The 286,630-nt window shown below is 49.6% G+C and overlaps 11 protein-coding genes and 2 pseudogenes across 29 annotated transcripts in view; 6 read left to right on the plus strand and 7 right to left on the minus strand.

The window, feature by feature from the left end:
* The first annotated feature begins 6,460 nt into the window (after positions 1-6,460).
* Positions 6,461-44,729, plus strand: LOC122381231 (ras-like protein family member 10B). Of its 2 annotated transcripts, none has more exons than XM_043365176.1 (3): positions 6,461-6,661; positions 35,155-35,268; positions 43,832-44,729. In XM_043365176.1, the coding sequence occupies exons 2-3, from the start codon at positions 35,206-35,208 to the stop codon at positions 44,408-44,410; spliced, it is 642 nt and encodes a 213-aa protein (XP_043221111.1). In that variant the 5' UTR covers positions 6,461-6,661; positions 35,155-35,205; the 3' UTR covers positions 44,411-44,729. The 2 variants fall into 2 exon arrangements, with proteins under 2 accessions (XP_043221111.1, XP_043221112.1); XM_043365177.1 differs by having other exon boundaries at positions 6,473-6,661; positions 43,835-44,729.
* A 3,362-nt stretch (positions 44,730-48,091) lies between these two features.
* LOC122381232 (medium-chain acyl-CoA ligase ACSF2, mitochondrial-like) lies at positions 48,092-130,283 on the minus strand. Of its 3 annotated transcripts, XM_043365180.1 has the most exons (13): positions 130,041-130,283; positions 128,825-128,947; positions 127,439-127,616; positions 126,694-126,822; positions 125,976-126,208; positions 125,289-125,406; positions 120,031-120,275; positions 119,521-119,689; positions 109,465-109,721; positions 86,392-86,533; positions 72,109-72,219; positions 54,577-54,740; positions 48,092-48,261 (listed from the first exon to the last, which is right to left on the minus strand). In XM_043365180.1, exons 2-12 carry the CDS (start codon positions 128,920-128,922, stop codon positions 54,615-54,617), a joined length of 1,806 nt encoding a protein of 601 aa, XP_043221115.1. In that variant the 5' UTR covers positions 128,923-128,947; positions 130,041-130,283; the 3' UTR covers positions 48,092-48,261; positions 54,577-54,614. The 3 variants fall into 3 exon arrangements, with proteins under 3 accessions (XP_043221115.1, XP_043221113.1, XP_043221114.1); XM_043365178.1 differs by lacking the exon at positions 48,092-48,261 and having other exon boundaries at positions 52,901-54,740; XM_043365179.1 differs by lacking the exon at positions 48,092-48,261 and having other exon boundaries at positions 52,901-54,740; positions 128,825-128,966; positions 130,041-130,272.
* On the plus strand, positions 88,921-179,863 carry LOC122381234 (3-ketoacyl-CoA thiolase, mitochondrial-like). 6 transcript variants are annotated; one of them, XM_043365184.1, is made up of 8 exons: positions 88,921-89,075; positions 172,551-172,600; positions 173,070-173,236; positions 173,967-174,098; positions 175,055-175,319; positions 175,697-175,872; positions 176,328-176,528; positions 179,391-179,863. In XM_043365184.1, exons 2-8 carry the CDS (start codon positions 172,582-172,584, stop codon positions 179,625-179,627), a joined length of 1,197 nt encoding a protein of 398 aa, XP_043221119.1. In that variant the 5' UTR covers positions 88,921-89,075; positions 172,551-172,581; the 3' UTR covers positions 179,628-179,863. The 6 variants fall into 6 exon arrangements, with proteins under 6 accessions (XP_043221119.1, XP_043221116.1, XP_043221117.1 ...); XM_043365181.1 differs by lacking the exon at positions 88,921-89,075 and adding an exon at positions 170,402-170,467; XM_043365182.1 differs by lacking the exon at positions 88,921-89,075 and adding an exon at positions 170,455-170,505.
* Positions 131,269-139,324, minus strand: LOC122381236. Its single transcript, XM_043365188.1, has 6 exons — positions 139,137-139,324; positions 138,542-138,682; positions 133,725-133,780; positions 132,990-133,068; positions 132,736-132,864; positions 131,269-131,603 (listed from the first exon to the last, which is right to left on the minus strand). The coding sequence occupies exons 1-6, from the start codon at positions 139,281-139,283 to the stop codon at positions 131,394-131,396; spliced, it is 762 nt and encodes a 253-aa protein (XP_043221123.1). The 5' UTR covers positions 139,284-139,324; the 3' UTR covers positions 131,269-131,393.
* A 249-nt stretch (positions 179,864-180,112) lies between the features above and the next one.
* LOC122381235 lies at positions 180,113-185,157 on the minus strand. The gene is made up of 6 exons (XM_043365187.1): positions 184,965-185,157; positions 184,586-184,720; positions 183,606-183,661; positions 181,102-181,180; positions 180,832-180,960; positions 180,113-180,515 (listed from the first exon to the last, which is right to left on the minus strand). Exons 1-6 carry the CDS (start codon positions 185,124-185,126, stop codon positions 180,306-180,308), a joined length of 771 nt encoding a protein of 256 aa, XP_043221122.1. The 5' UTR covers positions 185,127-185,157; the 3' UTR covers positions 180,113-180,305.
* LOC122381257 lies at positions 184,771-184,890 on the plus strand (annotated as a pseudogene).
* An 11,810-nt stretch (positions 185,158-196,967) lies between the features above and the next one.
* Positions 196,968-227,754, plus strand: LOC122381237. Of its 4 annotated transcripts, none has more exons than XM_043365192.1 (7): positions 196,968-197,010; positions 220,524-220,845; positions 221,622-221,756; positions 222,214-222,269; positions 222,546-222,624; positions 226,095-226,223; positions 226,860-227,754. In XM_043365192.1, exons 2-7 carry the CDS (start codon positions 220,702-220,704, stop codon positions 227,067-227,069), a joined length of 753 nt encoding a protein of 250 aa, XP_043221127.1. In that variant the 5' UTR covers positions 196,968-197,010; positions 220,524-220,701; the 3' UTR covers positions 227,070-227,754. The 4 variants fall into 4 exon arrangements, with proteins under 4 accessions (XP_043221127.1, XP_043221124.1, XP_043221126.1 ...); XM_043365189.1 differs by lacking the exon at positions 196,968-197,010 and adding an exon at positions 209,245-209,367; XM_043365191.1 differs by lacking the exon at positions 196,968-197,010 and adding an exon at positions 209,344-209,367 and having other exon boundaries at positions 220,502-220,845.
* LOC122381250 lies at positions 213,161-215,236 on the plus strand. The gene has a single exon (XM_043365212.1). It carries the CDS (start codon positions 213,161-213,163, stop codon positions 215,234-215,236), a length of 2,076 nt encoding a protein of 691 aa, XP_043221147.1.
* Positions 227,755-227,957: 203 nt separating the features above from the next.
* On the plus strand, positions 227,958-250,131 carry LOC122381240 (vacuolar protein sorting-associated protein 33A-like). 3 transcript variants are annotated; one of them, XM_043365197.1, is made up of 12 exons: positions 227,958-227,983; positions 230,528-230,662; positions 231,036-231,229; positions 231,698-231,887; positions 232,172-232,291; positions 232,631-232,802; positions 240,403-240,520; positions 240,828-240,988; positions 241,284-241,438; positions 241,772-242,022; positions 249,249-249,505; positions 249,783-250,131. In XM_043365197.1, the coding sequence occupies exons 2-12, from the start codon at positions 230,555-230,557 to the stop codon at positions 249,878-249,880; spliced, it is 1,824 nt and encodes a 607-aa protein (XP_043221132.1). In that variant the 5' UTR covers positions 227,958-227,983; positions 230,528-230,554; the 3' UTR covers positions 249,881-250,131. The 3 variants fall into 3 exon arrangements, with proteins under 3 accessions (XP_043221132.1, XP_043221131.1, XP_043221133.1); XM_043365196.1 differs by lacking the exon at positions 227,958-227,983 and adding an exon at positions 228,378-228,526; XM_043365198.1 differs by lacking the exon at positions 227,958-227,983 and adding an exon at positions 228,975-228,995.
* Positions 234,010-236,908, minus strand: LOC122381241 (proline-rich protein 2-like). Its single transcript, XM_043365199.1, has 4 exons — positions 236,709-236,908; positions 236,025-236,153; positions 235,622-235,756; positions 234,010-235,383 (listed from the first exon to the last, which is right to left on the minus strand). Exons 2-4 carry the CDS (start codon positions 236,151-236,153, stop codon positions 234,268-234,270), a joined length of 1,380 nt encoding a protein of 459 aa, XP_043221134.1. The 5' UTR covers positions 236,709-236,908; the 3' UTR covers positions 234,010-234,267.
* Positions 242,565-244,204, minus strand: LOC122381242 (annotated as a pseudogene).
* Positions 250,132-253,201: 3,070 nt separating the features above from the next.
* On the minus strand, positions 253,202-266,029 carry LOC122381239 (vacuolar protein sorting-associated protein 16 homolog). 2 transcript variants are annotated; one of them, XM_043365195.1, is made up of 19 exons: positions 265,967-266,029; positions 264,601-264,736; positions 264,122-264,290; positions 263,647-263,772; positions 263,214-263,358; positions 262,809-262,927; positions 262,273-262,448; positions 261,749-261,911; positions 261,328-261,411; positions 260,971-261,096; positions 260,515-260,642; positions 259,591-259,870; positions 256,263-256,424; positions 255,842-255,994; positions 255,475-255,588; positions 255,065-255,198; positions 254,619-254,715; positions 254,309-254,412; positions 253,202-254,072 (listed from the first exon to the last, which is right to left on the minus strand). In XM_043365195.1, exons 2-19 carry the CDS (start codon positions 264,651-264,653, stop codon positions 253,934-253,936), a joined length of 2,472 nt encoding a protein of 823 aa, XP_043221130.1. In that variant the 5' UTR covers positions 264,654-264,736; positions 265,967-266,029; the 3' UTR covers positions 253,202-253,933. The 2 variants fall into 2 exon arrangements, with proteins under 2 accessions (XP_043221130.1, XP_043221129.1); XM_043365194.1 differs by having other exon boundaries at positions 265,923-265,976.
* Positions 266,030-266,527: 498 nt separating this feature from the next.
* The window catches only part of LOC122381244 (SLIT-ROBO Rho GTPase-activating protein 3-like), a 67,393-nt gene continuing 47,290 nt past the window's right edge, over positions 266,528-286,630 (minus strand). For 3 of the 5 annotated variants that reach the window (XM_043365205.1, XM_043365206.1, XM_043365202.1), the window contains 12 exons: positions 285,793-285,958; positions 279,938-280,159; positions 278,078-278,428; positions 276,748-277,017; positions 274,694-275,005; positions 273,657-273,828; positions 272,014-272,119; positions 271,421-271,716; positions 270,585-270,629; positions 269,372-269,552; positions 268,797-268,974; positions 266,528-268,264 (listed from right to left, as the gene is read on the minus strand). In XM_043365205.1, the coding sequence (XP_043221140.1) occupies positions 266,918-268,264; positions 268,797-268,974; positions 269,372-269,552; positions 270,585-270,629; positions 271,421-271,716; positions 272,014-272,119; positions 273,657-273,828; positions 274,694-275,005; positions 276,748-277,017; positions 278,078-278,428; positions 279,938-280,159; positions 285,793-285,958 (3,646 nt within the window). In that variant the 3' untranslated portion in view covers positions 266,528-266,917. The remainder of the gene's footprint in view (positions 268,265-268,796; positions 268,975-269,371; positions 269,553-270,584; positions 270,630-271,420; positions 271,717-272,013; positions 272,120-273,656; positions 273,829-274,693; positions 275,006-276,747; positions 277,018-278,077; positions 278,429-279,937; positions 280,160-285,792; positions 285,959-286,630) is intronic. The other 2 variants (XM_043365203.1, XM_043365204.1) reach the window with 2 other exon arrangements.

Below are 286,630 nucleotides of genomic sequence, written 5' to 3' on the forward strand. Positions count from 1 at the left end.
ATATACACTATACCTACAGCACAATATATAACTACTATACAGCACTGATATACACTGCACAGCACAACAGTGTGAAAATTGGATTACAATAACCCGGTCCGGAATCTTATATACCCAAATTGTCAATAAAAATTTTCTCACTAATATCCGTCTTATAGAACTGAGACCAATATTCACCATCCAACGACACAAATTCAGGACTTAGTTCTCCTTTTAGACGCTGATGACGGTGATTTAGCCGAAACGCGTTCGTCTATCATTTTTGTTCCGTGTTATTATACTTGTCTCAACTGAAATACAATTGTCAGTACTTAATGTACGTCGCTACACTGGCCAGCCAGTGGCCATCCAGGCATTTCAGTGCGGCTGTACCTAATATAGTTAAACAATAGCCGTTTTCACGACGAGCTATCCGGGGAATGCATCTAATTTGACCAAAGCTGCACCTAATCTCTTTTACAGCAAATATCATCATTTTGTGAATTTATTTCAGTGTTTTAATCTCTGATAATATGACAAAGGAGGCATATAAGCAATTAGTGCGACCCTAGCTGATGGCTTCTAAGAGATACACTGAACCTAATTTCACCAAATCTGCTCCTAATCTGCACCAAATGTGCACCAAACGTTTACAGATGGCCGTCGTGAAACCGGCTTATGTGTAGCTGACCGGATGCCGGCTCCCCGACTACGTCCGCCTGGCACCGCAGTCAGCATGTCGGACCGTACAGGAACTGCTGACGACACGAGCAAACAGTGCGCGAGACAGCCGGCCGGCCGGGGCGGTCGCAATTCACCTCCGACCGGCTGACACCGATTATTCCATCGATTCGCCGGTCTGCAGACCTCAACTAGGGGCCGATCGAAGGCCGACCATCGGCGGCGCCGCAGGACGCCGTTTTTCTGCGCCCAGACTGCGGGGCAGGTGCTTAGTTATTTAATTAGACTTTCTTTGTTTTGCCAACCTACATCACCTGGGACTAAGCTCCAAGAGATAAGTTATTTACGGCACACACATGCCATTTTTCGCAGCGCTTCGTAAATGCTATATTTTTATCTTCACACATGCTTTATCAGCTCGCCGGCATCGCGCTTGTGTGGATGTGCGTTTTCGCAGGTTTTCACGGTGCCAACTTAAATTCTAAAACTATTCACGAAGTTCAAATCCACACTTCTATAAGCGAATCAACTCAAACGTAAAACATGCAACGGACGAATATCACAGCAGCAAGTGGCATAACAAGACGCGCTATTTAAATCGCAAACTTCCGTAACAACTCTGAAGTTTGCCAAGTCGCACTCTTCGACAAACCAACAGGTCTGGAAGTTTTCTGGGCGGCGTAATTTTCGTCGCCGGCGCTGACTCGAGCAGGGAGGGTGGGGGAGGGGGGGGGTGTCCTCGGTCGGGTCCGGGACTCTAGAAGTCAGCGAGGCGTGGTGTCGAGCCGGGCTCGGTTGGAGGAGACCGCAGCCTCCTCACAATCGATACCTCCACCCAGTCCAGTTTGTCAGACTCTGCCGATCAATCGCCGCTTTTGAGAGCCCGGTCCGGGCGGGCGGGAACAGACGGCCGACAAACAGACAGACAGACAGACAGACAGACAGACAGACAGACAGACAGACAGACAGACAGACAGACAGACAGACACAGAGATAGATACAGCCAACCAGCCAGCCAGCCAGACAGACAGACAGACAGACAGACAGACAGACAGACAGACAGACAGACAGACAGACAGACAGACAGACAGACCAGACAGGCAGACAGACAGACAGACAGACAGACAGACAGACAGACAGACAGACAGACAGACAGACAGACAGACAGACAGACACAGAGATACAGACAGCCAACCAGCCAGTCAGACGGCCAGGCAGCCAACCAGCCAGTCAGACAGACAGAAAGACAGACAGACGGACAGACAGACAGACAGAGAGAAAGACAGACAGACAGACAGACAGACCGACAGACCGACAGACCGACAGACCGACAGACCGACAGACCGACAGACAGGCGGGCTGGACCGACAAAAAAAGTTATTAAATCAGCCACATTTTGATAAGGTTGTTCATATATTAAATGTACTATATATCATATATAGAATTATAGAGAATGGATTACCGTGAAGATGTTGAAGTTTTTCTATTAACCGAGTTGAACTTTTTGAGTGTTTTATTTGTACCTATGCTTCGCCGAAAAAAAAATAGGACTGTGGTGTTCACTTCAAAAACACAGAACTTGGCGAGTTCATAAACCGTATAGGCTACATCAATCGAAATATGGGAAAATGTATGGAGGCCGTAGTGTCACACATCAAACTGGTTTTTTTTTGCTAATTTAATATCTTTTTTTTGTCGGTCCAGCCCGCCTGTCTGTCGGTCTGTCGGTCTGTCGGTCTGTCTGTCGGTCTGTCGGTCTATGACTGATGTTCTGTGTTTTAACAGCTATTACATATTCTCGCAGCCTGAAGTGGCCTGCAGTTTACTACGTGGGCGGCACCAGTCAGACTCAGTTTGTATTTGGTGGAACGCGTCGCAATCACACGGGCAGCTGCGGAGATTCGATGAATATTTATCCTTCTGCGGTTCGGATAGGAACCGCAGCGTGGCGCAGTACTAACAAACAGCCCGGTGGGAGGGCTGCGGCTGCAGTGTCGCGTGTTTCACTCGGTCCGCGTGTCCTCAATACCTTGGTGTGTATTTGGACGGTATCATTTCTCATCACGTGTGTCAAACACAGGCTTTATTGGCGGTCTGTTTCCGCCGGTGGTGGTATACAGCTGCAGACAATGATAACTTACGATTTCAATTGTTCTGGACGGTGCTAAGAAGAAATCGAAATGTACTTACTGTTATGTACAAATGTCATGCGTTCATTAAATATGTAAACATGTAAAACGCGTAACTCAAAGCATGAGTAGCTCAGCACATCAGGAGAGCCCATATCTATAGTACTTTAGCCTTTTAGGTCTTTACAATATTTTCCAGAACATCAGCTAGGTTTTACCTACAATCGACATACAACTCTCACATGCTTAGGTACAATTTTATTACAGAACAGAAAAGGAGTCGGACCTCTGGCCGAACCTGGCCGCGCGTCACGTGACTTTATGGTACCCTGCGGGCTGAGGTGAAATTTGTGACGCTCAGATGGTCCGACAGCGGAACCAATTTGCAGTATATTTTGATCCGGCGCTGGTCAGGGGACTGCAGACGGAATCTGCACTGTAACCTCTGGTGCTGACCCGCCAACCTGCAGTTGTGACCTTTGATACCATGAATTGTCCGGTAGTCGCTTGCCACCGCATGTCTGAATGGATTTAGGCACTAGCGATCTTATCAAGCGCTTGTAAAAATGTATATCCACTATCCAGCAAAAAGTCATTGCTGAACCATTGTGTATGGGCGCTAGGCTCACTGCTCAGCGGTTGTGTGATATCTTTCACTGATATGTGTCTTGCCGTTTACGTTCATGTCGAACATCCTCAACATTTCAGAACTCAACCAACTATCTGAGGCCGCTGCACATCCGGTGCGCCAGCTGCGGCTGTTTGTGTTGGCTCGGTATCCCTGTTCGGCGGCTGGCCGTCGGCCGTCTCTTTCGCTACTCTCTGTTGCTGCGGACCGTCAACAGCACTTAGCGGCGGTGCGGAAACAAAGCAGGTCCGCTCCGGCAGCGATCTGCAACAATGGCCGGCCCCGCCGGGCGCGGTCGTGTCGCCCCATCAAAAGTGAAATGTCATCCGGAGGTCAGTCCGCGCCGACGACACAGCCAGCAGCGGCTGCGCGACGGGGCGGCAATTGAAAACAGCAACGGGTCCGCCGACTCCACTGGAGAGCGCCGCGGAGCTCCGGTGTGGCCCGCAGATAGTGTCGGTATGTCGCGCGGAGCCTTCCCGAGTATCAGGGAGCGGATCAGCGCCCGCATAAACACTTTAAACGAGTTATACTGCGGAAGATCTGGCTGAGCTGCCGCGGTATACGACGCTCCTGAAATAGCGGCGGATGTACCATGAAACGGTGGAAGCTGCAACCTGCAAACTAAATATCTGTCCCTGCAACAGAACACTAAAATTGTGGTATGTGATGACGCGTGTACCACAATTATCGAGGCCTATCGGGACTACTGCTTTAGCTGTATTATTGACGCGTTGATGTTGCACATTGCATGATCGCCGCAGTTGAAAATACACGTTATGACATTATTGATGTGCATTATACAATCTGCATTGTGCAATGTGTATTGTGCATTGTGCAATGGGCATTTGCATTTGCATTGTGCAATGTGCATACCCGAGCAACATTATATGAGGTTCCGAGAGCAAACTTGTATTCCTTTCTCAATGGATTAAACAGCATGAGCAAGCCTCAGAGAATAAAAGTTTTTAAATAGGATAGGAAGTTGAAATGCCCAATCTGTGTGGAAAGCTAAATTGAATCACTTACATCCCAGTAGTTCATGATAGATAAATAACACTGTCTCTGACTGTGCATCATTCGTGTTTAAATTGTCACGCGGTGACCGTTGCCGACCACTATCTCACTCGGCCACAGGCGATTGGGTCGCTGGGTGACAGTATTTGCACACCCAGACGTCCTCATTCGGAGAGCGAATGGCGCCATAAACTGAGCGGTCGTATAAAACTCCCGGCCGGAGCTGGAGCGGCGAGTTCTCAACTCTGCCGCCCCTGTTTCCCGGCCTTCCCCGCGTGAAGCTCCGGCAAACACCGCTGCAGGAGTTTTACCCGAGCAGTGCAGCTCACACCGTCCGGCTATTTGCGACTCAAAAAGTATCGGAGAGAAATCACAAAAACAAACTTTGCAGCCCTCGGCGACGCTGATAGAAATCACGTCTGGCCAACTCTGCAGGGAAGCCAGCGACGATTCGGATGTTTTTCCCGGCTCGTTTCGGAAACTGCCGAGCTGCAGCTGGCAGTAGCTGCACTCAAACTGTGGACGGGCCACAAAACCGAATGCGGTTAACTCGGGGTGGTTGAAGTTGGGTAATGGGGACACCTGGGGACACGTGGCCGATTGCCGTTTTATTTTACCGACTTCCCGACCAGATACATCACTATTTTCTTACTTAAAAATGCGCATTCCTCGCATTCCTAGATTTTATCATAATCAAACGAAAAAAATGTTGAACATCACGCACCTAATAAATTTAAAGTCAAAATTTTATTTTTCTCGCTAGGGATGCCGTTAGCTTATGCATTTATTTAGCCCTAAGTAATGAATTCTTCCACGCACGGACAGCTGACAGGTAATCGTTACCCACGCCGCTATGCCATTACCCGTGGTTTGATGGTCTTCACTGTTGGAGACCCAGAGCAGAGCACAGTCCCACAGTGAGGGACGTGACCTCGCGTGACCTCTTCACTTGAACACGGGTTCACTGGGTGTACTCCGACCGCGCCCTGTGCCCTTTCTCGTCCATGGGACACCGCCAGCTGACCGACGAGCCCAGCGGACGGAACACCACTCGTCACTCACTTACAGTCGTAACTAGTCGCACCCATCTGAGACGGGTCTCACAGGGGTGCAGTTCAGTTCCTAAAAGTCTCGTACCGCCCACTGAGGTCCGGTGGAGGCTCCACGAAGGGATGAATAGAATGTTTGTGTAAATGCGACTATCAGTAACAACGTGACCGTCTGCCCACCAATAACACTAAGCGAGACAGTCTGGTGCAGGGATATTGGAGTTCTTTTATCTGGTCTGCTCAGCGCGATAATCTCTTCTGGGAAGCGGCGACGCTGCGCCTCTATAACCTTGCCCTGCTAATATGTAATGGCCAGTGGTTCTAGGAATGACTAGGGCAATCAGACTCCCTGGAGGAAAATGGTTGATCAACATTTCCAATTACTAGTTCTCATGGTGATAGAAGAATATGATAACGAGAAAGAAAAAACGTAGCACAGTGACTAACAAATCCGCCACAAACCACAATACCCAATGAGACCCCAGTACCCGTTTTTAGGCAGACAGCGTCCGTTCTCTATCTGCGGCTCCGTGGTCCGGCCACTCCGGGTGTGGGGGTGGCCGGCGGCCGTGGTCCGGCCACTCTGGGTGTGGGGGTGGCCGGCGGCCGTGGTCCGGCCACTCTGGGTGTGGGGGTGGCCGGTGGCCGTGGTCCGGCCACTCCGGGTGTGGGGGTGGCCGGTGGCCGTGGTCTGGCCACTCTGGGTGTGGGGGTGGCCGGCGGCCGTGATCTGGCCACTCCGGGTGTGGGGGTGGCCGGCGGCCGTGGTCCGGCCACTCCGGGTGTGGTGGCCGGCGGCCGTGGTCTGGCCACTCCGGGTGTGGGGGTGGCCGGCGGCGTCTTCGGGCGCTAACTCTCAGCGTGCCCTATCGACCGGTGCCCTCCGCGCGCGGCGGGCCAGGTCTCTCAGCCCTGACCGCCTGTCGTCGGCACCGCGCCGTCGCCGCCGTCGAGGTCGGTCGCCGCCGCCGGCCGGCAGTGTCGGCGGGATGGCGGCACGGGCGGCGGACGGTGCGCGCGGCTCGGTGCCGGCCGCTCAGCAGGTGTAGGCACGGTGCACGGGGCGGCGCGCGACCGCGGCGGACCACGGCCGGAGCCGGAGCCGCGGTCGGAGCCGGAGCCGGAGCCGGAGCCGGACCTTCTGCCAGAGGAGCGACCGCTGCGTGGAACGGCTTCAGGTGAGGCTCATAATGTGCTAGCTGGGTCAGTAGGCCAGCGGGACAGTATGCAGTATGAGTGTGGTCATATCACTGGCTGTTCGAGCGAAACAGTCCTCTGCACTGTCGATGTTCCCCGGTGTTCGACGCTTAGCTGCCTCCGTACTCGTGCTGTAACCAAGTACTGGATGTGTTGGCAGATATTTTCCTGGGAAGAGTTTTTGCTCGAGCAATTCTTTGGAGACAGGATGGTATAGCACGAAGCATAATGGGTGCCTGCAAAGTGCAAATACCTAATCTCTTCAACCATTGAACATCATACAGGTAGTTAGGTCTGAGATAAACTATTATTATTTACATACCGAACACGATTGGCAATTGTAAACTACGATTCTTTTTAACAGAATGGCAGCATGAAAACATTTTTGAGCCTATAAACTGCTTTGAAGCTATTTGCACATTAGGTGGCACCCAGTTTTCACTCAGCATGTTATCAAAAGCTTCATGCCTATATAAGCCCTATTGTATAATTGGCGTATAATGCCACCTTGCTAGCCTCATCCATTATGTTCGGGTTGCGGACTGACACAACAACTTCCCTGTAATAAGATGTAAATTTAAGCAGGAACACACATCACCCGTCCAGTAGAGCATACGTCGGGTCCTTCAGCCACAGCCGGGCGCTAGTATCCCGCTAGTATGATTCAACGATGGCTCAGTAGCAATCGGGTGGGCACAGGTGCACTATGGATCAGCGTTCCCAGGTTAATGGTCGCTCCGTGACCGCACACATGGCAAGCGGCTGGTCAAAAGCGATCATAGCGCATCCGCTATACGATGCTGAAACACTTAGCCAGTGAGGCGATGCAGTGATGAAGGAAAAAAAGGCAACGTAAATCGAAATTGTACGTAGTACCTACCTTCGTGCTTTTATATGAGCGAATTTGTTGAAATCGGAGATGATTTGTTGAGATCAAAGACTTAATTGAATTGCACTCTGGGCAACAAATGTGGAACTGAACATTGCTCTTAAAACAATTCATGGCTTAGTAGCCATAGCTGTATTGTTGCAATAAATGCCGTCAAAATCAAAGTTGGCTTATAACTAAAATTTTAGCTGTCCATGCGCTTCATTGTGCGCTCCACGGGCAAAAGTAAAAGTTTGAGCCCGTTACAATATATTTTGTAAACGCGAGCAAACGACTTTGTGGAATAATTGAACATATCATCCCTGGTGAAAAAATTGTGGGAATTCATGCGTAGAGGCTGCAATCCCATCAGGCTCACTTCATTCCATCAGCTTATGCCATTGGCGTAAAAGCCAAAGCGCGTATTAGATCCGTTGGCCACGTTACTTCGCCTCATGCGTCTACTAATAGCGTGTAATGTTTAACGTCATGAGCAGCTGATGATGTCAGGGCAGTTTCCAGGTCAAAAAAAAAAAAAACGAGCTGAACTTCATTCTACTGTCCAAGATTGCCGTTTTGAGAGTCCTATGCCAATTTAAGAGGATACCAAACAGTATTTTTTTCGGTCAATGCCATCAAAACGTTTATGGCAAAGACTTGTTTCCATGGTACAACTTGTTCCTATTAATGAAGCAGATAAAGGTATAGCGCACCCTACCATCGTCTGCTTTCTCCATTGAACTGAGACTGCAATGACAATCGCCAAGGGCAAGACATCTCGGGCACATGATCACGTCCAAAGATTTCCATTTCGATGGCTTGCTGCATTCTTTTGTAAAGAAGATGTAAGCGTTTCAAGAGTCAGCGAGTCTCTGTGGGGAGCACATTCAGCATAGAAATCAGCAATCGAGCTCGTACAATTTAGCCCGTTGAAATGAATTCTTCCGCCAGTGATCTTCCGACCAAAGTCGGTGTCGGATAGAAGTCCTTTGAAGCGGTGTTTTAAGCAAACCAGAGGATTTGCTGCTCTGCCTATAGTCTATACCAAATGATACAGCTATCGTGTGTTCTATCAAACAGGCCATAATACGGAGCCCGGTAACTTAGTCTATTCTCCTGGCGCTATTCCTCCAATTCCCAACCAAGTACCGCCTGGCGCCCACCGTCCGCTCTACACTCTACAGGCTCTACCCGTCGCTCAATACACTGCCGCCGACAATCGCTGGTAGACTGTGCCGCACGACACGGGTGTAAGGCGGAACAGTCTAACCGCAGACCGCCGCTCCCGTCAGAGTTGCAACCACGTCGCCTGGCCCACGGTGACTATAAGCCTGGCCTACCGACTCCAGCGTTTTTATCTACAAAATTTCACGTACGCAGTACTCTACAGTACTGCACTTTCATATCGTAAAGAATGTGGACAGCTAGTCCACTACCATTAGCCAAGGTGCGAGATTTAAATGTTTTTGGTCGACATTAAATGCTATGAAAGGCGCAAAATGGTGACCAATAATTGAATAAAAATGAAATTATAAGTAATGCAAAGTGACTGTTATTTCCAGTAAATGTCTCCAATTTTCTGTGACTCAGCAAGAACAGTGCCATACATATAAACTCGTTTCCTAAGTTTTATTTACAGTTCATGCATCCCGATTGTTTTCTCGCCCGAGTTTTCTCGCTGGTACAAATCTGTAGGATCATGATGTCCCGGTGACTTTATGTGTTACTTAAGGTGTCTGGCTGGCGGCCTAGGCTGGCGCAAGGTCCACCGGACCATAGCCGTGTCCGTCGGAAGTAAATTCGTTCCACGTCCGGTTCACGGGCGGCACTTCGCCACCCGGACCTGGACCTCCCACGGCGGGCCAACCTCGCCACGCCCGCCACCCCGCCGGAAATGTACAAACAGAGACCAACTGAAACCAGCGTCGGCGGCATTTCTCGTCTCACGGCGCTGTTTGTGTGGGTTCGACTCTCTCTCCCCCTTTCCTCTCCCCCTCTCTCTCTCTCACTCTCTCTCTCTCTCTCTATCTCTCTCTCTCTCTCTCTCTCTCTCTCTCTCTCTCTCTCTCTCTCTCTGTCTCTCTCTGTCTCTCTCTCTCTCACTCTCTCTCTCTCTTTCTTTCACAACGTAGACCAACATCTTACCTGTTCCAGCCATGCACAGCTTTTCCTGAAAATAAGTGAATTATACGCCTTTTACGTGTAATAGCGACTGGCATCGGTGTGTGTAATAAAGAACATACCTGTAATTAATTACCTACATGTGAGTGATTCAATGTAGCATTGCACTTTTCGCCAGCAGTTTTCAATCGAAGACCCTTAAAAAAGATAGCACAAGGCGAAGCAAATGTCTACAGCCTGCATGAATGCTCATTGGTCTAAACATCAGTGTCAAATCACAAAAGACAAACTGGCTATAGCCATGTCGCCGGTACGAGTATCTGTTTCATCTCACCGACTGCGGTTCTGCAATCGGCCGGACCGGGCCGGCGTTCAATTTCCCCTGGGAGTGGCCCCGTCAGGCCGCTGCCCGGCAATGGATCGGCATTACGGACAGCTGGATACGGCGGCGGGCTAAGTCGGACCGCAGCGCCGGCCGGCTGTACCCGACCCGTGCATCGTTCATCAGCGCAATCAGACCTGTCCGGGACACCGAGACGCCAGAGTGGCGAGAGGGGAGAGAGGGGGAGGGAGGGAGGGATAGAGAGAGAGAGAGAGAGAGAGAGAGAGAGAGAGAGAGAGAGAGAGAGAGAGAGAGAGAGAGAGAGAGAGAGAGAGAGAGAGAGAGAGAGAGAGTGCGAGAGATGTGCATTGTGCCATGAGAAAAGGAGATTGTATTTTAGTTTTGTCCACATTTTTTTTACAGCAATCGTGCAATCCTAAAAAATAAAATCTACAAAATACACCGTGCTTTGGCTTTGCTTTCCAGGTGAAATGATTGCAGCGATTACCGAAGATAAATGCCAAAGGAAAATAGATGGCAGGATGCCGTCTACCTTGGGGGCTCAGTACGGAGCGCACGAGTTTGCTGTTCTAAGAGCAGGGTTGTTAGCGCCCACTAACAGCCACCTGACATTCACGTTACTGAAGGTCAGCAAATATGGTCTGTCGTGGTGCAGTCTCCGTACGAGGTCAGTAAGTACGCATTAGCCGTTTTCACGACGGGCTATCCGGCGAATGCACCTGATTTGACCAAATCTGCACCTAATTTCTTTAACAACAAATATCTTTCATTTTTATGAATTTATTTCAGTGTTTTAATCGATGATGCTCTATGATAATATGACAAAGCAGGCATATAAGCAATTAGTTAGTGTAACCCTAGCTGATAGCTGCTAAAAGACACATTGAACCTGATTTGACCAAATCTGCACCTAATCTGTACCAGATGTGCACCAAATGTGTACCAGATGGCCGTCGTGTAGGTAAACGGCTATTGTATCTTAAACCACCTATGTATCTTAAATGCTGAAAATGTACCTAGATTTCAGAGCAAGCCATTATGATCGATACATATTTACTCGATATTTATATTTTGTGTGCGATCATTTTTTGAATCGTATGTGACTTGCTAAACAAAATAGAAAAGGATTGCCCAAAACAATACATTTTTAACATTTTAGCATTATTTGAAATCGATGCATGCTGCTCTACAAGCACTTTGTTTCCTTGTCCAGGTTTTTTACCTGCAACAATTCAACTACCTATCAAATTTAGCTTTGGAATGAAAAAAAATCAGCGCAATGATGGCGCGGCAATGTTAACGACATAGTTCCTTCGACTGTATGCCTACATTAGATATATGCATAGGTATGTATGGTTAATCCCAATCTGTTTTTTTTAACTTTTAAGATTTGCAGGTCGGCAATTGACTGTAAATTGTGTCCTGACTGCCTTGACGTTTTTTTTTTTCATCCTTCATGTTTATTTTAAGCATTAATGCTTAAATATGATCCATTTAGAAGCATTGTCCACGATTTCTAGCCAACAGAAGCACAATCCAACACTTGAAACAACTGAAATGAGCCGTTGATGATGCCAGTCTCAACTCATTAGCTCGGCTGATGAGTTTGCCCGACGATCGGTGGGCGGAAAACCACCTCGGTTCTAAATAGAGTTGATCTAATTAATGGCCGCGGGTCGGCCGTGTTGGGCGGAGCGGGCTGCTGTCGGTGGTGGGACGTACCGGACGTGCAGGGTCCCGCCACCGCGGGCCCGGACCTGCCCGGCTCGCCGCGGGGCGCGGACGAGACCGCTGCAGGTTTAAATGGGGCCGGGGAGCCGGGTCACCCGACGGCCAGGGGTTTAGGGAGGTGGGTGGGATACTGGGATAAGAGGAGACTGTACCAAACTCTAGTGCTGAGCAATATGTGTCTTAGTACTGTAATCAATTCAAACTATACATATTCAGAGGTGCTATAAAATCAGGCAGCAATTCTTGTTTCGGCTGCGAACAGGCCATTTGATTATGCCTTCCACTTTCGCATCATGCATTCCGTTCCCACAGGTACTTGCGCTACATGTTTCTGTAAGTAAGTTGGCATGACGTCAATTTGCATACGTATAGGTACTTACAAATGATGTAGGCCCTGTTCATTCCCAGCCGATGGGACGCGAGGGCCCCTGGAGGCCCTAGCCTAGGACTGAACCCTCGGATAATGACTCACTGCCGACCCACGGGCCCAGCGGACACTGTTACACGGTGGACGACTATCAGGAGCAAAAGAAATGGACTCTGCACAGTGACCGACGGCTGATATAGCGTATGATAATGGTGACCTCTGATGTAGTCGATGACATTTACAGAAAACAGCTCCCCAAAAAATATGAAGAACGTCTCTATTCATCTTATAATTGAAAATTTTTATCTAAAATATATCGCCAAGAATGGGTACAAATACATCTTCAGCTACCAGCAGCAGTCAATAAGTATTTCTTCATTCTTGCGATTATGAAGAAATGCCTAATTACTGAATTTATGCAATTTATTTTCTGCAGCATTGTCACTACAATATCTTTGGTGATGAATGAATGAGAAGACAAATGTGTCGCATGATGATTTCCTGACAAGGAAAAGGTTGAATAACCGCGATCGGCCAGTCATGACGGAATTTCGCCTTTCAGACCAGCTTGTCCCTATTTCCAGTCCCTTCCGGTCACAGCTCCTTATCTGCAGTGCTCCGTCCCTCGTCAGCAGCGCTGCCCCTCCCTCCCTGACCGGTCAAACGTCTCGCTCTCACAGCACGGCCCGCCGGATGTCGCCGGGTCCGTGGCAGCCATTCCTGTGTGGCTCGGTCGGGGACCAACCTGCCCATCTGAGCCGTGTTACGAGGTGCCGGCCGGCTACAGCTCCCCAGGGACAGTCACTCGGCGCCGCCCGACCCGCCTCCCTCCATACCAATCGCCACCACGCCGCCGCGCCGCCCTGGGGTCGGAGCCGACCGCCGCCGGCGCAGCCACGGCACCAGCGCGGCGGCGACCGAGGCGTTTTATTGGACCAATCTGCGGCGTCCGGACGGCCGGACCGGCCCGGAGGGCGGCGGATGACCCGTCCCTGCCGACCGGCGCCAGGGTTTCATTCATGACGCGTGGCACTCCGCGCCTCCGGCGGTGAACGCCCGGGGCACCGCCGGTCACGTGACTCCACTGCCGGCGCGGCTCGGAGGTCACGTGATGGGGCCGGCCCGCTGCCGCGCCTCGGCGATACATCACGGCTATCTATCGAGGCAGCCGGCGGCGATGATCAATTGGCGAGCTGCCGGTGCAGTGGAGCCGGAGCCGGAGCCGGAGCCGGAGCCGCCGCCGATGGGGCTCCACTGGTGCGGATGTGGCCGAGGCGGTGATTCCTTCCAGCACTAATCGGGGATGAAGATGCCGCGCTCTGATCCGCGCAATGCCAGATCGGCCGTGTATGGTATCAATGCGATATTTCATGACTCCGCGTCCGGCCTGATTCGTGATGTCGCCCAGGTGACGACAGTATTTCTGCTGTGGAATGACAGTTTGGCAGCTCCTCTCTGGAGTTTCGCAGGCACCGAATGCAAGAACCAAAGACGTGATGGTACGGTTGTCGCTTAGGTGCACCGTGCTCAATATTCATTATTGCCTTTCCCTGGTATTTAATTAATTCACATAATGTTAATTGTAAGCAACAAATGCAATATGCATTACAGATATGATGCATTTATGCATTCATGCTTATCTAAATATTCAATTACTATGTAGATTGGTGATTATTTCCAACTGTAAACCCTTTATCCTGGGTTCAGATCCTGTTCAGCCTATTTTAATCGCTTCTCCTTTTGTCCATGGAATAAAGTCGGCGACGAGTAATTTCAATATTGCTCACCTCTCAGAATGGCATCCGCGGTGCCTGAAGCCACTTGTCACTTGTCGGGCAGATGAATCACATCTTCAACATTTTGTTATTGAATAACGAGATGACTGGCATCTCAAATGATAGGTGTCTATTGACGATCTTGGCTTAAATTTAGCCTGCGACTCTAATTCTTCATCTTCAATGAGCCAGCTTCGCAATGTAAAGGCCATCCTCAGATAAAAAGCATTCAAGCCAATTTCACAAGTTTTGTAGATTTGAACGTTTTAGGTGGTAAATGTTTGCTATTATGCAGTGCACACAACTATTATATAGAACGGAATGCGTATTGATAGGAATTACGACTATGAAGCCAAACTGATGGTGCACAAACGTGCAGTCTACTGTAGCATATCTTATTATCATTATTGTCAGATATGATACCTCGATAACGTATCGTTCAAAATGTAATAAATGCGCTTATCGATATCTGATACCTACGGTACTTATCCCATGGTAATTGACATTTCGATATGAAGAGCTTTGCAAAAGGAGCCGATCCACCCCCGACGTTTCAGCATCGGAGGGATAAAAATCAATTTACTAGACTATTCAGCGTGCTCGGCTATGCTTCATGTCCATTTAATTATCATCATTTTAATAATCTTTCCAGCTCACCATTGTCACAAATCCTACAAATTTAATCACTAAATGAAGATTGGCACTCAACGATGCGGTGCTTAGGACCTATACACAACCAGTATAGCCTCTGCCTGTCTGTCTGTCTTTCTGTCTGTCTGTCTTTCTCTCTTTCTTTCTCTCTTTCTCTCTCTCTCTTTCTCTCTCTCTCTCCTTCTCTCTCTCTCTCTCTCTCTCTCTCTCTCTCTCTCTCTCTCTCTCTCTCTCTCTCTCTCTCTCTCTCTCTCTCTCTCTCTCTCTCTCTCTCTCTCTCTCTCTCTCTCTCTCTCTCTCCCTCTCGTTTCTACAAATGAATATTGTAATGTAAGTATTGTAACAATGTCGGCTCCTTCCGATCGGCCGATATATCAGCCCATGCGTCAACGCCTCTGGACCTTTGGGACCCTCTCACACGCTCCCTTAGGACTGGCGGGCAATGTGTTTCCCATCCAAGAGCGGTGGGTCGCGAGTCGGCTCCCTGAAGACCGGGGACTCCATGTGCCGTCTCCCCAGGGCCAGACCGGGCCGTGACGACCGATCAGCGTTGCGCTACCGCCGTCGCCGCCGCCGCAGCCAGGGAGGCTGACCCCAATCGACGCGCCCTCCTCCGACCACCGTCGGTCGCTCGCGCTCTCGGGCAATCAGACGCTGGTAATGACCCACCGGCGATCAGACAGCGACAACCAGCGCGGCGGCGGCAGTGGTGGGCGGCCTCACACCTGGGCTCTGCTCTGCGTAACAAGATCAGCGGCTTCTGCTAGAGCTCTCAGCTGCCCTGGTAACCACGCCTAAGCCAATGAAGGTGGATCCAACAAGGTTACTACAGTGTCATTTAATCAAGACTTACTTAATGAATACCACCTGCGTCTTGCGTTTGAAAATCGCCAGTGTTCGATGAGATCAAAAGGTGCGTATGCCATTTTTTGTGTAACATTATTACGTGTTGTTGGCAAGTGAACCGCGCTAAAAGCAATTAGCGATTGGGCAGTGAACAGCAGAGAACAGACCATGGTGCATCACTGGGTGATATTACGCTAACTGTAGAAAGTAAGATGACGCAGCGCAGGGCGCTCTGGATGAGCACAAGCACTGGCGGAGGCGGCGGAAGATAGTAGCCCTTTTGAGTTTTGAGCCCAGGTGGACTTTTCTCAAGTCTCAAGTTCAACTTGTAACAGCTAACTTCTATCCCTGCTTATCAAACCCGGAAAGCGAATGACTTAGACAGTAGGCACATCTATTAGTAAAGTAATCTTGGGCACATCTACAGATCTAGGCAGAACAGCTGGCTGTATGCAGTAGCAAGTTAGGTGATGATTTCGGCCAAACCATTTCCGCTCCAAACAAGTTGACCGCCGGATCAGACAGGATTGCGGCTATTCCAATCACGGCAGGTTTCCGGCTGGACAGATCGCTGCCGGTCTAGATACATAACAGCTGGTTCAGACAATAATCACTGCCCGTCTAGACAGCACAGCTGTTGGTTTAGGCAGTGAAGCTGTCTTTCTGATCGGTACAGCTGCATAAACTGTGAAACTGCTGATGACCAAGACAGTTCCATGTTCAGGCAGTGCCACTGCCGGTCCTATTGTCTGTCTAGCCGCGGCAGCTGCCAGCGGTACCGCACTGCTCGGCTGGCGATTCAGACTGTACTTACAGCTGTCAGTCTGCAGCTGTCTTCTTAGCCGGGCAGCTGGTGCCGCACTGCTTGGCTGGCGGTTCAGACACTAAAGAGAATAGTATAGCTGTCGGTCCTCTGTCTGTCTAGCCGGTCCAGCTGGTGCCGCACCGCTCGGCTGGCGGCCCAGACACTAAAGATGTATAGTATAGCTGTCGGTCCTCTGTCTAGCCTGGACAGCTGGTGCTGTACTGCTCGGCTGGCGGTCCGTCCAGACATCCGGGTGGGAGCGTCGTCCGCGGTAATGGACGACCCGCCGACACTCGGCCCGCTTCCTCTGACCTTCGCGGGTCGGCTGCAGCCAAGAGAGATGACCCAAGGCCAGCTGGCGACCCGTGGCAAATCCACAGGTTTGCCTGAGTTCTGACACAGAGGTAGAAAATAAACAACACTAGGAGCACCACGCTGGTCCATGGGCGCGGGAACCGGGGGGCAGTGGGGGCAGCTTGCCCCCTAACTTTAGGGCCGTGGGGGCGATGCCCCCACAACTTTAAGACGGAATACCGCACTTTTTTGCAAATGTTTTCTTTTTTTTGTTGAAAAAGCCAAGGGATGAAAAATATGTGGCCTAAAACCGGCGAGAAAACTAAATTTGGGGGTACCCTAGGTTGATCTCTATCACGGTGTGCCCCCCATGTTTGAAAGTAGTTCCCGCGCCCCTGCGCTGGTCGGATGAAGTTAGTTGCCTGATACTTCAGTGGAAAAATATCACCTTAGTAGCAAGCTGCGGTCGAATGGTGCAATTGTTTTGTATTTGGGCGACGGGTGACTGCGGAGGATAATTCTGTGAGGTGGGTGTCCAATGCTGCATAACTATGCATCTCATCACATTTATTTCATGTTGCGTTTCTTTCGACAACAGAAATCACGCATCTTGGCGCAACGATTTATTGCATTTTACCTTTCTATTGACGACACAATTCACAATTCATTAGCTTTTAGACAACAAAAAGTTCCACTTTATAAATTCCCAATGAATAAGTGACTAACTGTGCGGCATTCGTTGAGGGTACGCACCTTCCTCTAAGCATGCGAGTCTTTCAGTTTAAAGCTAACGGTAGGAGGTTGCTCAGCGCGGCATTGTGTTTTGTCTTTGAGCAAACACTGAGCCTTATACGGACTTTCATTAGAGATATTTTGATGGCTTTAATAATAAGAGTCTTGATGCAGCTTAGTAAGCCGTAAACAGTTTCATAAGAAATGAATGATGTGGTAGCCGCACCAAAGGCATCGCTTTCATTTTCCAGGGGCCACGTCCTCCCAACAATAGCCGCCTGGCCGTTTACGCCAGCGCGTAACCGTGAAATTACTCCTAACGTTGATTTAAAACCACGCCATTCATTTACGGATGACAGCGCAATTTTGGCTTAAAAGATGAGGTCATCCTAAAGATAAAGCATCGTTTTCGCAGCCTTTACAACTAACAATTAAAATATGGGCACATTGTACTTAGTTATTGTTGCAGGGAGTTTTGTTGTGTAGAAACTAAACATTTATATGTTAGGGACGTAATCGATTTATATTTTTTGCCTAAATATAACAAAAAACAAGTTCTGAAATTTTTTATGAGTTAGCGGAGTTCAAATGAAAAACTGTGCACCTTGCATCAACTGGTACCTAACTTCTTAAAAGGTGCATAAAATCAAAGGAAAATATGCTATTCATAGGTAATAGAATGACTGCCTATGTTCTAATACATTGGATTATAGGGCACCCCGTTACTTTGGTGCCTGAACTTCAATATTCGTGAATGTAACATGCTTGCATTAAACTTTTTTCTACGTTACCCCGTATGTTGCTCAACTACACACATATTTAAGGTAAACAAATAAAATAAGGAAGTACCCGGCAGTCAGCAGTATAACGGCGCATCTGACAGTGAGTGGACGGACGGCCGGCGGAGCCGCGGAGTGGCATCAGTGCAGCAGCGGCCAGATTGGGTCGGGTGTCAGCTGGCGGTCCAGCTGTGTTGGACGGCCCTCTGCTACAACTGCGACTCACGGGCCGCACCAGTCTCGTGTGGGACCAGTGTCGAGTGCCGACAGCGCTCGTCTGCAGGCCCGGCCGCGGTCGGATGACTCCAATCAGCGCCGTCGGCAGAACTGCGGTCACTCGTGTCAAACAGAGCTGGCTGAGTAAGGAGACACCAGCGGTGCAGGGGCGTCGCCGACGGGGGGGTCGGGGGGGTCGTGACCCCCCCACTCTTGAAAACTGGGGGTGTCGACCCCCCCACTTTTTGCGATGCTGAGTATGCTTTTTAGCTTTTATGTCAGTGAAGCAGGCGTCAGCAACACCAACAAATACATCAGATTCAGAATCGCTTCAAGAGTTCCCTAAAGCCAATTAGCCAATTACCTAAAGTTCAATTAGCTGTGGGCGGGGAACACCAGCACAACAATATTTTCAAGTAGCCACCATTCTACTGTGGACGTCAAACCGCGTGGGACGCGACTTTTTCGCAATAACTTTTGAATACGTTGCCTCTCAAGAACGAAACTTCGGCAATGGACGTTTCAGACCCCGGCCTAATTTTTATTACTAAGGTTTTTCAATGTCCGATCAATATTTAGGGCACTTCCCGTTCACTCGTAATGCTAAGTGAAATATCAGCCCGGATGGCGGCTATCGTCAGGCTGCTCGAAGCCCCGCCTACTAACTACGAATTCCCTGCCATCTACCGTTCAGACACGACTGCCATCTGTCGGTCGATCCTCACTCAGAACCGGTTCTGCATGCTGTGTGCGTCGGGTCTCAGATGGGCGGAAATCTCGAAACCGAGATTGTTCAGTATGGCCCTTTACCAAATTAACTATACGAATAATTGACTTAGCAGCAGGGATGCAGAGCCTTGAACATTTGAGTCAGCTCCAGCTCCGGCTCCGGCTCCGAGTAAAATGGCAATACGGCTCCGGCTCCGGCTCCCACTCATGGCAAAATATGACGGCTCCGGCGGATCCGGCTCCCCTCCGGCTATGCGTACCGGTGCATTACGGAAACATTTAAGTTGGGGCATATTGGGGCTTGGCAGGATAACACGAAGTGTACTAACGTTCCTGGCGGTTTGATATCTACAAGAACCTAAAATTAAAATTTTAATTAAAAAATTAACTTGACTGTGTAAATATATTATATTATTATGTATCTCATTTACGTAATTACGCTGACAAACTTATTAAATAATCATTTAATTATTTTCTGTTATTCTTAAATCATCGTAATATTTGGCGTACGCGTATAGTCTTCCTATCTGGTTGACATTCTAAATCAATTTGTCGGTTAAATACCGACAAGAGGCGCATTGCAAACACATTCTTGCAGCCCTTAGGGCAAGCATAAATAACGTACGCCATGCGGCTGGGTGTGTTGGCAGGAAGCACCGCGTACCAACCCCTACGGACCGAGACTGACCGGTCTCGGGTCAGGTAGCGCCTCAGGCAACGGCCAGCCGAGGCGGAGCTTAGCTCCAACGTCACACTATGGCTCCGCCCCTTGTGGAGTAGCCTCTGCTCACCGAGAGAGTTTCAGGAGCAAAATTTAACATTACGAGTGAACGGGAAGTGCCCTAAATATTGATCGGACATTGAAAACCCCTAGTAATAAAAATTAGGCCGGGGTCTGAAACGTCCGTTGCCGAAGTTTCGTTCTTGAGAGGCAACGCATTCAAAAGTTATTGCGAAAAAGTCGCGTCCCACGCAGTTTGACGTCCACAGTAGTACCTTTTTATCCCTCAAAGGATTGGACGCGCCAAAACTGCCCCGAGCGTTCGTCTGATCGTTTAAAAAAATGGTCGCAGTCGATTCGTCGGATCAGTACCTAACTACAAAACTACAAACTAGCCTCAGCCCCATGGCTATCGTCACAACTAGCTGTACAGTGCACATGTAGGGGAAAGGGAGTCAGATGAAACCGTCTCGGGCTTTCGCAAAGAAGTCGCGCAAAAGGAGCCGATTGCAACGAAACTTCCGGTGCGCTCGTGTTAATCACCTACTTAAAAATAAATCGATATCCCTGATTCAAATAAAGATGACCTTGGTTCACTTTTTCATAACATGCTTTTAATTTAGGTATAGGATAGTTTTTGGAGCTGATTTTGAACTTAGCGCCCATCTGAACATTTAAGAAGTAGTTGTGTTGCTTATACATATGTATAACATGTTAGGAAGCAATCGGTGGTGGTCATCCACTATTAGGTACTGGTCGATCTGACCTGACCTGACCTGATCTACTCCAAATGCATGGAGTCATCATCTTCGTTCAAAACTATAAGATAACATTCGTAATCAGAACCTCGAAAAACCATCACAACTTACATTCGCAAAGTTCTAGCAGGTCCCGAGTTTCCCTACGTATTGGCGATGACCTGAGTCCTGAGATGACCCAAAACTTTGTAAATGGGTATCATCGGCTTTCTCTCGTCACGGGCAGCATGCTCTTTTTTCCGCAAACCTCTAGATCGATCAGGGGTCGAAAGCATACATCAGCGTTACTTTAGTATACGTTATACGTTAGCGACTGGGAGCCCACCAATAGAAGGGCTACAGTGAAGCAGAAAACATATTCGATAGCTCTTTCAACGCTCTTTCGCTAGCTTCGGGTCAGATTTCATCTCAGGTCTATGTTTTGCCCATAGAAGGCAAACAGCTAACTGGACAGATTCTGCCGAAACATTTGCTTTGCAATAACTTTAGATTCCGTGAGTGTGTATGGTATTTACATATGTTGTCTTGTCACCACTGTGTTTATCTCTTTGAAACGCGTCACATGAGTTAAAATTTGACTATTCAGAATTAACGTTAAAACGACCTCAGGTCAACGTTATGTCCTGATCGAAAAAGGACCTCCTGCTGCATATGAATGGATCCGTGTTGTTGAGCTGAACAGTGAACACCTTCCAGGTGCTGTCATCGCTCTACCGCGTCTTCGTCAAAAGTTGTAGAAAAAAATGCTGGTGGCCATCGATGGACATTTCCACTAATGACCTTTCGAGTCATCACTCGCCATAAGTTGCACCCTGTCCCTGGCAATGATGAGCTGATTTGTCATGGCTCCAAAGATATTTTGCGTTTCTGACGAACTTTTTCAAAGCAGGAGGCATTCGTGCTTTTTATAATTTCTCATTATTTTCTAATGATGAGGTCACGTATTTGACCTGCCTCCAGATCATAGATGTAAATCCTCAGAATCATGAATTGCTGACACGTATAACCCCATACATTAGGTATACAGTGTACCAAATTTCGAAGTTATGGGAGAAAAGCTACAAGAATGGCGAGAGGGGAAAGTTTGATAGAGGTATACCGTATAACTGAACTTGACATGGCGACCTGACCTTAAGTGACCAGTGATAATTTTTACGCAAGTGATGTAGGTAGGTATACCTACCTAATAGGTTGTACCAAATTTCGCGGCGCTGCGCGCCGCTTTGTTACACGCGCACACATGCACATACGCACGCACAAAACTGGGTAGTGTGGCAAAAAAAAAAAACAACCCTACCCATCGGGTGAAGACTAGAAACCCGACCCCCCCCATTCAAAAATCCGTGGCGACGCCCCTGCAGCGGTGGCATGGTCGGCGGCACGTCACGAGGAGCAGAGCAGACAGGCAGACGACTTTCAGAGAACACTTCCCAGAGTAGTTGTGAAACTGACATAAAGGGATTGAAGAGAGATAGCCAGCATGCGAAATTGAGTCCCTAGGATCTTTTCATTGAGTTAGTTCTCCTGCTGCTTTTATTGGACTTCTCTGAGCTAGTGTTTTAACATGGTTCCAAGACGTGGGAGCCAAAATTTGAAATAACCAAGCCTGCCGCATGACGGCAAAACTGTTTACTCAAATAACCACTCAGAATTAAGCTTTGCAAACTTTCACGACGCACTTCGTTGGCTCAATTTGCTGTCTGAAACTCGGGCTTCTCAATTAAGCCTCCCTCTTCAAGCGCTCGGTAGACCGTCACTGTTTCAGCTTTCCGCAACGCAACCTCACTCGGATTTCAAAACTTCCCAAATTAGCCGGCGGTTCACTGCCCAATCTAAATCATCTCATTAGGCAAATGCACCGCCCGCCGGTCTCCCCGACCTCGGCCAGCGCGGCAGAAGAGGCTGGCCATTCTGTCAGCGGGGGATGCTGGTGATGTTCGCGGGGTGCGTGGGTAGCAGCTGACGCGCCGCTCGCCGGATTAGCGTTGGACCGGTGACGTCATTAGCATAGGACCAGTGACGTCACAGGGCGGTTCGTTGAGCCGGCGGCAGCTGCATTAGGTCGCGCCGGTCCGGATGATTAACCCGGCTGGTAGCTGGGCGCCGGTACCCCGGTCCGCTCACCAATGGGCCTGTCGGCTTAATGGGTGGCCGCCCGAACTGAGCGCGGCACTGCAATTAATTTCCGGACAAACTATGGGATGAAGTTTATAAAGGCTGCTATAAGTGTATTCTAGAGAAATTCGTGTAATTGATGTGGTGTAGAGGCCTTTGAATAAAACCTTATGGGGCTTTTATGGGTTAAGCGAGCTACAGATCCATGGAGAGCTTTCCAGGTCATTAGAACCAGTAGGTAAGCATGGTATATATCAATTTCTGTGAGATAGGTATGTGTTGGACATTGCATTATGTGTCACGGCTGAGGATCATACAATAGATATCTCACATAAGGCTTTTGGCACATTTTCATTTCATATATGTACAGTGGCGCAGCCAGGATTTGGTTTCGGGGGGGTCATCGCCTCCAAAGCGGGCCCCCTAGTGTGCGGGCCCCCACCCATTTTTTCAGAATCTTTCCATATTTCATACGCATTCTGCTGAGCGGGCCCCCTTTACCTACACGATAACCCTGAGCGAGTTTGAATCGGAAAATTTTGATAGAACAATGGCTCGGTAATCACCCGACCGGTGTTCAATTTCTACGCGAATTGATCATGACAGAAATATGTTACTATGAGGTACGAATTCGTATCTTTCGAGGCCGAAATGTGCCCCTTCCGCAATATGCATAGCATATACGCTAACAGAGCTGTTGCCTGCTTCTATCGGACAATATTTAAGTAGTCCCATGTGGCTGTCCTAAGTCATCTATTGGCTGCATAGTAGATTGTATCGACAGAAATATGTTACTACCAGTAAAACGCCTTTTGGGCGAAGAACGAGCGAGCGAGATAGTGAGCCCTGCACGTGCGGAAGGGCGAGAGGGTACTTCCAACAGGCTTGTGCATTTGCAAAGCACCCTTCTAACCGGTCGCTAGCGGTGCGCCAAATTTGAACGCGATCGGCCCAGCCGTTCCTGAGATCAGGAAGCGGCATTCTGCACTGCGCACGTGCGAACGGGGTCCAAACTGACTTTTGCACGGCACCCTACTAACCGGTCCCCAACCGTGTACCAAATTTGAGCGCAATCGGCCCAGCCGTTCTCGAGATCTGGAAGCACCCCGCTGCACGTGCGCACGTGCAGTAGCACCCTAACCGCAACACATGGGATCGCATTGCCTGTTGGGTGCCTACCTGTATGCCAAGTTTCAGCGAAATCGCCCCAGTAATTACCGAGTTATTGAAATGGGAACAAATTTGGCACCTCTTTTTTTTGTATTTTGCACGTGCAGTGGGGGTCACCCACATAGATCAACAGTACCCGACCTTTGGTAGAAGGGATGCAGCTACCCTACAAAAATTACAGCGAGACAATCGCCCAAGCGGCCCAGTTCTCCCGGGGCCCCGGACCCATCCACGGGAAGCCCGGGCCCTATCTGCAAAGGGGGGCCCGGCCCCGTTCTCCCAGGGGCCCGGGCCAGTTCTCCCGGGGGCCGGGCCCGTTCTCCCGGGGGCCGGGGCCCGTTCTCCCGGGGGCCGGGGCCCCATCCAACCGGGGATCCGGGCCCCGTCCACCCGGGCCCGGGCCCCGTTCTCCAGGGGCCCGGACCCATCCACGGAGCCCGGGCCCCATCCACCCAGGGGGTCCGGGCCCGTTCTCCCAGGGGCCCGAGCCAGTTCTCCCGGGGGTCCGGGCCTCGTCCATCCGGGGCCCGTTCTCCCGGGGTTCCGGACCCATCCACGGGGGCCCGGGCCCCATCCACACAGGGGCCCGGGCCCGTTCTCCCAGGGGCCCGGGCCAGTTCTCCCGGGGGCCCGGGCCCGTTCTCCGGGAGGCCCGGGCCCGTTCTCCCGGGGGCCGGGGCCCCATCCAACCGGGGTCCGGGCCCCGTCCACCCGGGGCCCGGGGCCCGTTCTCCCGGGGGCCCGGACCCATCCACGGGGGCCCGGGCCCCATCCACCCAGGGGGTCCGGGCCCGTTCTCCCAGGGGCCCGAGCCAGTTCTCCCGGGGGCCCGGGCCCCATCCAACCGGGAGTCCGGGGACCCCGTCCACCCGAGGCCCGGGGCCCGTTCTCCCGGGGGCCCGGACCCATCCACGGGGGGCCCGGGCCCCATCCACTCAGGGGGCCCGGGCCAGTTTTCTCGTCCGGTTAGATTAGGACCTCTCTCCTCCCTCCCTCCCTCCCTCCCTCCCTCCCTCCCTCTCTCTCTCTCTCTCTCTCTCTCTCTCTCTCTCTCTCTCTCTCTCTCTCTCTCTCTCTCTCTCTCTCTCTCTCTCGAGCGGGCCCCTGACAGAAATTTCGGGGGGGTCAGCTGACCCTCTGACCCCCCCTGGCTGCGCCACTGTATATGTAATTGAAACGTTTCCAATTCCCGATGGCAGCCCTGTAAATTACCTATTCACACTGGGTCTTTCCGCCCCTATTACGAGCTATCCTTTGGGGTTCCGTCAGCCGTGACATGTTCTATTTGAACAGAACTCGCTAATAAGTCCGTCTGCGGGGCCGTGTGTGTGTTCGGGAATTACCTGTGTGCGCTGACGGCCGCTCATCGGCTGCTCATTATTGGCTCTCGGCTGTCAGCGGTGTTGACGGCCAGGGCCACGCGCCCGGCCCCGAATGGAATTCCAGCAGCCGTCCGTATACAACGCAGCCCACCGTGACGTCAACGGCCAATGTATGACGCATAAAACGGGTTCAAAAATAATGAGTGTGAATAGTTTCCTCATGGAAAGTTAATGAACAACATTATGCATGAAAATATTCGAAGAGAAAGTCGAGAAAAGTAACAAGCATTTTGCAACGAAATAAGAAGTAAATACCCATCTACCGTTTAGATATAGGTATAACATTGCAGCTAAATCCAGTTCCTCCTGCACCAGAGATGTAGATTTGAGTCAGTTTTGTAGAGTTCCGATCCTACCTGGCGCAACTCAATCGAACATTTCCTTGTCCCGCCGCCACGCCAACCAATAACTGGAGCCCACATCAAAAGCCTCATCCTCGGCAGCTGAGTCTGGTAGTGGCACCTCCCAATGTGCATCGCCTCCCGCTGAGTACAGGTGACCTCTCTGTTGGCCGCTCGAGAGTACAAGAAAGCCCTTGTTCATTGGAGAGCGTCCTCGACCGTGCCTGTCTCTGCCAGCGTGCAGCAGTAACAGTGCAGAAGGCGGTGCCGGCCTCTGAGCAGCATGCTTTTAGTACACACAATTGACCATCGTGTTAGTCTGTGTTATGAATTGGACATACCAGCGCGGACGAATAGGTCATGCGGTATCCAAAGATACATCGAACATTAAGCGGAATATAAACATAGGCGGCGGAACGGGGAGGGCACCGGGGCATCGTATTCGTGCCCCCCTTTGATTTGGGAGTTTTAACATTAGCCCTATGGGCGTTGCATGGAAAGAATGGGACCAAAAGTCGGCAGTGCCCCCCCCCCCCCTTAATTGAAGGTGTTCCGCCACTACTGAATATAAATCGAGCTTGAAAAAGCGTTTGTTATCCTACAGCTTTACTGATTACCAACTCCAAATGAATTTTCAGGCTGCTTTCAGACTGCACACAATGTGACGGACCATTTAAAGCCAAACAAACGTTTGTCACCTTGATTCGATCTCAGCCCGACAAATCACAATACAAGCACTGCTCGTCGGTGCAGACTGCAGAGTGGTCTCCGTCCTTCTCCCGCACCGCTCGCGGGCGCATTATGCCAGCACAGAGCGGCCGCCGCGCCGGCCGGCTGCCTTGTTTAGCGTGATCCCGCCGGTAAATACGGGAGCGCGAGCGGTCGGGTGCGCTCCCATCGACCCGGCCCAGGTGTCCGTATTGAGCGAGACGAGAGGGATGGTAGGACCACTGACGCCCCTTGGCTCGGCCTAAGATCCTCGGCGCTACACCGACCCGGCCGCATCAACTGAAATTAGAGCCGGGAAAATATGTTGCTATGCAATGAGGATGGATGAGTAGGAGTTTTGAAGCCTGGCACATTTTGCAAGATAGGCTGTGTCGGTAAATAATGGCAGTGCAGGATCATGGGCGCTTCGTTTGTGCATTGCTATGCTCTTTTCCTTAGAAGAGTATTAGACACTTAGACAGACTGCAATGCCCACATTTTTTACAACTGCCTCCTTACCTACTTTCACAAAAATATACCTACAAAGTGCTATTGCTATGCAGTTGCAGTGTAAGCGCTTCTATAAATAATATCAAACGTAGCATTTCCCCAGTAATGATTAGAATTTAAGCGTGACTCATTTGTTTTTCATCAAAAATAACGTTCGATTCCTTGTTCTTCCATTCTGTAGCGTTCATTTTATCGGTGTAACGTTCAAGCGCAATCATGCCATTCTCTATCGATCCCATAACACGATCAGTACCTAATAGTTTAGTTAGGAACGTAACTCTTTCAGAGTAGAGAATCAATGAATGTATCTATCAGTCGTTTTCAAATAGCTTATCGGTATGCTTATGCAAATGCAGCCGACACTGCTTTTACCTGTTCGAAGAACGTCGCGGTCGCCATGTTTTCACTGTTCCCAGCATGCTGTTGAAACACACTTGCCTGACATCACGTGCCTCCGAACAAGGAATCCTCTTGCTCGTAGGACAAGGGAGGTCATTAGCGTGTTCTGCTCCGTTATCGATCAAACCGCTGCCCCACCGCGGGACACCTGTGCTTCCCTCGGCAACCCAGAGCTCGTGTCTGAGCCCCTCCCCTTCCCTCCCCTGCCCAGCTGACCACTTCCTGTCAGCAACACGTGATCCGGAGGCGGTCAGGTGACCTGAGTGACCTTGGATCGATTCCCCGCGGCGCGGCGGGCGATTCGGCCGTGGAAGAATCAGCCGGCCGCGCCGCCGCCGCCGCTGCAGACCCGGCCCGGTCACAGCCAGTTGCCGGGTCAATTGAGTGTGTTTGGAGGCGGTATCGGCTCTGTCCGAGATCGCCGCTCTGCTAGCAGGATGATTGGAAACAGAGCCCGAGGGAAAGGGCGCGGGAGCAGTGAATTAGCCCGCGCTGCAAAAACATACACTGTTGGTTGGACCTTATTGTTCCGAAATGAGCCCTTCAACATCTCTGGTAAAGTCAATCATAGCATTGAAGATGGTTTCGCAGAAAAACCTTTTGCACACCATTCTTACGAGCAAGGAGCCTTGCGATCAAATGGTTGAGTGGTTTTACTCAAATTCAAATTTTAGATGTGGCATGATGAGCATTAATGTAAATGCAAAGCTGTGTGGATTAATAAAGATGGAGCAAATCTGACGGATAGAACTTAGCACTACTTTGCAGTCTCGGGAGCGTCTTTGATATTGAAGAAGAAAAACGTTTCTTGTGTGAGGGGGGCTTAGGCCGGTCCTGTAGGCCCTTCGTTACCTCCCCTCCGGATCTCTACTCTACTCTACAGGATCAGTGGTCGGCCGGGACGTCTCCCAGCCTTTTACCCGTCTGCCACCCGGGCCACTGTCCTCTACACTAATTGAACTAAACTATGCATCGTGGTTCAGGTGAATAACTCCGCCATTTTGGGGCACACGCGGTTGGTAGCGAACCCTCGTGGGTTTGGAGCTAAGCTCCTGAGCCATGATGACTAACTAAGGTACCGAATGAATCCGACTCCGCTCAAACTCCGTTCTCCTTCGACTCATCTCATTACCAAAAGACGCTATCGATTCATCCCCCCATTTATTCACGTATATCAAATTGCCGAAATCAAGATAAAAGACTGCCGAGTGAGATATTCATAAACCATGACTCATTACCCTAACGCTACCTTACGCCACGCGAATTAACCTAACCCTCCTCCCGGATGCTCCTAACCTAGCTAAGGGATGTCCGTGAGCCCGCGACCATCCCTGCGGGGTCGGAACCTACCTCGAGCCAGATGCCAGCAGCGTGAAGAGCGGTCGGGTGCCCAGTGTTGCCACCACCTCGGGTTGCAGACACTAAGCCCCCGTTTGCTTCCACGCTGCGCTTACATACCAGCTCGAGGCGGATACGCCCCCGTCAGCCGGTCCGAGGCTAGACCAATCGGTTGACGGCGGCGCACGGTTCCGGCCTCGCTGGCCTCCTAACGCCTCCCTATCCGCACAAAAACAACGCGCAGCACACGCTAGCGCCGGGCCGCCGGCTCACAGTCGGTCTGCACTGCGCCGTCTGCGCCGACCCGGTGGCCGCTGACGCGACACAATTCCGATACAAATCACAGCTTTACATAAACAATTCCGATACAAATCATAGCCCTACACTTGCAAGAAAATTTCAGGAAAATGCCACCATCAAGTCTCTCTGACAAAGTAAGCAATACGATAATGCATAGAACCAAAATAACCAAATGCTTGTGATAGATTAAAAAAGATCGTTTTATGTGTCCGACTCCATGTAGCAAACGCTATAAAGCACTCTATGTATATGTTACGGGTCATATGCTAACTTGGGCAGTATGCAAACTGCCCGGGCAGTATGCATACTACCCAACAGCCCGGGCAGTATGCATACCGCCCGGGTAGTATGCATACTACCCGACCCCTTGGGCAGTATGCATACCGCCCGGGCAGTATGCATACCTCCCGGGTATTATGCATACCACCCACCTTTCTTCTCACGGGCAAGATGCTTACTCGGGCAGTATGTTGACTACACTTCGTGAGGCTTGTTAATACAATAACTCGCGTATATATGTGAATGACAAACGTTTTAACCTTCCAGGTGGTGGTGGTGGTGGGGGGGGGGGAATTTTTTGTCCCCCTTAGTTTTTTTTCGATATAATTCCAGAACCGCTGCGCCGATCGCCAACAAACTTTTAGTACCCTCCCGGGATCGTAGCTATTACACATTGTGACCATTTTTTTTCCAAAGGCTATGATATGTTGGCCGCTTATGACGTCGGAGTGACGTCAGTTCTGCCATTTTCGACCCAAAAAAGGTTTCGCGGGAAGAGCTGTCAGGCCTACAGCTTTAGAGATACAGAAAAATGTTTGAGACATAAAAGGTATCGAATTAGAGGGACCTAGAAAACTGCTATTTCGGATTTTTAAATTTTTTTGATTTTGATCCCCAAAATCAAAAAAGGAATTTTTTGAATATAATAGGCAAAAAATCCAAAAAGTTCTTTTTTGAACTTCGAAAAAACTGAAATCTTACCGACTCCGACTCCGCAATCGGAGTTAACGCTGCATGGCTCAACGTCATACCCTGCACCTGTTTGCTTGGCAACACTACGCTCGTTGACATTTCGAAATAAATCAGATTTTGTTAAAAAAGGTCAAATTTTTGTTTTGGACGAGCGTTTTCGGCGAGAGATACAGAAGACGGCGGATTCGCCAAAACCTACTTTTAATTCTGCATGTTATTTATAAAGCATATTTGCAATGTAAGGCCTTAGAACTCAAAAAGATCGTTTCAGGCAAAATAAAAACACATCCACTTGGAACTTCATTTATCACGACATGGATTTTGAGAGAAACATCCGGAGTCTGAGCTGGAGTCGGAGTCGGAGTCGGAGTCGATTTTTAAGCTGGAGTCGGAGTCTGAGTCTGAGTCATCAAAAAATCCATCGACTCCGCAGCCCTGGTAATAACGCCCTCTATGGTCAATGTGCCAAACCTAAGCCATGCCATCAAATGCCGACACTATGTCGTCGTTTCATTTCACTCAGTTCACGCTTCACAATGACAATGGCTTTTTGGCCACTGGTTATTCATTATTAAACATTATTGGATTTGGGAAAAGTAATTTAACACTTTATTCCCATCCTCATTCCATCCTACGATCGATCAATCACGTTTTACGGCAAAAATTCTTCTCGGTTGATCTATTGTTATCTAGAGAGCCATTTATAATCTTAAAATGTTGACATGGATTACACAACCTTATGTCGGAAAGCGGGCAGTATGCAAACTGCCCAAGCTTTTGGGCGGTATGCATACTGCCCAAGGGGTCGGGTAGTATGCATACTACCCTGGCGGTATGCATACGGGTGAGACTAAATGCTTACTTCGAAATCTAAGCTGCGTTGCGGCATTGGCGGTTATGTGCGGCGTGTATGCCGCATGATTAGTAAGCGGCGACCACTAAATTAAAAACTCAATAGCTTTGACCTGTTTTCAATGGATAACACTGCATACCAAAAATGTCCATCGCTCTCGTCATAGGATATTTAGATTTAAATAACTAACTTATCTACATCATTGTTTTGAACCAAATTAATACTCAGCCGCGAACGTAAAAGGTATAACCCCTTGCCGTTTCGCTCCTGATCAAGCTAGAGCTTCGCGGAAAAAACGAGCGTGTTGCCCGTGACGAGAGAAAGCCGATGATACCCAATTTTAAGGTCCTAGGTCATCGGTTGACCTTCCAGGTCAGGTCAATGACCCAAAAGGCGGGAAAATTGGGACCTGTTAGAACGTCGTAGTGTGGCTGCTATGGGGTTTTTCGGGGTGCTGATCACGAATATCATGCTAGTTTTGATCACAGATGATGTCTTCATTCATTTAGGCCAGGTCGGGTTAGGTCAGGTCAGGTCAACCAGTAGAGGTCCTGCCAGGTATTTGTAGTAGGTGTCAACCGCCTCTGACAGCCTCGTAACATGTTACGAAGGCACCAAAACTACTTTGTAAACGTTCATGTGGTTGCTTAATTCGAATTCAGCTCGAAAAAAACTGACCTAGAAACATGTCAAACTCGAAAAAGTGAACCGAGGTCACCAAAGGTCAATGACCTGACCTGACCTTCAGGTGACCTTGACACCCACCCTAATGCATGGGGGCAACATCATATCACATGTTTGAACGCTTGAAACCACGAAAAGACTGCAAACGCGCTGCTAATGCGAGCCGACATACGCTGAATCGCGGTTCCGGCCAAACATGGTCTCGAAAAGTAGGTCACAGGTCAAAGGTCATTTGGGTCAGGGTCATGAAATTTTCAGGATGGGTGTTAAATTGATCAATGCGAGGGTACTGAAAGTTTCGTCGTGATCAGCCGCTTTTTAAGCGAGTTATTCGCGAAAAACCTTAGGGGGGTTGCATCAACCCCCCCCTGTGCGGGCGAGGTCATGTTTTGATAGCAAGACTGAAACAGATTTTTTTGGGTAGCCAGGAAATCGCATGCCAGAGCCTATTCAAATTCTAATCGGCCTTTATATGCAACAGTCGCATACAGGTACGGGATTTAGCATACGATTTCCAGACAATCGAAAGACTGTTTGGAGACAACAAAGGAAGGAATGAGTGAGTTAAGTTGAAAGTATTAATTTGGTTCAAAATGATGATGCAGATAACGTAGTTATTTAAAGCTAAATATCTTATGACGAGAGCGGTTGGCATTTTTGGTATGCAGTGTTATTCATTGAGAACCGGTCGGAGCGTTTGAGTCTTTAATTTAGTGGTCGCCGCTTACTAATCATGCGGCATACACGCCGCACATAACCGCCAATGCCGCAACGCAGCTTAGATTTCGAAGTAAGCATTTAGTCCCACCCTATGCATACTGCCCGGGCTGTTGGGTAGTATGCATACTGCCCGGGTAGTATGCATACTGCCCAAGTTAGCATATGACCCGTAACATATATATATGCATTGCGAGCGGCACGCGTCCATTTAAGCATTGTCTGATTCCTCACGATGTCATATACAGCCCAATGCATGAAATGACGCCAGTAACTTCGTCATTACTTGTTCACAGCTTCTCAGACGGTCATTCTTGCTCCCCTAAAATTCACACAGGTTTTGTTGATTTTGTGGATTTTGTGGTCAGCCAATGTTAACTTCTTCGAAAGTATGCATAACTTGCCATACATGCATTACTTACATATATGCACTACTTGACTCTACTTACACGATATCATACCTTATGGAAAGTTGTGAAGAAGTTTGTAAAAAAAAAAACGCGGTGAAAGGCATTATCGCTGTGTATTTATTAAATGCTTCAAAGTACGTCGTCCACTCCAGAAGTTTTGAGACTGGCCTCGTAAAACCCATATGAACAGTGCTAGATACTTGTTGTTCTCACAAGTCCTTACCACAGTTGTTATAAACGTACTTGCGTAATTTTGTTTTTCTACGTTGCAAAAGACGGCAACGGTGTCACCCTGAACATGGCAAGTCGCACGCGGCTTGTCACAGTGACCAGTGTAGAGCACAGTCAGGTTGTTCATGTGAAGACAACTTGGAGGGTCGCTGTGCAATAAAATTTTGGGATTAGCTTGGCAAAAAATGCCCGAGAAACATAGCAAATTGACTCTAAAGTGACTTGAGACGAAAGCTGGATGTATTTTTACCATCATGAGACCAAGAGACAGAAGGTCCAATGAAAACACACTGACTCCTTCAGACCCAATAAAGACAGCGGCGCAGGTCCACTGGGAAGCTCAAATTAATCCCTTACTTAGAACAAAAAGGCAAAAACTTCATAACCTGGGTCCCCTATAAACGGCCAGATGGTCAACAAGGAATGATTCGTGAAGGTTCTGAGGGAGTTGAGAAAGAGATTTCGCCGCAAGAGATCGGAACTCTTCAACTGTGGCCAGGGGCTCCTGCACCAGGACAGCGCCACACCCACAAGTCCACCATGGAGACGAACTATCTGACACAGATGTGCGTCAAAACCGTCCGTAACCTTCCCACTGTCCTGATCTGGCCCCCGTGGCTTCTGGATGTTCCACAGACTGACAGGGAAGCTCAGGGGCGTCTTTCGGAGGATGTGGAGGAGATGAGTGAGGCTGTGACAGAGGCCCTGGGCACCTTCACTTTGAAGGCCTATCAGCAGGCCTTCAGACAGTGACAGGAGCGCTAAAGCAGGTGCATTGGACTCGGGAGGTTCCATTTCGAGAGTCATACAAGTTTCATGCTTCTCTGAAACAGACAACTGTCTCTACTGAAAAAGTCTCAAAACTTCTGGAGTGCACCACGTATGTAAGCATTTGTCTTGTGTAGCTGTTTAAAAAGCTAATCAGAATTGTGTGCAAAACAATCACACCTCTTCAGGCAGCCTGCATCCCAGCTGTCGCGGACGCGCCTAGTCGGTTCCGCCGAGCGTGGGAGCCTTGCGGTACAGCCTACCTTGCAGGTTTGTGAGGCGGCGCGAGTGAGGACCGCCGCGCCGCGAGCGCCCAGCAGTGCCGTTACGCTGACGCTGCTGCACACACAGACACACTGCCGGTATATCGGATAGTCAAAACGATGTGATCACTTCAACTTGTGAAAAATAGTAATTGAACAACTTTATTGATGCGGTGCTCAATTATCTAACTTATCTTACCTTGTCCCTATCTGTTGTAATGAAAATCTCCCGCCGAAACGGAAATCAATGGCCGATTTTACATCATAATGCTCGTAGCTTTCTATGCACGGGACCGCCCCGATATTTAATTTGAGCGGGGCCCACTCCTAGCTCCCCTCCCCGGCTTACCCCTCAGCAGCGCCGTACCGACGTCAAACAGCTGATTGAATTTCCGCCGCGCTGCCGAATAACGCTTTCACACATTTGAGCAGTTTAAGCCAGTTGATTGGATTTCGCTGGTTATTAAAATGTTTGGCGTGCGTCGCAGGTTTTAGAGTCCACGCTGGTGGGAAACTAGCAGGCGGACCCACGGTGGCAAGCAGAGTTGATGTTGAATTACAGAGCACAGCTCTGAATTGAAGCCTGAGTGAGCTGAGAACTTAGTTAAGAACTAGGAGAACTTATTTCCCAACCATTGCGAATTGTTTCAGTGTTCAGTTTTTTTTTAAGTCTATGAATCGTTTTCCTTTACATTCAACGACGAAGAACACAATCGACGTGCTAAAACGCACAGCATAAATCTAAGACTAAGTTTAGCGTAGGTACGTCTTGGAAACTGCGACCAAAAGTTTTAGACAAAAAGTGGGTGGAAGCCTATTTAAGCGTTAACAAAATGTGAGATCACTCAGATGTCTACGGAATATTTTATTTAAAGTATAAAGAGCGAGCAGTTTGTCAAATGTCGCCCAAATTCGATGTCTTGTCTTCTGCTGCACTATTGTCTGTCACATGTTAGCCCGATGCAACACTTTGAAAACAAATCAAACTGACTGCTGACTGTGAGTGGGTTCTATAGCATCCGTTTCTGTCCGTTTGACTGCAGAGGGCTCAGTGTGTGACATCTGCCTCTTATACAGTTTCTGACGTCTGCATCTGTCCGTTGTAAACTGTCGATTGTTTCGTGCCTGACGTCTGGTCTCTGCCCTTTATAGAGTCCCCAGTGTTTGACGTCTGTCTCTGTCCGTTGTCGAGTCCCCAGTGTATGACATCTGTCTCTGTCTCGGTTCGCAGAGGGCCCAGTGTGTGGCGTCTGCCTCTGCCCGTTTTGGAGTCCCCAGTGTGGGACGTCCGTCTCTGTCTCTGTCTCGGTTACAGTTCCTCCATTGTGTGACGCCTGTCTCTGTCTCGGTTGGCAGAGGGCTGTCCGTTATAGCGTCCAGTGTGTGACGTCTGCCTATGTCTCGGTTCGCAAAGAGCCCAGTGTGTGACGTCTGTCAGTTAGCATCCAGTGTGTAACGTCTGTCCGTTATAGAATCTCCAGTGTGTGGCGTCTGTCCGTTATGTCGTCCAGTATGTGACGCCTGTCTCTGTCCGTTATATCGTCCAGTGTGTGACGTGTCTCTGTCTCGGTTGGCAGAGGGCCCAGCCGCTCCGAGATGAGCGGCAGGTCTGAGGCTGGCCGCGTCACATGGAGGTCATCCGGGTCGTCGTCATCGGCGCGCCGCAGGTCGGCAAGTCGACCCTGGTCAAGGTAAGACCACACCGCGCCCGGCGGCCGCCCCAGCTGAACAGACCGCGCCACAATGCCGAGCTGACCGGCCGAGCGGAGAATCTCAATGGCGGTGACGTCACAGACGATGGCTCGGCACGCTCCCCAGATGGAGCGTGTGATAGCAGCTCGCCAGACAATGGACCCGGAATAAGGGTGTCAAAAAGTTAGCCCGATCATCAATACAATCACTGCTCAACTTCATTTCAGACCCGGACACTTCAAAGAGCTTGCGTCAGGAAGTGATGCAGTTTAGTTTTATTTACATTGGAATGGTCACTGGTATTCAAGAGGCTCTGAACCCAGGAGAGAACAAAAGCGAACTTAACGGTTTGTTTAGTAACGTTGTGATAAATCGCAGCATTGCACTATTCTTGTCTTAGTTGGGCTCTTCGTTTGTCGATTACAGCAAAGTGTAGGCTGTCGGTCGGTGTCGGTGAAAAGTCGGTGATAGGTGATCTCTGAGCATCTTATCGAAACATCCAAGTAGCACAAAAAGAACACTCATGTTGGTTCGATCGAGCCACGGGGCGCAGCATTTATTACCCCGCGGCGCGGCGGCGGCTCCGCACCGCGCCGCTCCAGTCCGGCCGCTCGCAGTGCCGCCCACAGGCCAGCTGACAAGTTGGTTCATTTCTCGCCACGACGTCCGCCGCATAACTCAGAGTGGCCGGCGGGCACGGGCCGGCGCCGCGGCCAGGCGGCCGGCGGGCACGGGGCGGCGCCGCGGCCAGGGAGCGGCGCCGCGGCCAGGCAGGGAGCGCCCCGGGAGACGCGTGTACGATAAATGGGCCACCGGTTATGACCGGGACATGCATCACCCGGCCTCATCCGAGAAACGCGACCAGCGGCATGTGAATCGTGACATTCTGAGGTTCCGTGAAACAAGAAAACTCTTAGTTTGCTTGGGGACAGCTCTGGAAGCACTTTATACAGCTCAGTCTGCAAAGGTGGAGACTGAAAGTTGAATGGATTCTGATCTCATAGTTTATTTATGAATTAATCAAGCCAGCGAAAATTGGCGCATAGTTTTATGTAGCAAGACATCAAGCAAGTTGGAATTAAAACCCCTTTGATGATACACGCCTACTATTACAACTAATCACTAATTTTGACATAAACGCCAAGCAAATTGTCACCATAATACAATTGCTGGCAAAATCTCAACAACAGGACACGGATCTGATATGGACATGTAGGTATACCATGTCGGGATAGACATTTTTACCTCGATATGAATTTGCGACAAAGAAATGCACACTTACCACCTACACACCGTAACTTGTAACATATACGGGAGCCAGCGGCACGACTTCTGTCGCGGGACGAATTTATCAGGGGGCTCGTAACCAGTGATATAGGGCGACATATCTGGATGTCGCGGGACCCCGATGAATTGTGACCCCCGCGATCTGACCTGACCTTTACAGCGTGATCCCCCAGCACCAGCTCGTTAACTGGAAAGGGAAATATTAAATAGTTCACGGGAGCGGCCCATTAATTATTCCATCCAGACAGAGCTCCGTCGTGAGATGGATTGTCCTGTCGGTGTGCCGCAGGGTGCTCTGCTGTCCCACCCCTGAGATCCGACTGATGGCGGCACCGTCATTTACACCGGCGCCACTGATCAAAGCTGCCGTATGCAACGTCACGTCACCAGTTGAAATGGCCATTTTCCGACAAAATTGCGTAATAAAACCGGGTCCCGGCGGTCGTTATAAAGCTGGGAATTGGCGTGGTCGGCCACTGCACGGGCGCTGTTCCGACAGTGAAATCAGCCGTAGATTTCCCAGTGGCATGGTGTGCAAAACTATAGGCAGCACCATTAACGCTGGCGCCAAAGGATCAGCAAATTTTTGCGTAGATTGAATGTGTAGGTACTAGGTATAACACAAACCACTCACAGCTCACTTGAGCAGAGCTCAGGCCAAGCGCAAAAAGCTAAAGAAAAGCAAGGTTATACCGAGATTGCCTTTGTAACATCACTTGCATCCTTGTCCACCTCTCGAAAGCCATTGTGCTCAGGGTATATTGAGTGAAGGGTAGGACGAACTTTGGTAGGAATTTCTAGTATAACTACTAGAAAACCTACTATATGTGGTCGGGACTAGCAAAAAGTTAGTTCAAACTAGAATATGGTAGCCAGGGCGTATTTTAACATGTTAACTGGGTCGGCAATTGCCGACCCAGTCACGGAGAATGCCGACCCAGTGACAGCCGTTTGCCGACCCAGTTGCCGCCCCCTCTAGGATGCAGCACGCACATGCAGGCTAGGTGCCGTCATTCATAGTGAGGCTGCTGCCCTCCGAAATGATAATGCCGCCTCTTAAAGTGAAGCAGCCGTCTATAGAAAGTGATGATCCCACAACTCAATGTGACAGTGCCGCCCCTAAATCTGTTAGTAGTCCCACTCAATGTAATGGTGCCGCCCTTTTAAGCATCTGTGGAGCCCCTCAATGTGATGATACCGCCCCTCAAGAAGATGATGCCGCCCCTTTCAGTATCGGTGGCGCCCCTCAATGTGATGGTGCCGCCCTCAAAGTGCCGGTGGCGCCCCTGAATGTGATGGTGCTGCCCGCCAACGAGTCGATGGCGCCCCTCAAAATGATGCTGCCGCCCCTTAAAGTGTTGGCGCCGCCCCTTATAGTGTCAGTGACGCCCTTCGAAGTGTCGGAGGAACCCACCAATATATGTAATGGTGCCGCCCCTCTAGATATCCACATAGCCCCTCATTGTGATGGAGCCGCCCCTCAAGCAGATGATGCCGCCCCTGAATGTGATGGTGCTGCCCGCCAACGAGTTGGTGGCGCCCCTCAAAATGATGCTGCCGCCCCTTAAAGTGTTAGTGCCGCCCCTTATAGTGTCAGTGACGCCCTTCGAAGTGTCAGAGGAACCCACCAATATAATGGTGCCGCCCCTCTAGGTATCCACATAGCCCCTCATTGTGATGGAGCTGCCCCTCAAGCAGATAATGCCGCCCCTCAAGAAGATGATGCCGCCCCTTTCAGTATCGGTGGCGCCCCTCAATGTGATGGTGCCTCCCACAAAGTGCCAGTGGCGCCCCTAAATGTGATGGTGTCTCCTGTCAACGAGTCCGTGGCACCCCTCAAAATGATGCTGCCGCCCCTAAAAGTGCTGGTGCCGCCCCTTACAGTGTCAGTGGCGCCCTTCAAAGTTTTGGAGGAACTCATCAATACAATGTTGCCGCCCTCTAACTTTCTGTAGCGCCCCTCCATATACATAATGGTACCGCTTCTCAAACCATCCGTGGCGCCCCTCAAAGTGATGGTGCCGCCCCTTACAGTGTCGGTGGTGTCTCCTCAAAAGTCAAGGTGCCGCCTCTCAAAGAAATGCTGGTGTCCCTCGAAGTGTCGGAGGCGCTCCTCCATGTCATGTTGCCGCCCCTCAAACCTTCCGTAACGCCCCTCCACGTCATGGTGCCGCCCCCCAATGTGCTCACGGCGCCCATATGTGATAGTAACGCCGGTCAAAGTGCTCCTGGCAGTGTCGGTGGCGCCCCTTATAGTGTCGGTGGCGCCCCGAACAGTATCGGTGGTGGCCCTCAAAGTGATGATGTCACCCTCAAACAAACGGTGGCGCCCTTCGAAGTATCGGAGTCCCTAAATATCATACCTATTGCCGCCCATTAACGATCTGTAGCACCCCTCCATATGATGGAGCCGCCCCCTTAAAGTATCCATGGCGGTCATTAAAGTTACAGTGCCGCCCCTTACAATGTGGGTGGCGTCCTCAAAATAAAAGTGATGTTGCCCCCCCCCGAGTAATGTTGGCTTCTCTTTCTTCTCGGAGGCGCTCCTCATTGTCATTTTGCCCCACATCACTGCTCACATGGCGCCCTTCAATGTAATGGTGCCACCCCGCAACGCTCAAAGACATAATTGCGCTCCTCACAGTGTCGGTGGCCCTAAAAAAATTGGTGGCGCGCCTCAAAAATCAAAATGATGCTGTCGTCCCTTAGCATATCTGCAGCGCCCCCAAAATGATAGTGCCTTCCCTTAACCGGCGCCGGGCTGAGTTTGTTTAAACCCCCCTCCCGACCCCTATAACTTGGCTACTTGGGCCACGTAGCGACACGCGGTAAGCGGTATTCGAAAGAGTGTCAAAAACTGCTTGGGTTAGTTGGTTAACCGTGCTTTGGTTAGGTCAAGTCAAATGTCAAATATCAGGTGACCAGAGGTCATCAAAGGTGAAATGTGGGTGAAATGTTGTCTGTTTCAACATTTATTGACAAACTGGCGCATAACTCGGGGAAGAATAGAACTACAGCACCGCGAAAAAGCGCATTCGATAGCTCTTCAACGTTCCTATGAAGTCCTCAGACTTGACCTAACATCAACGGCTTAACCTACAGAGCACAACTTGTTTAACCCGTGCCGGGCCGGGGAGGGTTGGAGGGGACAGTGGACCCCCTGCGCCCCTCTACTGAGCTGTTTTAATGAAGAACCTTTTTACTGTAATAATTATTGACTCACGAAAGTTATGACATTGGTTTTTCAGTACTGTGCTCCTCTCGTCGAGTTGCGTCGAATGAACTATAATTTGACATTCAAACGTCATTTGGGAAATTTGAGCTCAGGTCCAGGTCATGACCTGGCTGGTAAAGGTCATGTTGCATATCAGTCGATTTGTATCGTCAAACTGAAATCATCTATGTAAGGTGTTTTCATCGCTCAGGCATGTCGCATGTCTCTATCAGAAGTTATTGGAAAAAACTGCTGGAGGCCTACGATGACCTGACATGACCTCAAGGACATAACGAGGGGTCGTGGGTGGCAATTTTCCGATTAAGTGTGTCATTTTTAACCCTCGCCGGCCGAGGGGGGGGGCGGGTGCCGCCCCCCCCCCATAGGGTTTTTTCGCGATAGCTCCGAACACGCTGGCGATAGAGAGCTGAAACTTGGCATACCTGACCTTTGATCCAAGCCGCATCTTTTGACACCAACCGCATTTTTGGGTCAGGTCAGGTCACTGACCTATGACGTCATAAGTGAACCTCTGCACGGTCTTCAGATGTCGCAACTTCGCAACGCCCTCACTGCCAGAGGAGATGTCACAGGGAAATGAAACTTGCAGGATCTAGTATCCATTATGAGTCCCACAACTTGTATATCTCGGATTTTTCCTAAAGGTCATATGAGGTCAGGTCATTTTCGTGACCTCACCATTATAAGTCAATGGGGAAAAATGAAAACTGCTATTCTGGCGCCGGGAACGATCTCCAACTATCTCAAGCACACAGAATCGTGATTTTATGCACTCCTTGCAAGGTAAGATGCGTCACTTTTGCAATGTTGACCTTGCGTGACGTCATTTATGACGTCATCAAGGTCATATTAGTTTTTCGTCAATAACTCTTGATCAAATTGAGCTAGCGAGTCGGGAAAGCCACCAATGGACTCAGGAAGACCTACAGAATCGAATGATATGCGACATGACCCCTTTCGACCAACTTCGTGACCTGGGGGTGCTGACCTGACCTTGACCTGAGGTCAACACCCCAAGTTGACCTGACCCGGACAAAAAGTATATCATTCGACGCGCCTGAGCGAGACGAACACGATGCTGCCAAAATCGGCGCTCTGCGGCCGTTTTTTGCGAAGTTATTCACCAAAAACTGATCCGTACCTTGGGGCACTTGACCTGACCTCAGAGGTCACCGGTTGACCTAGGACCTTAAAATCGGGTACCAATCTCTGCGTCTCGTAACGGCGCACACGCTCGTTTTTTCCGCGACGCGCTAGCTCCACCAGGGGCGAAACGGCGAGGGGGGGGGGTCGTACCCGCCCCCCCCCCCCTCGGCCGGCGCGTATGTAGAAAACCAATAGGTCCGGCGAGGGTTAATTGTTTTCTGATGTTTAAATTCGTTAACTTTGACATTTGTCTACCTATAAAAAGAGACACATGCCCTGATTTTCTCCCATTTCCTTTTACCTACCTAATGGAAGGGTCGCAAAATTGTCCTTACATTTGGTCAGAGACATCGCAATTTCGAGACTTACATTTAACCCTCGCCGATTGATGCAACCCCCCTAAGGTTTATCGCGAATAACTCGCGTAAAAAGCGGCCGATTGCAACGAAACTTTCAGTACCCTCGTATTGATCAATTTTACACCTACCCTGCAAATTTTATGACCCTGACTTCAATGACCTTTTACCTGTGACCTCTTTTCCGTGACCATGTTTGGCCGAAATCAAGATTCGGCGTATGTCGGCTCGCATTAACCGCGCGTTTGCAAGCTTTTCGTGGTTTCAAACGTTCAAACATGTGATTTGATGTTGCTCCCATGCATTAGGGTGGGTGTCAAGGTCACCTGAAGGTTAGGTCAGGTCATTGACCTTTGGTGACCTCGGTTTACTTTTTCGAGTTTTACATGTTTTTAGGCTAGTTTTTGGAGCGGAATTCGAATTTAGCAACCATTTAAATATTTACGAAGTAGTTTTGGTGCCTTCGTAACATGTTACGAAGCTGTCAGAGGCGGATGACAGGTACTACACTACGAATACCCGGTACGACCCCTACCGGTTGACCTGACCTGACCTGACCTGACCTGACCCGACCTGGTCTAAACGCTTAACGACATCATCTGTGATCAAAACTAACACGATATTTGTGATCAGCACCCCGGAAAACCCCTTAGCAGCCACAATTTACGACTTTCAAACAGGTCCCGATATTCCCGATTTTTGGGTCATTGACCTGACCTGGAAGGTCAACCGATGACCTAGGACCTTGAAATTGGGTATCATTGGCTTCCTCTCGTGACGGGCAACACGCTCGTTTTTTCCTGCGAAGCTCTAGCTCCATCAGGGGCCAAACGCGAGGGGTCGTACCAACCAACCTTGTGCCGTCGAAGGACTCAAAATGGCCTGTGCCGGCGAGGGTTATATATACAGTTACACACTGTTTGTCTTATCAATCGCTGAAGTTATAAAGGGATCGTTCAGTCGGTATATCTATGGTGAGCATTTGCCTGTTCCGTGGCTCTGTTGGTAGAGCACCGGACTCCCCGCACTGTCTTCGCTTGCGTTTTGTCCGCCGGCCGAGCCGGAGAGAAAGTTACCGAGTGAAGGTCATTCAAATTTCAAAAACTCAATGACAATGTCACTGGGGTCACGAAAATGTTTGAGTAGGTAGGTATAACATTAACATTAACCTGGGGGGGGGGGAGGGATGAATGTATCGTTGCAATACGCTGTTCATTACGCGAGTAACTAATAAATAAAAAATGTATGAGTTAATCCTTACTCCACACGCTCTCCCTCTCCATAAAAAAGAGAGTTAATTGTGTTGCATTTTATTTATACCTATGCAGAAAAATAGAGGCGTCAAAGGATATGGCCGAATATCAGCGACCCTTGCTGTGTAAGCAATGGGGTATGACAAGTGGGGGTAATGGCCCCGTCCAGCGCCCATAAAGTGGGCACACTCGTGCGACCTGCCGACCACTGTTCTAGATAGAGCCATAAAACGCCGTGAATATTTTAAGCTTGACGATACGAATCGACTGGTATGTAACATGTTTACCTCAGGTAAAATTTTAAAATTATTTTTTGTTAGGTCAAATTATAGTTCATTTATCGCATTATGATGAGAGAAATACTATATCCCGGAAAAATAAACGTAATACCGCTGAGCTTAGGTTGAATCTGAAATCATTACTTAGGAAGAGTTATAAAAGAACCGTCGAACGTGTCTTTTTTGGTCATTAAATATCAGTAGGTATGCCGCCCCCTCAGATGCCAAGTGCCGCCCCTATGAGTGCAAAATGCCGCCCCTAATTGTGATTGCCGACCCAGTGAAAATCCCTTAAAATACGCCCTGATGGTAGCGCTTATGGTTGGCAGTCGTGGCGCGCACGTGACATTCATTTCTTAAACTTCTTAAATAACAGGTTTTAGGGGCCGATTAGTGGGTAGATACATTCAATTAGCTATTAATAATTGATTATGCAAACATTCAAGAATCTACATCATTCAATTCTAGCCAAAATCACTCGGCGCTCCCAGGATTCGAACTCACGACCCTCGGATCCGTAGCCCGATACGCTACCGACTGCGCTACCGAGGACCGCGCGCCGACGATCGGAGAGGCGGATCGCGGGTGCTGGCGTGCAGAGAAATCTTTACCCTGTACGCCGTAGAAGATCGGCTGGGTTTCGTGAAAAATGGTAGAGGAATTGTCGAAAGAAAATTCATCGATCTATCATTTGAGACTAAGAACCATTGATTCTTTCAAAGGTTGACCGAGATATCGCTCGCCGAAAACAGGTCATTTAACATGTAAACCCTATGGGCTGGTAGGAAATGTACGCCGTGGAGCAGCAGTGCTACCAACTAACTTCGGCGGGGGCCGATTGTGCTCTTCGACGTCGTTCCTGTACAGACTACTACTCCCTTACAGCTACCCCTTTGCAAGGCATTGCCACCTTCGAGCATCCCACCGTAGTCTCTGTGCACGCCCCGCTTCCCACTGTCTCGCTCCGGTCCGTCCGGCTGACGCCCGGTATGTGCTCGGTGTTGCAGCAGTTCGTGCAGAGCGCGGCGCCCGGCCGGCCGGCCTGCTCGCTCTCGGACGGCTGTCCGCGGCACACCTACTTCCCGGCCGTGCTGCTGAACAGCCGACTGTTCGCGTTCCGGCTGCACGACGTGTCGGGCGTGCGCCGCTTCCCGGCCGGCGCCGACCAGGAGTGGAGCCAGTGCCGCGCGCTCGGACTGCGCAGCGCCGCCGCATACCTGCTCGTGTTCGACCTCACGTGCGCCGACTCGTTCCGCTACATCCGCGCTATCCGCGAGCAGATGCTCGAGTCGCGCGACATGCAGCGCGTGCCAGTCATCGTGGTGGGCAACAAGCGGGACCGGGTGGCGGCGCGCGACACGCGCGACTGCCGAGACTTTTCGGCCACCGTGCGCAAACAGTGGAAGTGGCCGTACGTCGAGTGTTCGGCCAAGTTCAACTACCGCGTGCTGCAGGTGTTCCGCGAGCTGACAATGGCGCTGGATGCGCTCCGTCAGGAAGAGCTGGCGCCGGCCACCGAGACGAGCGCGGCCGCGGCGCGCTCGGCCGCCGACGGCGGACTCTGCGGACACTGCGCCATCCAGTAGCCGGTGCCGGAGCCGTGCCGCGGACTGCCAGCCACCAGCCCTTTTTTATCACTGTTGGCCGCGAGTGAGATGGTGCTAGTGTGACGACGTACCGTGTACAAGGCGAGCAAGTGCAAACCGCGGCGCGCAGCGGTGGGGGCGGCGCGCACCGCGGGGCAATAAGGAGTGGAGTGCCTCCGGCGGGAGCGGGTGGCACCACGGGGGCGCGCCGGCCGCCGCGGCCCAGCCCAGTCTTTCACCGGCGCCGCCGCGAGACGGCCGACCGAGCTCGCTGCGAGTGTCCGCCTCTGTCGCCCTTCCAATATACGTCAACCTGTGAGCGGGCGGTGTTGGACCGGTCTCACTGGGTAGCTATGAACCAGTCACCTGAGATCACCACCGATTCACATTTCGCGCCACATTGCACATTAGATTATTGAAGAAAAACCATAAAAGAAACCCATCCCAGAAAGAAAACATTTTCATGTCTGTAAATGACAATGCACAGAAAATGACATAACTGTAGCATGTACGCCGTGATTGTCTTAATTCAATGATCGTTTCCATTTCATAATTGCTTTGCTGACCTCGCGGAAACTACTCAATGCAACCGAAATAAGACTCACAGAAATAGCAATGAATAACACTCAATTGGCATCCTTATGAAACGGCATTTGTGAAGTTAACTTTAACCTACTCATAGCGAATACGCCTGCACGCGTCACACAAACATAAAACTAAACGAAAATGAACCATTTGGTGGCGCTCGAAGCGCAGCCGAGCTCATTCATGGGGAGAATATAGTCTAGGCCCTAACAAATGTTCCTTTCTAGAGATAGTATGAAGAAGCCGTCGGTCTCAGTCGATGGATGTCCATTTTGGTCTGCCCTGATGGCAGCGGGATTCCTATCGCTGAGAGACGAGAGAATCGCCAGCTCTGGAAGCAGGCGAATTCATCACAGTTGTCTACACCTTTTTTCCTTCAGTTTGAAAAAGTTGTAGCTCAATTTGAAAAAGATGCAATTCAATTTGAAAAAGTTGTACTTCAATTTGAAATAAGGTAACTTCAATTTGAAAAAGATGAAATTCTTTTTGAAATAGTTAAAATACAAATAGAAAAAGATATAATTCATTTTGAAACGTATCGGGCTCGGAAGAGAACAGACTACACATAGTGTGCTCGTACCCAAGAATATTATTGATGAAAGTCCTTGGATTGAGGCAAATACTAAAAATACATACTTTGCACAAAGGTGAAGGACCCCGTGACTTAAGGGTTGCACATAATTTTGCACGTGGTTGATATTTTTGTTTAAAAAAAGTGAAAAAACTAAAACTGCGATAATTGGCGATAATTGGGTTTGGCTTTGAGCGCAGCATTGAGCTTGTTAAACTTGCTTTGTTTGCTTTTTGAGATAACGGCTCAGCGAGGTCTCAAATTATCTACCATGAGCCGCTTTGATGAGAGTGGCAATTTACTGGTAGACGAGGATGACCCAGGACACGATGAAGGTCTTCCGGAAATTGAGATGGCGGGTGGTGATGGACCAGCAGCGAGCCGACGGGGTACCAAACGGGGAACGAAACGAGGACCATACAATCGGGTCAGCATCCAGGCTAGGAAGCGAATCCTCGATTCGTTCCATGCGGGCGGTGACTGGAAGATGACGGCCATTGCAAACGGCGTCGCAGTTCAAACTGCATACAAATACATCCGGTGTCCAGACAAGGAGCAACCAGAGCGACGCGGTGGAAGTCGGTACAGAAAGATGACAGACGCCCACGTCGAGAAACTGATAGAGTATGTAGAGCGCGACCCACAAATAACACTTGCTGAAATGGTCAGTAAACTGCACCAAGACACCGGCCTGCAAGTCACCATCCCCACCGTACATAAGCACCTGCACGGCCAGTTTTACACAGTGAAGCAGGCGCGTCCGCAGCCCGTGACGATGAACAGCCCCGAGAACAAGGCCCGCAGAGCGGCATTTACCAGGCGACTCATGGAGCTGATTGGGAGTGGGAAGACCGTAGTGTACATCGACGAGACCAATTGCAACCTCTTCTTACGACGTCAGGAGGGACGCTCACGCCGCGGGACACGCTGCAGTGTTAAGGCGGCAACAGCAAAGGGCCCAAACGTGCACATTATTGGTGCAATTACGCAGACCGGCCTTGTTCACTGGCAAAGGAGGCGAGGCTCATTCAAAAAGGAAGACTGTGCCGCCTGGCTGCGCGAGGTCCTGAGGCACTGCCCGGAAGACCCCGATGAGCTAGTTGTCGTGTGCGACAATGCACCAGTGCACGCGGCTCTCGAAGAGGTCTTCGAGGCAGACGGGGTGCTTGCTGGAGCACAGCTGCTGCGGCTGGCGCCATACAGTGCCCCTATGAACCCAATAGAAATCATCTGGTCCGCCGTCAAAGCTATCATGAAACGGGAACTGGCTGCAACCCTGGACGAGGCTCTCAACACGCAGCCAGAATTAACGCAGTCAGAACATCGGCTGAGGCACTTGGAGCAGAAGATTGACATCGCCATGGCTTCAGTTACCCAGCGGATGTGCCTCAGGGCATGCAATCATGTGCAGACGTACTTCGCTGGGTGCCTCGAGGAACGCGACCTCCCGATGGGCGTTTAAGATGTCCCTGCTTACGCTGCGGCTCTGCCGCACCACTGCACTGTTTTCAGGTTTAAAATGTGTGCCCGTGGTCGGGTCGCAGCGGGTCCGACTTCTGTCCGCTGGCAGAGTCGATTACCTGACCATTCATTCCGATCTCTGTGTCATGGCATCAATACAGATACCAAACATTCGCTCGTTTCGTTACGTGGTACCTAATGCATAGAGGCATGCAAGTAAGCGAAGTGTGGTAAGGGCATTTTGTATATCAAATTAATCAAATTACGAATTAGAAGACGTTAACCGGCTCTCCATCCATCCCTTTACGAGTATAAGCATGGCGCAATTTGGGCAACTTCCCCTACTAAGTTACTCAGCATGGTTTCTTTTCAAATTGAACTTAAACTGTTTCAAATTGAATTTCAGCTTTTTCAACTTGAATTTATTTCATTTCAAATTGAATTTTATCTTTTTCAAATTGAAATTCATCTTTTTCAAATTGATTTACATCTTTTTCAAATTGAGCTACAACTTTTTCAAACTGAAGGAAAAAAGGTGTAGACGTTCGGAAACTGGGACGGAAACCGGCCAGCGTATTTATCAATGTTTACAAGAAATACAGTTGGTGGGGCTGCAGGAGCTTAACTTCAGCTTTGACTTCTTTGCTTTGCCAGTGTGATAATGAACTTTTTCCTAGTTTCAGTATGAATGGATTTGTTGTGCCTGAAGCTTTACTCGGGTTTCTGCTCATACATACGTTTAAATAGTGCATACGAGTATGCAAGAATGCGCTGGAGTTGAAGAGGTTCGCACTGCCAATGTTGGTAAAGCCTGTTTGAAATCATACAATGAACTATTCAAATAATGATGCTAATTTCATCTGCACTTTACAATCACGATCATGGCTGAAGAGCACGGTCAGCAATTACCCATCTCCAGGCACGGGATGTTACCCAAAGTGTTTCCTACATCACCACTTCCGTCACCATCAGCAGCGACCTCGCTGGCTGCCTGACGACCCCCCAGCACAACACCCGGGTTTTGCCGCCGTGTCGTGCCGCTGGCCCTGTCTCGGGGGCGATCAGCCCGGCGCGGCGGTGCCACTGCCATGTGCCGTCCGTCGCAGCGCAGCCTGGCAGGGAGCCGGGTGCTGCCGCCGACACCGTCTGGCAGCGGCGGTCGGCGCCGGCGGAAGGTCAGAGGATCCGCGGAGAGCGCCGCGGAAACCGCCAACGGCAGCGGGACGATCGCCGACTGGCGGTGGAGCGACGGTGGGGACAAACACAGATATTAACATTGATACAAGTTACAACTCAGAACAAACACAGATGGAGGGACAACGGGTACAAACACAGACACAAACACAGATTCTAGCACAGCTACAAACAAAGACGGAGGACTAGAGCGGGACTGCAACGGAAACGATGGCGGATTATGGATGGATTTCGGTCGTATTACAGACCGTGTGGTTTTATGTCGGCATTATGCTGTATTTAGAACGAAAACAATAATTCCGGACTCGTTTCAGAAGAAGAATACGGGAGCTGATAAGGCAGTCCACCGATTGACCTCAGGGCGGTCCACCTATTCACGTGTTCGGTTGACCTACTGAGCTCGAGTTGTGATCCATTACGCCAGCACATCACAAGAAGTCCAGTAAGCTCCATATCCCACCTCTCCCTCTGACACCTACCAGCACTCTACCTGGAGTCTTCGTGACCACAGGTCGCACGGACCCCGACGGTGAAGTCCCCCAAATGACCGACCCCCGCGGCGATAATTGGTCCGCCGTGGGTCCGCCGACCGACCGGCCGAACCCGGGGGCGGACCGACGGCCGACGGCACGGTACGCCGCCCAGCACGGCTGACGGAGAAAAGAGGAAGGCAGGGAGGATAATACTATCAAGCACACATTTTTGTGTGGGTAGAGGGAAGCATCAGGAGTCCTCTTACTCCCTGTAATCAATGCGCCATTGTGGAAGCTATGCAAGCCCTAATCGGATTTTATAGCATGTGACTGAGTTATAGGAAGCATGCCAAATTATAGCCCACAGCTTCCCTCCCGTGCAAAAGTGTAGCATCAGCAATTGCCATGGTTGAGCTCCATGGACATTTCGGAACACTTAATGACCATTGTTTTGCACATACTGATTTTCAATACTATCTTACAACTTCTAATGCATGTCCAACAGAAATGAACTCGTTGCATCGCGAAGCGACAAAAGTCCACAGATACCCCAAACTCCATTCGCCATTTCCAGACCACCCCGCAGGTAACCGCACATCAATCGACAGAGCCCCACTCCTCTAGCTCTCACTCCATCTCACTCGAGCGGCCTGTCGAGCGCGGACAGACGGCTCCGGCTCCCCGTGGTCCGCCAATCGATACGGCCGCTGTCCGCTTTCAATCCTCAGTGGCGCGGCGGTCACCGGTCCCCACCCACTGCGGAGAGGTGCCGCGCCGGCTGAACCCCGGCCCACACGGACCCAGCGCGAAAAGGAAGCCTGCTCAACGTGCCCGAGACAGGTCCCAACGATTTCGCCTGGAGTCAAAATAGCATAACTATTCCAAGGTGACCATGTTGGGCTGTTTTTTTTTTATTCTGATGCGAGCTGGCCAAGGCCATGTTCAACTGTTTAGTAAAAGTAGGTAATTATTGAACAGCTATGTAGTACTTACCAGGGGCGCCGCCACGGATTTTTGACTGGGGGGGACGGACTGACCGGCTGAAAACCCAAAAGTAGACATTCTTACCGTGGCTTTTTCGGTCGGATGCATTCAACGTTTAAAGCAAATATGCCACTTTTAACATAGGGTTTTGAACTGAAGTAACAATTTTGTAGCTTGAGCTGTGACGAGAACAAATCAGGAGCTTTTATGGCCCAACGATCACCCTAGCGAAATAGATCGGTATCGATTTTAGGTTTGAAGACTGAAGTCATTCCCATAGATTATACTTTGTCATTCTCTTACCGAGGAATCCATTCCCTTACGGAAAAATGCTAGCCAATCAGCATTCAGCTGGTTTAACTTTGAACTACGTACTATGCTTGGTCAACGCGTAATCAGCTTCCGCTGCAATATAGGTAAGTAATAAGTAGCCTGTACGAAAGATGGAAAATAGTGATGTAAAAATAAATATAAAATCCTTTTGCAAATATTCATTATTTCCTGACCATTTTAAGTTTAAAAACTCATAAAACTGTGGCAAAATAACTGGTTTGAGGAAAGTAGTTTAGGTTAGGTATTTCCTTAAAGTAAAGGCTATAGACCGCATTCCCACCTAGTACCTACCTATATACATACAGTATACACATCTGATGTCCGATTCAGTTTGACACGGCAAAGCCTCGTGTTCTATCACGGTATTATTGCTGATATATGCCACTAATATGATCGATAATGCATATTGCATAGGTAATGCATATTGCATACCCGCGTGGGGGAGGGGGCGTTGTATAGTCACAAATCTCTCTTTTTGGTTGGTGTACGAATCGACGCGAAGCGCCGCGAAAATTGGCAAAAAAACATTAGGCAAAACTGCTCCAAAATACGAATTTTGCAGCCCGTGTAACAAGCTTGATACCAGAAAACCTTAGGTCAGGAAAACCAAGTCAAGTAGTCAGGTCGCCTCAAAGTTTTGTGGTCCTGTCAGCCGTATAGCTTATTTCTTAGAAGCTGGAAATTTAGTGTAGCGTGACTGCAGAAGTGTGGGGTCGGAGCCGGAATCAGTCGGAGTTGACTGTTTTTGGCCAGTTTTGGCCAGAGTCGGAGTTGAAGTCTTCGAAAATGTTCGGATTTTGACTTCGAGGTCGGATTGGTATAAAGTCATGCTCTTGGCTGTTTATACGAAATATATTAGGCCCGTGTTCGGCCAGTTGTGTTATACGACACACGTCGATCACGATATCAAAAATCGGCAGTTCCGCGATGACAGGTCGGATAAGAGCTGGAGATTTTGTTGGCCGAGGTGGCAGGGGTCAGACCAATGCATGTAGGCCCACGGCACGCCTCATATACTGAGTATCTAAACCTCCTGGACCCACCTCCGTTCCATCGCTTCCATCCTCAGGATACATAAATCCTTCTTCTCCACGCCGCAACCCCCACTTCGGGCTGGACAGGCACCTTTATCTCATGCGGGCTGCTCCCTTGGAGCGGCACCGCTGCTCCCGAGGGAGCGCACCCCGTAGCCGGGTGCAGAGAGTGCTTGGGGGGCTGGTCGGCCTGTCCTTTCGGACGGGCTCAGCCCCGGCGACTCTCTAGGGCGTCTACCCAGACCAATGTCTCCCCCTAATTCCTATCATCCTCCCGGCCCTGAAATGGTCTCGTCAGACCGAAAGAGCCTAACCCAACAAAACAAACAATCCTAGACCCTCTCAGATTCGGCACCGGCCGTTCCATCTCTTCCATCCTCAGGACAGTCAAATCCTTCTCCTCCACGCCGCAACCCCCTGCTCCGGGCTGGACGGGCAACTCTATCCCATGCGGGAATGGCTCCACGTGGAGCTATAGTTGTATGGAGCTATAGAGCTATAGCTCCAGTGCACTGGAGCTATAGTCCTTTGCCGGGTGCAGTGAGTGCCAGTAGGCTGGGCTGCCTGTTCAATTGGTCGGGTTCATCCCAAGTGGCTCACTGGTGTGGCTGCCCCGACCAATGTCTCCCACTAATTCTTTCATACTTGCGGCTCTGAAATGGTCTCATTGGACCTAAGGGCCTAATCAAATTTCGAGTAGAATAACAACCAGTAAAACGCCTTTTGGGGCGACCAACGGAGCGAGCGAGAGGGTGGGGTGGGCCTTGCACGTGCGAAATTGCGAGGGGATACCTCAAACTACCTTGTGCACTGCACCCTTCTAACCGGTCCCTAACGATGTGCCAAATTTGAGCGCAATCGGCCTAGCCGTTCTCGAGATCTGGAAGCGGTACCCTGCAAGTGCGCACGTGCAAAATGGGTCCCAACTGACTTTTGCACGGCACCTACCAACCGGTCCCTAACCATGTAGGTATCAGATTTCAGCACAATCGGTTCAGCCGTTCTCGAGATCTGGAATCGACCCCTGCATGTGCGGCGTGCGCACGTGCAGCAGCACCCCAACTGTGGCACACGGATATGCATTGCCTAGTGGGTATACCTCCTACCTACATGCCAACTTTCAGCGCAATCGGCCCAGTAGTTGCCGAGATATTGAAATTGTTACAAAACTGACACCTTTTCTGAATATTCTGATGAAGGCGCAAGTCGAAATATATTAATTTGTACTTTTCTTTTTGAATATAATTACTAATATGAGCATAAGGTTATTAATAGCATACCTAATAATTACATTCATAATGCTCAAAAGTGCCATTGCAAGATTACAAAAACTGACACCTCTTCGTTTTTCACGTGGCACGTGCATATGCCGCACACTCAAATGCATCGGGAATAGTCCGATGCTCGTTAGAAGGAATGAGTCTAGTGCTACCCTATACAAAAATTACCGCATGTAAATCGGTCAAGTGGTTGCTGAGATATAAGCCTAGCAAAAGCGTGACCACGGCATACTCAGAAATTTCCGTTAACCTACGAAAGACTACGCTCGCTTCGCTCGCTCCGTGATGAGTTTGGGGGGGGGACGTCCCCCTTCCATTCTGAGAGTGGGGGGACGCGTCCCCCCCGTCCCCCCCGGTGGCGGCGCCCATGGTACTTACTACTTATATAGTCGATTCTCGCTTCGAGTTTTTTTTTGCATTTTCCAGTTGTAAATAAAAATGTAAACGATATGTTGGGTCCAGTGCATGCGTTTTACAACAGAAGGCACCTTCCACAAAAGAAGAATGACATTCGTCAGTTGAGGCAAAATAGTTTAGTCTCGAAATGTACGTTGTCTAGTCAGATAGACGGCATGCTAATAATTGAGGGAATTTATTATAAACAAGAAGTTCCGACATCTGACAGGCAGCCACAGTTCGCTGAGGAAGATTGACTGTTAGCTTTGCCCATACAAAACAGCACAAAATTAATTACATCACACAATGAGTGCGAAAATTGACTACCAGTTCCGATCACCCACAATATATCGCTGGCGCAGTTAATTAAGGTCAAGTCAATAAAGTCGCTCAAAGGATGTCCGATACCACATGATTACCAATCACGCTGAATTCAGTGCCTTGTAGTGATCAGTTACCATTGCAAGCACTGCGGATGATACTAATGATGGAAGACACTTAGGCACAAGTTACATCGATGCCGAAAGGAAACGGGTAGCACTGACACTCGAATACGACTAGGATTTAGATATAAAACGCCGCAAGACCCTTGCTTTTATCTTGCACAGCCAAACATCGCATGGTCCCGAACAATATTTTCCATTCACGGATCAACAATGGCCGAAGGAAGGTCAGCTCAGCGCGATGTTGGCGAGTGGCGAATCAATAAACAGGCGGTAACGAGCCGGGCAACTGGCCAAATTACCGCTCCGCCGCCACCCATGGCAGAGGTGGCGACGGGTGCCCGTGACTGCAGAGAACGGTGACGACAGAGAATAATGGCGACAGCACAGACCAGTGACGACAGCAGGGATCAGTGGCGACAGAGACCAGTGACGACAGCGGGGATCAGCAACGATAGCTAGGATCAGCAACGACAGCACAGACCAGTGACGACAGTAGGGAGCAGTGACCACAGGGACCAGTGACGATAGAGGCCAGTGATAGCATGGAGCAGTGACAGTACGGATCAGAGCAGAGACTGCAGTGCCAGGAGAGATTAGTGACAGTAGGAATCAGTGACAACGGAGACCAGCGACAGCAAGGACCAGTGTCAACAACAGTCACCAGCATCAACAACAAAACAAGCATCAGTTGTATTCAGTCACACCAAAGTAGCTTACGAGTACAAAGCGCAATGATAAAGATCGCATATTGGTGCAAATAATTTATCAGTAAAACCATTATCAAGGCGGAACTATAGTTACTCTGCAGGTTACTCTAGTTTATAGTTACTCTGCAGGTTTTTACACAGAAGAACCATCCGGTCATACAATCGATACCAGAAACACAACTTCTCAAGAAACATCAATCGTAAGCTGTGATTGGGTAGAGCCTTATGAATGCCGAGGTAGGAAGAAACAACCTCACACATGCCCACACCACTGCATTACTTAACGCTCATGCACGATACACGCTGTTTCCCTGTGAACATGATAAATGAAACGGAATGCCACCCATAATCTATCCGTTTATAGTATATACTCTCTTTCACACGCATGTGTAGCAAAGCCACCGTCCAATTTTCACCATCCTATAACAAGAGTTCTGACCGTGTCCTGTCTCATTGACCGCCTTACTGTAGCAACACCGTATGCGGCGCCCATTCGCAGTCATCCCGCCCAGCCACGGCTACCTAGCCCTGGCTGGCTCCGACTAGCCTGTATCCGAGCCGGGGCGGCCGGTCGGTAAGCCACCGGCTCACCGGGCCACAAACAATGGACTCAGAGGCTTAGCGCTGTCACACCTCGACCTAGTAACGTCGGCGACTGCCGCCGGTTCCCCCTCCGCCCACCGTCCACCGCCCGCTGCTCACCGTCCACCGTCCACCACCCGACTGCAGCGACAGGGAGTCTACTGACACAGGCCCAGCTCGCGTGTCATGATGTCGCGCATGACGAACTTCTGGATCTTGCCGGTGACGGTCTTCGGGAAGTCGTCGCGGAACTCTATGTAGCGCGGTACCTTGTAGTGGGCAATCTGAGGAGGGAAAAGCGAGTGGTGAGAGAAGACACGCATCGAAGAGGTGCTTATGATGGCTTTGATTATGTACGGGAAATTATTTCCAAAATTTACGGGGCTCTGTCATTCTGCATTTTGGTGTCTCATTTCAATAGCGAGAACAAAGTCCTCTCACTGCTGGTCACCTGCAACTATTCCGGCAATTTATAGCGCATGAATTCCCTGAGATACTGCAGACTGCCAAGTGTGGACAGTTGCATCATCGAGCACCTTGCCAGTCCTAACTATACTTAGCATGCCCGTATTGCCTAAGTGCCGGGAATTTCACAAAGGGGCGGATCCAGGGGGGGCCGCTGGGGGCCGATGCCCCTAGCCTATCGAAAAATGCCGCCCCTCCGCCGCCGAAGGCGGCTGAGGGCGGCTTTTTTTGATACGTGATGAAGTGCATTTTACGGAAATGACCATTTCTTTGAGGTTCATTTCATAATAATCTCTGATAGTAACTATCTGAATTTATATTTAACCCTCAGAGTATGTCGCTTCTCTTCCTGAAGTCAGAGTGCCGCCCCTTTATTCGAAGTACCGCTACTTTGCTACCCTTTGAAGTAGGTAGTAGTGCCGCTCTCGGAAGTCGAAATGCCGCCCTCGGAAGTCGTAGTGCCGCCCTCTGTACTCGTAGTGCCGCCCTCTGAAGTCACAGTGCCGCCCTCCGCAGTCTTCGTGAAGCTCCTTGAAGTCATTGCGCCGTCCTCTGAAGTCATAAGCGCCGCTCTCTGAAGTCATAGTGCCACCCTCTGAAGTCATAGTGCCGCCCTCTGAAATCATAGTGCCGCCCTCTGAAGTCATAGTGCCGCCCTCTGAAGCACAGTGCCGCCCTCTGAAACACAGTGCCGCCCTCTGAAGCATAGTGCCGCCCTCTGAAGTCAAAGTGCCGCCCTCCGCAGTCTTCGTAAAGCTCCTTGAAGTCATTGCGACGCCCTCTGAAGTCATAGCGCCGCCATCTGAAGTCATAATGCCGCCCTCTGAAGTCATAGCGCCGCCCTCCAGTCTTCGTGAAGGTCCTTGAAGTCATTGCGCCGCCCTCTGAAGTCATAACGCCGCTCTCTGAAGTCATAGTGCCGCCCTCTGAAGTCATAGTGCCGCCTCTGAAGTCATAGTGCCGATCTCCGGTTGTCCCGAAGTGACGAGACTTTTCCCACCTTGTCCGAGTAAATAAGGCGCTTCAAATATTATCCAGCATAAAATTAGTTGTTGAATCCGGTGTCAGACAAATTTGCTGTTTCACTTTCTCATTTTGGTGCCAGTGTTTACACGGCCAATAGCCATTCGTCTAATATAGTAGGGCAGGTCATCAAGTGGCGTATTAATATGTTGGAAAGCGGAGGAGGCCAAACATGGAAATTAAGAAGGGGTCTTATCTTAACTTTAGGGGCCCCAGTGGTAACCTACTTTACCCGAGCCCGGGTGCGGTTCTTAGCCAACTTTGCCAATTTTTTCCCTCGCATCCGGGCGCATAGCTCGTGAACCGTCAGTGTTACAGCGTCACGGAACAATGCATTTGATAGATCCTTGGAAGCTCCCTCTGCGTTGTCCTTAGATTCGAGCTCAGTTCAACAATTTGGCCCACACTGAGAGCAAAAACTGCCAAAATAGACGGATCTTTCAGAAGCATTTGTTCCATTTCTTTACGTATATCTACTCACTCCACGTATGGTAGGCACAGTTTATACCGTAACTGTGTCTCTCGTATCGAGAGGCGTTAAATTATCTATAGTAGGACCTATAGTCCTATGACCTTGTGGCGCGCTAGCGCCGGTAATTTAGCTGCGGCGTGTCCGCCCAGCCCGGCCGCCCTTTGCGCCGCCAATCGCCGCCCCGCGCAGTGTTTACTATTTTATCAAGAACGTTTGTTTTCCTCTTTTATATTATTGTAAATTCGTTATTATCGTCACTTCTGTTTTATAGTTTTCAACCGAATTTAATATTTGTCCTTGCTTTAATTTGTTGTAATTTCTAGATCGACTTTTTGCCGTTCCCATATACTTGATTCGTTTTTGATTATGTAAAAAGTGTTTTAACCCTCGCCCGTAAACGGCGATCTGCCACCTTCGCCCATGCAGGGGGGGGGGGTTGGTGCGACCCCCCCTTGGCGTTTGAAAACGGAGCGTCGTAGAGCTTAGCGGAAAAGACCAACGGAGTGCTCTCGCCGAGATCTCGCGATTGGTGGTATATTTTTGGTCCTAGGTCAACATTTGACCTACTTTTGACCGGTCAAAGGTCAAATTTTCGGAAAAATAGATTTTTCAACTTTCCACGGCGATTGCGGCAAAACGGTGGAAGATATCGACTTGAAACCTTCACTATCGTGTTCCTTGATCAATTCTCTATCGTTTGGTATGTATTTCGTCTCCCTAGCTCTAAAAATGGCGCGTTGGGGGCGCCGGAAGTCGGCAAGGTCACAGTCGGCGGCAGAAATTCGAAAAATCAAAATTTAAATTTTTGAAATCTGATTGTATTTTTGGATTTGGGAGGTCCATTTGCTCCCTATAGAAGTTAATATTGCTGCATATTCCCATTGAGGTGACAAGAATTAGCAAAATAGTGGTTCGGGCGCTTTTCAAAAATAGTACCGGACGCTGTTCCTCTTGTGACATCATAGCTCCGTGACCTGACCTGACCCGGTCAAGTTTCTTATACCATATGATAGCCAATACTTGCTCCAACATGCATGAAAAGTTTCATCACGATCCATCAACCGATGTCCGTACCACCGGCAGGAAACCTCGGGCGTTGGCACTAAGTTTGTGAAAATCCGGCCGGAGGCTGTTCCCTTTGTGACGTCATAGCTCCGTGACCTGACATGACCCGGTCAATTTTTTTTATCAAAAGATGTGCAAGGTTCGCCCCATAAGGTACCAAAAATTTGGCGGCGCTGCGCGCCGCCGTTTTTGCACTATTTCCGAAAAGCCTCAGGGGGGGGGGGGTTGCACCCCCCCCCTACATGGGCGAGGGTTAACTTTTGGCAGTGTAGTTCCGCCCACGTTGATTTCCTGTTCTGACCTGTTCGTTTTGATCTCTATGGTTTTTGGCACGTGCTCTCAGTTCAAAATATAAATTTAGTATCCGTACGCAGAGTGTCAGAGAGGCTGAGTATTTCGACGAGTTCCTAGTTTTATTTCTCACGTTTTTCTCCCAGTTTTAACCCATATCTAACCATCGTTCCGCTGTTTATTTTGTTCTTTCATTGTGGGTAATTTCCTTTCCTCCGAACACGCCCCTATTTACCCTGAGACCCACAACCTATAGTCAGTTGCATGCTCTAACCGAAAAAGGTCGTGCTGTACGTAAACTGATCTGTGTTGTTGGGCTGAAGGCATTACCTACATAATACACTCTTTCATCACTCCACCATGTCTTCTTGTAAAGCCATTGCCGAATTTTTTGGTGCCTTTGGTGACCTTTCTAGTGACTTCTACAGGCTCCTGCACAGAGCGGTAGAGGCCATGCTGGTCACTGAGAGGTCACGGTGGTCATAGGTCGGTCTCTGAGAGCTCCATGTCGTCGACCTCTGAGGACCCTACACAGGCTTCGGAGGCTCCACATCGGCCCCTGTAGATCCTATCTCCGGTCTTAGATCCCTGAGGGCTCAAGATGGTCCCCAAGAGCCCCACGTCAGCCTCAAAGAGCAGATATCGATCTACCTAGAGTCTTGCGCTGGTTGAGGGCTGATACCCTAAGCTTTAGGAGGGTCCAACTCGGGCTATGAATTCCTCTGATGGCTCCATGTCGCCCTCCGGGGCCTCAGTCCGACCTCTAAGGCCCAATCATGCATAAGTGGTGAATTCTGGCTGTCGAAGCCTCTAATGTGGCCTCTGATGGCCCAGCGTCAGTCTATGAAGACCCCGCGCTGGCTTCTGAGGACTCAGCAGTCAGCACCAATCTCAGTTTTCAGAAGACAGAGGGCCCCACGCTGACCTCAAGAGTGTCCAACGCTGTCCACAGAGGGCCCCCACACCGACCAAAGAGGGCACCAGGCCCACACTGGCCTAAGAGGGCCCAAATTGTCATCATAGGGCCCTATATGGCCTCAGAAGGTCCTACCCCTTTGGTCTTACCAGGCCTACGTGCGGGCTTTTTAGTTTTTAACCCCACACGCCCCCCCCGGCCCCCACATTTGGCCTTTTAGGGTCCCCAAAGCGGCCTCTGAGTGCCCCATGCTAGCCTCCGAGGGCTCGTCCTGGGCCTTCGAGCGCCTTACGCTGGCCTCTTAACCCCTCGGTAGAAGTAGGTGTACGAATACTTATGTTTGGGCAGAAATTTTGTATCCTAGCCTGTGCATGTTACCTACATGCAGTGTATACGGTATATGTATGTTACGTGGTGTCATTCTGGCTTCTGAGGTCTGGTTTGCCCCCTAGTCGAAATTCATTAGCCAAGACCCTGAGATACAGTGCCGCCCTCTGAAATGAAAGTAGCTCCCTCTGAACTCGTAGCGACGTCTCTGAAGCCAGATTAACCCCTTCTTAACCCTCGCAGGCCGAGAGAGGAGGGGGGGGGAGGGGCACCCCTTTCGATTTTTTTTTCGTGACTGCTCCGGAGCCGTTTTCGATAGAGAGCTGAAACTTGGCCTACGTGAGACCCCATCCAAACCAGACCTTATGACACCTGATTCATTTTCAGGTTAGTTCAGGTCCATAGGTGGTAATTGTGCCGAACGGTGGGTGCTCGGGCGCAGCAAATCCGCCGCCGCCCTAGCGGTGACCTTGACCTCTACAGTCTGTTGCGGCTTCAAAGCCAAGCCGGTGTGGAATTGGGAGAGCTCGTGCACTCACAGTTCAGCACAATTCTCGACCTATGGTCAGGTCACTGACCGATGCATAAACCTCTAAAGGTTTTAAGTAAACCTCTGTGTCTGCACTGTCAAAAAATGTCGCAACTTCGCAACGCCGCCAACGCCAGGCAAAGTGTCGGCGAGGATGATGACACTTTCAGAAAGTAACAAGCTCCCGGGTACTCATGATTCGTATATCTTGGGTTTTTCGTACAATTCATCTTGGGTCAGGCCAGTCACGTGACCTCCCCCATATATAAACCTATGGGGGAAATACTGAACTTGCTCTTTTTGCAACATATAGGTATTATAGAATCCGCCCGAAGACGCATAGAAATGTGTTTTCATACGCTTATCAAAGGATTCCGTGCCTTATTTCCGCATTTTTTACTTTGATGACGTCACAGAGAACGTCACAGAGCACGTTCTTTTGGGTCATAATCGTTTTTCGTTAATAACTTTTGTTGGCGACGCTTTCGTTCGAATCTCCTTTCATGGTGTGGACTGTATTTAATCGCGCATCGCACAGCATTTGGTTGTTTGGTGACCGAGATCCAGGAGGAAAATGGTTTAATTGGAAAATTGGGAAAATAAATGTTATAACCTATCACGTTAGCCTAGTTAAGATACAACTAAATATTGGATACAGGATAGAGCGCCGGATGCCGACGACTAAGGAACCTCCTTCTTAGGAAGTATATTTGGACCTAATAAAAGAGCGCCGGATACCGACGGCAAAGGAACCCCCTTCTTAGGGCGTATGTTAGGGCCTAAATAAGAGAGCGCCGGATACCGACGTCAAAGGAACCCCCTTCTTAGGGAGTATGTTAGGGCCTAAATAAGAGAGCGCCGGATACCGACGTCAAAGGAACCCCCTTCTTAGGGAGTATGTTAGGGCCTAAAATATAGAGCGCCGGATGCCGACGACAAAGGAACCCCTCCTCAGAGAGTTTTAGGAATGTTTTAGGATAAAAAAAGGATAGTCAGTAGACCTGGTCACCGGAACCGATACGCCTGCCGCATCTCCGTCGAATATCTCATCTGTGTGTTGTGTAGACCGCGCACTATTTCACTTCTCACTCAGGCTTCTCACACACTTTGTCTTCTAGTTCACTATATTTGGCGGACAAGGCAGCGAAACGTACCGGGAAGAGAGCTAGGGGCAGCGCAGTGTCCCCGTCGAAGTCGAAAGGTGAAGTGAGGCCGGGGGTGTTTACAACTAGTTTCTATACAGCGACAGGGGGTGAAAACAAGACGCGTTGAGGACGGTCAGAGCACACAGAAAAGGCTAAAAATGGCCCGGGCGTCCAGCGCTCCACCCGGAAGACACACAAGCTGGGCGCGCACGTGCGTGCCCCACACAATGGCCCGGACCTGGGCCGGTCCTACGCAAACAGGGAGCCGCCCTGCCGCGCCGGCCGGCCAGCCGGGTCAGAGGGGACGCCAGCGTCCCGCGACCGCGGACGGCGCTCGGCTCGGCGGCGCGGCGGCGGTTCGGCTCAGCAGCGCTGAGTCTGTCGCCCGTACCGCCTTGCATAGGTGCAATTTGTCGGCAACATCACTCCCCCTGTGTTCGGCTTCACTGCGAACGTCGAACGCATACATTTGACCGACAAATTGAATAGCGCAAACGAACAGTCAGGAAAGGTGATAACCGAAACGGGCGCGGGTAACTATTATTTCCAAGCTCCATACAAGTAAAAACACGCACAGCATACCAGTAACGTGCGGAGCGAGGTAAAGCGGGCCTAACACTCGCGCGCGGAGACGGGTTACCTTTACACAGCCCTGAACTCAGACTCAGGTCCCTGTCAGGAAGGCACAAAAATACCAGAGCCGTCGCGAACGGTCAGTGGGCAGGGGCGTCAAGTCACACGCACAATGGAAATGACGGACGACTGTTGGATATCTTCTCCGAGAAAACGCAGATGAGCACCGGCTATGGGGGACTGGACGGTTGGTACCTTGGGCATGGGACCGCAGCAGGCAGTGATCAGTTGTCCACAGGACGCAGCCATGAGCGCTGCGTGTTCAGCTCCTCCCGGGCGGCGCTCAGTTCGCGCACCACGGACAGCAGCTCCTGGTTGCGCGCCTGGAGCCCCTCTTTGTCCCGGAAGGTGACCAGACACTGGGCGATCAGCCGTCCGGCGGAGAAGGTGTCCAGCTCGAGCTCGTACCGGGGTGTGGCGACGAACCCGCCGCGCGCCTCCTCCACCTTCTTCAGCGGCACACAAAACTGCATTGCCAGGTCCGCTGTCTGGGCGGCCAGCCGATCCCTCTCGTGTTGAACGATACGCAGTCGCCGGCGGGCGCCGTCAGGCTTGGCGCGTGCTGTCTCCAGCTCCCGTAATGCCTCGTCATTGTTGCCTGTGGGAGAGTCGATCGTCTGCACCGCCGACTCATAATCCTCGCGCTGTCTCTGGATGGCCCGCGTCCACTCATCAATATCCTTCAGGATCTGGTCGAGGCACAGTTTGAACTGCTTGCTCTCGGCCTCTGTGGCCGTCAGCTGCTCCTTGGCCTGACTGAACCCGGTGAAGATCTGTGTGAGCGTCATGCCCTGCCACAGGAGCCGGCTGACGGCGGCGTCGGACGGTGACGTGGTCTTCACCGCCTCGTCTGAAAGGCTACCTGCGGGTGATTGCCTGCAGCTGCTCCTCGTAAGTCTCCAGCCGGTCGCGCAGCTGGAGGATCACCTTGTCGCGCTCCACCAGATACTGGCCGTGCTGGGTGTGCGTCTCGTCCAGATGCACTTCCAGCTGGCTTTGCTGCTCGCTGGCCGAGCTCAGCAGTGACCGCAGCTCGTCCACCGAGCGCAGCATCTCATTCGACCTGGCCTCCGCCTTCTCGACGCCCTCTTTGTAGGGCTGCGCCAGCCGCTCCTGTGACCGCAGCTGCTGTTGATAGTTTTTCTCCTGCTCGATCTCGGCCTCACGCTGCAGCCGGGGCTTCTCCACCAGTTCGGTGAGCCGCTGCTCCAGGTCGGCCGCCTGCTGTGTCAGCCGTTCTTTTTCCGCTTGCTCCGTCCCCAGCTGGTCCATCTTGCTGGCAAGGTCGGCCTGCAGCTGGAGGATCCGCGAGCTGTGCTGGCGGCGCAACGTGGACAGCTCCTCTGCTTGCGACTTCAGGCTCTCCAGCAGCAGAGACATCTGCTTCTCCAGCACCTCCTTCTCACTCGCCATCTTCCTCTCTCTGTACTGGAAACTGATCTCCTTGGCGGCAATTTCCCCCACCTGTGCCAGCGCCCGACACTTGGCCGCATTAGCTGCAGCCAGTTCAGCTCCCCAGTCTTCAAGCGCAGCTGTCAGCCGAGCCACCTCAGCAGCGCGCCGCTCCAGCTGCTGTACCAGGCTCGCCTTGTCCGAGAGCACCTGGTCGCGCTCCCGACAGGCGGCCAGCTCAGCGGCCAACGCCCTGGTGAGGCCGGCATCTGCCTTCCTGGGGTCTGCGGTGGCCATGGTCCGCTGTTCCTGGAGTCTGGCAGCTGCCTGCTGCTGTTCCTCCAGCTGGCTGGACTGCTTCTGCAGCTCCTGCTGAGCCTCCTGTAGCTGCTGGCCCAGCTCAAACTCATTCTGTTCTGTGAGTGCGTCTGCTGAGACAGCAGCGACCGATACATGTCTCTCGGCGACGTATGAGTTGATGATGACCTGGTACTTCTCTGCGACCTCTGGAAGCTTCTCGAGCTGTCTCTCCGTTGCCTGTAGTCGCTGAGTAGCATGTCGCTTGTTGTTGGGAAGTGTAGGACCTGTCTCCTTCCACAGCAGACCGGTCTTGTATCGCTCTCCACTTTTGGTCGTGTTTCTTTCCAGCATCTGGAGTACTTTCTTATCCATCTCCGATCGTGACGTCGTTTCACTGTACTTTGTTCCAGATGCTTCTGTAGACCACCATTTGTTGACGCCCGCGCACAGCTCCACTTCGCTCTCACTCGATTGACGTCTCAGAAACATGACCCGGCGCCTGCTGCTGGGCACTATGTCAGACACGCGGCCCGTCAGGGTCCACCCTAGGTCTGTCTTCACAGCGGCCGGTTGATTCGGACGTCCCACACGCACCTCCTTCTGCAGCACTGCTTCAAGGACGTTTGCACCAATCAACAGCTTCACCTGCCCGCCATTGTATTGTATTGTATTGTATTGTATTGTATTGTATTTACATTTAAGAGCGATCCACATACAAAGTGCGTGGCGATTACTGCTCATCGCCACGCACTTTGTATAGTGCGTGGCGCTCTCTCGGACGGACGCTGAGTGCCACTGGTCTCCACGTTTTGTATGCAGAGCGGGTGTCGCTCCCCGGCAACGCCCAGCTCCTCCAGAACATCCTCACGACACAGTGATGTCTGAGCTCCAGCATCCAGGAGTGCCAGAACGTCTGTCGAACCACAGGGCCCGTGAACCCGCACAGCAACAATCTGTAGCAGTGTGTCTGCGTCCGTTTTTACCGAGGCTGCTACAAACGGCTGGTTCCCGGAACTACCTTCGGCTGAAGCTTCAGGCGCTCCCGTGGTTGTCCCTGCTGACGACTGGTCCCTCCTCGAGTTGCTCTGATCGGTTCCTGACCGACTTGATCCGCGGTGGAGAAGTGGATGGTGCGTGAGCTTGCATCCCTTCACATTGCACCGCCGAGACACTTTGCAGCTTCTGCTCCAGTGGCCCTTCCTGAGGCATGAAAAGCAAAGGCCTTCTTCATAGGCAACAGCGCTTCTTGCGTCTGGGGTCTTGGCCTTGAATTCTGAGCAGTCGCTCAGCCTGTGGTTACTGCTGCACACCACGCACACTGGCGGAGAGCGGGCCTCTGGTTCAGTTTCACCATTAGCTCCTGTCGCCAGCGCTGTTCGCCGAACAGGGCCGTCCCTTGAAGAAACTGTTGCGCGTTTCCGTTCCGATGTGGAAGTCCCGGACTGGACAGCAGAGAAGCTCAGGATGCTGACTTGGACTTGGAGCCACTCGGTGAACGTCTCCAGAGTCGGTCGCGTCGGTCGCAGCCGGAACACTTCACGGCCCCACTCTCGGGCTAGCTCGCTCGGCAGCTTTTCCACCACTCTTCTCAAGTTTTCACTGCTTGACAGGTCACTCGCGTAGCCGAGATTTCGCAGGACGGTGACTGTGTTATGGACGACCGCATAAAACTTCTCCATCGCTGGGAGGTCCATTAGTGATGGTGGCGAGGTCATGAACACATTTTGCAGGTGGGCCTGGATGATGTCTTCCTCTCGTCCGAACCTATCTTGCAAAGTTTTCAAGGCCTCGTGATACAAGTCACCGTTGAATAACATGCCGTCAATGGCCTGGGCCGCGGGCCCTTCCACCGCGTTTTGAAGGTGAGCCATGCGCTCAGCATCCGACAGGGACGGCTGATCATGCACCAAGGCTTTGAAAAGACCAATCCAGCGCGGCCACTCACGTGCATTTCCACGGAACGTTGGCAGAGTCAGTCGCGGTATGCTCTTTACGAACGCTGATGGTCCTGCCAGGTCATTCCTTCGGGGTGAGGCCGGCGTTGCGATCCAGCTGGCACGAGCCAGTCCGTCATTCTTGTGCACCCCATTCTCGCCTCACTCAAAACTTTTTTACTACCTCCTGGAGGATTCATTTTCATCAAACCAGCAAGATAAGAGTATATTGAAAGGGTAACTCTTTGCTACCATTATGTGCATAGTAACGGTACGTGGTTGATATGAACTTATTCGCCAGCGAAAAGTATTATTACCATGTAAATATCAATATTACTCTCGCGATCCAGAACATCACGAAAACTCTTTCCTTTTGGGTATCGTGACTCGTGTACAGATAGTCGTTTCATGCGTGGATCTTGTTTACCCTCGTGAAGATGATATTTGAAATGGAATCACTCAGCCAATCAGAAACGAGATCGGCCGTTTGAAGGTTGAAGGCCGCGCGCATCTGTCAGTTTTCGGCCGTTGGTCTCCGAGAGCGGATGTGAGCAGTGTCGGTGCCGCGCGGCGTGGCCGTTGGTGATTGTGCTTGCGTGTTGTTCATCGCCTATAGAGCCTCTGTGGAGGACATTTTATTGTAAGTACCGATGTGCTAGAGCATTGCATGCCGCTGAGTGGTGTTAATTTGACCTGGTTAACAGGACCCCGTGCACGGCCACGTGGCCTAGGTTGTGAGTACGTACATTAATTTTGTTGTGATGCTACAAGTTTATGCATTTTGTTGGTGACTTTGAAAAAGCCTTGCACTGTAGTGATCCAGTCTCATTATCTCACGCATACGGGCGACCACCCAGGAACGCCGTCGCTCTCTTCAAATATTGTGCGCTGTGCCTTATCCAATATGAGGGCGCTGAATGTCTTGTATTCAAATTCAAAGTGCATTCAAGTTGTATCGTGGTGTTTATTTACCGCTTGTGCATTGCTGAACGCTTCGTATAAATTCGTATGCATAAGTGGAGAAGTCCTCTGGGGGGTTTACACTAAAGGAAAGAGTAAACATTACCATGTGACAAAGGGTAGGCCAGAAGAATACACTCTCTGTAGGAGGGTAAAGCACAGAGTAGATGATGCGTTACTCCCTAGAAAAGGGTTCCGTTTAAGATTTACCCTTTCAAAGAGTGTAACCCAAAAAATGTTACACTCTAGACAAGAGTAAATCAAAAGAGTTTACCATTCAGAAGATGGTAAAAAAACGTCTGTGTGTCATGTTACCCCTCCCTGGCGAGTTTACTCTTCATGAAAGAGTAAAATTTACCATCTGGAAGGTGGTAAAAAACGTCTGTGTGTCAAGCTACCATGCTATGGCGGGTTTACCCTTCAGGAAATGGTAAAAAAGTTTTCAGTGCTTGAGGAACACCGACAGCTCTGGGTGATGACGAGATGCAGCGGGAAACTTCGCCACCATTGGGTGCCGGCCGCTGCTCACCTGACGTATGACGGACGCCTCTTGTTACATCATAGTGGTTAGGCTCCACCTCCACTGGGGTCTCGTCATCAAAGTCGTTTCTCCGCTCCCATTCAAGCTCATTTTCTGCAGCCCTCAGAAGTCTTGCCCTCTGCTGCGCTCGTTCCACCTCCTCTTCTAACTCCTTTTCCTCCATCATCCTCTTCTCTTCTAACTCCTTTTCCTCCATCATCCTCTTCTCTTCTTCCATCCTGTCTTCTTCTCTTCTCCTCTGAGCTGTTCTTTCTGCTTCCTGGTGTCTCAGCTGCCTTTCTCTGTCTTGCCTGGCTTTCAAATGCTTCAGCTCCAGGCTTTTCATCTCTGCCGTTATTACAGCTTCCCTGGACGCCGCTCTGGAGACTCCTGAAACACAGGATCCGTTCGCTCTACTCCCCCCGTGATGCAACTTTGATGGTGGTGGTCTGTCATCTGCTTGCGACGCCGCGCAGCAGCTCACTGGTCGGTGCGTAGTCGCCTCTTCAATTCTTTTCACCGTCTCGGCGTGCCGTGCCGACTGCCGTCAGTCGGGTGGCGTACTCTTCCGCTTCTTCCAGTTCGCAGACCTCCTGCACCTTCTCAACATAAGCGTCATTGGCTTCCATGAAACCATCCAGTGTCGCATTCAGGGTTTCGAGCCGCTTCTTTAGTTCTTCCTCGCTAGCTCGGCGCGCGATCTGAGCCTCCGCCGTGTTACAGGCACGAGTAAACGCGGCGGCCTTGCGCCCGCGCTGAAGTTTCAGGTGCTTCAACACGCATGCAGTGTCTCCAACTCTCCAGCTTCCTCGCCGGCAGTGTCCTGACTCACCGTCGCCGTCTCTGTGTTCTCCGCCTGAGTCGAATCTTCCATCATCGGAATTTTCTTCTCGATCCGACTGGCACACACGAGGCACAGCTTGTAACCTACAATCAATCACTAAGTCGGCGACGGGCAGCCACGAAGGTCATCAGTTCTCACTTCAGGCCAGGACCATCCGGCCCGGAGGACCAGAAAATGTTGGCGACGCTTTCGTTCGAATCTCCTTTCATGGTGTGGACTGTATTTAATCGCGCATCGCACAGCATTTGGTTGTTTGGTGACCGAGATCCAGGAGGAAAATGGTTTAATTGGAAAATTGGGAAAATAAATGTTATAACCTATCACGTTAGCCTAGTTAAGATTCAACTAAATATTGGATACAGGATAGAGCGCCGGATGCCGACGACTAAGGAACCTCCTTCTTAGGAAGTATATTTGGACCTAATAAAAGAGCGCCGGATACCGACGGCAAAGGAACCCCCTTCTTAGGGCGTATGTTAGGGCCTAAATAAGAGAGCGCCGGATACCGACGTCAAAGGAACCCCCTTCTTAGGGAGTATGTTAGGGCCTAAATAAGAGAGCGCCGGATACCGACGTCAAAGGAACCCCCTTCTTAGGGAGTATGTTAGGGCCTAAAATATAGAGCGCCGGATGCCGACGACAAAGGAACGCCCTCCTCAGAGAGTTTTAGGAATGTTTTAGGATAAAAAAGGATAGTCAGTAGACCTGGTCACCGGAACCGATACGCCTGCCGCATCTCCGTCGAATATCTCATCTGTGTGTTGTGTAGACCGCGCACTATTTCACTTCTCACTCAGGCTTCTCACACACTTTGTCTTCTAGTTCACTATATTTGGCGGACAAGGCAGCGAAACGTACCGGGAAGAGAGCTAGGGGCAGCGCAGTATCCCCGTCGAAGTCGAAAATGAAGTGAGGCCGGGGGTGTTTACAACTAGTTTCTATACAGCGACAGGGGGTGAAAACAAGACGCGTTGAGGACGGTCAGAGCACACAGAAAAGGCTAAAAATGGCCCGGGCGTCCAGCGCTCCACCCGAAAGACACACAAGCTGGGCGCGCACGTGCGTGCCCCACACAATGGCCCGGACCTGGGCCGGTCCTACGCAAACAGGGAGCCGCCCTGCCGCGCCGGCCGGCCAGCCGGGTCAGAGGGGACGTCAGCGTCCCGCGACCGCGGACGGCGCTCGGCTCGGCGGCGCCGGTTCGGCTCAGCAGCGCTGAGTCTGTCGCCCGTACCGCCTTGCATAGGTGCAATTTGTCGGCAACAACTTTCGACCAAATTAAGCTAGAGTCGGGAAAGGCACCATTGTGATTGCAATGAGCTTCCAAATCGATTGATATGCAACCTGACCTAGTCCGAACAGTGTCCTGAGGGGGCTTGACCTGACGACCTTTGTGTCAATCTTGATTGTGACCTTAACTGAACAAAAAGTACCCACAACATGCGACGCAGCTTGAGAGGAATACGATTATGCCTAAATTTTGCTCTGTGGCCATTTGTTTGCAAAATTATTTGCCAAAAACAAAAACCCGACTTTAGGGTAAGTTACCTGACCAGATGTCACCAGTTGACCTGAGACCCTAAATTTGAATATCAATCGCTGCGTCTCGTGACGGCCGTCAAGCTCGTTTTTTTCCACTGAACTGGAACAGACCCTATGAATGCCGCCCCCGTAGGCGGAAAATGTGCCGCCCCTGTGCTTGACTGCCCCACCCTATCGAAAACCTAGATCCGCCCCTGTTCACAACCCTAGCACAATTAGTTGAAAGTTTCTCATTACAGGGCCAGCCGCAATGACTTCATTTGATCACCGTTAGTATTTTGATCGACTTTCGTAATCGTGTCATCCCATAGCAGAGACAAAGACAAAGACAGAATAACATCCCAAAATAGATTCTGAATAATTAGGTTACACAATACACAATTAGCCTTCAAAACGCTGAGTCCGAGCAGGCGAAAAGCCTGCAACTAATGAATATAAGCAGTAAATAACACTTTCCAGCGCATTCGAAAATAGATAACAACGCATCATCGTAGGACCTAAAAACAAAGAACAAAACAAAAAACATTAAAACAGACGGTAATCCTGCAAGTATGAAGGTATATGTTTGAAGGACCATATAATCAGCGCAGATTACTGCTCTCCATTATTGTATGTTATGCCTAAAGATAATTACTGCCACACAATATGTACCATCTGCTGTTTAGAGCACGTCACCACTTCCGCACGAAAGTCCATATCCACTCCATGTGACACCTCACACCTACCGCAGGTAACACCTCACACCCATCGCAGGTGACACCATATACGGATACCTACCGCAGACCACTTTCCTGCCAGCGCGGCCCACCCGCGCCGCCCACCCCTGCGCCAAACGTGGCGCATTCGCCGCACATCCGCCGCATCAGCCGCTAATGAGCCGGTAACGCGAGCGGCGGCGCCGTGATCCGACCCACCGCCGTGGGCGGGGGCGGGGGCGGCCGGCGCGCCGGGCACGGCGGTGTTTACCACCGGGGCAGATGCGCCAATTTGGCGTGTGGTGCTGATGCTGTTTTCGACAGGACGGTCCCCGTGGGAGGCCGCGCCACTCCTGCCTGCTCCCAGACCATATCCGTACAATCGCGGATCCTTCCCAGCCTCAGTCCATTCTCACAGTCACTGCTAGTTACCGACCGCGGTCTCGGTAACGGCTATCCCGTCATCACAATTGCCACATACTACCGGCCCCGGCCCATCATCACAATCACCGCACGTTACCGGTGGCAGGAAGGGCCGCGCCGCGCGTCTGGTGCCGGGACGGACGCGGTGGCGCAGACGGCTGTGGTGTGAGGCGCCGCGCCGGCACTTCGTCTCACTATCAGCGACATTAGCCGAGCGGAAAGGGCGCATTTGTCTCACTCTGGGGAGAGCGCCGCGGGGATCGCCAGGGCGGTAAAGCACGGCGCAGAGACAGTGAGGCACGGCGCTGTCTCCTGCGCGGTATACCAGGTGAAAGATGTGACAAATACATGTTACGGATGTGACGAACACACGAGACGAACGTCACGAACATTCGTGACGTTGTTACGAGCATCCGTCACGGTTCGGCCTCAATATCGCCGAGACTACGCCAAATAATACTAGTGACGCCATACCTACGGCTTGAGATAACCCGTTATAGTGTGTTTACTAGATCGGACGTCGTATATGGTTTCAAAGGACCCTAGATGCATAACACATTCGGATATCGACTGTTGTGCATCCTTCCCCTGCCCAGAAAAGCACTGCGTTGTGATAGAAAAAGGCTTTGCTGGCATAGGCGGCGGAACGGGGAGGGCACCGGGGCACCGTGTCCCCCTTTCATTTTGGCATTTTAACATTAGCCCTATGGGCGTTGCATGGAAAGAATGGGACCAAAAGTCGGCAGTGCCCTCCCCCCTTAATTGAAGGTGTTCCGCCGCTACTGTTTGCTGGAAGCTGCTGGAAAACTTGGAGAAACATCACTATATTCCGCAGAATAGCTGCAGCTTCGTTGTTGTTAAAAAGGGAAAGGGAAAAGACATATGCAGAGACAGCACATTTGGACCAGGATAAGGCATATTCAGTCGATGCTACACCACACACAGATAGCAACCAAATATTGCGATGCAATAAACAGAACATGGTGCGAATTTTTTCCGATTATTCTGAGTCTCAAATGGATCAGTTTTGAAAGCACGACACAGCGCTGCTTGCTTTCAAAACAACGGTCCAATATTCATAATGGCTTGCAGCCTGCGAGACCGAATTATGTATTCTTGCAGAATGTCTGAAGAACAAAGACAAGGGATTTGAAATTCTTTTGGAACGCTCGACAACGCTTTTAACTGAATAAAGAAAGCAGGCATCCGCACATTTTATATTGAGAAGGTGTATCCTTGAAACAGCAACATTAAAGAAGATCTCATTCCTTGGAATATCAAACCATGATAAAGAAAAGACAGAGGCTAGCCGTTAAATGTGTGTAGTTAGTATCAAAAGCAATCGATCGCTATGTAGTTGTGTCGGTATTATCTGCCACTTACGATTAGGTACGCATGCATAATGCTTATGAACATATGGACGAATACCTACGGCCTAGAAATCGGAGTTCAAAACGGGATATATGGATTACTTGATGTGTCCGCTGACTTTTGTTGAGGAATAGATCATGGCTTGTATGTCCGTAAAAAGCCGGTCTTTGACGACCGGAACACTTTGTTAACACATGCGAAATTCCCAGGCGCTATTTCGGGCACTGCCAGCGGCTGCACAGGCCACCTGACAGAAACTCTGAGCGAGCACAATTTTTCTTTGATCACTTTCATAAACTGTTATTCCACTAGATTGTGTATACAGTCAGTTCCTCGTCCCGTTTGGCTTGATCGCAGAGCTCTGGGCTCCACGATATTAGTTCAAGGAACTGAAGAGAGGTAATTTAATACAAGACTGCACATGTTGAAGGGAAACCTTATGAGGGCACAGTTTTCGAAATGCCGGCCAATTCAGATGAAAGCCACATCCGCTTCTTGGCTGCAGCTCTCTCCGATGAAAATGACCTCTTTGCTTTGATGCTAATAATAACTATTGGAATTTAGAACCATCGAGAATGAAATGACAAAAAAATAGGGTGACAATGGCAATGCAAAGTAGGAAATAAAAATCATTCGCAGTGCTAAACATAACCCAATGTGTTCACAGCACGAGGCTCCATCCACAAAAAAGCAACAACCACGAAATGCAACTGGAAAAGGCACACTAAAAGCCATGATCTCATCACCCTGCCACGAGCGGCGCCAGCGGCCGAGGCTGCGGCGTCGCACCACCAGAGCCACTCACCCGTCCCTTGCAGTAGCTCCTGATGTCGTGCTCGGAGACCGAGTCCGGCCGGCGCAGGCGAATCCACACGGCCAGCTCCTCGCCCATCCGATCATCGGGCACTCCGAACGCCTGTGCACAGCCAGATTTACGGTCAGAAGGCCGCTCTCGGGTAGTTAAACACGAACTAAACACGGGGTGAATGGGCGATCTATAACCTTGCCGCATCTGCCGCGCAAAACTGCTGGTGAGGGGCAAGAACTTGGGCACATGAGGGTAGTTAATTTTTGGGCCATAAATTTGTTTCCACGCTGTATCCGAAAATAAATTGCTCTCGTGACCAGCGGCGCGAACCGCCGTCTGTAATTGAACTCTGATCGCCAGCCACCATGGTTGTTTGTCTTTTATCGTCGCGCCTCATGGCAGGCTGAAGAATGTTGCCACGCTTCCAATATAAGCTTGTTTTGGCAGCCAGCTCCCAGATCACAATTTATCGTCGATGTACTGAGTGCACACTGAGCCGTTCAACACGGCCTGGCCTGAACCAAGTCAGCGGATTCCCATAGAATACTGCCTTCTTAATTTCTGATCAGAATCGGAGTTTGAAATTGTCAATGCTCGAGGTTTGATTGTCAGAAATGGAACAAAATTGCACAACGCTACACTCACACACAGCATGAGCTTGAGCAGCTTACACCCACCACGGAAAATTAGCCGGCCAATGCGGTGGATGTCGTGATGAATCGAATGTTCTAAACAACATCAACAGCAGCAACAGATGGTGTTGTGAAAGCTTATCATGTACAAAAATGATATGGAACCACATGTCTTAAAATGTATATAAGGGCCAGCTGCATTTTCAGCTAGATTGGATTAGCATACAACATAGCGCTTGCCTTGTAGCCGTTCGAGTGGTATATGAAATAGATATTGGACTGCTCAGCTGCTGACAGCTTGTTAAAGGACCAAAAGTGCAAAGAGATTTCTGAAGCCAATTTGCTTATCTACATAACACATTCACAGCACGATCAATGGTTTCTACAACACCAAGCCTGTCAGGCTCATATCAGGCTCAAAGTATAAATGGCTGCGCTGAAAGCATTGACTGGTTCTTGTTCGTGCTTGTGGGATATTACCCGGTCCGGGAAAAGGTATGTTAGGGGAAGCGGGGGTAACACCGCCCCCCTAAGCTTTTCGCCATAATGAGAGAATATGTGTGAAGCCTCTTGGTAGTTATTGTCTTGGTTACAATATTTAAACATTTTCTCACGTGTTTTAGGAACTTATTTTGCATGCTCCTAAAAGGTTTTCATGTATCACGACTTTTAAAAATACCTTGCATATTTGCTGCCTACAAATTGTGTGGGACGTGGGTAACCCCGCCACCGGTGTTGATGTTAACCCAACCCATTCCTACGAAAGCTTTTAAAGGTAGTGTGCCAGCTTTCTTGGACCGTATGGAGTTAATGGCCCAGATAAGGAGAACCGGATTTTTAGAACTTATCCATACCTTCAAAACTCATGGAAACGTCTTAAATTCTTCAAATTTTGAGTACCCCAGTGCGAAATTCGCCCCGACGGGTTGTCGGTCGTACCCCAACCACATTTCACACCACTATGAACAATAAATGCACACACTGAAATCGCTATTACCGATATGCTCATCCAATCAAGTTTCGATAAACCCGTTCATCATCATCTCCTGCGGTTTCGAACACGCCTGTTAGGTGGCTTCTGATGCTCGTCGAGGTCGGAATTTCCAAATACGCGTGGTGCGTCGGGCCGCGCGCTCTGACTTCGGCCAAGAAAAATGCGTCAGCTGATCATTGTCATTTCTGCCACTTGCGTGTGGTGAAATGGGGTCATAACTTATAAGACGGCTTTTTCATATCAATTATTTTACATAAAATCATATTTCAAACGATAAATAATGTTCGACAGCCAAATAAAAGAAACAATACCAATACGGGCTTACAGTTTAAGGCTCGACATTGTGTTGTCTACGATTAGACAGCTGATAACTCATTCCCGTACGTCGTATGGTCGTAACACTATAATGACCTTTGCTTATTGTCACAAGTGCGCCGCATTCGCGATTGTTGCCCGACGCCTGTTTGCAGGTGAGCCCACTACAGTTGTTATACATATCTAAAAACCGAAAAACTTTTAGTCGAAAAAGGCACTATTCCAGGCCCATTTTTGACTTTTTTGCGATATTAGGTAAAAACAGAAGCTTCTTATCCTAGGAAAAATAAAATGGGAAATCTTTCAAAGGTGGCACACTACCTTTAATTGTTCAAAGATCGCGTGCGATGAGTTTCCTGTCCGTAGTGGTAATTTTCGCAAATAATCGGTAATGGACACCTAAATAGGTATAGGTTCATCAGCTGTTTGCCAGTTTTATACAGCTGGCAAGTGCTTGGTCGGGATGCATGAAAAATATTAAGTAAAAAATCAAATAAGCTGCTTTTTCCCGGCTTAGGAACATCTACGAACATAAATGAAGCGTGTCTTTGGAGTTTCATCACTTATCACGCTACAAACAGGAAACACCGCAACCTCAATTGGGGTAACACCGCCACGGGGTGGCGGTGTTCCCCAATAAGTGATCATAAGCAAAAATCGCCAGCGGCAAGAATGTACTACACGGTTCAAGCAAACCTATCTTACTGGACAAAGCCGATCAGTTATTTTTCGATGTAATCAAGTAAATCAAAATGAGTCTCTACTTAAAGACATTCAAAAGTGCTCCCAACTCATCGAATTTTTATAATAGAATGTGCATTTTTCTTTAAATGCCCACATTGAGCTTCGATTACACTGAAACACCGGAACACAAATCAGAAGACGCTTACCTTCGTGCGGTTAATAGGAAATAACGGATTTTTACACTTCACATTTCATACTTTCGCCGCCAGATGGGGTGGCGGTGTTTCCCACAGTGGCGGTGTTACCCCCGCTTCCCCTAGGTACTGTATTTAACGAGAAGCACATCGAACTAGAAGAACAATGCACTTCGGTAATTATTTGCGACCTCTGAAATACTCTCACACTGATAGATAAAGACTACACGTCTGTGGCTTGGCTCACGCGGCTATTATTAGAATTGCACATGGTAAAAGAACTGAAGCGCCTCTTTGATCTATTTTCAGTGTTATCTGTGTGCGCTGTCTATGTAGTATGACACAATGCATTATATGGATGTTCCTGTCTTGGACATTTGCCACTTGAGTTGTTATGATTGAAGTACGTCTTCAAGCAGACGCTTATGAGAAATAATAAACGAATAATAAACGAAAATGCCTCAACGCTAACGTGAGAAAAACGCAGCCAGGCACGGACAGAAAGCATTAAGATCAGTCAAACTGTAAACAATAAATCGGCGTTTCGAATAGAAGAATTACAAACTTATGTATTCAACACACATGAGCCCTAAGTACACCCAATGTCTTTTTCGCTTTAGCCATGCCTTGACGAAAGGACATGCAAAAAATATTATGCGAGATTTGGACTAGGAACATCGCAGCATTCCAAGTAACCAATTTCAACTGACGCTTACCTCATGGACCAGCAATGAACCTTCTCGAAGGGGAACTGAACGCCACGCCGCCAGGTGCATATAACATGATAGAAATCACTCGCATACTCAATCTTAGGACATGTCTTTTATTTGCTAGACCTGTCGCATTTTTTCAAGCACATCGTGTTCTACACCGTTCAAGCTGGCCCTGGTTTCCGCTGCCGACCGGCGCCGAGGCTGTTGTCGAGTGTTGCCAGCTATTTTGAGCCATCAGCGCTTATTTACCATCTGTGCGCGTGACCTGGGCGCCAATGAGTGTCACCCTGTCGGTATCTGATACAACAGACCAACACACGGTCGAGAAAAGTCACGAAAATGGCCACCGATACGGGGGAGATGGTTGAGCCACTTTGTCTACGGACACTGTGGTGAAACCTAATACAAGGGTACATGGTCGCGGGTCAAACCACCACACGTGCACTGTGAGGAGTTTTTTCAGTCGGGGAATAGTGACGGAAACACAGCGACATGCACACCCACCCTACAATCAAACGTGGTGTGCTTGAAAGGAAACCAGGCTCGGAATGAAGGCGAAACTTTGTGTAAAGCTGACATTTGAGTCTTCCAAATGCTATGCCTTGCCTCCATCTTGTATGAGTTATCCCTTCTAGTGATTTGAATGGAACAATAATGCGATCTTTATCAATCGATTCTGTTGTCGATAATGATCGTCCACTAAGTATATTCGACGATCATTATATCACAATTCATATGTTTCTCAGAAATCGTCGTAAAATTCAGCCTGATAAAATCAGGAAAGCAGCTTTGAAGCGGAAGAAAGCTTTCATGGAACCTCATGAAATTCTACGAAATAGGGTACCAATCGTCGGGTGCATGTATCCTTTCACAGCCATTTTTATCAAAGGTATGCTTTCTATCTCCCAATTTATACTATCAGCACTAGAACAGTACTGTCTAAAATAATACCCATAACTAGGCGTAGAAGCATAGCCTGAGTATTGTATTACACGTATTGTTGCATTATATTTTGTTTCATATTTACTGTAGCAGTAAATGCACATGAAGAAGGTCATCTCCCATTAGTCTGCCACAAAACAGGAAACTTTATCTCGGTGCGGCCATTCAGACGGCTCAAGTTGCCCCCGCAATCATTTCTCATCACATGGATTCATTTAATGGACCATTGCAGTCACCGCATGATGGACTAGGGCGGCTGGGGACTCAGATAGCGGGCACGGATGAGCGATACTGCTACCGTCCATCCGAGGCGCGGGATGCAACTCCAAAGGTCATGATGGCTGAATGACGCACAAGAAAAACGAGCCAATGTTAATTTGAACATTAATGTGACTGTTTAGGCTTATAGGTATAGTAGGATATGGGTAAAATCTGACTTCTTAGAACAGGACTTATCTGACGATATGCTGCGCGCTCTGCTGTCCGCGCGCATAACCAAGCCATGCGGTACAGGCTACTTTCAGGCGTCTGTACTAGTAACGCCATCTATGAGTGCGAGTGCAAGTGTCTCCTCTCCATGCACGCACAAAGCGAAAGACGAAAAGCGCATCAAGACCAGGCCAAATTCGCTTCTCTTACAGGCCAAAAATACATGGAATCAGTCCAACGAATGGCTAAAGTAGTCACACACATTGCAAAACTCTCACCACTGATGCACGTATGCACTGTCTAGCCTAGCGTGTACCGAAGTCGATTGAAACCCTGGCTCACGCCGCGCCGCGTACTTGCAGCTATAAAGGAGCTATACCGGCACCGGGGGCAGCTCCGCCATAGCCCTGATTAAGGAGCGGGGGAGGGGTGGTGAGGGGAAGGGGTAGGGGCGGGGGTGGGGCGCGGGCGGACTATTACGCGGCTCGATAGTGGTCGGATCGCGCGCTCGTCTGGGACGCGGTTTACAACCGGCGCTGGCTGGCAGCTCTATGGCCTCGTTACGGGGACACGGGAGACCGCAGCTCGACGGGCATCCAGCGGGGCGGCCGAGCGCGCCCCGCCGGATATTGCAGATTCCGACAGGCCAGGTGCCGCTCAAAATGAGGAACTTGAGAGGAGGAAAATGTGGTGTGAATCAGGATGGGTTACAGTAAATGCAAAATGAAAATGACTGAATCTTCACCAACATTGCAGGTAAATGCCTCTGTTTCTAAGAAATCATAGATACAAGCACAGCACAATAGGGCTCTCGCGTGTAGGTAAGCCTATCTGAGCACGTGTAGACATAAATACATGATATTAGAAAGGTTTTTTAGTGACAAACGTACTTAGCTCTGCTAAGCTGCAAGAGGGTCTCATTGTATGCTGTGTTATCCAGTGGGGTCATTACGTCAAACGCTGTGTCAGCCAGAGAGAGAGATTGATGTGATTACCGCCGACAGCGCGGAGACGGCGGGGAATCCATGGGCCCAGAACCCCCCTCCCCCTCCCTCCCTCCGGCTGGCTGGAATTACCGTGCCTACACACATAAAAAGCCGTACAGGCTATGTTATATGTACTATACTTTCACAACCCAAGGCATATGAGATAAGGAAAATCTAGAAGCTTTTCAGGTGGCCTATGCTAAAGCAAAAGTCGGTTATTCAGGTACAGAAGAGGCACTTAACTAATGGGCACTAGCCCAGCTGGACAAATGCATTGGATACATTAGGACATATGGAGACGACTGGCGCATATGTCAGATTTGATAAATGAAGCAGACTGTTATGACGGTGTGTTCATATTCTCCGATGTCATTAGTGATTTGCCCGTAATCGCGGCCTGAAGCGAGAAACCTCATCAACATTAATTGGGTAAGAGGATCACAATAATTCTCCATAATTAATAAGCACACAAGCGCACTGATGAATGATCTAATATCCGCCAACAGACTAGGCTGGGCAATTCAAGAGCAGAGCAATGACGCTGATACCCTACTGTATTTCACACATTTAGCCTCAGTGACCCCAGGAAAGCCCAAGCGTCGACAAAGCTAGAACCGTCGCCGACTCCGCCACGAAACAGCGCCGCCCTAATCCTCCTCTCATTTTCTGGAGCTGACTGATATCCGACTCGGCTCGGTCTCGGCGGCAGGAGGTCGCGAATTACACCGCGTGCCATTTAAAAACAGACCGGGCCTCTTCAGCGGTGGAGCCGTCTCAAAAGGAGCGCCGGCGGCCACTCTCGGCCCAAACGCAGCGCGCCTGTCCCGTTCGGGACAAACAACTCAGCCTTTCTATTCAGGCTGATGACCGACTTCATCAGACGTCGGACGCTGATAAAAACAAAATGCCCGGCCGGCTGTTGCTGAGGGCCGCCCGGATAGGTCGTCGTGGGCAAATATTTCCCCACGGTACGACTATATCAGAGTTCAGCTCGATCGAGTCCACAGCGCGCGCAGACCGCCCTCCGGCCGACCTGACCCATTCACCGCCCACCGATCCGTCCGGAGCAACTCAGGCGTCTCAGCCAGCCCCAGCGCGGCGCTGTCCGTCTGTCTCAGAGGTGGTCCGTCTAGCCGTTGCCATAGATCCCAGTGGACCGCGACAGACGACTCGCACATTTCACCACAAGCCACCTAATCTCGGGACCTCGCCAATAAATCGGAATGAAACCGCGACCATTGTCATTACGGAGAGCATTACTGGCCCGCAGGACTATAGGGATGAGCAATCACGGCGGCGAAACGACGACCACTAGACTGGTCGGTTAATGGACCAGACGCGACCGGGAGCGTGCAGGAGAATCGACCCGTGAACCGCGAGATGAGCGCAAAGTGGAGGTGAAAAGAACGATGCATTTGTGTCAGTTTTGTGCAGCTTGGAGAAACCGAGTTTCTCAGCTTGATTTGATTATTTTAGATGCGAGTGTATCGCTTATTCACCCTGACAAGTAAATAAGACGTTCATTCGAACGACTTGACTCTTATGTAGGCTGATTCGAGGATGCCGTCAATACGAATGGACAATTGACATATCCTTATGAAAAAGATCGTGGTATAGGTACTTTGATATAATTAGGTACAAACCTCAGGGCGGCTGATTTTTGTCTACTGTTTTCTGGCTCAAATATGCTACCAAATTAATATGGAATATAAATGACAAAATTTCTCTTTTAACTAACTAAAATCTACAAAACCAAGCACAAGCCCAGGCGAGCACAGCGAGCACAGCGAGTGAGAAAGTGACTTAAGGCCGCCCCACACTGGAACTCGCATGCGGGTTTTGAGTTTGCGGGCATAATACTTAACCATGGAGTGATAAGACCGTTCCCTTATGATAACTTCATGAATGCAGTGAAGCCGGTACACCTTCAGAAACTTACATATAGTCGCAATACCAGCGCAACGAACCAAAATTCGACTCCAACGAAAAACCCGCAAACCTCGCAGAACTCGCAGACCTCGCAGCGAGGAAAATCGAAAGTTGGCTCAAAATTAACTTTTGGAATGCGATACAAGGTCGCTCTCAAGCTAAAAACATGCAGACACGGTTGTTAGATGGTAGTGTGGGTCACTCAGCTTAGATTGCACTATCTGATTTTGAAGAAACCGCAAAACTCAAAAACTCGCAACCCGCATGCGGGGTCCAGTGTGGGGCGGCCTTTACAGTCGGTGGCCATTGCCTCCCACGTCCCACCTGCACGGGACACCTCCCATCGCCTCCCACGTCCCACCTGCACGGGACACGCCCCCACCGTCCGGTGTCGGTGTCATCATCGGCCGGCCACTTGGGGCCGTCTCAGCGCCGGGAAACCCGGGGGATCGGATCGAGCCCGGTGGCGACACAGTCCGACAGGCGACACCGCCAGGTACCGGGCGGGGGCGGCGGCCGTCCGGGCGGGGGCGGCGGCGGGGGCTGCGGCGGCGGTCCGCAGGGGCGGGTATGTCGCTGACCGAGTGGGCTCAGCGCCAGTGCTGACCCTGCAGCTCTCTGTGAGCGTCTCCTGGCCGCCGTCAGCAGATCAATCCCATGCAGGCCGCCGATGGCCGCGGCGCACAATGGGACCCCGCGGTCTGCCTCTGTGTGAGACCCGGACTGTTTGCGTGCGGCCGGCCGACGCCGGCGGAACGTATGGGGGTGTTTGTGTGGTCAGCTGACCACGCCCGATCGAGATGTCAACAGACGCCATCGACAATGTCGTAAACGTACAGATACAAAGGGACAGTGTTGCGGGAGAGGTTTCCGGCTGACCAGGCTGCAGGTTAGTAGCGAATGACTTACGCCGTCCGATCAGTAGCTCATCAACAACAACTGCTTCATTAGCAAGACATCATCTTAAAAATTGCATCTGAAGAAGATTTGGAAAAGAAAAGACATCTCTGAATGACCACTTCGGTTGGACGACCAGGCAAACGTGCAGGAATAATTTAGCTGCAATAGCTTATCAATCAAATGCAAACCGATCTAGCTGTTTCTTTTCTATACCTACCCAACAATTTTAGTCAGACACGTTTTCCCTTGACTACAAAAGCGAACAGCATCACCACTCATTCACCAGCATCATCATCATCAAGAAGCAACATAGTGCAGAAGCTTCTTCACGTTCATGTATGAAGTTTCATGCATTCATGCTTCTTCATAGACTATAAAGTGACATCAAAGTACTTCAAGTCTTCATTTAACTTTACACCCTCTAGGCTGTAATTCTATTTTATGTAGCGAAATATAGATAGCTTATAGCTATCACAAAATGAAATGTAGGGTGCGTTCTTTGAACAGATTTCACGTGAAATTTCACGTGGAATCGGAAGTCAGGCCGTTCTTTGCCGATTCCACGCGGAATTTCACGTGAAATCCCGCGGAATTCCACGTGAAATACGGGAATCGGAAAAGCTTGTCCCGAGCGTTTTTTTCAAGATGGCGACGCCCAGTGGAGGAGGGAATGTGAATGTGTGCGTATGATATGGACTGGTTTTGCGGAATATGTTACTAAAATGTTACCGTTTTTACCAAAAACCTTTTTAGGGATTGTTTCCGCTGTTACTAACCAGCAAACTGGTGTGGAAATATTAACCGGTAGGTATTCTTACAAGCTGTATGCACACCAGGGACTTTTCTATAAAAACTCCATCTGCCTCTGTAACTTACCGACAATACAAGCAACGCTAATTCAATGCATGTTTCACAAATCTGGGCATATTACATTTATGAAGCCTCTGCGACAATTGCGCCGTGAAATTCCCGTGCGGTCGGCAAAGAACGCATCAGCTGACTGAGCCGTGAAATTTCACGTGAAATTTCCGTGCAAAGAACGCACCCGTATTTTCTTGTCTGTCGAGCAATGCCTGAGTTCGTAAGTGAATGTTACTTCCATTGGCTGTGCTTTTACAATTAAAAGTCATATCAGGACAATTCACTTATGAAGATCAGCGATCATTGATAATAGCCCGAACTTGGAGTTACGGAGCGAGAACGCTTGAGGTTTCAGCAGACCTTCATTATGAAGCTCGGAGCGGATAAAAGCCGTATCGTGAGTCACTGAAAAAGATGGCTGCAGCTGAATGAGACTTACAGAAACGGCTCTACTGACGAACTGCTTGTGTTTTTCGTTCGACTTGCAGAGAAACACCGACTGCATTAGAATAAATCATGATAAAATAACAATTCAACTTCAAAGTTTATTATGCTGTGACTACCGTTAAAACTTTCACAATGATTACATTAACGAGTTCAAAACTTGCGATAAGCCGCTCCTGTTATCCAAAGCTTTTACCGTTTTATTACTATACGGTGCAGATGAAGAGTGCTTAGCCGCATCACCAAGCTAAAGTTTCCGTACTTCAACGAAGGCTTTTGTTGGTAACTGTTTTCATCTAAACCCCGATGTCTTGTTGTCATCCTGCTCTCTCAAAATAGAAGTCGGTAGTGCAAATTTTATATGCAGCTAACGCACTCTGGTCTCTGCGTAGCGCAAGCCTCATTTCAAGTTGTTGAGTGCTCGTGTACAATCCACTGAAATAATTTGTTACTTCGCGGAATGTGCTTAAGCATATTTCTATCATTTTCATGGTAGACAAAAGTCCCAACTCCCAAAGACAATGATCAATATTCATACCATTTTGAGAGGCGCCGCATGGATAAGAAATCTTAACTTCAAAATTTTCGGCCAATTTTAGGTTTTATTAGTACTTGATCATGCGTACCCATTCCTCGGAGATTTAGGCGTACCATTGCCATCCTGAGAAGTCCCAATCGGTCCCGCTCTGTCGCTGCCACCGTCGGATGATCGATTTATCGACCGGACAGGCCGTCGGGCCGGGCCGCTAACTTCGTTTGTGCTAATGCGCTGAGAAATTGGGTGATCTCATGACGGTATCGCACGCGCTGACAGACCTGATCTGGGGGTGTCCGACGGAGGACACTATAGGGAGGGCGACCGGTAAACGAATAAACTGCTACGGAAGACGTGGCAGACAACAGGTGGTGATGTCACCTGGACAGGACGCGTGTGACGATAAATATAGATTTGTCAGATTGACATTTAAGTCATGGAAGTAGGAGTGATTCTAAGCCAACACCCATGCAACACTATAAGACTGTGACAAAGACAGCATCTTTCAACTTTCATTTAAAAAAGCGGAATCATAAGCAAAGAAAACATATTATGTAGTTCATATTTCATCAGATTTATTCCCTAACAACTCAAGAGCAACACGAAATGGAAGACAAAAGTGACCCGGTCGCACCGATAACAATATTCTAGCCTATTTCACGGCAGGAGTCTCAGAGGTCGCAGGAATACGAGGTAGCACAGGCTCATACTGACCGATAAATATTCACCGGAGAGTGGGCCAATGTTTTCGTGAGCGTTGGCGGCATAACAGCCGCAGAACAGGACCGGTGAATACTGAACAGGCGGCCAGCCACATGGCAGCGCCCGTGCACCTCTGCCCGAGCTGCCTCAGGAATAAAGAACAACCACGCCGGAAACGTACATCACACACCGCACTATTCATTATTCAGAGCTGAGATGGCTCGTAGCGAATGCATGAGAGCACCGGGGACTGTATTTTTGTGTTCAGTATTATTGCGTGCTATATTCAGGCTGATGGAGATATATTTTGGCAGCAGCTTTTCATTTAAATTAAGTCAAAAGCTTGTTTTCAAGTGAGCAGGTATCTTTTCCTTCGGTTATGCATGGGCTATCAATAAAGTGGTTAGCGACATTTTGTAGCTTTTTTACTTCATGAAAAAATCGTTATCGATATTCACCCCTCTAAGACTTCATGGATAATCCCACCCACACATGCTAAAGTGGCTGACTCGTTGATGACAGGCACACGAGCCGATTGTATTTCAGGCCCGGCGGAGGGGAACCTCCGACCAGCTGGGCGCACCCTGACCCCACAGCAGCCGTGCCGGGAATCCCCGGGCATCGTGATCTCTTTCGTCGCCATCATCAGGGATCCGAATGGAATGCAGGGCAATGGCATGCCAGGGCTGCTTAGGAAACTGGGGTGCTGCAACGATGAACTTGAGTGACGCACAATTTGGTCATAATGTGAGCCCCAATACCCAGTGCGTGCAGAATAAAGTCCATGGCGGCATGACTTTATGAAAACCACAAGAGATCGTATTTTGGCCAGGTAGGTACTATACATAACATAAAGGCTGCACTCAAAATAGCCTGATCGTTGGACACTGAACAAGCTAAGCACTAAGGCCAGTAACAAGATTCCAATCATTTTTTTTTCTAGAGAGGTTTTTCCAGAGGTTTTCTAGAGGTTTGTGCGAAAGTGTCAGCGTTTGTTACCATGACTACTGCAGGCCTCGTTTGGTACAGTCTACTGACTGATAATGGGCACAATCGTCTTCACTCCTCGGCAGATTATGCGTCATTTGTTCGATAAATGCTGTCCGATAGCACTTTGCCAGCTGCTGACACCGGCGCAGAGGCAGACGTTAATTACCATAACAATGACAAACGCAGCCCTGTGTAGGCCACTTGACGGTGGCTTGCGAATGATAAACATCGCGGCAGGCAGTTACACAACGCTAAGGTACAGGAGCGGGCAGGGTGACGACAGCGATGCGACTGATGAAAAAATAGCATTGAAAGCAGGGCTTCGGAGTCGGAGTCGGAGTCGGAGTCGGAGTCGGTCGGAGTCGACAGTTGTGACCGGAGTCGGAGTCGGAGTCGGAGTCGATTTTAGAAACCTGAGCCGGAGTCGGAGTCGGAGTCACCGAAAATCTGTCGACTCCGCAGCCCTGCTAGGTCTGCGGAGTCGGAGTCGGGAGTTGGAGTCGGTCGGAGTCGACAATTCTGCCCGGAGTCGGAGTCGGAGTCGGAGCTGGTTTTTGAAAGCCGGAGTCGGAGTCGGAGTCGGAGTCGCCGAAAATCCATCGACTCTGCAGCCCTGATTGAAAGATATTCTGAAATTGTCAGATCCTTCATGTTCACCGTTGAATATCAGAGAATTTATGAGAACTGAAGGTTATGCTCTGTGATTCTCAGAAAGGCATTCTGTTCTGGCCCGGTGGCGTACATAAACTGTCAGCAGCACGGAAGTTTGGTCTCGATTATTTCCTGGGAGATCAAGGCACAGTGCCAGGAAAAACTGTTGCGCAGGCACTAACATCGACCAGTGAGTGTTACGCCTCTCAGTTAACATCACTTTTTAGAAACGAAAGTTTTATGAGTTGTAAAACCTCTTGTGACGATTCTTGGCATCTGTTGGCACGGTAACAGTCCAGCCATGCAGCCGAATCTCATGAGCTTTTCCACCACGAAGCATTACCGGAGGGAAAGGTCATCATTTCAAAATACTCGTTTCACCGTGGCAACATCACTTGGTCGCATATAAAACTACTGACAGTTACTTGCTGGAAATGAATCTGAGCCAGCGCGAGCGCATGGATGAATAGTGAACACCACAACAAGAACACAGATGTATGCATGTCGTACCTCACTAGGCTACGAAAAACGCAACTGAACGACGCACACCGCTACAAACTAGCTACGACATCCTCAGCCAGCAACAGCAAAGCCACTTATTAAAACCTGATCCGAGCATCTCAGCCCAATTTTGTCGCGCTACTACATGACTTCAGGTAACAGCGGCCCAAGTTCAGGGTAGCGAGGTGACCGCAGCTAGGAGCGAAGCAACCGCAGGCCAGTGGGAGGAATAAGAGACGCCTTCGGTCAGCCGGCCATCGCGCTCACTGGCCGCGTGCCTCCGTATCCATTACCCACTTAGGTGACCGAGCGGCGGCCGCACACGGGACGGAAGCCCGGCGCCGTAGCCGCCGAGACGGCACGGACGGAGGGAGACGGGGGAGGATGGGAGAGGAGACGGAAGGTGGGAGGAAAAGAAGGAGGAATGGACTAGTCGATGGAAGAGAGCGAGAGAGAGAGAGAGAGAGAGAGAGAGAGAGAGAGAGAGAGAGAGAGAGAGAGAGAGAGAGAGAGAGAGAGAGAGAGAGGCCAGAGGGAGGAAGGTGAAAGAAGAGAATGATAGAAGGGAGCGATGTGAAACAAGGGAGAAGCATCACAAAACAGAACATACTAAAAAAGAGCCAACGCCCGATGAGTGGCTGGGTAACTGAGTAGCTGAGAGCGCTAAGGGTTAGATCACATCGGCAGCGGACGGCGGAGGACGGCGGCCGAGTGACGCCAGCCTGCCGCAAATGAGGCCGCCTCAATGTGTGCCATCACGGAAATAGATGCCGAAAATGACGGCCTGTAAATGGAGCTGGGCGCGACTGAAAGGAGGCCGTTAGTGCCGCCTGTCAGTCACAGGACGCGCCGACGAGTGGGGGGAGGGGGGGGCTCACCGAGGCCTCCAGCACGTCCGGGTGCGTCATCAGGAAGTCCTCCACCTCGGTCGGGTAGATGTTCTCCCCGCCGCGGATCACCATGTCCTTGGCACGGCCGACGATCTTCACGTAGCCGTCCTCGTTCATTACCGCCACGTCACTGGAGACACACATATGCGTATTACGTCACTGGAGGCACATAAATGCATGTTTCCGAAGGAGGAAACAACTAAATTCTACAACACAAAGCATTGTCACTGAAGGCATGGCTAGGCCGAAAGTCTTTTTTCAAACACGAGCGCATGAGGCATGTCCGAACGCTATTTAACTTCAAACGTGGACAACTACTGAACGTTTAAACGATTGGACATGTATAGGATCCTATGCACTACTGAAGACATTCACAATGCATAATGCATCATGGACAGCATGCACAATACGACGCTCGAGACAGGCACATTACACACTGCACAGTGGACAGCAGACACACAAAGTTAGCTATGCATGCAAGACCATGATCGGTTCATATATGCACATTCTGCAATATGCTGCAATACAATACATACCAGCATAAGCACACCGAGTATGGTTAGTGGTTACTGTCAGTGTCACGTAACGTCCACCATTCGATATTGCGAGTCATCAAATAAGTCTACATCGACACAAATCGCCTAACATGCGGAAACTTTCCGTATCAATCACCCACCCACATACGCCACCCGCCGCAGTTGATCACGGCTAATCATGAGACCGCTGAGACGCGCGTTGGCAGCCACAGGAGAAACAGACGTTCCTGGACGGATCGCCGCATTAGCAGGGCGTTAATACGGCAGCGGCCAGCTAATACTCTGCGGGCTAATCAGGCGGCGAGTGCCAGCGGCGCTGTGACTGCGCGCGTCACACACCAGCCTCTGCTGACTGGCACCAGCCGCCGGCCGCCGCTATTCATGTATACATCCATCTATTATGTAGATCGCGCCTCCTGTCCTATTATGCCCGCCGGGCGTATGGACCACCTGCCCGCGGCGACCAGCGGACCTGACCGCGGCGACCAGCCGGCCTGACCGCGCCCCCGCCGGGAGAGCAGACCCGTACACGGGAAAATTACACCGCTATTTTTCAGAACTAACTGCGAAAAACGTCCGAGTGGGTGGATTTATGGGGCCGTAGTTTGGAAGCGACATAACTCATCAGGTATGTGAATGGTCCGGCCATTAGTTAATGCATTGTTAAATGATTAAGCAGTTAGCAGACCTTGCAAGTTGCCACATTTACGACGCTATTTCAGCTCGATTTCTTTCTCAGCTGAATTTAACAACTTCTGCCACACTGCAGCTCTTCGCGCATCTCCCAATCACACAGTTTTCCTCTACCCGTCCACCTAAATAAAGGGAACGTTTGGACTTTGGGCTAATGTCGGGGGCACTCTGGCGACACTCTCCCACCAGCTCCGGCGCCTCGCGAGACGTGTGAAATGACGAGCGGTCGGCTGGGCTGGGCGAGTCGGCTCGGCTCGGCTCCATTACTGCCGGGTTGTGTTGCCTCCACAGCTGTGCAGGACTCCCAACGGTGAGTCGACGCCACGCCGAGGGGACGGGCGAGTGGCCAGCACTGGCGATTGTGGTGTTTTAGAGCTCGTTTTAGTGCTAGTAGTGACGCTAGACCACTTGAACTATGTAGAGAGCACCGAGGAGATTGCGTGCAGCATATTGGCAGCGGCTGGTAGCGGTTGGCCATTCGACCTGTCGGTTAGACTCTTTGCAACAAATGTCCGTGGGCTATTTAACATTGACAAGTCAATAGCTTTCAACGTTTGCCAATTTACTCTGCCGTACGAAAGCACGGGCATTATTCCGCCCAAACAACCCTGCCGAGAGTGCACAGCTATCGGCTGAATAGTGACCGGCGTTCAGCCTAACTGGACTCCAGGCACGTACCCAGGATTTCGCCCAGGAGGGGACCACCTGCTTCCGAAGGGGCCCTTAGGTCACCCGGGGGCCCCCAGGCCGCCCAGGTGACCAGGGGCCCCCAGGCAACCAGGGGCCCTCAGGAGTCCCAGGCAACCAGGGGCCCCATGCGACCAGGCCCCCGCTACCAGGGGCCCCCTTGGCGACTAGGGGCCCCAGGCAATCAGGGGCCCCATGCGACCAGGCCCCGGCCACCAGGGGCCCCCTAGGCGACCAGGGGCCAGGAAACCGGGGCCCTCGGATGACTGCAGGGGCCCATCGGGTCATCAGGGGCCCCTCGGGTAACCAGGGGCACATAAATCAGTAATAGGGCCCACCTATTGTCGATTAGGGGCTCGAAGGTCAGTGAGCGGCCGGCAGCAGGCACGAGGAAGGAGGGGAGGGGCAGGGGGGGGGGCGCGAAGACGGTAGAGACGTGTGTCTGTGGAAGAGGAGAGGGGAAACACGACCCGAGGCAGAGGGGAGGAGGCTGACCCGAGATAAGGCACGCGCAGTAAACAGAGGGAGGGAGGGGTGGTGGGACAGGCCCGGGGAAGAAGCAAACACCACGTGGTCGAACAGTCCGAGACGCGCGCTCAGAGGCGACGGACGGTGTGACGAGTGGGGATTGAGTGACAGGCTGCGAAAAATGAGCGAGCAGGATAAGTGAGAAACGAGAGACGACAGTGAGTGTGGCGCGACGGAGTACCTGGTCCGCAGCGCAGAGGCACATACATAAGGGGACTGTCATGGCCGGTAAGTCAAGTTAACGTGCTAGCAACAGTAGATATCAGGACGCCCGCCCGACAGTTTAAATTGTTACAACACATGACACATGTAGACATGACGATGTGCGCGACTCCGACTGGCATGAGAAAGTATAAAGCCGCTCCAGTCTGTCTGGGCTTGAACGCCTCACCGACTCGGCTAATCGCATACCGAATACACGACAACGTAACGGTCGCTCCAGTCTGATTACAATCTGTAATTCGGACTCGACTGGCATGAGAAAGTATAAAGCCGCTCCAGTCTGTCTGGGCTTGAACGCTCACCGACTCGGCTAATAGCATACCGAATACACGACAACGTAACAGTCGCTCCAGTCTGATTACAATCTGTAATTCGGACTCGACTGGCATGAGAAAGTATAAAGCCGCTCCAGTCTGTCTGGGCTTGAACGCTCACCGACTCGGCTAATCGCATACCGAATACACGACAACGTAACAGTCGCTCCAGTCTGATTACAATCTGTAATTCGGACTCGACTGGCATGAGAAAGTATAAAGCCGCTCCAGTCTGTCTGGGCTTGAACGCTCACCGACTCGGCTAATCGCATACCGAATACACGACAACGTAACAGTCGCTCCAGTCTGATTACAATCTGTAATTCGGACTCGACTGGCATGAGAAAGTATAAAGCCGCTCCAGTCTGTCTGGGCTTGAACGCTCACCGACTCGGCTAATCGCATACCGAATACACGACAACGTAACAGTCGCTCCAGTCTGATTACAATCTGTAATTCGGACTCGACTGGCATGAGAAAGTATAAAGCCGCTCCAGTCTGTCTGGGCTTGAACGCCTCACCGACTCGGCTAATCGCATACCAGCCGCTCCAGTCGGAGTAAGAACCACATTCCGACTCGGCAATTGCATACATAACAGCCGCTCCAGTCCAGGTGTGAATATCTCACCGACTCGGCTTATGTGATATTAATACCGTACCAGCCGCTCCCGTCGAATTACGTAACTAATACCGACTCGGCTCATGAGACCAGTAGGAGTCGTGCATACATAGCAGCCGCTCCAGTCCAGGTGTGAATATCTCACCGACTCGGCTTATGTGATATTTATACCGTACCAGCCGCTCCCGTCGGATTATGTAACTAATACCGACTCGGCTCATGAGACCAGTACCACTTTTTTTTTTGTTTTTGCGCGTACATTTGTACCTACATGCTCGAATACCACGACAACGTCACAGTCGCTCCAGTCTGATTACAATCTGTAATTCGGACTCGACTGGCATGAGAAAGAAAAAAGCCGCTCCAGTTTGGGCTTGAATGCCTTATCGACTCGGCTAATCGCAGTACCAGCCGCTCCAGTCGGAGTGAGAACCACAGCCCGACTCGGCAATTGCATACATAGCAGCCGCTCCAGTCCAGGTGTGAATATCTCACTGACTCGGCTTATGTGACATTAATACCGTAACAGCCGCTCCCGTCGGATTATGTAAATAATACCGACTCGGCTCATGAGAACAGTAGCATCTTTGTTGTTTTTTTGCGCGTGCATTTGTACCTACATGCTCGAATAACACGACAACGTAACAGTCGCTCCAGTCCGATTACAATCTGTAATTCGGACTCGACTGGCACGAGAAAGTATAAAGCCGCTCCAGTCTGGGCTTGAATGCCTTATCGACTCGGCTAATCGCAGTACCAGCCGCTCCAGTCGGAGTGAGAACCACATCCCGACTCGGCTATTGCATACCTACATAGCAGCCGCTCCAGTCCAGGTGTGAATATCTCACCGACTCGGCTTATGTGATATTAATACCGTAACAGCCGCTCCCGTCGGATTATGTAACTAATACCGACTCGGCTCATGAGAACAGTAGCATCTTTTTTGTTTTTGCGCGTGCACTCGCACATGCTCGAATACCACGACAACGTAACAGTCGCTCCAGTCTGATTACAATCTGTAATTCGGACTCGACTGGCATGAGAAAGTATAAAGCCGCTCCAGTCTGGGCTGAGAAACGACGGGTGTATGACGATTGCCCATATATCTGCCCGCTTTTGTATTGTACATTCTGCTCCGTTGGCGTGTTTGGCGTCTTGTTATCGATCATGATATGAACGATAACACGATTTGGGTGCAGACGGCCAACAACAGCCAACTCTGTGTAACAGATCAGAGGAGCGAACGGTATGAGAAGCCCTAATCAGTAATAGGGCCCACCTATTGTCGATTAGGGGCTCGAAGGTCAGTGAGCGGCCGGCAGCAGGCACGAGGAAGGAGGGGAGGGGCAGGGGGGGGGGGCGCGAAGACGGTAGAGACGTGTGTCTGTGGAAGAGGAGAGGGGAAACACGACCCGAGGCAGAGGGGAGGAGGCTGACCCGAGATAAGGCACGCGCAGTAAACAGAGGGAGGGAGGGGTGGTGGGACAGGCCCGGGGAAGAAGCAAACACCACGTGGTCGAACAGTCCGAGACGCGCGCTCAGAGGCGACGGACGGTGTGACGAGTGGGGATTGAGTGACAGGCTGCGAAAAATGACCCCACCCCCCCCCCCCCGGCCCCTCACTACAACCTTCAGTCCTTAACACCATCGAGACACTCGTCGTCGGCCCGTCTTGTTATCGATCATGATATGAACGATAACACGATTTGGGTGCAGACGGCCAACAACAGCCAACTCTGTGTAACAGATCAGAGGAGCGAACGGTATGAGAAGCCCTAATGAAACTTTGATATCATTTTTTTTTCTTCCTAGTAAAAGACGTTTTATCCAGTGTTTAAAAAAATATACCGGGGCCTGAGGGGCCCCCTGAGCGGCGCTCAGGAGGGGGCCATGGCCCCCGTGCCCCCCCCCCCCCCCTTGGGTACGTCACTGCTGGACTCTGAATTCGCCCCACTGCAACTGGGCTCCGCATTCAGCGTCCGCTGGGCTCTGCATTCAACCCACAGGGCTCCGTACTCAGCATCCAGTGACCGGCGATGGTTCCGAGCCGATCGGCGCTGTCGGCGCCGTGGACGGCATGTTTCCCGTTCAGCTGCCACGTCCAGTTTCATTCTGCATCGCTAACCGACCAATGTAATGAATTCCTAGAGACGATCCAGCTGCAGTGCCTGCGACCAGCCATGAGCCAGCCGATGCCCCACAAAATGGATGGCAGCCGTGAAGATGCATGCCAGTGATCCAAGGCACATTTCAGAGTCATACGATGATGCCAAGTACGTCGTTTTAGATTATGGAGCACTTCCGAGCATAAAGCAGTCAAAAGAATATGTCAAAACAATATCCATGGAACTGAGTTGTGAGTTGCAACGGACGAAAATTCATTGCTATTCAATGATGAAATTCAGGAGATGATTTGCGAGATACTATATAGCAGAATATATATTATAAGGTACATAATAAGCAAGCAGGGTATATAATAAGCAGAAGGGCAATCATACTCAGATGAGGTATTTTTTCCATTCCAATGGTGACGACATTGCCAGATTTCGGATACCTGTTACCCGTTTCCTTGGACATTTCCTCTCAAATGCAGGAAGTTCAGCAGCTCCAAACTGGATAGAAACTGCGCAGCTTTTGAGCCGAATGTCCCATCTCGGAACCATCCGAGAATTTTGACCGCATAAACATCCTCCCATGAACATTTGTGGAAGCGTCCGATTTATAACCCATGATTGGACCCTATAAATTCCTCGGGCGGCTGCGCGAGCTCAATGAGGGGGCGGCGGCGCTCCTAGAGGGCCGGAGCCGGCCGAACTGCCCCGGCTGCCGCCATCGGTTTACTTACACGTGAGATCAAAGGCAGCCGCAGCCCGTCACCGGACCGGCCGACACGTAAACGGTAAACGGCCGTCAGCTCTGCCGGAGGCCGGCGGGGCTGTCACGACTGCTACAAACAGAAGCTACAAGGTGTAGAGTCGGGCCGCTATAAACAGGCATAAGTGGAGATCTCGGGGGGGGGGGTCAGGACCCCCCCCCCTGAAAACGAATTACTGCTATGTAAGTCAATGGTACTGCATCCAGCCCGCCTCCATCTGCCCGGCCTGGACCCCCCCCCCCTGAACTTTTGACAGATCTCCACCCCTGCAAACAGGAGCTACAAGGTAGTGTCGGACCGCTGCAGTGCCACTCTGTCCCTGCAGACTGCTAAGACGGTGGCTAGTAGTGATCTCAATTATAGAAAATATGAATACCAATTCCAAACCAAATACCAACATAAACCGTGAAGAAATACCGATACCGAACCAACTTCATAACATGAGGGAAATACCGACTTTTAACCAATTTCTCAGCCTCTTATACATAAGTGAGGGTTCATAATACCAACAAAATACCAAGTACATTAGGATTGAAATACCAAATACCAAGTTGGTATCGGTTTGGTATCGGTATACCAAAAAATTGGCATCCGATTGACATCTCTAGTGGCTAGGGTGCCGGCATGCCACCATGCCCCGGCAACCGATATAGTTATGGTGCCGATCACCAAGCCGACAGTCTTCTGAACGTCACTCACTATCAGAACGACCGAGGATCACTGGATACAGCGGGCTCACGTTCCTCGGTATAGCTGCAGGTCACGTCAGTTGACGGGGCAGAGCCTCACATCTCTCACCGTATTACCACCGTAACCGAGCCAGTAACTCTCGATAACAGCGCAATCAGTGTGGTAAAGCCCTAGGTCACGTCAGTAACTCCGTGACGGACAGCAAAAGCGGGTGTGTCACGTCGCTCTTCTCTCGTCCGTCACGGGTCGCAGATCGGCGGCAGATCGATCCATGCGCTGTCAGCAGCACATGACATGGCTGCCGTTATGAATCTCTGACAGCGCCGTCAGCAATACAAGGCGCTGCGACAGCTCGGCAGCTCGTCAGCCCGGCGGCTAAAGGCGCTCCGCCGGCGCCGGCAGATTTGTAGCGAGACCACCAAATTCGAGGACCGCTGACAGAGCCGGCAGCTTTTTGGACAGAAGAGTTTGAGACGTTTTTGAAACTTATGATGAGAGTTTGCTGTTGTGAGAAGTTGGCGTGTCTCATCCTGCACTCAGCCATGATCCCTATGTTATATCAGGAACCATCCCGCTTGTAAATTAAGAATCAGTTATGATAATGGCAGACAGTCATGAGATGTGAACTCATTAGACCTTTGGGGAAGGTTGAATTTTTGCAAAACTAGCAAACCTGAGTTACATACGAACTTCAATTAAAAGCATGCGACCTACGGCAGCATGCCACGCTGCCGCACGAGCCGCCAGCATTAGGCTCACTACCAATAACAGCCTCAGCCGCGCGGTGTCAAGAACACATCGCAGACCCGTCTTTGCCAGCCACTGATCGCAGTTAATACCTGTCTCTTCCAGCCACCGATCGCGAACCCATCTCTGCCAACCACTGATCGCAGTTCTCAGTCACAGTCTCAGTCCGTCGGTACCAGGAGCTCTGCCCGGCCACCCATGGCTAGTGCCACCGTTCAGATACGTCAGTCAGTCAGTCAGTCAGTCAGTCACTCACTCACTCACTCACTCACTCAGTTATTCGATCACAAAATCACCCAGTCATTGTCGCTCCAACGCCGTAAGTCGATGCCACCTTCCAGGGAGTAGGGACGTCAGTCAGTCAGTCAGTCAGTCAGTCAGTCAGTCAGTAGTCAGTCAGTCAGTCAGTCAGTCAGTCAGTCAGTCAGTCAGTCAGTCACAGGCTCACCCACTCATTCAGTTTTTCAATCACAAAATCACTCAATCACTGTCACTCCACTGCCGTCCAGGGCCACCGTCTAATGTCCAGATAGACTCCCAAGATATCACCAATTCACCGTGCCCGGACAGCCAATATACCAGCATGTCAGGCAGCCCCCTGAGGTCAGCCATATGTCACGCGGATGGACAGGTAAGTAAATGGAACATTCAACTCCTGCGTGCAGAAATACGGATTTCAATAAAAACACGACATCGATACGGCCGAATCAATGCATCTAAGCGAACCAGGCATGTAGCGATGTAGTTGGCCGGCTGGCCTGTCAGTCTAACTCGAGTGAATATCAGGTAATCTGACGCGGAGCACATGGTGGTAATCTGAGCGCTCGTCGAACTACACCACCCCGGCGCAGTCGTAGGCGTGGGTGCAGGGAGGGGGCGTCGGCGGCCGGAAAAGGCACCCAGATGCGTGCAACGCGATCACTCAGAGCGGGACCATGGCCCGTCGCTGCTCAGACAGATCGGTTCAGTTGGGGTGGGAAGGTGGGGGAGGGGAGTCGGAGGGGTGGGAAGGTGGGGGGAGGGGAGTCGGAGGGAGGGTGGGAAGGTTGGCGTGAGGCGCTGCGTTGGAAGGGGTTTAGGGGATGGTGCAGGTCTCAGATGCTGCATTGGATGCTCGTGACACGAGTTTCGCCATTCGGAGTCTCCAATTCATGACTTCGGTGACGATCGTTCTAATTTGTAGAGTGTAGAAGCTTTGCAGACACACATGACAAGCTTAAAAAACTAGGATTAGACAATCCAAGGACCTACTTAGATGCCTACGCCAAGGGTGTCCGGGGAGATTTCGGACACATGCTCGGACTATTTGCAACGATGGTGCATTGGTGCCCCAGGTATAATGAAAACATAGCTTGTGTTTAAAGGGACTATCCCACCTTCTAAAATGTTGTTAAAACCAGTTAAATTGTGCCCGACTTTATAGATTGGATGACCAGGAGCACGGTTCTGGCATTTATTTTTCATTAAACATCTTAAGCTTCCCATATTCCAAACACAAACTTTCAAATATGTGACGTCACAGCCCAAAATTACCTCCTTCCCCAGGCCACATTACTGTCATAAAGCTGATTCTTTTTACTCTGTAAGCACCACAACAAAGTTCAGACCAAGTTTTAAGCGATTTTTCAACGAACAAACCCGTTTAAATCAGAATGACTAAACGAGGTGACGTCACACTAACGGTCGCTCCATGTTGAAGATAGGTCCTTGCACAAGGCCCATTTTCAAATGAAGGGAACGAATTTCTTCAACACCAAGAGGCCGCGGGGGTTGCAACCTAGATAGATAGTGGTTTCTGAACCTCGCCGCAAACTTGGCTATCTCAACTCAAACCCCATGTTAACCCTCGCCCGCACATGGGGGGGGGGGTGGTTGCCACCCCCCCCAGGTAGTCTTTCTGCTCTGCACTCAACATTTTTAGAGCTAGAAGGCTGATTTTTCGTATAGCTGCTCCTCTATCCTTTCTTGATGTCCACTGAAAATTTCAAGTTGCTGTGACCTTTGGTTTCGGAGATATGACCTTGTTTTTCAGGTCATGTCATGACCCAAATGGCCAATTCTTGACATCTTGCGTTGGCTATGGGCCTTGTGAGCTTTTGACACCTTGATTTCGGCCTTTTTTACCAGTCTTACCTCCCACCCATCATGGAACATGTTGTTCGACGATGTACAGATGTCAAGGTCAAGGTCAAGGTCAACCTAGGTCATCTAAGATAATTGCGTTTTAGGCAAGCGGAATTTACTTTTTGTGAAGTTTTTTGACTGCATTTTTGGTAAAAGCTTCTCAGATCATGATTTCATGTAATATGGACACATAAACAATCGGTGCACACATCAGTATACACACAGACACACACAGACATACAAACACATATAATTGACCTTGACCTAACTTGACCTGAAATGACCTCAGCAGCAAAAACCTGGTCGGGTAGTGTGAGAAAGAGGTTCTAGCTGGCTTGGCACCAGAAAACGGCATCGTTATCGGTATATGATAAGCAGCGCACTTGATATCCAACGGTGACCCAAAACAGCAACATTTTTTAGTTTGACCTGACCTGGAAGGTCAATGACTGACCTGAGAAGGTAAAACTGGGTATCATTGGATTTGTCTCTTCCCAAAGAATCTTTTTGGTCTTTACCGCTAAGCTCTATCTCCAACAGGAACGAAATGGCGCGGGGGGTGGCAACCACCCCCCCCCCCCCCCATGTGCGTTCTAGGATGGGAAAATGGCATGTGCGGGCGAGGGTTAAAGGTGGGACAGTCCCTTTAACACGCGCAGTGGAAGGGTTGCGAGTTCACCCCCCCCCATAAGATCTCAGCTCCACCGAAGCTAGAAAGACGAAATTTGGAAGGTAGGTGGGGCTCCTGGGGAACTCTGTTGTGTGTGAATTTCATGACACTACTATGCATTTCAGACCCCATGAGACCCTGTTTTTCGGCGATATTTTCTCCAGTTTTTGTCCAATCAGCTTGAAATTTTGGCATACGGTATTTCAGCTCAAGCGCCAATTTTTGCTAATATGGTCTCTTAACAAAATATCAAAATTTAGAGCACTTGTCGTTGGCTCGTAATGTTAATCAGTTTTTGCACCCGGATAGAGGCTCGCTCGCTGCCGCACCGGATTGGATAGGAGCGCTGGCCAATCACGCTACGCCGGGCCCAACTTGACTCCGCCCACTGGCCGTGACCGCGATGGGTCTATGCCGTTTCAGTCGGCGTCAGCACCGCAGAGAGGTCGCAGCAGGACCGCATACTGGAGACAAATGGAGCTGGCAAAGTTGTTTCGGGACGAAAGCCCAAAAATTATCCGTTCGAGGGCAGTAGTGTCCTCTTCTCCATATTTTGATATTTTGCCGTCGAACCAGCTCATAATATTCATAATGATCAGAGGCCAATTTCACAAACAGAAAAACAGCCGCCTGCCAGATTCTTTTTTTTTGCGTAGACTGCTTCAGATACGGAGCCGTAAAAGGCAAAGCCCTATCTGCTTACGTGCCCATCGCGTTACGCTCCGTATGCAAAGCGGTCTTAAGGCGAAAATTTCCGGCAGGCGGCTATTTTTCTGTTGGTAAAACTGGCCTCAGAATCAAAGTAGGATCAATTAGAACCGAACCGGCTGTAAAAGAAAAGATAGATGAACTCTTGGAGTTTGGACTCTGGGCGATTATTTACGCCAGAATTGCACCTACCTCATCGTCAGGTTGGGTCAGGTCACTATACCCGATTACCTATGAGATCATGCGTAATCCTCCACATGACCCAAAAATATTGATGCGTTTGGCAGCTTCAATAAATGTTTCTGAGGAAGGCGCAGAAAGCAACAAAGTAGAATGAAGACTAATGTCGCGGGCGCGGCCGATTGCCTGGGGCATCACTCCAGCGAGACGACCGTATTCGTGATTCGTAAAGCGTTGCGGGGCGCCGGGTGGAGCAGAAGCGTGATGTGTCGTGTGATAGAATTGTCATTTATCGCTGTGTGTGTAATATTGTTAGACGTGCACAAAAAGAAATAGGAAGGTGGCAGGCGAAGGTTGAGCACTATACGAGAACGGTCATTAAGAAACACTTTTTTTGCAATTTGGACGTAGTCTGAACTGTTACATAATTTTACGCAATCATTTGAAATCAGCAGCATCTTTTATGTGCGTTTTTCACAAGCCCCGAATCTTGTGTGGAATTAGATATTTTTATGACTAAACAGGGTGTACCTACATTTGTGATAAATACAAAGTCAAGGGCTTCAGCTAGTGCGTTACTTATGCGCGCTTCTTTTTTCTCATTCGATGAAGTTACGGCTGCAACGACAACTGCACGGCAGCTACGCTCCATGCGAGCCGCCCCGGTGCGGCAGCCACCGCCGCCCGCTCCACGCAGCCGACTGACCGGCCAAGGTCACCGCCCCGTCCGCCGGGAGGGCGGAGCTTAATGGTCACGTGTTTGTGACGTCACGCGTACGCACGGATAGCCTCTACTCCACTGACGGATTTACGGAGCCGATTTTAACATTACGAGGCAACGACAAGTACCCTTAAATTTAAAATTTTGTAAAGAGACCATATTGACGAAAATTGGCGCTTGAGCTGAAATGTACACTGTGAAAATTTGAAGCAAATTGGACAAATATTAAATAAATTATCGCCAAAAAACAGGGTCTCATGGGGTCTGAAATGCATAGTAGGTCAATAACTTCAAGGTAAAATGAGGTCAAATGTGGTCAAATCTGCCATATGAGCGTCTTTTTTGCGTTTACACGCCGATAACTCAAAAAGTTACGGGCCGATTTTCCTTTTCTTTCAACATGCGAAAGAACATACATTTTAAAGTATATAAAGTGAACTTGTAGTTAATCCAACGATAAGTATGGCAGGTAGGAGCCTGCTAAGAGTAAGATGTCGCCGCCTGAGGCGGGATCGGCCGACACGGAAACGGCGGCAATCACAATTTTGTGTTTACACGCTCATATTGAAAATGTTTGGTGGCCGATTTTCACAATTTCTTGGCCATAAGATTGCCTGTACATTTTTCAGTCTTCACACAAAATTTGACGCGAATCGAACATAATCAGCGGTAAGGAGCGCAATGTAAAGACGGAACCGTCCCATCCCGGCACAGTCTACAATTCAGGCGGCGCGGGGAGGCGCCGGCTGCCGCGCCGCAGCGGCGGCACGATGTTTGACTTTACACCGCCATTACTAGAAAAGTTGCGAACCGATTTTCTTATGTCTTGCACGAGAAGATCCGCAATTCAATTCTGGACAGGTTGCCGAAAATTTCACATTGATATTATGTTCGCGGCGCGAGGTACATATTGGCGAAATTCACCACCTCCCTCTACACTGCGCGTGTTAACCCTATTCCTGGCGGGCTCCGCCGGGACAAGAAACTGGCGGGGGGGGGGGGCCGATTCGGCCCCCCCTTCAGATCTCAAAAACTACACATCGCAGCGACAAACGGCGAACGGCGTTTCATAGGTCGTTTAAAGATCTACAACTTTTACATATAACATTTTCAGGTCAGGTCAATATTGAGGTCACCAGAGGTCATCAACGATAAAATGTTTTGGAATTAGTTACCTATATAACTTTTAAAGTAAGAAACATAGAGACATAAAACCAAACATTTTTGTTGCTCTCGCCGAGGCGATGCGAAATAAGTATGTGATGACCTTCACAGGTCAATTTGAAAATTGACTTGAGGTCAAGGTCAGGTCATTCATCAATGAGGTTGTGGGGTATGGTCATGCTGCATACGAAACGACGCGCCTTGACCAGGCGAGCAGTTTGGTACCACTTACAAGTCTTTGGCACCATCATGTCGTGATTTATTGACGGAAAAACGATTTATGACGTCACATGACCTCAGATGACCTTTGCCGGTGCCCCTGTCAATTAGCGGCGCCAGGATCATCACCGATGAGATAATCTTCCATAATACTGAAAGAATTGGGTGGTTTTGACTCGTTTACACGAAGCAGGAGGCGTTTCAATATTTTCCCATAGGTTTGCAATGTAAAGGTCACGAGTCTGGCCTGACCTCAGGTCACAGATATGAAAATTCTGAGATATACAAATTGCACATACTGGTACCCTAACTAAAGCTTGAAGAGAAGAAATTGATCGGTCAAAAACTCTAGCTCTGGCGTGATTGCAAACTTTTCTGAGGTAGGGTCGCCAAACCACCTCTGGTGACCTGACCTGAAGTCAGATCAACTCAAAATTTTCAGAAATGTTGCGTAAAAGCCTTTTAGGAAAAGTCAGAAAATTTCAGCTTCCTAGCTCAAAGCGTTTGGGAGAAATAACCAAAAAACCTCAGGGGGGGGGGCTCCTGAGGCCCCCCCCCCGCCAGGAATAGGGTTAAATAGTGCCAATATAATTTCAAATACCTAATTAAATGAGCTAGAGATGCCGATAAATAATTTCCTTTTTCCGTTAAATCAAAGCTAGTTATTACAAATAACTTACATTCATTAAACACAAGCAACATATCTTAAAAGTGAGCTTCACAAAAAAAAAGAATATTACAATACACGTTTAGCTTATAACGATTTTTAAGAATCTTAAAAGTAGTAACACATTTCTTTTGGGTGATAAAGAGCTTCAGATTCTGCTCAGTACCCAATGTCTTAAAATGCGTTTATTGATATTCTAAAACGAAAACTCCCTGGACATTTTATGAAGAAAATAACCGCCGGAGCTCGCTGCGGATACGATTCGTCCTTTTCTCGGCACCGCTCGCATTTCACTGAGAGAGCGGGCTAAACCGTTTCCCAGTATAATGGCGAGGTCCACGCCGGCCCGCTAACGCTCAGGCCAACCATCCCATTTCAATGCATGATGCGCAGGCCGGAAGGCTGAAAGCGGGCACCGTGCGGCACACGCTGCATTATACAGAAGCTTAGGTCGAAGCTCAGCCGGCAGGTTAAGCGTTTAGGTGCTGGGGCAAAAGAGCAAACGATTAAACTGATACGCATATCAGCTAAATTCCTCTTTTCGTAGTGTTGATTGGACGTTCACGTTCGGGGACTAGGTACTTGCTGCTTCTGGCTTCATCCGCTGTTTTCAAAGTCAGATTCTAATTTTTATTTACTTTATATAACGTAACATATTTAGTGACTTTTGAGACGTCCGATTCTAGAGTCTTGATTTTGAATCATTTAAGGCTCGAACTTCGATGGTCTCATAAGCAAAGGACTATGCACAGCACAATGGCGCACATAAGGAGCAAAAGCACATTACATTTTCTCAGCTGGATTCACGAAACCTGGCACAACCGTAGAAAGCCAAGACAGACCTAATCCAACAACGCCGAACAACTGCTGCGGGAATTGTTGACCAGTGGGACGGGCCCCTGGGCGGTCAACAACTCTGATTAGGTACCGCCCCTCCCCCTCCCCCGGACGAGACGGCACGGAGCGTCCTGCTCTAGTTGATCACCGCGGACCGGGTCCAGACCCGTCCCACACTTGTGGCAACTTCGGCAAAGTTTGGAATTTATGTCACGAAAAACAACACGCATCAAGGACTTCTTACAGGCCACTGCATTCTCATTTGTGCTCCCTGCAGTTTCTGATGAAGTTGGTCGCTGTGTTTTTATTATGTTATATTGAGGAACAACAAAATGTCGGTCCAATAGGGAATGAATGCAAGCGGAAGCTTCATCACGTAATATATTTTTTCCTCTTAGGCTTCACGTGCAAGTGACTGCAACAGTTCATCACATTTTAAGCCTCCGATGTCCATAACTATATATAGGCTAGCTCCTCATAATGTGCTTGCCGGCACAGCATAACTCCAGGCGTCCCTCACTAGTGTCATCTAGGAACGGACATTAGACGAATATGAAGCAGCAGTTCGCCAGGTATTGCATGGAGCTTTACACAGACTTTAGTTGAAACAAGAAATATGTGCATAGTATAACATATTACGTGGATTAGTAAGTTAAGACAATCAAATAAAAATTATATGTCCTATTAAAGGGAGATAATGACCTTTTCCACAAAATCTGAGTTAGGACCATTTTCTGACAAAACACAACAAGGTATAATGTAAATTAAAACCATTTTGCTCAATTCGGTACCTTGCCGCAAATATCTCAACTTGAAGTCACGTTAGCGGGGAGCGCTGAAAATGACCGTTGAATAAGTACTTACATCACTTTTTGGTACTTGCATGTAATTTTGTAAAATGAGCGTATTCCTTACATTTGATCTTCATCACATCTAGTTAGTTAATGGTCGTCTATAGTGCCTTCAAAAGATACTCATGGTTTGGGGGTGGTTTATGTCTAAATTTACGCAACTATTTTTCCTGTTCATCATCTGACGCCATATGCTGCTATTTTAGTAGCAACGACTCAATTTTGAATCGGTCCCGCCGACTGCACAATAAAAGAAGATAGATACAACACTTTTGCGGCATCACTGAAAAACTTATGCAGTACTGTTATCAAAATTCTCATAACACCGTTCGACAAACCTGAAGTCTTTTTGAAATAAATATGCTTGTATTTTTCGCTTCAGGCTCTGACGCCAAAATAATGAATTTCGTAGTCGCAATCGCAAGATTTGGCTGCGTTTCTGGCGCATGCCGTTCATTTGTGGCGCAAAATAATACTTGGAAACAAAGAAGAGTAGGCACTATGTACCCCCGAATTAGAATCTAATTAATTCTAAACCGAATTAACTCTAATTCAAATTAGAATCCTTACAACGCAAGCAACGACAAGGCGATAACATAAACAAAAACCCAAGCGTCGCTGTTTGAAACAAAAGCGCCATATACTGCGACTTTTTTTATAGAGAAGGACAACGCATTTCGGTGGGTGTTACAAGTACTGCAAGTACTGCTTCTTTTTTGCAAAAATAAAAACCTTTTTCACATACGAAAATGTGCTAGGAAATTTTCATATTTTATAGAAACTACAGTAGAAATAGTATAGATGTCGAGTAATTTTTAGTTAAGAAAAAAGAAAGCTCATTATCTCCCTTTAATCAGTAGCTTTTGTGCTACAACGTTAACAACAGAAGTTTTTGTACGACTGCTAGTTGTATGGATTACTTTTAATGTATAAACAATAAGTAGTATGCAATACATGCTTGAGGGATGTGAATTACAAATAGCTGAACTATTTCAATCAGTGGAACATATAGCAACTCTCCGTTTGATTACAAAATACCACAATTTGGTATAGTAGTGAATCAGAGCTGACCACCAAAATTCGATTTAGTTTCGCAAAATATCACAAACGCACCCAATGAATATCTAATAGGATGTGCCACACACACAAGCACTAATATCGCCGCCATTCCCGCACACGCAGGCATAATTACGCCATCACTTAATAATCTTCCGAACGACATTTCACGTCTCTCGTCAATAATCAATCTACGCACAAACAAAGCACACACTCATCAGTGTGCAATAGTTGGTGACATGGCTGGATGAATCTGTCCCGGAGCCATCTGGTCCAATCCACCTCCCACTTGACGACAACTGTATTCCTATGCCAGCGCCACTGTTCTCCCCGAACAGATAACCAGGGTTGTGCTTGACTCATGAGTCGAGTCAGAAGAAATTTGACTCAACTCTGACTCAAATGAGTCAGATTTGAGTCGAGTCGGATAAAATGTTGAGCTGTTGAGTTGAGTCAGAGTTGAGTCGGACAAAAATATTAAGGCGTTGAGTTGAGTCAGAGTTGAGTCAGTAAAATAACTTTTGACATTGAGTTGAGTCAAACATTTAGGAACATGAGTCAGCTGACTCAACTTTCTAGAAACAAGCTTTTCATCCCTCCCCCGTTTAACAACTTCGCCCTGGCCCTGCTGCCGGATTTTTTTTCCACCCCCGCCCCCCACTCAACAACTTTTTTATCTGAGTCAATTTTGAGTCAACTCACTTGACTCAACAAAAAAAAAATTGAGTCAAGTTTGAGTCGACTCATATTTTCATTGAGCCGCTTGAGTCATGAGTCGAGTCAAAGGAAAAAATCAGCTCCTTGTTTGAGTCAGAAATGAGTCAGGGCTTTCTGAAGTTGAATGCTGAGTCGAGTCGGCAAATTTTATTGAGTCGAGCACAACCCTGCAGATAACACTGGTTGACGATGGTGGCGATGGTGGCGGTGGCGAGACCATTACCTACTGTGGAGCTGGTAATTGAGCATTGCCGAGTGTCTGTCAGATAGACCGACGCACCGCGGAGTAACGTACGATTCTTAAGTTCATCCATAGACACGGTGTGGGATGGTAACGCGCCTCAGACTCGCACCCAGACCCGGCGAGATGGTAATACGCCGCTATACGACACCACGGGACTTAAAATATTGAACTAGGGTGATTAATGGAACAGTAAAGGAGACCCAGTTACGCAATATCGACAGTCGAACTAAAACGACCGATGACAATCATCGATGATATCTTAAAACAAGAATAGATTTTCTGGCTCATTCAGCAAAATCTGTCGGTCGTTTTTGTCGAACCAAAAAACGTTAAACTACGATCATGATTGTTTAACGACCTTGAATATGTTCGTAAATGAAACAGAATTAAAGCGGCCCTATACAGATTCAAACGCCATATACGACGCTATAGGTCACGCAACCCGACGGGATCGAGGGAACAAAGGAGCTCGCGATTGCCATCTGCCAAGATATGTGAATTCCAGGGCATCACTACGCTTGTCTCCTTCCAAAAGATGAGGACTTGAAGGAACGATGACGAGAATTCCTGATAGATGCTCCAAAGAGGAACGATTCTTTGTCAGGAGACACGCAATCATATCACGTGCATGGTATAAAAGGCCTCACGGCTCACGCATACATCACCATAAAAACTCCTTTCGTATGGTGATACAGCGAAGCGTCGTCCTAATGCGCCAACCTAATGCGATGTCAGCTCTTCATCATCATAACAACTTAGGCGGATACCGACCGGCCGTAAACACACTTTTAGTATGCAACTAGGCGCTGGCAGGGGGCTGTGACGACGGTAGTTGATATATTTGAAACAAAAAATGAGCACACCTACTCCAATAAGCAGGTCCTGTCTAGCGTATATTTTCACAGCACACAAATTTTATAGCAAATATAATTCAATATTGTCGAAGAGTCATTTTTATGTTCCTTAGGTCAAGTGATTATTTTCCTTTTCCTTCGGAGACACTGAGGTAAAGGATTAAAAAAAATGCCTTGTTCAAATAAATTTATAAATATGTCTTTTACTCCGTTTAACACGGTAGAAAAATACCACTGTTGTAAAAAAAAGTGCTTGACCAGCAGGCATGACCGTCATTCCCTATATCGCCTAAACAATGGAAGCATGAGATGGAATGATGGGATGAAGAAATTAGCTGAGACCACATCGAAAATAAATTATAACATTGCGCGCGTAATTAATGCAGACTAACAATGGGTAAACGAAGTGATTCGTGGACAGTCCTCTCAAAGAACAGAAGCCCAACAATTTACAACAAATCTCCTCACATATAACTTATGCGTCATCACAGCAGTCAGCCTTGCGGTCACATTCATGGTGATGTAACCAAGATAGAAAACCAACAAACCAACAGCAGACATCAACGATAGAAACAAACGATAAAACATCATAACAGCAAAAAAAAAAACATTGCTCAATTCATAACTCTAAAAGTTCGAAGCATTCTAACTTATTCGAGGTTATTGGAGTGGATTTGGAAGAACGATGTCAGGTACCCATGATTCAGCTTCTCGATTACTGCCACGAAAAGTTGTCGTGATAGTCGGTGTAGAATTATTAGCTAGCACAGGTATTATATAATACTGAACGAGGCCGGTGTAAATAAATTTTCAAGACCGAGGTCCTTACTGGATTTTTGAACGAGGCCGAAGGCCGAGTTCAAAAATCAGTAAGGACTGAGGTCTTGAAAATTTATCACCGGCCGAGTTTGGTATGTATTTTACTGTATGCCAACGATGCCAACGATAAATTTATTTTCTGGACCGAAGCTCTTAGCCGACTTAGGAACGAGAACATCCCAAAATGTTGGCTTAAGTGCATTCTGGTAATGCATTTTTGACCGTGGTCAATTTGCTTACACCAGTTATTACCACACCCCTCTGGCTAATGTATTTGAATAGACCAGGCATACAGTAATTGTTTTCATTAACTGCTCTGTTATCCACTAACGTCATCCCACGCTATTTTCTCCCACCATCGCCGTTTCACTGTTTTTACGGCTCCCAGGGCACGCAAGTTGGGTCGTTATTTAGCCATCAGCGGTTGAGTGCAGGATTAGTTTTCACCATCGCGCCGAATGAGAGCTCATTCGGCAGCCGACTTCGGCATCTTTCTGCAGGCTACCCGCTATCTATCGGCACGTGCCACCTGCCACTTTCAGCATCATCGGATTATCTGCCGGTGGGAGTTTTTGTAAGGAAGGTGGTCGATACTGGTACGAGCGCGGGCGCGGGTCGGAGAGGAGTTGGGAGGTGATGGGACTGCGCTGAGGGGCGGCGACAGCCGAACGATGGGCCGGTGGGAGTTGAAAACTGGCGGCGAAGGGCAGGTGCGTGCGAGAGGCACTAACCCGTTTTGGGTCCGCGGCCTGGCGTGTCCGATGTAGTTCCGTATCTTGTGTGTTACCATTGGCAGTCTCGCCCATATGTGCCACCTTTGATCAATATCGCTCCATTGTAGGATCAACTGTGTCTCCAGTGGGTCTAATGCGTCCGCTGTGGGTCCGATTACTCGACTGCGGGCTGATGCGCGGCACAAAAACGGCGACTGTGGCTGCAGCTGTCGCCGACCAGAGCGGACACTCACAGAGGCAGGCCATCAGAGCGGCCGGCAAAAACCACAGGTCTGGGTCGGACCGGCCGGCGAAATACACCCTACCGACCGACGAAATACACCGGCCTAGGTGGGACCGAGCGGCGAAATACACCAGCCTGGGTCGGAGCGACCGGCGAAATACACCAGTCCGACCGGCGAACTACACCAGTCCGACCGGCGAACTACACCAGTCCGACTGGCGAAATACACCGGCCTGGGTCGGACCGACCGGCAATATACACAGGCCTAGGTGGGCAGGACCGGCGAAATACACCGGCACAGACCAGACCAACCGGCGAAATACACCGGCACAGACCGGACCAGCCGGCGAGATACTCCAGCATGGACCAGGCCGACCTGCGAAATACACCGGCCTGGGTCGGACCCACCGACGAAACCCACCGAACCCGGCTGCGGCAAAAGTTGCCGGCCAGGAGAGCGACAAGACTCGCCGACCTAGACCAAGGACCGACCGACAAAACTGGCCGGTCGGGCTGCGACCGACCGATCGCGGCCGCCACTGTACCGGCAAAACACAACAGAAAGGCCGACAGACGACTTCACCGCCGACAGATATTGGTCCTCGCAACCAAGTTCTGAACTATGTGCCATGTGGGCTCTCGGACGTGCCACATAAAATCCAAATACCGCTATCGATACTTTATGGAACAATACAATCGTGCTCGATGGAGTCGACGAATAAATCGAAACCGAGCGAAGAAAGTTTTCCTCTGAAGCGTGATGAATAGGGACATGAGGGCATAGTTTCAAATTTAAATCAAAATACTCTATCTGCTGAAGATACCATAAATAAAAGGATATGCGACTTCAAAGCAAAAATAATCAACTACGAGTATAGCTGCTGAACAAAATGCCATGTTAGCTAAAACCGGTTACCAGGTTTTTGTTCAGCGCACAGTCGCCCTATCCCGAGATGCTGCCGTTTCTATGTCTGTTGATGTAGCACTGGGGATTAATGGAGACCCGGATCCCATTAAGATAATGACAACTGGCGAACGTTTTTCATTCAGAAAATCATTTAGAACGCAGGCAGCTTCTCGGCTTTTATGTGTCATCATTCTTTGGTCCAGGCCTCCTTTCAGGCGCCAGACATTTAGTGACCGTGATAATTCATTATGTTATTCGACGCAGCATGTTTCTTCATTGGGCCATTGTGGACCACCAGCACCAGCACCATAAGCATCAGCTCAATAATCTCTTCATCACAACACAGTCGGCGATAGGCCACTATGTACTAAACTTACCTCATCATCGACTCCACAGTCCACAGGGTCATCATCACCAACATTCATAAACAGCATCACTGCGACCATCCTCACCAACCCTGCTCAGTGCTCAGCCCTTCTAGCCCTATTAGTGGCAGGCTCCTGGCTACCCCTATTAGTGGCAGGGGGGCTGTTTACGACCCCCCCTTGATATCTCTAGATCTAACGGGCCGATTTTCAAAATTCAAACGGCATTCGATTTCGCTCAACGTGATCTACATTTATAAAAAATAAAAATTAAAAAATGTCAATAGGGGGGGGGGGCAGAGGGGGGTAAAAACGGGCAAATTGCAGATACATTTTAGACTGTTTATCACGGCCAGGTTTCTGAACCAATCTTAACGCAACTTTTGCCGATCGATAGAGAATGAACCAGGAATTCACATGGATCCTAAAAATATGCATTTTCAAAAATCATAGGTGGATACAGATCATTGAGATTGGGGGTACACAAAAAGCATAGTAAATAAGATTTTTGTTGGTACTGTTTCTAAAAAGGATGGTAATGGTCTTGTTATGTTACAATTTTCTTATGAGAGAACGACTACAATTGTATTGGTCATGCATAGGCGGTGTCAGCGCACCTATGTTGGGATGTAAAACATAACCCCCCTTTTTGGACGCCTGGATCCGCCTATTATAGCAAAAACGTGTCAAAAGAGGATGCACAATAACTTTGTATATGTTATCACATGATACCTTTCATTCACTGTTCGTAAAACTGGTGCATACAGTTATAATACATCAGCATCGTGATCTTCGCCCAAATGACTCGCTTCACGAATAGGACCCCCCAATTCCCAGTGCTCTGGAGCCGCCCCTGGTAAAGTTATAAACTTGAAATTTTCAGGGAATGTGCCCAATTTAGTTTTAGGAAAAGTCAGAAAATTTCAGCATCGTAGCTTCAGCGGTTTCGGAGATACTCCCGAAAAACCTGAGGGGTGGATGAAAACAACCCCCCTGCCACTAAAAGGGCTAGAGAGGCAGCGAAATCCCACCATTTCAGCTCACGCCTCACCGGGCAAAAACCACCCAGCTCCCCAGATCCGCGACTCACCCGGTGATGAGCCATCGCTGCGGAGTCAGCGTCTCCGCCGTCTTCTCGGCGTCGTCCCAGTAGCCGAGGAAGTTGCAGTAGCCGCGCGCGCAGAGCACCCCCGGCTGGCCGACGGGCGCCGTTCGACCCTGTCCATCCACCACCTTCAGCTCGGTGTGCGCCAGCGGGTAGCCGACGGTGCCGCAGCGGTGCTCCAGGTCGTCCGATGGAAACCCCAGCGTCAGCAGGGGGCTGCACTCCGTCAGACCGTACCCCACCTGCGAACGGGGGGATCGGGTACAGCTCTGGGGATCGCTGACGGGGCAGGAGCGGTACTAGAAGAGCCCCATGCAATTTATGATAGATGTAAAAGGAAGCTGCACTTCAAAGGGACCATATCAATCAGCCCATATCGCTTTTATCCACTCATATCGTGACACTTATTGTCCGGTCTGAGCACCAATGCTTCTATCGGCGCATGCTGCTTTATGGTTCGAGCTGCGCCACATGCTAGATAACAAAATTAATATAGCGATTGGTACCAACTACCACTGGGGCTGGCATTAATGTGAGTCGCCTCCACATATAGCAGATCGACCTTCACTTTATATGACAAAACCATTGTTGGCTCATTATGGAACAAGCATTGCGACGTAAATTGATTGGTAGCTGCCAAGCAAGCATTTTAATGCATTAAACAATGCATGAAGTTAATAAAAATACGAAAACTCTGTTTTGCAGGATGTACTTTTGCATTTGTACATTGCTCATATTGAGCTGCGAGTATTTTTACATAAGCATTTCTAAACATAAGCATTTCTATTGGACTTTTACCTGGTATTAAACCGGTGATCTACACAGCTTTTGTATATTTACACTGGTCTCAAAGCTAAACGTAAATTGGCTCTTAAGCCTAGCTACAATGGTTATTATTCTCTCGAGGTGCCGAGGTGCATTGTTGCTGCGTCTCGAGGTCAGAAGCTCGTCCCCGGTCCGGAAACTTCCTCTCCAAAGCACAGCTCCAGCTGCGGCGGCGTCACAACACCGGCCGCACAAAGCGACGGGCCGACTCAGAACGCCGGACACGCGTGAGTTATCAAAGTGTCGTCTGAGCTGACGTTCCTATTAAGTCGCCGAGCACCGCGGCGGTGGCGGCAGAAATTGTTTCGGCGCCGCGCCGCGTCTCTCCAGAGTAAACCCATGCCGGGTCCGCGCCACTGGACGCAGAGGCTGACACGCCGCCCCGGCCCGGAACTCGGAAAGCTGACAGCTTTGCGCTCGGCCTGCGCCCGCGGGGGCAATATTTGGCAGTGTTATTTGTGTCACATGTCGCAAATGTCTGCTGTAGAGCGGCCAGACATTGATTTCGTGACGAGCGGCGGGCGGCGCGACGGCGGCGGATCAGAACCGGTTTCCACGGGGCCAGCCCCGGCAAACGACCGCCTGTTGCTGCCGCATTTCCACCGTCAGCCCACATGATAAATGACCCGCTCCCAGATGTGATTCGAAGGAACGGAAGTGCGACGCCTCGGTTCGACCCTAAACTAAGCGGACACGTGAAAAATGTGTCAGCTCTTGCGGACATTTAGCATTCGCTATTACTATTATCTGGTAACGTTTTTAGCTCGACAAGTTATGTGCGAACATTATTAAAAGATGTCTTAGTAGGCAATTCTAATAAAACACTTGCATGATTTACGCATAAGTTGAGTAACTTATTTAACTTATTAACATGACTTAAAACATAACTCATAATTTATTTTGACTTATTTAACCGATACAATTCAAAGCTTATTCACTGATTGGTCTTCTTTGATCTCTACGTCATGTTTGTTTTCGGTGAAAAGTGTGACTGCGTCATGATGCGAACCATTCATGAAAAGACGACTAATTCGCTCTTGCGATTTGAAAATATTGCGCACAAGGGAAAAGCATAATAAATCTCTCAAGACATGACATTTTGTCATGCTTATTGCTTTGTGTTAAATATCACGACAAATAGCAGCAATCATTTGACTGATTTATTTTCGGCGGACTCTGCAGATATTTTAACGATCAATTGACCTGTTCTGAAAGACCTTGTGAACGGTTCGTCAATCACTGGACATTGGACCTCGCCATGCCTGCGTTGTTTCTGGGAAGCCAAGCGCGTCCGGACGGCATTGGCAGCTCTAGTCTGGCCGAAAAGACGAGGTGGCAGCGCTAGTCCGGCCGAAAAGGCGAGGAATGAGCGTGTTTCTTTGAGACACACTTCCACGTCGTCGCCTACTGTGCTTACTGCTTACCTATTGTGCTTTGTACGAGTCCAAACTGATGACGGCAGCTGCTCAATGTCACGACTCATGCGAAGTGATGGTGCAGTTGCAATTACACCTCAGCTCCGAGCCCACCTTGTGACTGCAGCATTGGAGCATGAGAAGTCGCGCGACTGGTGCCGACCGGCGCGTCCTCCGGGGCTCTCAGCCGCGGCCCATATCCGATTTATGATGTCCACGCAAGCGTGAACTTACTTGCAAGCCTTAGCGGCTGGCACTCAGCGTTCGTTTCCAGATGATTGCGTTTGAAGAAAACAGTGCTTGGTTGAATACGAGATCTCGTTTGGAGGCTGCCGAGCTCGGGAAGCAGCGGCCCACCGCCCGCGCTCGATACCAGACTAACGATAATACATATGTATAGTCGATAAATTGCCACTCAAACTGATGACAGATCAGAACTGTCACAAACGAACAAAGTCAATGGAACAAAGCTACGGGCAATCACCACCCATTCATCAGACCAGCCTAGTTTGGGATTTGCAAAGGACTGCATAATCCCCACAAAACAAGCCTGCTACAATATGCATCGCGCCCCGTTCACGGGTCACACTTTCATTATACCGTGGATTAAACTCAGGGACCATCAATCATCTATATTGCATCTTTTAAAGAGCACATAATGCATAACTACACTTTGTTATCAAAGCAGCAAAGTCGCCACAGCTACCGTCCAGTCGGCCGTCGTCTTGTGCAGCTCCCTGGTGGAGCAGAGGCGGCCGAGACCCGTCTCCCCGCCCCGCCCCACCGCCGCGCCGGCTCCTCTCTAATAGCGCTGATCACGCGAGCGCGACCCGTCCCTCGGATGCGGTCGATACAGAGCTTGCAGTGCGTGCCGTGAAACGCTGGGCCGGGACGGCGCGGTGAGAGCGGTTGGAGATGGAAGGGAGAAGAGCAGCCTGGCGCCGACCCGGTGTCTCGCCCGTAAAGACCGGGCCACAAACTCGCTCTGCCGTGCGTGAAATACCCGGACTTGGCAGAAGCGGAGACGGACAAACAAACGACTCAGGGTGGGTGCAGCACCGCCCGCACCAGGCCGGTTCAAAGCGGCGGAAGAGACAACACGCCGCCAAGATTCAGTCATGTTTAGATCCGGTACTAATCGTTCGAGAGAGAAACGCCCGAGCAGGCCCAAAACAAAGCCATAATCTTCCCTCGTGGCCACGGAGATCCCATCCGGCGCCTGGCTCTCGGAGATCCAATATACCAGCTGTGTGGACCATTGCACGCGTCTTCCGCGTTGGGGGAGGTCGCGATTGCTAGTCTCGGCACGCGGCATCGCAGCGATCTGCTGAGGAACGGCTATTGCAACGGACACTTCGCCAGTGGAGCGGGATGGTCGCACAAATTCACAGCCCCATTCCGACCGGAGGACCGCCAGTCGATGCAAAAATAGATATCCGGCTTGCTAAAGAAATCAACGCCGTGACTGGTCTGAAGGCCAAAGCTTTGGAAATGCTCAAATGGAGGGAATGGAGGGAGATGGACCTCCTTGAATAAAACCACCAACACGCGGCGTATCAGCAGCTATATCCTGGGTCATCAGCAGCTAGTGTGCCACCGTGGCTGAGACATTATTTTGCCGGCTCCACCTCCGACTCCGCCCGATTGCTTCCTGCATTCTGCAGCAGTCTATCGCGCTGGGCATCACGGGGCCACATACGAGTCCAATCGCACTCACCAACAAGGCACAGGCAACATCAAAGAGACATCAAACAAAACCCTCGGGTCGGGATCTGAAGCAATTGTGGGTCGGCTTCAACAGAGTGGCCGGGGGCTGTGTTCAGAATGCTTTAAGACGAAGTTTGCTTGCCAATTCAGTTTCATTCAGCACGCTTGGTGAACTTCAAATAAGAACCTTTGATTGTTACCTTCAATGTTGCTTTTATTTGTATTACTCAGCGTTATTCGTGATAAAAAGAGCAAGTTTGATGCCGTTGCTCAGTTGGTCTGTAAATATTCACGCATTGATGTTTTATATAAACACCAACGAGGCCGCTAGACGCTAACCAAGCAAGAAGTTTTAACGTTTTATGTCGATATAGTCACAGAGTCGTCATCATAAGGTCGATCATAGCGTCAAGCTATCTGCATACTGTCGGGAAATACCTACTTTATTTATTATTATTATTATTATTTCATATTCCCACTAACCACCATTCGGTGGGCATTACAGAGGGAAACACATTGACACACATAAACCATATACATACAATACAGGCAGCGCAGTGCCCTGTCATTCATAAGCACGTATAACGAAATCAAAATGCAGAACAAAAGCGATTTTCCATAACACAAAGTTTGATGAGACAGCGAAGCCTCATAAGTAACCGGCAATTATTACAACGAACAATGTGACATCACCGGAACAACACCACATACATATGCATCATTTTACCGCGTGATTTTCCAAAATATATTTTACAAAATCAGCTTTCGAATAGTTTCGGACATGAATGGGCAAGCTATTCCATAGTTTTGCACCACTGTAAGAGAAGGACGCTTTCTTCATTTCAGTCCTAGGTATAACCAGGTCAAGGTTGCCTGATTGCCTTGTTTGTCGGTCTGACTGTCTCTCTTTAAAGAGAGACACAATTAGTGGCGGCATACATTCAGGGATAAGTAGACATTGACGAACTGTTTTCAATACCGCGATTTTATGCTGTAAGGTAAGATCTCCACGCCAAGCCAGTCTGTGAGCTTCGCGACCTGCGATACGCTGTGCAAATTTAACTATTTTTCCTATTCTCTTCCCTTGTGTCACATTACAATTTCCCCAGAGAGCCATGCAAAAGCGAATATGAGGAAGAACAAGGGCATTGACTAGGAGGACAATTACCTTTAAGGGCATCACGCGACGAAGCTGGCCCAATCGAATTAGCATACCAGTACACTTTCGAATGACACCGTCAATGTGACTGCTCCACGTAAGACAACTATCCAGCGTTACACCTAGACTAGTTAGTGATGGCTGTACGGGTACTGCAGTATTAAAAATATTTAGGCTCCTAACATTGACATTTTTCATGGTGACTTTGGAACCAAACACAACAACTTGCGTTTTGAGAACATTAAGTGCAAGTAGATTTCGTGAGAACCACTCATAAAGTTTCTGAAGAGCAACATGAAGTCGAGTTATGACATTGCCTATATCACGAGGCGAACCAGAGACCAACACTTGGGTGTCATCTGCATACTGGATAATTGTACATAAGCCATTAGCAACTGCAGGTAAATCATTCACGAATAGATTGAAAAGCGTTGGACCCAGAACACTTCCCTGTGGCACACCGGTAGATACATGACCTATTGCGTCGTCGCAACCCCGCACGTACTGAGATCTACCTGACAGGTAGCTTTCAAACCAAGGATGGTCAATGCCATATTGGGAAAGTTTACTCAGCAAGATGTTGTGACTGACGGAATCAAATGCCTTGCTTAGGTCGAGAGAAACTAGAATGCATACGTCTCCATTATCCACTGATGACCTTATGGACTCTGTTAAAAGTATAAGAGCATGTTCGACGGAATGATGTGCACGAAAGCCAAACTGTTCGTCTGCCAATACGTGGCAATCGTCCAAGTACTGATTGAGCTGAATGGAGACGAGTCTTTCAAGAATTTTTGACCCCACGCTTAGCAAAGAGATTGGCCTATAGTTGGATGCAGTCTTGGTATCTCCCTTTCCTTTATAGATGGGGACAACCTCCGCGAGTTTCCAGGATGATGGAACGGTACCACTGGCTATGGAGGCGTTAATAACATGCAATAATGGTGAAGATAGTCGACCACAAAATGATTTAAAGAAGGAAGGAGGAATCCCATCAGGCCCCGATGAAGTTCGTACTTTTAATGAACGTATGACAAACCTAAGCTCAGCATGTGTTGCTGGACGCAATTCAAACTTCGTTGAAAGAACTCTAGAGGGAGCAAACCATGCGCCACTCGACCCAGAGGTAACACTAACACCAGCTTCAGCATTAGTACCGGCGGAGCAAAAAAACTCATTAAATAGGCGCGCCACACTTCTGTCAAGGGGGTGGGCAGTTTTTGATTTCCCTAGTGTAAGGTTAATAAGATTCCATGTGTCTTTACTGGATTGATGTGTTCCGATGCTCGATTCAAACTTGGAACGCCGTTCGAATGAAATAGCGCTTCGCACTTGGCGGCGCATACTTTTATAGAGTGCTGCGTCAATCGTAGCACCAGAGCGGCGAGCTATGCGCATTTGAGCAGTGGTATCACGTATGAGTTTTCTAGTGGTTCTCGATACGCCGAAACCACTTTTATGCTTGATTTTGGTAGTGACAAGAGGGGCATGATTATCTAGGATAGGAACCACAGCGTTTTTCCAACCCTGCCATGCCTCATCTGGGTCTTTAGCACTAAATACAGGAGACCAGCAGACTGTACGCAGATCGTTCAAAAACGCATTGGAATCAACATCCTGCCATCTGCGATAGCTAATTAGTTTACGCGGCCGTCTGGATCTTATGACATTCACTCGAACAATAACCAAGTTATGGTCAGAGACAATGCAATCCTCCGAAGAGCAATCTGTCACAAGGGAAGAGTCGCTTACCAGAACAATATCGATAAGCGTGGATGAGGTATTGGTAACACGGGTAGGGTGGCTCACGCATTGATGCATGCCGACATTGTTGATAAAATCCTGCAAGGAGCGAACTTGATACAGATTCGGGCACAGCAGATCACAATTCAAGTCTCCACATAAAGCCACTTGCCTGCCCTCTGATAACAACTTTTTCACTGATAATTCAAGGGCATCAAAATCGTTTTTGATGCCTTCATATATGGGAGGCCTATACGCACAACCCACAATCAAAGCACGATTACAGCCGCATTTCACATTAATCCAAATACATTCAAGACGGCTATTAGCAGGATTGGAAGGGCTGATAACCTTATTAAATTCTAGGTCACTGCGGCAATATATGGCTACACCACCGCCCCTCTTTCCTCGACGGTCACGCCTGCTAGCCAAAGTTAGGCCAGCTATAGGAACATCAGGCTCGCCTCTTCTCAGCCAGGTTTCAGTGATACATAGAACGTCAATCTTGTAACGTTCAACATAATCTGCTACTATATCCACTGAAGGTGCTAAAGAACGCACATTTAAAGTTCCAATTACTAGACCATATTTCGATGAGCGAGCGTACTCAGAGTTCATGCCAGCATCATGGAATAAACGACTTTGAAGCTTCCTGGGAACAGAGACGTTACTCCACGGTTCTTTCAGCCTAAAAAACCCTCTACCTCACCTGCTAGCAATTGCCATACATTTCTGCACCCATCTCTGTTAAGGTTCAGTCTAGATTTATCTAAGCCACCATACATACATTCCCTCAATCGCGGACGGGTGTCCAAAAAACGAGCACCTTCACAGTGACACAGTCTCTTTATCTCATCGTTGAGATCGCTACGTTGTCTGGATATGTAGTCGTCTGGCAAAGGTAGGTCGTGCTCGTGCGGCACTGAGCATATCACAATGGACCTTACCTTTTTAAGCTGTTTAGCAACTCGTACGACCTCTGATATGCAGTCGACTGTGTAGTCCACACTTCGATGTGACAAGTCGTTTCCCCCAATGTGCAAGACGAGGTCCACGCTGAGCGCCCTGCAGCTAGCCACTGCACCACTTAGCGCCCCCAGGGCACTGCGTACGTACCCTCCACGGATGCTTTTAAATAAGGCCTCACCGCCCAAGAAGAACTCATCCCTGGCTGCTGCAGCGATTCGGCGTACATTCTGGCAGCCGAGCAAGACCGCCCCGACACTCGGAACTGGGCTCCTGCTGCGGCTACTACGTTTTCTGCGCGGGCTGACGCGCCTCCAAGCTCCAGAGTTGGTGTGGCGTGACACTGCTGTAGTCGGAGCCGCTGTGGTCGAAGTCGCCGGAAGAGCTCCTGTGCTCGGCGTTCTGCTGGAGCCGGGAGTCGTATGCGACGCCGGCGTTACGTTGGAGTCGAGCGTAGGACAGGCGTACGGCGTTTCGCGAGGGCCAGTCGTTTGGAAATTCCCCGTCACACCAGAGTCAAGTGTAGCGCGGGCTTCAGGTGTCACTCTGGAGTCAGCTGTCGTGCATTTAGACGGTGTGGAGTGGTTGGGTACGCCAATGGAGTACTGGGTTCCATCAGAAATCGATCTAGTCCGACTCAAATCATCCACTTTGCTGGAAAGATGGTCAAGCTTCAGCTGGGTTATACGGATGGCTTCCATCAAGTCCATAAGCGTCACTCCCGAGAATGATGGTCCTGGAGTGCCTTCATCCGCGAAATCGGGGCCGGGGTTTCGCTCCACACCTCCTATCACCAGAAGAGTGAGGATCAAGGCCAAGCCAAGAGCCACTGAGTCTTGACCGGCACACCAAGCTGGCTTCAGTTTGCTGGCTGTTCGAACGCCGCAAAACATGCCAATCCGAAGACGGTAGGTTTGCAGGTCAATCATATTTATTGCAGAAACTTGCAACGACTGAATAAACTTGTGTAAGTTTGCTGTTTTTCTCTGATGAAGACAAGTGTTTTATTCTATAATGTATTATTAGATACTAAATTATTCTACATTTTCCGTATGGACAGTTCAACTTACGAGCTAAACAGAGTCCTTAGAACGTCGAACGGAACGCAAAGCGTACAGATTACGCAGCCGGCGTAGCGGCTTTCAGTTTTACAAACCACAATCAACGAGCTCAACGAACGATTTCGGTGCTTCAGTCCGTCTCCGCAGGTTTGGGTTCGAACTCCATTTAGATTATTTGAGTTTGCAGTCGTCTTGCATTTCCAATTGATCCTCTGAGTGCCGGCGGCCCAGCCCACAGCCAAATCCAATCGGCCATCCATCAGTCGGCCAACCAGACACACAAAACTCACAGCCAGCAGGAATTCAACGGAACGTCCCTGGGCCCACCATCTCGCGCCAGAACGCCGTTTTTTAGCTCCAACGGTAAACTGTTCGCTTCTCAAGTATCAATGTAGAGCTAGCTCAGCTCATGATTGGTCACACAGACTACCTATCACGCACATATCAGACTCAGGTCAACGGTTAGACACATGGCCCGACATTCCAATTATATGCACGCAAACCAGGGCATCTCACTGAGCACAGTGGCAGGATAATAGCCGTTTTCACGACGGCCATCTGGTACACGTTTGGTGCACATCTGCACACAGAAAAATATTAACACCGTTAGCGGTGTAATTGCACAGTACATATCTGAGCACTTGAGGAAAGTTAATTTAGTCCCTTCCCCGCTTAAATTACTCGCGCTTCTAAATGAACACCAGGAAGAAGGTAATAGAACACTGTTAGGAGGGTTGGGTGTTTTACTACATGTAGCAAAACACCCAACCCTCCTAACAGTGTTCTATTACCTTCTTCCTGGTGTTCATTTAGAAGCGCGAGTAATTTAAGCGGGGAAGGGACTAAATTAACTTTCCTCAAGTGCTCAGATATGTACTATGCAATTACACCGCTAACGGTGTTAATATTTTTCTGTGTGTGGTGCAGATTAGGTGCAGATTTGGTCAAATCAGGTTCAGTGTGTCTCTTAGTAGCTATCAGCTAGGGCTGCTCTAATTGCTTATATGCCTGCTTTGTCATATTATCAGAGAGCATCATCGGTTAAAACACTGAAATAAATTCATAAAATGAAGATATTTGCTGTAAAAGAAATTAGGTGCAGATTTGGTCAAATTAGGTGCACTCGTCGGATAGCCCGTCGTGAAAACGGCTAATGGCTACTCACCACCGCGTCCCGCATGTTGAGGTCGTTGATCATGGCCTGCATCAGGTGGAAGGGCACCGGCGCTCCGGCGACGACGCCCGAGTGTACCGAGCTGAGGTCGTGCCGCTTCTGCTTGGCGATGTTGACCATGTCGACGAACATGGTGGGGGTGCCGTACAGGTGCGTACATCTGCAGGTGAGGACGGGCACACGGTCAGAGGAGTGACGGCGCGAAAAGGGTTGAATTTGGTTTACGGCAGAGAGTACTTATGGAAGCTGATTGCTGGTTACAGCTTTGTGAACAGCTATTCTTTCTTGAGCTAGTGCACCTTTGACATACTTGTTCGATGAAGCTCCCATCTAAATATTTGTCACAGAACATCTTTGCTATCGGTATGAAGGCCGAATAGCTGCAGATAAAGTAATTCAAAATACAGACGGTATATCCACGCACGTCAAAATCCCTAATAGTTCATGGGCTAACATCAACGAGTCGCGGACCGTCCGATGCCGAAGAGCCCCAGCACTCGCCTTTCGTCTTCGGTGGCCTTGAGCGAGGCCTCGGCGTCGAAGGTCTGCGACGGGAAGACCATGGCGTTTCCGTGCAGGGGCGCCAGCACCGAGCCGATGACGCAGCCGAAACAGTGGTAGAGCGGCACGGACATGCAGATGCGCGCGCCGCCGACGTCGCAGCCCAGCCGCGCCGCCACCTGCTGCGTGTTGTTGACCACGTTGTGGTGCGATAGGGTGGCGCCCTTCGGCAGGCCGGTGGTGCCCTGAGGGCATGAGAATTCCACACTCTTTCGGCAAGTGACCCTCGTCTGCACACGCGCATGTAGAAAATAATGCTATTCTGCATCTTTTGACCACACGAGGTAGATCGACGCCACCTCCCTCACGCTGGGTGACCGCAGTGATCACGGATGAATGATAACAGCGATCTCATGATATGTTTACGCATAACAAAGAGGACTGAAAAGAGTAAGCTAGGTACACTTTAACCCGCGCCCTGGTGGGGGGGGGGCTATTTTTTGCCCCCCCTCCAGACTTTTTGATATATCTCCAGAACCGCTGCGCCGATCGTCACCAAACTTTCAGTACCCTCCCGGACATCAATTTTACACATTGTGACCAAAAATTTTTCCAAAGGCTATGATAGGTTGGCCGGAAATGACGTCAGAGTGACGTCATGTTCTGCCGTTTTCGACCCAAAAAAGGGTTTCGCGGGAAGAGCTGTCAGACCTATAGCTTTGCAAATACAGAAAAATGATAAGGACATAAAAGCTGTAGAATCAACAGGGCTACAAAACTGCTATCTCGGATTTTTGAAATTTTTGGATTTTGACCCCCAAAAATCAAAAAATAATTTTTTTGCATATAATAATCGAAAAATCCAAAAAGTTTTTTGAATTTCGCAAAAACCGGAATATATGTGATAGTCCTTACCGCCTTCCATCCACATACCAAATTTGAGATCGATACCTCTTTTTTTGGCGAAGTTATAGCGAAAAAAACTGTTCAAAATTGATGACGTCAAATTTTCAAACTCAATTTTTAGCAATTCTAGACCCCGTAGCGCAAAACAAAGACCACCATTAGACTCCCCGTGACGAGCTGCATCGAATCAATATCCATTTTATGCAAAACTATCAACTTTAAAATTTGACCTTTTTTGGCCTGACCTTGACCTGACCTTGACCTGAACTTCACCAGAAAGTGACCTAAGCCGTACCTGATAGTCTTATAACCAATACCATTGAGTTGGAAATGAAAAATTGGCCATAAAACATGCATCACACAACCTTAGTAAAGTTGGGCTCATGTGACCTGACCTGTGACCCTTGGTGACCTGACCTGTGACCTGACCTGGTATTGTCAGTGACCTCTAATAGTAATATATCTACTAGGCAACTGACGCCCTATCGCTGATTCTCGACAAAATGCGTTTTCCTCGGTGTTATAGCGCATTCCCTAGAAGACCCGTGAACGGTGAAACATTTCATCTTTGACCTGACCTGTGACGTCATCGGTGACCCCGAGGTCAATGAAATTTGGTTTTCCTCGACAAATTTGACAGGCCTTTCGAACGCCGTTTGAATTTTGCGGATCCGTCCAGTAGTTTCGGAGATACGAGGGGGGGGGGGGGCAAAAAATAGCCCCCCCCCCACCAGGTCGCGTTATAAACAGACCCCACCAGGGCGCGGGTTAACCCTCGCCGGCCGAGGGGGGGGGGCGGGTGCCGCCCCCCCCATAGGGTTTTTTCGCGATAGCTCCGAACACGCTGGCGATAGAGAGCTGAAACTTGGCATACCTGACCTTTGATCCAAGCCGCATCTTTTGACACCAACCGCATTTTTGGGTCAGGTCAGGTCACTGACCTATGACGTCATAAGTGAACCTCTGCACGGTCTTCAGATGTCGCAACTTCGCAACGCCCTCACTGCCAGAGGAGATGTCACAGGGAAATGAAACTTGCAGGATCTAGTATCCATTATGAGTCTCACAACTTGTATATCTCGGATTTTTCCTAAAGGTCATATGAGGTCAGGTCATTTTCGTGACCTCACCATTATAAGTCAATGGGGAAAAATTCAAATTTTTATTTATTTATTTATACATACAACAACATCCACAAGCATCGTGGCTTTTCAGTTGAGGTGATTATGAGGTGATGCGTTAAATACTATGGCAAGGATACGGATAGGATACGGGACGTTGTGATAGGATTATGCAGGACTGCGAGTGCAGCTGCTGCCCAGTTGGCGCTGCGCACATCTGCAGCCTGGCAAGAAGGATAAGCATGAGGATATCACCGGGGCCCTAAGAAATGAAAACTTGACGAAAGAAAAGCTGATGAGTGCATGACTTCATGGATCGTGGTCGTAGTCGAGTTTCGTAGAAGTTCACCGATTTCAGATTTGTAAATCTTGCTTCCGTTCCAATGTTTTCTCATTTCTCGATAGCGTCTTGGACACTGGTCTTGATCACATGTCGCTTATCATAACAGGATAAATCACCAAACGTGTCTTGATACTGCATTATGCATCATCATATCTGTTGGCACACCAGATACGCTTTTTGCCCGTTAAGTTAAAATGCACTTTCTAAACTGGTTCGGTTCATTCATTTTCCAGAAGTGTCAATAACAATCACGTGACTTGGAGGCTCGAGACTTGAAAAATCGAACAATAAATTGTGATGTTTTTGCCGGGCAAAATTGAAATTGTTCCATCTGAATGCCAAACTGCTATTCTGGCGCCGGGAACGATCTCCAACTATCTCAAGCACACAGAATCGTGATTTTATGCACTCCTTGCAAGGTTAGATGCGTCACTTTTGCAATGTTGACCTTGCGTGACGTCATTTATGACGTCATCAAGGTCATATTAGTTTTTCGTCAATAACTCTTGATCAAATTGAGCTAGCGAGCCGGGAAAGCCACCAATGGACTCAGGAAGACCTGCCGAATCGAATGATATGCGACATGACCCCTTTCGACCAACTTCGTGACCTGGGGGTGCTGACCTGACCTTGACCTGAGGTCAACACCCCAAGTTGACCTGACCCGGACAAAAAGTATATCATTCGACGCGCCTGAGCGAGACGAACACGATGCTGCCAAAATCGGCGCTCTGCGGTCGTTTTTTGCGAAGTTATTCACCAAAAACTGAACCGTACCTTGGGGCACTTGACCTGACCTCAGAGGTCACCGGTTGACCTAGGACCTTAAAATCGGGTACCAATCTCTGCGTCTCGTAACGGCGCACACGCTCGTTTTTTCCGCGACGCGCTAGCTCCACCAGGGGCGAAACGGCGAGGGGGGGGGGGTCGTACCCGCCCCCCCCCCTCGGCCGGCGCGTATGTAGAAAACCAATAGGTCCGGCGAGGGTTAACGAATTGAGTGTAGGAAAGGAGACAGAACCTATAATCATGTACATGTTCGGCAGCGGTTCGGACAGTTTGATCGAGCCTCGAACCTTACAAGTAGTTAAAAGTTATAAACAAACCGTGTTTACAGGATGCACCGATAACGTTCGATTAAGAATTCGCCTTCGTTTAATTCAAGAATAAAGTGTTGAGTAGCTTTGAACTTCAAAGCGAGCCGAATTTGGGACGAGCTTGCAGCAGTTAAAAATCAATTTCGAACTTAAATCACCCAGACTTTATGTGAAGGTTCTATCAATGCACTGCCATCTGCCAACGTGAGCGAGAAACATTCCGGCGTCGGCGCAAGGAATCCAGCTGGAGACCGTGCCCGAAATAAAACTCAAAAGCCTCATCAGAGAACGGAAAGGTCAAGGGGCTGACCACTTCTCTCTGAGTTTGAGCCACTCGAGGCCGGCTCTGTGCCAGACGGATGCAGCCTCGGCTACTACAAAATGGCCCGAGTTCGCTCAGCCACTGGCGGAGTTGAGGGATCAGGAGAGAGCACGAGCCCGCCATCAACCCTTTATTTTCAATAGTAGTTACCTACACTACACTTGCTTCTACGCATTTACTGCGTAGGTAGATTGTCGCGCAAAAAAAAAATCAAATGTTTGTCGGCTGCCACTTGCCGAAATGTACGGCTACGGCGGAGTCTGCAAAAGCAGCAGCCCGCAAAGCTGCATGCAGAAATCATGCGTCTTGAAAACAACTTATTTCATGCAGATCAGACATTGGAGGTAAGTACTACAAGTGGGTATCAGTGGATCTATGCACAATGCACATTGCACACGTAGTTAAAGCGACCCTCCCATCCTCAAAATAGTTCATAAATTGGCATAAAAGTGGTGTCGCATTGCTCAGAGTGAGTGAGCAAAAATGAATATATCTATATACTTAATTTCATTTAAAAAAAAATATTAACCAGTTTTGGAGATAGGTATTAGACACTTAGGTACCTACTTTTGTTTATTCTTCAATTTTCGGAGCCTTCGCTGTTCCAACGACGTCATTTGGAAACAATAATTTGGTATCTTAAAAGTACGGCAGACGTTGCGCGAAAACAGCATATACCACCACTGCTTCACAAAGATGTTAGTGTAAGATTTTATTTCTAAAATCGCTGGATCTGCGTTGACGTCACAAATTCCGAGGGGGCATTCAAATGCATAAGGCCCTCGGAATCCAAAGTGCCGCAACTTTGAAATTAAATATAGGTATCCGAATTAAAGCCTTTCGCGACGTTGTGAGTGCCCAAACCGGTAAGTGCAAGCTATTAGCCAGGGAACCCAATTACGCTATCTAAACTGAAAACTAATGTAAAGGTGGGATGCTCACTTTAAGTGTAGGTGAGCATCTCCATTCTAGAGCTAAAAGCGCTGTAAAAGAACTGTAAAATCGCTGTTTTTCTTACCAGATGAAAGCAGATTTACACTTTAAGCTTTAGGCGTAAAAAGATTATGCGCTCAGGTGAAAATGAGCAGAGCAGCCGGATACGCGGCAACAATGGCTGATGGCGAACCAAAGCCCTTTATCAGCAGACTCCATCCGTGCTTTGGTCTACGGTCGCGATATTAATCATCCTGGGACGGCGAGCACCAAACACAGCCAGCGGAGGACAAACACAGTGAAATGAAGGCGAAAAGCCGACTGCGTTTCAGCGGAGTGAGCGCAGAGCAAACACGCCCTGAACAGAGCCCACACACGCTCAGCGGTCGGGCTGATTTGTAGACCAAACCTCCGAGAGTGATGGACAGCATTGGACATTTGTCAGACCAGCCCATTTCAGAGGTCAGACCAGCCCATTTCAGGCCAAAGCCAGGTCACGACGGGTCAAGTCATACCGCGTGTCTCAGGTCACTCACGGATGTGAACTGAATGCTGCAGTGGTCGTCGCAGTTGACCTGCGCCTGGCGCCGCTGTAGCTCCCCCGACAGGGACTCCATGCCGGAGTCGAGCAGGTCGTCGAAGCGCAGCACGCCCCTGATCGGCCCCAAGGGTAGAGAGGAGGGAGCGGCGGGTCAGACAGCGCCACCGGCGGCGGTAGGGACAGACTGTAGTACGGGCGACGGCGGGTAGGAGAAATGAGGCCACGGAGGAATTTCTCAATGCCTATAGGCCTACAACTTAGTAGAGACATAAAGCTGAATGCGATTTAAGCACACGGAATGCACAGTCACACTGAAGGACGTGTCACTTACAAATAAATAGCGTTGGTCAAGATGGCAGATGGTTGATCCTCAACGAAGAGGAACAAGATTCCAAATTTCGACAAAGCCTTACATACAAGTTTATTCTTATAAGAGCAACAGGACTTTGAAAAGGTCGCGACCGTCAAGAGAAGGCCGCATGCTGTCAGATGGCATATGCCAGTATCATACTAGCCTTATCAGTCTCCCAGATGTCTCTCAGTCTCCCCAGCGGCCTCTCAGTCTCCCCAGCTGTTCCTCACTCTCCCCAGCTGTCTCTCAGTCTCCCCTGTTGAATGTCAGCTCACTATTCTGCGTCTCAGTCTCCCCAGCTGTCTCTCAGTCTCGTTTCCTCGGTCTCACCGTCTGCGCTGCTGGCTGATCATGACGACGCTGCGCAGCTGCGGCAACCGCTCGGACCGCAGCGTTAGCGGCACGTTCGACTCCCCCTCTGACGTCAGCTCGGGCAGCAGCCGCGTCAGCATGTCGTAGTAGTCAGACGTCTTGTAGCCGTCGGTGGCCACCAGCGTCTTGACGCCGACCTTCTTCAGACAGTATTCGAGCTCGTTGGTCTGGTAAGCTTGGTTCACGTTTACCTGGCGAATTGGGTTGGGAAGGGATGTGTGATGAGAAATTCAGGACACCAAAATCGGCAATGTACGCTGTTCGTCTGGTGCATTTGGTAAAAATGTTCTTCCATCGCTGAACAAAGATAAGCATTTCGTTAACACCACAGCCATAGGTTGAACCGAAAGCAAATTGTGTCACACTCACAGCCATGGCCAGGCAATGATTTGGCCGAAGTCCAACAAGGATTTGGGGGTAGGTGGGCATTGGCGACCAGACTCAAGCAAAGGTTTGTGGCGACGCCCTGGAAAAGTGTCCCTAGAAGTTCTGAAACCGTGGTGACGCCGCTGATTTGGACCGCCCTCGTATCGAAATTCTGGCAGTCCGGGCAATTCAGTCAGGTCTCAGAGGCTAATCAGAGACCAGGGATATCGAACAAGGGACTAGGGACCAGCGACCCTAGACCCAGTGAGTGACCGCGGACGGCGGCGGGGACCGGCGAAAAGGTACTGACCAGGGCGAGGCCAGCCTTGGCCGCGGCGTACTGCGTCAGCTGCCACTCGTACACGTTGGTGCCCCAGATGCCAATCCGGTCGCCAAATTCGAGACCGAGAGCCATGAAGCCATGGGCCAGCCGCTCCGCCTGTCGGGTAAGGTCGACAGGTCGGGTCAGCTCAGGTCAGGTCAGGCTTAAGAGGGCAAGTAAATACATCGGAGTGGAAGAAGAGTTATGCGTTCGGGGCCTAAATGTGGACGTAGGGCCATTTAACGATCGGCGAGACAACTTCTTGAAACGTTAAAGTAGGTCAGACTATGAGACATAACTCCTGTTCACTGTACCCATGTGCCCATTCAGGTTGCACCATACGACATCTTGAACCATAAATTCGGCCAAAATGTTCAGACAAAATATCTTACAGTAAAAAAAAAACAGCGAGTTACGTTACAACATCGACAATAGAATGCACCTACCCAACAGAGTTGATGAATTCGCGAAAAAAAAACATAGAATCGCCCATCCCGCGACCCGCCGTAGACTCATAATAGCCCGAGCATTATAATGATAGTCCTATGGATACTAACCGGGTTTGACCACGGCCCACCTCTCAACTCACGTTTGACCTCGCACCATGTCCGCCTTACCTCATGTTTGACTTCGTTCTACACTTCTTTCATTTGACCTTGACCTCACCCTGCACATCTTGCCTCAGTGTTTGACCTCACCACACCCCTAACATCTTGCTTGACCTCACCCTCACCTCTTGCTTGACCTCGCGCCATGTTCGCCGCAGGTCCTGGTGCACAAACACCAGCGCCTCGTTGGTGCCGTAGTCGATAGCCGCCCGGTCGATGACGTCACCGAGCGTGTCGTGCACCAGAGGAGTGGTGCCAGCGCAGTGGACGTAGCTATCCGTCAGATGGGTGGCTGTGGCCGCTCTGGGCGACGCGGGGCAGGGGTGTTAATACGCAAGTTCAGGGCAGTTCTGGTAAGCGAGCAGTACTCGTAAATGTTGGAGTCTGTGTGCTTGTGTATTTGAGGTCATAATTGATGTCCCGTGGCTTTTTTCTTCCTCTTCTTCTCCTCCGCCCATGTCCACAGAATTTGCAGCATTATGATACTGTTATGTGCGAGTTACAAAATGCGCTACTATGTAGATAAACAAGCAAGCTCAGGCTGGCTCAACACGAGTGCAGTTTATATGAGGTGCGTTGCGTTGCGTCACCGTCCGCCCGCTTGCGTCGTGCACGCGGCGTTTGCATCCCGCCACATCTCTCCGTATCATTTTGACCGGCTGAAGCTGATCAGCAGAATATGGGTATTAAATGCGCAATGTATTTCTTTCGTCCAGTTCCAATTTCATTTAATTTCATTTCCGTTCACCGAATATATTTACGGCCCCGGAATCATTTCGTTTCATCAAATACGCAAGTGCTAACGTCGGTGGGATGATCCATGTTACCAAATGACTTGAATGCGACGCCTCAAAGATTGGAGTAAGACCCTCGTGCCGTAAACGCACCCGTGTGAGGTGGGCTTAACACCTTTTCCAATAAAGCGTCTACGTTTAGCTCCAAAATCGGTTCCCGCTAATTGGCGTGACATGCAACTGTCGAAACGGAGGATGGCGCTGTGACAAGGCACAGCTGGGCATTGCAACTCATCCTGATTTCCCCATCAGAGACAGACGTTCATGTCTGTAAACAGCCCGCTGGAGGCCTGCTTCTCGCGTTCTAACGAGAGCTCTCCACCCCCCCCCCCCCTCTCCATTACATACTCAGTGCAAACCGGGATTATCCGGATTCCAGTGCAGAACTGAATACCTACAGCCATAGAGCCAGTACAGAACAGCCTGGGCCGACTGTTTGCAGTCGGCCCCGGCCTTGGGCACAACTGTTTATACGAGACTGACCGAGTCTGCCTCAAAGTCTACGACGGTGCATAAATATAACAAAATAGTTTTTTATATAGTTTTGCGTGCGATAATGGTAGGACCGGTAACGTTTCGTTTTCATAGTCTCGATCACCGGCCACGATCATTTGTCGTCATTAGAATTTTCGCTCATAAACGTTGAACCAAGGTTGAACTTCTGCCACCCTGGTGCTTGTAAACAGTGACAAATATCCCTCACCCATACCTACCTACCTTTTCGCAGCAGCCGTGGACGAGGAACGTTTGATCTGACGGGCTGTTTTGTTGAGCAGCTTCACACAAAACCTCAGTGGGTCTCTGGTGGCCATCATGGTTTCAAGTGCTTCTCATATAAATCTGAAAAGAGTTGGGAGCGCTATGATCATTGGTCAGTCTGCTCGGTTGCATGCCTTGAGGGGTTAGGGTTCTGGGGCCCTAAAAGGAATGGAGTTTTCCATGGGGTGACCTAAAGGGAACACTGAATGAGAGTCTCTCTCGTTCAAATCACATGTTTGAACGCTTGAAACCACGAAAAGACTGCAAACGCTTCTTCTTCTTCTTGGTTTAGGGAAGACTGCAAACGCGCGCGCGGCAAATGCGAGCCGACATAAGCCGAATCGCGATTCCGGCCAAACATGGTGTCGAAAAGTGGGTCACAGCAGGTCAAAGGTCATTTGGGTCAGGGTCATGTAGTTTTCAGGGTAGGTATAAAATTGATTAACGCGAGGGTACTGAAAGTTTCGGTGCGATCGCCTGCTTTTTACGCGAGTTTTTCGCAAAAAAAAAAACGAGGGAGGGTCCGTTTGACCCCCACCCCCTATACGGGCGAGGGTTAAAGGGACCCTCCCACCTTCAAAAAAGCTTATGAATTGGCATGAAAGTGATGTCGCTGGGTTCAGAAAGAGCGAAAACGAATATCTACCAAATTTCACCGAAAAATATTCACCGGTTTTCAAGATATTAGACTTTTACTTTTGTTTACTTTTTTGGGATCTCCGCTGTTTCTAGCGACTTTATTTTAGAAGTGCGGCATTTGCGGCAGATGTTGCGCGCAAATAGCATATACCACCGCGTGCTACAAAACGTTTTAGTCAAACATTTAAAAATCGTTAGATATCTGCGCTGACGTCACACATTCAGAGGGGTATTCCTAAGCATTAGCCCCTCTGAATCAAAATGCTGCAATTGTGAAATTCAATATTTCCGATTTAAGGCATTTCTCGATGTTGTGAGTGCCAAAACCGGTAATTGTGAGCCAGGGACCCCATTTTGGCTATCTCAACTCAAATCTAATGTTAAGGTGGGAGGGTCCCTTTAAGGGTTTTGAGGTGTTCGAGCACCCAGCTATGGTAAACCGAACTCCTGATATGCAAAGCTCTAAGCTCATATAAAATGTATTTCCTTATTCCGATGGATCAATGTCTTCACGTATGTAAGATACTCGACTTACCTGTGCTTGTCGTATTCCTTCAGTGGCAGAAGTAAACCGGAGATGACACCGAAGTTGATTTTAAGTCGCAGTCGTTGATCAGTGATCACCCACCGATAACGAAAAGGAAGGAACAGTGGACGATATCTCCGCACTCCGATCGCAGCACTCCCCCCGGAGGCCCCGCGGCGCGGCGGACAGTCAGCCAGCCGAGGCCTCCCACCGAGACCGGCACGACGCACTACCCCGCACAGCGCTGACACAAAAACAGGCCTCCAGTATAGGAGCGCCAGATTGCCCCACTCACTGCTGCCAGACCAACCGACTAGAAGTCCTACCAACTATCACCAGATTCAAAAGGCATTGGACACGCAGCGAATGACACTCCCGTAATCTATATCTTATATTATTAATAGGTTAGAGATAACAGATGCTTAACCTTATAAAAAAAAAACTATATAAAAAGCTTAGGGTTTATGAACCGTCATTTTTCCTGTTGTGAAAAAAAAAACTCGAATGTTAAGTGTTTAAGGCTCACTAGTCACTTAATTATATTAACCGCAATGCCCCTTATCAACCGTAATTTATCAAGACGATGTTATCATAGTGAGCTGCGTATGCAATGTGCATGTAGTATGCTTGCATTTCGGGTCGCATTATTATTTTAAATAGATTTACCATTAATACAAATTTCATCTCAAACCATGCCGTCCTTTTATCCTCGATAAACTTTATTGAAACGTTTCAGGTGTCACTATTGCAAAGGTAATAAGACATTAATGTTGAATTATTCGTAATGTGAAGGTTGTACCATTGACACTGTGGAGATTTAACGACAAAGAAACAGAAGAAATGTAGATATGTATTTTTCATATTTCACTGCGGTACCTACTTCACATATGTAGTTATGCATCGTCAATTTGAGCAATTCCGCATGCAGCAAAGTCCGTTTGTTCCTAAAAATGATTAATGCACGCTTGGTAGGTACAAACATATGCAGATGGTAAAGCTTTTCCTTTCTAAACACATCTGGAACAGCATATCGCTCGTATAAGGCATACGACTACATTTAGATGACAAAATATTATGACTTGAGGCCACACCTGCAGAAAACAAGTTATTTAGCTATAGTGTGCCCGAAAATTACACGAAAGAAGTAAATAATGGAAAATGAAAATGAACCAAAAACAATGAATGAAAAATAATCAATATTTGCCAATATTTGTCTTACATACCTATACGTATAATGTAAAATATTGTCCAACACCAATTAAGCTGCCGATATATTTATGTATCCCTACGGCATCTTCTATCTGGTGCGTGTCGCCCAATGGCATGTCTCCCACGCCACAGAGTGACCCCGCCGCGGTCAGCTCACGGCTGGTTGGGGCAGAGGACAGAGTCGTCGATGTCAGATCCGACCGGCGGCTGGGCCTTCTGCACCAGCATGTAGTCGTACTGGCCCTCCCGGCTGAGGTGGCCCTCCGTGCCCTGTAGAGCCGTCTCCCTGATGAAGCTGCGGACGGCAGCCTCGTCCACCTGAGCCATGTGGAGGTGGCATCCCCAGGTGGCCAGCGCCAGCGGCTGAACATGGAATCACAGAGCCGTGGTGGTTTTGTAATAACAATAAAAAGGCGAGGATATAAATAAGTCTTTATATTCACAAAATTGAAAAGGATTTAATACCTTATTACGGAGCGAGCGAAGCGAGCGTAGTCTTTCCTTAGATTAACGGAAATTTCTGAGTATGAGCGGCCGGCCGGCCGACCGGCCGGCCGTGCGGACGCTTTTGCGAGGCTTATATCTCAGCAACCACTTGACCGACTTACACGCGGTAATTTTTGTAGGGTAGCTTCATTCCTTCTACCAAGTATTGGACTATTCCCGATGCATGTGGGTGACCCCTTATGCACGTGCCACGTGCAAAACGAAGAGGTGTCAGTTTTGTAATTGTTGCAATATCTCGATAACTACTTGGCCGATTGCGCTGAAAGTTGGCATGTAGGTAGGCACCCACTAGACACTGCATATCCATGTGCCAGAGTTGGGGTGCTGCTGCACGTGCGCACGTGCAGGGGTCGTTTCCATATCTCGAGAACGGCTGGACCGATGGCGCTCAAATTTGGTACACGGTTAGGGACCAGTTAGTAGGGTGCCGTGCACAAGTCAGTTGGAGCCCAATTTGCACGTGCGCACGTGCAGGGTGCCGCTTCCAGATCTCGAGAACGGCTGGGCCGATTGTGCTCAAATTTGGCACATCGCTAGAGACCGGTTAGTAGGGTGCCGTGCACAATTCAGTTGGAGGTACCCCCTCGAAATTTCGCACGTGCAAGGCTCACCCTCTCGCTCGCTCCACTAGTCGCCCCAAAAAGCGTTATACTGGTTTAAAAAAAAACTATTAATGTATTCAGTAGGTACATATTATGATAATAACATAGGTATAGTATAGGTAATAAAGATATAATATAGATGAGGTATGTATGGTTCCAAAATGAGCTTCGCAATGGGCACGCCGATCCTTAATTAACAAATAATTCACAAAAGTTACCAAAAAAGTACGTACCTAGCACCAGTATGCAACCTAATACTTACATACTACCCAATATTTACAGAATTACTTGGCACATTCTTCCCGACGATCATTCCGCATTTGATTATTCAAGGCTGACCAAAAATACGCCTGTTTATATATTTTTTTTTCGAACGAGAAATTCACCTGTTCCATTGGCAGTTTGTTGTAGGGGGTGATGACGTGTTTGCGGATGCAGCCACGCACCAGTTGTTTCAATTTGTCCACCTCGGAAGAGTCGGCGCACGGGTGATACAGCATGACAACCGCGCCGTGCTGTCAGCAGACATGAAAGTCGGAACACATAACAGGACGCGGTCTCAACGCAAATATACATCATAAATGCTAATTATGATTCCGTCATGAAATAGGTAATAGAAGGCAGAAGCTGTATACTGTACCTCAATGTTGTGGGTCCACCGCTGAGGCGGAAGGTATGTGTATTCTCCATACACGGCCCAAAGCGGTCGGTGATTCACCCTGCAAACATGCATACCGTGAGCACACCCGTACTTAAGTATACGGGAAATGGTAAATGTAAGTACCAGGTGCACCCTGTTGGAGCTCCTGGATTTCCATGCTCTGTTGGGGTGGTGGAAGACCCCAAATCTGACTTGGCTCCTGGGCTACGGCCCACGTAACGACACTCAATAAGCGGCGGTCGAAAAAGCGTCTAAAATTACGGGGGAAAATAATTCAGTCATTTCTTTTGTCTGGTCACATGTCAGTTCATCATAGGTCTTCGAAGGTCAAAGATTCCCGATTTCGGCATTTCGTTAGCGTGTGCTCAGACATAAAATAAGGGTAAGCGGCTTAGCATCCAGAGGGAACAATCAACAAATTGACGGTGTCGTGAAAAGAGATTTTTTCTCACTCAGAGTTAGTAAAACATTGATTGAACGACATCGTGTTCCTAACGTTCAGACAGAATCAGACGTGACGAATGAATGAATATTTGACCCAATATGAGTAACATGCAAATTTGATTAAAGACAAAGCCGTTACTTGACCGGAAAGGTCAGCTATTAGTTGGTCGATCTGTATTGTTAGGTCTCAAAAATGACACAACCCTATATTTTCGACATCTTTTTTACCGAGGATCATGTATTGTATCACACGCACGTTTTCCTACTTACGTAGTTGGAATGGTTTCCGTGTATTCAATGGAGACGTTCATGCAGATATGCTCCGGCTGCAAAGAAAAAAAGCACTACATATTTGTCTATAAAACTAAGACGTATGCTGTAGTTTTGTTGCGCAAAGGCCATTTTGTTCACGGTCTTACTCAGTGGCGGCGGAACACCTCCAATTAACCCGCGCCCCGCTGGGCTATTCAGCCACACTAGCCCTGCTGGGGGGGGGGGGGAGGGGGTGCAGATTTTGCTTAAGTAGGTCAGAGGTCAGGTCAAGGTCAGGTCAAGGGTACAAAATGCAAGTTTCTACAGTATCAGCCTTGCATCGTAGTTGCCGAAGAATGGACTGAGACTGATAGCCCAAAACGTGTTCTTATAGGCTACCAAGACAAGATTTATTGCATACAATGTCATGCAAAGGTCAAGGTCAAGGTCAGTTCAGGTCACCAAATACGAAATATAGAAGAGGGCATGTGCGACACATGTTTTATGGTTTATTTTATTCATAGGATGCTATGGGCAGTGGGCACACTCAATTAGTGATATGGACCACATCTGGATGAATCTCAGGTCGAGGCCAGGCCAAGGTCAGGTCAAGTGAGGTAAAATTTGGAAGTTGATTGTTAAGACCTAAAAAGGTGTCTATCTGATGCATTTTTTTCCACGGCGAATCGAATGGTGCTATTTTTGTTTCCGTGTGAGGTCTAAAAGCTCCAAAAAAATCATTATTCGAAAATTGTGTGTGTCGTGACGTCATAAAAGTTTCAATAACTAACACATTTTTGAATTGATTCTTCTAAAAATTGGTATGCAGGTGTACATAGACCACTTCGCTAACATATATTTCGTTTTTTTTCGATAAACACAAAATGTTGGATTTTATATTGAATTTCCAAAAAAAAAACAGTTTTCTTTAGAAAAAAAATTGGGTTAACTTCCAAAATTTTCCAATAACTTAAGAGCCATTTGATAGACAAAGTAGAATCACGTAAAACCCTTTTTGTTACGTCTTGATTCCTTTAAAAATGAAGATGTTAGCGGCGTTTGAAGTTTTACAGCTTTTGAAGAGAAAATGGCGTGGCATGACGTCACTTAAACGTCATTTTCTAAAAAAAATCGACGGATTTCGCTCAAATTTTTGGAAAACATGTTAAACTGATGTATGATAAGGTACTGAAAGTGTGACGTCGCTGGCCTGGTAAAGTGAAGCTACATCGTATATGTATATACAACCCTCTGCAAACTGCGTGGTAGGCATTCTTTTTTTCGACAAAACCAATAACGCGGATAGGGGAAGCGGGGGTAACACCGCCCCCCTAAGCTTCTCGCCAAAATGAGAGAATATGTGTGAAGTAAGTCTCTTGGTAGTTATTGTTTTGGTTACAATATTTAAACATTTTCTCACGTGTTTTAGGTACTTATTTTGCATGCTCCTAAAAGGTTTTCATGTATCACGACTTTTAAAAATACCTTGCATATTTGCTGCCTACAAATTGTGTGGGTAACCCCGCCACCGGTGTTGATGTTAACCCAACCCATTCCTACGAATGCTTTTAATTGTTCAGAGATCGTGTGCGATGAGTCTCCTGTCGGTAAGTGGTAATTTTCGCAAATAATCGGTAATGAACACCTAAATAGCTATAGGTTCATCAGCTGTTTGCCAGTTTTATACAGCTGGCAAGTGCTTGGTCGGGATGCATGAAAAATATAAAGTAAAAAATCAAATAAGCTGCTTATTCCCGACTTAGGAACATCTACGAACATGAATAAAGCGTGTCTTTGGAGTTTCATCACTTATCACGCTACAAACAGGAAACACCGCAACCTCAATTGGGGTAACACCGCCACGGGGTGGCGGTGTTCCCCAATAAGTGATCACAAGCAAAAATCGCCAGCGGTAAGAATGTACTACACGGTTCAAGCAAACTTATCTTACTGGACAAAGCCGATCAGTTATTTTTCGATGTAATCAAGTAAATCAAAATGAGTCTCTACTTAAAGACATTCAAAAGTGCCCCCAACTCATCGAATTTTTATAAGAGAATGTGCATTTTTCTTTAAATGCCCACATTGAGCTTCGATTACACTGAAACACCGGAACACAAATCAGAAGACGCTTACCTTCGTGCGGTCAATAGGAAATAACGGATTTTTACACTTCACATTTCATACTTTCGCCGCCAGATGGGGTGGCGGTGTTTCCCACAGTGGCGGTGTTACCCCCGCTTCCCCTACTATGCTATCGGTCACTCGGAAATCGTAACAGCCAGACGCGCGAGACTCCGCACCTTAACCCTCACCCGCACATGGAGGAGTGGGCATGGGTGGAGCTTTTCCAGGAAAGTTGGTGGGGCAAAAAGTCGTCAAACCCACAATGTCCGATTATGAAGTTGAATAAAATGCCACACTGAATCAATTCCTATCATTACAGATATAATATTTTGCAATAAACAGACATTCCAAGGCTCTTCAATGCAAAAAATATAAATTATCAAAGCAACAAAGTCTTAGAAATCAGCTTAAAGGGACCCTCCCACCTTCAAAAAAGTTAATGAATTGGCACGAAAGTGATGTCGCTCGGTTCAGAAAGAGCGAAAACGAATATCTACCAAATTTCATCGAAAAATATTCACCGGTTTTCAAGATATTAGACTTTTACTTTTGTTTACTTTTTGGGATCTCCGCTGTTCCTAGCGACTTTATTTGAAAGTGCGGCATTTGTTGCGCGCAAAGCAGCATATACCACCGCGTGCTACCAAACGTTTTAGTAAAAGATTTAAAAATCGTTAGATCTCCGCTGACGTCACAAATTCTAAGGGGGCATACCAATGCACTAGCCCCTTAGAATCCGAAAACTGCAAGTTTGAAATTCCATATCTCCGAATTAAAGGGACTATCCCACCTTTAACATGGGGTTTGAGTTGAGATAGCCAAGTTTGCGGCGAGGTTCAGAAACCACTATCTATCTAGGTTGCAACCCCGCGGCCTCTTGGTGTTGAAGAAATTCGTTCCCTTCATTTGAAAATGGGCCTTGTACAAGGCCCTATCTTCAACATGGAGCGACCGCTAGTGTGACGTCACCTCGTTTAGTCATTCTGATTTAAATGGGTTTGTTCGTTGAAAAATCGCTTAAAACCTGGTCTGAACTTTGTTGTGGTGCCTACAGAGTAAAAGGAATCAGCTTTATGACAGTAATGTGGCCTGGGGAGGGAGGTAATTTTGGGCTGTGACGTCACATATTTGAAAGTTTGTGTTTCGAATATGGGAAGCCTAAGATGTTTAATGAAAAATAAATGCCAGAACCGTGTTCCTGGTCATCCAATCTATAAAGTCGGGCACAATTTAACTGGTTTTAACAATATTTTAGAAGGTGGGATAGTCCCTTTAAAGCATTTGTCGATGTTGTGAGTGCCCAAACCGGTATTTGCAGGCCATGGCCACCAATTTGGCTATCTCAACTCAAAACTAATGTTAAGGTGGGAACAGGGGGGGGGGGTTGATGCAACCCCACCCCCCCCCCCTAAGGTTTTTTCGCGAATAACTCGCGTAAAAAGCGGCCGATCGCAACGAAACTTTCAGTACCCTCGCATTGATCAATTTTATACCTACCCTGAAAATTCCATGACCCTGACCCAAATGACCTTTGACCTGTGACCTCTTTTCCGAGACCATGTTTGGCCGGAATCGCGATTCGGCGCATGTCGGCTCGCATTAACCGCGCGTTTGCAAGCTTTTCGTGGTTTCAAACGTTCAAACATGTGATTTGATGTTGTTCCTATATATTAGGGTGGGTGTCAAGGTCACCTGAAGGTCAGGTCAGGTCATTGACCTTTGGTGACCTCGGCTCGGGTGACCTCGGTTCACTTTTTCAGTTTTACATGTTTCTAGGCTAGTTTTTGGAGCTGAATTCGAATTTAGCAACCATTTGAACATTTACGAAGTAGTTTTGGTGCCTTCGTAACATGTTACGAAGTTGTCAGAGGCGGTGGACACGTATTACGAATACCCGTCACAACCCCTACCGGTTGACCTGACCTGACCTGACGAGACCTGGTCTAAATGCTTAAAGACATCATCTCTGATCAAAACTAACACGATTTTCGTGATCAGCACCCCGGAAAACCACATAGCAGCCACACTTTACGACTTTCTAACAGGTCGCGATTTTCCCGGTTTTCGGGTCATTGACCTGACCTGGAAGGTCACCCGATGACCTAGGACCTTAAAATTGGGTATCATCGGCTTCCTCTCGTGACGGGCAACACGCTCATTTTTCTGCGAAGCTCTAGCTCGATCAGGGGCCAAACGCGAGGGGGTCGTACCAACCCCTCTCCCCCCTTTTGTGCCGTCGAAGGACGCAAAATGGCCTGTGCCGGCGAGGGTTAAAGGTTGTGTGCCCATTGCATGATCTTTGTATTGTAGGTACGCAGTAGCACGGGATAAGACACACCCTCGGGCATACGGCTGAACTGTTTGGAAAAATACATTTTTGAGCTCTTGATCGTAGCAGAAGTCAGTAATTGAGAAAATGGGTAATTTAGAAGAAGACAGAACTGTTCAAGTTAACATTTCAGTCATTTTCATGCTGTCAATCACAAACATCACAACTCAGCCGTATAAGAACTCTCGGTTATGATCAGATTCGAAGCCAACGCCGCCTTCCTTCACAACGCTGTCCCAAGCATGCAACAGCAGTGTTATTGTAGATAAGTAATAAAAAACAACGTAGTGCTGTTGCTTTTATAATAGCTTCGCAGTAATTATGGACTAAATTTACTTCAAACCGACGAATTTTCGCCGATCATTGTGCGACCACTTACCTGGAAGTCGGCTGGCACCTCGAGGCACATCCTCTCCAGCTTGCTCTCCAGTACCGAGCCGGTGCCGCTGGCTGCGCCCGACTGCTCCGCAGAGCAGGTGTACTCGTCAGCCGAGCCGTCCCAGTCCATCTCTAGGCCAGTCTGCAACGACGCGCCAGCGACAATAGAACACGGTCGACTTCAAGCGTTAGGTTCGTAAGGCAGCCTTTTGGCAAGGCACTGCAGGACTGATTAAATGTAATAATACCTACATCTGTATCGCTCCAGAGATAGACGTTCAAATAGCTGTATCAGTCTGCAATAGTGAACAAGCGCACTCAAGAGACCGCAGATGACGGTTATATTCAACTATCCATATTTGCAGTCCAAACTATTTGGACTGCAATGCAAAACTTAACTTGAGGACTGAACTTTATACCGTTTCGTACGTTGATAGGTCTGTTACCTGTTATCTTCTGTTCTCTATCAATCAAAGGAATCGTATTATGGAAACTAGCGACAGGCAAACAAATGCAATAGACGGCCAAATTACTGTGTCTTACGTCTTTCTTTAGGCAATACAATGGTCCAATGTGAGTACTTAAGCCCGACATACCTGAGCATCATCGCAGTCGGCAGATGACACGCCCATCGCGGCTCTCATCTGACCCGCATCCCCATGGCGCATGAATTGACCGACACAGCGGGAGACCCCGAGCGTCAGCAGCAGCGCCGACAGAGGCAGAAGCGAGACCACCCTCATGGTGAATGGACTGTGACAGCGTCGGTTCGGAACTGTCACCCCGCCGGGCACCCTTTATACTTTTTACGGTAGGAGAGCGACCGGCAGCTGTGCCAGCCCGCCCGCCAATCACCACGCTACACAGCGATGCGATCCCCCGATGGATAGCTACGCTCTTCCGTATTGGTGCCCTGTGTAAAACCGAGGAAATGGAGTTGACACACTTGTGCTGGGCACCACCTTGAAACACAACTGTGTAAACAGACGAAACTGACGCGACTTTAAAGCCAAGTAGCACACCAAAAGAAGGTTACACACAAGTTTCAACTTGGGATAGGAAGGCTGCTTAAGCTGCACATCATTCGTCGTCGCCACATGTCGATGGTTATAGGCATTATTTGTTGCAGTCGTCTCATTTCTCCCTTATCACCAGTTCCATTTCAAAGTTCATTTTATCCATTTCAAATTCATTTTATCTTGTTTTATTTCATTTCATGTATCGTCCTAGGGGCTCAGATAGCCGTAGTTAATGAATTCAATATTCATGCACCTATTAAGCGCCCAGCAGTTTTTGACAAAGCTGAAACTATAAAAAAAAACGGTGCTCTGAAGACATTAGCTGTTTTCACGACAGCCATGTGGTACACGTTTGGTGCAGATTAGGTGCAAATTTGGTGCAGTTTTGGTCAAATAAGTTTCAGTGGCCGTTTTCACGACGGAACTTTCGCAGAGGAACTTATTTGATACCTAAAAAGTACCTACCCTTAGAGGCCTTAACATCCCTCAAACTGAAATATTTTATGTTCAAAATAATTTTAGAAGTTTAAATCCGGGCATTTTTTGCCCTCAAATCACTTATTTATTTACAAACACAGCAATTTTTGGTTCTAGTAGCCCACCTTTCGACTATGAGGTATTAAATCAGCGTGGCAACTTGCTCCCTCTTTGCTCCCTCGGGTATCTAATTCCGGAATTCTTAAAAACAAGGAAAGTATATATCGAGTTCTCTTTTATACCTATTCAGTTATGTTTTAATGGTGATTAAAATATGACAATTTTTTTAATTACATTTCGTATAAGAAAACACGCAAAACAATGAAACAAAAGTAACTACGGCAGATAATTACCTTCAGGTATCTAATTCCGACCAATCAGCACCTCAGTAGGATATGACGTCATACAAGAATGGTGGTGAGGGCCGTTTGCAGTCCCGGCCGGTAGGTCACGTGACCGCCGGGCGCCTCGGGTCACGCGGCGGTCGGGAGTCGGACGCGGGGCGTGGTCGCGGGCGGACGCGCGGGGCATCATGCTTTGCTTTGCTTGCTTTGTCAACTTCATATAACTTACTATCGCATTCGTGTGAAAGCCAAACACTGCTCAGTGCCCTTAGAAATTGAGTTTTGGAAAGCTCAAGTCCCTATAGCTCCTCAGGTCGGCAACAGTTGAAGCCTCATCTGAACCCATGTGAAAAAAAACGAGGGTAAGGAACCTTGTGTTGCTTTTTCTTTTACCGTCATAATTATCTCAAACCATCACAATTTTGAGTTGCCACATGTTGTCTGCTTCACTACATTCGTGTAAAACTTGGGTGAAGGCTGGTGGCTCAAAGAAAGGTGAAGATATTTCTTTAAGTGCCTAATCCGTGAAATTGAAATATCCCGGCTTTACAAATCTACACTTTTCATTTTCTCCACGATACATTTTTTAAAATTGTTTAAATTTTATCTACATTTGTTAAAATCGGGGCTTTGGTTTTGTGTAAACTAGATCATAAAGTTTACTATAGTTTTGTGTAACCTGATGGCTGAAGAAAATAGTAATTTTGCTAAAATGATGTGCGGAAATTTGTTGCTTTCCAAATCAAATTACTCATACCTATACCTATTTCATTCAAAATTAGGAGGCATTATTACTGTTTTTTCTTGTAACATGAACTGAGTTTGGGTACGGTGCTCCGGAAACGTTGTGGAACTTTAAGCTAGCTAGAGCAGTTTCCATAAAAATTGTTAAGATAGTTGACATGGCTTGTTGACAACTCTTTTGCTGTTTCTAAAAAAGTGAAAAAAAATATTTTCCTGCATTAACCCGCGCCCTGGTGGGGGGGGGCTATTTTTTGCCCCCCCTCCAGACTTTTCGATATATCTCCAGAACCGCTGCGCCGATCGTCACCAAACTTTCAGTACCCTCCCGGACATCAATTTTACACATTGTGACCAAAATTTTTTCCAAAGGCTATGATAGGTTGGCCGGAAATGACCTCAGAGTGACGTCATGTTCTGCCGTTTTCGACCGAAAAAAGGGCTTCGCGGGAAGAGCTGTCAGGCCTATAGCTTTGCAAATACAGAAAAACGATCGGACATAAAAGCTGTAGAATTGACAGGGCTACCAAACTGCTATCTCGGATTTTTGAAATTTTTGGATTTTGACCCCCAAAAATCAAAAAATAGATTTTTTGATTATAATAGCCGAAAAATCCAAAAAGTTTTTTGAATTTCGAAAAAACCGGAATATATGTGATAGTCCCTACCGCCTTCTATCTACATACCAAATTTGAGATCGATACCTCTTTTTTTGGCCTAGTTATAGCGAAAAAACTGTTCAAAATTGATGACGTCAAATTTTCAAACTCAATTTTTAGCAATTCTAGACCTCGTAGCGCAAAACAAAGACCACCATTGGACTCCCCGTGACGAGCTGCATCGAATCAATACCCATTTTATGCAAAAATATCAATTTTGAAATTTGACCTTTTTTGACCTGACCTTGACCTGACCTCCACCAGAAAGTGACCTAAGCCGTACCTGATAGTCTTATAACCAACACCATTGAGTTGGAAATGAAAAATTGGCCATAAAACATGCGTCGCACAGCCTTAGTACCTAAAGTTAGGTTCATGTGACCTGACCTGTGGGCTGTGACCCTTGGTGACCTGACCTGTGACCTGACCTGGTAATGTCAGTGACCTCTTATAGCAACATATGTACTAGGCAACTGACGCCCTATCGCTGATTCTCGACAAAATGCGTTTTCTTCGGTGTTATAGCGCATTCCCTAGATGACCCGTGAACGGTGAAACATTTCATCTTTGACCTGACCTGTGACGTCATCGGTGACCCCGAGGTCAATGAAATTTGGTTTTCCGCGACAAATTTGACAGGCCTTTCGAACGCCGTTTGAATTTTGCGGATCCGTCCAGTAGTTTCAGAGATACGAGGGGGGGCAAAAAATAGCCCCCCCCCCCCCCACCAGGTCGCGTTATAAACAGACCCCACCAGGGCGCGGGTTAAGCACACAAGGCATGTTATTCTCATAAGCTATCGAATGTGTGTGTTTTTTTTTAAGCTGTTTTTTTAAGCTTTTAAGCTGTAACTTCAGTTACTTCACTTTAGAACATATTGCCCAGAATGCGTCACTGATCATGAGCTGGTATATCATATATGTAGCAAATACATAAATGAGAATAGTGTGTCATGAATTTTTGTGCATGCTTCTGGATCATCTGTAATTACATCAAAGGCTCGGCTCAAGAGTGTCCTGCCGACCAGCTTATGCCCAACCCTTTCTGTCCGCAGAACGTCGCCTGCGACTCCCGCACGCCGTTTGCCCCGGCCGTCCGTACTGGTCTTCGCGCTGCGAGCCGCGCTGGAGTTCGCGGCGGCGTCGTGGAGCTCCCATCGGGACGGCGTGTGATGCCCGCGTCGAGCTTATAAGCCGTGAGCTTCGATTGGCGGCTCACGCGGTCACCAGCTGTATGTACAGCCTCGGCCCCGACGACCCCGCTAATGGCCGAGACCGGCATACCCCCGGCATGGGTCCGCTGTCCGGCGCAGCGCTGGCCGCCCGCATGCTATGCTACTTTTGGCTGTATCGCTGCCCAGCGGGAGCGCGCTCCACGCTGCGGAAGAGGTACACGTTGCGACCCGACTGAGGACTGCAACCGGATGGTGACACGTCGGCCTCTGCGCCCTGGCCGGGGCAGGCGTGACCGACGTCACAGTGGAGGAACGCCCAAACAAGACCAGCCCACCGTCGGAGCAGCATGAAAATATCATGTTCTGCCTGGACGTCGGACCCGGCGGCCGCAGTGCACCTGCACACGTGCGGGGAGGGGCGCTGGAGGCTACTCTGGAGCTTCTGCCATTCCGCGGCGCGACTGCTGGCAAAACGGCGGCGATTGAGGCGGTTGGGAACAGCTGCAGCAATGGTGATGGCGGTGATGGCGACATGGCGGTTTGGGACTTCATCTCAGCGCGGCCGCCGCCCAGGCGCCGCTGCGCCCGGCTGCTCAGCCACCTACCGGATGGCGGGGTGGCCCTTACGGCCCTCACGCCCGTTCGGTCTGCGGCCACGTTGTGGGGTGGCGGTCGCGGGGTTAGCGGCGTTGGACTTCGTCCTTTATCCAGACTGCACCGTACCATCTGAACGGATGGATCTGCCAAGAAAGATGACATCCAAGGCGGCTATGAGGCGATCACAAAGCTTCACCAAGAGCTTCTCCTTCATGGGGCCGGCCGGCCGTTAAGTCGCAACACCGGCTGCCGAGTGCCAACAGCTGCGTGCGCTGGCGCCGACGCGTTGTGGGCCGCGCTGCTGACGCCCAAGCTGCGATATCAACCATCTATGAATAAGTGACAGCGGTGGCGGCTTGTCAGTTGTTAACGTGCCTTAACAGACGTTGCGAATAGCCCGCGTTGGAATCGCATGGTTGGGAACACAACGCAAGTAAAAATGGGCTTCCTTGATGAACCTACTTTTTAAGCATTGTAGCCTTTGTAATTTTGGATGTTTTGCTGTAGATATTATTTTCTACATATATACTATATAGGCACTCACGTGCTTTAAATCGCGCAATGCAATTGAACCATGGTAAAGACAATGATAAATGAACTGAGAGCTGACATGCCCCATGCTTTGTGTGTGTATATGTGTGTGTGTGTGTGTTTTTTTTTTTGGCGAGTCGATAAAAGTGGTTTTGGACACTGGATGAGTTTTTAGGGGTGTGGTGAGGGGGGATGTGTTGGACGCTTGAGCCTGACGGCTACGCGCCCTAACCCACGAAGAAGAAGAAGTGAGGGGGGATGTAATTCCACAGACCTTCTGTCAGATTCACTAATGCAGTAGGTCTGTGCGGTGTTTAGTTATCGGAGCATTCTTTGAAAGTCGTGAATAGGGCCACCGAGTACCTAAAGCCGTGATATTCCCCCACAAAAACTTCTTTTAAATAACCGGGGATAGGTACCTACATGAGCAGAGTAAATGCTATTACGAACGCCTATCACAATGCTGAGCGAATAGGAAAATCCATAGATGGAGAATTGTGCCGCGTTACGGGTGCTCGGGCGCAGCCAATCCACCGTTACCCCAGCGGTGACCTTGACCCGCATCGTCTGTCTCGGCTCCAAAGCCAAACCGGCGTGGAATTGGGAGCGTTCGAGCACTCATGGTCCAGCGCAATTCTCCACCTAAATCCATTCCTGATACACATTTGCTTGCTCATAGTCATGTAACCCCGGTAAATTCACCCAACTTTCATATTGGTCGCTCCATAGACAGATGGCCACAGAGATCAACTTAAAAGGCCATTGTTGCATTCATTTAGTGGAGATCATTAAAGAGCCGTGACAGGCCACAAGTCGCGTGACATCATACGTGTAACGACCAATGACGTCGGCCTGCAAAACCCAATGGAAGCGGCTAGCAGCGTGCAATAAAACAGGGCGCTGCTTTCTAAATGTCTGTCGTGCGCCATAAATGAATATATTCGTTGTAGCCTGGCAACTCAGTATCTTTTTTTAACTATTGTACTCAGGGATGCGGAGCCGTGGAAATTTCAGACGGCTCCGGCTCCGGCTCCGGCTCCGGAGAAAAAAATCGGCTCCGGCTCCGGCTCCGGCTCCGGGTGAAATGTTATGGCGGCTCCGGCTCCGGCTCCGGCTCCGAGTAAAATGGTCCGGCTCCGGCGGCTCCGGCTCCGGCGGCCCCGGCTCCGACTCAGTACATCTCCTATGCAATCAATTAAAGACGGGTGGAAGAAAAATTGGATTGGTACACGTAGCTTCTGTATTTGCATAACAACTAACATCTAAGGCTATTTTTCTCAACAGCACATGCAATCAGCGAACAGGGTATATAAGCACGTGGCGAAATGTTATGACTATACGGCCGCGTTACTCTTTGCCATGACCGGCTCACCGCGTCCCCGCGCAAACGCACCTCGGAGAGAACTGGCAGAACAAAAGACTAGAAAGCATTGGAAAGGACATTGGAAACGCAGTCGCCGCGAATCGGAGTTCACTGAACCATCGTAAGAGCCTGACACCCGTCTCGGCTGCATTGGGGGGTGGGGGGTGGGGGTGGGGGGTAGGGTGGGGTGGGAAGAGACGGTGTTGGGAGTCGCAGTCCACTGCACTGGCTTCAAAACAATGGCCGTCACCTGATGACCGGTCCTCATGTTCTGGGGATGCAGTAGACGTGGGGGGGGGGGGGAGGAGCAGACAGGAAGTTGATTGCGTACTGTGGGATGCTGGGGATATTCGGCTTTTTTCATTCACTTGATGGCCCATGACGTACTTACTACTTACCATATGTTTTACTGCCTTATACTGTCAAACCGAACTACATAGGTCAATTATTTTTTTTCCTCTTCAAAAAATAAAAAGGAGCCGGAGTCGCCGCCTTTTTTGGCGGCTCCGGCTCCGGCTCCGGCTCCGGGCTATATTGTTTCACGGCTCCGGCTCCGGCTCCGGCTCCGGGCAAAATATGCCGGCTCCGGCGGCTCCGGCTCCGACTCCGGCTCCGGCTCCGCATCCCTGATTGTACTAGTATTTCATAATTTCATAATTTTATAATTGTGCTTACGCTTTATGTTGATATTAGTGATAAATCCTTAGATAAAGTAAATCGATGTGATATTTAATAGAAAAATAGCAAACTAACGCACCATTCATTCGAAAGCTGGGGAACCTACTAAAAAGAACTACTAAAATTCCTGAGGAACTAAAGGATCAAATGGGGATTAAATAGATGCCTGCTATTCCGTCGTGAAAACGGCCAGTGTATCTTAAAAATTACCAGTTTGGGCTGCACAGATGCTTAAGTACACACAAGTATACAAGTATATATAGGACATAGATACCTCATTTTTAAATTATCAGACATTATACTCTATTAAAACACTGGAATAAATTCATGATACGAGGATGCTTATCGTAAAAGAGAGTTGGTGCAGATTTGGTCAAATTAGGTGCATTCACCAGATAACCCGTCGTGAAAGCGGCTAGTACATTCCTGTTGCGCTTGGTTTGCTGCTTACGAGCCGCCACAAGTCCTTGCATTTGGGCTCGGTCTGTTGCGCGTTGATTGAGGCTTATTATAGCAATCTTAAATCGATTCAACAATTTTTAGATTTAGGTACATAGAGGTTTTAATGACGTCGTTATATTTAAATTAGCGACAAAAAATGGCATGTGCTTGAATAAAAAACAAATCATATTGAAGAAAATATGATTAGTCTGACAATGTCTTGTTAAATCAAATAGCTATCTTTGATTTTTTATGTTTCTTCCATTTTTTCCAACATGCTGATCCGAATCCTGGCCATTTATTATGAGCTGGCCCATAGACCACTATATATCTGGACTGTGCACGGATTTTGCCGACTGCTATTAGGGCCCTGCTGGGAAATTCGACGTAGCACGCGGAATTGTGTATTGACGCTCTAGTAAGCCCATTTAAATGAAAGTAACTTCTTAAATGTGATGTATATTTTAATAAATGTATAATTTATAGCATGATTTTTAACATGATAAATAAATAAAAGCACTTATAGACAGGTATATCACACTGTATTAAGTTCAAAGCATCAATAGACAGGAACAATCCGTGATCGGTCGTTTTTGACAAGAGACAGTCTGATGACATATTGGACACACTGCAGATTAATTTGCCTGTCTAAATCAGACACGCACCCGGCTCAATGCTTTGAAAGCCCACACGATCTGCGCCACGGAATTACGAAGATTCCTATGGGTAAATAACAAAGCTGCCGGTGCTGCGTTTTTAGCGAGACCGTCCGAGGTGACCTGCTGGGCCACAACTGTTCCCTGCTTCCACTGAGGTCGATTTCATGCTCAGCATAGGGACAGACGGGTTCTGTCATCTGTCCCTCTCGAGAGAAGGGGACTTTTGAACACCGTTGTCAGTGACGGTGGCCGCATTTTGCAGCGGGTGATGGCGATCGAGATTCGAGATTTAGACGGAGTCACGAGATCTCGGTTCACTGGACACTGCAGCAGAGCTTCGCACTTAGGAATGCACTTTCTTATAGTTCTTGTGCTACATTTGCCTTTAGTTACTATTCGAATTGTAAATCCACATCTGAAATTCTCAGCCATGTAGGTATCTTACACATCGACGAATAGGATCGTAGTTATTGATTGCATAGACAAACTGATCCCAGGAATGTTGCATTGTGTTTACGTCCTGCGGCTCAACCTTTCTCATTTTCATGAAGCTTTCTTATTTCATGAAGCTCTGTTCGCGCATCGCTGGTGTTGAGTGACGGTATACTGTCCATATTGACTCCATGAATTGCAATGTTTGTTTTTCGCTCAACTATACACATCAATGTGTTGAAGGAATGCAGGTCGTAGCGTTGTAACTTGAGGTGCTTCTCGACAGTGTGACTCCCTCAGCGAGCAATGTGAAGAAAGTTATCGTTTTCCTTTACAATGGTAGTCGCGCTGTCTTGAAACACACGTTTGAAGCTATACGTGCGCCGAAGAGAGAGCGACTTGGCAGCTGTTACCAGAGCAGGACCCATTGCTTGCATGCAGGAGCGGAACACAGATTGCTGATGTGGGCACGCCAGCTCTCCGCAATCCATAACATATGTGACCATCACTTGACCAAATTGCAAGACTTTAGCTAGTTTTGGGCTTCACTTGTGACTGATATTATACACTGTAAAAAAAGTTTAGCACCATAGAGGTACTTTTCAATTGACTAATTTTCAGTACCCTAGCGGTGCTAAGCTAAGCATTTTATTCGTACTTAACTGAGATCTAGTTTAGTATCAAGGTGCTAATATAAGTACCCATATTTGTTTAGCACCCGTGTACTAAATGTAGTACCCTACACCTGCTAGACCAATTTTCAGTACCCTAGCGGTGCTAAACTTTAAAAGGTGCTAAGAATAGCATGCAGTTAGTACCTTCCGTACTCACATATGAACCGTTTTAGCGCTATTGTTACCCCACGACAAGTAGAATAATGCTAACGAAAGCATTGGGGCTGAAAGTAGAATATCTATACTAGTTAAAGCTGCTGCATGAAAAGTTCACAAAAACTGCTTTCTTTAGCAGCACATACTTTCACTAGTTACTGCAAAAAGGACTAATCAATTACCAAAAAGGAAATTGTGTAAGGCCGAAAAGACGTGCAAAAAGGTTATATCCTAGATAAGTGATAACTACAAGTCTCAATGATTGTGTTTTGCATTCTGCAATATTCCCGTGTAAGTGCATCTTTCAAGCATCCAACACATTATAAAATTAAAAAATAATAATTGAACATTTATTAGCACTTCATATCATCTGCATGAAAAACAAATGTAAATATATACACAAACAAACGCACAGGAAATAACGAAAGGTCGCTCATATACCTACACACTCGCATGACCGACGATTAACGCGAGATCGACTGGGGGAGGCGGGGGGGGGGGTCGTTGAACCGACGTTCCGTTCATGGCCATAAGTTCGACCTCATCCACGACCAGACGGCGTTTAGTGATAGACGGAACCGGAGACCCCGTGTTGTTGTCGTAGTTGTCCTCCATTGTAAGTGGTAGTCGACGGAAGAACTGACCAGGCCCCATGCCTGGAGCAAAAAAAAAACTGGATCAGTTCCAAGATTTTTTTTTCTGTTGGGAGCTATTTTCGCAAACAACACAACTTTCCTTCAGGCCAAGAAGCGCGATTTGCCAAAGTCGGAATATGAAGCACTTAAACAATATAAGATAATATCAAAAGATACAACGTGTCAGACTCACCAAAGTCGATCAACGTCGGTGTCGGTGGCATGTGTCGGTGGCAAATGCTCATGTACCACCCGGCCCCGGAGCACTTCACTTCACTTCACTGCACTGCTGCACTGCACTTCTCTCCACCTCACTGCCTCCCGGAGCAGGGGCACGCACTCCCATGCCACGCACGACGGATTCCACCGATAATAGCTGATTTAAGCTATCATTCCAGAGCTATCACTCGGTGGCATGTGCCCGGAGCACTTCACTTCACTTCATTTCACTTCATATACCGGAGCACGTTCGCACACTCCCACCACGACCAACGGACTCCACTAAAATGGCGCAACACGTGGCCGGAAACAGCTGGCACGCGCATGCGCATATCGCTCTGCGCCGTCAAAACGTGCTAAAGGGCTGGTGATAAGACTCCCAGGGATTTGTAAAGAAGGGCTTAGCTACTTTCTTTGGCGCCAATTTCAAATTTGTTTCCTCTGTAAGCATGTCCGGTTCTATTGTGATACTAACGTAAGCACCATATTCAGCATTACCAACTTCTAAAACACTTAAAATGGTTCTAATTAGAAATCCAGCTTGAAAGAGCACTCACTGATGGACTGGGTACTAGCAGAAGTAGACGTTAAGCTCAGTAGAAGAATAGGTGATCTAAACTTATCATATTTGATGGGAATGTTAGCTATCATTAGCACAGTATTAGCACCATGCTTCTTTGTAAATACGTCGTAGGGTTCTTTTGACGCTAAAAGGTGCTACGAATAGCAGCCGTTAGTACCCCAAATGCTAAACTTTTTTTACAGTGTAGGAGCCGCCTGTCTGGAAACGGATCCGCCACCTCTCCTTACAGTTGTCTTCTGCTCAATTTTTCGGTCTCGGCCAGCGTCACAGCATGTAATAAAACTCACAGGGAGCCCAGTGGTCAGAATTCCAAGACATTTTCAGCTTTAGGGCATATAGAAATTGACTTCATATTGATGCCTTAGCCAGGAACCGGAAACCTGACATTGTTGCATGCACTGTCTTGGCTCTTTGAATATGCTCACTCCCTGTTCTGTTCATAGGATATTCTGAAGTGATTATCACTAGCAGCACATTTTACTGTATTTCAGTGGCATGTATGTGTTACAGGCCGTATGAAAACTCAGTCCCTTTGTAAACGGCCTGGCCCGATTCAGGCCGTTTGCAAAAGGCCTGGACAACCCAGTCAGTATGCAAACGGACTGAAAAGTCAGGCCGTTTGAATACGGGCTGAAATTCCAGGCTGTATGCAAACCGCCTGAAATTTCAGGCCGTTTGCAAACCGTCTAGGCCGTATGACAACTTTCCAGACACCAGGCCGTTTACAAACGGTCTAGGCATTTTGAAAACAATCTGGTCTGCATAAAGTTACAGCTGGACAATGTTGAGTTTGTTGAAGCACGACCGTTTCATGACATTACATGGCACCATGAAATCCTGAGGTGCATTCGGCATCCGGAAAAATATCGTCACTCGGATATTCTCAGTCGGAAAATTATTGTTGAGCGCCTATCTTCAGCATGTCTTGTTATCGCGATACCGTTCGTGATCCCCGATGATTCTCGCTAGTTCCGGAAAATTCTCCCTGATTTTCCCGATGACGAATGAAGGCCTGGTCAGGAAGAGATTAGCAGAACTGAGACCCGGCCCGTATAGCGCCCGGTCGACCCGGTCTTCCCCCGGACTTCAAAGTTTCGCCTTCCACCGCAATGGTCAAGTATTGCCGGCGTACGCCACCTGCCAGCCGCCGGCGGTCGACCGGGCGCGGTGAGGACTCTAATGTGAACCAGTGGCGCGGGAACTTCTTCGATCCAGACTGGGGGGAGGGGGGGGGGCGCTGAACCATAATAGAGATCAACCTAGGGTACCCCCAAATCTAGTTTTCCCAACGGTTTTAGGCCACTTATTTTTCAGACCTTGGCCTTTTCAACAATAAAAACACGAAAATATTTGCAAAAAAGTCAGGTATTCCGTCTCAACTGAGTGAAGAAACTACCGTTTTGGCAACCTGGAATAAAGGTTTAAACCGGCCGGGCCCGGGGGGTAATCCCAACCACCGCAGCCCGGGGGGGGGCGTTTTTCGCCTCCCCCTGTCTAACTCCGTAAATAAGGGAGCTGCGGAAACAAAAGCGATACCAAACGAAAGGTCCTTACGAGACGATTCTAAAGCACCTAAAATTTTTGACCTCAGGTCAATTTTCAAGGTCAGAGGTCAAGGTCAAAGGCAAAAACCGGCACATGTGTAGTGATCTCAAAGTAAGCCTTCTAGAGGACGGCAAGCGGCATCAAACCGGCAAAATTGGGTGTCAAACGAAAGAAGAGAATCTGAGGATTCCGAAAATGTGCTCAAAATCAAAGGTCAAGGTCAAGGTCACGCTCAAAATTGACCTCAAACTTGGCACTTTTTCGCACATCTTGCGTGCTAACTTTCAAAATGTTTTTAAAGGTTTTGAGGCTTATCAGTTCCCTATTTGTGGTTCCTCTAACGATACAAGGCTGCTCAAAGGTCAAGGTCACTGAAGAGTATCCCTGCTAGAGGCTTTTTCACTAATTCAAGTTAGTAATAATAAATAAGACAATTTTGCCATCCGGAAGCTCTAAATGAAGGCTTAGAGGAAAATAGATGCCAGATTCGTGATCAGCGGGTAAAAATCCATAAGAAACGACCTTTCATGTGTCAAGGTCAACCAGAGGTCATTCGAGGTCACATGAGGTCAACATAAAACTTGACCTTTTCCGAACAAAATATACATCATTCGACGCGGCTTGACGAGGCGAATGCGATGGTACCACTGCCGTAGCTCTAGGACCATTTTTGTCGAAGTTATTTACGAAAAACTAAAACCACATTTCAGGGTCGTTGACCTGACCTCTGACCTCAGGTCACCAAAACTATTTTTCTATTATTCTCTAGGTCAAACGCTACACAACCGTGCTCGTAATTTGTCTTTATCTCTAAAACTCTATTTTTAGCAGCTATTTGAAGTTTGCGTCTGTGACGCCGAAGTTTGCCGTGCAGGGGTCTAGAAAAATGGATATTGTGACGTCATCAAGGGGGCTAGGTCCAAATTTTTTACTTCAGAAGATGTCAAATTGATGGGAAAAAAGGTACTGAAAGTTTCGCTTTCCTATCCCTAAGTGTTCGGGAGCTATCGCAAATATTCGCCAGGGGGGGGGGGGGGGGGGCGAAAAACGCGACCCCCCGGGCCCGCGAGGGTTAATCTGCCAAATGAGTTGCCGAGCCAGTGAAAGAGGTGGATTTTTCTCTTAAATGCTTTCTTCCTTTGTGACCCACAACCCCTAATTTGGGGAGGACAAGCTGCCCCAAGGGTTCCTGACCTCATGAAAAGTTGTGGGGTACCGCCCCCACGGCCCCAGAGCTGTGGGAGCAAGCTTCCCCCACTGCCCCCTCCCCGGTTCCCGCGCCTATGTATGAATCTATGAAATTATGTTGGTAGATTTCCGATTTCGATTCCTCCAGCTGGGGGGGGGGGTCAAATACATTACGAGCGCCCCCCAGCCGAAAAGTTGGAGGGGCTCAGCCCCCGCTAGCCCCCCCCCCCCCCCCCCGGTTCCCGCGCCACTGATGTGAACTCTGATGTCCATTGCGCGCTCCGGGGTTTTATGCCGCAAAATAATCGGTGAGTCTTGTAGTGATACGTTTCACCAGATCTCACCAGTAGTGGCTTCACCAGGCTCCATCAACTGGATGGCCGTACACAGGCGGACCGTGAACTTGTATAATTAGTAATATTGTCGAAAAACGGCTGGGCCGAGCATCAGCACAGTAAGAAAATGTTCCGAGTCATTCGGCATGGAATGCGCAAGCATTCACATGGATGCAACCTGATCATCGACCAACCTGGATCCATTAAGTTCAATCTTCAGAGGCTGTTGTACTTCGCCAGACCGTTTGAAAACTGACTAGGCCGTTTTCAAACTGTCTAGGCCGTTTCAAACTGCCTAGGCCGTTTTCATACGGCCTGATATTTCAGGCGGTTTGCAAACGGCCGGCTTTTTCAGGCCGTTTTCAAACGGCCTGACTGGGCCAGGCCGTTTGCAAACGGACTGGGTTTTCATACGGTCTGTAACATATGCATTAAAAGGTTTCATTTTATTTAAAGACAAAAGAGAACCATCCCGCATGTCAATGATAAACAACAAACAACAATAATCTTGCAAAAATCTTCGCTACATGTCTGTGAAAATTTGCTAATTCTCGTGAAACTTAGCTGGGAACCATCATCCACACCATGTTAAATCATGGAAGAAATGGGCAGAAAATTCCCTTCTTTTTTCGATGATTGCGCTAATATGATATATTTTTTGCTCAATGTAAGATATAACTCAGATTACAAATTGACTAGTGGTGATGTTTCCCAAAGCACATCATCATATGGCGAATAAGTTGGCTGTGACGACCTTCGAAAGTTAGGGCCCTAATTTTTTTTTCCCGCTGACACTTTTATTTCAGAAACAAGTGAAAACATACAGGTCAAAAACCATCACAAAGGTTTCCATTCACCTGTACATCATGCAAGTGCATTGACAGTACACATTTCGTCTGTACACTCGAGTTAATTTTACAGTTTGTTTGCGCTGCCTGCCAACGTCGCGGTTAAAAAACAACAGAAACGAAATCGAAATCAAAGAATCAAAATGAATGTGTTTATGAAAGCGAGTGTAATGGCGAGTGTGCTGGTGTGTGTGTGTGTGTGTGTGTGTGTGTGTGTGTGTGTGTGTGTGTGTGTGTGTGTGTGTGTGTGTGTGTGTGTGTGTGTGTGTGTGTGTGTGTGTGTGTGTGTGTGTGTGTGTGTGTGTAGGTGTGTGTGTGTGTGTGTGTGTGTGTGTTTGTGTGTGTGCGCGCGCGCGCATGTGCGTACAGTTGTGTGCGTGTGTATGCGCGCACGCGCGACTGTCTGATAGGCACCGGCGCGGCGCGCAGCCCGCACGGACGCAGCTCTCAATCATGAGATTATTCATGAGTTAGGGCCCTAATGGCAGGGCCCTAATTTCCGTGCACAGTCCAGATATATAGTGGTCTACGGCTGGCCATTTATATTAGGGGTATAGCATCACCTGGTTTATTATGATCTCTGCGCAGGCTGAGCAGCGCGCCGCATACCTATACGTCTCGATCCATAGGTCGCCAACGAGTTTAGCACTCCCAGTCCCGAGTATTTCCTCTGCGTCTGAGAAGCGTCATGATCGGGTAAATACATATATGTACATAGGTACCTACCTATGTATCTCTCACACTTTTAGGAGGCTCCGATGAACACCCTTGTTTTTTGCATGAACTCACAAGTCATGAGCTTGAGCTAAGCGGTCGATCGCGACGCAACTCTCACCCGACCTACTCCAAAGCATGAATGCGTCGTCTTTGTTCGAAACCAATATCAAATTGGAAATAAAGGGCATCGAAAACCCTACATCTGCCTACCTTTGAGAAACACCTGGCAGGTCTCGATTTTTGCAACCTTTGGGTCAGTGTCCAGACCTGGAAGGTCAACTGATGGCCTATTACCTTAAATTAATTAATATCATCGACTTCCTCTCGTCACGCAACACGCTAGTTTTTTCAACAAACTCTAACAAACAACAACAACAACTCACTCAAACTTAACTCAAACAAACAACTCAACAACAAACTTCAGGGGCCAATTGGTTGGGGGAGGGGGTCCAACTCCCGCCCCCCGCATCCCCCACCGCATGTTAGCGGCTGGCAAAACACCAAGTGGTGCTGGCGAGGATAGCATCACCTGGTTAAACAGTGCCACGCTCGTTTAAACTGAACTTTCCGAACCGCATGATGCTGCCGTCTGCGGCTGTCGCGTTGGGCGATCCGCCGATAGAGAGCACGTGTTCAGATAGACGGAACATGTGCGATCAGACGAAATTTGCACAAGTGCGGTGCACGTCGGTAGAAATGACGATTGGGTGCGTGGCCGATCAGTCTACTGGCTCCCGTACACTTATGTACAGTTATGTACATAGGTACCTAACTACATACTCTGTCTGTCCACGATCCATGACGACATGAAACTTAAGAAACAAAGCGTGCAGAGCAAGTTTGGATGGACGGACCCAACGGCCAACGCTGGACCAGGGTTATTTATTCCAAACGAACACCTATATAGGAATTTTTACAGTAACTGTTGATAGAGTGACGCACCTTGATGAGAGACACACATTGCCGGTAATTTAAATGTCGTCAAAAGTTATTACAAACAACATTTCCGCAAAGGCATTATTTCTTATTGTTTTAGCCTCTGGAAGCTACACCGTTGACCTTCGGGCAACTATGAGAACATGTTTTCAAAAACGGTTTTAAATGAGCAATTGAATGCGCTCTTCCGCAGCGCAGTTAGTTAGGACCTACTAAGATAGCCCCGTGTATTAATTTTAAAGCATTTAAAAACTGCTCTAAAGTTAAGGTGGCCGTCTTACCCCACATTCCTCTAGGTCTATTCGTTCCCAGTTATTTTGTCGATTCTTCAAAAGTTGTTTAAACATACAACATTTGACCTTCGATAACCTTTGGTGACCTGATCTTTGACATGATTAACCCGCGCCGGACCGGTGCTCTGAGATTCCGCGCCGGGCCGGGGGTGTCTGAACACCCCCTTTCTAACTCAGCTCCTGGGCCACGTAGCGACACGCGATAAGCGGCCATCGAAAGAACTCCAAAATAAGGGCGAAAACACTTCAGTCATTTTTTGGGTCAGGTCAAAGGTCAGGTCACCAGAGGTCACCAAAGGTAAAATGTTGACTATTTCAACATTTTGGAAACTGTCAACGGCTATCTCGGGAACCAATAGAGCTACAGCGCCGCGAAAAAGCGCATTCGATAGCCCTTTTACAGTTCTTCTGAGTAATGTTCTCAGATTTGAGCTCAGATCAACGATTAAGCCTCTAGAGGGCAAAAACTCCAAAAATAGCCGTTTTTACGAAAAGCGTTTTTCGGCAATAACTTTTGACTCAAATAAGCCATGACATTATTTTTGCCAGCATCGTGTTCCTCTCGTCGAGACGCGTCGAATGAACTATAATTTGACCTTGAATGGTCAACTTGAAAATTTGACCTCAGGTCAAGGTCATGACCTGACCGGAAAAGGTCATGTTGCATATCAGTTGATCCGCAACGTCGAGCCAAACACATCTAAGGCGTTTCAGCGCTCTAGCACGCCTCTATCAGAAGTTATTAGCGAAAAACTGTTAGATTCTGTTCGTGACCTGAGATGACCTCGGGGACATAACGAGGGGTCACAGTTGCCATTTTCCGGTTCAGTGTGTCAATTTTACCTACATCTCGATGCTTGAGAGTGTCTAGAATAGCGTTCGTGCAAAACAGACGCTTTTCAATTTTCTCCCATTGACTTATAATGGAGAGGCCGCAAAATATACCTGACCATAGGTCACCGATATCAAAATTCCGAGATATACATTTTACATGTTGATAATGTTACTCTTATCAATCGCTGAAAGTTTCAAGGCAATCGATTAGTCCGTGTAGCTATGACGAGCATTCTTATTTTTTTCTGAGGTGAGGTCACTTGGCGTGACCTGGTGACGTACGTGACCTAAGGCGACCTGGGTCTGCAATTTTCACAACATGTGCGGAAAAAATGCACAAATAGGCGTGCCAAAAACGGCGGCGCGGAGCGCCGCCTTTTTTGGATATCTGCGAAAAACCACAGGGGGTGTTCAAACTTCAAACACCGGCGCGGGTTTTAACCCGGCGCGGGTTTTAACCCGGCGCGGGTTAAAAATTGACCGAAATTTTTTCTTCATGATTGATTTTTACGTTTTTTTCAAATGGTGGTTACCGCGTGTCGATACGTGACCCAGAGCTGAGTTAGACGAGGGTGTCCACTTTTTAGAAATTCCCACCCTCTTCTCCCTGCCCACGCCCGACCCGGAGCGGGTGGCTCCGAGCACCGGTCTGGCGCGGGTTATGGTATCTTTTTTTAGTAGCTCCCTCCTTTACCCGTTGCTGGTCCCTTAAAGCAAGCGATGCACATTGCACGAGATGTTGCGATTCCAAGTTAGGAAAGTGTATTTAAATACACCAAGCGGATGTATTTTTTTCAACAATGAAATCAGGCCAACCAGATGAACACGCGGAAACAACACCCTGCTGTGCGAGACTCGAGATTGGGAGCCACCAATCGCAATCAACGGCGAACGGCCGCAGTGCCGGCTGAGTCCTTAACCCGCACCCCGCTGGGCTATTCAGCCATACGCGCTCTGCTGGGGGGAGGGGGCAGATTCTGCCCCCCCCCCCCGTCTAACTTCCGAACCGATGGTCGTAGAAAGACGGGGAAAACGGTAATCGAAAGCTCTCAACAAGGCGGATCTTAAGAGCATTTTTTTTCCTCAAGTAGGTCAGAGGCCAGGTCAAGGTCAGGTCAAGGGTCCCGTAGCTCAGTTGGTAGAGCGTTGGACTCCGCGTGGTGAAAGCACGCGTTCCCGGTTACAACAGTCCGGGTTCGAAGCGCGACGGGCGCTTGACATCCTGACAGGTGGGGCATTCCACGTCAAATCAAACACCGAAATCCGTCATCCCCTTCGATTTTTCTAAAAATTTGTAGGCAGGCTGGGATTGGTTCAAAACTGAGTTACGTATAATATCTTCGAAATTTGATAACGAATTTTTTAAATATCTATACCTAACTCTGGTTCCTTTTCTGGTATCAAAATGATATTAACCCGCGCCGGGCCGGGGAGTGTTTGAACACCCCCGCTGCGGTCTTTCGCAAGTATCTCAAAAACGGCGGCGCGGAGCGCCGCCGTTTTTGGCACACCTGTTCGTGCATCTTTTCCGCACATGTTGTGAAAATTTCAGACCCAGGTCGCTTTAGGTCAGGTCACCAGGTCACGCCAAGTGACCTCACCTCAGAAAAAATAGGAATGCTCCGGCTCGTCATAGCTACACCGATTGATCGATTGCCTTGAAACTTTCAGCGATTGATAAGAGCAACTATATCTATGAAATGTTTATCTCGGAATTTTGATATCTGTGACCTAATGTCAGGTCAATTTTCGGCCTCTCCATTATAAGCCAATGGGAGAAAATTGAAAAGCGACTGTTTTGCACGAACGCTATTCTAGACACTCTCAAACATCGATATATAGGTACAATTGACACACTGAACCGGAAAATGGCAACTGTGACCCCTCGTTATGTCCCCGAGGTCATCTCAGGTCACGAACAGAATCTGTCAGTTTTTCGCTAATAACTTCTGATAGAGGCGTGCTAGAGCGCTGAAAACGCCTTAGATGTGTTCGGCTCGACGTTGCGGATCGACTGATATGCAACATGACCTTTTCCGGTCAGGTCATGACCTTAACCTGAGGTCAAATTTTTAAGTTGACCTTTCAAGGTCAAATTATAGTTCATTCGACGCGTCTCGACGAGAGGAACACGATGCTGGCAAAAGTAATGTCATGGCTCTTTTGAGTCAAAAGTTATTGCCAAAAAACCGCTTTTCGTAAAAACGGCTATTTTTGGAGTTTTTGCCCTCTGGAGGCTAAACCGTTGACCTGAGGTCAAATCTGAGAACATTACTCAGAAAGGTCTGTAAAAGGGCTATCGAATGCGCTTTTCCGCGGCGCTGTAGCTCTATCGGTTTCCGAGATAGCCGTTGGCAGTTTCCAAAATGTTGAAATAGTCAACATTTTACCTTTGGTGACCTCTGGTGACCTGACCTTTGACCTGACCCAAAAAATGACTGAAGTGTTTTCGTGCTTATTTTAGACGTTCTTTCGATTGCCGCTTACCGCGTTTCGCTACGTGGCCCAGGAGCCGAGTTAGACGGGGGGGGGTGTTCAGACACACCCCCCCGGCCCGGCGCGGGTTAACAGGGTCTTGTAGGCAATTGATAAGGCTTTGATTCTTAATTATAAAATTAAATTGAAGTGACCTTGAAATGCATTTGACCTTGAATTAAAACAGTGAAATTTAAATAGCAAAAAACACGCCACCTTCGATTTCGCTAATTTTTACATATTATGTCCGTCACAATGTTCCTAACCATCTGTGAAAAAAAATTGGAGTGGGCCATTCATAACTTTCGCGGCAAACGCCGTTTTCATGCATCCACATCACGCAACCGCGCGTGACCTTGAAAGACAGTCCGTGTTGGTGTGTGAAAAATCCCTGTGTGGGGCGAAACTGCCGAGTGCCTGGCCCTTCCAATTCATAGTGAAGGCTACAAAGCATAGATGACATAAATTTCAGCTTGAATTATATCATCGAACCTGATTCCTTATCCCTTACACACTGACGACAGAATGGTGCACTGAAGTCACAGTGAGTAAGTGCGAACTTACGGAAAAGACTTGCATTACGACGATGAGCAGAACTAATTACTCTCTACTCTCTGTGAGAGTCAAGACATGCTTGTTTGTGTACACTTTCTGAAATGAATGATTGCTGATTAGTGATATCCCAAACTCTGCGAGAATGGAAATACGCAGTCATCGTAGACCGTAGTCAAACGTTCACGTTCCATAGTAAAAGTGTCTCAGGCAAACGGTACTTTGCGGTGAATTTTAAGCCGTGTGGAAATGCATCATGAAGTAAATTCAACGAAAAAATTATCACGCAACGATATCTTCACGTCTTGTTACCTTCACTATACGAAAGAACATACATTTTTTAGCATGTATGGGGAATTTCTAGTTAATCCAATAATAAATATGGCAGCTAGAAGCCTGCTAAGATTAACATGTCGCCGGCTGAGGCGGGATCGGCCGACGCGGGAAACGCAGCAATCACAATTTTGTGTTTACACGTTCATATTTCAATTGTTTACCAACCGATTTTCAAAATTCTTTCACCATAAGATTGCCTGTACATTTCTTAACCCTATTAGTGGCAGGCTCCTGGCTACCCCATATTAAAAAAAAAATTGCGTGATAATCCTGGCTACCCCACTTCGGCAGGTGATCGAGGGCAAGAAGTCCACTCAGCGAGTCGTGCCTGAGGCCACCCCCAACGAGCTGAACGATTACTTTGTGGGGGTCGGCCCTCGGGTCGCGGCTGAGGTCCGAGACAGGGGGGAGCCCCTTCCTCTTCCTTGCAGACTACCTAGAGTAGGCGCCTGTGCACTCACCTTACAACCTATTTCCCTTCACTCTCTCCGATGTGTCCTTTTTTCCATGAAAAATTCCTCTTCTTCCGGCTCCGACGGTGTCAGCATCCGGATCCTACGCCTCTGTTTCGACTCCATCGGTCACGTCTTTCTCTACTTTGTCAACACCTGTCTCACAACCTGTGAATTTCCCGCGTCCTGGAAGCACTCTATCGTCCACCCCATCCACAAAGCGGGCAACCCTACTGATCCATCCAACTATCGACCTATCTCAATTGTTCCTGCCTTTGCCAAACTTGTAGAAAAAGTTGCTCAGCAGCAGCTGTACACCTACATGTCTGGCAACCATCTATTTTCCTCATCCCAGCACGGTTTCCGCTCTTGTCTCTCCACAGAAACCGCGCTCGCCACCGTATCCGATCACATCCTCTCTGCCACCGACCGTCAGGAACTCACTCTCCTATGTCTCCTCGATCTCTCCAAATGCTTTGACGTCATCGACCACTCAAAGCTACTATCCAAACTTCAAACCTATTCTATCGATCCGACCTGGTTTTCCTCTTACCTCCGTGGCCATTCCCAATCAGTTTGCACAACTGACGGGCGAGGAAACCGAGTCCTCTCCGATCCTCTACCCAATCCTATCGGCGTGTTCCAAGGATCCTCGCTGGGCCCGCTCCTGTTCCAAATATTTGCCAATGACCTCCCTCTTTTCGCTCCCGGGGCGCACGTGGTGCAGTACGCTGATGATACCCAAATTCTACTTTCTGGCAAAAAAGATTCCCTCCCTCATCTCATAGCCACTTTAGAACAAATTTTGGACTCTTTTGATGCCTGGTTTCATACCAACGGCTTAAAAGTTAACACAGCTAAAACTGAGCTCATAGTTTTTGGCTCGCGCCAAAATTGCCGCAGCCTGGATCCCATCTCAATTCGGTTCCGTGAGGACACGATCCGTGAGGGCCCCACGGTGAGGAACCTTGGCGTGGTTTTCGACAAGCACCTCACCTGGGACGCTCACGTATCGGCCCTCGTCCAAAAATGCAACGGTATCCTCATTGGGCTGTCCCACGTGCGTCACCACATCCCTTGTGAACTTCTGCCTACTGTGGTCAGCGCCTTGGTCCTCTCGCACGTCCGATATTGTCTCTCGGTCTATGGAAACGGGTCGGACAAAAACACACAACGCCTCCAAAAAGTTCTCAATTTTGCGCTGCGCGTTGTGTCCGGCCGAAGAAAATTTGACCACATATCGGACGTGCGAGGGGAACTGGGCTGGCCTACCGCCCGTCAGTTGTACGAAATCCACTCTCTTAACTTCCTCCACAAAATACGCTGCACCGAAGAGCCGGATACTATGTCCTCCCAAATCCTGGCCAACTCTTCCCTTCGCTCACGCTCAACCCGGCGGGACACTGATCTGTCTCTCCCACGCGTGAGAACCGAAGCAGGGAGGCGGCGCCTGCTCTACAGCATAGCCCAGTTGTACAACCGTCTGCCCCATGACATTAGACATCTCCCTCTGGGAGCTTTTAAACGCTCTGTTTCCGAGTTGTATCTGGGTGTTTAAGGATGAATGTGTGATTTGAATTGTGTTCTGTTTGATGTGATTGATGAGTGTATCTTAACTTGTTTTTCCTTTTAACCTTGACGCGACACTCGGAATAGCCATTTTACTGTGGAGAGTGTTTTAACTGTCAAATACAAATACAAATACAAATACAAATACATATTAGTGGCAGGGGGGGCTGTTTACGACCCCCCCTTGATATCTCGAGATCCAACCGGCCGATTTTCAAAATTCAAACGGCATTCGATTTGGCTCAACGAGATCTACCTTTCTAAAAAAATAAAACTAAAAAATGTCAATAGGGGGGTAGAGGGGGGTAAAAACGGGCAAATTGCAGATACATTTTATACTGTTTATCACAGCCAGGTTACTGAACCAATCTTAACGCAACTTTTGCCGATCGATAGAGAATAAACCAGGAATTCACATGAATCCTAAAAATATGCATTTTCAAAAATCATAGGCGGATACAGATCATTGAGATTGGGGGTACACAAGAAGTATAGTAAATAAGGTTTTTGTTGGTACTGTTTCTAAAAAGGGTGGCAATGGTCTTCTTATGTTACAATTTTCTTATGAGAGAACGACTAAAATTGTATTGGTCATGCATAGGCGGTGTCAGGGCACCTATGTTGGGAGGTAAAAAATAACCCCCCTTTTTGGACGCCTGGATCCGCCTATTATAGCAAAAACGTGTCAAAAGAGGATGCACAATAACTTTGTATATGTTATCACATGATACCTTTCATTCACTGTTCGTAAAACTGGTGCAGCATCGTGATCTTCGCCCAAATGACTCGCTTCACGAATAGGACCCCCCAATTCCCAGTGCTCTGGAGCCGCCCCTGGTAAAGTTGTGAACTTGAAATTTTCAGGGAATGTGCCCAATTTAGTTTTAGGAAAAGTCAGAAAATTTCAGCATCGTAGCTTCAGCGGTTTCGGAGATATTCCCGAAAAACCTGAGGGGTGGATAAAAACAACCTTCCCTGCTACTAATCTTCTCACAAAATTTGACACGAATCGAACATAATCAGCGGTAAGGAGCGCCAGTGGCGGCGGAACACCTTCAATTAAGGGGGGCACTGCCGACTTTTGGTCCCATTCTTTCCATGCAACGCCCATAGGGCTAATGTTAAAATGCCCAAATCAAAGGGGGGCACGGTGCCCCGGTGCCCTCCCTGTTCCGCCGCCTATGAGGAGCGCGATGTAAAGACGGAACCGTTCCGTTCCGTCCCGGCACAGTCTACAATTCAGGCGGCGCGTAGCGGTCGGCGCCGGCTGCCGAGTCGCTGCGTCGCCGCGGCGACAAGAATCTTGGCGGCGACAGGATGTTTAACCCGCGCGGGGCTGGGGGGGTAAATTTTACCCCCCCTCGCGAATTTTTGCGATATCTCAAAAACGGCGGCGCGCAGCGCCGCCAAACTTTCAGTACCTTTTCTTACATCAATTTGACACGTTCCCTGAAAATTTGAGCGAAATTCGTCGGAAAATTTTTGAGAAATTGACGTTTTAGTGACGTCATGTTCGCCATTTTCGCCTCAAAAACGGCAAAAGTTCAAACGCCGCTAACATCTTCATTTTTAAAGGAATCAAGACGTAATAAAAAAAGGTTATACGTAATTTTACTTTGTCTACCAAATGGCTATCTCGGTTTTTTGAAAAGTTTGGATTTTGGCCTAAATTTTTTTTTCAAAAAACTGACTTTTTTGGGAAAATCAGTATAAAATCCAAAATTTTGAGTCTATCGAAAAAAACGGAATATATGTCAGAGAAGTGGTCTATGTGCACCTACATACCAAATTTTGGAAGAATCGGTTCAAAAATGTGGGAGTTATTCAAAATTTTATGACGTCACGACACACAAATTTTTTGAAAAATGGCTTTTTTTGGAAATTCTAGACCTCGTACGGAAATAAAAATAGCACCATTCGATTCGCCGTGAAAAACTGCATCAGATAGACACCTTTTTAGGCCTTAACAACCAACTTCAAAATTTGACCTCACTTGACCTGACCTTGACCTGACCTCGACCTGAAATTCATCCAGAGGTGGTCCATATCACTTATTGAGTTTGCCTATTGAATTCTATGAGTAAAATGACCCATAAAACATGTGTCGCACATGCCCTTTTCTATATTTTGTTTTTTGGTGACCTGACCTGACCTGACCTGACCTTGACCTTGACCTCTGAATGATATTGTATGCAACAAATATTGTCTTGGTAGCCTAAGAACACGTTTTGGGCGATCAGTCTCAGTCCATGACTCCATTCTTCGGCAACTACGGTGCAAGGCCGATACTGTAGAAACTTGCAATTTGTACCCTTGACCTGACCTTGACCTTGAACTCAAACTTTAAATTAAGTACATGTTTTTAGTAGTTCGTGATGAGAGCTTTCGATTGGCGTTTGAATTTTCCAAATCGGACGATTAGTTCGGGAGATAACAGGGGGGGGTAAAATTTACCCCCCCCCCCAGCCCCGCGCGTTCGGCTGGAGACCCCAGCCCCGCGCGGGTTAACTTAACACCGCTTTTACCAGAAAAGTTGTGAACCGATTTTCTTATTGCTTGCACGATGAGATGAACAATTCAATTCTGGACAGGTAGCCATAATTAATTTCACATTAATATTATGAGATATTGGCGAAAAACAGGAGGGGTGGGGCGAAATTCGCTCTTCCCCCTCCACTGCGCCTGCGCGTGCTAACATACGTTTGCATACTTATGTGTCATTTTCTTCAAAACTTATGAATGGCCCACTCTAACTTTTTCACAGGTTGTTAAGAATATGGTAGGCAATAAAATATATGAAAATGAGCCAAGTCGAAGGTGGCGTGTTTTTTGCTACTTCAACTTTTGTGCTTAAGAACAGAGTTAAGCAAATTTCAAGGTCATATATCTAACCCTCGCCGGACCTATCTAGCGTGTCGCGGAAAAAAACGAGCGTGTGCGCCGTTACCAGACGCAGAGATTGGTACCAGATTTTAAGGTCCTAGGTCAACCGGTGACCTCTGAGGTCAGGTCAAGTGTCCCAAGGTCCGGTTCAGTTTTTGGTGAATAACTTCGCAAGAAATGGCCGCAGAGCCGCGATTTTGACAGCATCGTGTTTGCCTCGCTCAGGCGCGTCGAATGATATACTTTTTGTTCGGGTCAGGTCAACTTAGGGTTTTGACCTCAGGTCAAGGTCAGGTCAGCACCCCCAGGTCACGAAGTTGGTCGAAAGAGGTTATGTCGCATATCATTCGATTCGGCAGGTCTTCCTGAGTCCATTGGTGGCTTTCCCGGCTCGCTAGCTCAATTTGATCAAGAGTTATTGACGAAAAACGAATATAACCTTGATGACGTCATAAATGACGTCACGCAAGGTCAACATTGCAAAAGTGACGCATCTAACCTTGCAAGGAGTGCATCAAATCACGATTCTGTGTGCTTGAGATAGTTGGATATCGTTCCCGGCGCCAGAATAGTAGTTTTCATTTTTCCCCATTGACTTATAATGGTGAGGTCACGAAAATGACCTGACCTCATATGACCTTAAGGAAAAATCCGAGATATACAAGTTGTGAGACTCATAATGGATACTAGATCCTGCAAGTTTCATTTCCCTGTGACATCTCCTCTGGTAGTGAGGGCGTTGCGAAGTTGCGACATCTGAAAACCGTGCAGAGGTTCACTTATGACGTCATAGGTCAGTGACCTGACCTGACCCAAAAATGCGGTTGGTGCAAAAGATCCGGCTTGAATCAAAGGTCAGGTATGCCAAGTTTCAGCTCTCTATCGCCAGCGTGTTCGGAGCTATTGCGAAAAAAACCCTATGGGGGGCGGCACCCCCCTCGGCCGGCGAGGGTTAAGTAGGTGTAATTATAAACAAATGCTTAAGAAATTACCTGAGCAGTAAGGTTTATTTCATCCAAATCAAACAAGTACAACCAAAGTTATGGTCGTTCAAAAATATATAAAGATGCAACATTTTGTAAAAATTTGATGCCGTATATTTAGAAGACCTGTGGTCAGAATGTGCCAAAAACATCAATGTTATGTCCGGGGCGACACAGGAACTCGCTCACAAATCTATAATGAAATCGCTGATGGTAAGGTGCAAAACAGCCGATTTTTGTTCGATTTGACGTGGAATGCCCCAGGTATGGTTGCGGTTGGTGGCAGGCCGTAGCCAGGTGAAGTCAGTGAGGGGACCGGCCGTGCGCGGCTATGTGCGCACTGCGCACGTTAAACTTTCGACTCTAAATTCTGCCATAGAACTGGAATTGCGCGATCGGAGGGTAGAGGGCAGGGTCACCGCAACAAGCTTCGCTTAGCGGTGGCTCTGTCCTTGTGAATCCTTCCCATCAAAAGGTACGGACTAAATTTAGGAAGAAAAAAAGGTAGGTACAAAATGCAAGTTTCTACAGTATCGACCTTGCACCGTAGTTGCCGAAAAATGGACTGAGACTGATTGCCCAAAACGTATTCTTAAGCTATTAAGACAATATTCATTGCATGCAATATCATGCAAAGGTCAAAATCAAGGTCAGGTCAGATCATCAAAAATGAAATATAGGAAAGGGCATGTGCGACACATGTTTTATGCGCCATTTTATTCATAGAATTCAATAGGCACAGTCATATGGATGACTGTGCCTATTGAATTATATAGGCTGTGTGAATGTGACTGTGCACAGTCATGTGATGACTATGCACAGTCACAGTGATATGGACCACATCTGCATGAATTTCAGGTTGAGGTCAGGTCAAGGTCAGGTCAAGTGAGGTCAAATTTTGAAGTTGGTTGTTAAGACCTAAAAAGGTGTCGATCTGATGTAGTTTTTCACGATGAATCGGATGGTGCTATTTTTGTTTCCGTACGAGGTCTAGAACTTCAAAAAAATCATCTTTAAGAAATTTTGTGTGTCGTGACGTGATAAAATTTTGAATAGCTCCCACATTTTTGAACCGATTCTTCTAAAAATTGGTATGTATAGGTGCACATAGACCACTTCTCTGACACATATTCCCTTTTTTCGATCAACTAAAAATTTTGGATTTTATATTTATTTTCCCAAAAAAAAGTCAGTTCTTTAAAAAAAATGGTTCAAAATTCAAAATTAAAAAAACAACGAGATAGCCATTTGATAGACAAAGTAGAATCGCGTATAACCGTTTTTGCTACGTCTTGATTCCTTTAAAAATGAAGATGCCAGCGGCGTTTGAAATTTTGCCGTTTTTGAGGCGAAAATGGCGACATGACGTCACTTAAACGCCATTTTCTCAAAAATTTTCCGATGGAGATAACTCAGATTTTCAGGAAACATGTTAACCCTATTCCTGGCGGGGGGGGGGCCTCAGGAGCCCCCCTGAGGTTTTTTGGTTATTTCTCCCAAACGCGTTGAGCTAGGAAGCTCAAATTTTCTGACTTTTCCTAAAAGGCTTCTACGCAACATGTCTGAAAATTTTGAGTTGATCTGACCTCAGGTCAGGTCACCAGAGGCGGTTTGGTGACTCTACCTCAGAAAAGTTTGCAATCACGCCAGAGCTAGAGTTTTTGACCGATCAATTTCTTCTCTTCAGGGATTAGTTAGGGTACCAGTATGTGCAATTTGTATATCTCGGAATTTTGATATCGGTGACCTAAGGTCAGGTCAATTTCGCGACCTCCCCATTATAAGTCAATGGGGGAAAAATCAACTCCCTGTTTTTACCACTAAAACGGGTCGGAATGGCCCCATATACCATACATGACTTCATATACGATCAACCTTCACTACCTTGAGGTCTGTTTTGCTGTTGGGCAGCTGTGAGGTCATGTGACGTCATCAAAGGTCACCAAAGGTTTTTGGCCAATAACTCCGTACAGGAACAAGATACAGACGCGTGGATGGTCTCATTGTGTTCAGCTCGTCAAGACGCATCGAATGATATACATGATGACCTCGAGGTCACGTGACCTGAGGTCAACCTTTGACCTTGACCTTTCGAGGTCAACATATATATCATTCGATGCGGATTGACGAGAGGATCACGATGATGCCCTTAGTTTGTTCCTATCTTGACTAATTAGAAAGTTATTCGAGAAAAACTCTCTCCATATCTAGCGCCGCCCTTTTGACTTTTTCGACCCCTGTGACGTCATCTTTGACCTGACCTGAAAATGACCTTAGTAAAAATTGTAGATCTTGGCCGTGCGTATCCGATGCCGTTTACCGCTTGTCGCTATCTTGCTTCGTTCTCGAGATCTCAGGGGGGGGGCCGAATCGGCCCCCCCCCCGCCAGTTTCTTGTCCCGGCGGAGCCCGCCAGGAATAGGGTTAAATTAATGTATGATAAGGTACTGAAAGTTTGGCGTCGCTAGCGTAACGCGCTTAGAAGTTATTGGCGAAAAACGGGAGGGGGCAGATTCTGCCCCCCAGCGGGGCGTGGATTAACCTATATCTGGACGGGTGAATCCCGAGAGACGCTCGAGTAATACCCAAGATTTGCCACCCCTGAATAGGCGAGTTGCCGTGTGGCACGGTTCGTCAGAAAGTCAGTTCATCCACAAAGGAAACGAAATATAGGGTAAGGTGCCTAATTAGCGACTAGTGATGTCAATTACAAAAAAATCTGAATACCGATACCAAACCAAATACCAACCAAAACCGTGAGGAAATACCGAAACCGAACCAACCTAGAAACATTAGGCAAATACCAAATTTATACCAATTTATCAGCCTCTTATATATAAGTGAGGGTTCAAAATACCAACAATAGGTATAGGTACCAAATATAGGAGGATTGAAATAACAAATACCAAGTTGGTATCGGTTTGGTATCGGTATACCAAAATGTTGGTATCCGATTGACATCTCTATTAGCGACCCTTTCCTATTTGCGACCTACCTCCCTACAGAAACACTGGTAGGAGAAATTGGGGTAAAAACATTGTCAAAAGGTGAGGCATACTTTGGTTATCAAACTAAATCATTTTCCGGTTGTCGGTGTTTCTGCAGGAGGGACGTTTCAGATGAGTTTAAATAAAAATGTCGAGTTTCTTATCCAAAACGTGTGTACCTATTTGGGCCCTCTCTGATTAAAAGCGATGCCCATTAGGATGATACACCTTGCTTATTCTGAAAGGACAATCCTTTTTCAATTGATTTCCGTTTTCCCAGTTAATCGCTTAACTGTGCACTGCATGGTGGTTAGAAATGTGTTGCAACTCATATTTCCTATTTGCGTCCGACATGGTCGCAAATAGCTCAAAAAGGGAAACACAGGGGAAAAGAGAGAAATGAAAATGACGTGTTGCTGAAGCTTGCAATGTGTGGCGGGAGATGCCAAATGTCTTCACCGAATGCAGGGTTGCCGAATCCAGCGCGGGCCCCGAATATCATACGAGATAGCCCGCAAAATTTGGGCTTTCGCCTTCTTTTCGCCTTTTGGTGCATCACGTGATCAGTTTTTACTTACGTAAACGTGCTGGATAAACGTTACTGTTCGAGTGATTGAGTGCTTTGCGTATAGGTTACCTTTTTGGGTTCATATTTCATCTTTTCAGGCGTCGCATTTTTTGCAATTTTTAATATGAGAAAACCCATAGACTTATCAGCGACCCTCCCCGGTCGCTAATCGGGACGAGTTCCCTATTAGCGTTTTTTGCATAGCGCTAAGTTGGTGGGGACGTAGGGGCGTCAGACGGTTACGAGGGTGACGCGAGACCATGAAAAGGGCGCCATCCTCCTATAAGGGCGCCGAGTGATTGAAAACGCTATGTGGTCCAGGGGCGCTGAGGGGCTAGAAAGGCGCCGAACAGTCGAGGGATGCACGGTGGGCGGAGACATAAGGGCGCGCGTCGCGCGAGACGGTCAAAAGAGCGCCGTTAGAGCATGAGAATGGCGCAGTGCTGTCAAAAGAGCGCCATTCTCCCAGAAGGGCGTCAAGTGATTAAAAACGCTATGTTATCCAAGAACGCGAGACGGTCAGGAATACGCCGTTGGAGCATACGAAGGGCGCCGTGCTCTCGAAAGGACGTTTGTAAAAGACTTATGGGTGCATTTTCATCATTGTGGGTGCATACTTCAGGATTGAGGGTACATCTATCCCCACAAAGAGATATAAAATGACACCCCTGGGCTGTGCCGCAATACAGCGCGGCCGGCGTCGGCTCGCGCGTCGGCCGGGAAGCTCAGCCGGCCGCCGGGCTGAATCACTGGACAAATATGTAGCAAGTTACAAATATTACTTAAAACCACTCATGACCAAATTTCAACACGAGAAGTGCTGAAAGTCCAAGCCCCTCAACTCAACCGTTCAAACCAAAGCGGCAAAGCCAAAGGCCCCGAAAGTGTCATTACTGCAGTAAAATAAGCATGACGGCCAAGTAATGGTGGTATTTGAGCAGTGTTTTAGATTTGATAAATGGTTTTTGTCTTTTTTTGTTAACCCTCAAACATTTGATGACAAAACTGACGCGGTCGCAGCAAAACTACTGAGAGCCGGATGAATGTGAGTTTTCTCTTTTTAGGTTATTTTATACACTATGGGTTTGTTTTCTTCTGCATATTATTTTATTGGCTGGGCACATAGCATTGGTATGTGCTTGTCCTTTTTTATTTTGCCTGACCCATGCATGACTGATAGAATGTCACTGCTTTGGCTTGTCGCTTGCTGTCATGTAACCGAACATTTAGGCCGTAGGTTGAGGTGGTTATTGGACATAAGGTCCCTAATCTGAATTCTTTTTCAAGAAATTTGTAACCAAGAATATTGTAAGAATAGATCAGTGTTCTAAAATTGGATTTTGGTTGGGTGTGCCGATGAAGAAAAAAATCATAGGATGAGAGAAAAGGAAATAAATAACTGAAGTATATTTGCAAAATGGTGTAATGCCAATTTGTATGCCAACTGATAAACCAGGATTTCATGTCAGAATCTTGACAGGGTGTGAAACAAAAGGATGTGGGTGCATCAACAGTCAAGTGACATGTAAACTGGCTGTTGGAAATACGTGAAACTTTTTCAGAGATGAAGTAAAGTCTGTCATTCATATTTTAGGGATGAAAGTATTTTCCCCATTAGGTGTGATTTGCCACCAAAAAGTCTGAAAAATGGAACACTGGAATAGATAAATGGATGACTGGTTGGTTGTGGTCCCGGGTGCCCTGTTTAGCAGTGTCTGTTGCAAATGATGCCACAGTCCCACTGGCCACCACCTGACCTTGCCCAAGTCCCAAGACCACCTTGCTCATTCCCATTGGCTGGTCTGTAGTCGTTAAGGAGGCATTAAACTTTGTTTTTCGCAACCAAGGAGTGGTGCTATACCCAGAGATGCTTTGTAATCAATCCAAACCAAACCTGACCTAACCTTATTAACAACCTACCACCTAAAACCTACAACCTAAAGCCTACCACCTAAAGTCTCCCACCTACAACCTTCAACCTAACCTACAGTGCCTCTCCTTGGTTGCAAAAAACAAGTGTGTCGTGTGATGCCTGCTTTCAGCTTTACTACTATTGGCTGATCTGCTGGTGATGATTTAAATGGAAAGTGAAAAATATACTGCAGTTAGATGGTGGCATGTTGCACAGCCCTCCCATGTCTAGCATAGCATACCATGTCTCTTGTCACTTACCAACTGGCTCAACATATTTATATGGGTCAAATGATGTGGAGCTCTCAGACTGCAAACTCGGGAACTCATCACTCATCACTGAGGTAGAGGGCTTTCATTTGGGCATTTTTTTACATTGATGAGACATTGCTTCTCATAAAATAACAAATGGAAAAATAAATAACCATACAAAAAACCGTTAGCTTTCTCAATTCACAATAACATTACCTATATAGTGGTATATGTGCCACTGCAAACATTAGCACCTACCTATGCTCACTTCAGGCTCCTCCAAAAATCCAACTTTTGTTTGGAATGAAAGGAGAACTGAGAACTGAGAAGAACAGTAATGATGAAAGGTGGAATCAAGAGGGGCCTGAACTCTGAAGAAGTGATAGGAAGGAATGATCTTTTGAAATAAGATCAGGTTAGAGAAGCTCACAGGAGGTTGGAGCAGCCACAGTAATGGACCCTTAAAAAAGAAGTGTTGGGAGCTGGCACAAATACAGAAAGCTGATATTTATCTATATGTATTTATGTTTTTAGACTTGGCATTATACTTACAATTTATCTGCTCATTGTGTCAGAAAATTAATGGAAAAGTCTGTAATTCAGACTAATTTGAAATTTGTGAAAGCTACCTAGATTTCTTATGACAGACTGTTTGCCATTATAATTTATACATGGGAACAGATTTGACATTGTTTGACCTTCCTGTGAGGTCACATATAATCTAGCTCAATCTAAGGCTGGACAGCTGGGAGGGGGGCTACAGACCCTTTCCTATATGTTAAATGCCCCAACAAGGCCAATATAGGCAGGGTTGACTAAATACATATGCTAAACTTAACCACAGATAACAGTAGTACACAGATAACAGATAACAGTAACAGTAACAGTAACACAGATAACAGTAGTACTACTGTTATCTGTGACTTAACATAAATAATGCAGTGTGAATTTTCTTCTTTTCACAGTGAGGAACCATCTCTAAAAAGAATATAAGCAATGTCGTCCATCACAAAAGGTCAGTATTTTGCATTTTTATTTGGATGCTTTACAATTGCCAATTTCCATTTATGATTGATCCAACCATTTATGAACCTCAATTTGACTGTTTGCCTATGACACTGCGATGCAGGACATTTTTTAGAGCCAGGATCTGCCCTTCTACTGAGAATATTATTAAACCCTGGCCTAGTCTGACCTTCCAGGACCTTTATTAGAACCCTTCTAGTTCTTAGTCCAGTTCAGCTTGAGGCATTGGAGGCATTTCTTACAACCGTGCCCTCTTTGACTGGTCCCTCAATGAATACATAAGGTGGGTTCTAGGAATGTTCTACGTGTGATGGAGTCACTTACTCGACGGTCGACATTTATCAGAATCGAGTCCCAGCTGATAGGGCTGCCGTGACTGAGTATGTATTAGGTGTTGTATTCACTAAATCATTAGTGATGTTTATTTGCATGACATTTAGGTATGCAACCATTTTTAGGAATTTTCATCGTGGGTGCCAAGCGTACGCCATTTGGAGCTTTCTGTGGCAAGTTGTCCAACAAGACCTGCACGGACCTGCAGGAGGTGGCTGCCAAGGCAGCGCTGCAGGCTGCCAAGGTCGACCCGAAGCTGGTCGACTCGGTGGTCATCGGAAACGTCCTCTCCGTGAGTGGCCGCAACTCCTGCCGTGTGTACTACTCTGCACCCTGTCGGTACACGGGCCTGGTCTCTCGCCCCATTGATTGGACGCCACTGGCACAATTCTAAAAAGAATTAAAGATCGCTACCGGTCGCATTCTGCCAACACGCCGGCACAAGTGCTCAGTCAGCGCGGCTTGTCGTGTTTACCTTTCGTCGCCGTATGGTTCCCTTCAGGCTGCCGACCTTCGCCCTCTGGTCGTGTGAGGTTGAATTTTGTCTGTCATTGTCGCAAACCCCTTGCTTGGTAACAAAGTGAATTCGCAGGATATTTACGATGAAAAATATCGAGCGTTCTGTACATACAACATTGTCCGTATTTTGTTCTAGTGGCTGAATCATTTAATTATTTGGTCATGATGGTTTGTTTAAAAAAAAAAGGTATGTAGCCAACTGTTTGAGACAGACTGTGAAAGGTTCTTTCGTAGGTACTATCACTTGTCAGAGGATCAAATCATGTTTTCTGGGCCCTACAAAAGGCTTGGGTTTTCCGGAATCATTCGCCTTTCATTTATGCTTTTATGGCTTATTAGCTATTCCCAATGTTTTCCTAATTCAGTTTATTTACTAACGTGCTTTCTATTCATAAAAAAATGTTAATTGAAATCATTTTTACATCATATTTACACCAGTCGTACACTGGCTAATGTATGAACTCCATCGTGGATTATGCGAATGCTCCCTCCGCTTTCGACAGTGCTCGTCGGTCGAGGCCCCGTACATCGCTCGTCACGCGGCGCTGCGCGTCGGCTGCGATGTGGCCACCCCGGCCCTCACCGTGAACCGTCTCTGCGGCTCTGGGTTCCAGTCCATCATCAACGGCGCCCAAGTGAGTCTCGGCCGGCCAGGGCGGTCTCTCACACAGCGATATAGGTGCTGATGTGAGTCTCGGCCGGCCAGGGCGGTCTCTCACGCAGCGATATAGGTGCTGATGTGAGTCTCGGCTGGGTAGGGTGGTCTCACACAGCGATATAGGTGCGCAGGTGTGGCTCGGCCGGTTAGGGTGCTCTCTCACACAGCGATCCGGGTGCTGATCTGAGTGTCGGCCGGTCCATGGGTGGTGAGGGCGGCCTCGCACCCAGCTGATGTTATAACTGTGAATGTGGACAGTCTGACTACAGAGTAATAACTAAGAGGAATCGTCGAGTTATTGCGGAAAGTACAATGCCCGCCGATGTCTGTGACTGTGTGCATTGCTAGTTATTTTGGGAAATAATACGCTAGTCTCCACGGCCGTCTGATAATGTGGACACGACTGAGCGAGGAATAGTCTCACTCATTAAACGCGTAAACACGGAAGAAATTCACGTTTATCACATTCGTGTCGTTTACTTTTGACTCGTCTTAATCATGCGTGTAAAATAATGCTCTGATTGATGATTAATTGATTGGATTTGCCGACGCAACTGTGGCTTGATTCCATGTTTGATGTAACGGTGCTCCGTAAGCTCAAAGCTGTGTCGATGCCTTTACCACTTTTTAAAAAGGCCACTCAAAATCAAATTATGGACACTTGTCTTTTTTTATTTAGTCCGAATCTTTTGAATGGATCATTCACAAGCACAGAGTCCATTATTTGGTGATATTCGCAAAACCCCCACGTGATCGAATGCTGCAATTTGAGACAGTTAGGGGGTGTGATTATCGGAAGGCTGGTTCCGCGATTCCTGATGACAAGTCCGCAGCCACAATTATTAGAGGTCTCTCGATGTTACCATGTAAATACTTGTAAATTGTAAATATGCGGACTTGTAAATATGAGGGCGTTGGTGTTTTCTCCGGCAGGACATCACGATGGGCGACTCTCAGATTGTGCTGACGGGCGGCAGCGACAACATGACGCAGGCGCCGCACGCCGTGCGCGGCCTGCGCACCGGCGTCAAGCTGGGCACCAACCCGCAGCTGGAGGACGTGATGTGGGAGGCGCTCACCGACCAGCACTGCAAGACGCCCATGGGTGTCACGGCAGAGAACCTGGCCGACAAGTACAACATCACACGACAGGACGCCGACCAGTTCGCCATCGGCTCGCAGCAGAAGTGGAAGGCTGGTGAGTTCACGGCGGTTCGGTGGAACTTCTGTTCATTGTTCACTGACAATTTGGGGTACAGTAACACAGCTGAGAATGAAGACTGCTTATTTATAATCAATAGAGCTTTTTCCAATTTTAAAAATGACCTTGTTCGTTACTGATTCCTATTTTTAGAAGGGCACCTATCGCGGCATCGCGGTAATAATCGCGAGGTACAGCGCGATATTATAAACTTGATGTTTAAAATCCTTAGAAAATGTCATGATTTGTATTTACTGCTCTTTCTTATTAAGATCAATTGAAGATTTCGAGACTGATGGAACGTTCTATTTGCATCGTTATATTCGGCGATATTCCCTTATCGTAGTTGAACCGCGCGATGACGCCGTTTCCAGCGCACGACGCGGGCGTGTTCAACGACGAGATTGCGCCGGTGACGATCAAGGTGAAGCGCCAGGACACGGTCATGGACACGGACGAACACCCCAAGCCCAGCTCGGACATGGCCAGCATCGGCAAGCTGCCCTCGGTCTTCAAGAAGAACGGCACCGTCACAGCCGCCACAGCCTCGGTACGTCCCGCCTCACCCGACCAACGGACACACTCCTCCGAAAAAAATAATACACCAAACTGGCTACAGTCATTTTCCCGTTTTTTTTTTCGTGTGTGGTGTTACCTACGCAATATTTATACCATAAAGTCAATGCCAGCGCGTTATTTAGGCTGATATTTTTTTTCGATTTGTTCATATGGTCGTTCAGCATGTTTTTTTCGACTGTTGGGTGACCTGGAATATTTTTTATGACGAATGGCCTTGGCAATGATTTTAGATATACACGTTTTGGTTATCTTCATAAAATGTTCCGATAACGTTTGAGAATCGTAGAATTATGTATAACTCAAGTCATGTTAATCACCTAACATTTATGCAGTTGGGCAAGTTCATCCTTTTTCCTACCTGAACCCATTCTCGCCTGTGATAGGTCCCCGATTTCGGCTGCCATCTGACCGTTGTCCGTGTCGCAGGGCATCTGTGACGGCGCCGGGGCCGTGGTGCTGGCCTCAGAGGCGGCCGTCAATCAGCACGGCCTCACCCCACTGGCTCGTCTGGTCGGGTACGCTGTCGCCGGCGTCGAGCCCACCATCATGGGTATCGGTCCGGCGCCGGCCATCCGCAAACTGCTGGAGAAGAGCGGCCTCAGCCTCAACGACATCGCCCTTGTGGAGGTGAGCATAGAGATATATATATACATAGAGATGACATGCACTCAAAGTCGCGGAATTCCGTTGGACCTTTTTAAGCAAGAAATCTGCGTTCAGAACTCGTGCACTTTCAACAAAACAGGTTTTAGATGGGAATGTTTACCCGAAAACTTTTTATCGCCGAGATCGCGGCAAGAAGGCTCACCCCCTGTGGTTTTTCGCGAATATCTACAAAACGGCGGCGCTGTACACCTTATCATACATCAATTCTACACATGTTGTAAAAATTTCAGACAAAGGTCATTCAAGGTCAGGTCACCAGATCACTTGAAGTGACCCCACCTCATAAAAAGTTTCAATGTCTGCCATAGCTACACCGAATGACCGATTGCTTTGAAACTTTCAGCGATTGCTAAGAGCAATAAAATGTACAAAATGTATATCTCATAAAATTGATATCGATGACCTAAGGTCAGGTCAATTTTGCGACCTCCCCATTATAAGTCAATGGGAGAAAATTGAAATGCGCCTCTTTTGGACGAAAGACATTATAAACACTCCCAAACACTGAATTATTACAATTAATTTAGACACACTGAACATGGAAATGGTGTCCGTGACCCCTGTTTATGCCCCTGAGGTCATCTCAGGTCACGAATGGTATCTAACAGTTTTTCGCAAATAACTTTTGATAGAGGCATGCTGGAGCGATGAAAACGCCCTAGATGTGTTCAGCTCGACGATACGGATCGACTGATATGCAACTTGACCCTTTCAGGTCAGGTCATGACCTTGACCTGAGGTCAAATTTTCGAGTTGACCTTTCAAGGTCAAGTGATAATTCATTCGATGCGTCTTGACGAGAGGAACACGATGCCGGTAAAAGTAAGCTCGTACAAGGCTTGGGTCAAAAGTTATTGCAGAAAAACTGTTTCCGAAAAAAATCGGCTATTTTTGCAGTTTTTGCCCCCTGCAGGCAAAACCGTTGACGTTAGGTCAAATCTGAGAGAATTTCTCAGAAAGGGTGTTAAAATGGCTATCGAATGCGCTTTTCCGCGGCGCTGTAGCTCTATTGGTTCCCGAGTTATGCGTTGGCTTCTTGGAAATTGTCGACATTCGACCTGGAAATCGGCGAAAAATTGCCTTCAATGACCTCTGGTGACCTGACCTTTGACCTGACCAAAAAAGTGACCAAAGTGATTTCGTCACTATTTTAGACGCTCTTTCGAACTCCGCCTTCCGCGTATCGCTACGTGGCCCAGGAGCCGAGTTAGAAGGGGGTGTTCAAACACCCCCCCCCCCCAGCAGGGCGTGGAAATGCAGGACCCCCAGCCGGGCGCGGGTGTACCTATTTCGTAGATGAGTCAGTACGTCAGCTTCTATGATTTGTACTCGATTTCACGTCTGTGTATTTTTATAACTTTTAAATGTAGATACCATATTTTTTATACTTGTTCTCTACTTCATTTCGTCCAAGGTTGTACATCAGATTCGGAACCGCAGCGGCGCAGCATGTTTCTCTGCATCGCTTCCCGAAGCACCGGAGCGCTCTTGATAAATCGAAAGAAGCCATACTGAGACCGGTGGACTAGATGCCCATTGCATGTAACCGACTTTGCTCTCTTCATTTCAACACAGCATTGGTATCAATGCTGGATCAAAATGTGGCTCCAAAGCTCGACTGCTGGAATGTGCCGTTCCAAGGGTAGCGGCCTACAAGAACAAGGCGGGACAACAGCGTCACTCGACCACCAGTACGCGCTGTCGAGTGCCGCTACCCTGAAACGCAACCTGGACATCATGATGACAGGGCTGACGCCGACGACAAGAAGCGAAGAAACTCAAACAAACGGGAAGTACGGCTCAAACAAACACCGGCATTAGTTCTGAAAAGCCTGGAAGAGCGACGTTTGGTGAATGCAGAAAAAATCGACCCTGTGACGTCATGAAGAGGGCTAGGCTCCAATTTTTACTCCAGAAGATGTCAAATTGATGAGGGGTACGGTACTGAAAGTTTCGTCTTTCTATCCCTAAGCGTTTGGGAGCTACTGCAAATATTCGCCAGGGGGAACACCCCCCCCCCCCCCCCATTATGGCCCGCGAGGTCAGTGCAGTTCATCAGTCACAAATGCGCATATATCACGCTCGCATATTTCTGAAGGTAGTTCTTGTCAGCTAGGGGAATGTACCTGGCTGTATATCAGAGCGCCAGTTCGGGAGAGGGGGTGAAAGTTTTTGGATGAAATGATCAGCCATGCTCTGCGGCACAGTATATCTCCAGTCACAAATCACTAGTGCCATCTAGAGGGAGAAATATTAGCACACGGGCGCTGCGGTGCAGGATATCTTCAGGCGCGCATCACTAGTGCCATCTAGAGGGAGAAATATCAGCACACGAGCTGCGACGCAGAATATGTATCTCCCGGCGCGCATCACTAGTGCCATTTACGCGCCGTTTCAACTGTCTCCAATATTGAAGACCCCGACTCAATTAAGCACATACTTATTGGATGTTCAGAAAAGTGTGCTTAAAAAGGTCCAACGGAATTCCATGACACCAAGTGCTTCAGCACAGGCATGTCATCTCTATGTATATATATCTCTATGGAGGTGAGGCCCAGGGCAGGCGCGTTTTCGGCGTCGTTCGCGTGATTCCACACTGTTTTTGAGATCCTGAGTGTTTTGTTCGTTGGTGATGATAAAAATTCACTGCCACTTACGTTAGATAGCACATTGTTTTGAGTCGTTCTCATTCCTGGAATGTGATAAGCACGTTATCATTGATAATTTCGTTACCTAGGTGACATCAACATGGCGTGTATCTGTTTGTGCCTTTTTCTCATATGTGGCATGCGTAGCGTACTCTCACACTGCACCCTCTTCCAGATAAACGAGGCGTTCGCGCCGCAGACGATCGCCTGCCAGCGCGAACTGGAGCTGGACCCGGCCAAGCTAAACACGTGCGGCGGCGCCATCGCGCTGGGCCACCCGCTGGCCGCCTCCGGCTCGCGCATCACCGCCCACCTGGTACACGTGCTGCGCCAGCGCAACGAAAAGTACGCCATCGGTTCGGCGTGCATCGGCGGCGGCCAGGGCATCGCCCTCCTCCTGGAGAGGGTGTGAGCGCGCGCAGACAGACGGGGAGCCGAACGGGACGGAGGACCGGGCGCGGGCGGCCGGGGCTCCGCCGACCGCTCCGGTAACGGAAACAATGCAATGGCCACTTTGGCCACGTAATTTCTTATATAGTGTAAATGTCTTGATGGTACATAATTGCAATCGTGAGTAAATCGTATTTACTGCTGCTATATTCCGAATTTTGAAAGGCAAGTTCAACGCAATATATCTTATAGGCGTAAGTTTGGTTTTTGATGGGTTTGAGCTGTTTCTTTTATTTGACTGTTGGATGGATTTGCGGCAACAGCATTTGCGGCTGTCAGTGGGCTTTACGGCTTTACATCGTTGTGGTATACAAAAGTGCTGAATCAGAGCTAAAACTTTGCTTGTATTTTATATCGAAATTAAAATTGTAGGGCATATCGGAGCCAACCGCTGAAACCAAACTCTTCAGAGAACTATATGACAAAAAGGCACGTAGGACATCATTATAATAGTGCACATTTTACGTTTATTTTTCCAGTTTTTCCACTAGCAGCCCGCCAATGATGGAGCTCAACATTCCTTCTCTGTAATTCAGGATGTGAAGGCAATATAGTCTCAATGGTCGGACGTCACCACCTTCCTAGGGCGGCTGGTCCGCTCAGGTCACTGTCCCCGGGGCCGGTCGGCCCGCCAGTCACCTCAGGGCTGGTTGGGACAGAGCACGGAGTCGGCTTGGTCCGAGCCCTCGGGCGTGGCGGCTTCGACCAGCAGTTGGGCGTCGAAGCGGCCCCTGCCGTACCTCTGGCGGCCGGGACCCCTCAGAGCCTTCTCCCTGATGAAGGTGCGGACGGCGGCCTCGTCCACCCGAGCCATCCTCAGGTGGCAGCCCCAGGTGGCCAGCGCCAGCGGCTGGACAACACACAGACGGCCATTTCAGGCTTATACGGGAAAGCTGATCGGAAATTTTACAGAAACTTTACATTAAGAAGCTTTTTGCGTTTCAAAACAAAACACTCCGTTCTTTTTTAAAAATTTTACCAGCATTATGAACGCATACATGGTAAATGCTTCGGTAACTTAAGCTGAAACAAATTGCTGCGATTGCCCATAATCCGAGTAGCATAAATAATTAATATACCTATAGGTATGCAACTATTCGATGATCAACGCCCACTAACACAAAACGCCGGATAATTTCTGCAAGCTTCTGCGATGCAGGACTCACCCGCTCCAGCGATAGTTTGTTGTAGGGGGTGATGATGTGTCTACGGATGCAGCCACGCACCAGTTGTTTCAATTTGTCCACCTCGGTAGAGTCGGCGCACGGGTGATACAGCATGACAATCGCGCCGTGCTGTCAGCAGACATGAGAGTCGGAAAACATTACAGGATACGGCTTACTTCAGGACATGCGTTGCTAACCCCGTCACGAGGCCGGCCCTGGTGTAAGAACATTCAGAAAACAGTCATGCAGAACAGACGACAAATACGATACCTCAATGTTGTGGAGCCAGCGCTGCGGTGGAAGGTACAGGTACTCGCCGTCTACGGGCCGTACCGGCCGATGATTCTCTCTGCGGAAACGTAAAATGTGTCGTAAAATTTTAACTTTGTTATGATAAGTATGCGTTAAGGCCAGGGTCAGGGGACAGGGTGTGTCACTATGTCACATGGTGTGTCACTGTAACGATTCATGTTCAGCCGCTTACATATATTCATTGTCCCTGTGCCTATAATGGGAGACCTGTGAAAACCGAATCCGCTCATTTTGTTCTTTTAGTTTTTACGCGCAACTCGCAGTAAAGGAGTGCCGGCCGAATCATTTTCTTTTGGCTCCCGTCAGCGCCCGCCCGCCGTTTCAGTCTCCACGCTGACAACACCTAGCAATTTCATCGTTCCGCAAAATATTCAAACTAAAGAGCGTAAAAATCGGCTGTGATTATCCCCCTTATGAAGTGTTACGGAACGCTGTCTTTAACGATACTTTTGTCTACGAAAAAATGTCTCCTGAGCCATGCAAATGCACTAATCGTAATCTTTGATGAATTTTCTGTCGACTAGTATGCGTTGTTTTCCAATTTTCGGAAAAAAGTGTCTTTGAGGTTTCGCGAGGCTAGACCGGCCCGATCGCCTACCGTGCAACGGACAGCTTGTGTTCATTTACTGTGAGATTCACTTTTCTTGTGGCATTACTCATGACCCTATATATAAATGGCAGGCTACAGCAGCAGTCGAAGGAGAGCCCATCCAAGTTCTGGTGAGTGGCTAGACGATTAGGTTTCTGGGAGACAAGTGGTATAGCCATAGGAGTCTAATCCGGTTCCTTTAGCGCACCTCGAGCAGACGCTTACCGAACTACGCCACCAAGGATCGCTTTATTTTATTTAGCCTCTTGTGACCAACACTGCAACAAGGCCTGATTGTAATTGTAGCATTTTTTACATTCGCTCTCGTGGGGGCATTTTTGTGCAATCGGTGCTATCGAACTTGTTTTCAAAGGGATACCTAGTTACATAGTTGTAGGATCTGGACGAAGGTTCGTAAGCTCCAGGAAGATATTCATTGGCGAAGCTGCGGAGGTCTTGTATATTCGGATAACGTTCGTGCTGTAGGTACCTATAAGGTTCGTATGTCTAAGATTTGTAGGGGGTGACAAATTCGTAGCCTATGGGCAAAGTTTGTATGCCAATGTTTGTACCGAAAGAGGTTCGGTTCGATAGGACAAGGTTTGACAAGGATAATGTTCGTAACGGAAACGGCTCACGTCGGGTAAAGTTCGTACTTTTAATCGTGAGGGATAGCGCTGTTACGGAAAAGCTTCACATTTTCAAGTTCGATACGGAAATGGTTTGCAATGAAGGTCGTTGGTATACAAGTTTTATCATCTATCCATATAGTTGTGAAAGTGCAGAATTCTTATATTCTTATGAATTTAGCATGAATGTTTGAATGGACGGATTGACAGAGCCTGAGTCTATGCTAAGCAGAGCTTGAATTGCGCAGACTCCGACCCGACTCCTACTGTCCGATCGCGCAAGTAACGGGATAATTTAGATGCTAAGGAATTTACCACAGCGTATGTAATAATTTACATGTCCCTCACAGCCGGACACGACCTGTCTCACCCAACTATGCACTCAACTGACTTCAAATGCAGGCTGCGTATGCTCCCACCAGCCACAGACTATCCCCGTCAGGTGTCTCAAATACCGAGCACCGGAGCGACTCGAACCCGGGCTCTCACTCTGCCGGGAGTCCAACGCTCTACCAATTGAGCTATAACGGAACAGGCCTTTATGTGCCTTTCCTCGACAAAGAGAAATTGAAAGCAAGGCTATATAACTGTTGAAAGGTCGAAAGTGATATATCATTTATCAATAAGTGAATTTTCGCCTACAGGTCATCATCAGACTAGTAAACAAATCGGATATCTTGCAGTTGCCGAGTCATAAATGTATAAACATTCAGTTTTCGTGACCTAACGTGATAACTCACGATCATTTGAAGCAGGGCTGCGGAGTCGGAGTCGGAGTCGGAGTCGGAGTCGGTCGGAGTCGACAGTTGTGACCGAAGTCGGAGTCGGAGTCGATTTTAGAAACCCGAGCCGGAGTCGGAGTCGGAGTCACCGAAAATCTGTCGACTCCGCAGCCCTGCTAGGTCTGCGGAGTCGGAGTCGGGAGTTGGAGTCGGTCGGAGTCGACAATTCTGCCCGGAGTCGGAGTCGGAGTCGGAGCTGGTTTTTGAAAGCCGGAGTCGGAGTCGGAGTGGCCGAAAATCCATCGACTCCGCAGCCCTGATTTGAAGGACTCATGAGTTTCGTGGAGCTGCATCAACGGGAAAAACTGTCTGGCGCCAAGTGATGTTTCTTCATTATTATTCTGCAAAGAATCGCAAAGAGGGCATTGTCCCGAGGGCAAAGTAACCCCGGTATAGGCATCACCTAGGTACTTAGTTACATATACGTACCTATGTGTTTCATGTTGCCTTCTAGGTACTTACAGAAGCGGAATCGTCATGGAATACTCGATAGTTTCATTCATGCAGATGTGTTGCGGCTGAAAATAAGCAAAACGTATGTCATACTCGTATTTCTAATAATTATTATGTTGGTATTGTGCATATTTGTGTTTGACATCTGGCATCTATTAAATGTGTCAAAATGTACCAATTTTGCCGAATTTATTTCCAGCCTAAATGTTCTATGTTTTTAATTTAACACCGCACCTCACTTCTCGTCTCTGTCGTGTCGACTGTCGAGGGTTATATACATAATATGAATGACTAGCGACTAAAAGAGATGGAATTTGATGCTTCAAGGGTGCAAGCTGCTCTCCCTAACCCTAAACGTTTGGCGACGTGTTTGTCATCATTTTGACGACCTTTCAAATACCGTTTGCCGCTTTACGTGGCCCGGTAAGTCGAATGAGATGGGGAATGAGCATATCACAAGACGTTCCCACCCAACCAAAAGTCCGTACAGCGAAGCCGAAGAGACCTATGAAAACATCATTTGATTCGCATTTAGGTATGTAGGCTACCTTAAAACATCTTTGACTTCAAAATGGTATGGTTCTAAACAAGCAATTTGCTTTGAATTTATTTGTAAGAGATGGTGTCCACATATTGTGGCCGCGTTGCGGTCTTTCCCATCATTTACATAAAACCGGTGCGGCAGCGCAAACGTCATTCGATGCATTATTAATTCGCCTTTGACATAGGGCAAGTTATCAGTAAATTGTTTACGAAAAATCAAGGGCGGATTAAGATAGTTAATGCGGAATACCCGGCCGTACCGCGGAAAAAAAGGCCACGGAGCCGTCTCTTTCTGCATTGTTACAGTGCACCTTTCAGTGCACCATCCGTTGTGCAATGAAAAGTTTGGAAAAGTCACCGCCAATGCCTATACCTATTTTAACAACACCTGCAGTGTTTATCCCTTTAGTCCACAATCACATTAGCTATATCAAACTCGCACTCACTAGGTAATCCCCGCTGACGTCAACGCAGGTCTGGATGGAATCCATCGTATGGATCGGGTCCGCCGGACGCCGGTCACGGGCCATTGTACAGGTGTACACCTCCGGCGAACCGTCCCAGTCCACCTCCAGGCTAGTCTGAAACGTTGGAAATCGTGGCACGGCTAGATAGTGGGATGCAGCTCACTATCGCTTCTCGGCCTTTTGGCTAAGATCAAAGTGTAGTATCTGTGGGGCATTCCCCCGGTATTTGCACATGATCGCGGCTCATTGGTCGGGATAGACATGCTTTTGGTTGGCTACCTTTCTTCCCCCCGCAGCTCACACTGACGTCATATTAGCCTTACCGTCAGCACGTACATCTCGCCGTCATCACACTCACCTCGCCGTCATCACAGTCGACATCATCTTGCATTATCGTCATCTCGTTATTCTGTCCGATACTCTCGTGGTCCCCATGGCGCACGGCGTGACCGACACAGTGGGAGAACCCGAGCGCCAGCAGAAGCGCCGACAGCAGCGGCAGAAGCGAGACCACCCTCATGGTGACTGTGACAGCGCCGGTTCGGGACTGTCACCCCGCCGAGCACCTATTATTAATCTTCGAAAGAAAGACGGTAGAATTCCAGCGTGTCCACTCCCGGCCCTCCCACCAATCACTGTCGTCCCTGGTGTCATGGCCCGACCAATCACTGTCGACTGTCGTCCCCGGTGTCATGGCCCGACCAATCACTGCACGGCTCCGCCCACTACCGTCACATAGCACCAATCCATATAAGGGGCGCCGCGCCGCGCCGGTGGGCGCGCCTCGACGAGGACGTAAAGCGCCACAATAATCGACTATAAAAAAGACGATTAAAGGTGGCACTTCATTAGCCACTTAGATAAGATATGGAACTGGATATCAGGTAGTACCTAAAGTAGGTACCTAATTAAAAAAAATGTTTTATCAAAATGAATAGGTACCTACTATATACATGTCGACGTGACATCGAGTCGCTGACTGAACCAATCGACAATACGGACCGCTATCGCTAACTTGGTCTCGGTTCAAATCAGATGGCAAACCCACTGTGGAAAGGGCTTGAAAAGAACATTTGATTGCTTTGAACATTAGTCAAGAATAAGAAAGATATGTTACAATCAAAGATATGTGACCCATGACTATGAGCGCTGACCTGGCCTTTCACCTGCAATTTTAAACATACGTTTTACGAGGTATAGGTTCAACGTATACCTACCTATTTATATAATAGTTGAAGATGCCTAAGAATGGGAGACCGGGGAGAATGGGACACCTTTTTATGTTTTCGTCATAGGCGGTCCCAGGGGGGGGGGGCACGGGGGCCATGGCCCCCCCTTTGGTGCTGAAAGGTGGGGCCATACTATCTTTTGGCCCCACCTTTCAGATCGAACAAAAGTCCTAGAAAAGCTTTTTGTATGTTTCATTTTCTCTCTTGCGCCATCAAAGGACGTAAATTTCACTCATGAGTGGGCTCAGTTTCGCATTCTGTCAATTTGGCGGTCAGCGTCGCTGGCACCGGTTCACGACACTCAAAACTCAAATGATTCCTTTTTTGGTGTAAATGGGGTGTGGTCTAAAACGATACTCACTTTACGCCCAACTTAGACCAGAAGAACACCATCTTAACCCTCTCGAAACACCAAGCATACACCCTGTACACCTGTCGAACACCGTTCATACACCCCTCTTGCACCCTTTTAACACCACCAGTAAACCTATATGACACCCGTATCATACCCACTTGCATCGGGTTTACACCCCCTGAACCAGCTTTATGCCACCTTTGCACCTTATGTGCACTCTTTTTACTCTTGTGCTACAACACTTTGCACCCATTTTACTCCTCTTCTACACTCCCTTTGCGCCCATTTTACTCCTTTCTACACCCCCTTTCCACCCATTTTACTCCTGTTCTACACCCTCTTTGCACCCATTCTACTCCTGTTCTACACCCTCTTTGCACCCATTTTACTCCTGTTCTACACTCCCCTAACACCCACGGTACACCCGGCTAGCACCATCCATGCACCGCTCCCCAACACCACCGCTCCCCACCTTTTTCATTCGCAGACCCGTCACCAAAGTCAGCCAGCTGGTGCAACATTTATTACAACGAAACTTAAAACGAAACGCATAACTAAGCTTAGCGCATACGAAACTTAGCGCGGCCGCCCAGCCGCGGTGGCCGACTATGACGAACAGTTTCAGTCTATCTTGAAGGAACTGCTGGTCTTAGATGTCGGCCGGGGGCCGCTCAGTGGCCAGGAGTGGCACTCTGATTTCTTGGCGGTCCCTTGTTTGATAGTTCTCGTTGATAAGACTCTGTTGAGAGAGGTAGTTCCGCCACTGCTGGTTGAACTCGGGCAGTGGGAGCACCAGCGGAGGTGGGCCGTCCATGGGGCGCTGAGAAGCCGAACCCGGCCGAGGTGTCGAGTCTGGTTGCGATGGCTGGGCAGCCCGGCCCGGCCGGGGCGGCTGTAAAAGAGTCGCCACACGGCGGACGAGCTCTTCCAGCTGGTCGTCACCCAGAAGCACCGGCTGGGTGGGCCTCGCGCCCCCGGCACCGCCTTCGGATCGATCCAGCTCGAACTGTAGCTGGCGAGCCACCTGGCTCCTGGTGTTCCTCGACGGCGTGTCGGCTGCTGAGAGTCGTTGGCGCGATGTGGAGGGCGTACCTGGGCGGTCGTTGCCCATCCGCTCCTTGGAAGGGCAGAATCTGGCCGCGGGTAGGCACCGTGGTGCGTCCCGCTAGGCCAGAGTGAGATCCTGCGTCGCACTCCGCACTCACATCCCACTTAAAAGAGGTTTTCACTTTTCACCACCTAGCACTTGGGACGCTCCCCTCGTCGGTGCGTCCTGAGTCGCGGTCACGGCGAAATTGAGCCGTTAACGGCGGCCGAGGGCCCGCGCAGGGGCCTAGGCCGCTTCCCATTGGTCGGCCGCGCTGACGTCATGTCGGCAGCCGTTAGAAAGCGCGGGAAAAACGGCGTTGCTTCCTTGTTCAATGAGTGTAAAAGGGGTGTTTCCAGAAAGTTCTTATCCCGATCTATTCCCTTATTACACCCCGATCTGGGCATCGCCATATGGTGTACAGATGGTGTTTCAACGATGGTGTTCGTATAGTGTAAAAAGGGTGTTTCCAGAAAGTTCTTATCCCGATCTATTCCCTTATTACACCCCGATCTGGGCATCGCCGCCCTAGGTGTACAGGTGGTGTTTCAACGATGGTGTTCGTATACTGTAAAAGGAGTGTTTCCAGAAAGTTGTTATCTCGATATATTCCCTTATTACACCCCGATCTGGGCATCGCCATATGATGTACAGATGGTGTTTCAACGATGGTGTTCGTATAGTGTAAAAAGGGTGTTTCCAGAAAGTTCGTATCCCGATCTATTCCCTTCTTACACCCTGATCTGGGCATCACCTAGGTGTACAGATGGTGTTTCAACGAGGGTGTTCGCCTGGTGTGTTGATGGTATATTTAGCGGATCGGTGTATGAGCGGTGTTAAAAAGGTTCATGGTTGCAAACAGGGACTAACAACGGTGTATAATGGGCATCAGGTTGGCGTACTTCTGGTGCATATCTGGTGTAAAGTGGGTGTAATCCAAACTTAAGGTGTCAATGGGGTGTAAATCGTGTTTTCAGTGGAGTATGGCCGGATCTTATATGGAATATCAGCGTGGGTTTACTTGAGGCTCTCGTAGGCCCAGCAATGGCTTGTATGAGACCCGCTTCGCCAGTGGCGGGTGGGCCCTGCCAAATGAGCGTGGCTCTACGACACATAAGACCTCATGGGTTGGTGCTGTGCACCTCAGAAGCCCGGTGGTGACGCCGTATGCCGGCTTGGTTTCTTAAGGATTAGCGTGGGACCTCCGGGGCCTGCATAGAGTTTGCATGAGCTAGTATGTAATCTCAGAGGCCTGTGTGTAATGTGTACACAGTGGCGGTCGCTGGGGCCATTGCTTGGGGCTAGGGCCCCAAGCAACCGATGGGCCCCCATAGGTGTATGGGGCCCTGGCCCTGATTCGATCGTCACGAGGCTAAAAAAAAAAACACGCCCAGCTATTAACCCGCGCCCTGCTGGGGGGGGTGTTTGAACACCCCCCTTGTGGTTTTTCGCGAATATCTCAAAAACGGCGGCGCGGAGCGCCGCCATTTTTGGTACACCTTATCATACATCAATTCTACACATGTTGTGAACATTTCAGACCAAGGTCATTCAAGGTCAGGTCACCAGGTCACTTGAAGTGACCTCACCTCATAAAAAGTTTCAATGTCTGTCATAGCTACACCGAGTGACCGATCGCTTTGAAACTTTCAGCGATTGCTAAGAGCAATAGCATGTACAAAATGTATATCTCAGAATTTTGATATCGATGACCTAAGGTCAGGTCAATTTTGCGACCTCCCCATTAAAAGTCAATGGGAGAAAACTGAAATGCGCCTCTTTTGGACGAAACACATTATAAACACTCCCAAACACTGAATTACAAGTGGTTTAGACACACTGAACATGAAACATGTGTCCGTGACCCCTGTTTATGCCCTGAGGTCATCTTGGGTCACGAATGGTATCGAACAGTTTTTCGCCAATAACTTTTGATAGAGGCATGCTAGAGCGATGAAAACGCATTAAATGTGTTCAGCTACGGATCGACTGATATGCAACATGACTCTTTCCGGTCAGGTCATGACCTTGACCTGAGGTCAAATTTTCAAGTTGACCTTTCAAGGTCAAGTTATAGTTCATTCGATGCGTCTTGACGAGAGGAACACGATGCCGGTAAAAGAAAGCTCGTACAAGTCTTGGGTCAAAAGTAGAGTTGCAAAATTTCCCTACCGCACTACCGGCATGCCGGTAATTTTTCACTACCGCAGGTTTTTTCGTGGTATCTGGCATGTCTTGCCGGTAGCATGCCGGTATTTTTGATTTTGCACAAAAAAATTATCAGCATATGATTCAAACTTTGGACACTAAGAGGCTATTGAATTGTAATAAGTTGGACAATGGGTGGCTGTTGGGTGGGGTGGTTACTGAAATTGCCAAAATGTGGCATCTCATATAGGGGTAAGCCAGAATCAAGAATGCGGGTTTTTTAGTATGCCGGTAATTTGGCGGTTTTTTTTGCTTGGGGCGTGGTAGCATGCCGGTATCCCAGAAAATGTTTGTGGGGCGGGGCGGTGCCGGTAGCAGCCCATTGGGAAAACTTTGCAACTCTAGTCAAAAGTTACTGCAGAAAAACTGTTTCCGAAAAAATCGGCTATTTTTGCAGTTTTTGTCCCCTGCAGGCAAAACCGTTGACGTTAGGTCAAATCTGAGAAAATTACTCAGAAAGGGCGTTAATAGGGCTATCGAATGCGCTTTTCCGCGGCGCTGTAGCTCTATTGGTTCTCGAGTTATGCGTTGGCTTGTTGGAAATTGTCGACATTCGACCTGGAAATCGGCGAAATTTCGCCTTCAATGACCTTTGGTGACCTGACCTTTGACCTGAACAAAAAATTGACCGAAGTGATTTCCTCATTATTTTTGACGCTCTTTCGAACGCCGCCTTCCGCGTATCGCTATGTGGCCCAGGAGCCGAGTTAGAAGGGGGGGTGTTCAAACACCCCCCCCCCCCCAGCAGGGCGTGGAAATCCAGGACCCCCAGCTGGGCGCGGGTTAATTAACCCATTTACGCCCTTCGTTGCGTTTTCGCAACGCAAGCAAGCGTCGACGTGATCGAAGCTTGAGAAGTGTGTAAAAGAGACTAACCGATGAGACAAGTTTCAGCGTGTGTAGCATGGTTGTGCGCATGATACTACGCAGTTACAAGTCTGTGCGGCCGGTAAGTTACTGCCTAGAGCTCCCAGAGGGAAGTCGAAGGTTTTGTGAGTGATGACGTCACGAAAACCAAGATAAGTAGGCTAAGTGCTTAATAATATCGTAATGAAAATTGTGTAAACATATTCTGCAGAGTCCCTACAATAGCGTAGATATGCATTTTGTTAAGAAATAATGCTACAAAAAGGGTTTGTGACTATTTTCAAATATGACTACGGTCGCGTTGCGGGAACGCAACGAAGGGCACATCGGAAAGACAGCGGTGTTGCGAAAACGCAACGATGGGCACATTGGCAGGGTAGCGGAAGTATGAATATCAACAGTAGACTTCACTCGTGATACGCTGTGGGTTCTCTCTTTCTCTCCCCCATCTTCCTCCCTCTCCTCCTCGTTCCCCAACTCTCTCCCCCTCTCTCTCTCTCTCTTTCTCTCTCTCTTTCTTTCTCTCTCTCATTTTGTAGCCATGAGGCTGTAGCGGCGGAACATCTTCAATTAAAGGAAATAGTTCACTTTCACGAAATTATTTTTTTTGCAACGATTTATGATTTTTTATGTTCAAAATAATCAGCAAAGAAAATAAAACCTTTTTATAACAAAAGATTTTTTTTCTATATTTTGATATAGGAAGAACTTTTCAGTTTCTGTAAGGCACACGCGATCCAGTATGAAAAGAGCATGGGTCCCGAAAATTCTTCAGAAACAGAGAAATTATCGCAGCCACCGGCATTTGGGCGATCTGCTCGATCTGATAATGTTCCCCTGAATGTCCTAATTGATCAGTACGAGAATTTCGCTAGAGTTCTCGTAGATAATTTCTCTAGTTTCTGAAGAATTTTCGGGACCCATGCTCTTTTCATACTGGATGGAAATATATGCAAGGCACACATCCTCAACGCAAGACACCTTTTTCGGGACGAGAAATAGAATATCTTTGCCTAGGGTGATCGTTGGGCTGTAAAAGCTCCTGATTTATGCTCGTCTCAGCCTAAGCTACGGAACTGCTATTCCAGTTCAAAACCCATGTTAAAAAGTGAACTATTTCCTTTAAGGGGGGGGGGAGCACTGCTGACTTTTGGTCTCATTCTTTCCATTTCCATTTCCATGCAACGCCTATCGGGATAATGTTAAAATGGCAAAATCAAGGGGGGCACGGTGCCCCGGTGCCCCCTCCCCCCGCTCCGCCGCCTATGCCATGAGGGACGTATATATAGGTATGTTTAGTGCAAGGTGTGTTCGCACGTAAAATGTTGCGACACATTTCATATTTGCTGGCTCAAACAGCCACAAACACTCCTTTCTTTTTCTCTCGCAGATTTTCGGCCTCGGGCTGTTCGTTCACTAAGCAATGTGTTCCCATGCATCTGAAAATCGTATGGTAGGAAAAGGACCCATGCATCAAACGGTCGGCGATGCTAACGGAGCTGAGAGATAATTAGGTCCTTTGGAAATTGGATCTACTATGTACATTGCGCATAAATAATGAATAACGGGGATGTATTCTGGTATCAGGCGACAGATAGGCATCGCCATTCTCTGGATAGAATCTGCTGACTACCAGCATTTACGTTAGAAAAGATAACTGAGGGTCGGCAAATAGTGGGATAGGCCCCCTCCGAGGGTAGCTGAGCCCTTCGGCAGGGGTAATGAGGGCGGACCCATGGGAAAATAATAATTTTTAGGATTCATAACTCGCATAGATTCATAAGCTGCTTGATGTGGAGTATGCGCCTGTTTTCTTACTTTGATAGGCTTTTTATCTATTCAGACCATTTTTAGAGCTAGCAGGATTATTGGAATTAGGGGAGACATTTGTCTGACCGGACACGGTCAATCGTAGACTGGAGACTGAGCCCAGCCAGTGGGCAGCCGCCACCCATGACCCACCCCCTTCCCCCCTCCCAAGCACTCACTGCACCCGGCTACAGGCGCGCTCCTATGTGAGCTGCCCGATTGCGATATACGTTGCCGGTCCAGCCCGGAACAGGGGGATGAGGCGTGGAGGAGGATTCAACTATCCTGAAGATGGAAAGGACGGATTGACGTCGAATCACCATTCTGTCCTGGCATTGTCTCGAGAAAGAGGTTACACGTGAAGGTCGCTGAGAGTGGGGCCATGAAAATTTTGGATTAGGTGTAAACATGATAAACTGGGAGTCGATTTGTTGTGATGCGCTACGCCTTACGCGGGTAATTTGTTAGAGCCGGATCGGTCCTTTTTTCTTTTTGCTGAGAGTGGGTACGACTAACCTGCAATGGAATTTAACTTTACTCCTAGGAGGGTGGTTAAAAATGCTTGCGGATATACGCGCATACGAGAGTTACTGGTTTACTCCCAATCCTCCGTTTAATTGTATTCAGTGTGCACTGTGCAGGGTCTGATAGATGGAGGTAATGGATCTGTCTAGCTTCCAAAAAGAAAGCATCATCCTGGATACGTGTCGACCACAACTTTAAATGAACAGCAATGGACAACGTAAATGGTTGATAATGACCGTGTTGCCATCTCCCCGTTCGCGAATCATGAAGTTATGCTTCCTCACTGAGGCTCTTAGGCGGGTTATAGACTATAGAGCATGACGGATGTGGGTTCCGCATTTTCAAGCAATAGTTGTCAACAGTTGATTGATGTTTTGTCAAAACATATTAGCATATACGGCAGTTCAGTGTACTTTATGTCCGTCTGATGTGCCCGTCGTTGCGTTTTCGCAACGCTGATGGCGCCCGGTGTGCCCTTCGTTGCGATTTCGCAACGCATGTTTTTTACGTTTTTCTCGAGAAACTTTTGCTGCAGGCAAAAATTATTTTCGATTCCATACAAGGCCCTGGTAGGAGCATAACATATTCTGATTTCGTCGATTTTCATGATGGTCAATATTCCTGGGCATAAATGGGTTAATATAGCTCCCACACCGGTCTTTGAGCGTCCTACACTGACCTCTGATGGAACTTCAGTGGCGGTCAAGCGCCCACGTTGACCGCTAAGAGCCCACATCGACCTCTGAGGCCCCACATCTGGCATATGAGGGCCCCTAACCGGCCTCAGGGGCCCCAACCGGCGTCTGAGGGTCTCACACCGGTCTCTAATGGCCTTGTTGCTGTCTCTGGTGTCCCAAGACGAACATTTAGGTGCCAATGAGGGCCCCGCACTGGCTGCTGAAGACCCGATGCCGGCCTCTAAGGGCCTGCATTGGCCTCTGAGGAGGGCCCTTCTTAGCCTTTGAGGGCCCTCTGCTGGCCTCTGGGGTCCAACGATGGCTCATGCCGGTCTCTTAGGGCCCCACGCTGACCTCTGAGGGCCACATGTTGGCCTGTAATGAGTAAGGACCCACATTAGCCTCTGAGAGCCCAACTCGGTCTCTGATGGTCTCAAACTACTGGCCTTTGCAGTCTGCAGGCCCTGTACTGGCCTCTGAGGGCCCTAAAGTGGCCTCTAAGTGAAAACATACATGGGTGGGCTTCTGAAGATCACAGGGCTCACACAGACTCCTGCACAGCCTTACGTTGGTCCTGATCGAGATTACTTTACGTCCTGATGGTCCCGCGCAGATTCCCTCATATTTCGACGTCGGGACCCCATGAGCCGGTGTGTGTGGCTGGCGGAGACTGATGAAGTCCTTAGGGCTCAGGGCCAGTCTTTTTAGCAGTAGGACTATAAGACAGGTTGAATGAGCCGAGCCCAAATAGAGCCGTTGCGAAGCCCCGCACGAGTCGCGCGCGGCCCTCAGATGCCAATTTTGAAAACCAGGAACCTGTGGGGCCGGGGGTCTCCAGAGGTCGGTGTACCTACTTTCTCCCGGCGCTACACATTTATATGGGTAAATGTCATGGTTTGAAAATGCTCTCTGGGTTTCACATGCTTGTTCAAAGCAAGAGGTATCTGTACTTTTCCGAATTGTGTTATAGTGGTAAGGTCATGAATCCGCGTGCCCGACCTTCCAGTATATGCTACACCGATCCGTCGCTATGGTGCAGTGGCCCGACCGGTGGAAACACCGTGGGACGGGAAATGGAACTGGTGATTTTGCCTTAAATTGAGATTAAACATTTCACGCAAGAATGAGGTGGATGAAGCATAAGGAATGCCAACTTTTTAGGCGCCTCGTGGGCGTAAAAAATTAGCCGATCACCCCCCCCCCCCCTCCGGTGACGGATAAATGTTTTGTGCCGCGAGTGTGACTTTGGCCCCCCCCCCCCCCCCCCTTTTGCCAGCGGCTGCGACCGCCAGTGGTTTTCGTACATTGACTTCGCCTTGCAATGGGAATCCCGTCCGGTATTCCGAATCCTGTAAATAAAATAAACAAATAGGTAAATACATTTTTAGGTACGCTAACTTTGACCCGTTTGTAAAAAAGTAATGTAGGTACAGCTCTCGCGAGAATAAGCGGTAGGTTTTGCACTTTTACATTTCCGGTTATATCTCAGAAACTAATCGACCTACGATGAAGCCATTGTATACCTACACGATAGAGGTGGCAAAAGATGAAAATTTTGGGAACCAGACTCGAACCAGACCCGGCTGGACATTTCTGGAACCAGTCGGACCCGGTCTTAGTTGGAATCGGAACCAGTTGGACCCGTTTCTCAAAGGTCAATTAATACAAACTACTTGTACCTAGGTATCATTAGTTGCATCATGTAAACAGCCTATTTCCCACTGGAAATACTCATGAGCTACTGTGTGTAAAGAAACATTCACTTCATATTTTGCAATAATGTGTAGTGTGCAAGATGTATAGTTTATGGTAGGACCCGGTTGGACCCGTCAGAAAATTTCCAGGAACCGGTCTGGACCCAGATGGGTCCAGACTGGTTCTTTGGACCGGGTCCTCGGGTCCACATTTTGCCACCTCTACTACACGATCATGGCCGGCTTGTGAACCAACAAGTCGATCGCATCTTCAAAGGGACCCTCCCACCTTAACATTAGTTTTGAGTTGAGATAGCCAAGTTTGCGGCCAGGCTCAGAAACCACCATTTATCCTGGTCGCAACCCCCGCAGCTTTATGGTGTTCAAGAGATTTCTTCCCTTTACTTGCAGGGTGGGACCAGCGTGGTCCCTATCTCTTAACCATTACGGGAGTCTGATGACGTCATCAGGCTTTCGAACGTCCGTTAAATGTTTGACTAAAACGTTTTGTAGCACGCGGTGGTATATGCTGCTTTGCGCGCAACAAATGCCGCACTTTCAAATAAAGTCGCTCCTCCCAAGCTTAAGACGACGAAGATATAGCCTGAAGTACACTAAATTTTCTAGGTGCAAAACCTACCGCTAAACCCCGCTAGACCTGTACCTTTTTAACCCGCGCCCGGCTAGGGGTCCTGGATTTCCACGCCCTGCTGGGGGGGGGGTGTCTGAACACCCCCCCCCCCTTTCTAACTCGGCTCCTGGGCCACGTAGCGATACGCGGAAGGCGGCGTTTGAAAGAGCGCCAAAAATAATGACGAAATCACTTCGGTCAATTTTTTGGTCAGGTCAAAGGTCAGGTCACCAAAGGTCATTGAAGGCAAAATTTTGCCGATTTCCAGGTCAAATGTCGACAATTTCCAAGAAGCCAACACATAACTCGGGAACCAATAGAGCTACAGCGCCGCGGAAAAGCGCATTCGATAGCCCTATTAAAGGGACCCTCCCACCTTCAAAAAAGTTAATGAATTGGCATGAAAGTGATGTCGCTCGGTTCAGAAAGAGCGAAAACGAATATCTACCAAATTTCACCGAAAAATATTCACCGGTTTTCAAGATATTAGACTTTTACTTTTGTTTACTTTTTGGGATCTCCGCTGTTCCTAGCGACTTTATTTGAAAGTGCGGCATTTGTTGCGCGCAAAGCAGCATATACCACCGCGTGCTACAAAACGTTTTAGTCAAACATTTAACGGACGTTCGAGAGCCTGATGACGTCATCAGATTCCCGTAATGGTTAAGAGATAGGGACCACGCTGGTCCCACCCTGCAAGTAAAGGGAAGAAATTTCTTGAACACCATAAAGCTGCGGGGGTTGCGACCAGGATAAATGGTGGTTTCTGAGCCTGGCCGCAAACTTGGCTATCTCAACTCAAAACTAATGTTAAGGTGGGAGGGTCCCTTTAACGCCCTTTCTGAATAATTCTCTCAGATTTGACCTGACGTCAACGGTTTTGCATGCAGATTGCAGGGGGAAAAACTGCAAAAATAGCCGATTTCTTCGAAAACAGTTTTTCTGCAATCAGTGGCGGATCTACGTTGGGGCAAAATGGGCAATTGCCCCCCCCTAAACGGAAAACCTCTGGGCAAACATATATTTTTGCCCCCCCTAAAAAACTACAACTTGAATACTAAAAATATGGTGTTTGAAAAGAAAATGTGAAATAAATGGAGGACTAGAAGGTTGTCATATTCGTGATATTAAGTTGTGAGCTGATAAAAAGTCCTCCGCCCCATGAATGTCAGTCCATCATCCATCAGCAGTGCTACTACTGCTACTGCTACCAAAAAAAAAATAAAAAAAAATAACGCGATTTATTGAAACCTTGAACCAAGTAAACAAACCGTCAACAGCAGACCGCCAGACGCCAGTGGGGTCAGGGGTCACCACAACTGGTGAGCGGTTGGACAGTGGTGGGTTTGCATGGGTATATAAGAAGTGTTTGCATAATATTTTATTGCTAGATAGCATGGGTGTAGGTCGTAGGAGCTGAAAAAATATTGGTGGGTCTAAATATCCATTAGTACCTAGCATTTCCACTGAACGATATGGTTGAGCTACTGCCGCTGTGTCACTCAGTGATGGCCAGAAAGAACGGTGTACTGCGTGCCTTTGAGAACAAGTGCGAGATAGGTTTCTGAGAGGAATAACGTAAAGAAGATTACCAATCGCGGCTTTTTCATGAGCCATACCGTTATCTAAAGGCCGTGTTACACTGCCGAATTTTGGCCACGACCCTGTCGCCGAATCACGTCGTGTAGGAAATCGGCGAACAGTTTACCGACAGAGGCGAACAGTTCGCCGACAGAGCCCGATTTGCAGAAAACGGGTGGGGGGCCCCCCTAATCGTGCGCGGGTCGAAGCTGATCCATGATTCGGCGAACATCGCGAATGAATGGCGAATCTGTTGCGAATAGTCGGCGATACCTTGGCAACAAGTCGACGCACGCAGCGACATGTCGGCGGCGACTCGGCGACTGTTTGGCGATAATGTTCGTTTATTATAAATTCGGCGAACGGCCACGAAATTTTCATTTTTCATGAAATATTCGTGGCGGTCGTGACGAACCGTAAAAGTCGCGCGGTGGACACCGACTGCGTATTTACAAATTGCAACCGAGCTCCGCCGTGGGGTAAGGTGGGCAGGGGTTTTCGCACTACGGCTGCGGTTGAACTACCGTCTGTGGTAGAAATTTCAGGACGATGGCGCGTTTGATACGAAATCTGGCGCAATGTTTGTTTGCTTCTGAATTTGTATTGTTGTTGCTGTGAATTCTTGAAGTGGGAGTGCTTCAATAACAATTTGTGGATTATTTGAGTTTCTTTGTATAAACATAGAATAGTATTATGAAACATTGTGTGGAAACTGCAAATACTGATATGATCAATTACTGAGTTTGGGAATTAATCCACATTTTGTAGAGATTTGTCTGGCAAATTGAAATGGTGTAAGTTGTAACAAACCTCAAGCCTATCATGATCTGAAGCTGTTGTAACAAATCAAAATTGCTTTGATGTTACATAGTACCTTGTTGGAAAGACTGAAGCATGGTTCAAGATGATGTGTAAAAATTCAAGATTTGTGCGAAAGCTTGTGACTGAAGAACGAAAACAGTTCTATATGATGGCTCAATCAAACGTGGATATGGACGACAAAAGTAGAGTTTCAACATTCCAGCATGTGAGAATAACTTCAGAAAGTCATAGTTCTTGTAGCATTGCACTCTTCTTATGTACAGTTATAGGTTTTGTCAGGGTATTTCAAATTCATTGTGTCAGTTGAGATACAGATGGATTGCGGACAAATTTTAGAATCATTGCATGATAGCTAGGTAGGTACTTGTTCGGTAAAAAGGTATGTGATGAATGCCATGAGAAGGTGTTTTATGATTTAATATATGGTCGTTGTTGTACCTAAAAATGCAAGCTTACTAGCAACTAGTTTCTGAATCAAATCAAAAGTATTTGCCATGAATGTAAATATGTACCTGCAAAGTATGTCAATAAATTTGTGTGATGTTGACCAGAGAGCTTTATCATCTGGGCATTTATGTCGCTTCTTACATTAGGTGTCAAGCATAGTAATTACGGATGAACTTTGTGCCAATATCTTCACTGCACAATGTATGTAGCATGTCTACAACCCTCACTGATCCTGCTATAGCTATAGGCATCTGGCACCAGCAAGGCCAAGGGCATGAACTTCACAGTTGCACAACCTTTTGTCATGTACCACCAGTCACTTTTTTTACTTAAGGTGCACATAGCAGTGGACACAACAATGTGCAGAGGGCCTACACAAAAACAGCATGATTAGTGTGCACTATGCACAGCATTGTACCATGATTATTTGAATATTTTGATCACTCAAAGTCAACAGTCAACAGTCAGGAGATATGCCCACTTGTTTGTGGTTGTCGGGTGAACCGAAAAATAAATAAATAATAAAATAATTATTGAATATCACATTTATTTTACATCACTTGTCAAACAAGAGCATGATGACACACATTTTGACAAGCAATCATGGTAGTATTTCAATAAGTTGGACAGTCACCTCCCTGGGCGTCATTTTTCCAGGAAGGTACCTCTGCAGGTGTTGTTGTAGGCTAGGTTGAATTGGGTTAAGTTAGGCGAAGTAAGGTGGTTAGGACCAGGTCAGGTCAGACCGTAAGGCCTGGTCAGGTTGATTTTAATCTTTCATTCTAATTTGACATAGATACCTATTACCTATGTTTTTTCTCCAGCCTGAATTTCATTAGGTAATGAGTTAATTTTGCTTTGTTTTTATCTGTGCTTGTGTTTTTGTCCCTTATATTTTGCCCCATAGGCAAGGGTGGAGCTTTTCCAGGGAAGGTGGTGGAGCATGATTGGAGGCGCTCAACCAGACGGCATAGGAGGGCACGGTTTCTGAACGCGCACTGATGCCTGATTCAAGCAGTAATCTTGATTCAAGCCATGCTGTCTTCATGCGGGGCGGAGCGCTACTTAAAAGTCCCTAAAAGACCGGGAAGTGATGCCGATAGAACCTTCAATCATTCTGGGCTAACGATTATGACTTGGAAAAAGTCGCGATTCCAATTCAATCGAAAATCTGTGGGCTCTTGTTCAGCAGGAGGTGTATGAAGAGCCACCCGCCATAAGCACTGCTCAACCGCAGGCACAGGTTTAGACGGCGTTGGTCCACATCAAAGCCAGTGTGCTGGAGAATCCATTGGCTGAAATGCTCCAGAACATTCGCCACTGTTTTTATGAAAGGTGGCTACAAGCTCAGTTAAAAGAAAAAGTACCAGATTGTTTTGCTTTTTAATTACAGCGGGAAGAAAGGTGTCCGGATAATTTCGTTACACCCCCTGTAATGTTCAAATGGTTGCTAAATTCGAAATCAGCTCTAAAACTAGCCTAGAAACATGTAAAACTCGAAAAAGTGAACCGAGGTCATCAAAGGTCATTGAGGTGACCTGACCTTCAGGTGACCTTGACACCCACCCTAATGCATGGGACCAGCATCATATCACATGTTTCAACGCTGGAAACCACGTGAAGACTGCAACCGCGCGGCTAATGCGAGCCGACATACGCCGAATCGCGATTCGGGCCAAATATGGTCTCGAGAAATAGGTCACAGGTCAAAGGTCATTTGGGTCAGAGTCATGAAATTTTCAGGGTAGGTGTAAAATTGATAAAATCGGGGGTGTTGAAAGTTTCGTCGCGATCGGACGGTTTTTACGCGAGTTACTCACGAAAAACCGATAAAGCGCACCCAAAAAGGCAGAAATATGCACATGCGATATCCTATACTGCGAAAAAAGGTGCATCATTTTTTAACGTCGCCGACAAATTCTAATTACCCTAAGCTCAGGCAGATGTATGGTAGAAAATCCCCCAAGTGAAATATACTACGGCGGAAATAAAATACCCTACGGCGGAGCTCGGTTGCAATTTGTAAATACGCACACCGACTGGTCTGCGAAATGCCAAGACCGTGGAAGAAAGATCCCGAATCGGTCCGCGACATAGGATGACTTGCATATTCGTGCACACTCGTGTACCAAAATTCGGCAGTGTAAAGGCCGTGTAACGGGGACAAACACAGAAGGGCTCCCGGCTCAGTCAGAGCTTTTGGTTTGCGAGGTGTTCGAGAAGCTCAGTATGTTGTGGGAACTTAACGCTGTTCAGTGTGATTCCGTTGGCTGTTGCGCTGTGGTCCTATGTAGTCTGTAGAAGCATCGTTTATCTCCTCTGGAAAGTAACACTTATTGTATAATTTTGCTAGCTCGCGAAGTTTAGTCCCAAAGTTAAGGAATGTTCATTGTAATTGCATCAATAAATGCAGGACCGAAAACAAATGCGCTGTTCGTCTATTTCTTGTTGGGATTCTTAATCGACTGATCTCATTTTCTATTACCGGAAACAACTGTTAATACGTTTAACTACGTGGCAACCCTGACTGCGTATAGTATCGCAGGTACGTACGCTGATGTGGCCTTTGGTCGTACTCGTGGGCATTTACACATGAACCTGCTGCTGCCACCCTTATCGGTCTCCGGATACAGAAGCCCTTGAGAACCGGCGCGGGCGGACCTTTCGGACGAGGTCTTGCCGAGGTGATGCGGGAGGTAGAGGACGGACCGTCCATAGCGCCGGTGAGCTATTCTCTAACTATCTCCCGGAGTCAGGGTGCTGCAATTTTTTTTGCGCTGCCCTGGCTTGGCCGGACTGACAAAAATGTAAAAAATAAAAAAATAGTAATTCCCGAAATCCGAGGAGAAAAATAGGGGTAGCTCGTTTTTTTTTTTTTTTGTTCCTAAGACTGGACATTTGAAATTCTCGCCGACTTGCCTGGCGGCGCAATGTTTGCCCCCCCTAAACTCAAATCCTAGATCCGCCACTGTCTGCAATAACTTTTGACCCAAGCCTTTTACGAGCTTACTTTTACCGGCATCGTGTTCCTCTCGTCAAGACGCATCGAATGAACTATAAGTTGACATTGAAAAGTCAACTTGAAAATTTGACCTCAGGTCAAGGTCATGACCGGACCGGAAAGGGTCATGTTGCATATCAGTCGATCCGTATCGTCGAGCTGAACACATCTAAGGCGTTTTCATCGCTCTAGCATGCCTCTATCAAAAGTTATTTGCGAAAAACTGTTAGGTACCATTCGTGACCTAAGATGACCTCAGGGGCATAAACAGGGGTCACAGCATAGGCGCGGGAGCCGGGGGGGCAGTGGGGGCAGCTTGCTCCCCCCCCCCAACTCTGGGGCCGTGGGGGCGGTGCCCCCACAGCTTTGAGACGGAATACCACACTTTTTTTTGCAAATGTTTTCTTTTTTTGTTGAAAAAGCCGAGGAGTGAAAAATAAGTGCAGCCTAAAACCGGTGAGAAAACTAGATTTGGGGGTACCCTAGGTTAATCTCTATTATGGTGTGCCCCCCCCCCCCCCCCCCAGTCGGAAAGTAGTTCCCGCGCCCCTGGGTCACAGACACCATTTTCATGTTCAGTATGTCTAAACTACTTGTAATTCAGTGTTTGGGGGAGTGTTTATAATGTCATTTGTCCAAAAGAGGCACATTTCAATTTTCTCCCATTGACGGGAGGTCGCAAAATTGACCTGACCTTAGGTCATCGATATCAAAATTATAAGATATACATTTTGCACATGTTGTTGCTCTTAGCAATCGCTAAAAGTTTCAAAGCGATCGGTCACTCGGTGTAGCTATGGCAGACATTGAAACTTTTTATGAGGTGAGGTCACTTCAAGTGACCTGGTGACCTGACCTTGAATGACCTTGATCTGAAATTTTTACAACATGTGTAGAATTGATGTATGATAAGGTGTACCAACAACGGCGGCGCTCCGCGCCGCCGTTTTTGAGATATTCGCGAAAAACCACAAGGGGGTGTTCAAACAACCCCCCCCCCCCCAGCAGGGCGCGGGTTAAGCTTAGCATCTCGTACCAGAATCGGTTGCATTTTCTATAGCAGTTACTTAAACGGTTTATTTCTGCTTCATTCCTGGCGATCTCACATCTGGGTAATTATAGTGTAATGTTTTATGATAGCGGCCTTTTAATTAATAAAAGAGCTTGGTATACGCAGTAGAAAACGAAACGAGAAGACCATGATAAGCCTAGCTGAGCAAGGAGCAGAGGCGACTACTCAATACTCATACTGACAATTCTGAAAGCATATGTATGTGTAGGTATTTAAGGAAAGCATTGACGGTCTATGTATGACGCCCTATATATACCTAAGTATGTGCCGCCCTATAAGTATGAATAAGTATGAGTATGAGCATTCAACATACTCGTACAGGTTAGGTATACCGGCTACCCAGCGCCATGACGCCGGCGATTTGTTACGTGTCACATGTTGTATGCTGTGTCAGCTGTGTCAATACAGTCGCGGTACGTCGGACGGTCTCGCCCACATGTTCAGACGGGTGTGTGCGCCTGTTGGGTGATCTGGTGCGCCGATAAGTACGTACCCTAACTGCGGTGACACCTGAGGTGACCTGGACACCGCCACACCTGTGGTCGATCCCCGATGAAACTGGTATGACGCAACATAGTGGTATTGGTGAGGGACGACTCGAGGGTGACATTTTTATTGACGTTCTAGCCTAAACTAACTGCTTTACATTCTACATTTTTTACCTTTTTTCGTCGAATAATATATATTAAACCGCGAGTAGATAGAACAAATCTTTTAAACGTCTCGCCTATCGGCTCGACGTTTAAAAGATTTTTCTACCTACGAGCGGTTTAATAATTTTGTCCCGTACCGCCGATATCTTTCGGGCGCTTAAAGGCAAAAAATACCTAGGGGAAGTTGGGGCAATGCCGGAGTTGGGGCAAAGCCGAAATTCGAGATATTTCGAAAACCGTAAGACATGGATGCCACCTGTCAGTGATGCTCTGAAGCTTAACCCTCGCCGGCCGAGGGGGGGGGGGCGGGTGCCGCCCCCCCATAGGGTTTTTTCGCGATAGCTCCGAACACGCTGGCGATAGAGAGCTGAAACTTGGCATACCTGACCTTTGATCCAAGCCGCATCTTTTAACACCAACCGCATTTTTGGGTCAGGTCAGGTCACTGACCTATGACGTCATAAGTGAACCTCTGCACGGTCTTCAGATGTCGCAACTTCGCAACGCCCTCACTGCCAGAGGAGATGTCACAGGGAAATGAAACTTGCAGGATCTAGTATCCATTATGAGTCCCACAACTTGTATATCTCGGATTTTTCCTAAAGGTCATATGAGGTCAGGTCATTTTCGTGACCTCACCATTATAAGTCAATGGGGAAAATTGAAAACTGCTATTCTGGCGCCGGGAACGATCTCCATCTATCTCAAGCACACAGAATCGTGATTTTATGCACTCCTTGCAAGGTTAGATGCGTCACTTTTGCAATGTTGACCTTGCGTGACGTCATTTATGACGTCATCAAGGTCATATTAGTTTTTCGTCAATAACTCTTGATCAAATTGAGCTAGCGAGTCGGGAAAGCCACCAATGGACTCAGGAAGACCTGCCGAATCGAATGATATGCGACATGACCTCTTTCGACCAACTTCGTGACCTGGGGGTGCTGACCTGACCTTGACCTGAGGTCAACACCCCAAGTTGACCTGACCCGGACAAAAAGTATATCATTCGACGCGCCTGAGCGAGACGAACACGATGCTGCCAAAATCGGCGCTCTGCGGCCGTTTTTTGCGAAGTTATTCACCAAAAACTGAACCGTACCTTGGGGCACTTGACCTGACCTCAGAGGTCACCGGTTGACTTAGGACCTTAAAATCGGGTACCAATCTCTGCGTCTCGTAACGGCGCACACGCTCGTTTTTTCCGCGACGCGCTAGCTCCACCAGGGGCGAAACGGCGAGGGGGGGGGTCGTACCCGCCCCCCCCCCCCTCGGCCGGCGCGTATGTAGAAAACCAATAGGTCCGGCGAGGGTTAAGTGACTACAATTATCGCATGTTTGTTACGAGTCGTCATTCGGAATACTTCGACTGTGAGGGCGCCAAGAGCGTTTTCAAGGTACGTTTCCCTTGTACTACATGCGCCTTTGAAGCTGCATTTCTTACTCATTATGCTACCGTTTGTCTGGCCAATTCGGTCAAGTAATCTTTAGCATGTCTTTGCATAAGTGTGCTGCCTATTTGAAATTTATACAGCACGTTGAAAAGTTATGGGCCTGCAAATGAAAGTATGGCAGGCTGGGGTAATGCCGAAAACGTGCGATTACGCACGTGTTAAAAGCACGCTACGTGGACTTTACTGCTGTAGAATAGCAACGCGTATTTTTAGTCACACAAATTACACTTTCAACCGACACAACGGCCTGTTACCTATAAGGAATGATTTACCTGGCATGTTCTTATTATATCACACAATTATAACTTCCAGTGTGCACCGCGTCCTCAAGCTCTTAAAACGCGTGTCAGCTTTGATGAATTCTGGATAAAGTTTAAGATAAACTGGCAAAACATCAATGTCGGCATTCCCCGTAGAGCATTTCTCCCATTTTCGGCTTTCCCCGCAGTCCGGGGCAACGCCGAAAAAGTCACTTCTTTGATATTTTTAGTTTGTGCGCTTAACGGTATGCGAATTCATCAAATGCGCCTGGTATGTTTGAAAGGCAAAAGACTGGCCTCTCGAATGACGCCAACAAGAATAGCTTATGTTGTCTACCTTGCGTGCTACGGGCGTCAGAAAAAAAGTCTTCTCGGCGTTCCCCCAACTTCCCCTACATTTTATCTAAAAAGAATAAGATATATTTCAGACTAGACGGAACGTCTACTAGACGTTTAACAGTTTGTTGATCGTCTAGGCGTTTCACAAAACAGTTAGGGTAGGGTGGGGCAAAGCGCCCACCTTAACCCACGCCCGTATTGGTGTTTTTCCAGCCGCGAACGTATAAGGGGAGGGGGGTCCGTTGGACCCCCCTTGCCGTTTCGCCCCTGATCGAGCTAGAGCTTCGCGGAAAAAACGAGCGTGTTGCCCGTGACGAGAGGAAGCCGACGATACCCAATTTTAAGGTCCTAGGTCATCGGTTGACCTTCCAGGTCAGGTCAATGACCCAAAAGTCGGGAAAATCGGGACCTGTTAGAAAGTCGTAAAGCGTGGCTGCTATGGTTTTTTTTTCGGGGTGCTGATCACGAATATCATGTTAGTTTTGATCACAGATGATGTTTTCATGCATTTAGGTCAGGTCAGGTCGGGTCAGGTCAGGTCAGGTCAACCAGTAAGGGTATTCGTAGTAGGTGGCAACCGCCTCTGACCGCTTCGTAACATGTTACGAAGGTGCCAAAACTACTTCGTAAATGTTCATATGGTTGCTAAATTCGAATTCAGCTCCAAAAACTGGCCTAGAAACATGTAAAACTCGAAAAAGTGAACCGAGGTCATCAAAGGTCAATGACCTGACCTGACCTTCCGGTGACCTTGACACCCACCCTAATGCATGGGAGCAACATCATAGCCCATGTTTGAACGCTTAAAACCACGAAAAGACTGCAAACGCGCGGCTAATGCGAGCCGACATATGCCGAATCACGATTCCGGCCAAACATGGTCTCGAAAAGTAGGTCACAGGTCAAAGGTCATTAGGGTCAGGGTCATGAAAATTTCAGGGTAGGTGTAAAATTGATTAACGCGAGGGTACTGAAAGTTTCGTCGCGATCGGCCGCTTTTTACGCGAGTTATTCGCGAAAAACCGAGGGGGGGGGGTCTGTTCAACCCCCCCCCCCTATACGGGCGAGGGTTAACTTTCCAGCCTCAATATCTGACCTTATCTTACAAATTTGAGGGGCAACCAGGGAGCTGATCTGTTAGCTCATTACCTAGACTTTCGTCGAATTACACACTAGAAACATGTGGCCAGCGGCGTATTTAGAAAATCGCGAAGGGGGGGGCCAAGGGTTTGGAGGGCGCCACCTCACCCAAGGAGGGCGCCATACGGTCGCGAGATAAAAAATCGCTCAGTGGGGGTTGGGGGGTTGGGAGGCGTTTTTTACCATGCCACCAGTTTTTTTTTTGCGTAACCTCGTATAGGTCGTGCTGCATTGATTTTGCATCGTGTGTATTCTTTATACTCCAGCATAGGCGCGGGAGCCGGGGGGGCAGTGGGGGCAGCTTGCCCCCCCCAACTCTGGGGCCGTGGGGGTGGTGCCCCCACAGCTTTGAGACGGAATACCACACTTTTTTTGCAAATGTTTTCTTTTTTTGTTGAAAAAGCCGAGGGGTGAAAAATAAGTGGCCTAAAACCGGTGAGAAAACTAGATTTGGGGTACCCTAGGTTAATCTCTATTATGGTGTGCCCCCCAGTCGGAAAGTAGTTCCCGCGCCCCTGTACTCCAGGTCACAAAAGGTCAAGTGTTCTTGAAATGCTGCGCCGAAGGCGCGCGAAATTTTTGAAAACAACCTTTTCCTCCGCTTTTTAGGCACGCCTTTTATACGATCACTGTTCAAAGCTCCTCTCGCTCTTTTACCAAATTTGAAGGTGTAAAAAATACCTAAGGTTTGGTCGGGCCGCTGCCACACAAACTGCACAGAAAGCATGGCTCATGGGTGTCGATGTATAAAAGTTTATTGGCGGTGGCATATCTACGCACCAGATCACCGTATCGGATTGATACCGGAGCGCGAGATGCGTAAACATCATCCAAATTACCTCAGACCAGCCTTCATAGCCTTCTCACAGATGCATACAGTGTACCCACATAACCAGTTTCAATCACCGAAACTTCAGATGCCTGCTGTTGCGCCCGAACCTGTTGACAATACTTAATCGTAATCCATATAGATGCCATGATGCACGTAAAGTAGGATCAATCCGTTAAGACCAAAGACGTGTTTTATGCATCGTAGAGCGTAGATAGTTTTGGTAGGTATAGATACTTCATTCATTGTGCTGAATGCACGTTCATTTGTGGCAGTTTTCACAGGCAAGACATCAACTATGTGCAATAGAACGACTAAGTTGAAAAACATGCCAAAGGAGTAAATAAATGATAGGAGGGCAGCGATCAACGGATGTTGCCAATAGGTAGAAGGGCTGCGATCCACAGGAGGGCACTAATAGGTAGAAGAGCCCCGATCAACATCCCGAGTTTCGACAGTAGGGCACCGATAGGTAGGAAGTTGGCGAGCAGCAGGAGGGCGCCAATGGATAGAAGGGCAGCGATCAACAGGAGGGCACCAATAGGTAGGAGGGCGCCGATCAACAATCAACAGGAGGGCGCCACCAGGTAAGAGGGTGGCGAGGAACAGGAGAGCACCAATAGGAGGGTGGCGATCAACAAGAGGTCGCCAATAGGTGGGAGGGCGGTCATCAACTGGAAGTCGCCAATGAGCGGAAGGGTGACGATTAAAATGGGGGTGGCAATGGTGAGGAGGGCGCCTTTGCTCAAGAGGATGACACGAACAGGAGGGTGTCTGTGCGGAGGGCGCTGGTCAACAGGAAGGTGCCAGTGGATAGGAGGGCGGTGATCAACAGGAGGGTGCCAGTGGTTAGGAGGGCGGCGATCTACACGAGGGCGCCAATAGGAGAAGGGCCCCGATTAACATTCAACAGGAAGGACTAGGGAACCAATAGGTAGGAGGGCGGCACTGAACAAGAGGGTGCCAAAAGGGAGAAAGGCGGCCTTCAAAATTTCACATGAGGGCTCAATAGGTAGGAGAGCGCCAATAATTATGAGGACGCCGATCAGCAGAAGGGCGGCAATGTGTAGCAGGGTGTCGACCTACAGGAGGGCGCCTTCGGGTGAGAGGGCGCTTATTTACAGGACAGCGGCTTACATAGGCGACCACCGTTACGCTTAGAGAGCTACAGCCTACAAATGTGGTTGGAGGGCGCCCGAGGGAGCCCTCCAACCGTATTTGGAGGGCGTATTTGGAATGGGCGTCCTCCGAGGGCGCCCTCCATCCGTATTTTCCCTGTTAACACATTCGCGATTGGAGGGCGCCCTCCAGTCGCGATTGTTTTTCGATTCGATTATATCACAATTGCATTTGCGATTGGAGGGCGCCTTCGGCGCCCTCCAATCGCAAAGGGCGCCTTCGGCGCCCAAGGGGGGGGGGGGGGCCATGGCCCAGTGGCCCCCCCCCTGCCTACGCCCCTGCATGTGGCATGCATAGTTTTTTTTTAAAAGATATGCCATTCGATTTGAGAGAACTACAAATCGGGCGTTTTGCCCCACCCGTGGGGCATAACGCCCATATGAGTGGGGCATAACGCCCATATGGGTGGGGCATAACGCCCAGTCCTGAACGTATCTTCATACTTTTGATACTCTGGCAAAATAATGTAGCATTCATCCATTCCTCATTTCGTTAGACTTCAACTCGACAAGTGGCCGAAATCCAACGAGGAACTCAGATTTGGGGGCAGGTGGGTATTGGCGACCAGACTCAACCGAAGGACTGTAGCGACCAGTAGCGACGCCCTGGAAAAATGTCCCTAGAAGTTTTGAAACCGCGGTGACGCCTGTAAAAAAGGGAACATTTTTGTGTAAACCAAAATGTGTATCTGTAAGTAAGAATCTTGGTGTAAACATAGAGATTAGAGGGCAAATTAGAGGGTGTACTGTAAACATTATCACTTTTTTGTGACGTCATGAGGAAACGTTCAGCACGGCAAAGACTAAATCAGGAAAACCTTGAAAATGGCAGTTGTCTTTATTTACTGAATTACGTTTCGGTCTAGATAGAAATTCTGCTGCTGAGAAAGACTACATACACTAGTAAGTATCCTTCTACGAATAGAAGGATTGTCGTTTGAGGGTTTAGTCTTTGGTTCAAAATTGCCATTGTTTAATTGATTGTGCATTACAAGCGCAACGTCCTCTGCGACTCAAATGTCACCGTTGCGTCATGCTTGTCATACCGGCTCAATTCAAATTAAAAATTGTAGTATGGTCACATATCTTTTTTTAGAGAGGTGGAGGGGAATGTTTCGTAAAGAATATTCCAAAGAGAAAGTCATGCTTATCAATCATATAATAATTGCCAGCCTAAAGCGGGCTTTTTTATCACCTGTTAAGTGTCTTGACAAAAAATAGCCGCAGCCAACCAATACTCCTTTGGTGTAACATAACATGTCCCTGGATTCAGTGAATGTTAATTGCTAGGGTCTGTTTCCATAGGTATTTAATAAAAGAATGGGAGGAGCTTGGATGAGTTTTGAGGGGAGATGTTTTTGAATGGCAAAGAAATATTTAGAAAAACAGCTGTTTGCTGGCTGCCTATAAATATTTCTGAGAGAAAAACAACTGTTTGTTACCTGCACAGTAGGTATATGTTTTATAGTGCCTTATGTTGACCTTGAAATAAACTTTTTTTTGTATAAAAGATGTTAAAATAGAAATTGTGAGATCAGAAATGTGTTTAGTTTTACCGCAAACAGCCACATTGGCTCTGCAAGTGCATTAGTTGGTATTCTCTTAGCAGACTTCGCCCGTGCTGCCATATCTATGTCTCACATGGGCCGCAATTGTCTTTTAACAGATAGCATTGACCTCAATAATACCTAGATGGCCCACTCACTACTTTTACCCTTTCCCAAAACGGCAGCGCCGCAAGTGGTCAGAGATGCGCAGTGGGAGGGGGAGGGGAATTTCGCCCACCCCTCCTGTTTTTCGCCAAAAACTCACGCCGCGAACATAATATTAATGTGAAATTTTGGTTACCTGTCCAGAATTGAATTGCGGATCTTCTCGTGCAAGAAATAAGAAAATTGGTTCACAAATTTTCTAGTAATAGCGGTGTAAAGTAAAACCTCCTGCCGCCGCCGCGGTGCGGCGGCGCGGCGGCCGGCGTCAGCCGTTACGCGCCGCCTGAATTGTAGACTGTGCCGGGGCGGGACGGTTCCGTCTTACATCGCGCTGGCGCTCCTTACGGCTGATTATATTCGATTCGTGTCAAATTTTGTGAGAAGACTAAGAAATGTACAGGCAACCTTATGGTCAAATAATTTTGAAAATCGGCCGGTAAAAACTTCAGTTATGAGTGTGTAAACACACAGCGGCGTATTTAGAAAATCGCGAAGGGGGGGGGGGGCAAGGGTTTGGAGGGCGCCACCTCATCACCCAAGGAGGGCGCCATACGGTCGCGAGATAAAAAATCACTCAACGGGGGGGGGGGGGGGGTTGGGAGGCGTTTTTTACCATGCCACCAGTTTTTTTGCGTAACCTCGTATAGGTCGTGCTGCATTGATTTTGCATCGTGTGTATTCTTAATACAGGGTGTCCGGATAGTTCTGGCGCTTTTCAACATTTTCTAAAACAAATGCCATTGGTTCATAGATACTAATCAATGGATCAAAACAATGACCAGGGACACCAAGCCACATGCTTCCGCTACGTGCTCATTCAATGTAACCACCGTCGGCGCCGACGACGGCCTCGACGTAGGGGAGGAAGCGTCTGCGGGTTTTGACGATGCGGGGCATTTCCAGGTCCTCCCATGCTGTCATGATGCGAGTCTTCAGCGACTCCAGGTTGGGGTGAGAAATGGCCTAGATCCGGTTCTACAAAACGCGTAGCACGCCTTAGTCGAGCGGGTCAGGTTAGGAGAATAAGGCGGCCTAATCTCATTTCGCCACGGTGATCTGGCCCGGCAAGCTCCTCTGTCAGTTTAGCTTGAATGGCGGCGGCGTTGTTGGAGGGTGCTCTGTGCTGTTGAAATGCGAAGTGACCCTTAGGGCATGTCGTCTTGACCCTCGGGTTGATGTGGCTGTCCAGGAACCCCTCGTGGGCCAGCCTGTTATTCATTTATTCGACATTGACGAAGATGATGGGACATTTTTGTCCATCAGACCCCCGCACTTTCTTCGATTGCCGCGTTGAAATGCTGCTCCGTTCCCATATCGCGTTCGAAACGGCCTGAGGATATTTTTTAAGGAATTCCCGAGTCGAAATAAACCTTTACCTGCTAAACCATTCATCGAAAAACGCCGCATCGCGCTGCAACTCGCGCCTCGTTCAAGTCGCACCCGGCCGCCGCGCGCAGGCATTCAGCGACAAGGCGCATCTTCGCCCATCTACCCATCACTGAAAACGATTTCAAGGTCATATTTACACGACCCCTGGCTGAGCAATCAACGAGGGGTCATGTCTGTGATGATTGGCTGAATGTCCAATAATCACAACGCGCGTTACACGGCGTCCAAAAGAAGCGCCAGGACTTTCCGGACACCCTGTACTCCAGGTCACAAAAGGTCAAGTGGTCTTGAAATGCTGCGCCGAAGGCGCGCGAAATTTTTGAAAACAACCTTTTCCTCCGTTTTTTAGGCACGCCTTTTATACGATCACTGTTCAAAGCTCCTCTCGCTCTTTTACCAAATTTGAAGGTATAAAAAATACCTAAGCTTTGGTCGGGCCGCTGCCACACAAACTGTATAGAAAGCTTGGCTCATGGGTGTCGATGTATAAAAGTTTATTGGCGGTGGCATATCTACGCACCAGATCACCGTATCGGATTGATACCGGAGCGCGAGATGCGTAAACATCATCCAAATTACCTCAGACCAGCCTTCATAGCCTTCTCACAGGTGCATACAGTGTACCCACATAACCAGTTTCAATCACCGAAACTTCAGATGCCTGCTGTTGCGGCCGAACCTGTTGACAATACTTAATCGTAATACATATAGATGCCATGATGCACGTAAAGTAGGATCAATCCGTTAAGACCAAAGACGTGTTTTATGCATCGTAGAGCGTAGATAGTTTTGGTAGGTATAGGTACTTCATTCATTGTGCTGAATGCACGTTCATTTGTGGCAGTTTTCACAGGCAAGACATCAACTATGTGCAATAGAACGACTAAGTTGAAGAACATGCCAAAGGAGTAAATAAATGATAGGAGGGCAGCGATCAACGGATGTTGCCAATAGGTAGAAGGGCTGCGATCCACAGGAGGGCGCTAATAGGTAGAAGAGCCCCGATCAACATCCCGAGTTTCGACAGTAGGGCACCGATAGGTAGGAAGTTGGCGAGCAGCAGGAGGGCGCCAATGGATAGAAGGGCAGCGATCAACAGGAGGGCACCAATCGATCAACAATCAACAGGAGGGCGCCACCAGGTAAGAGGGTGGCGAGGAACAGGAGAGCACCAATAGGAGGGTGGCGAACGCCATTCAGCGGAACGCCATCTGCTGGAGGTGCTGAACTGGAGCTGGCGCACCGGGGAGGTTCCCGCGTCATGGAGGGCGGCGGAAATAGTCGCTATTCCCAAGAAAGGGAAACCGCCCAACGAGACCGGCAGCTACAGACCGATCAGCTTGCTAAGCTGTATCGGAAAGCTCGCTGAACGACTCGTGCAGCATCGCCTCCAACACTGGCTCGAGCGCGCCGGAAAGCTGAACCGAAACCAGGCCGGTTTTCGGAGGGGCCACTCTACACTGGACCAGCTAGCCCGAGTCACCCAGACCATCTTTGACGGTTTCGAGTCCAAGAAACCGCAGCGAGCCATCCTCGTCCTCCTGGACTACGCGCGAGCGTACGACCGGGTGTGGCGGGATGCGCTGTACGCTAAGATGCGGCGACTGGGTGTGCCGGGTTGCGCCACACGCTGGATCAGGGCCCTACTCAGCGACCGGCGCGCTAGAGTGAGATGGGGCACGTCAGCCTCCCGGTGGCGGGTCTTCCAGGAGGGCCTGCCGCAGGGCAGCGTGCTCGCCCCTCTCCTCTGGCTCATCTACTGCAACGACATCGACGACCAACTCCGGGCCGGAGACTCGAGCCCAACGGTCTCCCTCTTCGCGGATGATGTGGCCCTTCTCGCGACGGGCCGCTCTCTGCAGGAGTGTGCGGACAGGCTCCAACCGGCCCTGGACGAGGTCAGCCGCTGGGTGAAGACTTGGAAGGTCCAACCTAGTCCATCCAAGTGCGTGATGACCACCTTCACGCTGGACCCCAAGGAGTGCGGCGGCAAGGTCAAGCCCCAGCTCAGCTTCTGCGACCATCCGCTAGGCTACGAGGAGACGCCCACCTTCCTCGGCCTGAAGTTGGACTGCCAGCTGACCTTCGCCGCCCACATCGCCGCCCTCAGAGAGAAGATGGCAAAGCGCCGTGCTTGCCTGTCAGCGATTGCCGGAAGGAGCTGCGGAAGCCACCGTAGCACACTCCGCATCGCCTACAAGAGCTACGTGCGCTCCCTCTTCGACTACGGGGCGGCCATCTACTTCACCCATGCGGCACCGGCTGTCCGCGAGCGCCTGGAGGTAGAGCAGCGGAAATGTGCGCGCCTGATTACCGGCTGCATCAAGCTCACGGATAAGGAGACCCTGGTGGCGGAGGCAGGCCTCCCTCCGCTATCACTCCGTGCCAAGGAGCTAGCAGCCGGCGAGTACGCGCGCATAGTCCGTCTACCTCCGGGAGACCCCGCTCGCAACCTACTGGACAAGACACCACCACCGAGACTCCGCTACCGGGCCCACGAGGCATGGAGGCGCGCGGTGACGTCTGCCGAAGAGGCGGGTCTGCCACCGCCGCCACCGGCAGACGAAGACGCGACCCTCTCATTCAAGCCATGCTTCCGTCGGGTCGGTAGGTGGGTCTGCGACAGGGCGGGCTTGAGCGACCTCCCAGTGGAGCCCCTGGCACTTTACCAGGGCGCACCACCCTGGCACCACTGTGGAGACGCCGTCCGTTTCGTGCTGGACCTGCCGCAGCCCACAAGGAGGACAGACCTGCCGGAAAAGAGAAAGGAGGCGGCGTTAGCGGCGCTGGCCCTCGTCCCCGATCCAGACTGTACCATCTGGTCGGACGGATCCGCCAAGGAAGGCACCATCCAAGGCGGCGGTGGAGCGATCCTGGAGCTTCACCGCGAGGGACGCACAATAGAGTGCGTGGCACCGGCCGGTCGAGTGTGCAGCAGTATGAGGGCGGAGCTGGTGGCAATGACGGAGGCCCTGACGTGTCTCCATGAGCTACCGGCCCCCTCTAAAGCACTCATCAAGAGAGTGCTGCTCTGCACAGACTCCCGGTCGGGGCTCCAGCTACTTAGCCGCGGCCCGGACGACCAACAGTCGGCCATCGGTCAGCGCGTCTGGGGCCTAATAGACGCGCTGACAGCCGCAGGGAAGGATATCACCCTGCACTGGGTCCCGGGCCACGCCGACCTCGCCGGCAACGAGGCAGCCGACCGCCTCGCCAATCAAGCCGCCGCCGACTGCGCTCAAGAGGAGGCCCCGATCGACCTCTCCAGCGCGCGGACAGCCATCCGTCGCTGGACATCGGAGCTGGCCTCCGCAAGGGCGCAGCGGCACCCATATCGAGAACCTACTCCGAGCCACGATGAGCTGGACAGGTGGGGCCAGGCCACCCTGTCCCAGCTTCGCACCGGCTACTGCCCACTGGTGCGAGCCACAGCTCATCGCCTCGGCCTGGTCGAAGACCCGACCTGCCGAGCCTGCGGCGAGGAGGAGGAGGACGTGGAGCACCTCCTGGCCGGGTGCCCTGCACACGTGGCGGCGAGGGCCGGCTTCTGGGGGCACTGTCCGACCCTGGCGGAAGTGCTCTCGGGGCCGGCCCAACACATCATCAGTTATCTGAAGAGAGTGGGGCGGGTGCAGGTCGCCACCGACCCGCCCCCGCCGGCCGCGCCTTAAGGCGCGGTCCGCGACCGCGCAGAAGAGAGAGAGAGGGTGGCGATCAACAAGAGGTCGCCAATAGGTGGGAGGGCGGTCATCAACTGCAAGTCGCCAATGAGCGGAAGGGTGACGATTAAAATGGGGGTGGCAATGGTGAGGAGGGCGCCTTTGCTCAAGAGGATGACACGAACAGGACGGCGTCTGTGCGGAGGGCGCTGGTCAACAGGAAGGTGCCAGTAGATAGGAGGGCGGTGATCAACAGGAGGGTGCCAGTGGTTAGGAGGGCGGCGATCAACACGAGGGCGCCAATAGGAGAAGGGCCCCGATTAGCATTCAACAGGAAGGACTAGGGAACCAATAGGTAGGAGGGCGACACTGAACAAGAGGGTGCCAAAAGGGAGAAAGGCGGCCTTCAAAATTTCACATGAGGGCGCAATAGGTAGAAGAGCGCCAATAATTATGAGGACGCCGATCAGCAGAAGGGCGGCAATGTGTAGCAGGGTGGCGACCTACAGGAGGGCGCCTTCGGGTGAGAGGGCGCTTATTTACAGGACAGCGGCTTACATAGGCGACCACCGTTACGCTTAGAGAGCTACAGCCTACAAATGTGGTTGGAGGGCGCCCGAGGGAGCCCTCCAACCGTATTTGGAGGGCGTATTTGGAATGGGCGTCCTCCGAGGGCGCCCTCCATCCGTATTTTCCCTGTAAACACATTCGCGATTGGAGGGCGCCCTCCAGTCGCGATTGTTTTTCGATTCGATTATATCACAATTGCATTTGCGATTGGAGGGCGCCTTCGGCGCCCTCCAGTCGCAAAGGGCGCCTTCGGCGCCCAAGGGGGGGGGGGGCATGGCCCAGTGGCCCTGCCTACGCCCCTGTAAACACAACATTGTGATTGCTGCGTTTCTCGCGCCGGACGATCCCGCTTTAGCCAGCGACATCTTACCCTTAGCAGGCTTCTAACTGCCATATTTATGGTTGAATTTACTAGCAAATTAATCATACATTCTCACAAATGTATGTTCTTTCGTATAGTGAAAGAAGAAAGAAAATCAGCCGATAACTTTTTGAGTTATCGGCGTGTAAACGCCAGGGCCTCGGCTAACATGTTAACTGGTGGGCCAAATGGCCCACCAGTGACCCGAAATGGCCCACCAGCCTCAAAGATTTGGCCCACCAGTAATTTTCCGAAAAATCTAAGTTTTCACATTTTACATCACGACGTAGGTAACATTGTGATACAGACAGAGACAGAGTCCCTACTACATTGTTGCATTTATTAAAAGTAAGAACTTGATCGTCGTTGCCCGCCTAATACCATCACCATTCCCGGTTTCTTGAGACAGCCGTAGGTTAAGCCTCGGTCACACTTCACCGGATTGGACCAATGGACGAGAAACGGACGGCGTCCGGTGATGTCCGGGGTCCGGGGGATGTCCGTTCGTTTCCGTTGGACGTCCCGGTTTCTCATCCGTTAATATCCGTTTCATGTCCGGTGGTGTCCGGTGTGCTCAACCGGACACCACCGGACATGGAACGGATATTAACGGATGACAAACGGACGTCCAACGGAAACAAACGGACATCACCGGACGCTGACAGTTCTCGACCGTTTCTCGTCCGTTGGTCCAATCTGGTGAAGGCTTTGAATTTTATGCAATAATTGTGAAAGACGTCTGCCTGTCAATTACAGATAGTGTCGGCGGCTTCCTGCCGATCGAGGTCTGCGAGAGTTCTTGCAAGCTTTCCGATCGATCGAGTGGTTGCAGTCACGCAAAAAAAGTCGCTCATATGGCAGATTTGACCACATTTGACCTCATTTGACCTTGAAGATATTGACCTAGGGTCATGAAATTAACATGCAACAGAGTTCCCTAGGGCCCCCACCTACCATCCAAATTTCGTTTTCTAGCTCTAGTGGGAGCTGAGATCTTAGGGGGGGGGGGCGACTCCCCCTCCCACCACTGGGCGTGGTACTCGTACTTGCAACCCAGTTCCACTGCGCGTGTTAACCCGCAATGGGCCGGGGAGGTGTGTTTGAACACCCCTCTGCGGTTTTTCGATGATATCTCAAAAACAGCGGCGCGGAACGCGCTCCGTGCGCAGGTCATGACCTGAGGTCAGCTCTGAGGATATGTTGGCGAAAGAGCGTTAAAAGAGCTATCCAATGCGCTTTTCCGTGGCGCTGTAGCTCTATCGGTTCCCGTCCCGAGTTAGACGTTGGCAGTTTCCAAAATGTTGAAATAACCAACTTTTTACTTTTGGTGACCTCTGGTGAACTGACCTTTGACCTGACCAAATGAAAAGGTCCTGGAGCTGTGAAGGTGCGCACTGCGCATGTTTCGGAATTTTGACCTCACCTCGGGACTTGACCTTTTGGGCTAGGGGGTCAAAAGCTGCACAAAAGACGTGCTATTTAAATGTGCGCATGCATGCCAGGTTCGCCAGGCTGCATGCCGCCGTTTTCAAGATATTCGTGGAAGTCAAGTATGTGGGAAGGCAGATTCCGCCTCCCCTCCGGTGTTGCTCCGGTGCGCCTTATCACCATTGTAACCGTCGTGCTGGAAAAGACTAGCCTGATGTCATATGAAGAAAGCATGATTTCGTTAAAGAAAAGTGTTAAATGTACCACGAACTCGATATTTTCCGCTTAAATCGCATTTAGAAAAGTGCCACCCAGATACCTATTGCCGACTGTGGCGGTCGGGAACTTCTGACCACTTCCAGGTGGCGCTAGTGAGCCTCCATGCGGGAACGACTCGGCGCTGGTGGCGCCGCGCGAGTGGGCCGTCTAGGTACTAATAGAGGTCAATGACAGATAGGTATATAACTAAACATAATCTAACCTGACCTATCTCTATTCTCTACCTACAACCTACCAACCTACAACCTACCAACCTATAACCTACCAACCTACAACCTACCCTACCTACTAGATATGGCAGCAGGGGTGACGTTTGCTAAGAGAATACTCATTAGCTCATAATAATTCAGTGTTTTTTATATAAGATAGGTGATGCATAGTAGGGCTCATTATCCGGAGAGCAGTAGGTTAGAAACCTAAGATTTGTTGACCTCACGGCTCACTTAGACCAACTCTCATGTCAAAGAGATAGGCCTACCCTAGGTAGGTAAGGCGAATGCCCACAATGTAAGGAAGGGAAGTGATTTTCTTGAAAACTAAGCAGTTGAGACATGAGAGTCCAATGAATGTCACTACCCATATCAATATTTTCTCAATTTCTACTGCATCTTGGCTATATCAACTAAATTGTAGTGTTAAGGTCGGATAGCCAATTATGAAGATTAAATCCTAAGAAGTGTTCATGATTGTCACAGCTACTTTGAATAACTGTTTTGAACATTTTGTACTCAATGGCAATTGATAAAAGTGACTGGATGTGCAAACATGTATCTCAAAGTTTTTTTACCTACGTATCGTGTATCAGCACTCAGCAGGGCTGTTAAGTCAACAATTTTTTTATGACTCTAACTCTGACTGACTTCAAAAATAAACTCCGACTCTGACTGTAACCCTGACTCAGGGCATTGCTTTTTAAGTCAATATAATGAAAGAAAGGCTCCTGTCAGTCGTCAAGAGTCCAGAGATATTTCTATCTTGCCTGAAATGACTGCATTTCATGACCTTGCATTGCAAATATAGCTTGCAAATAATATGCGAAACTAAAAGCAGGTTCTAACACAGATGCTGTATTCTGCATTTTTTCAGTGAAAACGCTCGTCCAAAAAGGGGGTATGGGCCCATGCGTCATCAAAATATGATTTTGAAAGGTCAACGAACGTGATAGCGTGAAGCAAACAGGTGTCGGTGTGGCTCAAAGCATGACTTTGAGCCATATCGACTCCGTTTTGGCGACTCCAACTCCGGCTCCGGGTAGAACCGTCGAGTCTGAGCGACTCGTAGCCAAATCTAGTATATGGGAAGGAGTCCACGAATTCGCGCCCAAGGCTGTATGTAGGCTTGCACCGATCGTCAATCCCGCCAAAACTCACTCGTGTTATCAACTTGATTCTGACCGAAAATTGAATGAATTAGCTTGAATTTTCCGACAGATTTAACTCGCTGGACCTATCATTGGTTTTGTTGATACCGAGAGGGAGGGGGTTGGTACTTGGTACACTACGACCCCTCACCGTTTCGCCTCTAATGAAGCCAGAGCCTCGCGGGAAAAAAACGAGCGCGTGCGCCGTTACGAGACGCAGCGATTGGTACGGGGTTTTAAGGTCTCAGGTCAACCGGTGACCTCTGAAGTCAGATAAGTGGCCCGAGGAAGAGGAAGGGGTTCGGTTTTTGGTTTTAGAAAAAAAAAACTTGCTAAAAAATGGCCGCAGAACCGCTAAGGCGCGTCGAATGTTATACTTTTTTGTTCGGGTGACCTGACCTAGACCTCGGCCCTCGGGTCACTGTCAAGGTCAGGTCAGAGCCCCTCAGGTCACGAAGTTCGTCAAAGCAGGTCATATTGCATATCATTCGATCCGGCAGGTCTTCCCGGGTCCATTGGGGGCTTTCCCGAGTCCCGACTCTTTAGCTCAATTTGATTGGGAGTTATTGACGAAAAATTTATGACCCTGGTGACGTCATACATGACGTCACGCAAGGTCATTTATGCAAATGTGAAGCATTGGACCTTACAAGAAGTGCATGAAATCACGATTCTATGTGCTTGAGATAGTTTAAGATTATTCCCGGCGGCAAAATCACAGTTTCCATTTTTTCTCATTGACTTATAATGGTGAGGTCACGTGACCGACCTGACCTCTTGTGATCTTTAGAAAAAATCCGAGATATACAAGTTGTGAGACCTCTGTTGAAGATGCCATCGACTTGTTCGTTCATAAGCCTACCATGATCGTATAAAATGGCTTTATTGTAGATCGAATAGTTTCTGGGATTATATAACAGGAAATGTAAAAGAGCAAAACCTACCACTTGATCTCGCGAGAGCCGTACATATATAATATCCAGTGAGTTGAAAATGTTAATATGTGAGCAATCTTTGGTATCAGTTGAGTTTTATTTGTTACAGTTTGCAGACCACTAGATTTTGAGGTAAAATTGTAAAAGAGCATTTTAACACAGTATGAGCAAATTGTTACAAGTGAGTATATTTTAGTACCCGGAAAACTACATCTTATTGAAAATGGAATCATTGCACCACAGATGAAGTCAAAACTACTATACAGACTGTGAACCACGCTTCACTCTTCCCCTTTCCATTTGGCTCCCATTTTACGCAAGGCAGATGCGATTGTTTTATGAAGTATCGAACACCGTTTGCGACAGGTGCGCACTGCGCAGTCTCCCGTGCTCTGCTCTGCACTCTGTCCAGCGAGTATAAAAGCGGGGCAGCCCGCCAGCGGCAGCTGACCGGTCCGGCACTCTGTCCGCCCCGGTCGGAGGTGTCGCACGGCGCGGAGTGTAGTCGGGTGCGGTCGGCCGGCGCGCTCACGTCGTCACCACGATGGCCGTCCGTCTGCCGCCGCTGGTGACGCTCCTGCTACTGCTGGTGCTCGAGTCTGGTGTCAGAGCCGCCCGACTGGACCTGTTTGATCGCAAGCAGGGCATCCGGATGGGCGTGCCCTCCAACGGCTGTGATGACGGCAAGGTAAGCGACTAGCGAGGGAAGGTTTCCACCGGCAGGATATAAAAATCGGGATAGTAGGAGTACATTGTCTTCGTAGGCGGCGGAACGGGGGGGGGGGGGCACCGTGCCCCCCTTTGATTTTGGCATTTTAACATTAGCCCTATGGGCGTTGCATGGAAAGAATGGGACCAAAAGTCAGCAGTGTCCCCCCCCCCCTTAATTGAAGGTGTTCCGCCGCCACTGACTGTCCTAAGTTACTATCTAACTTGATTTCCCTGAATTCATTTTTTTGTGAATATCATTGTCTATGCTGGATTTTATTTTTAGGTTCTACGTTTCATAAGAAAACATTTCATGTATTATTTATTGCGTTAAGATTTTCATATTTCTCTCAGGGGCAGACTGTCGCGGCGTTCAGCATACATTCTATATATGCTGCGTCCTTCACTGCGCGAACGCACGTATACGTGTCACGTCACCTCCCATCCCGGCTGACCGGTGTCGGCGGCCCGTGTAATGGCGTCCGGCCGGCGGCCTTCGCGCCGTCACTCCTCTCCGCACCGGGCGTGTCGGCCGCCGGAGACGACCTTTAGCGGGGCTCGTCACCGGACGACATGACCCGGGACGCGGGGGAGGGGCGCCGGAATCGCGCACTTTGACCCGGGACGCGGGGGCGCCGGAATTGCGCACTCGGACCGCTGCTGTGGCTGCAGTAAAGGAAACCGCCGCTGATTGGGGGGATGAAGGCACGTCGTCGTTCAGCGTGCATTGCTGATGAGGTCCGGCCGCTGTTCCAGACGGGACTGAGCGTCGACTACAATGGCTCAGCCGTCGAGTACACGTGCTTTCTGCCCAAGTCCAAGCGCTGGAGGGTGGGGCTGAACGTCGTGGAACCGGTTCAACATTGCGACGATTTACCAGATGACTACTATGTAAGTCTCCCACCCCATTTTGTTCATGGTGCTTCACGGTGCTTCATGTCCATGCATATGACAATCAGCTAACCCTGTCTTCCGACAAAATAGGACTCAGAAGATTTAAGATATAGCATCTAATATTTCGTATTTGCACCAATTTTAACACATGCGATGAACTAGGTATTTAACGCTCATATTTGCAATCGTGATGATTTCGTTATAAATAACCCATAGCATAGAAAAATGATCGTAAGCTCACTATTTTGAAAATCTAATCATAACCTAAAGTGAATGAATATATTTCGGAAGCGTTCCTTCTCCAGTTCGAAAATTCGTTCATTTAGCCTAAGTTTACATTTTTCAAAGAAAGTGAGCGGACAGTTATTTTTCCACGCTATTCACTCATGCTGCTCATTTTAGCACTTCGTCACCGTATTATAGATAAATAACCCATGCTTCTTTTTGTCAACAGCCTCAGCACTACTGTATGAACCAATCTCTGGTGTACAAGGATACTATTCCAACTTAGTAAGTACTAAGAAGGTACCTTTGATTATTTATTTCAACGCCGTTTACAATTTTCAACTGGCCCTTTTATTCTATTTCTAACTCTTTCCAAGTTTTACAAAAGGTCATGTTTTGACTGTATCTTTATAATCTGCATTTTATTAAGTTTCATTCAGTTTCTTGTGCCGAAATGGCTGAATCGATTACGTGATAATTGCGAAGTGTTTTGTAGTGAATGTTTTTTTACTGTGAAAAAATTTCTTATTTGTTTTTAAACAATTCTTATTCATTTTACAGCGGAGACCACCGTCCTCTTTGGGGGATATTTGGGGAATACCAGTATCTGCCGCCTCAGCGTTGGCTTCACAACGTCGAGGTAAATATTTTAACCAAAATATCGTCATGGTTGAATATGGACACACTTGACACACCGCCTGAGGCGGCCGCCGTGAGTGACCGAGAGAGAGCGGTGCCGGGCCGACCGAGGCCCGTGCCGGCGGGCCGCTCCCACGCTCTGCTACGACCGGCTGGACAGCTGATCACCGGCGCTGCGCAGACACCCGCCGCCCATCAGCGGCCGCCCAGCCGGACCCGCCGGAGCGCCGGTGAGCGGCCGCCTGACCCACGGTCGCGGTCGGCTCGGTGCGGAGCTGTGGGTGACCCTACACCGGGTGGCGCTCGGGGCCGGCGCGGCGGACAGAAGCGACGCCGTCCCCGCCGCAAGAGGGGAGGCAGGGACTGGCGACGGCACGGCGACATCACAGCCAACTGCCTGCTGTTCGGACAGCTCAATGTCCAATCACTAAAGCCAAAGATTGCCGACCTCCGGATTGACTTGACCGATTACCAGTATGATGTATTAGCGCTGTGTGAAACCTGGCTAACACCTAGTGTACCAAATAGGCTCCTCAATATCGATGGCTACCGGCTGTACAGGTGTGACCGTTCCAACACACGTGGACTAGCCAAGGGACGTGGAGGAGTTGCCCTGCTTAATCGAGACTCGTACCATGTCGAGGTTTTGAAAACTCCTGCGACCGGTGTGCCAAACTCGAATCTTGAAACGTTATGGGCCAAAGTATGCGTTGGGAAGTGTCGTGGTATGATTTATGCATCGGTGTACCGCGTGCCATCAAACACTTCAGCCCAGGTCACTGTAGATTTAGAGGACCTAGAGTATCAGTTGCAGCATATGTTAACTACCTATACTGGGGCTACGGTAGTAATCGCTGGCGATTTAAACTGCTGCCTGTCAAGGTGCGCGGCTGACTCTCCAGGACAGCGACTCCACCGGCTTCTGACAACGTACGGACTGACCATCGGTAACACCCGGCATCCGACCTACCGACCGGCCGGCTCGCTGCTGGATGTAGTAGCGGTCAGCCGTCCCGAGCAGCTGGTGCGCGCCGGTGTGACCCGCTGTCACTACGGCACCCCGCACGACTACACCCGTGTCGTGTTACGGTGCGCCGGCAGGACCAGACCGACCTGCCCGGTCGTGTGGCGCCGACGTCTGGGCCGGATCGATGGCGACAGCTTCAACCGGCAGCTCTACAATGTCGACTGGAGCCCGGTTTTCCGGACACAGCAGACGGAGGAGAAGTGGGAGGCGTTCTGTGGTATCTTCCTCCGCCAGTTGGACACAGTAGCGCCTGTTGCAAAGGTGCAGCAACGAGCGCCCGGGAGCCTGTCTGTCTCAGCACCCACCAGAGACCTGATGGCCCGTCGGAGACAGGCCCTGCGCCCTGGCGGTGACCGAGAAGACTACAAGGAGCTGAACCGCCTGTGCCGCGCGGCTGTTCGGAAAGACCAGCAGAACCACATTCAGCAGGAGCTGGCCAAGGCGGGACCCAGTAAAGTCTGGAGGGTACTTCGGCCCATTATTGGCAACAAGAAGGAAGTGTCGGTGCCCAATGCCACGCCGGATGCACTAAACGACTACTACGTAAACATCGGGCCAAGCACAGCTGCAAGCGTCCCCCAGCCTGCAACGCCAGTGCCGATCAGGCTGCCGCGTGTCACCACCAGCGGGTTCAGACCGCAGCCGATTGACATCGAGTCACTGGGCCAGCTCCTGATGCACATGAAGCCGTCCAATTCAACTGGTATTGACGGGGTTAGTGTCAGCATGTTCCAAAAGTTCTACTGGGGCATGGGTCACGTCCTCCTGGATATCCTGAACTCCAGCCTCACCACCAACAGCGTGCCCAGCCCGTGGAAACACGCAATGGTAACACCGATTCCCAAAGGACAGGGACCATCTGAGCCAGCAAACACCCGGCCGATTTCCATCCTACCGGCAGTGGCAAAAGTTGTCGAACGAGTCGTACAGCGCCAGCTGGTTCAGTACATGGAGGTGAACCGGCTGTTGTCTGCCACCCAGCACGGCTACCGTCGCGGACACAGCACCGAAACGGCACTCGGTGTTATATCAGACCGTGTGCTGGAAGCGATGGATGCTGGAGAGGTATCGATACTGGTGCTATTAGACCTGTCAAAATGCTTTGATGTGGTGCCGCACCGCAGGCTGTTGGACAAACTCGCGCTGTACGGGGTGGAAACGGAGTGGTTTGCGGACTACCTCAGCGGCCACACGCAGCAAGTGCAGATGCCCAGCGGCGACGGTGGATACGTACGATCCGGTGTGAAGCCGAACACGATCGGCGTGTACCAGGGCGGATCACTTAGCTGCACATTGTATACGGTGTTTGCAAATGAAATGTATCTGTATCTACCTGCCAATGTCACGATGGTCCAGTTCGCTGACGACACCCAGCTCCTTGTAAGCGGCAAAAAGCGCGACTTGCCACAGGTGATAGAACGAATGGAACAGGCTCTTGAGTGTTTGTACCAATGGTTCTGTACCAACTCAATGAAGCTTAATGCAGCTAAGACGCAAGTTGTCGTGCTTGGAACTCCTGCTATGCTCCGAGGACTGCCGTCTGTCACACTAAATGCGATGGGTACTGTGATTCCAGATTCTAGAGTCGTCAAAAACTTAGGAGTGATTATGGACAACCATTTGAAGTTCAATGATCATGTCGATCATATCACTGCTAAATGTACCGGCGTCCTTATCGGTCTGATGCATGCCAAACATGTTATACCAAAGGTATCTCTGTCAGTGATAGTAGAAGCGCTTGTGAACTCACTCATCAGGTACTGCATATCAGTGTACGGCACGTGTGGAGTCACTCAGCTTCATCGCGTGCAGAGACTTTTAAACTTTGGTGCTCGTGTCATTAGCGGTCGTCGTAAATACCACCATATTAGCGATGTACTCCGCGACCTGCAGTGGCTGAATGCACCTAGCCTTGTTAAGTACCACCGGATCTGTGTGGTGCACACGCTCGCTACGACGGGCAAGCCCGAAGTTCTCGCAGAAACTATCGGTCGCACCGTGCACCACTCGTACCAGACACGTGCTGCGGGCAACCACATGTTGCCGAGAATTCGCACTGAAGCTGGTCGACAGCGGCTCTGCTACGACACTGTGCGCGAGTATGACCGCTTACCGTTCGATGTCACCGCTCGCAACTTTCGACACCAGCTCAAAAAGCACATTTTTATGGAGCAGTCTGCGATGTCTAGTTAGTTTCAGTTGAGCACTGTGTCTTGAACCTTGTGTATTTACATATTTGACGTATTGCAATGAAAAGCCATGTTCCATGGATTTGCTGTGAATAAAGTATCTGTATCTGTATCTGTATCTGGACTTGAGGGCAAATTGAAATTATATGTGTCAATACTGTACTATTAAACGTTTTTTTTTTTTGCCATGCCTGTAAGCTTTTTGTATTGTATTGTATTGTCTACCTTTTTCTGAGGAGCAAATCACGTTTTCAGCACGGCTCTGTGATAATGCTGTACCATCCGTGTGCCGACTACCGGGAGGTCGACAGGCTAAAGGGCCTTGTGCGGGGCTGCATCCGAAAACACATCATTACACCGTACCCCAAGCTTTCGCTGCTCCGGGTGAGTTTCTGGAACGAAGGGAATAAGTGGAATTGTAATTTTGGGTCCGATGACTCGGTGCAGTTTTTTTTCTTTTCGCCGCACTTACAAAGCTGATTGTTCCCAGTTGTTAGAGTCACTTTTGAAATTATGATGCGATGATAGGAGGGAGAAGCTAGTCGTGAAAGTTGGATATACTTGCCTTTCACGTGGGCTTTTTTTTACGTTTTACGTAAACTTATACTCGTTTAATTTAGTTCGGCGTGAATTAGCGATCAGATGTTCCAGTATCGTGCTGGAACAGGTGTTCTGGTATCGGTGGAATATAGATTGGGCAGTGCTGAAATCCGCCGATAGTGGCGGGATGATTAGACTGAAATTTAGTGGCCAGTTGGGTAACGTTTGGTGATAGTTATATTTTTATCAGATTACGGAGAGGACAGTTTGATTAACATTCGGGGATAATTTTCGACTACCTAAACAGGAAAGTGGAGCAGGGTTTATCCACTGCCTGTATCGGGCAATTCATAGGAAACAATTGTCATATCTTCCTGAGCTGTACTGCTATGATGTACGTATGTTTCATTAGCCGTATGTTGTTCGAAAAGCGTTCACGGCACTGCGTTATAAATGACCAGCCCTGAACGCATGTTTCAGCCGCTGGCGCTGGTGGCCTGGGGCTGTCGTCTGGAGATGTCACACGTGGACCCAGCTACCGTGCGGTCCTTCATCAGGGAGAAAGGACTGAAGGGGCCTGAGGGCGACCTGCCGAAGCAGGGACAGTATGACTTCATGCTTCTGCAGCGAGCAGAGCCGCCTGCCGGCTCCGATATCAATGATTCGGTGCTCTGTCCGAACCAGCCGTAATAACACCTGTGTAACAGAAGGGCGCCATGCGCTGTAATCGTTACAATGGATTATCCGGCCTGAGCCGACAGACAGGCGTTCTGTCGCCGCCGGAATGGTGGTGGGGAACCATAGATATACAGACTGTCTATGTGGGGAACACTGGCTGTTCAACGACGCGTGTGCAGTCGGAGCACGAAGGTAGTGCCGGTTGTGTTGATAATGTCGTACCTTGTGTAACCAAAGTTCCAATAGTTGTTAGTCATATACTATATATTCTGTATTTTTGCATAATTTTATATGTTTGGTGCTTAACGAGACAGCGTCCAGCGTCTGGTTCCTTATCTCCGTCCATGGTTTTTATGTTCATCGCCGTTCGGTATACTATTTTGGCGTTTTGCTTAGCTGCGTATTTACACTATTAAGTATGTGGATTTCCAATCCAAGTTGTTTGTCGAGCATTTCAGCTCGTATTCTACTTATCTTAGGTTATTAGAGGTTTCATCCTGAAGGTGTTCTAACGTCATTGTGACGGACTGGTTGTGGTTGTCGAAATATTTTATTTTTATGTCACGGTAGGTATGTGATATGCTATGGCGGCTGTTGGCTTATATTGAAGTGTTCCGCTTCGTTTACTGCTAAGCGAATGGTATTTACATTTGCTATTTTGACCATTGACCTAAAATAGCATAAGCCTTTCATAAGATTTTGTGGTTTTCTTGTGTCCAAGATGCTATCAATAAAGATCTCAGGACATTATGCCACTTTTGGTGTAACTCCAAAAGTGTACACCTAAAATGGTTTTGTCGTGAAAGATCCGTATGCGACCACTCATCTAACGGAACAGCGTAGGCGCTGAGTGCAGTAGCATGTCGGAGCAGCGGGTGATGTCCTGCCCCGCGGCGAGACAACGTTCTTGCGTCGACCTCTAAAAGGTTAACGATGCGAGGGTCACCAACTCCAGTCCAATAAGTGATTATTGGCGTTCTAAATATGGTAAACAAAACAAGCGTCCTTCGCCGCGATTTTTGTGAGTCGTGTCCATTTGCGGCAGCATAATTCACACCGCCTGACCTTCCGGCTGCCATGAGTGGCTCAGTTTGTACCATGCTCGAAGTCGAGTTAGCTCGATAAATCACGAAAACCAATGGCGTTCATGGCGTAGTCATTATACCCACGGTGAATTATACCCTTATCGTGTCAACACAATTTGAATGTGAAATAATAATTTACCTATCGTTACCCTGACGAGATGCGGCGGATGCGGCGTATGCAGCCTTTTCGACAGCAATGCAAATAACAGATCTTTCGTAAACTCATGGGAAACTACTAATCATGTTCCTGAATTGCTGCTCGCGCTAGCTAAAAACAGCCTCTCGAGCACTACTGCCTATGTTTTGGAGCAATTGGTTGTATGCCTTGTGAGCTCTCTCGACATTTATTTTTTGAGGCATTGTTGATTGATAGGTCGTTGCTAGGTGAGTTTATTACTTTTAAACATTTTATTTGGCTTATTCGTCAGAATTTCGGTTCATTTTACTGAATGGGACTACATTTTCATGCACATAAGTTGTCCAAAAGAATGGGCCAGTTCAAGTTCTTATAAAAATTGTTTTTATTTTGTTGCAGTTTTTAAGATTTCATCAAAACGTGATCAATTTCCTTCATCCAGTATTCTGAGGGCTGTTCACGGGGCACACAGCCTTGAATCTCCGCCCACTTCGTCCCCACGTCAGCCTTCCGTCACCGCACACAGCGATTGCTGTGGCCGGTCGGGACTGGCCACAGCGGACCGTCCACCGCACGCAGCCGCGACGTCAGAACCGCCTACCCATCCCCTACCCCCATGCCTGCTGGACGCACCGCACACACCGCAAGCAGCAGTGTGCGGTGCCCGTGAACACCCCTCGGATTGGAAAGATGAAGATTCCCTGGTATCTTAATTGTGTTAGTATAAAACTAATTACTTATAGGATAGGTACCTACCTACTCAATTATACTTGTGCAGAATTTCAATTTTGAAAGACCACTTGGTCTCAAGGATCCGGTCTTATCGAGCTCCTTGCAATTGCAATTGCCTCACTCAGTCATTCGGATGTGTTGTGTATTTGAATGTGCCCAGGATTTGTCCAGTCTGGCTATGAATGCATTAACCCGCGCATGACTGAAGGGGGGGGGGGCTCTAGCCTCTACAGAGCCCCCTCCTGTTTTTCAGCAATATCTTCTAAACTGTTTGATGGATCAACTCGAAACTTGTGGTACCCTCAGCGGCATCAATTTGACACCTTGTGTTAAAAGTTCAACTTTCTAGCTACCATAGTTTGGCCGGAAATGATGTCAGTGTGACGTCATGTTGGTCGATTTTGATGCAAAATATTGAATGATGGCAAACGCTATCAAGAGCTTAGTTTTAAAGCTAGATCCTATTTTTTTTGCATCAGTGTGCTACAAATACACGTGGCTATCAAAATGCTATCTCGAATTTTCGAAATTCTAAAATTTTTGATTTTTTTCAGTTACAAAAATGTATATTTTTTATTTTTTTTTTCAAAAAGTTTTTGATTTTTTGCTACAACCGGAATATATGTGATAGAACACACACACTGATATACTACTCTAGCAAGTTTTAGCCTAATATCTTCACAAATCGCCAAGTTATTGGCATTATTGTCAAAATTTTACAATTATATATTTTTCAAAACCATTTTTCAGTACGTTTTTGACATCGTACAACAATATAAATGGCGCCATCGTGTTCCTGAGCTCAAATTGCATCTGATAGGCACATTTTTGTTGAAAACTTTCATTTTCAAAATTTGACCTTTTCTGACCAGAAAGTGACCTTACCTCCGGTAAATTCAGCTGAAAATAACCTCAAATGACCCAGACGACATTATTTTCGAAATCTACGAGTAAAATGGAGCATAAAACATGCGTCACGTGACCGATACAATGATACATGATATACAATTTTCGTGACCTAGGATGACCTGGCCTTGCCCTGAAAAATTTGAAGTAAAAGTTTGGTACCCTAAGGGTATCTAATCTAAGGCATATATCAAGAAGTGCGTAAACCAAAAATGAGCCTGATCGGACTTGTCAGCCGGCGGCCAGAGCCTTAATTGTGAACAAGCAAAAATGCCGATAATTTTTTCTTTGACCTGACCTGTGACGTCATCGGTGACCTCGAGGTCAATGAAAATATGTTTCGCTCTACAGTTTTTCCAGGGCTATCAGACGCTGTTTGAATTTTGACGATCGGCCCAGTAGTTTCGGAGATTCTGGAGAGCACCCCCCCCCCTCCCCCAGTCACTCGTGTTATGGAAAATACCCCATCCATGCGTGGGCTAAGGCTGGGAGCGTCGACGACTGATGGCGGTAGTGCATTCCAATTGTTGATGACGCGGACAGAGAAGACATTTCGACACTCTTCAGTTTAGTGTATGGATTGTTCATTCATGCCTTATGACCTATTTCAGATCAATCTGCTTATTCTACTCTGAACCATGACATCAGCACTGCACCTGATGCATGGTCGCCTGCGCACAAACATCTTCAGAGATGAGGCCCGACAGAAATTTGTCACCCTTCTGGACAAAACCGTTGGCACTAAGGTGATTCTTGTCGCCCTTGATATTGTCGAGTTTATTCTAGGCATGATTGTGACGTGCCTTGTGGTTACTCTGCTCCCATGTCATAACCATCTTCAAATTTTCCTCAGTTTTGCAAGTAGAGCTTTTAAGCACTGTATTTGGTTTTACCAGCAGATGTGAGCGGCAGTAATGCTAAGCTAAGAGTTCTCAAGTTAATGCGCCAGAATGCTGATCATAGATTTTGCTCAAATTGAAAAAAAAAACAATCCATACATTGGAGTTCAGTTCAGTTATTTGATTTTATCTTAACCATGTTCTATTCACACTCACCGCAATGTGGCAAACAGCCCTGCAAACAGCCCATTCCATTGACCGCGCCGCCCCTGTGCGTCAGGCGATCGTCTGGGACGAGCGGCTGACGGGCCCGTTCGGCCTGGTGGCCGAGTACTCGTTTCTGCGCGAACACGACGTGGCCAAGATGTTCCCGCTGCGCGCGGGCCGGCTGCCGCCCAGTGACGTGGACACTGTGGTGTTCCTCGTACGCCCAGAGGTCGGCCTCATGGAACTGGTCGCCGAGAACGTGCAAAAGTACGTGTGTACGTAGAGGGCGGAAACGTCACGTCGGTCCGTACGGTCAGTGGGCGAGAGGCGGGGATGGTGAATGGTACAGAATGTTGAAACATCACACAGGCTGCAGAGTGCAGTATGTTGTAAGGCTAGCTGAATGTCGAGAAAATTAATTTGGTTACAAGGAGATGGGCCATGGGAGTATAAGACAGTAATGTGAGAACCTGTGCGGTGTTGTGCACATAGGTTACAAACTCCATCGCACCCACATGCAACGATCCTTGCATTGTTGAAGTGACATTACTATGCAACAACTGTCGCTGTGTCGATGACCCAATCAGTCACAAATCGATGTCACCTAACCTCACCTGTCTGTTCGATAGACCAAGACAACCTTTTCATTCCATTTGCCATTAATACCAAACCTCAGTTCATCTTCCATCGTCCGCCCATCCAAAATCAATAACCGCCCGTCTGTCCGTCTCCCAGGGAGGAGGAGCAGGGCGGCCGGCGCAAGGAGTTTGTGCTCTGCTTCATGCCGACCGGGAGCGGCGCGTGTGAGCGGGTGCTGGAGGAGCGCCGGGTGCGCGGCACCTTCAGTCAGATCACCTGTCTGGAGGTGCGCCTGCTGCCGCTCGATGCCGACCTCCTCTCCATGGAGTACCCGCTCGGATTCAAGGCACGTGAGGACCGGGTGATAGTGGGTGTGGACTGTGGAGGGGATGAATAGATAGGAAACAAGGAGACTGGTTGTTTGTATGCACCCCTTGGTGTAGGTGACGGATGAAGTGTCCAATTCGAGAGGTTGATGTTATTTCTGTTCAAAGTACGGCCTCTTTTTGGTTCTCGACGTGATTCGACCTTACTCAACGTATTTACAGATGCGAAGTTTATAAACCGAGATATGAAGTGCATTTACTGAAGCATGTCACTTATGGCTGAAATTGTTGCTGTTTTTTACAGGAGTACGCCCTGGAGAACGACCCGAGCTGTCTGTTTGAGGCGGCCCAGGCGCTGCTGGAGATCCAGCTCAAGTTCGGCATCATTCCCTCCATCTGTGGCAAAGGAAACGCCGCTAAAAAGGTGGGCTATGATTACATTGCAAGAGTTACCACCTTTTGTTAGGTAGTTTATGTTTCTGCGTTATGCTGGTGAGTCATATATCCGATCGTTTTATTAATGAAAAGATGCTGAAGTCAAATACGTTACCGATCGCGGTGATCGAACAAAAATTATCTAAACCAATTTTCGTTCGCCGACTCCATCTTGGCGTCCCGTATCAGAGATAGTCTGAAATGTGAATAACCAAGTGGCATTCACCGACATGACTAGAAAGAAGTGCGGAGTTGTGGCGGTTACATTCCAAGCGTGCACCTGCCGGCAGTAGCGGCCGGGACCTTCACCTCACCCTCCGTCCGCCAGGTGTACGACTACCTGTTGAACCTGCGCCGGGAGCACCAGGACTCGGAGTTTCCGACCGTCTGCGAGATTGACACACTGCTGCTGATTGACCGCGAGGTGGACCTGATTACACCGGTGGCCACCCAACTGACCTACGAGGGACTCATCGACGAGGTGTTCGGCATCCACAACAGTGAGTGCCGCTACACTGAGATACTGTACTACCACCCAGCTCACCTAGGAGGGAGGTGTTCGGCATCCACAACAGTAGGTGCCGCTGATGTTGCTGTACTGATGGACGCAGCTGCTGCAGGGATGCAAGGAAGATGAAAATAATTTCCCTTATAATGAACATGAAGTCGACAGCCCGTTGAAAGGATGGGTATTGTATGATTCAATGACGATCGAATGTTTAATGAAAACGTTCCTGCTTCATTTGTGCATTTTTCCTAATTTCCACTCATTCGCTTCCTATGATGATACGTTTGCCGCTCAGCACCACAATAGATGGTAAGTGTAAGATGACCTACCCACCCATTGACACCGTTCGTCGTTCTGGCATGCTATTTTTACTCTGAAGGACGACTTTCCACTTTTTTTTAATAAGCGACCGTTTCCCATCCCGATGACATAATGTATAGCTACCGTAGTTCGGAAAGTAGCGTATCACGTTCGATGCGTCCGTCGCCACTCCCTATCGTGGCTCCCTCGGTGGTGGACTTCGGGGATGTGCCCCGCACAATGTGACAAGCTCTTTGGAGAGACAACTTGCGTCTTTTTATTGCTATACTCGCCAGTATCTAACCCAAAATACCCGTCCATTGGCCATTGTTGTGATTGTGATGACGAAGGCCGCAGCTACGAACGACCTTGGCAGTTATTGTCTGATGCGTGAACAATCCCCAGGCTTGACATCCCTCCTTTGCGTGTTTTGAATTCGGGATCATTTCGCAAGGCATTCATGCCGACCGTCTAGACACGGCATGCGCGCACAGTTGCGGTTCGGCTCATGCGACTGTCGGGGTGTCTCACCCCGACTTTCCGCTCCATGCATCGTTGGCTTTGGATGGCGTTCCGCCGGCGCGTCCCTGGCACCGCTGTGTGCCTGCGCCCACTTTCGGTCCACATTATCCGGGGTTATCGGTCTGTGCCCGGTTGCGTCATCCCGGCGATATGACAATGTGTTGAGGTGAATGACGGGCCCATCATACATACAACGGATGGATCCGTGACATGCACAGAAAGAAAGGCAGCTTAGGTGTCGATGAGCTGAAACAGAGTGAAAGTGGTTCACTATAAATGTGAATGTGGCGTTGACACTTCGCTTAGCAGGGCAAGTTTTATGACGGATAGGTGACCAATTAGTTTGCACAGCAGTTGTTGATTGATGATAAGGTACATTCATGTATGATATTCTTATATTAGCGAGTGAAGCGGAAAATTGACATGCTCGAGAGGGTCAACATGAAAAATATCACCACTACCAAGTGATATACAACCGACAACAGAGGAGGCATGTCTATTCTATTTAAATAACATACAAAACAATAAATGCAAGTCTTTGGATGTGGCCAACACGTAACACCAATTCTTTGAGTCCACAAACTACTTGCAGTCGAACGCTAGGCGTCTCTCTGCTGCGTCTGGCCGCGAGCTAACTACGTGCGTATGCGCATCGGGTTCCACTCGCCGAACTGCGGGGAGAACCGGTGCAGAGGCGAGTGGATGAACTGGGCCAGCGGGTGGCTGGGGTCGGCCGCCGCCGGCTCGGAGGGACCGGCTCCGAAGGCGCCACTCTGCCTGGGAGCGCGCACTGCGGCGCTCCGCGCCTGAGGCCGCTGACTGAGGCGACCCTGCCGGGCGCTGAACTGGGCGGACGGCGTAACCACGCGGCCGGCAGGAGCTGCCGCCTCGTCATCCCCAGAGCGCGACGCCGGTCCGGCTGGGGAGCCCGTCTTGTGCGACCAGGAGTGGTCCTGGGCGGGCGCCGCGGTGGGGTGTGCGGGGGACGCCGCCGGGCCGGGCTGCCCGCCGGGCGGAGCGCCGCCCCAGCCGTGTCTGATGGTGTTATCGGCGACCAGCCAGGCGCCGGCGGTCGGCGGTGGAGCGCTGCTCTGCAGCCTCCAGGAGTCGCCGGCAGCACCGGCGGCGCCGGCGGGCGGCTCGCGGTCGCCGCCGGTAGGTACGGTATTGGCCTCGGGACTCCAGGGAGCTGGTCTGACGCCCGCGGGCCGGACTGGGAGGCGGCGCTGCTGGAGCGCCGGCGGTCGGCCCTGCGGCCCCGGTCCCGCCGCCGGCGGCTGGTTGGGTCTGGCGTGCTGTCCGCCCGGCTGGTGAGACGGTCCCGGGCCGGGGTTCACCAGACGGCGGATCTGTGGACGTCCGCCGCTCAGCGGCTGTGGCCCCTCTCGTCTACCCTCCGGACGGGGGCCGTCCTGTGGCCCCTCTCGGCGGCCGTCGGGCCGGGGAGCCGAACGGGGACCGTTCTGTGGCGCCGCCACTGATCCCTGCCCCTCTCCGGGGCTGACCTCGCGCTTGGCCGGTCCGGCGAACCCCAGCGGCGCGCCGCTGTCGGCCCGCCGGCCGAAGCCGGGCCCCAGGTCGGCAGTGAGCGGCGGCAGCGGGCCGGAGAACAGGAACGTTGGCTGGCGCGGCTCGGCGCGCGGCGGCGGCGCGCCCGGCGCCTGCTGCGGCGACGGCAGCGGGATGCCGTCCGGCGTCTGGTACGATACCGTGGCGCGGTAGCCGTTCTCGTCGGCCACGTAGTTCACCACCTGTGGGTGACGAGGTCCGGTTAGGTGTAGAAGAAATAGTTAAGATGTTTAAACAGTATGGACGCTATGTACGTTCATACTCGTACATACTCAATCGTCAGTGACTCAATCGACGATGGCGTCCACTTGCACACTTCCTGATCCTTCTTCCGGACTTACTCTACCGGACTAGTATAAGCCGGACTTATTCGCCCGCGGGTGCATTACTGTGTTACCTCATACCAAGCCTCATACCCACCTGAACGCGTCCGTCGGGCAGCAGCGTGGAGTAGAACCCGGTGACGGCGTTGCCGTTGCGCTGTTCGTTCTGCTCCGAGTAGGTGGCCTCTGCCGGGTCCTCCGTCTTGTACCCGTACGTGTACTGAGCTACACCCTGGGTAGTAAATAACGGGACACACTCAATGGAATGGTGACGGATGATATCCGCTGGGCGCTAATGCCTTTTAAATTCGCTCACTTTCCACTGACTGCCTCTTTAATAATTGATTTCATTTTTATTCATTGCTTTATCACGACAAAGTAAGCCGCAGCGACGCATCAATATTTGGTGTGAACTTCCTTTAAAACAACAGCAAGAGCGTTATAAGTCCATCCCAATAATTATTTATATCGATGGCCCCCGTCTGCCCCGGTGTACTGACGTCGGGCGGCGGCTGTCCGAGCGGGGTCAGCGGCGCCGGCGCCAGCGGACCGCTAAAGAACTGGTTACCGGGGTTGATCTGAGCTCGAGCCGCTGCCGCCAGCAGCGCTGCCAGCAGGATGGCCCGCATCTAGACACGAGATGGGGAGACGAGATGGTCAGACGAGATTGGGAGGCGGGGCCTAAGTAATCGAGACATGTGGCTGATTATTATAATAACAATAGAAGATGCCTGTTGGTGATGCTGGCTTGATCACCGCATCGTGATGTGTGCTTATTTCTGAGTCGAAAGCTGTCTGAAATACCCCAACAACATTTTGTTAGTTTAGCTGGTCGAAAACATGGTTCTGAGTTTGTGTGCTAACATTTAGACATGAATATCAGGTTGTGAGGTGAATATATTTAGCAATGTTTATCGAATTTAATCACCATCGATCGTCATTATCATTGGGCTCCTTTTCTGTTAGAGCTGCTTGAATTACGCTAAGTTGAGTATTTCCTGGTTCGACCGTGGGTGTACAGATTTTGGCTCTGGATCATCCTAGATCGAAGACCTACAAGAAGTGCTTGATTAACAACCTTATTGTATTTTAGCACAACATATGCCTCAACTTTGGCCACTTGTACAGTCTCTTGAATCCAATTGTTTACGCAACACACTGGCGACCAACTGGCGATGACTGACCTTTGCGCACCGGTGTCTTCAGTTGCTCGCTGAGCTTTGATGCTGTGTCCTCCAATTTCTGACTAGAGCTATCACTGACTACCACTTCCTGACCACCGCCTGCACTCGATAGGAGCTCCCTCTCTCCCACGATTCGTGGCTGCCGCCCCCGCACGACGCACTCCACTGTGGCCCGCCGGGCGCGGTGAAGGGATTTATACTGCCGTGGGCGAAACGGGCGGGGGCGGTGCCATGGAGCCTGATCGCCGCTCCTGTGTTTCTATTCAATGTACGCTTGACGCTAGCCTTGTTTGAAGGAATGCCAGTTATTCTATTTTTTGTGCATTTTCCTTTTCTCTTTGTCTTTGTGATAAGGAAGTGAACGTGACATAGAAACCATCCACCACAAAGCTCATAAATGTGTAAATATTTGGCACGTGACCGCACGGACCTGCCTTTCTACCCTGAGCTGGCTGAAGGTCTTTAACTTAAATAAAATGCCTCCTTGAAAGTTGAACGTGTATGCTCTCTGATATTTAACACGCACCTACATAAAATGCTACATAAAATGCTCGTTTTTAAATTCCATATGGGATAGCTTATTTATGATAGGTCTATGACTGGCATTCGAGTCATCAACCAACATTTCTTATTAAAAACTTCTTTAAGTTCTTTGGCGTTTTTCAGTTACCTTAGGCGGTTCGTTACTTTATTACCGCTGCCATTACCGCTGAAACCGGTGTGCTGCGCGCCCCAGCCGTCCTATGGTCCCGGCGGCGGCGACCCGTGACCGTGCCCAGACGTTCCGCCGTACCGGGCACGCCGCTCCGACCCACACGGCGCGCGCCACGCCGTGTCGGCGCCGACGAGGGTGCGCGGGTCGACGTTACGTCACCGGGTGAAGCTCGGCCGGCGACTCTGATGGCAGGCTGCGTACAGGAACGGTCACACCGTCACGGCGGGTGTAGGTAGTGCACCAGGCACCCGGGGCGGTCTGCGTTGTGTTTGGATATGGCTTACCGACAGGTTTACCGACACAGTGACTCTATTTGTAATCTGAAGTTATCTCTTTGTGGCTGTTAGTTGCTCTTGTAATTATACTTTTTCAGTATGTTTCTGCCTTTCAATGGATGGGGACAATATCTATGAAAACTACTTTTTGTGCTAAGTTATTGCGCTGTGCGGCTGTGGAATGCTGTTTAAACAACTTGGATAAAATACCCTGCATAGTTAGCGTTAAATCATCTGATTTTGCGTAATAATTGTCAGTCAACGCAACTTCTTGGGCTTAATGTATGTGGAGTTGTTGGGTTCGTAGAGTTATTACGCGTGAAACTGTCTCCATGCACGTGCATTCAGAGATAAATGCTGTCAGCGCGCCTATGAAAGGAAAAGTAACGATGCATGGGTGTTTTATGAGCTGATGTTTTATGGTAGCTTATTTTGCAACGTCCCGATTTCAAGGTTCGAGTTGTGGTTTGATCGTCGGGCTTACATCGGGCAAAACTATACGTGCTCAGTGCTGTAATCCTATACAGCGGGGAGCATAATATCTCGACAGGGCAAACATGTTTTCTGAAACGGTTGTGCTGTGTTTTGTGCAAAAAGGCGTCTTTTTGCGATCTTGTTTCTGTATTCTGTTCATGTACTCATATTTTTGTGTGGGTCGTTTTCATTAAAGGGACCCTCCCACCTTAACATTAGTTTTGAGTTGAGATAGCCAAGTTTGCGGCCAGGCTCAGAAACCACCATTTATCCTGGTCGCAACCCCCGCAGCTTTATGGTGTTCAAGAAATTTCTTCCCTTTACTTGCAGGGTGGGACCAGCGTGGTCCCTATCTCTTAACCATTACGGGAATCTGATGACGTCATCAGGCTTTCGAACGTCCGTTAAATGTTTGACTAAAACGTTTTGTAGCACGCGGTGGTATATGCTGCTTTGCGCGCAACAAATGCCGCACTTTCAAATAAAGTCGCTAGGAACAGCGGAGATCCCAAAAAGTAAACAAAAGTAAAAGTCTAATATCTTGAAAACCGATGAATATTTTTCGATGAAATTCGGTAGATATTCGTTTTTGCTCTTTCTGAACCGAGCGACATCACTTTCATGCCAATTCATTAACTTTTTTGAAGGTGGGAGGGTCCCTTTAAAAGACTACATTTTTATCTCCTGGGATCCAGGCGAGACTAAGATAGCTCATAGCCGAACTGCCCACTTTTCTCACTGTTCTTATATAATTGAAGAACTGCGAGCAGTCCATCTTGAGCTATTTTCTAGTGATGTTAATACGATCCAAAAACAAAGCAATACGGCCTGCGGGCGCCAATGATCGCTATTATGGCACTTGGAATGAGCCCTGTTTTGGGACAACGTGAAACTCCGAGTCCCCGACCGCATCGTATCATAACCAACACCAACATTACCACCTGCTTAGCTTACCACCTGGCACCTAGCGACTGTTTTGGAGTCGTATTGAGTTGGCGTTTGAAGGGAAGGGGCGAACTACAGTCATCTCGCGCGACGCGCCCAAAACCCCAGAGTGGCAAGCGCTGAAGTCTGAATGAAGTTGCCTCATTCTCATGCCTGCAAATGCCATTGAAAGTGAGCGTCACACCGGTTAATTGTCTGGCAGTTTTAACTGCGGCGTACGGAGTCGGTGCGTGAATTAAATTACCCTGGATTTTGGAGCGTACTCCGATAATTACACGGTGGATGGGTGACACTATAGTTGGGTCCAGTAACGGAGTTCTACATGCTGTCACGATGCCTATGAGTATGGAGTGCCTGGCTGGCGTAATACGCCGCACAGTTTTGTCCTTTTTTAACTCAGGCTAACCCAAGATGGCTGAGTAGTTAGGATGCTCTTCTATTGTAAGATTTCTGGAGTTTGTTTGACGGGTATTTGACAAAATCACTGACTATTTTATGCGGTGGTTTCTTAGCTGCATGATACGCAATATTTATGAAGAAAGGCGACGGTAATGTCAACCATCTTACAATCCTTATCTTATTCTAGATTTCCTTTAGTGGTGACTGGTGCACATAATTATCGTTCCTATTCATAATCACTTGTTTCAGTTGGCCTTTACGTGTGCATCTTGAAATATGTATTTTGAGATACCTCTAAGACTAGTTTAATTACGAATAGCTTATAAAACTCTAGCCCAGCGAGCATCGTTGCGTTGATATCAGTTAACGTCATGACATTGTTCACAAAATCTACTGGAGTCGACTATTTTTCGTCATGGCCCGGGCGTTTGAACGTTTCACTTTTGTGCGTGATGGTTCACGGTGACATTTTTGCCGATATTGCACTGTGCGCGCTATGACGACAGGTTCCCACCCGGCCAGCGTGTAATCTCGCCCCATAATACGCTTATTAACTTTTGACTGCACCCTCCGAGCAACGGTTACGTAAAATATAGCGAGGGGACACTTTCGCTTATGTCATACGAGCTGATTTAATGGCAGGGACCGTCAAAAACGAGAAGGAAAATAAATTGTAAATGCGCTGGAACACAATGAGCTCAACACCAGCGCGACCCAAACCCGAACTAACGAGCTGAGTTGCGTTGTGTATCTCAAATTGCCGAGCGTTCCCCGCGCACACGTCGACATGGTCATAGAATACTGAAGTGCTCAGTGCGCCCCACTCGCACGATGCACGCGCTGATGTCATTGAGCTGACGGTCGGGTTACCTGTCTGTGTTCGCAGATACGGTGAAGCTGCCCTCGGAGAAGTTTGTCAAGCAGGACGGCGGGCCCATCGAGATGACGAACGACCGCAAACAGTTCCTCCTGAGCTCGGCGGAAGAGTTGTACGCCGACATCAGGTTAGGACACTAGGGGAGAGAGTTCAGGAGGGGTGACAGGTCGTACCTAGAAGGTGATCACTGTTCAAGTCACGACTCTCGGAAGTGAGGTTAGGCTTGTGAGGAACTGAGCTCTCGGAGGTTAGGTGATGGGGAAGGTCAGAATAGGATGACAAATCAGAGGACGTTCATTGCGGTGCCTTTTCGACACGTCTAAGACAGGCAACTGGGTCAAGTGGATCCTGAAGCTTTTGGCATTGCCGCCGATCTGTAAGTTTCTCCACATATTTACGTGTTTAGGTATTCATGGGTTCACTCATTGTTCCAGGGATAAGAACTTCAACGCGGTTGGTCCGGCCCTCAGTAGGAAGGCGAAGCAGATCTCTGCTCAGTACGAGGAGCGACATTCTCAGTCGGTCAGTGAGATGAAGAACTTTGTCAAGAACGTGCTGCCGACCATCAAAGCCGCCAAGGAGTCACTCGGACTGCGTGAGTAATGAGTTTATTGACAATATCGAAGTGAACAATGTGGATTGTTTCTGGAAGGCCTCTACATGCCCCACTGCAGATAATTTTAATGACTCAATATTATATGGTGTTATTACGTGATGTGATTGTTTTCATCCACTGGGCCACCGATCTCGTAGCTATTCGCTAGTAAAGGCTATGCTTGTTAATCTTTTATTTTTTTATATGTAAATGCTGTTTTATGTAAATAAGATTAATGTTGGCTCGTCATCACTAAACTGACCCGTCTGCCGACCCCCCCCCCCCCCTCCCGCAGACACGTCGATCGCCGAGCTGATCAAGGAGCGCACCGACAGCGAGTCATTCCTGGAGGCGCTGCAGACCGAACAGGAGATGATGAACGCCATCGACACAGACCGGGCGCACCCGCACATCGAGCAGCTCATCGCCAAAAAGGCCGACCTCACTCGGGTGGGTGACGGGGTGTGCAACGGCGCCGGGCGTGGAACTGATAGGCAGTTGTTTATGTTGTTTTCTGTGGAGGGGAAAATGTGCTTTGGCTGGTTTGAACTGTCTGGGCTATTTTTTTTTCTTGAAATATTATTTGAGATAAATGTGCTTGTGCAGTGTGCACATGAAGCTGAGGTGACACGGATATTCAGAAATTGAAGACCTTTCACCAGTTTTACTTCTTACTGCTTATCGGGGCTTCTGTGATTTCGGGGCTTGGGCTCGGTAACTTGGGGTCTGCGCCCATAATATTTATCCACTTTGTCGGTCTGACTCGCTCTTTTGACTGCGCAGGTACTGCGGTTGATCTGTCTGCAATCGGCCTGCAACTCTGGCCTGAAGCCGCGCCTGATGGATCAGTACCGACGCGACCTGCTCCAGACCTACGGCTTCCAGCACGCGCTGACCCTGAACAACCTGGAGCGGGCGGGCCTGCTGCGCACGCAGGGACGCACCACCTACAGCGCTCTGCGGCGGCAGCTGAAACTTACCGTGGATGATGTGAACGAACAGGCGCCCACCGATATATCCTACACGTTCAGCGGGTGAGGAAGCGGCCGGAACCGAGGTGGGGGGGGGGGGGGGGGAGAGGGGAGGCGGACGAGACGTGACTGGGGCAGGGTGGGACGAGGGAACGGGCAGTGCGACGGGCGGGTGATGCAGACAGAATGTATTGTTTAAAGGGTTGAGTCAGTTGCCGCCTTGTTATTTTCGATTCACCGGCAGTGTTTTGATTCGATGTTTACCACTATTGGAGATCACCACCGTCAGGGCGCCATAATAGTGCAGTGTTACCGATAATGGGGCATTGTTGTCGGGTGGTAATTGTCCAGTCACGGACGGGGTGGCGCAGTGGCACGCTGGCCGGCCGGAAATGAACCGTTACCAACGAGCCCGTCTGCCGGGTCTGTCTGGAGGTACCCGACCAGACCCGACCAGCGGCAGGATCATGAAGCCCGGAACAGAAAGCGTGACCGTTTATCATATCACCGATTGTGTAACTTTAAACTTAGAACGACAATCAACATTTCATCGAACCAGTAACCGTTTCGACTGGGTATGGTCTTAAAGTACTGGTTGTCGTTTCGATTATTATTTTTATTGCAATGTAGGGTTGCTTCAGCTTTGGCGTAAACTTTTTTTTCAACACCCGCACGTTGATAATTTGGCGTACTGTACAGTAATGCTGCCTCGCGACGCTAGGCAAGGGTGAACCGTAGGTAGACCTGAAGTTTTTCACAACACCTTACACACAATATCACAAAACACAATAGGCTGCTGGTTAGAGTTGTCCGAGCAGAATGTGCGCCGGTCGGTGCGACTACACAGGGCCCGAGCGGGTGACGATCGCAGGCTCCTCTCCCGTGACTGGATGACTAGACGTGGGTCGAGCCGGAGCGGTGTTTCGAGCCGGCCAGCTCAAAGAACAGCACGTATGCCTTTCCGCTGTTGACGTTTCTCTGGTCCATCACGTGGACCCGCGAGTCGTTGTACTCGTACCACTCTGCCGTGTACGGGTGTCGGCAGTAAGCGGTGTAATGTCCTGAGAGCAGCGTGCCAGAGTGGTTCGCCACGCCGTATAGGCTGTACCGGCAGGGCGTCTGTCCGGCCGAATAGGGCGACAGGTCCAGGTCGTTCACCGAAAAGTCGACAGTGGTGTTCAGCTTCCCGCGGAACCTCTCCTGCGGCGAGAACCGCTTCAGGTGGACCACCAAGATACGAGGGAACTTCTGGATCGAGAGGCTCCTGGTGCACTTTTGGTGCTTCTGGCACTTTGAGCAGGTCGGTTTTTCGTCGCCATCGAGCACCTCCTCTTGGGTGAACAGGTCAAAACAGGCCTGTAGGCGCACCTGGCCACTTCGTGACGGGATTGGCAGACTCAGATCCCAGAACGGGTCGAAGGTAACCGATGCGTGGCCACATACCGTGCACTGCAGGGTAGCCTTGAGCTGGCCCACGAACAGGTCAACAAACTTGGAGTTTTCCAGGCGCAAGAAACGTTTCCAGGCCTCCATTGACTTTTGACTGGCGCTCAGTGAGTCGTCGATGTCGGTCGTGATCGGCTTTGGCCGGCTCGTCACCCGGTTCACGTCCTCGTGAAGTCCCTGCATTAGATATCTGAGGAATTCCTGCGCGTCCTGCTGCTGGGAGCCCATGAAGCGCGGCGCGAGCCGTTGGATCATCGACTTGAGTGGTGCGGTGGTGAGCACCCGCTCCGTTTCGTCCGAGGATGTCCACATGTCGCGTATCATGAATGAACACATTCATGTCGCATGAATGTGTTCATGAGGGACCCCTTCGTAGCGGCGGCAGGCATGCTGGCATCTGAGGAGCGTCCATCGCGCAGGATGTAATCGTGGAGAGCGCGTGTGTTGCTCAGGCACTGGACGACTGTGTTCAGGAAGCAGGTGTTGCCCATGTTCCTGAGGCCGGTGAGACCGAGCGGTCTGCCGTCAGATTCACTGCCAGTCCCGCCGCCGTCTTCGCTGGGGTTGCCGGGCAATGAGTGGTGAGACAGTCTGGTGTTGGGCGGTGCAGAGGCCTCCTCCGACGGGAGTGCCAGCGGCTCGTCAGCTAAGAACTCGGGTGAGGCCTGGCACTCGGGTGGGGTCTGTTTTGCTGAGGCTCGGCCGGTCGTCGCAGACGGAGGAGGCGAAGGCCGGGTGCGCATCCCTGTCACTTCTGGTGGTGGCTGCTGTCGGCGGTCTGCCCTCGCCCGGTCTGTGGCGGCTGTGGCGAGAACCGCGGCGGCGTTGCCTCGCACAACGGCGATCGAGAGTCGCTGTAATAGCCATTCGGTCTCGCGTCGTTCGCCGGTGCGGGTGGTGATAAGCTGGCCCAGCTCGCGGATGAATTTTGAGGTGGCGGGGCCGAGGACTCCGGAGGTCTCTACTGCGATGGGCACGAACTTGAAGCGGGAGCTGATTTCTGAATAGTGGCGCCGTTTTCTGTCTTCTGCGGCCCGAGCGGCAGCACCAGGCTCTAGGGCGGTCTGAATCAGCACAGTGTCGGCAAATGTGTCTGCGCATGTGGCATCCCATGTCAAACACATGCCTCCGCTGTACGGAAACAGCGTTAGGCCATCAGGTCGCTTGCCATCACCCCGGTCGAGGCCGACTGGCTACAATATGGAGGGGATGCCTGCGCTTGCCAGTCCGCGCCTCACCACGTCATTCAGTTGGGCGTGACCGGCGCTCTTCACGCAGGAGAGCCCGTGGTGGCCGAGCTGATCCACTTGACGTCCGCACAGACGGCACCGGTGCTGCTCGCAGACTGTGGCTCCGAGGCGGAGAGCCACTGCCACCCGCACCGACTCCTCGTCCAGGTGTAGGCCGAGACTCGGCACCGGCACAGCCTGCAGCCAGGCGGCCGTGTGTGGCTGACTGGCGGCGACCAGGCGTGCCCGGTGCAGCTGGTTGGCGGAGTTGACCATCTTATCGCGAATCGCAGTGGCTGATAGGGTGTCCCAGGCCCGCTGGCTGCTGACAGCTGATGCGGGCGGCAGTTGTTCGGTCCCTGTCACCTCAGAAAACCGGTGAATTGCTGTCTGCAGGGTTGGTGGCACACCGCTGGCCGGAAGCAGCCCCGGAGAGATGCTGCGGAGGAGTGGCAGAGCAGCGTGCAGAGAAGATATGTAGCACGGCAGTGCCAGGTCCTCGACAGAGCGAACTCCGAGACCTCCCAGTCTGAATGGCAGTTTTGCCTGCTCCCACAGCTGGTCATTGATATTTACGTTTGTGATATCGACCAGAGTTTCTCGCACCAGCTCGTCCACCAGCTTGAGCGCGGGCACCACCTTGTACAGGGGCGCTGAGCGCAGCAGGTACTGGAGGCGAGGCGCTGACGCGTAGTGGACGAGAAAGAAAAGTCCAGTGTGTCGGTCCAGGTGCGTCAGTCGGGTGCATAGGCGTCCGATGAGTTCGGCGGCACCATTGGCCGCTGTGTTGAGGCTGGCGTCCTGCAGTGGTGCGCCCAGCAGAGTGACGCTGTGGAGAGGGATTTCTGTTATCTCCGGCAGGATACTGCGAATGCTGTCGACCGCTGCGTTGCGAGCTATCTGGGGCGCCGCGTCGATGATGGCTACCTCGCACTTCGCCGGGTTCAGCTGCAGACCGAGTTCTGTCAGAGCCTTGGCGAGTGAGTGGAGGTCAGACTGGACGACATCAGCCGGGCCGGCGATCGTGGCGTCGTCCAAGTACCACACATTCAAAGGCGATCTTATGGCTCGGGCGCATGCGTCGACTCCCAGTGCGAAGGCGGCAGGTCCAAGAGGATCCCCCTGCTGGACTCCGGTCGCTGACAGTACCGTCTGGTCCCCGATGTGCAGCGGTGTTGGGAGGTGGTAGGCTTGATAGGCCAGCGGGTAGACCTCCGGGCAGCGCTCGTGAATCCTGGCCAAGATGACGTCCCGTCGGATGGTGTTAAAAGCGTTACGCACGTCGATTTTGACCATAACTCGCGGCGTGTCTGAGCTGGTGGAGTCGGAGCTGATGAATTCCCGCACTGCGTGCACTGCGGCCTCGCATCCCAGCGGGGTGCCGACCCCGAGCTGGGTGGGGCGTAGCTCCGGACCGGTAATGTCAGCGATGTGTCTCGCGGCGATGCGTCCTGGCAGGCGGCGGAACAGGCTTCCAACGGCTATCGGGCGCAGACCACCGTCCTTCTTTCTCAGAGCGCAGAGTGATGCTCCGAAAAGAGCATCGCGACCACACTCTGGCACGAGGCCGCGCAGAACCAGGTTGGTGAGGGCCGTCAGGGAGGAGAGGAGGCGCCGGCCGGACTCGGCGGTCTCTCGGGAGAGCAGCTGTCGTAGGTGTAATGGCCGGATGCCGTCGAGACCAGCTGACGAGCCTGGTGGCATGCTGAAGATGGCGGCCCGCACCTGCTCCTCCGTGACAGTGAGCGGGGGAGGGTCGGAGGCCGCGGGAGGTGGCGGTAGGCTCTGGTCGAGTGGTGCGAGCGGGTGTTTCAGTCGGAGCGCGGCGATGACCTCGGCACTAGGGTCGACGAAGGTGTCGCTGGAGGTCAGGAGACGGAGACCGGCCCGGATATCCCCGTCGGCGCACTTAGCATGAACTCGACGAGCAAGGGAGTCAAGAGTCGTCCGTGGAGTAGGGGCGCGCCTCTCCACCGTCCGCGAGGGCGGAGCGGCAGAGTCTAGCCCGGCCACCTGACGTCGTATGTGTGACGTCAGTGTTGGGCCCCGTTCCCCGCTATTGGTCGAGTCGGGTGTGCGTAGAGCAACAAAGGCAAACGACAGAAACTTCCACCACGATGATGATGAGGTTGGACTGTTGACTGCCTCATTCACCACTTCTGACAGGGAATCGGCGACTAAAGACCGCGCAGCTTTCGGAATCCGGGCGATAACCTTCGTGCTGGCGCGGAGTTTCGACAAACCTGCCGCGATCCCGCAGAGTGGGGCTTCTGATGTCTGGGTGGGCGGCTCCAGTGTGGCAGCCGGGCGGCCAAGGCACGGCTGACAATGCCACACGGAGAGAGCTCGCGCCTGTTGGATGGTCAGCTTGGCGCAGGATGTGTGCCAGCGCTGGCCGCAGAGGCTGCAGGTGATTGCGGCCTTCCTTGAACTCCGGCTTCTGCATGCCTGGCAGCTGAGCGAGGCAGTTAGCTGGGTGGTGGCCGGTGGGCGGCTGCGTCCGATTGCTGTTTGTCGTTGATGAGCATTTTCGTTAGTTGCTTGATCCCTCCTTCTCTTGGGCTTTTTCTTTCTCGACGCGGTGACCCAATTTCCGTCTCTGGGGTCAAAGCCCTCGATTGGTGAATCAGAATCATCAGTATCCATTTATGCATCTTATCTTTTCCCAAAGCGGGATTTTCTTTTGATAGTTGACACGAGACACAAATGGAAAAATCAAAGGGCAAAACCTTTCCAGACTCGATGCGTTTTTTGGAAATTAGGTCAAAAATTGACAATATTTAGGCGTTTATACTGTGTAAAACGATGATTAAAAAACAATGAAAATGTGACCAAAATATTCTACGTTAGAATAGGAACATTTTTATATACATCACACGGCGTAGAAAATAAGTAATTACGTTACAGCGAACTAGAAAGCGGGGCATCTGCGGGCACGTCCGAACCCTTCGAGTGTTTTCAAGAGCAAAATTATTTTTAGTATTTACATTATTATTTTTTAGTATTACACTAGGGTTACCCGCGTGCTCCGCAACGCAAAGGGGGGATTTTTTGACCCGTGGGTATTGGGTTGGTCTGTGTCGATTTGGTTGGTAGATATCCATTTCGTTCGATTGCTTTTTTACGGCCAAGCATTTTGTAAGAAAACAAAAAGATACATCGCATCGAGGTGCCCGTGTCGTATTATCATGCGTTCTACTTTAGAATGATTCGAAAACTGGCGTGAAGTCTTTTGAGGGCCATCGATGAATTTCGCTAAAAATGACAATGTAATGGTTTGGAACATTTACATTTTTTAAGAATACTGTTGCTCATCATGCAAAAATGATGAGTGTATCTTGGACAAAATTGAATGCTCTTTCCAACGATGCCATTTTCAATTGCCAAACGTATCAGGTTACGCAGCAAAACCCGTGTAATTAATAAAGTGGCACATCATCGACAAACACCATTTTCTCTAGCGATTTGTACCACCTTGCCGTCGATCAATTAGCTATTCACAATTTTCCCATGAGAGGCGGTACATTTCTCTTGCCAATAGGCGTTGTTTCAACTCGCTCCGTCTGACGGTCACCTAAAAATAAAATCAATTCCAAAATTCGTCAAAAACCGCAGTTTTTCAACAAAAGTGCCCTCCCCGGTGCACGTGGCGCGTGCCATCCACTGCTTCGCACAACATTCGATAGCCCGTTCAATTCTGTACACGATGCTGTTTTCCCCGTGCCGGTCGGACCCCTGGTCACCGAGATATTGCACGGGAACTGGACCCGTGTCGGCCAAAATAAGCCGTTTTCGCCCGATTTCGCACGCCGATTTATACATGTAAAGTCTATGACGCGAATTTGCACTTTTTGAGCACGCGCCACGCGCTCCCTATCAATCCGATCGAGCTGAGACCCCTCAAAGGCACGTCGCGCATCCTTGATCTATAAGTTGTGCAAATTTCACCGGGCTAGGTGCAACGGTCTGGCCTGTAGTCCACGCAAAGCAGCACCAAGTCGGGACCTCGGTAACGGACAGACGCACCCTCCTCAAATAGTAATATAGATTATTATGCACCCTGCACGTGCGCACGTGCAGGGTGCCGCTTCAATATCTCGAAAACGGCCGGGCCGATTGCACCCAAATTTTGCACACCGCTCTAGACGGGCGAATAGGGTGCCGTGCACGTCAGTTTTTAGCACACCCACTCCGGTCTGCACGTGCAAGGCTCATCCTCTCGTTTGGCGGGTGGCGTTTTTGCGGCGTTACAGAGGTGCTTGCTCAAACAACCTGCGGTCCTATTAAACAAATGAGAGCAAGAAATCCACTAAGTGCGATTTCTTAAAATTATTTTTAGTAGTACAAGTATTTGTTTTATAAAATTCGTTCGTTCTGCTCACTGAAGCACATATGTATTCCTAGTGCGCCTGTCAACTTGTTTGCTAAACGACATCTAAACGCAGGATATTCAGCCGGAAGATTAGGAAGACACCGGTTACAAAAAACAAAATACTACTCTAACGAATTATTGAACACAAACCTACGGTTACCAGCTAAGCCTATCGAACAAACGACTTCATATCCCCCGTATCGCAGCTCGATTTCACCTCACACACCCGCGTCCCGCTGCAGGTACGCGCCGCTGTCGGTGCGGCTGGCTCAGCTGCTGGCGCGGCCCGGCTGGCGCTCAGTGTCCGAGGCCCTGGCGCTGCTGCCCGGCCCGACCCTGATGGAGGAGCAGCCGGCGCCGGCGGCCGCACGCAATCGGCGCGACACTGGCCCGCTGGGACTGAGCGCCGACGACGCGCGCCTCACCCTGGTCGTGTTCCTTGGAGGAGCGACGTTCGCGGAGGTGGCCGCGCTGCGCTTCCTCTCCAGCCAGGAGGACGGTGAGGAGGGCTCGGGAAGGGTGAATCGAGAGAACGGCATGGCTGGTTTTAAAAAGAGTAACCTTGTCAGCTGGGTATGCAATTAATGCGAATGGTTGGCACATCACATGTGGGATCTTTTAGCATTCGCTTTGTAGCCTGTTGCCTTTGATGACAGTGTCTTTTGTATATCCATGTCAACTAGCTTACAAGGCATCGTTTGTCACCAACACATTTCGGATAAAGTGTGTCTACTTAGCTGTCTGCAAACTGACACTGCCCCATCCTTCTCCCTCAGCGCCCACCGAGTACGTGATAGCGACCACCAAGATGATCAACGGCAACTCCCTGATCAGTTCGCTGTCAGAGGAGCTGGTACCGGTGGGCGGCGCGTAGGCAGGCGGATAGGCAGCGCGTAGGCGGTCGGACAGGACAGGTGGCGCCTGGACGGTGAGGGACATACAGCAACCGGCGCACAGCGTAGCGGTCTAGCGGCAAAGGCTGTGCTCATCACTTTTCATGCGTGCCGAAGCTTGCCGATGGCGAGTCGCCGTTTGCTAGACTGTCGCCGTGGCTACCCGGGGCAGGCTTTTGGTCTCGACTGAGTCTTGACTGAGAGATCACGATTTTCCGGGCCAAAGCGTCATACCAGTAAAACGCCTTTTGGGCGAAGAACGAGCGAGCGAGATAGTGAGCCCTGCACGTGCGGAAAGGCGAGAAGGTACTTCCAACGGGCTTGTGCAAAGCGCCCTTCTAACCGGTCGCTAGCGGTGTGCCAAATTTGAACGCAATCGGCCCAGCCGTTCCTGAGATCTGGAAGCGGCATTCTGCACGTGCGCACGTGCAAACGGGGTCCAAACTGACTTTTGCACGGCACCCTACTAACTGGTCCCCAACCGTGTACCAAATTTGAGCGCAATCGGCCCAGCCGTTCTCGAGATCTGGGAGCGCCCCCTGCACGTGCGCACGTGCAGTAGCACCCTAACCGCAACACACGGGAATGCATTGCCTGGTGGGTGCCTACCTGTATGCCAAGTTTCAGCGAAATCGCCCCAGTAGTTACCGAGTTATTGAAATGGGAACAAATTTGGCACCTCTTATTGTTGTATTTTGCACGTGCTTTGGGGGTCACTCACATACAGGGTGTTCACTAAAAATTGAGACAAAGTTTAGCAGGCTGTATCTTCGGTAAAAATGTACCGATTTAAACAAACGAGGCATTGTTGTAATGCACATTGCATCTGCTGCAAACCGTTGAGCGTCAACAGATTTGCCTGATTCCCGTAGGTCATTTTTTGGACATTTTCTTGTAAGTGTTTTCACAAGATCTGGCACCAGTGGACCGTGAATTTGGCCAATTCATGGCGGTAATGAGCAGCCAGTTGATATTTTGTATCAAATTTAAAGACACCAATATACGTAATAGCCTTCGGCAAATCACATTAGATACTCATTTGTTAATTTCAGTCGTGGCAAATGGCTTATCGGGCCTTGTTTCAATCATGCAATTTTTACATCGGCCGGAGCCCCCAAGGCGCCCCTTGATTAGTGTGCTGGCGCGAGGTCGTACCAGAAGATCACCTTCTGGTTACATATGTTGTTCTGCATGAACCTCTAGTGCTAAATAATACACTTGACTCAGAAAGTATCATATTGTAAAGGACCGGCCTGGAGGAATAAAGTCGAACTGATGATATGCTCTGAAATAACACACGTACCACGGCATCCAGCGTTAGCTAGGATGCTAAATGGACGTTAGCTCTTGTATCATTGATAACATCACTACAGAACACTCCATTGTCTAGTAAATTGTCGCCCTTTGACAAAAACATGATTTTTCTTTCTTAAATAGATCGGTCGTTTTCTGCAATTTGTGGCGCTTTCTTGACCTTTGTTTATTTACTTCTCTTGCCTTATGTTGTTCCCAGTCGCTTCGAGAAATCATTTACGCTGGTTGTAACTCATCCTAGCCTCAGGTGTGATATATGTTCTTCGCTTAGGCACAGTTAATACCTTACTGATCGGCAGCATTGCATCGTGAGGTGCCAAAAAGCCCCTCCACGTGCATTTTCGGGCCCCCGACCTTTCCTTTCGTCAGTATCTTCACATTTGCACCACTTCAGATTTTCTGACTCCCACACCCACTAGAACTTTCGTCCCACCATACGGTATGTAACTAATTTCGACATTTTAAGCTTTCATTAGGTATTTGTACGTGCCAGACTCTCCCATTGACGTACTATTTTGGGAAAGCGTGCCAATTGGCTTTCGGTGGGCCTTATTTAAAACGGCCTCCAACGCGACTGTTTTCATTACACCCATGAAATTTTATGTTCGGTATGATACAAAAATGTCCCTTTTATCTCCATGCTAAGTTGCATCGTAATAGCTTGCTTCACTTTTGATGTGCAGTCATTCAAAGTTTGTGTCAATTTTTAGTGAACACCCTATAGATCAAGAGTATCCGACCTTTGGTAGAAGGGATGCAGCTACCCTACAAAAATTACCGCAAGACAATCGCCCAAGCGGCTGCTGAGATATGGGCCTCTCAAAATCACTACTTTTGCAAAACAGCTTGAACACCCTTGACTTTTCACGTGGCACGTGCCACGACGGTCACTGAGATGTATCAAAAGTAGTCAATTACGGGGTAGAAGGGATGGGGCTACCCAGCAAAAAAGACCGCTGGCCAATCGGTCCAGCGGTTGCTGAGATATAAGCCTCTTAAAAGCGTTACAGGCTGGGCCGGGCCGGGCCGGGCCGGGCCGCTCATACAGAGATTTTTTCCGTTATATTGAAAAGACTCGCTTCGCTCGCTGCGCTCGCTCGCTCGTAATAAGCCTGGAGACAGAGTGCGTCAGGTATAAAGCTCCTCTCACCTTGGGTCAGTTCTTGCCTCGCTCCGTTGCGCTGGCCGCCGCTGAAAGACATTCCCAATCACTGGCTGTTGAAACGATATTGCCGTCGGTCGTTGGGATGGAAAATGAATATGAAAACACGCTTATCCAGCTACTGGTAAATGTATGTGCACCGGCGAGACTGGGATATCAGGTATTGTGTGTGAACGATTAGGGTTAACATTATCCGAAACGGTATTGTGTATGAACTATGGTTTACTTTATCCGAAACGGAAATGTATCTGCATTATTAATTTCCTAGTCCTTGTGTTCCCGCTATATGGCATGTGGGTTTAGCGGGATGGTTGTCAGGATGTCTGTGCGGATATGTAGTGTAACTTATCAAACGCTGCCCACGTGAAAACATGAGTAAACAGAAAAAAAAACAGAGAGTATCTACAAGAGCGGAGCGATTATCCGCAGGATTGTGTGATATCGTATATTGCAGTGCATGCTATTGTGTCGTCGCCGCAGGTGCATATGAGTGCATTTCGCTATATACATTCATATATGAACATTCCATCATTTTTGAACCTGTAATTCCAAACAGATGAATGGGGGGGGGGGAGACGGGACGAAGGTGTGCGCTAGTAAAAACGTATGCGCCTCAATAGATGCGATTTATAAGACCCAAGGGCTAGGTGGAGTTACCTTTCTGCACAGGTTACGATTTCACTCAGTAACTGCAACGAGTAACAATCTCACTCAAGCGTACGCAGAGCATGACCCGCAATCGCACGCCAACTGTGGTTGATTCTAATTATTGTTTGGGCGGCGCGCAAAGCTCCGAATCCCGCATCAGCTAAAATAAAGTGCTTTGTAAACTGTAATATGTATATTATGCATTGTTGACTCGTATACTTTGCCAGTATTTAAACATTATTAATATATTGTGCAGCACAAATAAATGAAAGCAAAACAGTCCCGCAGTTGCCCACTAGCACGATTACACAGTACACGCTATGAGCCTGTCATGGGTATGTAGATAAGCAAATCAATAAAGCCGCAGTACACAGCCCTTACATGGAATAGTCTGTGCATGGTAACCGAATAGGTGCAACTATCCATTACCATTCTGGTGTAACCCACTAAACAAAGCCATCACATAAGGCTGCAGCAGCTTTACAAAACACGATATAGAGCACACCGCACTATCCTGTAATGACATAGCCACAGCCAAGAGCAGCGCCAGCTCACATAATTGGGCAGACCAGGTAGCACTCAGCTCCATCGAGTCCAGGTTGGGTCCACGAGCTCCCACTTGGAAACTATACAGCAGGCAGGATCGGCCACCGAGCCCAGTCAGCAACACCACAGCCCGCCCGATATCGCTGCACCGTCTACAAATATCTCCACCGTACAAATTTACGCGGCTTGGACAGCACAGCATATTCATCCTCCCGTGTCCGGCTCGATCCGTGGAGTCCCTACACCACCAGCTGCGCCGCTTGACTAGGGTCTGAGTGTCTGCCGGAACTATAGGGACTGGAGTGCCGCCAGAACTATAGGGTTTCAGCGTCCGCCGGGATGAGGGTTTTAGCGTCCGCCGCGACTAGGGTTTGAGCGTCTGCCGGTACTGGCCGATCTGCTGCAGCACTGACCGGTTGTTGGGACCACACAGACCCTCCACATACGCCAGCGCGTCGCGGTCGCGCTGCTCGAACGCGATCCGGGCCGCGTCCTCCAGCAGCCTGCAACGGGCGGACGGCGTCAATGAACCGGAGTGGTGGCCCCACTGACGAACGCGTAGGAATTAGCGAGTCGATTCTATGAGATGTTAGGGGGGGGGGGGTGAGAGTTCCATTTGAGCGGTTTCATCTAAGATTCAGCCCAGCTGGGATTACGCGTGTGATGTTTTTCCTTGGGTGTTAATCGGTACACGTGACAACTACGGACAATTAATCTGAACAAGAGTAAAACAGCTTACCCGGCCTTGGCGTAGTATTTGACTTTGTTTTCGTCGTTGACGCGGGGCAGATACTTTTTGGCCTCGACAAGACTGCCGTGCTCCAGACACGCGTCCACGAACGGCTGTAACGAGAAGATCCACTGGATGTCAGAGGTCTGTCGGCAATAATACCCAAATATGATATGAGATTGCAAGACACAAAGATCTTTTCTCCAGTTTTCCCTGGGCAGACAGGGAGCTGACACAAGCAGCTGATAAAAGAGCTAAAATCCGTCTGGCCTTATTTAGCAAAAATAAACAAAATAGCCTCGGTGAATTTTCAGCTCACCTCGTAACCGACGGGCGACTTTTTGCTCTTGGCGAATTTCTCCAGTTCGGCCCACTGCTCTCCCTCCGCCAGCGCAAGCAGCTTGGTCCACCAGAACCTGAGCCACATGCGTCATCGATCAATGAAGGAACTCAATTGACATCAATTCACTGTAACGTTCTACTCAAGCTTGACTATAACGTAATTAGCTGAGCAGACGGTACCAAGTTCTTTTGACAAGAACCATTTTACAACATTCACGTCACGATGGCTCGCCTCGAGCTCACTTACGTACGTACCATTTGTCTTATATTTTGTACTGTACTCGCCACGTACCGTTTGTCTGACATTTTGTTCTGGACACGTACCGTTTGTCGGAGATTTTGTACTGGACACGTACCGTTTGTCTGATATTGCGTACTCGCCACGTCGTACCGTTTGTCTGATATTTTGTACTGGACACGCACCGTTTGTCGGAGATTTTGTACTCGTTGCGCAGGCTGTCGGCCAGTTTGTGTCGGTCGGATAGGATCAGCTGTTTGATGGTGTCTTGTAGAGACAAGCCGACGTACTCCCGGTTACAGCTCTCCTCCAGACTCGACTGCAAAACAGACACCGATGTTGGTAATCTGTTGATGAAGCTTTAAATACAGTCATCGAGTTAATCGTTCTGCTTTTTCTTTCAATACATAAGGTCTACTTGACTTGATACGACAAAAAGATGTCTAATAGACGCATCAATCATTTTCTTCGGGCATTGTTTCCATACTTTTTTCTAGTTAGCTGTCATAAACTCATATACCCTTTAGGAACAGCCATGACCCTAAGACGTGCTTCTCTGGGTGTCAGTAACAATCAGATAGCTACTGTATCTCACCTGGTATTTCAGGAGCTTGTGCTGGTCCTCGGTCTGTGTGGCCCAGAACTCGTTCTTGGCCTTCTTGTAGCAGTCCTGGGCGGCCACCAGATGCGATATCCTCAGATCCACGCGCTGTGAACGGTAACAGATCAACGTTTCGAAACATTGCACCCACAAGGGGAGCGAAACCCACAGCCAGCAGCTGCCCAAAATGCAATAATATGTCTGTCGCCAGCACACGACCCTAGTTACCCGAGTTCCCATTTGCAGAGCCTCGTCAACCACGGCACCCAAAGGATCTGATAATTCACACACGCACCCAAAGGAATCGCCCCTACCCTGTTTTAGCTCGAAAACCCGCTGACCCCTTAATCTCACCACTCACCGTCTCTTTGTACGACTCGGCGATGCGCAGGCGCGCCTGTCCCTCAAAGTCGTCCTCCTGAATGAGTCCGTCGCGCACCAGCTCGGTCTGACCGCGGCTCCGCAGGTACTTCATGTAGAGGGACTGCATCAGTGGGTAGTTGCGGATGAGCATCTGTCGAAACAGGCGGGACGAACCTAATAGTACGCGGCAAGAGTACCAGCAGAGGGTGTTGTGCTGGCATAACTTGGCATAACTGGGTGCTGGCAAGGGTGCTGGTTAATCCGTGTTGGGGATGGTCAATAAGAGCTCAACAGGAGCTTAGACGGAACTCCCAACAGCTAAACGTCAACACATCAGTCGAATACTATGGACGCCGAACTACCACGCACCGCCTGCCGTAGCGATCTATCAGGCGTTGAGCCGCAGCATTAGACCTCACCTGGAACTCTGCCCGTCCGCGGGCGTCCCTGAGCTGCAGGAGTGCAGAATGCGCCAGGTCCGGGTCGCCTGAGTCGGCGGCCCGCTTCAGAGCCTCGTCACACATGTTGAGGTCGATTAGCAGCGGTACGGTGCGCCGCGCCTGCTGCTCCATCGCCAGCAGCTGGGGAGAGGGGGCAGACCGGTGTCAGAAGGGGCTAAATGATATCAGAGCTTATAAGTCTCTACGTCCCTGACACTCACTCCGCTTTCTATAATGAAATTTTGCTTCGCGCAACAATTAATAGTCTCAACACGTCCCAGGTTAAAGATGAACAAATGTACATGTCCAAAACAAAGACTGTGCTTTATATGATTTGCGAATACCCGGCCATCATTCACCAAAGATAAGGACGAATTCAGTAAAACACACCACAAAATGTACAGGTCTCGCGGGTTTTAAGCGTAGGTTTTGCCTTTCCGGCTATATCTTTTTCGTCTTCAGCTTTGTAGGCTTGAAGATGTGACCGATTTATTCGTTTAACTCCCTTTCATGATCATGGAAAAAGGTTTGATTGTATGCCGGCTAGTTTCGGAGAAATTAAAGGAAAACCTCAAAATTCGCCGTTTGGGGCATTCTGACCGCGGCTTCCCTGCAGTCGCCTATGACTACAGTGGCGCCACCCGACGAGTAGGAGGCTGAAACACAGAGGCATGAATGAATCCAGCGCGTGGTGAACGGTGGATAGAGGCGGGACTCGGCAGAGGCTATCACTGCGGCCCGCGCAGGGCGTCCTTGGACAGCGGGCGAGCCTTCGGGCGGTGAGGCCAGAGGTCACGACAGCCAGGCTCTGTTTGGCATGAAGGGAGGGGAGGCACTCGCCTCAGCCAACTCAGCCGGTTTGGTGGTAGTGGTGGTGGTGTGGGGGGGGGGAGGCGGCAGGCGAGAGGGGCTAGAACAAACGGGTCACGGGATGAAATAGAATGGAAATGTAGTGCCATGGTCAACTTACAATATTGTTTACCTTATCATTTATTAACATTACGAAAGAACCCACCATATTAAATTGAGAAATATACTACAGGAAATGTTATTTTTCGATGTTACCGTTTACTTTTAATGGAAACCCTACTTCTTATTAGGGGTGATAAAATGAGCCCCTCTCCTCGTTTTTTCCTGAATAACTCTGGTAAATAGTGGCGGATAGCAGCGAAGCGTTCAGTGCCGTAAGTTATTTTTCTCACCATAAGTAAATAAATACCCATGCGGTCAGGAGCCAGGATAAGTTCAGGCCATCTGCAATTAAAAGTTTACACCTACCCTGAAAATTTCATGACCCTGACCAAAATGACCTTTGGTCTGTGACCAGTTTTTAGAGCCCATTACAGGCCAGAATGGGCATGCGGCGTGTCAGGTCTCATTAACCGTTCGTTTCTAGACTTGTGATTAGAAACGTCCCAACATATGAAATTGTGTTTGGTCCCTTGTGTCTTATTTGGCCGGGACCAGCGCAGGAACTTGGCCGGTGCCTTCAGGGCTGCTTAACTACAAATTTGCCGATCTGCTGAGCGCAGGGACACGATCTATCCAGGTTGAAAACCATTCGGAATGACATTGCGGCACAGCTAATCTTCAAGGTTTCCGCGACTCTAGAATATCTGCTGTTTAGCTGCCGGTTTCTGGTCACATTACCTAAAGGCGAGGTCACTAGCGATGGAAATGGAAACACGTTGAACAGGCTAGTGAGAAGGATTCAGAGAAGATGAGAAGCAATTTCAAAGTTCTCTATCTGGTCGTGTAGAGGAAAGACGGCGCTACAAAACTGCAAACTGGGATTTTCAAACTTGTGAGATTTTGACCCCCCAAATAAAAAAAATTGGTCTGTTACAAAATAGCAAAAACCCCAAACGTTTTTCGAATTAAAAAAAGGAATATAATAGAACAAACATGGAATATAATTAAAGAACATGCAATATAATAGTCCCTGATTTCTTCGATCTACCTAACAAATTGTAGATCGATACCTCCTTTTTTTGGCCAAGTTTTAGCGAAAAAAAACTTCGAAATTGGTGACGTCAATTTTTAACTCAATTTTTAGCAATTCTAGACCACGTAGCGCAAAACAAAGACCACCACATTAGCCTTATTTTTTAACCATAAGTAAATAAATACCCATGCGGTCAGGAGCCAGGATAAGTTCAGGCCATCTGCAATTAAAAGTTTACACCTACCCTGAAAATTGCATGACCCTGACCAAAGCTGCGTGACGAGCTGCATCGAATCGATACCAATTTTATGCAAAAATATCAAATTAAAAAATTTGACCAAATTTGACCTGACCTTTACCTGACCTTCACCAGAACATAACCTAAACTGGCCCCAAAGGCTGCCTGACCCACATAATCGCATTTGTCATGTAAAATGAACCAGAAAACATGCATCACATAATAGTTATTTTCATATTGTGACCCTCAGTGACCTGACCTCTGTGACCTGACCTGGTATCAGTGACCCCAAATTACAAAATATGTGTTTGACGAACAATTCCCCATCGAAAATTGTCATTCATCGATTCCTTATCGATTAATGGCATGCATTTTACTCGATTTTAAAACATATTTCTTGAAATGCCTGTAAACGGTGAAAATTCGACATTTGACCTGACCTGTGACGTCATCGGTTTGACTGAGGTCAATGAAATTGAGCCAAAAGGTATTTCCTCGTTGGGACCATCCAACACAGTTTGCTGCTTGTCGCTATTTTGCGTGGTTCTCGAGATCTTTGAGGGGGGCAAATCCCCCCCCCCCCATGGGACCGATGCTTGGTAGACCTTAACGGGGCGCGGGTTAAATGACAGAACTGTTCCCAAGAAATAACATTGCAGTCGTCTCCCGGCCTCGGCTAAAACGTTGGACGACTACCTATGAATCGGCACGCTGCCGGCTCACCCCGCCCGCCGCTGGCTACGGGTGGCCTTTACCGTTCAATGCCGATTGGCCAACGGCCGAGGTCGTGCGCTGGTCAGCACGCAGAGAGGACGGGACGCGGTAGTGCACATTGTGAGTGACCTCTGACCTTTCCCCGTCCCCTGGCCGCATGCCGTGTCGCCGGCCCAGACGACAGAAACCGGTTCTAGCCTCTACGCAGGCTGCCACTCTGACCCTTCCCTCCCCACTTTACTATGTGCCGTAGTACGCACTCGCGAGTAACTGGGCGGAGCGAATGGTCACCGATACAGAGGCGGAACTGGTTGCCCTCCCGCTCGCCGAGCCACCTACCGCTAAAACCCGCGAGACCTGTACACCTGAGCCGCGTCCCCCTCCCCTGTCGCCCCGCAGCCCTCCCTCACCTGTATGGCAGTGCCGCGCTTCCCGGCCGCGATGGCCGTCTTGGCCACGTCGGCGAACGATATTCCCGACTGGGAGCCGAGCCGGTCGGCGATCTGTCGCGCCACCGCCTGTCCCTCGCCGTCCGAGCTGACCACCAGGTGTTTGGCCCAGGCCTCGAGCACCCGGCGCTGGTCGGCGTGTGGTGCCGGCTGCAGCTGGCGGCACACGCGCAGCGCCAGAAAGTGCAGCCTGCGCCGCATCAGCCGGTCCAGCAGCGCCGGCACCGGCATCTGACGCAGTCTGACGCAGGGAGACGGAGGGGGGGGGGGGTGAACTGAGGGCAGGGAGTTGCATTGACAGCCATAGTACGATACAGTCACATCCTTGACGGTTTGTGTTGCAGTGTCCAGTAAACACGATAGATTCAATGGACCGAACCTGCATAGACCTGCTTTGTCATTCAATTTAACCTCGGATAAATGTTAGCTGTCGGAAGATTCATTTTGTCCTCCCGGACTACCAAGAAGCGTACAACGAGAGAATGGCCGAAGAAAGACTGTCACTACATTTTTCATCTCACAGTGAGTTGATCACAGTCCCATATCCCTGTCTCACTACTCATTGTCCCATGGTGAGTGGCATGCCGTGACTGTGGTGCCTCAGTGAGTTGAGCACGTCCCTCTATCCGTCTCACTACTCACTGTCCCATGGTGAGTGGCATGCCGTGACTGTGGTGTCTTAGTGAGTTGAGCACAGTCCCCTATCCCTGTCTCACTACTCACTGTCCCATGGTGAGTGGCATGCCGTGACTGTGGTGCCTCAGTGAGTTGAGCACGTCCCTCTATCCCTGTCTCACTACTCACTGTCCCATGGTGAGTGGCATGCCGTGGCTGTGGTGCCTCAGTGAGTTGAGCACGTCCCTCTATCCCTGTCTCACTACTCACTGTCCCATGGTGAGCGGCATGCCGTGGCTGTGGTGCCTCAGTGAGTTGAGCACGCGCAGGTAGCGGCACGTCGACACGAACAGCTCCGGATCCAGCTCAGACACGAAACTCTTGCCGTACTGCGCCGCCTGCAAACGATACAACGAGTGAACTGAGGAAGTGTTTAGATCATTGAACTGCTAGAATGCACATTGCACAGGCACTTCAGTTTGGAATTCAGTAAGAAGCACAAACAGAACAGAGCACCAGAGTTGCTGCAATAGCATTCATATTTATGGCCATGGACATCCAAAAGCAAAAGTTTAACAGGCGTATCGTAGTTCATCTATCAAATCAACAAAAAGAGTAATACCGAGGAATCTGCAATGACTGGAATTCAGTAGAGCGTGTTACGCTGCTACTCGACACAGAAGGGCAAAGGAAAACACAACCCAGTACTATGCGTGCTTTACTGACCCTGAGCAGGAGTTTCTGAACCTGCGGGTTGTGCTCGTGGCCGGCCGCCTCGATACAGGAGGTGACCGCCTGGTTCAGCCGGGTCAGAATCATCCGCAGATACTCGTCCGCCAGATGGCTCCGCTTCTGCTCGGGAACAGGTAAAGCCGGTGGTCAGAAACATGAGCACCAAAAGCCGGTGTCAGCTGCAGGATTTCTTGACGTACCATAGCCTGTGCATTCAACTATCTAGTATCGATCGAAGACCAAAATGATATTCGAGCTGTAAATGTAAGAAGTGAGCATTGACCGATGACAAAACACGTCCTTACAGGGCCTCTGTTAACCGGCGAGTGCTGGGAGGGTAGTTTCACTGACCTCATACTCGCGGTGTGTCTCCACCAGGACGGCTGCCGGGTCCATGGAACCGATACGGAACACAGCCACTGAGTCGCTCCACACCTGGGAAATGGGAAGACGGTGTAATGAACAGATAAAATAAACCCGTCCTGAACACTGCCACTGACTGCTCCACACCAGGAAATATTCAGGAGATTGCATCAACGTCCAACATCGGCCGATACGGAACATGACCACTGAGTTGCTCTATACCTGCACAGAGCCCACAGGGGACTGGAGATGGAAAAGCAATCCGCAAATACCCTCCACAGAAAAAAATGCACGTGGTTACCTACGGCATTGGTACTTACGACAGCCGAAGACACGAGCCGTTTGCTAACATTTACCAGCTTCAAGGTGAGCATAAATTTTAGTCATTCCCTGCCGCAGCGGCGCGCACCTGTTCGATGAGCTCGTGGCTGTAGGGTGTCACCAGTCGGATGCAGTCACACTCGGCACACAGCTGGCCGGGCACGTCCAGGCCGTATTTGATGGTCTCCCCGCGCCGGTTCACCACCAGAAGACTGCTGTTCCAGTAGCCCACCACCGCGTACGAGCCGCACCTGGGCGCGCATCGACGGCATGGTGGTGACGGGACAAATGATATTCGGCGACGAGGTTGATTGTGATTGTATCGATACAGAGCGCCCGAACTGCAGACTGGTCACCCGACAGCATTCAGCTGCTTGTCGGATAGACGTCAATATGCATAACAGAGGGTCCATGGGTCCATAAAATATGCACACAGCTTCTTGCTTTACATCTAAGTAATGAATCCATCTTAGCCATAGATTAGCAGAACCAGTGTCACTAGCAGCTGGTTGCATTGAGAGGATTGGACGATAAATGAACGCTCTCTGAACGGTCAGTTAGTCACTCCCTCACTCTAACACCCTCCCCTCCCTAGACCTCATCATCACTGACCACTGGAGTTGTTTGGCCGGCTGGCGGGCGCCTGTGTCCACTGTGCAGAACGTCTGACGCAGGTCCAGTGACGTCAGCACCAGGTGACCCGAGTCAGTCAGCGCCGCCAGCAGGTCCCCGGCGCGGTTCGTCACTAGCTGCGTGACCCGCTGCGCCGCCGCCGGCAGAGTTATCGCCTGAAAAGGCGGGGAGGTGAGTTACAGGCGACTAATGTAATCAGGATGAGGAGCGGGGCGAAATTAACGAGACGTATGCGAGCAGTATATCGAGCCAGAACGACCTAACGGGAGGGTGGAACTAGGCACAGCCGGGAAACTAGGCACAATCATTGAAAAATGAACACGACGCGTACAATAACTGACAAGCCAATAAAATAATGTCAAGAATTGAGTGTGGTAAGGCCAGTAGCTGTTTGGGATGGCAGCTGTTCGCCAAAGAAGTTATAGCTCATAAAACAGATGAGTTTTAGCTGCAGGCACTGCATTATTTCCCGTCCCATGTAATTCACATCTGACCATCTCTCATCACACACTCACCAGCGGCTGAGCCTTGGAGTCTGCCTCCAGAAGTGAGACCTCCAGTCCCTTGGCCACCAGCACTGCTGAGCGGTACCGGTCGGCCGTGGTCACCCAGCAGCTCGGAGGTCCGCTGCCACCTACCGGACAGACACCGAACTAAAAACACCGACGGCCGAATACACCGTCGCTGCCACATGCTTCAACCGGCTGACAGCACCAAGAGAGAATGTCTTCGATTTTACTAGAAATTTACGATAGGTAATCCAAGTTGACTTTGACACAAGTAAAATAAAACCATGTATTCATAGCTCGCATTTGCAACGATACTTATCACAAAGTACTGCATAGCTGAGCTGACCAATGTACCCATCTTCCTCATTCGGCCACGCTTTCACTCTACCCCTCGACCTCAACTACACGTACCGGGTGCGTCGGGCAGTTTTTTGACGAGCGGCTGTTCCAGCGATGTGGTCATGTAGAAGCGCTGGTTGCGGCACAGCACCGCCAGTCCGGTGCCCTGGTGACTGAGGAACACGGACGCAGACTCCACCGTGAACTTTTTCACCTCCTGCGGACGGCGGCCGACAGATCAAACGGTCAGGCGAGGCATGGAGCGTCATGGGAAATACACTAGTGAGGCAAAATGAAGCAGCAGACAAGTCAACACGAAGAACACACAAACAAGCGCAAAAAATGTTATCATCACCATAGCACCGTCTTCGAACGCAATGCATAAACTTCAATTTTATTTTTAGCTAGGTGGCGTTTTAGCCAAAATTCTTGTTTAAATCAGAGTTAAAATGTGAATTCAAAAACGATCACTGAGAGTGTCACCGAGGCTGATCTCCCTACGGACCTGTCCGAGGCTGAGTGAGCGCTCCATCTTTCCGAACATGTCGTAAACGGAGACCTGACCGGCCGCGTCCACCAGCACCAGGCGCTCGTCGTCACTCCAGCCGGCGCCGGCCAGCTGACCATTCCACTGCGGGCAGAGGGGTCTCTGGGGTCATCTCCGGCTGTGGTCCGTCATGGACCGCGACTGATCATGAACCCTCACTTTCTCTCCGATGACATTTTACAGCTCATAGAGGTGAAAAGGTTGAGATGAAGCATCGCCAAATGTTTCTTCAGAATAGCTCGGGATAATACCTACAATGTAAAATCATGGATCAGGAATACTTCATCCATGGTACAATTATGTAGGACGTACATGGCAAATTCGGAAAACAGAGACAAGCAGCGTCCAGCACTGAGGAAGATATGCGTCTAGACTTTAAAAAATGTGCTTAGCAGCCCCACCCCATCTACCACACCATGCTGCCCTGACTGACCTTGGCCAATCCGAGGCTCTCGCCGGCGCCGTTGTAGATCATGATGGGCACGGCAGAGTTGGAGACGTCGCGGCAGACAGCGATCGGCCCACCGGAGCTGGCCACACAGACCAGCGTGCGCTCCGTCCAGTCGCACTCGGCCCACGACATGGGGTACAGCTCGTGACGCCTGGGGACGATGGGACAGTGGACAGGAGTCACTGGCACTGCAGCTGACCAGGGCCAGAGGATATAGAATGTGAGGATCTTCACACATTTATGAAGAAGCAACATATAGAAGTTACAATGCATTTTGCAGTGCAAAACTTATTATTGTAAGATATATCAGTTGCAAATTGCAAGTCACAATTTTACCTAGAAAATAGCAGGTTTGGATACTGAAAATCGTTGAATAAGCGTTTAACACTTATGAACTTTATAAACTTATGTAAAAATCGAAAAGAAGAATGTCAGCCAGTCCCTGATAGAAGCAACCTTACCTGAAGAAAGTGTCATCGTTTATTGGAGTCCAGTCTGATGTATATAAAGCCATGATAGTCCTGAACTTTTCTCTGATATTTGCAGCCTTTCACTTTTAGTGACAATCACTTCTATTCAGTAGATGAATCCAGTGAGCTGAAAAATTGTTATATTAAACATTTTAATGGATAAAATGTGCATTGTGTGTGGTGCAGTCAGCAGTTCTGTGCCAAGTTTAACTAAGCTTAATAAATCAAAAGATGTCAACTATACATATCGTTCCAAACTAAAAATGAGTGTAAACAGGCATGCAATTTAAAAGATTACCATGTGAGCCTTCAGCCGCTGCCCGCCAGGCTAAAAAATCGAAATCAGTTATGATGGTGACTGTATGATCAACTTGCTCAAATTAACTTCTGCTCGTCCCTCATAATAGGCATGAACTGCTCACATTATTACTTATCAGTTATCATGGGCCCATTGCGGTAGTGTGAGAGAGATGAGCATGGCCGATGAGAGGGCCAGAAAATCACCACTCTGCCGCTCCAAGCAGTCAAATGCCAACAATTTATCAGGTAGGTTTGACACAGCTAAAAGGCTGCATTGAAAGAATCTGAGTTTGTTGCATTCTGCACTCAGCATCATTGGTGAATGAGATGCGCTCAGCTTTCGTGTGGATTTTTTGTACTCTCAGTGAGATTACTCTTTGGTGCAGATTTTCCGGCTACGTTTGAAGGGTTGGTGCGGATTTTCAGCTTGGGTCGGTGCGCCTCATCGACCTGTGAGCCTCACTTTGCAGACTGGCTGTGCACCACAGTCCACACATAGCGTTGAAGGTATTGGTGCGGAATTAGTCTTGGCCTTTCAGTAACCAGCGTTGCAAGGGTCTGGGCAGTGGGCGATGTTTCCATGGAAACCCAATAGAGCACTAGGCGTAGCACGCTATAAAGCAGTGCCATGAAACAGGGTCTACACCTTTGAAGGCGCAATTTCAAAAAGGTAAAGATCGAATTCAAAACGTTCACATGCATTTCAATTTTGAACGTAAGCTTTTTAAATTTAGCCTTTAACTTTTTGAAAATGCGCCTTAAAGGTGTAAATAACCACAAAATAAATGAGAAACATTTGAGCGTTTAAATTCAATTCAATGAATTTTGCAAGCAGCTACGCAAAGTTAATTCACACAATGACACAACAGTTCAATGAAAGCAAACCCATAGAAAAACACTTAGGTAGTTCGTATATAAATATATAAAACGAACTCATCTACATGACAGAGGATAGATCAACAGAAAATGCAGAAAATAAAATGAAAAAGTAAGTAATCCACCCAAGGTAGTACAATATTGATTGATATAAATCCCGATAAATCCGATATAAATTCACCTAAGCTATAAGCGGCGGGCGCAGCGCATATTCACTGCGTCCTATTTGACGCAGGTGCGTCACATTTGCATCCACTGTGTCCTACCAAATTCAAAGACTTCTTTCTCTGGATATTGTTCCGGTGACGGTGTTCGTTTATTCCCCTGGAGCTTGGTGCGGAGTCTTGCGTATTGCGTTGAGATCGTTTACATTTGCCAGCGAACATGTGTCTTATGAAACTGATCAATGCAAGCGTTATATCATGGAACTTACGATGCGGTCCATCCACTACTCGACTAGAACGCACCGTCCTTCGAACGGCACCCACCGACCGGTGACCACCCTCGCCACCACACGAGATCGCCTACCAACCCTACTCGACCGGCTGGTCGCTGTCAGTTATTTATCACTCGAATACTTCACTCTCGCCCATTTCCTTCCCATTATCAAGTTATTTCCAAATACGCAAATTTTGGAGACCAGTCCATCGACCCCACGATTCCGCCCCCTCCCACCCCGCCCAGCCTCTTCACCGGCCCGATCGTCCGCCCTCCCTTCGCTTCCCCTACAAACACCACAGGGTTGATGACATGCCGTTTTATTTTCCACTGAATGACGCCTACGCTACGGACATGACTGCGGCGCATATCACCCAGCGCGGGTCGGCCGAGACCCAGTATCAAAACGGTCAGACGCAGAAAGTGGTCGGGAAGCACTCGCCGAGTATATGGCTGGATATACTTGACTGAAAACTAGCTCTCTGTCCCTCTCTGTCAGGCTTCCCTCACTCCCGGCCTCTATATTCACAAATGTACACAGTACATGCGCGCACCTCAGTATATAAATGACTCAACAGGGCGCAGGGCCAGGTCGGCACAGCGCGCGCCAACATATTTGGCGCCCCCGCGCGGGCGCGCGCCAGCACACAGCGGATAAACAACAACACGCGGCGCATATTCAGTCAGAAACACATTATGCGTCAGTCAGTTTCTTCAGCATTTCGGGCGACAGTTTGGGCTTCTGCGCCACCTGGGGCTTGACCTTGACCCTGGGTTTGAACGAGCTGACCCCGGCGGGCACCACGGGCGGCTCGACGGGCACGGCCCCGGGCGGCGGCGCCAGGGCCGACTCGCGCTCGGTGCCGCCGGCGGCCTGCCGCGCCGTGCCCGGCGACGTGTGGCCGCTGCGGCGCAGTGTGCACTGGTTCTGGCGCGCGAACGTCTCGGCGGCCGTGCTGGCGGCGTCGGGCGGCGAGCCGCGCGCCGGCCGCTGCGACTCGGGCGGCAGATCCATCACCAGGTCGGGCGTGTGCTTCGGTCCGCGCTGCCGCACCGCCAGCGGCGCCGGGGACACGGACGACGCCGACGAGCCGGACGACTCGCCGGAGGAGGTGCGCTCGCGCGGCCCGCCGGCCGACAGCGTCTCCCAGAGGGCGCGCCGCGAGCGCACACTGGCCGACGAGTCTGGCAGCGGCGGCGGCTGGCGGCGCGACTCCCAGGCGGCGCAGACGGGCGCGCGGCCGCCGCGGCCCGCCGCCGCCTGCTCGGCCCTCTCCGGAGAGGAACCGGCCGTGACGGCGGCGTCCCCGGACAGCTCAGCGGCGCGCAGCGTCTCCGTGACCAGCTCGATCTGACGCATGGCCTGGTCGAGCTCGCCGGTGCCCGTCTCCGGGTCCGGGTCATCCGAGTGTCCCAGGTCGGAGGTGGACAGACCAGAGGGAGTGTCCGTGGTGCCGGACACCCCCGACAGTGACAGGTCCGCAGACAGGTCACCCGACTGGCCGCTGCCGTGACCCGAGGTCACCGACATGTCGCCCGCACTGGGACTGTCCCCGGCAGCCGGCGTCACCGGCAGGTCGTCCACCGGTGTGCCCGGCTGTGGCGCGGCTGGTCCCACGGTCTCCGGCGTCTCCTCCTGAGCGGGGCCTTCCTCCTCGGCCGGCACCACTGCCACCTCCGTCACGGCTCCGAACGTGTGCTCCTGCTGCTGCTCTGGTGACGGCTCGGCGCCGGCCGCTACCTTCACGGTCACCTCGCCAGAGGTCACGGTGACTTCCTCAGCCGGCGCGGCAGCGGCGGCGTCCTCCTCTCCGTTGGTCTCGGCGGCTGGAGCGTCGGCTGGGGCCGGGTCGGCGGCCGCAGGGTCGGCGTGGCCGGGCCGTCCGGCGCCGGAGCCTCCGGAGCTGACCGAGTGCTGGAGCGCCGGCCGCGACGGACGGCGCCCGGCCGCCGGCGGCAGCGACAGCGAGGCGGCCAGGGGCAGCGGAGGGGACGGGTCGGCCGGGGGAAGGGTGCCGCCCCGGACCGGCCGCCGCACGCCCTACGGTGGGTTAGAGACGCGTCACCATCCGGCACCGGCACACGGCATCTCAGGTCAGGTACACACACGCCACTCAGCGGCAAAATATCACATCAGTATCAGTGTAAAACCCCTCTCGCCGATGCAGCGGTCACGCTGCATCGGCAGCAAACGTCGAACTCGTTGCATTAGCGATAAAATAGCTCTCCCCAGCCTGCATTGCGGTAGCGCAAGGCAGTAAGTAGCATTACACACCCCAGCGTCTCACGATTAAAAAACAGCCGCGCTCTGGTGCAAAAATAGCAGGCGGCTACGCAGATCAAAGGCCACAGATCGTGCAAAAGGCACATCTCCCGAGAAGGGGACCCAGAGATATAGAGAAAACCCTCCATGCAGCCGTTACGACAGAACAGAACCCAAAAGAACAGAACAGCACCGAGCAGACAGACACAGAGCCGGACCGGACCGGGGCGGTGGGGTGGGGTGGGGCGGGTGACGGTGGGGCTGGGCTGAACAGAGGACGGACGGCCGACTACACGTGGGTCTCGGTTACCTCTGGGGGCGGCTCGGCGACGTCGGGCGGCTCCGGGGCCGGCCCGGAGCCCGTGGAGGACGGGGTGGACGGGGGCGCGGGGGTGGACGCGGCCGCCGGCACCGCCGACGGACACTCGCTCGACACGGAGGCTCGCGGCTGGCTGCTCGAGTCAGACATGCTGCTGCGGTCCTCGTCCCTGCCGGAGGAGCCAGTGTCAGTCACCTGACGGGGGATAGTCGCGGTCACAGCGGCAACACGGGACCCAGCTGGGGTCCACACACTACGGACGCTAATTGGTCAAAACCACAGAAAAAAGCGCCGATTAGCATTTTGGCATGACCGCAACTATCGTAATCTTGCAAATATCCATTATCCATTTATCTTTAGATCGGCGGTCAAGCCCTTTCTAAGAAGGATAAACTACGTTGCGGCATATTTGCAGACAATGCCAGCAGCAATAGATAAACTCGAAACATCAGCTCGTATACAAAACAAACACACGAACTGAGATAACACCACATTTACCCAGCTATCATTTAAAACTCAACACCATATTTATCACCCGTACGACGCATCCATCCCCGCCCGCCCACCTGATTTTGAGCATGATGTATTTGTCGGGTACCAGGCCGTCCCGGCCTCGGAAGTGCCCTCGCCACCAGTCAGAGGACACCTGACGGTACAGTGTCAGCACGTCCCCGCAGTGGAAGCTGAGCTCGCGCGGCGACCGGGCTGTGAAGTCGAACTGCGCTACCGCCTCCAGCTGCTCGCTCTCTGCGGGAGAGGTGGGGTGGGTCAGAGGGCGGTCAGGTGGCCAGTGGATGGGTAAGTGGATAGGTGGGTTAGTGGGTGGAAAGATGGGTGAGACGGTGGACGGATGGGTATGCCATGTGGATGGTTCAGCAGTGAAACGAGAAGTCAAGATAGGCACTAGGCAGACTAACTTACATTTTGTAACGGACTACGGAGATTACGCGTGTTGTTTTATGTAGAACCCTTGGTAGAACCTAGCATGCCACATCTGGTCGCGGCACATCACTTTTCATAGTCGGCCGCGAGCAGCCGCGATCTCCCACCACACAAAACGGGACCCGGGCCGGTATTAAAACAAGATACAGCCGTCTGCACTTGAACCATTTCCATTTGGTACATGAGTCGGCACATCCAATTTGACGGGATGCTCTCCACAGCGGACGTATGGGGCACTGAGGGACAGGGAATGTTCCCCAACTGCGGGAGAGGTGGGGTGTAAACCTCTAGCACGGACCCAGGCCAGACTTCATCAACAGAACGGACTTGTACACACAATATGGTGCAGCACAGTTACATTTTTAAAAAAAATGTCTAGGAAATGCTAGCCTGCTTTTGTAAATTTCCATACCCCGTTTGTTTTAGAAATGAAGTACCCATCATAGTAAGTGAACAAAATTCGCCGTCATCATTACGATTTTCGATGGATATTATGATAATATAAAAAGTGCCAAAGGACAAACCTGAGGCATACATATCGTACTGTCACCGTCGCCTGCGGTTTGTCGATCACAGCTCTACCACAGAAATTGAACACCACAGTCTGTGGTAAGGTGGTGTTTCACTTGAGCGTCAGCTCGGGTTACAAGTGGCGTGATCGTTGGACTACAAACGTATCAGCTGAGCCGTGGTCGGGGGTACTTTTTAAGAACAACAGCCAGACTGATAAAGGAGACTAGCTTCTGCGATTATCGTTGAGATAGTTAATGTCAACAACCTCATGTTCAATGTACACATACACATTACAAAGTAGACACTACACAGACGTATACTTACTTCCGAAGATCTGCAAGCTTATGTCCCTTTCTTTTAAAACGGAATCTGAAAACAAAACGCGGCAACATAAGAACTAGCGAGCACACAAAACGAAAGCAGGCAGCGTCAATAGCTCAGCTGAACAACAAACAAAACGCAAGGCGCTAGAACTAGCAGAGCGTTAGCAAAACGCGGAGACTGCACAAAACCAAAATAGAAAAACACATGCCAGCTAAGGGGTGGAATCATCCGAATATTTATGGTGGTTAAATAAACAGAGGACGCCTTATATTTCTTTCTGCGATGCCTCCTATCTGGTATATTTGAACAAGACCGTATGTTTGACTTGAAGACTGAACGGAATGTCTAACGCAAGACATACGAAGGTCTGAATTATACAGGGAGATGAAGCTAATATGTGCAAATTCTGCTGGTATACACAGTACACACAAATGGTAATCGAGGTCATACTTATTAGTGAAAACCTACCAATATATTATAGAACGTTAATAACACACCAACCGGACCCAATCTCGTAAGTGCACCATATGCAAATTAGCATCTGAAATCTTGGCAGCAACTTCACTCACATACTGACTCGCTTGAGTCACCAGCTGCTGCCACCCGTACCGAACTAGTTAGGCCATAGACCACTATATATGTATCTATATGGTTAGGCTCATCCATTCCCCCACTCTGCTCCGTCAGTGACACTGGCTAGTCGGCCGTGACCCAGATAAACCCGTGACCCCTGCCCGTCCGTGACCTTATCTCCCCCATCCCGCGACCCCGACTGACCATCCGCGACCCCTGCCCGTCCGTGACCCGACCTCTCCCAGCCCGTGACCCCAACTGACCGTCCTCCGAGGGCAGCTCCAGGTCCGGGTCGTCCACGGTGCTGGCGATCTCCGACGGCGCCTCGCCGATGTCCTCCTGCTCGTCCAGGCCCTTGCTGATGTACTTCTCGTAGACTGGGCCGCCGTCGCGAGGGAAGATCTCCTCGTGACAGAGGATGATGTGCTTCATCAGCTCGTTCACCAGGTTCTGGTACTGCACCTGGTCCTTGTCCTCGGGAATGGGCAGCAGCGTCGGCCCGAAGCAGATGGCTAAGTTGTAGGGCTCCATCATGTTCTCGTCACTGAACTCAGACAGGCTTAAAGACAGAGAAAAAACAGCGATAAGCAGAATCAAACATCCGTTTTACTCGAGCAGTAGCGTGTTTGTGTAGGAAACTGAAAGAAACTGAAGTGAACAAGAAAAACACCTAACTGTGGTTAAACACACTATGTCATCATGAGTATCAAATAAAAGAAATACCATTAGAAAGAACATAGCACAGTATGGCCAACAAAGGCAACCACGTTTGTTGCGGCTTTAGGGTGTGTCGACTGCATGCATAATTCTCACGGAAATTACCATAAAAACGGAACACGGAAGTTTCGTCACTCACTGGTTGAGGAACGCGAACAGGTAGCGCATGACGACAAAGACTGGCCGAGGTAGCGAGGCGACCACCTCCCGGATCCGCGCCGTCATCTCATCGGCGCTGCGCAGCTCTGCCAATCAGCGAGGGGAAGACATCCATCAGCCAATCAGAGCGCACAGAGACAGTCAGTCAGCCAATCACCGAACGGGTTGTTAAATGTTGAGTTACACAGGCTACAAATCACGGCATAAATGAACAGCAAGCTACCAGTGGTATTGAAGCTCACGACGAAAAACAAATGACCTCCAGAGAAAGGCTGGAGCATTTATCTGCAAGACAAATTATCCAGCATTCTTTATGAGACATGAGCTGGCGATTTGGTTAATAAGGCCCAGGGTAACCAGTCATTAAGTCTTGTATATTAGTAGCATGGATCAGCCAACTGCATGCCAACAAATTATCCTTGAGCGGGCTTAAACAGAACAAACAGCTGTTATAAACGTGAACGGGAAACCGGGGAACTAATACGGCTGTTTTGTCCGGCTCAACCCACTGTTATACAAATATCTGGACAAGCACACAGTCGCTGTGTCGTTTACTTGCACACGAATGTCAGTGCAAGTCATGGTGTATATCCACGAAAAGCTCAGTGGAATTAGTGCGAGACGCAAACACAAAGCGGAGCCGGCCGGCAGACTTCACAGAATTAGCCACACACTGGCTTGGACCGGCCCCTGGACAGATCCCGTCGCTCGGCTGATTCCACGGAATCACTCGGCCGTTTGCGAGCTCCATCCCGCAGTGGTGTGTGATAACACCGAACTAATGACCGGCTGTGCGCCGCCCCCGGCCGTGTGTTTACAGTATCCGGGCTCCCCGCGGACCCCCGGGCCCGGCTGGCCGGCCGAGCGCGCCGCTGGGCGCCGGCGGCTGGTTATATCGGTTAGGACAGCACACGCCCCAGCCCACACGTCTCACTATAGTTGGGCGCCTCTAGCACGCAGCGCGGGATGACCACATTGGCGCTGTCGTACATGGCCCGTCTCAGCGGAGACGTCAGACCCTCTGCGGGCGGACCAGCGCAGCTCAGCACGGGGACACGCGGGCCCAGTGCCGCCCCGGGCCCCGGCAACAGCGACCCAACATCCACCATCCCAAACACTGGCCGTACAAACACAGCACTCGTATCTAACACCCAGCACCGAACTGAAACATCCGGTACATTAGCAACCAGACACCCAGCAAGACAACCTGCACTCATGCCAAATACCAGACACACCCTACAACCACACCCTGCAGTCTGCATCCCCCAGCTGCGCCAAGCACCCAGCACAGCAGTCAACCATAGACACCCACCACCAAAAGTCAGACACCCGCGGGTATCCTAGCACCCCACAGACACCCAGCATCTCTAGCTCCAGCGTTCCAAGCTCCGCCGCTCAGAGATAGCCCGAAGGCCAGCCGCCCGTCAGCCCCTGACGCGCGGCAGTCGACCGACACAGCTAGAGGCTCACAAAAATGGCAAACTGGTAGGTACTAAGGAAACAATTTCACAGTTGGTACACAATACGAAGGCCTGTGACTCGGCTAATACCATCTAAACACCCTCCTCAGGCTGCCAGTGGACCGACTTAGACGTTCCAGGGTCACCTCTGGCGGCTACTTACGGGCAATCTCCATGAACTGGTCAAAGTAGAGTGTCGGGAAGAAGGGCTCCCTGAGCTCGCGCAGGTACAGCTTGAGCACGCCCGCCACTGAGTTGATGTCGGAGGCGTCCGTGACGTCGGCCAGCGGGTCCTCGCCGCGCTCAAAACTGTCGCGGAAGTTGTTGATTTCCACCTGAGAACAGAGTAGGCAAACTAAGACAAAGGCCGGATAGTTACGAGATAATGACACCACTACATGCTGCAGGTAGAACAATTTAAACGAATGCGGTCTGCTGAATGACATCATAACAGTCTTATCTCGGCTGTTTTGAAAGGAACTTGTTAGGATAAAGCAGAGTTATCTGTTATGTCATCTTCGATAGCGTCAGCGCATACACAAACACTTTTCCTGATTACATACTTGACTGCTGAAAAACAAAACCGCTATGCTATGTCCGTCACGAACAATTAAACTTTTACTTTCGTGAAAGCCTGTCAAACGGCAGTTCATAAACGAAACCACGGTCCGTGTTTTCAGAGAAACCGGCATGAGCCTGATGTACTTTTCATGCGGTGAGTACTAGCGACTGGCCCGGAAACCGGTCGTTTTTACTGGGCTTTCGATTCAGTCATGACTGGCGGCGCATACCGACCGGGTCCGAACCGGTTCGTCGCAGTCAACCTTGAGCGACGGCGCGGACCGAATTACAAATGCGCCGGGGCAGCGTTCCCGCCCCTCACGCCTGTTCACTAATCAGGCAGATAGAACGCATGGTGACGCGAGATAAACTGGTGACCACCCCGTCCTGTCTTGTTCAGCGGCGGCCCGGCACGGTCTGATCCACTACTAGGGCGCTCGCTCACCGGCAGGCGCAGTGTGCATGACACTATGTAGATAACCAGCTCCGTCACGTCCCCGTGGCGATCCCCATTTCGTCCACACACGTAGGTAATCATCCCCCATTCCCAACACACACGCATCAACAATTCAGCCTGTTACAACGGCCTCTCATAGACCCCTCCCTCTCGCCGTCGACCCTGCCTCCTTCCGCTCGTACCTGTGATCCCGACACTCTGAAGATGCCCTGATGGTGCAGTCCGAACAGGTTGATGACCCTGACGCTGGAGCGGACGATGAGCGGGATCTCCTGGCCGCTCAGCTCCAGATACTCCTCCAGACTGCCGCCGAAGAGGCGCGGCTGGCCGCTGGCCGGCGCGCGGCCTATGCGCTTCCTCCGCGGCTTCTCGCAGATGCTGCGACTGAGCCGGTTCAGCTGGGTGGTGTGCTCGCCCAGACCGGCGCGCAGGATCTCGTACTTGGCCTGCAGACGCGCGATCAGATTCGATTCGCCGATGTACTCGGCGAATTTCTGTGAAAGGGGAGGAGAAAGTGAGTTGTCAGAGCATGGAGAAGAGTGTGAAGTACAGCAAAGAGATCAAAGACACGCAGGGTCAAAAGGAAGGTCGTGACGCTAAGAAAGTCAGAAAAAGATGCATGAAAGGCGTCATATGCCAAAAGTGGCCGTCCGACCGTGCTTGATTCATGACACACATGCTTGATTCGTGGAGCGGATTCCAACCCCATCCCCTCCCATGCCCAAACCCCAGGAACCGTATCCGGTCGATTCGTGAGCCGTGAGTCGTGGCTAAGGCCTATCACGTCCCACTCAGCCCGGGGAATGGCCGTCCAAGTCCACGGCGGCGACTGGCGCCAAACAAAGCACTGGTTCCTTACGACTGGTGGTCGATGGACGGCAACTACATAGACCCTATGGTCTAAGACCGGGGACCGCGCCTGTGTCCAAGGCTGAATGACCAGGGTAGGGGCTACGGACCGACGCCAAGCGGCCGTCTGTACACGGCCGGACGACGGCCTGCGGTCAGCCGTCACCATACCGGGCTCTGGCCGAACAGCGCTCGGCGTTTGCCCAGTTCGGTAAAGACAGCGGTGCCCGACCGGCCGGCGACGCACCGTACAAGGCCAAATAGCGCCGGGTGGGAGACGGACAGGGACGGCAGCGCTCCGGCCGTTGAACCTGAGAGCCTGTTCAGTGAAAACTTCGCCACTTACTGTTCACTTTTACACACTAACTGGCTTAGAACGTGGTATGTGGTAGTATTACCATGTCGTAGCATTGCCACGCGTCTATGTGACAATCGATTATTTGTCTATATTTTTGGGAAGCTCGTTATTGAAAATAAATTTTACTGTGGTTGATAAGCGAGACGATTCTCGGAGCTTTGCGGCCGCCTAACTACTTGGTTATCAGAACCCGGTATAAGGAGTTGCCCCGAACATTTATTCAAGGATTAGCAAAACTTCAAATGGAATTCAAGCTGCACAAGGCCTTATTGAGCAGCTCAGTCCTTGGACTGTAACTTAGTATGGGAGTGAGCTACAAGAGACAGATTAAGCATGTTTTATTATCGAGGCCCTCGCCACATGGCCATTCAGCCACTGCTACCGCGCCACAGCCCAATGGAAGGTCAGCCACCCCGGTTAGCGACGTGGCGCCACCGCGACAGGCGGCCCAATTAGTGCGTCCTCCGCGCCAGACACACACACTACCACCAGCTACATAAACACACACATACCCCCACGGGCCGGGCGCCGGGTTATAATCAGACCGGCCAAAACGGCCACTTCCGGCCGACAAACAGCCGCGCCGTGAGCAAGGGTTGGAGGTTTTTGTCGCAGACCATCTCCGACCTGCGTGGTTACATGTAGGGAATGCTGATGGCTTGGCCTATCACCCGGTAGAGTATTTGATTTGGGACTGCAATATTCTGTTACCACATTCAGTATTCCGCTTGCGTAAAGTATGAGCGGTGGCGATGGGGCTCCGAGGGGCAGCGATATAAATAACAATGTTTCCTCATCTCATTGCTGCTGATCAGTATGCACATCAGAAACGTCACCACTTGCCGAGAGCAGGTGCAAACTAAGGTCACTGCAGTCGCCCATTCAGTGGCGGCAACCCGACCTGAAGAGCCCCCCCCCCCCCCCCCCCCAAGTACTTTATACAATCCATTCCATGACAGACTCCTCCCACACTTCTCTTCGTCCTCCTCTTCTATCCCCTCCCTCTACCTCCCTCTCCCGCACACCCACCGTCATATAGAACTGCTCCGTCTCCTCGTGGTTGGCCCGCAGTTTGGCCAGCGCCACGTCCGACGTCCTCTGAGCGCCGGTGGGTCGGAACAGACTGCGCACGTCCATCTCATCCGTCGCCACCATGGCCACCAGGGAGCGCTCGGCCGTCTCCATGGTCTTCCACACCTCCTCCGTGGAGGTGCGCAGGGAGGTAATGCGCCGGCAGAGCGCGTCGTACCGCTTCTGCGTCTCCTCCTGGATCTCCGGGTCCACCTCGTACCGGGAAGTCTGTGGGAGGAGGTAGGGGATCGTCAGAGAGTCAGACGTGAGGAGGGAGGGTCAAACAAACAAAACACAAAGCCAGCCAATCACTCAAACAAACTAAAAAGCTCAGAGGATCAAACATGGCCGTCAGATCGTTAACGGATACAGTGAGGACAGAATAGCTGCTGGTCATGAAACTTGATCTGAGGAAAAGGGAAGGCGAACGGCGAATAGGGTGGGTCGGGTAAATAAGTTGAAGCTCTCGAGCGATGACGAGATGACTCCACAGTTCCGGGCGATAGACTGCGGTTTGGTGCCCTGATAAGAGGCCTCACCGAATCAGTTAAAGTGCAAACAACAAACACCTACTGTCAAGGGGAAAGATGACACTGAAAGATGACACACGTGAGAAAGAGGAATGGATTGCCATTGGCACTCGAGATTGCCTGTGGCATGTAGTCCCGATAGCCAAGCTGATACATCGCAGACGTCCGCACACTCCGCCGACCAAGTCGAGTGGGAGGGACCGGCACGGTAGCTGGCCAATGATTGAGAGGAAAGTAGTCACCCCCCACAGTGACGCATGCAGCGATAACAGACTGAACGGTCCGCTCACGGTCCGAGGGCCGGTCAAATAACCAGCCCGGATCGCAGCAGGGAGGCCGCTGACAGAGATGACGAGTAGGAACATTGAAAGGACAGGGACGGGCGGCCGGCCAACCCAAACACGGCTGTGAGACACCGGAGTTCGGTCAGGGGACCGGTCCCGGATGGAAGGATATTGGATTGGGCCGCCAAGGAACGGTTCTCTGTATAACAGAGAGAGGATCATCAGAAGAGAGCAGAAACAATTTACCGTTTCGTTTTCTGGCGGAATGCTGACGCAAGCGTCAATGACGTTCACAGTTTACATGGTTTACATGATGTAACGGTCAATGAGTATTACTACATTATCGCCTCCAAGAAAGGGTGGAGCATACCGTTAGTCAAATCCGCATTACGTCGTGACAAACATTATGACCAAACTACTCACAAACCAACCCACAAACTCTGAATACAAACATCGTAACACAAACACACCCACCTGGTCGCCCCGATGCGGAGTAAACTCAAACTTCTTGGGCAGCATGAACGGATTATTATTGGCCTCGATAAACTTTTGTTTATCGAGCCGCGAGTCCAGACCCGTTATGGTCTTGTGCAGGCCGTCGATGCCCGCCTTCTGTCCGGCCATGACACACTCCTGTGCCGAGATGGTCATGAGCAGGGCGCGCGCGATGCCCGTGTGGAAGCCCACGTCCATGCAGTCCATGATGTCGGAGAGGTCGTCGGCGAAGTAGCGGTGCACGGCGGCGTTGGCCGCCTCCAGCGCCAGCAGGAAGTCGTTGCGCGCCTGCAGCGCCTTCAGCCGGGTATCCTGGTACTTGTGACGCCGCTAAGGAGAAAATAAAACCAAAGTGGTTAGATATTCAGCACGATGTTCAGTGTATAATAGCAAAACACTGTAGTGGCTCGAGAGTCATAGGATGCAAAGCCAACGACACATACACGTAAGACACGAGGTGCAACAGTATGTGCTCAAAAAGCTTGCAAAAAGACAAAACATGAGCACAAGACGAAAAAGAAGAACTCGACCGCCCCGTCGTCCTGCAACGACCGCCAACACCGCCTGGTATCGTCATGTTAAGAACAATACAGCAATCACAGCGGACCAGCATCACAATTGCCATTGACATCAGCACATCACTAACGCTACGTCAGCGCGCTGTAATGCATATGGCACGGCGCGGGTCGTTCATTAGATCAGCCCCAAACAGCCATCTGTCGTGGAAGGACCGCAGCACGACTCGGCTCTTGGACAATGGAAACAAACCAGACACTGGCCCGGGCACTGACAGGGAGGTAATGGCAGCGGGTGGAGGCATCGGTGACAGGGTGATGTCACGACAGTAGCGTATGACGCCGCCCGCAGCCATACATCAGCTGACGCAGGAGATGACAGTCGATGACAGGTGACAATAGGTAATGGCGGTGATGACAGGATGGACACCACGCTGACATGACAGAGCGGTCCACATCTTCCGCTGGACCACACATATTGAGACGCTCACATGGCAGGCACACAGAGACGCTACGACAGACACCATTAGCTGCTGAGAGGAACAACATACACTGCATAGCGAGGGTGACCGGCCTGACCGCCGCGCCCCTCTCATTCCTTCCCCGGGTGTTGACAGACGGGGAACGATTGGCCGCCAGAGAGCTAATATCGCGGTCGGACATCGACCGAAGGGGCGCCGCCCTCTCCGCGCCATAGCTGGGGGCGACTTCGGTCCACTCGCGGCGGAGACCCGTCTGTCGGGGACTGAATCTATCGATCGTCCGTCTCCCAGCCCCGGAATCCCCACAGCTGAATGAAGCTCCCCTCATCCGTTACAGCTCGGGACGGAGACTCGGCTTCTCCCTCCCCGATACGGAGACGGCGGCAGCAAGGGCGCGGCGGAGGGCGCCGCGGGTCTCCGCGGGCACTGAACGGCCCAATCCATCATTGGCAGCCGGCGGTGGACAGCTGCAGCGGCCAGGGAGCCCCATCATCGTCCGGCGGCCCGTTAATCCGTCACCATCGCCGTCCCGGGCATCTGTCGGCCGGTACCGGCGGCGCACCCCGCGGTGACGCCCCCCCCCCCCCTCCACCAGAGACTGGTCAGCTGATCGGCGTTCACTGACCGGGGTCCTAGGGCCGTTTGGCGGAGCTATAAACAAGTGCACAGCTCAGCAGAGCGGGACAACGCCGCTGCCACGGACGGCGCCGCAATACAAGCCAGAGACAAGACAACAGGCAGAGGCGGGTGCCATTTTTGAACGACAGGGATATGTAGAAGCCTGTTCTCGATAGGCAAATAACGGAGAAAGCTGACTAACATATGGTAGTGGCGACTCTCACCTTCAGTATTTCCTTCTCGACCAGCTTGAACTTGCGCGATTTCTCCAGCTTCTCCTTTGGAATGCTGAGCTCCAGCTTGCCTCGCTGATTCTCCACATACTGCAGTTTGTTCTCGGCGTTGCTGAACTGGGTGTAGTACATGTTGTACGTCTTGGTGGACACTTGCAGTTCATGTAGCACCTTTAAAAGCTCTTCATGGGACTCGGAGCAGATCTGCCGGCACTGAAAAACAAGAGACAATCCGTTAGCACCAGGCAGTCCATGGTCCAAGATAAAAACGAACACCTCAACACAGCAATGTGCTCAGACATTAGAAACACGGGCTGACACGGCGCCTGGCACCAAAGGCACTGAAAATATGTCCGACATGTCTCTCGCTGACGGATACATCTCACAGGTTACATCAGTCGCTCAGTGGTCACTGGTCGCCCAGCCGACCGGCGAACATCGGAAGGGCTGTTGCTGAGGCCGATAACACGGCCCGTCCGGCCGGCACAGGATGGCGGCCGACAACGTCAAGGCAGCCAGGACAGCAATGGCGAGGGACAGGAGAGGGGCGGAGGCGCACATCACACCCCCACTGACAGAACAGTGCCAGGTCAACACGCACACGCATACATACACATACGCCCGCCCACACACGCGTAAACACACACGCATGACCGCGCAGCCAGCACGGCGGTCGGCGCCCACGCTGTGCGATCTCCAGTCATTAACCAGTGCGCTGAGCTCGGTATAAACACCCGGCACGGTGGTCCTCCGTGGTCGGCCCCGCGGGGCGGTGCTGCGCCCGCCGCTGACGGCGCCGCCCCCGGCCTGCCCCGGTCAGCAGAACTGCGCCCAGCGGAGCCGTCCTCCGGCCGACCAACTGACTGCCCATAGCGGAGCGGCGATGGAGGAACGACCCATGGAGGATATGACAGGCCGGCCGACCCAGCATCGGTCGGACAGGCCACGAACGCGCTGTTCCCGTGTCAGTGACGCCTCCCGCGGCCTTGGCGTCCGCGCTGACCCGTGGACCGTAGCCGGAGAAAGTCGGAGCGTCGGCCGCCGGCGGTACACATTTGGTCCAGTGAAGCGGAGCGCCGGATGGTAGGAAGGGCAGAACAGACGGCGCACCTGGCCGGAGATACACATGGCGGGAAACGCGGCTCCTCTGTGGCGAGTGGTTCTTAGTGATTAAATACCATCTGTCATATGGATGGTCGCACCATCAACAGATGGCCCTAAATAGTAGGCATATTGACCTTTCAACATAAGCGCGAAGCACAGCGTCTTCGACCACTGACACACGGTCATGTACTGACGTGGAGATCAGACGCCAGTCCGAGCTCTGGCTGTGATGAAAAGTGAGTTTCATTGGCAAGCGGAACACCCCGTGACGCTGAGCGTTGTTAGCGGAAAGCATGCCAACAGGTGCGGGGTTGGATGAGTTCCTAGAATGACTGTTTGATCCAGGAAATCGGTACAATACTATCAAAGAATGCCAATCGACATTGCCGTGCGCTTGGTCAGGACGGCGAAAACAATAGCTGATGCAACTTAAACAAAAGTTGACGTGCTGCTTGGATCAGAAGGCTGGAGCCATGTCAAAAGTTGTAATTAGCAGTAAATCATATTTAAATAACAGTACGGCTAATGTAATCAGAAATAAATCTCAATTAGAATAACAGTGCTGACGGAAGAAATTCCTCTGAAAACCACAGCCGCGCCCGGAGATACACCCGGAAAAAGTCTGGCACGTGGTCACCACTCCACTGTGGCCACAAATCTCCGCGGCGGTCTCAGCCGCCGGCCGTCTGAGGTTCAGCCACCGCCGGCTGCGCGCACCGCTCGGCCCGGTGAGCCGCGCGGACAGGTAGGGACGGAGGTGGGGAGAGCCGAGCGCAGAGGGTGGGGAGAGCCGAGGGGCGGGGTGGGGAGAGCCGAGGGGCGGGGTGACGGCGCGCGCCTCGCACCCCTCCGGCGAGCCGGCGAGCTGCCAAGTCCGGCTTCCGGTGCAAACAGAGCGAGCCCCGCCGTCGGCGCCGGCCGGCCGGACCGCACGCAGGCACGCACACATGTGCGCCAGGCGTTGACCCCACACGGAGCGGGCGGCGGCCGCCGAACGACAGGCGGAGGGCGGGCGGCGAAGGTAGGCGCAGGTGTAGGTCGGCAGTGTGCGTGGCACAGTGTTCGCCCTCGCCCCTGGCTGTCCACGCGTACAGAGGACTGGCCAGACAGCTGCAGCACAAACACAGCGGGCGCCGGCACATTGAGTCAACACTGATCGGCGACAGACCGCTGCAACTGACGCCTGAAGCCACCAGCGCAGCCGGCTGAGTGTCATGTGCCACTACAGAGCAGGCGGTAGGTGTTGGACAGCTGCCTTCAACAGCCCAACTCTCCACCTTCACTGAGGACGTCCGGTGTCCTCAGGTCACCCGAGAGAGGGAGAGAAAACGGCGCCACGACAGCAGCGGCGACCGCAAAAACGGCAGCGTCCGCCGAGCACGTAGGCAAACAGCAGTCGACAGTCGCACACTGGCCATCAATTAGTGGCAATGGCCGGCCGACGGCGGCTGGGCGGCGGTGGCGACAGCTTGGCGGCGGGGCTGGGAACGGGACTGACTACCCACTGCGCCACTCTGCCGAGCCTATCTCAGCCGTCCCAGTCAGACAGCCCATGGTGCCATGGCCGTATGCACTGTAGTCAACGTAGCGTCGCAACTGAGTGGATCTTTAGTCTTTACCGCACTCCAACTCGAACATTTCACTAATCCTACCCACCGTCACAATCCTTCGACTCACGCGGGCTTAATTCCGAGCGTGTTTCAAATGACCACGCCGGCGCCGGCATTTTCATCCGCACCGGTCACCTTTCTGGCGACTTTTCTCGGTATTTAATCCGCGCCAGGTGCTGGGGAATAAGCCCGGCCGCTTGGCGAGCGACGGGGATAAGTCGTGTCGGCTTCTCCGAGTCGACCGGTCTGTGAGGACAGCCTGCTGAGTGAGACCCCAGCAGCAGGATGTTTATGCCATATGCGAACTCGGGAGTGTTAGTCGACCATTCCATGGTCGGACCTTGGTCGATGTCTGTTATATTAGGGTATGATGGACACCAGACCCGCTGTCAATCCGAGAATGAGGCAACAAACAGTTGGGTTACTCCGGCTTTTAAATCAACATCGTAGATAGTGATCATACCCCCGAGACGACTCTCCGGAGACGACCAGTGTCCATTCCTCAATGAACCCGCAGCAAACCACCAGAAAACACAGCCGCGAGCCGGCAGTGAATTCGTCGTGAGCCGTTCGTGAGTCGGGCGGTCTGAAGGGCGTCACGATCGGACCAGCCACCGCCTGCAGCTGGTCTCCGCCAATCTCGGACCGTGCAGCACCACCTGCCCAGCAGGGCCCAGCCCGTCCAGCCGGCGGCGACGGGCCGACCTTACTACGGCAGACAAGGGCGTCCTGCGCCCGGCCGCCGCAGCCGCTCGCCCAGCGGCGCTCAGAGGCCTCCGCAGACCAGCCGCCACAAGCCTGTCCTTTGACGACAACTGCCGTGGGTGTGACACTACCCCACAGGGACACAAACAGGCCCCGACAGACGTGCGTGACACACATGACACGCACGCAACGCGGCCGACGGACAGCGCAAAGGGGCGCGGCGCCGGGCTGCCGCCGGCGGACAATAGTCCGCAGCCGCCCGGGGACAGGGGTGACGGCGCGGCGCCGGGTCACGAGTCACGAGTCACACAGACAGACAGACGGCGGCACTGACTATCGGTGCAGCGAGACCACAATGGGGTTCATCGGGCCACCAGCCGCGGGGGCAGTCAAACTCGCCATGGCAGTAATCAGCTCACAACACTGGGAATAGGCCGACTCTGACCCATCGACTCGCCGATCGAAGCAAGGTTCAAGTGTCATTAGGTCGGTGACAACCACAGCGAGAGTCCGCGCCGACAGCGGTAGACAGGATGGGAGACCTACTTTCAGCGCACGGGGTATCATTATCTGGAGCTGTGCCGCTCCAGAGCAGACAATTAGAGTGAGCACGGGCTCCGCTCTCGACTCTTGGAGACGCCCGGCGGCGCCCCGCTGCGCGAGCTGCGTGTCACGGTGTGATTTGGGAGGCGCGCGTGTGTGATTTCGAGCCAGAGGTGGCGGCAGTTACGGCTGTTAGCTCAAAGCGCGCACTTCGAGGTCGCGTGGGATGAAGGAAAACAGTTCTGAGCCAGAGAACATCTAGAGCAGTGGTAGTGAAGTCAGTACTGATGCCAGAGCTCTGTTCACCGTAGCACAATCCGTAACTGTCCCCTGGAGGGCTTCCCACAGCTACTTACCACTGATTGGTGACCGTCAGTTGTCATTACCGAACGACGAGCTCAGAGAAAGTCCCAAAACTCATCAGCAGACGACCGAACCACCACTCTCTCTATCGACCGTAGACCTGCGATGTCAGCTGTCACCACTTGTTGCACCGTCCGCTCGAGGGGGATAGGCATCGACGGCCGCGGCCACGGCTGAGCCGGGGTTGATGACACCGCCACAGGTGATACGAGGTAGGGTGTGGGGAGGAATATGAGTGATCAACTGGCTCGCCGAGCTACTTTAACGAGTCGCAGGGCGAGGCGGTAGCTGCACCCACCGTTACCAGCAAATAACTGTCACCCCACCCACTTACCGCTTATCACCCCACCGTAGCCTTTCTGATCACGGTTCAGCTTGCATCAGCCCTCTGTGCCGTTAGTATGCCGAGAGCACGGCGCCGCCATGAGATATGAAACGCTCAGAGGGCAACAAAGCGGCCGGCCGGCGGCCGTCACGGAGCAGCGGTCAGACAGAGCACGATTCAGGGGTCAGATCGGCCGCGGCCGGAGCAGCGCCGACAAATACAATCCGCCGCCCCGCCCCACAAATCTCGCCAGCACAATTCCGGCCGGCCGGGGGCGGTGGCCCAATTTTCCGGCCGGCGCGGCGGGCCGAATACGAACCCGACCGCCGCGCCGGGCGGGGGATGCAGCTGCAATGAACTGGCCGCCCCTCCGGCAGCACACAGCCTGGGCACGTGTCGGGCGGGAATTGCATCCGCGTTAGCCGGCGGGCGGCTCTGTCTGGCGCAGAGGGTTCGCGGCGGACGGCGGTGATCGGTGGGAGGTCGCTGGGAGCGGACCGGGGACTGCAGCATCCCAGAGCGCCGCCGACCGGGGACATGCAGCACCCCAGAGGGCCGAGGAGCAGCGGCCCTGGATCACTGCTGGAGCCAGCTTCCCCTGTGTCATGCAGAGCCGAAGGACGGCTTTTGTTGCAGCCATTATCACATGTTCTCCTGCAGCTACCGCTAAAAATTACAGTGATCTTTCTACCACGACTTAGCTTGTCGACCACAGCAATAATGCAAGCCCCGAAAGAGTGGCCCGAAGGCCGGGTCAGCCACAGAGCAGAAAACACTCGCACCGGCATCCTATCCAATCTCCCATTTGACGACGGCGGGCCAGTCGGGTGACGGACCATCAGTGGGCGTGATTTCAGTCACCCGTGTCGCGTGACACCGTCACGGCACGCGTTACCGACCCGGTCACCCCCGCGGCGACCGCTGATAATCTGACAAATGAACCGCGCATACTGAGCGAGCGTTTACCGAACGCCAACACGAACCGGGAAGACCCACTTCCATACCGAGTGTGGAATCCATTGGATAGAGCCATCTCCGTCGAACCAATAGCGGAGCTGCCCACGCGACCGCATCCAAACCGGGTCACTAAATATTACCATCACGAGAGCCGGCGCGAGGATAGATTGAACCCCAACCGGGCATCGAACGGGCGTCGATTGAGCGCCGCCCTATCAGCCCACCCGCAGACAACTAACCCGTTTGTAGATGCGCTGCAGGTCGTCGCTGATGCGGGAGAGCTTGTTGGTGATGACGTTGGCGTAGACGTCGCTGAGAGCGGCTCGTTCGCGCGACTCCTGCCGGGTCTGGTTCATCAGCAGCTGCCAGCACGAGTACGACGAGAATAGGTGCATCTGCTCCCGCCTGCGGCACACAGAGAGACGGACGGACGGGGTCAGAGCGGGCAGGCGGGCGCAGTCAGAGCAGGCCGGGCGGACGGGCAGGAAGGCTGCACGTCACACCGCAGCTCGGCGCGGCTCAGATACAGAGCGACGGATGTCAGAGCAGGCCTGCAGAGATCACAGAGGGATGGGCAGGAAGAAGAGGATCAGCGGAGCGCCCGGTCAGGTCAACGACCGCTCGGTCAGCACAAAGGAAACTCGGACACAGAGAACAGACGAGCAACATGACAGCATGGTGCGACATCGGACAAGGCAGGATGATGAATGGATGTGATGTTGACCAAAGATTAAACCTACATAGCACTGTAAAAAGTCATCAAAATACCGCTCACAGTACCTTTTTTGGTAATGCATGTTTCGCGTTTTCAGATCCGGATCCAGAAGTACTCAACGTCATGGATTATAGCAAGCACATCCACTTTTTGAGTCTGTCGCAAACAATGCCGAATCACATTCCGTTCAATGTCGGGTACGAGCAACTGTCGCATTGTTTGTTTCAGTTATTGCGCATTGCATCAGTGTCATGTACCGTTTGATTAGCTGCACACATCCGCGGTCCCTTCACGCTGGCCGTGCAGGAATCCCGACGGCCTCTATGTTGCGACCAACAAACAGCACATTTTCCCGTATTGGG

The sequence above is a fragment of the Amphibalanus amphitrite genome, unplaced genomic scaffold (assembly GCF_019059575.1).
Source record: "Amphibalanus amphitrite isolate SeventyFive unplaced genomic scaffold, NRLGWU_Aamphi_draft 000116F_arrow, whole genome shotgun sequence".
Taxonomy (NCBI): Eukaryota; Metazoa; Arthropoda; class Thecostraca; order Balanomorpha; family Balanidae; genus Amphibalanus; species Amphibalanus amphitrite.

Coding starts and splice junctions, on each gene's coding strand:
- LOC122381231 (XM_043365176.1), top strand. CDS start 35,206: ATGGAGGTCATCCGGGTCGTCGTCATCGGCGCGCCGCAGGTCGGCAAG. Junction 35,269..43,831: donor GCAAGTCGACCCTGGTCAAG/GTAAGACCACAC, acceptor TCGGTGTTGCAG/CAGTTCGTGCAGAGCGCGGC.
- LOC122381232 (XM_043365180.1), bottom strand. CDS start 128,922: ATGATGGCCACCAGAGACCCACTGAGGTTTTGTGTGAAGCTGCTCAAC. Junction 127,617..128,824: donor TCCACGGCTGCTGCGAAAAG/GTAGGTAGGTAT, acceptor CGCGTCGCCCAG/AGCGGCCACAGCCACCCATC. Junction 126,209..126,693: donor CCAAGGCTGGCCTCGCCCTG/GTCAGTACCTTT, acceptor CCAATTCGCCAG/GTAAACGTGAACCAAGCTTA.
- LOC122381236 (XM_043365188.1), bottom strand. CDS start 139,283: ATGAGGGTGGTCTCGCTTCTGCCTCTGTCGGCGCTGCTGCTGACGCTC. Junction 133,069..133,724: donor ACGGAAACCATTCCAACTAC/GTAAGTAGGAAA, acceptor GCATGTTTGCAG/GGTGAATCACCGACCGCTTT. Junction 131,604..132,735: donor ACAAACTGCCAATGGAACAG/GTGAATTTCTCG, acceptor TTCCATGTTCAG/CCGCTGGCGCTGGCCACCTG.
- LOC122381234 (XM_043365184.1), top strand. Junction 175,320..175,696: donor GCAGCAGAAGTGGAAGGCTG/GTGAGTTCACGG, acceptor CGCCGTTTCCAG/CGCACGACGCGGGCGTGTTC. Junction 175,873..176,327: donor TCACAGCCGCCACAGCCTCG/GTACGTCCCGCC, acceptor TCCGTGTCGCAG/GGCATCTGTGACGGCGCCGG.
- LOC122381235 (XM_043365187.1), bottom strand. CDS start 185,126: ATGAGGGTGGTCTCGCTTCTGCCGCTGCTGTCGGCGCTTCTGCTGGCG. Junction 181,181..183,605: donor TCCATGACGATTCCGCTTCT/GTAAGTACCTAG, acceptor ACGTTTCCGCAG/AGAGAATCATCGGCCGGTAC. Junction 180,961..181,101: donor GCTGGCTCCACAACATTGAG/GTATCGTATTTG, acceptor GTCTGCTGACAG/CACGGCGCGATTGTCATGCT.
- LOC122381250 (XM_043365212.1), top strand. CDS start 213,161: ATGCGGCGACTGGGTGTGCCGGGTTGCGCCACACGCTGGATCAGGGCC.
- LOC122381237 (XM_043365192.1), top strand. CDS start 220,702: ATGGCCGTCCGTCTGCCGCCGCTGGTGACGCTCCTGCTACTGCTGGTG. Junction 220,846..221,621: donor ACGGCTGTGATGACGGCAAG/GTAAGCGACTAG, acceptor CCGCTGTTCCAG/ACGGGACTGAGCGTCGACTA. Junction 226,224..226,859: donor CCAAGCTTTCGCTGCTCCGG/GTGAGTTTCTGG, acceptor CGCATGTTTCAG/CCGCTGGCGCTGGTGGCCTG.
- LOC122381240 (XM_043365197.1), top strand. CDS start 230,555: ATGACATCAGCACTGCACCTGATGCATGGTCGCCTGCGCACAAACATC. Junction 230,663..231,035: donor ACAAAACCGTTGGCACTAAG/GTGATTCTTGTC, acceptor CCTGTGCGTCAG/GCGATCGTCTGGGACGAGCG. Junction 249,506..249,782: donor CCTCTCCAGCCAGGAGGACG/GTGAGGAGGGCT, acceptor CTTCTCCCTCAG/CGCCCACCGAGTACGTGATA.
- LOC122381241 (XM_043365199.1), bottom strand. CDS start 236,153: ATGCGGGCCATCCTGCTGGCAGCGCTGCTGGCGGCAGCGGCTCGAGCT. Junction 235,757..236,024: donor TCGGACAGCCGCCGCCCGAC/GTCAGTACACCG, acceptor TTTACTACCCAG/GGTGTAGCTCAGTACACGTA. Junction 235,384..235,621: donor TGCCCGACGGACGCGTTCAG/GTGGGTATGAGG, acceptor CGTCACCCACAG/GTGGTGAACTACGTGGCCGA.
- LOC122381239 (XM_043365195.1), bottom strand. CDS start 264,653: ATGGCTTTATATACATCAGACTGGACTCCAATAAACGATGACACTTTC. Junction 261,097..261,327: donor AGACACACCGCGAGTATGAG/GTCAGTGAAACT, acceptor GTTCCCGAGCAG/AAGCGGAGCCATCTGGCGGA. Junction 259,871..260,514: donor ATGCCGCTCACCATGGGACA/GTGAGTAGTGAG, acceptor TCCCTGCGTCAG/ACTGCGTCAGATGCCGGTGC.